The sequence below is a fragment of the Sciurus vulgaris genome, assembly GCF_902686455.1.
Source record: "Sciurus vulgaris genome assembly, chromosome: X".
Taxonomy (NCBI): Eukaryota; Metazoa; Chordata; class Mammalia; order Rodentia; family Sciuridae; genus Sciurus; species Sciurus vulgaris.
The window spans coordinates 102,081,674-102,331,814 of NC_136471.1; the positions used below are offsets into that span (position 1 = coordinate 102,081,674).

A 250,141-nucleotide genomic window follows, 5' to 3' on the forward strand; every position below is an offset into this window, starting at 1 on the left:
TGCTTTTGACCAGGAAGGGCCACTCCAGGGCGGGCACATAGTCCAGGCCACAGGTGCAGAGCCTCTGACAGGCGCTGGTGGCTTCAGGATCTGCTGGGGTCTGAAGAGCCGTCATTTGGAGATCAGGCCATTCCCGGGGAAAGACCAACTGGCGCTGGGGTCCAGCTCAGAGGGGACTGGCTGCCTTAGGGAGCTGGACTTCTGGCAGCGGGAGCCCCAAGAGACTGCCCAGAGTCCCCCCTCCTGCCTGTGGAGTGGAGGGGCGCAAAAGACTGTGACGATAATGACTATTGTCACCCCTGTGCAGGTATGCCGGGCATCGTGGGGGTGATCCTCTGTGGGCAAGGCCCGGGTCTGTCATTCCTTTGTGACCGAATCCAGAGCTCAGTTTAGCTTGGGATTGAGAAGTAAATAGGTACCAGGCAGGGCTGGCCAAACAGAAGGTACAGGAACCAGTGTGTGCCTGGCACAGGAGGGCGTGTATGTGACAGCTCCCTACAGCAATAGCAGGGAAAGTCGCATCTTTTTAAAACTTATGGCAAATTCATATAACATCCAGTCAGCCATTTCAACCATTCATTGTTTTAACTGTAAAACATATACCATCACATTTACCATTTAACCACTTTTTAAAAAAAATTTGCAGCATAGGGAATTGACCCCATGGGTTCCCCACCATTGAGCTGCATCCCAGGGCTTTTTTCTATTTCTACTTTTTTATTTTGAGACAGTCTCGCTAGGTGGCCCAGGCTGGCCTTGAACTTGTGATCTTCCTGCCGCACTCTCCTGAGTCCTGGGGTTACAGGCATGCGCCATCTTGCCTGGCTGTAACCACTTGAAAGTATACAACTAGGGAAGGTTGAGTGCATTCACCATGTTGGACAACCATCACCTCTGTCTAGTTCCAGAACATTTTTGTTGCCTCAGAACAAAACCCCCTACCCATTAGCAATCATTCCCCTTTCTTTTGTCTCCTGGCCCCCGGTAGCTGTCTCTGCTTCCCATCTACGTGGCTTAGCCCATTCTGAATGCTTCATCCATGGAATCAGACAGCATGGGCTCTTCTGCCTTCTTTCACTCGGCTTGTTTCCAAGGTTCATCCATGTAGCATGTCAATTCTTCATTCCTTCTTATGGCTGAATAATATTCCGTTCTGTGCACATAATCCACTTTCTGTGTTCATTCATCCACCGACCCTTGGGCTATTTCAACCTTTTGGCCATTGTAAATAGAGGCATATGTACCTCTGTGTCTGTATCTTGCCTTCATCTGCAGACCCCTTTGGGTCCAGTACCCTCTGCTAATGCTGGGCTTCAGTCCACCTTCCCCTCGCCCCTACCCATGCCCAGGGAACTTGTGTCTAATCCAGTGTCCAGACACACCTCCTTTTGCTCTACTTCTGCTAATACATCCCTAAGGCAAAGATCAAGACTGGCCTGGCTGCTGCCATGTTGAGAGGCAGGTAGAGTCAGGGACTGGTAGGAAAAGCTGAATGATGGAGGGACATGGGGGAACAAAGGGAACAGTTTGAAAATTGAATTCTACATATTTTCTCCATTGGACTTTTCGACTTTCTTTGGCAGTACTTGGGGTGGAACCCAGGGCCTCCCCATAGTAGGCAAGTGCCCTTCCACTGAGCCACACCCCCAGATCAATGAGGCTGTGGGGGGTTTTTGTTGTTTTCCGTTGTTTTGGTTCCAGGGATTGAACCAAGGGGCACTGGACCATTGAGCCACATCCCCGTCCCTTTTTTGTATTTTAGAGACAGGGTCTCACTGAGTTGCTTTGGGCCTTGATAAGTTGCTGAGGCTGGCCTTGAACTTGTGATCCTCCTGCCTCAGCCTCCGGAGCCGATAGGATGACAGCGATGCTGTGTATTTTTTATTCTCACTGACTGATGGGAGGATGGCATGGTTTGGAAGAACATGGAGGCCACAGGCGATCAGGAAGAGCCACCTTCCCCCGCAGCATGGCCAGTTTACCCAGGCCCAAATAGGAAGCAAGAAAAGCTGGGACCCTGTGCAGGGAGTGGGGTCTGCGGAGGCCCGCCTGGACCAGCAGACAAAGGTGGTCCTTTTTCACCGAGGAAAATGGGCACATTTTGATAGCCAGTTCTGGGGGAGGGTGGAATCTCTCCCCCAATCCACATGAACTGACCCATACACCTGGATTGGTGCACAGCCCGCGTCAAAGTAAGGCAGGGTGGTGTCCTTCCACTCACCAAGTTCTCAAATTCCAGAGACTAAACACATTGTCCTCTTGCCTGCCCCTCGCGACATCGCAACTTGGCTGTTTGAATGAAGGAGCGTGGATGGATCTCAGCTCACCTCCTCTGGGATTCTGTGACTACTGACAAAACTGTCTACTTCCCAAACTTCCAGACCAATAAGTATATCTTTTAGCACTTTTTTATTTTAAAGGGACCACCATCAGTTTTTGAGCTTTGGGGTGTGTCAAGTTAAGGGAACAACAACAACACTGCTCTATCATTTCATGTACGTGTGGATATTTGAATTAAAGATGATCCAGCCCAGCACCCCTGTAATCCCAGTGGCTCGGGAGGCCGAGGCAGGAGGATCAAGTTTGAGGCCAGCCTCACCGACTTATAGAGGCCCAAAGCAACTCAGTAAGACCCTGTCTCTAAATAAAATATTTAAAAAGGGCTGGGGATGTGGCTCAATGGTTAAGCACCCCTGGATTCAATCCCAGGGACCAAAAAAACATGATTCAAAGGTACAGTCTGGTAGCATAGTATTTTACGGTTTCTCTTCTCTGTTTGGTGGTGGTTGTTTTTGTAGTGCTACCAAGGGACCCAGGGACATTTGCAGGCAAAACAAGTGCTCTACCACTGAGCTAGATCCAGGGTCCTGATGCTCATTTAAATAGAGTTAATTCAGTTTATAAAAATTTTACTCCATTGTCTTGCGGGAGCATAAACTATTCCACTGCAAATATGCTGACTGGCATATTTCCGGGGGGCTGGGAGAGAAACCTCATACCTCCGGCAGAGGTGAGAATAGTTCCAAAAAGCTGTTTTTGTTTTTTTTTTGTAAAAGGAAACTGACATCTGCGTTAGTGAAGTAGATAGTGAATGCAGACAGTTCTCTACTATCCTGTGCCCCTTTCTGCAAAGGAGGGCTTTGTTGTTGTTGTTGTTGTTGTTGTATTTTGTTTTGTTTTGATTTGTTCCAAAAGAAGAAGAGATGGGGGTCTTACACCTGGCCCATACAAAGATGATGCAGGTCACTCTTACCTGGAGACCTCAGCTGCATCACAAGGCAACCCTGGCCTGCTGGAGACCTCCTCTCCTCAACCTCCCACAGACTGGTCTACCAGCCTGCACCTCAAAAACCCAAGCCCCTATCTCCTTAAGCTCTGTATAAGGTCGGGGGGTGGGGGAAGGCCAGGAATATAGTAGCGCAGGCCTGTCATCCCAGTGGCACGGGAGGCTGAGGCAGGAGGATCTCCAGCGAGTTCAAAGCCAGCCTCAGCAACTTAGCGAGGCCCTCAGCAACTCAGTGAGACCCTGTCTCTAAATAAAATATAAAAAAGGGCTGGGGATGTGGCTCAGTGGTCGAGTGCCCCTGGGTTCAATTCTTGGTACCAAAACCAAAAAAGAAAAAGAATGGAAAAAAGGAAAGAAAAAGAAAGACAAGAAGATACTTTAAATTCTTTTTGTTCACACTAAATCTTGGAAGTCTGTGCATTTGGCCAGCTCAGTGTGCAAGCATTCAGTAGCCATTGTGTTCAGACAGCACAGGTACAGATTATAAGTGAACAGGGTTTCAGGATAGGGAGGATGGGGGTCTTGGATTTTGAAGCTGAGCTCTTCTCTTCGTAAGGCAAATGAATTTTAAGCCTGAACTCATAGGTTTTCCCTGACCCACACATCCCATTTTCCCATAAATTAGGGATCACGCTGAAACTGCCTCAAAATACAGGCGGGCAAGCCGAGTGCGCTGCTGCACACCTGTAATCCCAGTGGCTCAGGAGGCTGAGGCAGGAGGATGGCAAGTTGAAGGCCAGCCTCAGCAATTTAGCCAGGCCCTAAGCAACTCAGAGAAAAACTCCCCTCCAGTTCTGATCTCTAATTCTGCATCATGCCTTTTTTTAAAATATATATAATTTTTTTTTTTTTAGTTGTTGATGGACCTTCATTTATTTGTTTATATGCGGTGCTGAGAATGGAACCCAGTGCCTCACACATGCCAGGCAAGCCCTCTACTACTGAGCCACACCCACACCCTGATTCTGCATCATTCTGATTAGATAAAATCCTCAAGCTTATGAGGTCTGGGGACCAGCCCTCCGGGGTGACTTCCCCAGGGTGCCTCCCATCTGGCTAGCTTGTTTCCATCTTGAATTAACCTTCCCAGTTTCCTCCCTCAGATCTGCATGGGGGCTTTGGCTGAGTAGAAAATACACTGCTTAAGGGAGAACCTCTCGTAGCATCTAGAAGTCTCTATATTTGTGGTGAGCGGCCTTTATTTTCACCCCCAGAGCCAGTGTAGGGGGGAAATGCTGCTTCTGGGCTGCATTTATTTTCCTTGCAAATGGAAATAACTTTGAATGCCACGCGGGAGATGGATTTTCTTCCTGGGCAGTGTTGGTACAGTTAGGTAGATCGCTGCTAATCCTAAAGCCGTGCTGCTGGGCAGTATCTAAAATGCTAATGACTAGCAGAGTTGGGAATTCAGCACATGGAAGCAGATTTGATCTCTTTTTTTTTTTTTTTTTTTTTTTTTTTTGCGGCGCTGGGGATTGAACCCAGGGCCTTGTGCATGCGAAGCAAGCACTCTGCCCACTGAGCTACATGCCCAGCCAGAAGCAGCTTCCTAATTCTTTACCCCCAAATTCCTTGACAGACTAAAGAGAAGAGCACAAAACCACGTGTTACCGGCAGTGGGCTTCATTTCTCGCCCTTCCATCCGCCTCTTAAACTTGTTTGGCTCCAATACAGGAAACCAAGTCATTCAGAATTCTGCTGGCTGTTCATGCTTTGCAAATTGTACCTCTCAGTCAGAACTCAGGTGTTTTCTAAGGGTTAGGTGTAAAGGCCAGTGCTCCGAACAGCTGTTCTCCCCAGGAAGCAGGGCTTCCTACAAAGTCCTAAAGGCAGTCCTCAGGGAATGTACTGGCATTGCTTATTTTGAAGGTTTTTCTTTTTCTTTCTTCCTTTTTCTTCTTCTTCTTTTTTTTTTTTTTTTTTTCCTTGCTGTTGTTACTGGGGACTGAACCCAGGGGTGCTTAACCACTGAGCCACATCCCCAGCCCCTCTCATGTGTATTTTATTTAGAGACAGGGTCTCACTGAGTTGCTTAGGGCCTCACTATTGCTGAGGCTGACTTTTGTGATGGGCTGACAGATCTGGCTCCATGAGAATGTTCTAGGCCAGACTCTAAGGGAAATGACTAAACAGACTCCATTTTGCTCTGAGACTCCATGTTATGTAGGAAATAAGCTTCTCCCATGGGAACACCCTGCCTCTGTGCCCATCATCAGTTACTTGGTGTGACATGTTTAATAATATCCAATGGCAACTCCTATGTAGTAAAGAATTGCTCTCTTTTGATTCCTATTGCTCCTAAACAATGTACGATGTGAACAGTGATTGTGTGGATGTTAGCAACCATTCTTTAGTTTGCTAGGTAAGGGTCAGTTTGACCCGCTTTCCCCTCTGTTGATGATCTCATGATGTTAGTTTGTAATTTCGAATCACAGCAACAGACACTTATGATTGATGTGATTTTTGGTATAAGAACCCCTCCAACCCTGTGGTCGGGGCTGTTCTCCCAATAGCCATTTTTGGGTCATTGTGTGAGACAGTCAGCTGGCCAGCTTAATAAAGACTCTCAAATTTGGACTTCTCAGTGGTGATTGGTCTGTTCTTAAGTTGCGCCCCATAACAACTTTGAACTCAACAATCCTCCTGCCTCAGCCTCCCAAGCTGCTGGGATGACAGGCATGCGCCACCGGACCCAGTTCAGCAGGAAAATGTTTATATACGGCTCATGACTCAACGTATTCAACATCTCTTAGCTCAATCTTTCATGTCATCCACCCTAGGTGACCAAGGCTGATTTGTTGGATCCCAAGGTATCAGGGTTTGTAATCTGGAGTTGAAACCCCTGAGAAACAGTGTCATTTAATGTACTGACTTCTCTGTGCCCATTCCTCGAGCAGAAGGGACTTGAAAACGGGACTAGCGCAGTTATCAGGAGGGGTCTGCAAGATCTGGAACCTGGGCGCCACTAGCAGCGACGCTCTTCGGAGAAACCGCAGCGTGCACAAAGCCTGAAGAACTCACAGGAGCTAGGAACTGCTTCCCAACACGTGCCCTGGGCGCAGGGGCCGGTGGACATGCCGCCATTTACCGGTGACAAGTTCTGCTTCCTCAGCCGTTGAAGTAGAACAGCAGAGAAGCACGCCAGGCAAGCACATGAAGCAGGTTTTCTTTAAAGGCAGCAACACAGACTTCTCCATGGAGGGAAGGGGGCCGTGGCTGATGTTCTGGTGTCTTAAGAAGTGAGCGCTCTGCGTCGTTTACAGGTTAGGGTCTCCTTTGTTCTCCTCTTCTTCCTCCTCTTATCTCTCCTGCCTGCCTAGATGACCAGGCCCAGGAGAAGCCGGTGACATGGCAAAAAGGTGAGCAGCAGATGGCCGGGGGAAGGGCCGCAGGGAGGGTTCAGGCAGGTAGGGGCCCAGGGGACATTAATTAGCAACTCCCTGCCTGCAGCTTTTTGGGAGGGGTAGTTAGACAGGTAACCTTGGTGATCAAAAGGACTATGGAGACAATGACATTCCCATTTCCCAGGGGCCATCTCCAACTTCCAGAGGCAGATGGCTTTCTTGGCCTCCATTTCCTGATTTGACCTGATTCCCTATTTCTACACTAACTGCCTGTCCTCAATTCTGGCTTCACAGGGAGGCTGAGACAGGAGGATCGCAAGTTCAAGGTCAGCCTCAGCAACTTAGGGAGACCCTGTCTCAAAATAAAATAAAAAGGGCTGGGGATGTGGCTCGGTGGTAGAGTGCCCCTGGAGTCAAGCCCTGGTACTAGTGGAGGAAAGCACCCACACCCTGGGCTGGTGGTGGAGTTCTGTGGTAAAGGGTCTGCAGGAGGCCCTGGGATCTATTCCCCAGACACACACACACACACACACACACACACACACACACACACACACACAAAGAAAGAAAGAAAAAAAAAGGAAAAAAATTCACTGCCTTATGGTTGTCTACCAGGAGTTCATTGTAAAATGGATTTTCATTGTTAAAGGATGATTTAAAGGTCTGGGATATAGCTCAGTGGTAGAGCATGTATGTTTAGCTTGCAGCCCAGGTCAAGGTGTGGCTTTCATCCTAAGCATTAAAAAAAAGAAGAGGAAAAGAAAAAAGAAAAAAAAGATTTGAAAAAAAAATCTTATTTTTTTAAATTTTTTTTATTGTAAACAAATGGGATACATGTTGTTTCTCTGTGCATGGAGTAACAGCATACCATTTGCGTAATCATCCATTTACATAGGGTAATAGTGTTTGATTCATTCTGTTATTTTTCCTTCCCCCACCCCTCCCACCCCTCTTTTCCCTCTATACAGTCCCTCCTTCCTCCATTCTTGCCCCCCACCCCCCATTACGTGTCATCATCCGCTTATCGGCGAGATCATTCACCTTTTGGATTTTTGAGATTGGCTTACCTCACTTAGCATGATATTCTCCAATGAAAAAAAAAATCTTGAAAGCAGAACTTTCTCTGGAACCTGCAGCATCGCAGATCTCAACATTTATTAGAGACCATGTAGGACAGAAGTTGTGCTCTTACTTTCTGCATTTCCATTTTACAGGATTTCACCTGATTTTCTGCTTTGTCATTAAATTTAGAAAGAAAAAAATGAAAGAAAAAGAAAGTTCACATATATAAAAACACAACAAGTAGCCTGCCATAGTGGAGACGCCTGTAATCCCAGTGACTCTGGAGGCCGAGGCAGGAGGATCGTGAGGCCCTTCCCACAAAGTAAAATATAGACAGGGCTGGGATGTGGCTCAGTGGTCAAGCACCCCTGGGTTCAATTCCTGGTAACAACAACAAAAAAAACCCAAAACCCACATCAGCGGGCCACAGTGGTGCATGCTTGTAATCCCTGCAACTCAGGAGGCTGAGGCAGGAGGATTGCAAGTTAGAGGCCAACCTCAGCAACTTAGGGAGCCCTAAGTAACTCAGGGAGTCCCTGTCGCACACAAAAAATAAAAAAGGTCTGTGGGTATGGCTCAGTGGTAAAGCGCCAGTACCAAAAGAAAGAAAAAAGAAGAAGAAGAAGAGAAAAAGGGGGTGTGGTACAGGAGCCACAGCGGTCAGTGCCACTAATGGACCATGGAGTAAATTTGAAACACCACCTCCTGTTTGTTTTACTTGTCCAATAGTCTAATACAAAGACAACAATTTCTGGCCTAGTATAGTGGCACACACCTGTAATCCCAGTGACTGGGGAGGCTGAGGGAGGAGGATCAAAAGTTGGAGGCCAGCCTCAGCAACTTAGCAAGGCTCTAAGCAACTCAGTGAGACCCGGGGTTGTGTCTCAGTGGCTGAGCACTGCTGGGTTCAATCCCTGGTACTAACACAAACAAACAAACAAATAAACAATTTCTTGTCTTTTTCTCTTCCTGCTGAGTAACCCTGAAAAAGTTTAAGGCCTTTGAGACTGCTTCATAGGGTTTACGAAGATTAGAACTATCCTATTGCTTGCAGAGGACAAAATAATCCAACTTCCCATGTAGTCCTATTCCAATAGAAAAGGCAAAATCCTGTCTGTCACTGTCATTAGCAAATCATGGGGGGGGGGGGGGGGGTCACCATTAGCAAAGCTAATGCCAAGCGTTCTGTGTTCTGAGAATCCCGCCGATGGACTAGTTAGGCCGATCCATGTAAAATTCTTCCTGCTATTTTCAGCAACGAAGCTAAACCCAAACACAAAAATGCAACCGCAGATTTCTGGCACCCCCTTTTCTCCAAAAAAAGAGGTGCCTCTGCAATAGCACAGCCCCCGCATTTGATGCTCTCAAGCAACCACGCATTCCTAAACACATCTTGGATAAAAATAAACTGTTTCTTTCTGAGATGGAAATTGCTTTTGGCTGCTCACCCAGCCATGGTTTTTGCTAAACTCTGGGCTTTGTTTTTGCTTTTCTATCAAAGCAGGTTTATAAACACCAGAGGCAAATGAACCAGCTCCAACAGATGGCTTCAAGTGCTATTTCATTTGCCATTATTTGTTCCGGGAAGATTGCAAAGCCAGAGGAATTGTCTTGGGCAAAAGCAAAGCCCCCTGGTTATTAGGATCTACAAAGCTGGGCTTGGTACTTTCTTTTCCTGAAATGAGAACTTGACGGACACAAAGACATCCTTTTCTTTCTTTCTTTTTCCTTTTTGGTACCAGTGATTGAATGCAGGGGTGCTCAAACACAGAGCCACATCCCCAGCCCTATTTTATTTTTTATTTTGAGACAAGGTCTCACTGAGTTGCTTAGGGCCTTGCTGTTGCTGAGGCTGGCCTCCAACTTGTGATCCTCCTGCCTCAGCCTCCAGAGCCACTGGGATTACAGGCCCAGGCCATTGCACCCAGCCATTGTTTGGACCTTAAATGGCACCTAAAGGCTCGTATTGCAAAAGGCATGGTTGGTGGTACCTTTAGGCAATGAGGCCTAGACGAAGGAAATTGGGTCATTGGGGACATGACCCTGAAGGAGGATATTGGGACCACCACCCCTTTCTATTTTGCTCGTTGGTTTCCTGGTAGCCGTGAGGTGAACAGTTTCTTCCAGCATGTGCTTTTTCTATGATGTTCTGCCTCACCTCACTTCTAAAAACAACAAGGTCAAAGGACCGTGCACTGAAACCTCTGAATCTGTGACCCAAAATAAACCATTCCTCTTTCAGGTTGATTTTTTTTTTTTTTTTTTTTTTTTTTTTTTTTGCGGTGCTAGGGATCAAACCCAGGGACTTGTGCTTGCAATGCAAGCACTCTACTGACTGAGCTATCTCCCCAGCCCCTTTCAGGTTGATTTATTTCAGGTATTTTGTTACAGTGACCGAAAGGTGAGTAACACAGTGATCATGGCAAACTTACTTATTTTTTTGTACCGCAGACTGAACCCAGTATAGGCACATGCCTGTAATCCCAGCAGTTCAGGAGGCTGAGGCAGGAGGATTGCAAGTTTGAGGCCAGCCTCAGCAACTTAACAAGACTCTAAGCAACTCAGTGAGATCCTGTCTGTAAATAAAATATAAAAAGGGCTGGGGATGTGGCTCAGTGGTTAAGCACCCCTGGGTTCAAGCCCTGGTACAAAAAAAAAAAAAAAAAACACATCTTAAGGGGCCGGGAGTGTAGCTTAGTGTCAGTGGCGGAGTGTGTGCTTCCCATGGCTGTTACTGGGTCCAATCCCGGCAACGCACACACACTTCAGGATCCATCTCTGTGTCGGTCAGAAGGTCTTCAAAGATTTTCCAATCGATATTTCAAAGGGGTCCTGCAGCCAGCCTTCATGACCACATTCAGAATAAGTGTGACCATGAAGATGGTCACCTAGGGCAGATTCTTGAGCCAAGTCCCCAGCAATCATCAGGTCCAACAGGACCTGATACATAACCAAAGCTGAGAAGAATTCCCTTCTCCATTTACAATCTTTTTTCATTCTTTTGTGAGTGTGTGTGATCCTGGAGGTTGAACCCAGGGTCGCTCTACCCCTGAGCTGCATCCCCAGCCCTTTTTATTTTTTGTTTTGAGCCAGGGTCTTGTTAAGTTGCTTAGGACCTCGCTAAGTTGCTGAGGCTGGCCTTCAACTTGGGATCCTCCTGCCTCAGCCTCGCGAGTCACTGGGATTACAGAGGTGTGTCCAGCTTCCAGTCCTTTCTTAAGGAGCAGTACAACTTTGACAGGTTCCTCTTGATAAGAGGTGGCGAGAGCAAGGTCAAGTCTACAGGAGCATTAAAATGGCAGAGTCCAGTCGTTTTCAATGATGATTCACTCAAACAAATACAAAGAAGAATAACCAAAGTTGGGTAAGATAATACCCCTTTACTATGCATATGTTCAAAATCGGAATGAGTAAAATATTAGTAAATGTAAGGAAGAGACTGAAAAGTCAGCAACACAAACCGAACACTTGGGGTTATGTCAACCTATCCTGGTAATCAGGTAATCAGCCTCCCAAGTCTCTGGGCTTACACACATGTGCCACCTTGCCCGGCTTGGTTTTTAGTTTCTGTAAAATGGAACAGCTTCGGTCTCCCAGGGGAGAAGCAATCTAGCTGCCTCCCCATAGCTTGATCAAACTACATAAAATTCATTTTTCCCTTTTCCATAATTTGCCGATATCTTATGCATGCAGGTGGCTGAATCTGGCCCCCTGAGATAGGCTGTTGGCAACAACCTTACTAATTTTCAATTTTAATGCTGAGCTAAAGAGATTTTATTGGTTGACTTTTTCTTTTCTTTTCTTTTTTGAGCTGGGGGTGAAACTCAGGACCCAGGGCCTCACACATGCTTGGCATGCGTTCTACCACTGAGCCACATCCCCAGCCCTGGTTAACCTTTTTTTTTGGTAACTGAGAGAACCATCAACCGTCTGTAAAGAACTCTGGCTTTTCGAATGTGAAAAGCCCCTTGAGTACATCTGAAAAATTTCATCAAGGATATGCCTGACACCAGGATTCCTCGGGACTGAACACAAATTACTTTCATACATGATTAATTACTATCAACCTGGGGTGAGGAGCTTTCCAGAAACTAAGTTCGGACTCAATCCCCCATATTCAAATTGGAAGAGCAACAGAATACATGGAAAGGCATTATCAAGAGAACTTGTGTGCTGGGCTAGGTCGGTGGCTCAGTGGCAGAGCACTTGCCTAGCATGTGTGAGGCACTGGGTTTGATCTTCAGTACTGCGTATGAATAAATAAAAGTAAAGGTCCATTAACAACTATATATATATCTATATATATATCTCCACTAAAATAAATTTTGTGTTGTATCAAATGAAGTGACGTCTAGTCCTTAGAAGCCTCTTTCCTGCCTGACTTTGGGGTTCTTGACCTTCCTTCTCCTGTCCGTACTTCTCCCTTTTATAACCCTGATCTTTGCCTAATCCTCTTCTATATTTTTCCCCATCCCCATCTTTTTTTTCTTTTAAAGGTACAGGGGATTGAGCCCAACAGCACTTAACCACATCCCCAGTCCCCCCACCACACACCTTGTGTGTGTGTGTGTGTGTGTGTGTGTGTGTTGCTGGGGATCGAACCCAGGGCCTTATGCATGCAGGGCAAGCACTCTACCAACTGAGCTATCCCAGCCCTTTTTTACATTTTATTTAGAGACAGGGTCTCACTGAGTTGTTTAGGGCCTCACTGTTGCTGAGGCTGGCTTTGAACTCTCAATCCTCCTGCCTCAGCCTCCCGAGCAGCTGGAAATAGAAGTGTGCACCAGCACCCAGGTTCCTACTGGTTTTATTGTTTTTTGAATCTAATAAAATGGAGGATCCTTAAAAAAAAAAAAAATTGCATTGCAGAGTACACTTGACACGTGAAGATCCTGTGCTTCAGTTCTCATAGCAACCCCCACCTCCTTTCCTAACACCATTTCTTCAGCCCCATAACATGTTTCGGGTATTAAGTACCTAAGTGATTTGTTACAGCAACATTAATTTCCGGTGAGGGGAAAACTCATTGTCACCAAGACCTGAGTTCTTGAAACACAAATGAGAAAATTCCTGCCCTGAAGATTGAAAAATGGCTACCAATATACCTAATTCAGTTCATTTCTGGAAGCGAGGAGGGAGGTGCATCTTTAATTAAAGTAACCACGGGAGGGTTTAAATGCATAAACACACTTTTCATTCTTTTCATGGGGGAAAACATCCAGAATTGAAAACACTCCAGAAGAACCACACACAGACTGCTTTCTTAGGCAGAGGTATTGCTCCCTTGGGCAGGTGCACAGCTCACAGGCTAATGTCACCATTGGGGCCTACGATATCCACACTTAAGCGGCTGAGAGAACTGGATGCATTGGAGCTGGGTCAGTGTACATCCTGCTGTCTCTTGAAAATATGAGCTGCCTTTGTTTTGTTTTGGTACTGGGGATTGAACCCAGGGGTGCTTAACCCCTGAGCCACATCCCAGCCCTGTTTTGTGTTTTATTTAGAGACAAGGTCTCACAGAGTTGCTGAGGGCCTCGCTAAGTTGCTGAGGCTGGCTTTGAACTTACAATCCTCCTGCGTCAGCCTCCCAAGCTGCTGGGATGGCAGGCCTGCGCCACCGCACCTGGCCTTGCGCTGCAGTTTTCGAACAGCGCTTTAGCACCTTTCTGTCTCAAGTAGTGGTTTCAAGAAATCCCTCATCTGAGCTACTGGAAACATGTCCATGTAACTTTTCAGTATACTATTTTCACACAAGGTTCAAAATTAGAGATCCAAAGATGTCAAAGGCATATTTCAGTTTCGAAGTTGTCACCCCACATCAATTTTGTGACAAAAGCTTCTCCCCATGGGAGCCCACGCTACATGCACTGAAAGAAACTACTGCAATTGATGTTTACAGTATAATTTAAAATATGGGCGATATTGTTTTAGGATGCTGGGTTTCCTCTTAATCTAGACACAACACGCAAATCCGAATGTCAGATTTTATGCATCAGTAAATTCAGATTACAAAAACAAATCTTATTTGCTATTTCCCTCTATTCATTGGCCACACTTTGAAAGGCCAGTTTTTAAAAAAAAATTTTTTTTAGTTGTAGCTTGACACGATACCTTTATTTTGTTCATTTAGGTTTTTTTTTTTTTTTTTTTAAAGTGGTGCTGGAGATCGAACCCAGTGCCTCCCACGTGCTAGGTAAGTGCTCTACCACTGAGCCACAATCCCAGCCCAAAAGGCCAGTTTTAACAACTGTTTTAAAACCAACCTAGTGCCAAACTTCAGTATTACTAGATTTAGATATGACATCATGCACGTGTTCTTTTGTTCTTGCCTTATATTTTCAGTTTCTTTCTTTCTTTTTTTTTTTTTTGCTACCAGATTGAACCCAGGGATGCCTAACCACTGAGCCACATCCCCAGCCCTTTTTCTTTTTTTTGTCGGGCGGGAGGAGGTACCAGGGATTGAACTCTGGGGCACTAGGTGACTGAGCCCCATTCCCAGTCCTATTTTGTATCTTATGCCTCTGGTTTTGTAATGACCATCTCTCTTCACACTTTTGGGTAGCAGCATGTTAATTAAAAGTTTATGGGCTGGGGATATAGCTCAGTTGGTAGAGTGCTTGCCTCGGAAGCACAAGGCCTTGGGTTCTGATCCCCAGCAGCGCACGTGCACACACACACACACACCCCTTAAATGCGGATCGTATATTGATAAAATTATTCCTGTTCAAAAACACCCCAAACCCTGTTGCTCTTGGTTACCCAAGTAATCAGTTTTTCTAGAGACAAACACAGCGTGAGAGGTACATCCTGTACCCACTTCTATCACACCGGGTAAGATTCTTCTTCTACATTCTTCTCCAGCCTGCACTCCTTCGGAAACGGTGTGCTTATTTTCCCCTACGAGGATGGAGTATTGGCTAACATCACTACAAGCAGCCTAATGCCGTGTTGGTAATTACTAAATATCCAGTTTACTGAGCACATAGATTAAGTTTGGCGGCCATTAGAAAGGCTAACCTGTTTGTACTGGTTCTTTTTAGTACATTCATGGTTTTAGTCTTTGACTAATACTTCCTAAATAAGTGTTGCTTAACATTACCTCTTGGGAATCTGCATAAGGCCCTGGAAGGATTCAGCATAAATGCTCAAGAAAACATTCTGAGAGTAGACTATGAATTACTAATACTACTGATTAATATTTTCAATAGAGGCTACATATTCATCAAATGTAAGTAGTTGCTATGTATGTTTCTCATTGTTTAAGCACAGCCTGAAAAACTTGTTTCTCTAATTACCCAATAGAACATACTAATTTATACATCAAGAAATTTGTCAGAGACAATCCTAAACCTTTAGACACCTTAGGAAGACGATTGTGATGGGCTCTCTCTTTCAACACCCTACGTGCCCTGAATTTTGACCTACTTCCTTGGCACCCTGATTCCAGAAGTCTCCTCTTCCTAACAGCCATGGTGAAGGCAGTAATATTGAGTGGGCAAGAAGGGAAGGTGATTCTGAACCTTCCTTAAACAAATTCCTCCTCTCTGGGTCCACCTGAAATATTGCAGTTAAGATTTAAGACGCAGCCAGGCCTGGTGCAGTGGCGCATGCCTGTAATCCCAGGGACTCAGGCAGCTGAGGCAGGAGGATGGCAATTCTGAGGGGTCAGCCTCAGCAATTTAGCAAGATCCTGCCTCCAAATTAAAGTATAAAGGGCTGGGGATGTAGCTCAGTAGTAAAGTACCCCTGGGTTCAACACCCCCCCGGCAGTACTGCAAAAAGAAAGACCCAATCAAAATTATCCTTACTTCTGAACTCCAAAGGAATACCTGTTGTTCTAATGGTGAGGAAGAAACGGACGAGAACATGACCAAATGGCAAGCAATTTAAAATGACTTGAGAGGCTTAACTGTTAATATATATACATACATGCATACATACATATATATATGGAATATATATATATTCCTCGTGCAACAGTATCATTTCAGGACTCCATGAAAAACTTCCATTTCCAAGGCCCCATTTTGGTGAGGGATAGCAGTGTAAGGCCAAACTTATTTTTGTGTGCTGGAATTGAACCCTAAATTTCCCAGGCTGGCCTTGACCTTGCAAATCTGCCTCAGCTTCAATCACTGGGATTACACACACTACGGGGCGCATCACCATGCCCAGGAATGGTCTTGGGAGTCCAGGGCAGCTGATCAGTAATTAGAAGCAAAAAATCCTGGCAGATGAGAACACAAAACTATCTCTAAAGAATGGCCAGCAGCTCAGGGGGCTGAGGCAGGAGGATCACAAGTTCAAGACCAACTTTGGCAACTTAGCAAGAACCTCAAGATCCTCAGCAGCTTAGGGAAACCCTGCTTCAAAAAAAAAAAAAAAAAAAAAAAAAAGGATGGCTATAGAGGATAAAGGGTACTTCATTCCTTCAAAGTTCTTGAAAGTTTGGCCCCATCAAGGCTCTTCCTTCAAAAATTTGTAAACTGGCCAGCTTTGATAGCAACTATACAAAAATAGCATTTCTAAATTTTGCTAATAGAAAATAAGCAATGTAAATTTTACAAAATATATTTCTAAATGTTAGAAGGGGACTGTCATGATATGATTATTGGATGGATTTCTCACATTTTGACACCTCTCAGTGAATTCTCTTAATGGCGCACCTCACAATAGATGGCATCTTTGATTTGGTAAAACTCAAAACATTCTCTAGTGTTAATGGGGGAGAATGCGAACCTGTGGTACCCAAGATGACAGTTAAAACCTTTTTCTTTTTGTACTGGGAATTGAACCCAGGGGCACTCAACCGCTGAGCCACATCCCCGGCCTTTTTTTTTTTTTGACATAGGGTCTCACCAAGTAGCTGAGGCTGGCCTTGAACTTGCCAGGGCACCTGCCTTGGCCTCCCAAGTCACCAGGATTACAGGAATGCACCATGGCATATGGCAAAATAAGTAACCTTTTGGCGGGGGGAGGGTCTGAAAATTTCTGGGATGGCTGTGTGGCGCAGTGGTAGTTTGTCTAGCATGTATCAGACCCTGGGTTCTTCCCCAGCACTGGAAAAAATGCTTAAGGTGAATCATAGGCCCACTGAGAATACTGTAGAAAATTCTTCTCCGGCTATGTATATAAAATACATGTGAAATGGAAGTGAATTTCATATTCAAATTTGGGTCCTATTCCCAAGACACTTCATATCGACGCAAGGGGAAGGGGAAACCCCAAATCTGAAACTTTTGGTCCCCAAGCATTTGATTAGGGACACTCAACCCATCTTAAAACGTTCTAATCCAACTAGAGGGAGTTTACCAAACAGCAGAAAAATATTTTTGATTTTGTTTTCGCTTTGTACTGGGGATTGAAGCCTGGAATTCTTCACCACTGAGCTACATCTCCAGTTCTTTTTTAGAGACAGGGTCTAAGTTGCTGAGGCTGGCCTCAAATTTTTTAATCCACCTGTTTAGCCTCCCAAGTCACTGGGATTGCAGGTGTGCACCATCGTGCCTGTCTTGTTGAAAAAGTATCAATAAAATTAAATTTGATGAAAATTTGGGATATTTGAGCAGCAGTTGTGGAAGTAAACCAGCTTTAGGGAAACACCAACAGATTTCTGGAGAAGTCCTAGTTCCTTGAAACAGGACAAGTTACCTTTTAGATACTAAGAACAGATGGCATGTTGAGAAGTAAGTTTCCCTCTTACAACTCGCCTCAAAACATGTGACCTGGCTTTTATTTCAGACCTGAAAGAACTCGGAAACACCAAACTATTAAATCTTGGCTTTAGAACTAGGAGGGGCTACGTCAGCAATTAGATCACAACTCAATTTCAGAACTGCTTAGGTATGAACACACTTTGGATCGACCAAAGGACGGCAGGGTTCCTTTAATAAAAAAAATCCCCTTCAGGGCTGGGGTGTTGAGGTCCTGGGTCTGATCCCTAGACTTGTGGGGTGGAAGGCGGAGGAATTCCCTTCTGAACTTAGTAAGTTTTAATAAATAAAAGGAAAACCCAAATTTAATTTATAAAGTTTTATTTTTGTATATGTGCTAAATCTTAGGAACTGTGGACAATCTTTATGTCAGTCTGTTGGTTTGTAAAAGGCTAGGAAGTGTGAGTTGGGTGGTGAAATTTCCTTTTGGGAATCTGAATTTCAAAATAAAAATTTGCACTCACTTGTGACTTTAAAATGTGGTGCACCTCTCCCCACCTTTTCTTACACCTATGAATTTGGAAGAAAAGTGCTACATTTCTGCAAGCATGAAATAAACTGTTATAAATACAATCGGCAGTTAAGTTCTTAATACATTTAGCACTTCTTGTAGTATTCATCACACCCAAAACCTTATTTTCCAATACGAAACACGTAGGTGTAGGACCAATTCTGGTTGAGCCCTACTATGAAACCAGTACTGTTCTTTTTCTTGGTAACAAAAGCTGGGGCGAGTGGGTGTTGTCTTCCTGTATCGGCAGCATGTATATAGTACCTTTAAACTGGAGGCCGAAACTGGGCACTTAAAATGAAAAGGCAAATTTCTTATCCAGTTATAATTCTAAATAAGGCAGGATATAGCCACCAAATTAACCACAAAATTCGGCAAAGTAAAACAGTTCATGGGAGAACATAAGCTGCAAAAATACTAATAAAAAACTGAAAACTATTCTGAATTCATCTGAATTATCACAGACTGTGGTTTTCATTTACAAACAATTCAAATAAAAAAGGCTCATCTCCTGAACCACTGAGAGGATTAAAGACTTATTCACTAATAAAAGTTAATCATGAAAAAAATAGAAAACATTTTAATAATTCTAAGTTTGTATACATCATAGCTAAAAGACGCAAGGCTGGGAAATTAGGACCGAGAGAAATTCAACAAAAAGAAAAGTCCCCAAATATGATTATGTTACTTCTGCCTCTACCATGTTGAACATGAAAATTTTGGTTGGTGGAGGGCTTAAAAACAGCAGCAATACGGTTCTTACCAAGTTGTACACCGAAATACTTAGATCCAGCAGGGCAAAGCCCAGTTCACACAGTTTTACAACTAAAGTATCTTCAGTCTTTACGTTAACAGATTCTACTGTCTTCTATATGAGTAATCATGCCATTTAGAATTCCAGGAGTATTTCTTTCGAAGGAAGACTAGTGATTCTGCAAGAAACATTTAAAGTAGGAAGTATATATGGCTCAAAAAAATCAGCTGAGGGAGAATTAAATTACCTTTAGGCACTTTGAAAACTTGAAATTAAAAATGTGCCATGTATGTATGTTCAGAGAAAGACCTCGAGAATCACCACTATGGTCGCTCTTACAATAACATGCATCTTAAAATTCCCGGTTATACACTAATACTTAAGAGTTAAATACAGAAAATAATTTGCACAAACAAAAATAACTGTTCATTCTCCCTCACTCCTGGTCACAATACAGGCCATTCTTCCTCAGAGAGAGGGGAAAATGACTCGCGAGCCCTCACCTGGCACTACGGGGGGCTTGGAAATTCAAAGCAAAGTTGGGATCTCCCTCCAAAGAGAAAAATTCACAGCCTTTTTAAGTGTCAAGTTTTTTCTTACCTAGGAAGTCGTTACGTTTTAAATAAGTACATTACATACTTTTGTTAAGGACCAGGAAATTTTAAAATCACCTCTCAGTTGGTGAGATGGTGTAATTAACAATAGGAACTTGTCCAAATAAAGGTAACCTACTTTGCTAGTTGAGAAAGCTTGTTACTAACTTTTAAGTTAAAACTACCAACTGGAATCGCAAACACTGTACAACCCTTGCTCAAACAAATTTGGGCTGGGGATGTAGCTCAAAGGTAGAGCATTTGCCTAATATGCTGGAGGCCCTGGGTTCCATCCCCAGCTCTGCAAAACACCAAAGAAAAAACACAAACTGAAATTCAGATGTAACATACTTAAAGTAAAAACAGACTATCTGCTGTCAAAATTTCCTACTAATACAGAAAACCTAGATGCACAGATTTACTAGAGTAGTGCAAATAAGATGCCAAAAGCTTTATCTTAAATACCTGTCCCTTTTAATTACAAAATAATGCAATGCTCTTTTGTTTCTGCTTTGTTCAGCTCCAACTACTGCCTTTTGACAAAACATTTTCCCATTAACCGAATTGTAAAAAATACAACCTAGCTTGTGCTCATTAAATATACATATAAAAAACATACAAAAAGTACAAGATTGATTGTTAGGAAACTTTTACAGTGTCAACATTGTTTTTTCTAAGTATGTAATTTTGGGGTATTGGGGACTGAACCTGGGAGCACTCTACCACTGAGCTGCATCCCCGGCCCTTTTTATTTTTTAATTTGGAGACAGTCTCGCTAAATTTTCCAGGCTGGCCTTGAGCTTGCGATTCTCTTGCCTCAGCCTCCCAAGTCGCTGGGATTACAGGCGCACGCCACTGCTCCCGGCTCTTAAATTTTTAGTAAAGGGCCAAAGGTCAAATATTTCTGTGCACAAAAACGTTAACTGAAATCCTGAATTAAGTGCCATGCCTATGCATGCTATGCACAGAATTTTAATATGCAGTCCTTAAAAAAAAAAAAAAAAAAAAAAAAAAAGGACAAAAAAAAAAAAAAAACAAAACCCCAAAACACACCACAGGACAAAAAGTTCTTCTTAAATCAAATTCTATTTGTGAATTCAGCAAAATAATTTCTATAAAACAAAACAGCAAAATATTTAAATAGAATAGGGTGGACTGTATCTGTTTGCAGGGGTATTTGGTTTTTAGACAGGTTCCAAAAAAAATTACACACATTCAAGTCACCAATCCTCTTTTAAATACAGTATTAACTGATGAGTTCCTTATCTTTAATCAAATGTTTATTCTGAAATTGTGATACTTCAATTATATTAACTAACCAGTAGTTTCTTTTTAAATTAGACCCTGCTTTGAAGGTTACTAGTTTTGGAATAATGGAAAATGAGCTAGGACAATTCTTGCTTTCAAGTAAAATTGTGACTGAGCAAAAAAATCAGCCAGACATCTTGGTGCAGAGGTACTCCAAGTACTGTGGGATTCTGACGACTTCCACATCACTGGGATCCAGCAGAAGGAAGGTTTTAGAAGATTCACCTAATAATCTACCAAAGAAACAAAACAAGCACACCAAATACAGTCTTCTATTACACTCCAGCATCCTGGCATAGCAAATTTTTGCATATTTAAAAAAAAAAAACTTTTAAAATTCCCATTACGGATACGTAAGTTTTCTTTACCCACCCAGAGACTGAACATATGTGCAACTGAAAACTGCCTGTCACATGTCTCCCCCTCGCTTTATTTCATATTCTAGGTGTAAGAAGGAAAAGCTCTGAGCAACACAGCTGTCACCTTGGACAACTGCAGTCATTATGGTAAATTTTTCCTCATTGGCTACACTAACGTGGTGTGAAGCCATGCTAAATGTTACAGCATAACTATAGCTTCAAAGTGATTAACCTAATATCAGAATAAAAAGGCAATGAAAAAGATCTAGAAACAATGTTACATCACCAATTTTCCACATCAACCAAATAATTTAAAGGTTACCAGCCTTACACTGCTCATAGTTAAAATTGACTTCAGTGGCAAAGAATTAACATGAAACTATTGGTGTGGCTGACATGAATGGGCTGTTTTGTTGCTGTTGGTTTATTTTTTTGTTTTTGTAAAGGAGTTGATCCAACTGCCATGAGGCAAGCAACACTGGTTGCAGAGTGCAGTGGGTATAACAAGAAAATTAACTTTTGTAATTTTTGTAGATCTGTGAGTCTCATCAAGAAAAAAGTTTCTTGCTTAAGAATTAACAGTCAAACATTAATATACTATATACACCTTTGCCATTTACACATTAGCATCAGGCCATTTATTACAAAACACTATACACTTTCCACTGCAGGCGGGTTATATATTGACAGCAAATTTCTGCAGATAAGACAGTGAATAAACTCTCCACTCCATGTTGATTAGGAATAGTTTTCTAGTTTTAAATATTAGCCAGACACAGAAAAAGGTTGGACTGTAAGGCCTGGGTGCACAGTCTTGATGGAACCAGTTAATTATGTGCATTTCACTGATCCTTGGTCTGAGGTGGGGATACTTCTTCACTGCCTTCATAATTTTCTTGTGCTCGTTGGCCAGTTCTCTGAGGGTTGTTCATGTGGTGTGCTGCTGGGCCTGTATATGGCTGTCCATGCACATGGTTATTCTGGGAGAGGAGACGAGATCTGCATGTTAAAATTTTTCCATTTTAAAATCACAAGCTGCAGTTTGTGAAAACGTAAACATTTCTTTCATTTTTGAGACTTAGCCTTTAAATACACTTAAGACTAATAATGAAAAAATTAACCTGTTTGAAAAAGTTATGTAAGAACAAACCCTAAGGCCCCAAATAAGAGTGATGATTGCATAGCTCTGTATAAATCTTTGGCCGAAGCTATTTTCATTTGTTTTGTTTCGTTTCTGGGCAGTATTGGGGACTGAACCCAGGGATCTCTGAGCTACATCCTCAGGATCCTCAGCCTACCCCCCTTTTAAAGACAGTCTAAGCTGCCCAAGCTGGTCTTAAACTTGAGATCCTACTGCCTCAGTCTCCCCAGATGCTGGGATTATAGGCATGTGCCACTACACCCAGCCCAAAGTGATTTTTAGATGCAAAAGTCTGACTAATAAGGGATTAGCCTATTATTGTTCTTGACTAAAATCTTCATGAAGAATGATTTGAGTTAGAATACAAAACATGGAATTCTAACTTTTCCACATGATAACTGACCGACCATGGTATGAGGATGGCAGGAGCAACAAACAGAACACAAAACAATGTTAGTGAAAACAAAACAATGTTGAAGAAGACAACAAAGCAACCAGGCGTGATTAACATGAGCTTTCCTCAGGGTTGAGCAAGGTAATTTTTTCTCCTGTGGATTTGGTTCCTTAATCTTTTGAAATGCCTGAACCCTAGAAGGCACTCATTTTCTTGCATATCCCCACCAGCTAAGCCAAGATTTTAAGGTTTTACTTTCTATCATTTGTGTTATGAAAATAAATGTGTTGAATATGTACTTCTTAACTATTCAGTAGGCTTCTATTTACATCTTGAAACCTAAGAAAGAATGACTTAAGTGTTTCTCAAACCGGTTTTCAGAACAGCAGCGGGGAACATGTTAGAACAGCACACCGTGGGTGGGAGACCTATGGCACCCGATGCTCTGGGGCGGGTCTCCCACCCTGTGCTCTAACAAGCCCTCCAGGAGGCTCTGATACCTGTTCACGTTTGAATACCACTGCCACCTTAAAACAGATACAGTGACAATTGGGTTTAGAGAAGTTCTCATTTACAATGTTTCTTTACTTAATTTTTTTGTTATTGATTTTATAGTCCATCACCCATGGAAAACTATCAAATCCTTAATTTTTTTCTCAATAATTTATACTCTCACTGAAATCTAGGGCTCAATAACCAAGGACTTCTTACTTCATCATAATACCTTAATGTCCTCAGAAGCCCATCTGCAGACTAAGCCCAACAGGAAATATCAGCATAATCCTTTGCACTAAGCATTTTATGTTGATGTGAATTATTACACAGATTTACCAATATCAGAAGGGCACCTACTTGATGAGGAAACCATCACAGGGCCAAGTTGAAATGTGCACCATGACCCCACTCTACCCATTCCTCTTCTGATGGTTAGTCTAGAGAATTCCTCCATGACTTCACAATCGTCATAAAAATTTAGCCATTCTTTAAGCCTAAGAATTGGTTCTAGGGACTAAACCCCAAATCTGATTCCGGTTTACCTGTTGATACTGAGATCCAGGTGAATGGGGGTATAATGGAGCATCTTCAGGTGGAGGTGACTCATGCTCATCTGGGGCATCTTGGTCATCTGGCTCCTAATTTTAAATATTTAAAAAAAAAAAAAAAATTACAGAGGCACATTTAAGCTCATTTTTAATTTTTACTGTTTGAACTAAAATTTATTCCTTTGTTTTTGTGGTATTGGGGATTGAACCCAGGAGCACTCTAGCACTGAGCCACATCACCAGTCCTTTTTATTTTGAGAAAGTGTCTTGCTAAATTGCCAAGGCTGGCCTCAAACTTGCAACAACCTGTCTCAACCTCCTGAATAGCTAGGATTACAGGTGTGCATCACCATGCCCAGAGTATTTTAATTTTTTGTTTTGTTTTGCAGTGTTAAGGATCAAACCACCCAGGGCTTTGTGCATATTAGGTAAGCACTCTATCACTGAGCTACATACATCCCCAGGCCTGAAATAAATTTTTAAAACCTACAAAACTGACTCATTAACAACTTCTTTTACTGCAGATAGGAACAAAGGAACTAGAATTAACACAATATAAAGTTAACAGTAACTCAAAACAAAAACTTCAGCATAACTTTTTTTCTTTAAACACTATTGCTAATACATAAACACTGGCCTATAAAGTAAAGAATTACTTTGCTTTCTTCCATTTCTATCTGCTGCACACTGGTGGCTTTTTTTACCTCCTCTGGACAGAGTTCACAAGCTTTTGCAAGTGTCATCCTAGCGCTATGTGATCTCTCCAAGAAATAGCCATTGGACGTTTCATTGCTTTGTACTGGGGGAGACCAATTGTTGTAAGTGTACTGAGGATTGCCAGTGTATGGTCTTCTTTCAAGTTCATCTCCAAGCCATTCCACTGCCCAGGTCCACTTTCTTTTCAGGTCTCCATTACCCTTCAAAAGAAAATAAAACCACATATGTAAGAGTCCCACTTGGGACACTTTAAAATCAACTTAAAAACAGAATCCTTAATTCTGATTCAGATTTCCACAAAAGAAAAAACCTTTACCTGCAGGATTTGATAAGCAACGGGACAATTGCTAAAGAGAGCTACCATACATTTTATACACTGGTATGCTCTTTTTTGATAGTGATTCTTAGAGCGCTGGATTGTGTCAAACAGTCCATCTCGGTCATCTGGAATTCCCTTAAGGGCATTATGAATTCTGAAAGAGAAGCAGATAAAAGATTAAAAACTTCTAAAAGCTAATGTAGCAGCTTATATTTATTACCTATATGCTACTCATCTGATGTCTGATCTAGTCATTTAATCTAATACTATACGTATTATTATTACACCCCTGAAGAGATGAGGAAAGGTGTTAAATAATTTGTTCCAGCTAGCCGCGAACTTGTGATTCTCCTGCCTCAGCCTACCAAATAGCTGGGATTACAGGCATGTGCCACCATGCCGAGCTTGTAAGTTCAATGTTAGTCAACAATATATATTAAATAAGGTGGCTTTAAACACAAACACACAGAAAAACAATGTTGAATACTGATAGGTGGATAAAATGTAAACAGAGGTTCAAAGAAACTTAACTATTTCCTGGCAGGAGCAACAGTTTACTATTTACTACCTCAGTGCTTGCAATGACTTTATAGACTAAGTACTTACCTAAGGACTACTTTTAGGTAACCAAATATTATTTCATGCAACTAATCCCAAAACTAATGCAAACTAATCCTAAAAAATTTCAAGGGAATCATCAATGAAATATTTACCAAATGCCTATGCTAGAGGGAGGAGGAAAGTATAGGGGAGTGATACTGGCCAAGTTATACTGTTATATTATGTGCATGTATGAATACGTAATAATAAATCTCATCAGTATATATGACTATAGTAAAAATTCAATTAAAAGAAATGAAGTTATTTCTTTCTTTTAATATACTTCTTGAAGTATATTAAGTATGTAACTTGGGCAAACGAAAAAAAAAAAAAATGAAAATGTCATGCTGGGCAAGCACTCTATCAGGGAACTGCACCCCCAGCCCTTTTTAAAAATGAAGTAGGGTCTCGCTAAATTGCCCTCAGCCTCAGCCTCCCAAGTAGCTGGGATCATAGGTGTGTGCCAATGCAGCTGGTTGTTCTCACTTTAAGACGAAATATTCACTAGGACTCTAAAGTGGTGACTGTCAATTTCAATTACATCTAACACCTGGGCAAGTATAAATAGTCCAGTAATGAAAACAAGTATTCACCTGTGAGTCTGCCAGGAGTCCTCGATCAGTAAGATTTGCAGAAGCAGATCCAAATAGGGCCGAAGTTCATAGGTGTAGGAATATGCAACCTAAAAACAGGTGGGACAGAGTGAATAACTTAAAGGAGTAACAAATCAAATCATAGAGATTTATCAATGTTTATGTTCCTTTAACCTGCCAGAGAAGTTCACTGAGGACAGTAGATGAGAATTGAGGATTCTCCCAGCAGCAAAAACGAAGCAATTTGACAGTTTCCTCTGAGTTACTGCAGTCTTCAATTATTTTCTTCACATAACTTGTTCTCACAAATAAAATGTCTGCCACATTCTGCTGAATTGGCATTATAGGTTGTGATAAATTGGGATCACCAAATGGATTAGGAAGAGGAGGATTACCTAGAATGCAGATTTGGCAATGAACAATAAACTTTTCCATAATAACAATACACTGATTTCACCACAGAAAGTAGCCTGTGAATTTATTTTTGAAAAGTAACTTTGTAAATCATGTTTCCTAAGCACAATGAAGTAATATGATGTTACCATGATCAGATATCCCAAAATGATATAATGTAAAAAGTTAATTCTTAAAGTATTTCATAAACAAGGTGTCAACTTCAGTAGCAAGCAGACAGAAGTCCCCATTAAACCTGTGAAAAAGGTATAGGACTCAAAATATTGTAAAATATTTCCAAGTATGGACCTTCCTTCAGATTTTTTGTATCTAAACATCTTCAGAATTAACATTTGATCAAGTGCTATATAGCCCAGCAGTACTTAAAAATTTTGGGGAAGAACGAGGCTTTCTACTTTACCATTTATTGAAGACTGCATTCTTGATGAGACATTGCAACAGCGGATCAGCTGTGACACTACTGAGTATAATTTGCCTAATTCAGCATACTGATATTTGATTGGAGGACCTGGACCTTCATCTAAAGACACAAGCATAAAGGTAGCAGGTACACTTAGTTTGAGCAGCTGTGTCTTCTCTGCCACACCTACAGTGAAAGAGATGGTAGAAGAAGGAAGAGAGGAAGAAAAACATTAGGATAATAAAGGTTTTGTGAATAAAAAGAGATAGTATTCAAAATATGAGCCAGGAGGATGGCTAGTTCAAAGCCAGTTTCAGCAATGGTGAGGAGCTAAGCTACTCACTGAAACCCTGTCTGTAAGTAAAATACAAAACAGGGCTGGGGATGTGGCTTAGTGGTTGAGTTCCCCTGAGTTCAATTCCCAGTACTCACCCCTCCCCCCAAAAAATCTATCATTCTTATGATCAGAAGAATGTCACATTTGCTTAGCAATCAGAGACTTAAATCAGGATAGAAATTTTACAAATTAGGTATAATCAGACTTAAATATTAAAATTAATAAACAGTGACCATGACTATAACCTTCTGGTCATACTGGACCATGCCAAAGATGAACTTTCTAGAGCCTGGAAAGCCCCCAAAGGATTGACCAAGATGGCAACCTTAATCTTAAGGATGATGAAAACAGTAACTAGTAAATGGAGAAATAAGAACTTTCTATAAATTGCCTCTTCTCTTTCCTCTATAAACTTCCTGAAAAAGATGCTTACATTCGGTCTACTTTCTCATTTTCTCACTCCTTAAAACTCATACCAATTTGGTTTCTATTCCCCTTCATGAGGTAAAGCTACACAGCAGTTTAAACCATAACCACTTCCTTCTTGGATTCTTCACTCCCTCTTCTTCCTGCTCTGGCCCCTGCCCCCATCATTTTTTGTGCAGTACTGGTTACTAAACCCAGGGGTGCTCTATGAGTAAGGTACATCACTGGATCTTTTTAAATTTTTTTTTTTAGTACCAGGGACTGAACCCAGGGACGCTTAACCACTGAGTCACATTCCCAGCCCTTTTTATTTTGAGACAGGGTCTCGTCAAGTTTCTTAGGGCCTTGCTAAATTGCTGAGGTTGGCTCTGAACTTGCGATCCTCCTGCCTCAGCTTCCTGAGCCACTCTGCCCGGCATCCCTGGCTTTTTTTTTTTTTTTAATTGATTTCGAGACAGAGTCTCCCGAAGTTGCTTAGGCTGGCTTTAAACTTGCAATCTTTCTGTCTCAGCCTCCCTAGTGCTGGGATTACGAGCATGTGCCAGGGTCCAGCTCTTCCCGTATCTTTTAAAAATCAACATTCCTCAGTTTCCAGGTCAAGCTAACTTCTTGCCTGGATGACCAAGCCCATTCTAAAGGCTTCAAGTTGCAGCTGTTTTCATTCAGATGATTCCAAAATTTTTGCAGAGGACTATTTTCTTGTTCTACTGGTATTTCAATATGGGTGTCCCATAGGCGCAAACTCAATCTGCCTAAACCGAACTCATCATCCTTTTCCCCACAAGTCTTTCCTCTGGAGTTTCCCCAACTCAGTGGCACCATTATCTTCTCGGTTGGTCAAACTGGAATCCTGGGCATCATTCTTAACACCTATTCCATGCTCCTTCCCCTGAATATCCAATCACCAAATGCCACAGATTCTCCTTACAAAAAGCACTAGAATTTGTCTACTTGTATCCCTCTCAAGGCCAGTTCTCCAGTATAGGTCAGAATGATCTTTTGCCTATAGTTCATTTTAACCACTCTAGTCCTACTCCATTGTAGATTTTCTAGAAGGTATGGCTGTTGAGAGTCCCACAACGGCTCATCGATGCCTCAGAATATAAGCAGACCTCTCTCTCTCACAAGGCTTGCCAGAATACCATGAGCAGGGACTCTTGTTCACCACTCCTGCCATTAACTATGTCAGTTCTAATTAGACTGGATAACCGTCACTGGACAACAAGCAACACTAAATTAATTCCACGTGTTTGCATCTGCTGTTCACTCTACATGGAAAACTCAACCAATTCCCACATCAACTTCCCTATTAAATCTTCTATACTCCTCAAATCTGACTGGGTACCACAAAGACATACATCCATAGCACTTTATATTTTCCCTATCATAACCATGAACATATTTAACTTAATGGCAAATACCTTTTAATTTACTTCTATATCCCATTAAGAAAGTAGACTGTTTTAACACAATAAATACAGGTCTATCACCCTTATCTGAAATCCTGAGAAAAGAAAAGCTCTTACTATAATCGAAATTCTTTCATAAAGTTGGTATAAAAAATGTGTTTAATAGGAAAACCTAGCCTAAACTGAAAAAAGGCTATTTGCAGTCTTCCTTTCTCTCCTCTTTAGGTTGTAATAAACATACTCACCTCTCATTTACATTTTACTATAGGAATATTAATGTGTTTAGTTATAAGGAGCTGTTTAGACTCGGCTACATTACATAACATATGGTGTGTGCACTCCCTTACCTTTCTTAAACCCAAACAATTTTGAATCCCGTAAGCCTATCTGTTCTTAAGGTCTACAGACCTGTACTTGCCTTTAGTAGGGAAATTTTACTAGTGACCAGTGATACAGGGGAGTTGAACAGAATAATATTTTTGTGAATGCCTAAATTTGACATTTTCTAAGTTTGAAATACAGATTCTTAATGTTTGTGTAATAAACATCCTCTTTTTTCTCAACTACAAATACCCAAATGTCTCTGGTATGGCAAGGTTAGGGAAAAGTTGACCAACTACAGGGACAAATAGAAAGTAAAATGTTCCCGATGTTAAAAGTGCCATGTATCAGTCAGCAAGCTCACACAGAAAACAACAGAAATAACAGGGATGCTTGTGTACAGAACTTAATTTTGGATAGATCAGTTCCTAAGCTGGCCAAATACATGCTATCATCACTATGATTTTAACTGGAATGTCTCAAAAATCATTTTGAGATCAATACACCATCACCCCATCAGCAATTTTCATAATTCCAATCATAAGAAATTCACCTCCCCCAGGCCAATAAAACAAAACACTAAAATAACAATGAAAATATATTTTATAATATTCCTCACCACCTATTCATTCAGCAAACATTTACCAAGGGCTACTATACAATCTATGGGGAAGCAACACAAAAATTTGGTTACTATTAAAATACAATAGAAAAAGTAAAACCAATTATAGCATAAATTTTTGGGTAAGTTTCAGTAAATCAACGAAGAGAAATGATCTAGTGATGTCAGAGCAGGCTACTTTGAAAAGGAGAGCTGTCATATAGTGGTGATGTTGTAACTTAAGCAAATTCCTAAGTTTTTCTTGTGGTGCTGGGAGTAGAACCCTGGGCCTCAACATAATCCAGGCAAGCACTCTACCACCGAGCTACATCTAGTCCCTTAAGTGGGGCAAGAGGGGGATTTTACATTTATACGAAATAAATACAAACTATTAAAAAAATCCAGGGGTCACTTTACCGAGTTACATCCCCAATCATTTAAAAAAAAAAAAAAAATTTAAATTTTGAGACAGGGTCTCACTATGTAGCTGAAGCTAGCCTCAAACTTGTGATCTTCCTGAGTGCCTTAGCCTCCAAAATTGCTGGGAGTACAAGTGTGCATCACCACATCCAGCTAAGTGAATATTTATACTATCCCTCATTTTAATTTCATTTTCTTCAAGAAAAATTTATATGCAGACCTCTACTCAAAACTTAGGAAGTATTATCACAACCATCTGGGACCTTTATAAAATAGAGATTCCTCGAATTAACTCTGGGAATTCTAATTCAATCAGTGTGAGACGTGGCCTAGAAATGAGTATGTTCGAGAATCAGCCATATCTGGCACCACTGTTTTAGAAGACAAAATATGATTATGACACAGATGCTCACCTGTGTCTAATGCAGAGCTGTGAGGCATGAATTACTATAAAGTATAAGGTTTCTTGTGTAAATTTTCTACATTAAACTAGGTTATATTTCATCAATTGACCTAAATGACATATAGATTAAACAGATTATGAAAACCTAAATTCTTACCTAAATTGGCATACATTACAAACAAGTTGAAATACTGCTGTAAATGACGTCCATGCTCTGAAACTTCCCTTCTCAAGAGATTTAGGACTGCTCTTAGTAAGTGATCGCTCAAGCTTAAGTTGTCATAAGCCTGTGAAAGATAAAATATTAGCTGTTTCTCAGCAATAATGTGCAGGTATTAATTATCTTCCCATAAAAAAAAAGGGTGTATGTTGACACAGGAATAAATTTATGGAAGAACTAATCGCACAAACTACTAAAAAGGGTTGCTGGTTAGGAAAGGGAATGAAGATCTGGGTAGATTTCATTATAAATCCTTCACATTGTTGTAAATTTCAAGTCCATAAATAAATCCTCTAAGATGGAAAAATTTACTTAAGTTTATAAAAAAGCACCTACATGTAACTGAACAGGAAGAGTTTCCTTATTATAATTATCCTGCCTCAGCCTCCTGAGTCACTGGGATTATAGGTGCGAGCCACCACACCCAGCTCCCTTATGTTCTAAAAGGGCAATAATCACTGCTTATTTCTTTCTTTCTTTTTCCTGGTACTGGGGATTGAATTCAGAGGTGCTTTACCTCTGAACCACATCCCCATTCCTTTTTATTTTTCATTTTGAGACAGGGTCTAAGTTCCCTTTACTGCCTCGTCCTCCTCAGTTGGTGGGATTATAGGTGAGTACCACTGCTGCCAGCTCCCAGCCCCTTTTAATTCATTTCTATATAGTAATTTTCATGGAACTCGAGACATCAGATTGTGTGTGTGTGTGTGTGTGTGTATGTATGTGAAGTAAACATACCAAAGAGACAGACATAAACCTGTGACTACAACTTCCAGCAAATGTTATTTTTTGGTAAGTATTTAATCATTAGAAAGCAAACTATACAATTACCTGACTAGAAGGTCCAGGAGATGCAAAAGGTGAAGGACATGGCCCATCTTGCAAGGAAAAATGTGCAATAAAAACTATAAGTTTCGCAAATGCACCCCTCACTTCTGCACTTGGGCATTCCAAAAGGTATTCAGAGAAGCGATTTGAAACATTAAAAAGGACATTATGAGCAAACCAAAAACGTACATTCTTGCTGTGACGAAGGAGAATACACAATGCATCATACCTAAAATAAACAAACAAAATAAATTTATGACTATCACTATGACTTATTTCATATGCAAAAGGGATGGAACTCTATGAACCAAAAGAAAAGAAAAAAAGAGCAAAGACCTTTACTGCTGAAGCAAGAAGCAGCGAACAGTTGCTTCTAATACTAACATTAAAATGACAGGTGAATACTATGACTTGGTCTTTTCTCAGTGACTTAAAAAGTAAAAGCTTGTGTTATACTCCGAAAAAATTCACTATTAAACTCTTAGGTTCCATGACAAATAGCCCCCCGCATTCCTTAACATCTTATTCTTGGATAAGTAAAGTTGTTAAATCAAGATATTATAATGGCCTCCATATTTTCACAATTAGAAAGTTTAAGCCATTTTAATATTTTACCCTTTCAATCTATGGCAGAATTTTACCTAAGGAAGCTAAAACCTACTAATTTCATGATTAAATAGCTTAGACTTTTCAATCTAATTTTTTATACAGGGATGTCAAAGACAGAATACAAGGCTAACGGAAGCAGAAACCAGAATCCAAATGATAAAACTAGCCATATTTAGTCTAAGTATTTTAATATAATCTCATTACTGCTACCAAGAATTTTTTACTCATTTCAAAATTGAAACAAGATCCTCATGGTTTGGAAAAAATAAAACCGTTCTATTACAGAGCCAAACCAAAAGTCAGTATACTAGGAATGAAAAGCCAAAGCAACGTACCAATCACTGGCAGAGCCACGGACTATTTTCTTTGTGTGAAATCCTGTAGTAAAGAGGAACCTAGCAGCAAGTTGAATACTAATCATAGTGATTTCTTCTGCTTCAGGTAACAGGTGATCTTGCCCTATAAATAAAATGTAGATATAAAAAAAAATCAAATTTCTATTTTCAAGTCTCATTTTTCAACAAGTCTGCATTTTGAGAAGTCCTAAATCTGTTAAGCACCCTTCTCACACTACTTAGGAAATAACTATTATTCCTGACTTTAGCAGCTCATGAAAGTATTTTCAAACCAATATATGAGTAAAAAGATCATTAAAACAAACCAAAGTTCCTGTCTCCAAACAGTAAGTTAGTATATTACTCAAAGGTACTAGTCATCTTAAATGTGACTTTAAAATAACCAAACACAAAAACTAAGACCCATTTTAAAATGTTATAGTTTATTGATATTTTATTAACTTAAACATGTCAATGCCTATGAAATCCTCCAAGTAAAGTATGAATTATTCTTTATTACTAAGAAGCCAAACTCTCAACACTTACCTGGAGGAGGGTTTAAGTAAACACCATTACATGTAAGCAGTTTTTTCATAAACTGAAAATACTCCAAACTGTACTGCATTCGGTTATGCATGAATTGTACATTCTGTTTCCGTACACTTCTTTCAATGGCCGATGGCATTATTATCTGATGGGGTCTTGTTGTGATAGCAAGCTCTGATATGTATCTTATCAACTCATCATCTTGGTCTATTGTGTCCATTCGTTCATAAAAAAGTATATAAGCATTCCACCACCTTTTCTGGCGTCTGTATGACATGCGCTTCATCATGTGATCAAACACTTCTCCCATGTATTCTCCACCAAAACACTGATTTTTCATTTCCTCATCATCATCCATTTTACATTCGGTTACATCTCCATCATCAAATTTATACCAGCGATTTCTCTCACCATCTCCACCATTCCTTTGAATGATGTAGGAATAATAATGTCCCCCACTTGCTTGACCACTGTGTACAAGCACACCCACAAGCCTATACTTTGTGCTTCCTGCAGTCTCACTTTCAGACTGCTCATTCTGCTGTATCAGCTGACTCTCTGGGTTTACATTATCTCCTTCCAGCTTAGCAACACCTGCAACTGTGTAAGGTTCCATGTCAAGCTCACGAGGAAATTCGAAATAATCATTGAACTTGATTGCACATTCTCTTTCCCAGTCATAGTCGAATCGTTTTAGTTGGATAGCAAGAACAGGAGGTAATTTTTTAATTAGCAAACGCTTTACAGTATCAACCTAAAAATAAAGAGAAAGTTATCGGCTGCTTTCTTATAATCCACTGAAGAAAAAAAAAAAAAAAAATCCAAGCAAATCTTTAAATATTATCAAACTCCCTTTAGACTTACTTGGATTTTTAAGCATAAAGAAATACATGATAATGAACATAAAGTAATTCTGCCACAATTGACTTAAATGTTAAAATTAATAACATGGAAATGTCCTCTGCCACGTTATAAACTGTAAAAATTAGTCACAATAACATTACTTTTTGCCTGGTTTCTACACTGTTATCTAGCCATTACTACTTGATGTTTACTGTTTTTTCTAATGAAGGTGGTTTGGTGTGAGAAAACCAAAGTAATACTCATTTATTCGTTGGAAAATCAGATGCCAGATAATACTGTAAGTGTTGCACAAACAGTAACATTTAATCCTTACAACCCTCTTAAGCAGGTACCACCGAATCTTAAAGATGAGGATTAGGAGTTCCCGTGAGGGTAAGTGACTTGTCTCATGTCACAGAGGTGTGGGAGGCAGACAGTATGGCTTTCGCAACCTCTATACTTCAATATTTCTCTAAGTGGTTGATAGTAAGGTCAAAATAAGGCAGGTGATTTGTAGGTGAGAGGCCCTGGCAACCTGAAAAGATACTATGTTTACTATCTGTGTGTATAAATCATCTCTCCCAAAGAACTGCTAAGTTCCCACAGATAAAAACTAATTAGGTAGGTCCAAATATCTGATCCAAGTGTTAAACACAGATGGAAAAAGAAATCTTATGTTGTTCAATAAATTAACAGTCCTCTCCAAGCAAGGGACACAAGAGGAGAAACATTTTCCTTTATCAGCAAGAGAATGGTGTGTCAAGTTATTGACTTCTCTGCCTGATAAACCATTAAATCAAATATCCTCTTGACTGCCTCTATTATTGCTAGGACAAAGTAAGGTAGAGAATTTTTAAAAAGGGTGAATTTTGAGGATAAGCAAAAATCATCTTCTTTGAAATTAAATGTCATAATTATTTTAAAGCCGGACAATCCATACCTTTTTATTGCATTTTTCACAATGATATGCATTTGCACCTTCTAATAAATCTCCTTTGACATACTGTTCCAAAGAATCAAGAAGATTTTGGTGATTTCTAATGTCTACATTCAGAGTCGTAAAAGATTCTTCACATTCGTACCTAAAGATATAATTTAGGAAATGATCAAAAAGGACTTATTCCTTAGTTTTTAAACATTTTATTTAGTTACAGACTTGATGCAAACTACATTTGCAATATTTATTATGTAATATGAAGCTCCTAACTCAGAATGTTACTGCTACAGATAACATTTATTGGTTATCTGCCCATGCTTGTCAGCGTATTTGATAAACACTCGATATATTAGGTTTCTTGTCTTCATGACAAACTTGCTAGAGAAAAATCACTTTCTACTTCAGAAATGAATAACTGGGTGAAAAGACGTTTTGAAGTCCAATATATCTGGACCTACAGCTTAAGCTCTGTACACCCTACTGGCGTCATTTGTTTAAATATAAATCATGGGCCCTATGGTTCCTGTGGCAACTACTTAATTCTGCTGTTGCAGCAAAAGGAGTCAGACAGTATAAAACTGAATATGTTATGTTCCAATAACAATACAGAAATAGGTGATGGGCTGGATTTGGCTTGTGCTGTATAATTTGTTGACCTGTTTAATGCAAGTAAAGCCTTATAACAAACAAGGAGACTTGGGACTCTTTATGTAATGTTTTGGCATGTAATTAGAACACTAGTTCAGTTGTTGGTCAGGCATTAAGGATTGTACTTCATGATCATTCTCTTTTAGCATTTTTATTTGGCAAAGAAAACAAATCATTTCCAAGTACTTTGGTAAACTGTCCAAAACAAACTGAGGATGCCTGTAATCCCAGTGATTCTGGAGGCTGAGGCAGGAGGTTTCCAAGTTTGAGGCCAGTCTCAGCAACTTAGAAGATCTTGCCAAAGAAAAAGAGGCTGGGGATGGACAAGTTGTTCAGTGGTAAAGTGCCATTTTTCAACCCTTAGTGTCACAAAAACAAAAAACAGGGGTTAAAATAATCTTATTGTTTTCCTAATGTAAACGGTCTTTCCAAGAGGACCAAAAGGTTGCCCATGCTACGTGAATAAGTACATGCATCAATTCTGAATGAACGATAAAATTATAACATAAAAAATTCTTTATATAGTATTCTTTACTCCTAATAATTTGTTTAAAAACTAAGTGCCCCCATCAACCATATATGAACTCAACTCTTGACTATATATGATCAGTTTGACTTATACTGAGTTTTCTTTTTCTTTTACTTTTTCTTTGGAGACAGGGTCCTGCTAAGTTACCAAAGCAGGCCTTGGCTTTTGTGATCCTCCTGCATCAGCCTCTGGTGTTGTCAGGACTACAGGCGTGAGCCACCATGCCTGACTGCTACTGTTCATAGGTATCCTTAAGCAAACACTTTCCTTCCATCTGTACTGGGGGTGGAACCTGGGCATGCTCAACCACATAGTTGTGTCTCCAGCCCATTCTGAGATAGGGTCTTGCTAAGCTGCCCAGGCTGGCCTCAAACTTTCCATTCTCCTACCTTGGCCTCCACAGTAGCTGGAATTATAGGTGTGACACCATGCCCAGCGATAGTTCTCATTTTAAGTAAAAAACCAAAACACACAATTTGTTTTCTCACCTCTTGCTGTACTGTGTATATTCCTTAAAAATGATAATTGATATTGTTTTAAAAATGAGTATTTTACTTTAATAGGGAATACTACTCCAAGTCCACCATCTTTTAAAATTTAACAGAGCAAAAATTTTATTTTTGTTATTATATAAATAGTACTACTTACACTTCTGATTTGTAATTAGCACTTACCTATGTGGGCAGCCTTGGCAAATCTTCTGATCAGCAAAAGAACCTCCTAAGACTTTACTTAGCATAGCTGGATGTCCTAAGGCTTTTAAAGCTTCATCTAAACTATCCACCAATGAATTAAAAAATTCTAAAGCATCGTGTTGTTCACGCAGATTAACAGGCTCACCCCAAAGCCTAAGAAATGAATGAAATAAAACATGTAACACAAGACACTTGCAGCAATACATACATTGTACAAACACGGTATTTTTGAGGGGAAAAGAAAGAATGTAACCACAAATGACGGCATATGTACACTGGAATTTTATTCCTTAACTACATGAGGAAAGTACTGGTGTGGTTGATGGACAGTATGGCTCCAAGAAAGTGGAGTTGCTTCAAATAATGTGACAAAACAAAGGATCATTTGTGTATACCACAAAATGAGAACTAACACTGGTAAAGCCTAAGCACTGCTGGAAACTATCAATGACATTCAATCTTGTATTTACCGAGAATACACACAAAAAATATGTGTATTTGTTCTAAGAAAGCGCAATGCTGAATTATATTTGACACTTCAGAAGAACTGTCTTTTGAAAAATACTTATATCATTTGCTGAAATGAATGCTGCATTATTCAAAAAAACCAGTCTATTTCAGTTACCCTTTAGAATGGAGAAATCTGTTAAGACATTGGGGGATCAAAGTCTTTACCATCAATAATTAAACACATGGTTAGTATATGTTTCCAGTTGGACACACTGAGAAGAATGTAACATCATTGATGTAGTTTTCTTGCTCGCCTCCCCTAAATGCTAAACCTGAATCTAATCATGAGGAAGTAATCACACAAATCAAGAAAGATATTCTACAAGACAACATGCCTGTGCTGGGCATGGTGATTACACACCTGCAGTCCCAGATCAGGAGGCTGAGGCAGGAGGATCACCAAGTTCAAAGCCAGCCTCAGTAACTTAGCAAGACCCTGTTGCTAAATAAAATATAAAAATGGGCTGGGGATGTGGCTAAGTGCTCCTGGGCTCAATCCCCGGTTTGGGGGTGGGGTGGGGAAGACAACTGGCCTGTATTCTCAAAAAATTTCAATGCCATAAGTCACAAATTAGTGAGTTGATTCTAGACTAAAAGAGGATAAGGTGATAATGAAATTCTTGATTCTTTCCTATGTACACAAGATTGGAATTTTAAAAACCAAAAGCTTCACTATAAAGATCATTTTAAGGAAACTGGAGTATATACTGATATTAGAGATGATTAATATTAAATTCATTGGGTATGAAGTGTCGTGTTTTTTACTTACTATCATCTGGTTTAAAAAAATAAACTAAAACTCCCAAACCTAGTGTACTTACAGAAAAACAAGCAAATAGGGCAAAATGCTAACTACACAAATCTAGGTAAAGAACATAATATAACAGTGAATACTTTGCAACCTTTTCTTTAAATATTTTTTTAGTTGTTCATGGACCTTTATTTTATTCATTTCTTCAGATGTGGGGCTGAGGATCAAACCCAGTGCCTCACATTACCACTGAGCCACAACCCCAGCCCCAACTTTGCCACCTTTTCTATAGTTCTGAAATTTTTGAAATTGAAAAACTAGGGGTAAGGGATGTTTTGGTATCTTAACACATTTCGCCACTGAAAAAAGTTAACTTTTCCCTTCTATAATTAACTGATTTCTAATTTAGACTACATACATGCTTAAAGATATGAGAAGTTGGGTATAGTTCAAATTTTTAGTAAATACTGTTTCCAATAATGAAACAAATGATTTTTAACAAATAATGTCTGAATGTGGTTAATTGAAAAGTGCTAATTTAGCATTTGGGGGGAAGGTATTGTAAGAAAATGAACTGTGAGTGATAAAATTTCAAGCTATAAACTTGAATCACGAGTATAGATTAAGGAGGGGACTAGTTAGGGGAATAAAATGTGGTGGTGATGGTGGAGTCACTGTGTATTAAGGAGTGGGTTCAAAAGAAAGCTAAATATCCTTATATGTAAAAAGGGATTCTCATTCTGCCATTCCACAAAACTAAAAAACACAGCTTCTATCTGATCAAGTCTTGCTCTCACTAGGTGTTTACAGATGTAGGAGACTAAAGAAAATAGGAAACACTAAAATACCATAGGGATCCATATCAACAAAATTCTGACTGGGAGAACTTGGTAAACTACCTGTCCTCCTCAACAAAACAACTGTAAAAGGTGGAGCGATGACTCATTATCAACCATTTGTGGTATATGGACCTCATCCAGACCCTGATTTTTTTGGCCATACTTGGGATTGTACATATTCTCTGCCTCAGCCTCCCAAATTACTGGGATTACAGGTGAGCACTGCTGGGCCTGGCTCTGGATCCCGATTTTAAAAAATGCCAGTGAAAAAATTTATGAGATAATTGGGTTAAGTTAAAAAACTGACCATATTTGGTATGAAGGAAATTTTTAAAAGACATGCCAACAGTTCTATGGTTGTTTTAAAACAGATATTAGAGACACATATGTAAGGATTTGTGGGTGAAACTACCTAGAATTTGCCTCAAAACAATCTGGAAAATAGATTAGAATACAGATTAAACAAGACTGGTTATGAGTTGACAACTGCCCAAGTTGGGTGGTAAATACTAAGGATTCATCCTATCCTGTTTGTGTATATATCAAACATTTTCATAATAAAGTTAGTTTACATCTTAAGAGACTAAAGAATGCTGCCCTTCTCTTTGTTGTTGTGATTGAGGTACTAGAGATTGAACCCAGGGTTTCTTATATGTGAGGCAAATACTATACCACTAAGTTATACCCCCAACCCCCTTCTTGTACTGAAACAGTACACAGTATTCCATAAACACATATAATTTTTACAAGTCAATTAAACAAATAAACAAACAAAAAAATCAACAAGGGCTAGGGGGATAGCTCAGTGGTATAGTGCTTGCCCAGCATGCATGAGGCCCTAAAGTTCTATCTCCAATACCACTCCCCCACAAAAAAGGAATGCTGCTCTTCCTTACTATGGGATATTTTATAGTTCTATGGGTACAAGGAGAACCTAAGGAGGACAGTTGGAATAGTAATACTGCTTAAATACTGAACATAAAGATATCTCAAAACATTTATTTTATTTTTGGTGCAAGGGATTTAATGCAGGGGTGCTTAACCACACTCCCAGCTCTTTTGAATTCTGACAGGATCTTGGTAAGTTGCTGGGATTATAGGCGTGTACCAGGCCCAGCTGCAAAACATATATTTAGAAGTTTGATACTAATGTATTGAGATGCACATCAAATTTTAAGAAATATCTCCACATATATGTATTTAACAAGACAAAACAAAAGAGGAGGATCCGTAGTTTACCTGAATTGTTTCCAAAATCCTCTGGGCACATAATACTGTAGTCGAGAAGCAGCTAAATGACCAAAAATGACCTGAAGGTGCCTTAGGACACCAATATTGTATTCTTTTCTATCTTCTGTTTTACTTAATGCTGGTTTGTCTTCAAATTGTTGAGGATAGCCAAAAACATCATCTCTGGGATCAACATTGCTCTAGAAACCAAAAAATGTCATTAATGAGCTAATCTAAATTGTAGAAAATATGGTGAGACAAATGCCAGTTAGTGAACAAATGATTTGTAGTTTAATTATGTTTATTTCCAAAGAACTTAAATTCCAATTTATAAATTTTAATTTATAATACTAATGTTTATCCCCACAGTTTTGCATGAGTTAGATTGTAAGTGGCAAACCATGTTTCAGAGAGGTACATAATAAAAATAACGTAACAGAATGGAGTAGAATTAGTGTGATGATTAAGTTAGCCTGAACGAGCACAAATGCAAACTCTACCACTTTTAAGCCAAGTGATTATGGCCAAGCAAGTTACTTACACTTTCTAAATCTCAGTTTCCTTACATGTGAATAGGATAATACATTCGTGCAGCTACTGTGAGGATTACAAGATAACATATAGAAAGTGTGTGGACTCTGAACATCCTATACTTGTACATAATAACAGCAGCAGTATTCTTTTAACAAACAGTGCTGGGAGAACCAGATAACCACATACAAAAGAATGAAGTTGGATCCTTATCTAACATTATGTCTAAGAACTAACGAAAATGTACCCAAGTCCTAAAAGTAAGAGACGAAACCCCAACTTTTAAAGGAAACAAAGTAAAAGCTTTAAGATATTAGATTTGGTAATGATTTCTTGGATATGATATCTAAGGAACAGATGACAAAACAGTAAATTTGACTTCATGAAAATTAAAAACTTCATATTTTTTATTTTTTGTAAATCCACTGAAAAGGTAATTCATAGAATGGGAAAAAATATTTGCAAATCATTTATCTGATGAGGGATTAAATCCAGAATAGAGAATTCCTAAAGCTTAACACAATACAAATTCAAAAACAGAAAAAAGTTTTGGAGAGGTATTTTTCCAAAAAAGATACATAAATGGCCAATAAGCAAAGAAGCTTAAAACCACTAATCATTAGAAAAATTCAAATCAAAACTACCACGGGATACTACTCATGCTCAATTAGGATGACTACTATGATAGTGTTGGCAAGGATGTGGGAAACGGGAACCCTCATGCTGATGGTGAAAATGTAAAATGGTATAAAAAGGGAAAAAAAAATTCCTCAAGTCAGGCATGATGGTGCACGCCTGTGATCCCAGAGGCTCGGGAGCCTGATGAAGGATGGTGAGTTCAAAGCCAAATTCAGCAACAGTGAGGCACTGAGCAACTCAGTGAGATCCTGTCTCTAAATAAAAACACAAAATAGGGCTGGAGATGTGGCTCAGTGGTTGTGTGCCCCTGAGTTCAATCCCAGAACACCCCCCACCCCCCAAAAAAAATCCTCAAAAAATTGAAAAGAGCTGGTGTGCACATGTAGAAAATCAGGAGGCTGAGGCAGGCAGATCATAAGCTCAAGGCCAGCCCAGGCAACTTGCAAGACCCTGTCCTTAAACTTTTAAATAGTCAAAAAATTGCATCACTGTACAATTCAGCATTTCCACTTCTGGGCATATAGCCAAAGAATTGAAAGCAGGGTCTCGAAGAGTATTTGTATGCCAAGTTCATGCAGCATTATTCACAATTGGCAAAATGAGGAAAAAACCCAAAGTATCCATAGATAAATGAATGGATAAGCAAAATGTGGTATGTACACACAATGTAGTAGTATTCAAACTTTAAAACGAGGAAGTTCTATGATGTTACCACATAGATAAACCTTGAGGACATTATGCTAAATGAAAAAAGGCAAGCCACAAAATGGCAAATACTGTATGATTCCACTTATATAAAGCACTTAGGAGTGGTGTAATTCATAGAAAGAATGGTGGATGTCAGGGATTGGGGTGACAGGGGAACAAGGGGTTGTTTAATGGGAAAAATTTCAGTTTTGTAAGATGAAAATAAGCTCTAGAGATGAGTGGTGGTATATAATACAAACACTGAATACTGCTTACCTGTACACTTTAAAATGGTTAAGATGGTCACGTATGTGTACTTTACCACATTAAAATATTTAGTAGTAGATGTAACATTAAGACAGAATCACTGAGCATCATAATCTTAAGATAGTAAGGAGAACTAGTTTTTACAGTTAACTGAACATCATATGCTCTGAACTGTGTTTTAAGACCTCTGATATAGAAAGAGATACTATGCAGTCCCTGCCTAAGAGAAACTGACAGTTTAGGGAGGGAAACAAAAGCAGAGAAGAGAACAAGGCCCTTCACCCCTGAAATCCTTATAGTGCAGTAGCGCCAAGACAACATAAAGTAGAGGCACCACAGAAGCAAAGGTAGGACACCTCAAGTTGTATCATGTTTCTTGTGCCTCATCTACTCCTTTGCCAGTACCATTAGTTCTACCTACTTGCATTTAACTCAATATCCTGGGGATATGATAGATCACAGAACTAGAATTTGAACTCCCAATTTTCCCTCAAGCAGCGATTTTTAACCGGATAAGTATAAACAACCCCTTCAAGCTTTTTCAAGAAGTAAAAATGCTCAGCCCCCATTCCTTAGGTCATCTGGTCCAGTAGGTCTGTGGGAAAGTTGATGAGGCAAGTGTTATGATCTAGCAGCCCTGCAAATGGTAAACTGTTTCTTCAGAACAAGTCCAATTTTGGTGACTGAAGGGAAGGAATGAACCATTTTAAGACATTTACTATCAGAAGAATACACTCTGGCTTCTCCAATTCCCACTAACACTATAAATAAGGTAAGATAAAATAAAAACAAAGTAGTACAGGGTATGTACAAACATGACCACAATTTAGGTCTTGCCATATTCTCTTCTTTGAAAAGCCACACCTAGTGATGTCAAGTTTGATCCACCCCTACTACCTAACACTGCTTTATTCTGCATAAGCAGTCTAAACTCTGCCACAAGATCACATAACACTATAATGAAACTGGCAGATACTGTGCAACTTGTCATAAACCAGTGGAGATATAACTGAAAATATGAAATAAAAAAGTGAAAATATCATTTAAATTATTAACAAATGAAGATGGGTATGCTGATTGTTGCTTTAGAGACACATTACATTCAAGAAGAGTTCAACTGGGAGAGTCCGCTTCTACTTTCAAACATATAAATACAGTCGACCCTCCATATCTACTTGCTCTTTATTTGTAGATTCACCAACCCAGGTTGAAAATATTGGGAAAGTAATTGGACTGGTGCTGAACATGCACAGACTTTTTTTCTTGTCATTATTCCCTCAACAATACAGTATAGCAACTCTTTACATAGATTTTACATTGTGTTAGGTATTAAAAATAATCTAGAGATAAAAATTGAAGTATATAGGAAGAGACGTATAGGGTTATATGCAAATGCTGTACCTTTTTATATAAGGGACTTGAACATGAGAATTTTGGTATCCTCAGGGAATCCTCAACCAATCCCCTGTGGATACTGAGGGATGACTGCACTCTCTTTAAGAGAGAATCGTATTTCATATCAGAACTTCAAACACAGAAAACAAATTTAAAATTTCACAGAAAACTAAAATTTACCTCGTTGTCCTGCTTCTCATCCCCAGACATATCATCATCTACATCACTACCTGTGCCTTCTATTGCAAGAATACCGTTCCTGATGGAAGGAATCATGTAGAGTTGTTGAATCACAGAATTCATGTAACAAGTAGCACCAGCATTTTTCAGGCCCACAAATCCTTTTGGTGGGCGGGGTCCAACAGGTGGCAGATATTCCCACTCAGTAAGTGCTTCACAAGCTGAAAGAAGGGAAGAATCTTATAGCATCAACCATTTTGTTCTTGCAAGCTCTATTAAGCAGACAAAGTAACATTAGTGACAATTTCACCATCCCCACAGCCACCCAAGGCAGTGAATGCTCTCACTTTGTACATAAAAAACACATGCCACTGCAGATTCTTACCAGGAACGTGTCCACAAACCCATGTATTATCTGGTGAGGATTCTACACAAGTCATGAAAGTAGTCACACAAGATGGCTCAATGATAATATCTGTGTGCTAACTTTGGTTTTACCTTTACCGTAAGTCATTATTATTTTTTAACACTTTATATACTCTTTTCTTAAACATGCTTTCAATCTTGCTGTGGCATGAAATGTTATATAAATATATCAACATGAGGGTTTGCTCAGTTTTAAATAATCCTAAAACCACGTAGGTTCATGTCTTGGTTTGGACACTTTTTTCTACCTTCAGGTGACCTTTTGTCCACTTCTATTAAGAGTAACATTTGCTTTGTCTATATCCAAGTGCTATTTTGGGGAGTAAACCAGATAATGTATTTAAAAATATTGTGGGACTTATCAATCACTACATATGTCCCCAAATCCTCCACCAACTATAAATCTGAAGACAACACAATCATCATTTTCCAGGCAACTAGTTAAATAAGTATACTGAATTGAAAAGTAAGCCATACATGGAATTAGGTCAGTACTTATGTGTTGAATAGAGAACAATGAGATATATTAAGTGAAAAAACATTGTATTTTATTTCCTTTTGTGGTTAAAACATAAAAGAAGAGGTTTTGGCTGGACACAGTGGTGCATGCCTAAAATTTCAGTGACTCAGGAAGCTGAGGCAGAAAGATCCAAAGTCAGAGGTTAGCCTCAGTAACTTGGAAAGACTCGGTCTCAAAATAAAAAAAGTAAAAAGGGAAAGGGATGTATAGCTCAGTGGTAAAGCGCCCCTGGGTTCAATCCCCAGTACCTCCCACACTCCCCACAACACAGATTTTATATGCTAAGTAACTCAGTGAGACTCTCTCTCTCAATAAAATACAAAAAAGGGCTGGGGATGTGGTTCAGTGCTAGAGTGCACCCAAGTTCAATCCCTGGTACACCCACCCCCCCAAAAAATTATATGTAGATTTTATACACACGGAGAAGCTGGGAGGAAAAACATGAACTGGTTATAGCTTTCAAAGAAGACTGGGGGAAATGCATGGGCCAAAACACACTTTTTAGTGTATACTCTCTTAAGTACTTGAAATTTTCACCATATAAATAAATGCACCACGTAAAAACAAAAATGAGCACAAAAACTCATTTCTATTAAGTTAAAAAATAAAAACAAAAATCACCTCACTAGATTTGACAGAATAGCTAGCTAAAGGTCTTTTTTTTTTTTTTTTTAATTTATATTTTTAGTTGTAGATGGACACAATACCTTTATTTTATTTATTTTTATGTGGTGCCGAGGACAGAACTCAGTGCCTTACACATGCTAGGCAAGAGCTGTACCAATGAGCTATAACCCCAGGTCTAATCTTTTAAGCAGTTTCTTTAACCAGAAACACCTAAGATGTTATTTTAAAACTGCCTATATTCTCAAACGCATTAAATAAAGAATTAAACATCTTCTTACAGATTCATTAAAACTGGTTATATATGTATATGTATGTGTGTTTGTGTTTATGGTACTGGGCATTGAACCCAAGAGTGTTTAACCACTGAGCAACATACCCAGCTCCATTTTTATTTTTTACTTTGAGACACCGTCTGAGTTGCTTATGGCCTCACTAAATTGCTGAGGCTGGCTTTGGACTTGAGATCCTCTTGCCTTAGCCTTCCAAGCCACTGAGATTACAAGTGTGTGTCATCACACCTGGCTATGTTCTTAAGAGTCGTAGATAAACTGGTTTTCTTCTTAAATGAAACCACCTTGGTTATGTTTGGTTAGTTTCATATCTAAAGATTTGGAATCTGAAGCTACTGTCATGGGCTTAATGTAGGTATCAAGTGAAAACACGTAAAATACACTAAAAAAGTATCTTCTTACATTCTAATCTCCGAAACTCCTGATTTTCTTAGAATTCATATGAAAACAATGTTGACGAACAAGTGAGTACCTGAGAAGTTCTCTAATCCATGTAATTTAGTTTTAAGTTGTATTTACTTTGGTTACTGTGGAATTGGGATTTTACTTCAATTTTAAGGATGAAACTTAATTTGACAAATATTTGTACCACTTACATTTAACACATACTTGAAAAATATTCTAAGACTCTGCTTGTAATAATTTTATATCCATTTGCTAAAAGTGTCAAGCTAGCTGCTAACAGAAACATTACTTAGATATTTACTGAAAGAAAATTCAGCAAACAGAATTTGAAACATTAGAACTATTAATCATCACAACTTCACATTTTAAAATACTTACTAGTTATTGCTGTCCCAATATAATACATTTCAGTTAAAGAATCTACTATCTGTTTGAGATTCCTCACACAGCCAACAGCTAATGCCACAAGTAACTCGAAACCAGCATTAATCGTAGCTGGTGAACTACAGACTGGGATTGCCTGCTCTGCTGGGAGCTCTCCATTTCTCATATATTGCAGGTAAACATTGGATGCAGGAAAGATGAAATCATCAATTAATTCCTAAAAGGAGTTGAAGAAATGATTACATGTTAGCAACAATATATTCAGGAAAAGAAAAAAAAATGTTTCTTGTAAGACAATTTTACAATTACTTATCAAAATTTAAGATCTTATTACATCTCAGAAAACTTGGATTTTCTGATAAACGTCCCATAAATAATGAACAGACACACCCAATTCTCCCATGTTAAAACAAAATATTAAAGACAGAATGAACTGTACTACTTAACAAAATTAATACTTACCTTTTCTCTAATCATACTGTATATCAAGATAAACCAATTTTTGAATAAAAATTACTAAAATGACACTTTGAATTACCATATACGAGAAAAAACAAACTCAAAGAAATGATACATGATTCAGTCTTACAACAAAACGGAGGTCTGCCTCATTTAAACAGTCTGATGAAATGTTTAATCCAGATTTTCTAAGAAGAAAAATTAGATAACACTTACTCGCTCTATAAAAACAACTTCATACTAAAGCTTTATTTATAAACATTTTGAAACACCGAGTAACATAAAGCACATGTTTTAATAATTATTGTAACATTGATGAACATTCTTAAGAAGTAAAAGAAAAGGTCAAGCCAATACACCAAGACACTGATGCCATCAGACAGATTTGCTGGTGAGACATTGAGAAGGCTGAAAGCTAGTACAGCACCGAGAATGCTGAACTCACCTTAATGAGATTAGCACCTCCTTTTTCACAACCAATATGAAACTTTTTCTCAGGAGTTTGAAAGGCCAGTAATTCTTTTGTTACTCCAAGGTGGCCTTCCAAGATAGTCTCTTCAACACCTGTTTCACCTGTTCTTTTAACATCATCCTGCCAAATTAAAAAAAAGAAAAAGGAAAGGAAAAGAAAAAATTACATGTCTAACTTGTAAAAGGGAGGTTAAGAGGGAAGGAAAAGCCAGAAAGAGAGAGCTGGAGGAACATGAGATAATTCCCCAAAATTGTTCCATTCAAGCAAGTTCACAGAACTTAGAAAGTAGGCTTTACAAACTACTAGAAGAAATGTTAATTCGAAGACAAAAACCATCAGAAACAAATTCTCATGCAATTTGGTCCAGGAGTTATGATCCAAAGTGCTAGCCTATTGGACTCATTTTTGATGAAAACAATGAATGCTTTTTTAAAAAAGAACAATTTGTAAAAAGGTCCAAAATTCTAAAAAGGAAGGAGTAGAACATTAGCATTCCAAGTCTCTAGTAAGCACAGCATTTTATACAACTAATGAAACATTTGTTCTATGACTCATAAGTTATTAACATCCACCAATTCTTTGGTCTGTTTGGTTACATTGGAGTTTTCCATTTAACCAAAATGCTCAAAATTATAAACCATCTTTTAATAAAACACTATTTATTAACAATGATTTAACGGGATTAACTACAACTTACCCTAATTCTTTTAAGCCAATCAATTTCATTATTGAGTAGAACTTCAGCATTGGGTACATTAATATTACTGTTATAAGCATAATTAAGAAGGTGCCTTAAGAGAGTGAAGTAGTCGCCTGAATGTTTAGCTCTCTCTCTGGCTGTACTCTGAAAATAAGAAAGAATGGTAAGATGAATTTATATGTCCATATTTAGAATCTATTTTTTAAATACTCAGTAAACTAGAGTAGATAACCAAAATAGGGAAATTTCCATTTAATACAAGCTAAAACCACAAATTCCTGAAAGTCCGTGGTGAAAGACTGAATCACAATGGTAAGCATATTAAAAAATGTCTCACCCCCAAAACGGTAAAGAGCAGAGTAATGAAGAAAAGTAGAGGCCTGTGTCCCATGCAACACCTGGTGCACATTAAAAAGAACTGCTCCTGTGCCACCTGTCGGACAGTTCTGAAATAGAAATGTTTCACATTTAATACATTGCTCTTATTAAAAAGAAATTCCAACACTGTTCTCTGGTGTGTGTGGGGGGGCGGTTAAATTAACAGTAATGTAACAAGGCAACCCCCCACTTAAGCACTCTTGGCAATACATCATAAACAGGCTGTATCCTCAGGACTGTAAGCTCCACCTGTCTTCTGACATCCCTCTCCGAACAAGCTGGAAATGCTCCTCTAGTTACAGAATGCTCTAAAGTTAGCCTAATCCATCTTTTGGGCCTTCCAAAGGATTTTTATTTGATTATGCTTTCAAACAACAGATCTCTGGGAATTCTGTTGCAATCATTCAAGGACACTGCTGCAGATGTTCCTTGTACAAACTAGTGGTTTCAAAAGTATGGTCCCCATATCAGCAACATCAAAATCATCTTGGGACTGGTTCAAAATGCCTATTTTCAGGTTCTATCCCAGACTTCCTCAATCAAAAATACTGGGGATGGGGACTGAATTAGAACAAGATATATTCCATGGTTTTATCATTATGTCAAAATGGATTCTACTGCTGTCATGACAGACTAGGGGTGGTGAGGCCCAACAACGGTTAAAAATCATTTAGGTGATTCTGATGTGTGCCAAAGATTGAGGACTACTATATTATACAATATTTCCTCTATGATAAACCGTGGTGAAGACAAGGATCTTGTCTCAATTCTGGGAATTTTACATGATTATTTTGAACCCAGGGCTGATTTACCACTGAGCTATATCCCAGCACTTTTTTTTTTTTTTTTTTTTTGCGGTACTAGGGATTGAACCAGGGCCTACCAACTGAGCTAAATCCCCAGTCCTCCAGCACTTCTTTATTTTGAGACAGTCTCACCAAGTTGCTGAGGCTGGCCTTCATCTTGCAATCCTCCTGGCCTCAGGCTCCCAAGTTGCTGGGATTATAGATGTGCACCACCATGCTCAGTTTGAGTTTTTTTTTTTTTTTTTTTTTTTTAAAGAAACTGTATTATATACTAAACAGATCTCGTTGAATAAATGCTCCAAGGGGGCACTGACGTCATCTGTTTAACACTGCTTCAAGAACCTAAAAGAATGTCTGGCATACAGTAGGTGTTCAAGAACCAGTCACCAAATGTACAAATACTATTTGTTTATAAAACGGTAGTCTGTCTCCATTAGAAAGTAAGCTCCTTTGAGGTGGGGGCTTTGATTTGTTGATGCCAGAATTCCAGGCACCAAGAACAATGTCTAACACGCAGAGGAGGCCCAAGAAGGATCTGCTGACTGAATATCGGTGTATTTTGCAGTTATCACCAAGTATATTTCTGTTGATAACTATGTTTTTGTCTTTGTGCTAGTTGCTGAGTTTAGAACTGACTCTGTATTTCAAGTGTAAAGGACTTGACAGTATACATTTCGTGCACTCAACTCACTTCCTGGTTGTTTTTTAGGTTTCTGAAAGCTGTCCATAGGCCCATAAACTCAGAAGTTTCTAAAATATTTGTGGGTAGAATTTAGGAGTAACCTAAGTCAAGTAAGGAGTACCTAATTTTCTGGGGAGAAGGTCCATGTTATGTCAGATTTTCAAAGGTGTGTGTACCCACTGCCTGGTTTATTTTTAAACAAGTATGCAGCCCAAAATGGGGTGGGGAGTCCACAAAGAGTTTTGTCAATTCCTCAAAAATCCCTGAGCACTGCAGGACTTTTATAGTGCTTCAAAAGCACATTTCTGTTTGATAAATCCTATTGCCTCTGTCTTTACAATGTACCCAGAATCTAATAATTTCTTTCCACTTTTATTAATGGAATAGTTTAGTAGTTTTTCCTAATATCCTACAACACACACTCAACCATAGAACACATCATCTCTCTGCATGAAACGCTCCAACAGACTGTCTTCTCACTTACAGTAAAAGTCAATGTCCTCAGAGTGACCTACAAAATCCTTCCAGACTGTGTGTTTACCCCCTCTGGCCTCACCCTCTGCTACTGCCCTCCCCTACCCAGCTACTCACTATGCTACAGTGGTAGTGGCTTCCCTGTTCAACATGAAAGGCATGTTCTGGCCTCAAAGCATCTCCATCTATTGTTCCTTCTGCTTAAAACAACTCTGGTTATCTACATGGATCATTACCTTCCTCTCAGATCAGAGGCCACTTCTGTGAAGCCTTCTCTGACTCTGGTGGATAAAAATGAGCCCCATGGACTCCTAAACTCCATATCCCCCTTCCCTGCTTTATTTTTCACTGCAGTATTAGGTCTAACATACTGTATGTTTTTTTCCATGTTTTCCTTTTCCTACACACTTTGGCATGTAAGTTACAAGAAGGCTGAGAATGTTTCCATTTGGCTTACTGCACTATTCCATAGGGCCTGTTACAAAATAGGCACTGATAAAATATTTGCCAAACAAATGAAACTGACCACCATACTGAAATCAAACCCTACTTAGATTGCAGCATCACAGGTCTTCTGTAAAACTGACTCCCACTAACCTCCTTCACAGTGTGATCCTTTGCTCCTACTTATCAAACTGAAACTCTAGTTCTACTCTGAAAGTACTATCCCAAGGGAGGCAAAGTCAAATGACTTCATGGATCAGAGAGATAACAAACGAGTAAATAGGAAGGGTAAAGCATTAGGCCCTGGAGGGTTCCAAAAAGCATATCACACCTAAAGGAATTCCAATATTGCAACTATTATCAGTGTTATGGTGTGGAAGCAGACCTTTTAATAGGAATGGAAATCTGGAAAATGTTCCTGGTCCAGGGATAAGGAAAAGTTACTGGAAAATGTACCACTGAAAATGAACTTGTGAGTCAGGTGTGGTGGTGCACGCCTGTAATCCCAGTAGCTCAGGAGGCTGAGGCAGGAGGATCACAAGCTCGAAGCCAGCCTCAGCAACTTAGTGCAGCCCTAAGCAACTCAGTGAGACCCTTTCTCTAAATAAAATACAAAATAGGGCTGGGGAGGTGGCTCAGTAGAGTACTCCTGAGTTCAATCACCAGTATCCCCCGCACCCCACCCCCCAAAACTGAACTTGTGAGGGAGAAGAAGTGGACAAATTGTGGAATGCTTAAAAACCAAACTTAAACGTTTGGATTTGATTAAAAGGTAATGGGAAGACATAAAAACACTTTAAGCAGAAAAGCAACACAATTGTATTTTGCAGAGATCACTCTGCCTACAGTGTGGTCAACAGACTAAAAGGGTACAACACTAGTAGCAGGAAAAACAAGGACACCGCAGATGTCCAGGCAGTGGGTGCTGGCTGCTTGGAGGAAGAAGCAGTATAAGAGAGACTACATAGTTAATTAAAAGCAATATAACTGGAAATAGGGAGCGGGGGAAGAGAGGCAGCACAAAGGCCATGCCTATCATTCTTTTTAAATTTTTTCTGGTACCAGGACTGAACAGGGGTGCTTAACCACTGAGCAATATCCCCAGCCTGTTTATTATTTTTTGAGACAGGACCTTGCTAAGTTGCTGAGGCTGGCTTTGGACCTGTGATCCTGTCTGAACATCCTGAGCTGCTGGGATGACAGACATGCAACAACATGCCTGGTTCATCCTTTTTTTATTTCCCTTCTTTTGGCAGTGCTGGTGACGGAACCTAAGGCATCAAGCATTCTAAGTGGTAAAGCATGCTTTACCACTGGGCTATATCCCAATTTCCCATTTTTATGAAAAATCCTAAGCAAACATGAACTCACATGCTAAATCCAGCATAAAACCTTCACTCGTGCTCCATCCAGGAAAAAAGTAACCTATTCTTTTTCTCTCCCCCTAAGTATTTTACCTTCTATGGGATTAAGACTGTTTTAATTAAGTAACAAGGTCAAAACATCACTTAATGCCAAAATTAAGAAATTAATAATCAAGGTTTTCCTTTCTTTTCTTTTCTTTCTTTTCTTTTTTTTTTTTTAGTGGTGCTGAGGCAGGGCCTTGTGCAAGCACTCCACCAACTGAGCTATATCCCCAGCCCCCAAGAATCAAGTTTTTCTGTGTGTTAAATTCTGACTTGTTTCTGCCAGTTTGATTCTGGGTATAATTATAATCCACCAGTAATATGCAAGTCCCTACTATGTGCTGGACAGTTAAAATTTCCAAGTTACATAAGGAACTTTGAGACTCACATAGTTTTTTGGTGGAATTAGAGATAGAACCCAGGACCTTAAACATGCTAGACAAGCACTCTACCACTGAGCTACATCCCATGAGAAATTTTCATAAATGCTTGAGGGCAGAAAACCTGTTTAAATCAAGTTCCTTAATTCTTATTAGGCTCAGTTCATGAAACACATTCCTAATTAAAAGATTAAAAAAAAAAAAAAAAAGTAAGAAATCTGCTACCTCCATTTCTGACTTCATTAAAACAAATTCAGGTTAAGCAAAACATTATTACATCATCTTTTCTCATCACCCTCACCAAAATGTATTATGAAATGGAACTAGACTTAATTAACCTATTTATATTTTTCAATGAACAGAACTGTCCAAGCATGATAAAATCTTCAAGGAGGCAGCAGTCTCCCCTAACCCCTGACTTATATCTACCACTGAGCTATGTCCTCAGGTCTTTTTATTTTATTTTGAGACAGGGTCTCCCCCTAAGTTGCTGAGGCTGGTCTCGAATTTGTGATCCTCTTGCCTCATTTGGTATTATAGGTCTCTGCCACCATACCCAGCTTCGAAAAACTTTGTAAACATTCTCGCTGGAGAACCTACTACTAATCACTTTCAAAGCACCGTTGGGAGTAGGCAAGTTGAACTTACTCCGTTACATACATCATGTACATTTCTTAAAGCTTTATTTATCCATCACTAGACTTCATTTCAGCAAATCTCTTATTTTGACTTTATACTAATCTTTCAACTAATATTATCCTTACTAAATGACAAAATGATATAGTGAACACTGTTTTTCTTCTTCATAAAAGTTTAAAAAGTTAACCTTATATACAAAGGTCAGGATCAGATTGACGTAAGAGGATGGACATCAACATTTTCTACAAATCTGATCGACCTGCACAAAGAAGAGCTCAAAAGGAAATCATCACTGACTAAATGCTTTTGAAAGAAAAGGCTTTATAATTTATCTTTATTGTAGTGCAAAATGCGAAAGTTCCTTCAGTAACTTTGTCTCATGAATTTCACATAAAATTAAATTTGATTAAAGAAAATCTGGTATGGGAAGGGAGGAGGAATGGGAACAACAATGAATTGGACATTACTATACTATGTGCATACAGGATTACACAACCAATGTAAAAATTCTACATCATGCACAACCAGAAGAATGAGAAGTTGTACTCTACATATGAAGTAGTATGTCGAAATATTCTATCATGTATAGCTAATAAGAAAAAAAAAAAAAAAAGTATGAGAACTTTAAGAAAAAAAGAGCAAAACTGGCATCTAGGAACCTAAGATAGGAGGCCAAAGTCCTAGTCAAATCTTACAGTTCAGATTTTCAGATCTCGTAGGTGACACTGAATTCTATAAGTAGGAAAAAAATTAGTACTTTGAGAATTAATGTTGGTTTTTGTGTGTGTGTGTGTGTGTACTAGGGATTGAACCCAGGGGTGCTTTACCCCCATCCCTTTTTGAGACAGGGATCTCATTAAGTTGTTAAGTTGCTGTGGATTAATAGGCATGTGCACCTAATGTTGCAGAGACTAAACACAAATTCAGGTTAGGCAAAACATTATTATATAAAATCTCCTCAAAACCAACATGCTACAGAGAATATTGGATTTATGAGATATATTATGCCGGCATAAATCAATTTATTTCTGCTTACAAAAACAAGTTTCATAAAATTAAAGACACTTACTTGCTGTGACAGTGCAATAGCAAGTCAATAATGAATGTCTGCCAAGCCTTTTCTTTACTGAGAGCATCTAAGGCTGTTGGAATCAAGGCAAAACATAATGTCATCACTTCCAGTGCTTCACAGCAAACCTGTTCATCTTCCAAGTCCAGTTCATTGCCTGCATTGGTCTGTAAAATTAATTGGCAACAAATTACCTAGAGAAGCATTGAAGAAATATCTCATGTGGCTCTAAGTAAATGCTTACAATTTATCTACTTGCTTAAATGACACAGCTTTAGTTTCCTTACCTGCAATTCTCGAGGTCTTTTTGGAATAGTCTGGAAAGAATTAGAATGTAAAACAAAGTCTAATTTCAGTATTTTCCTATGTCCATAAAAGGGTTGAAGGAGCATATTGAGTATGATGTACTACTTTGTTCTTAAGGCTCCTTCTGAGTTGTATACTTTTATACCAACAACCATGCTTCTCTCAAGAACCACTCCAGCATAGCAGTTAAGTATTTTTGATTAGTTTTATTATCTACTTTGCCTATTGTTCCATTTTATTCAAAATCAGTTGTCTTGGACAATTATTGAGAAAGATTTTCAAGGATTTTTACAGCCTAAAATATGCTTGTGACTTTATTCATTAAAAATATTAACTATAGTACATGACTGCAACAGAATAGGTATTCGATTACTTGCTGAATGAAGACCCAGGATTTAAGTAGACAGATACTACGGGACACCAATAATGAGGCAAATGAGGGTTATACTGGCTATAAAATGCAAGTTCTACTGAGCCATATAAGTCTGCATAACTCAACTATCCTAAATAGAGCACTGCCTACCTAACAGGGATAGGTATACATGACAGAAAACGCAAAAGCCAAGCAGTTTCTGTTCTGTAAATAATTTAACACCAGGTCAGATATGATATCTAACTGTTGATACATTCTGTACTTTTGACTGGTTTAAGAGAATTAAGCAAAACTATTTTAATGCCATGATACCATAAGATAATGAACTAAACCGTAATTCACAAAGCACTAAAGGGTGTTGAAAGAGTAACAGAAAATGGAGAAAGCAATTCAGAGACAATTGTATCTGATCCCAATGAGAAGTTATTAAAAAGAAAACAAAAAAACAAAAAAAACCTCAATTTCATTTAAAAAGCAGCCTCAGGGCAGGATTCTTAAGTATTTTAAAAGCAAGATTTTATTAAATTCTCAACTATAGATACCAGTTAATTTTCAGTCAATAACATGCAAACGAAATTTTTGAAGATAATAAACATAATAAAAATTTAGTGACATACACAATTAGCAACATTTATTTAAAAAGAAGCTATTTCTGTCACAATCCTTACCTTCTCATAAATTTTAGTGATTTCTTCATTTGGGCTAAACACTAGCTGTAATGCCCCACATCCTGATGCCCAGATGATTTTTTGTATAGCTCTAATGACACAAATATCAGGCATGTATCTTGACGCCTGCAAGATATTGAGTAATTAAAACTGTTGATAGAATATTATACAGGAATAATTACCAGAAAAACGAAAATGTTTCTCCTTATAAAGGAAATAGGAATTGCTGGGAAATAGCAGTACTCTCTTTATGTTCACGTTGCCTTCATCCCCCCCCCCTTTTTTTTAAGCTTAAACAAAAGTATGCTCTACAAACTAGTACCTGAAATCACAGTTTTCATCAGAATCTTAAAGCAATAACCATTCTATTCTGTTGCTTACCCAAGAAAACTGAAACCCTATATCTACACAAAAACATGTACAGAATATTCACAGGAGCTTTAATCATAGCCAGAACAGTCTAAGCGTATGGATAAACAAAATGTGGAATATTCATAATAGAATACTCTTCAGCAACAAAAAGGAATACTGATTCATACAACATACACAATTCTCAAAGTCAGGAGTCTTAGTGAAAGAAGACAGACACAGAAGAATATATGTTATTCATTTTTAGAAAATGGAAACTCTTCTATAGGGACAAGAAGATCAGTGGTTACCTGGGATAATGGACTGCAGAGGGGCAGAAAAGACTAACAAATATTCTGTGTCTTTAATCTTCACGTATAATGCCTTGGGTTTGATCCCGGCACAATAAATAAACTTTTGTGTAGTGGTTTCACATGTATTTGTCAAAATTTACTGAATTGTACACTTTTGTATATAAACATAGATATAAAAAACTCATATAACCCTTACAATACTAACCTCATCAGATATCTGCTGAGCAAGACGAACTGATACATTTCTAAGCATGCACTCAGATGATGGGTTAGGAATGCTCTGAAGGGCACTTTGTAGCACCACTGCTTGATCATGAGTAACCTGGTTGACCTGGAAAAACACTGAGTGATTTGTACATAACCAGACTCAATCATTTGCACTTCATTCATCAACACTGCAAGATGACCATCTTCTGTATGTATGTACAGCTTGTGGTGACTTACACAAAAGTATATGATATTGCCAACAAGGTGTGGGTTCCTTCTCTTGTGCTCTGGAGTGCTATGGGCCTGTCTGCCAATCCCATTTTAAATTAATCCGACTTGTGTCTCTATATCTGGGTTCAGCTTAACTTACAGGGGATAAATGATAAACTGAACTGACTGGGTTCAACTTTAGGGGCTCAGTAAAATCGTATACATCTTTAATGTACACACCCCTGCTTGCATTTTCTAGTATCCTTCAAATTCCACTTTAGAAAGGAGAAAAATCAAGGAATTGGGGGCAGGGGAACTAACTTATGAAAGTTATCAATGTCTTTACTTCATAGTATAACCAAGTTTTGCAGTCTACGAAAACAGATACATTTTATTAAGTATTTAACCAGGCAATTCTAACTGCCTTTGAGTGGTAGCTTCCCTTATATGTACTATAAATATTTCTACATAATCATTTAAAATATTCCTATATTACTAATTTTATATTTTACTTCCTACAGACTATGATCTCTTTGAGCCTGGAGGCTATTTTGTACCTTGGTTTCATAACGGCACAATCTCTGCGAAAGTTAAAAGGGAAGTTTTTTTTTGTTTTTTTTCTTTTTTTTAAATACTTCATTAAGCATCTGTGTTACGAATCATGACAAGGATCTGTTTTTATGCCAAAACAAGAAGTTGTCTTTTTACAAGTATTTTTAAAAAATCCTAACAAAATGGATCCAAAACCACAAAACTACAAAACATAGGTCATTTTATTTTATATTGAAAATGTCTAACACATATGAAAGCAGTGAGAATAATGTAATCATTACCCTGCTTCAACTATTATGAATGGACCAAAATCGTTAGCTATCTAACTATGCCTCTCCATTTCCAATCTCCTTTCCCTATCTATTGGTTTCAGTCAAATCTAATATAATTTCATTTAGAAGTATTTCAGTCATTATATTAGAAAGATAGGGAAGCTTTTCCTTTTAAGTAAAACCACAATATTATCATACCTAAGACAATTATGTTTGATATTATCCTAATTATCACATTCTAATCTTCCCTAATTAAGACAAATAATTTCTAAAGAAGAAAATATCCCTGAAACTTTTACATTCTGTCAGTACCTTAGTAAAATTATCACTTACAATGTATATTAAATAACCCAACTTTCAGTTTAGTTTGACCTCTCAAAAATAGGTGTCAAATCCTGACATGTCTAGAGAACTTTACTGACATGGATCAAGGATGCCACCAAGGAAAAGGGAGTCAGAAAAAAGCTCAGAACTGAAGGTTAAGCTGGCCAAAGTAGGAAGGGAAGCTGGCAATAGGCTAAATTAATTACAACCCTTATTACAAGTTAATAAGAGATTCATGTGGGGTTTTTCTTAGATTTAAAATAATTTAAAGTCAAGCAGGATAGAAGCAACCAGGGAGGAACTGCCCTCAAACTAGTAGCACACTCAGTGAAACACTGTTTCCACTTTTAACACAAATACTCTAATAGAAGCTTCTAAAACAGGTACCCACTGGAAAAGAACTTGCAATATTTTGTATCAACCCTGAACTCTACTTAAAAGTTGCTGAGAAGTTTAATCTTAAGAATTACTATCATATACTATTATAAAGTTTTTTTTTTAGTCTGTATTACCGATGTCATGGGATTCACGCCTTCTACACCTGGCTGACAAGCTTCTGCCACTGCCCGAACATGGCCATAGCCAATGGCAGTTAGCAACAGTTTGGCTATTTTAAGAGCATTGAGGTAGGCACCCCTTCGAGTTTCCATGTCTGCATTTGGTAGGAAGTTATTTCTCGTCAGCATACTCAGGACAAGGGGTAGGCCACCACTTTTCAAGAAGTGAAACTGAAAATCAGAGGAATCATCAGCCAGAGGTGCACCAGCAGGCATTAACAAGGCATAGACTACCTGGAAAAAACAAAAACAAAAACAGGGTGGGGGAGGGGGTACTGTATTAATAGATTTTTAATAAACAGGTAAATAACTATTTCTATCATTACTGCTAAGAAATTCTTGACCAATTCAAAAATATCTCACTACAATCTTATCTATGTTCTTCATATTAACAAAGAAAAGATAAAATTCAAAAAACATGAATGGAATAAATTCAAAAGGAAAAAACAAACAAACAAAAACCAACCTCTGTTAGGTATAGCACTTGTGAGGCTGAAGGACCAAAGAAAAGTGAGTCGAGAGATGGACTAAGGCTGCTCTCTCCAAGTTTGGCGTGGTCTAAACAAATAGCTCTTAATTTTTCTATTGTTGTGCTATCTGTAAGAAAGAGAGACACCGTCTGAAACAAAATATAATTCATGTGTCCATAATATTTCAGTTGCCATAGGCTCAAACTTTTTAAGACACTACTAGACCTGGATTGATTTAGTAATAAACAAGCAACAAAAACACCAAACACCAACCAGGGCCTTTTAATCAGTCAGCTTAAACACTAAGAGAGCAGTAGAGGCCAGTCAACATGTCCTCCTGAGTCACTGGAGACTGAAAAAAACGCTTCAAAACAAGAGGTCCTGATTGAAAATAAAAACAAAAGAATTGTAAGTTCTTTCCTCCAACTTCTCTATTGTTTGCTGCCATGACACCATTAATATTAATAACTAGCAATTTAGAGAGGCACTAAGAAATTAGCAAGACCCTGCCCCAAAATAAAAAATAAAGGACTGGAGATGCGGCTCATTGATTAAGTGTCCCGGGGTTCAAACTCTAGTACCAAAAAATGAAAACAAAAAAACTAGCTTGGCTTCACTGAGAAATACTTGGTGGTACACAAGAAACTGTAACCTAAAATTTTTACCAAACACTAAGAAAACAGTACAAATGTTTACCTTAAAAATAAGAACTTTTATTTTTCTATAGTGGTGTAATTAAAACTTGAGTTTCTTCTAAATTAGAGTGAAAAGGGTTAAACAATAATTCCATAATACAATTAGGCATTTGCTACCAAACTTAATAGATAATCAGTTCTGTCCTTTTTCCTCACTTGAATACTTTCTACTCTGAACGCTTTAAAAAAAAAAAAAAAGAAAGTTAATTACCTCTAGAAAGTACTTTGATAAAGTTATTTCTAAGGTAACTGCCCTATAATTGAAAAAACTGCTTGATAAATTACTAATTACCTTTTTCCTACAAAAAAGTAAAAGCTTCATTGGAAGACAAAGGTAATTGGAAAAATTCCTACCAATTTTTTTAGGATAAACTATTTCTTATAGACCTGGAAATAGCTTTCAAGTATCTATGAACTATCACATTTTACGATAAAATATTTGTGCCTATCTTCACGTGTCATACTCATCTCTGTCATTTTAACTGATTAAACAGTTAATCAGGCTCAGGAGGGCATTTTGACTGGAAGCTTCTACTGCTCTCTTAGTGTTTAAGCTGACTGATTAAAAGGCCCTGGTTGGTTAAACACTTTGCCAGTTTAATTCTATTATTGGGCACTTAACCCCCACTGCTTTCTACACTAAAGATCCCAGCAGTTAAATCTTTGCAATTATTTCATCATGAAAAATCCTGTAAGCATGAAGAACTTGGACCTAAAACCCAAGACTTGATTTATGCTGCCAAATTATTCCCTAAAGACAAACCAATTCGTATATCTAATTGCAGTATCTGAGAATATTTTGCTTGGTTTTCAAATTATAGAGTGAAGAATGGAGCCAAAATGGAGTAGGAAAAAAGAAATGAGAGCTCAAAAATGGAAGTAGTAAATTCCAAGCAAATCATTTACTGGTACTGGATTATAGTTGATTCATCTGAGGAGTCCGAACCAAATTGTCACTTAGACACCATCCCAGCTCTTGCATTTGTCCACCTTAATGATTCTTTTTTTAGGTCCCTAATTGGATATATGCTCATTTTATTATAAAATATGGAAGACTGAGAAAAACAAACTACCCATAATCCTGTTATCCAAAGGCAGTTATGATTTTAGGTTCTTTCTAGTCTTTTAAAAACCTACTTAAGTCTAAGCAATTATACCAATGTGTATTTAAAAATAGTAATTCCATCAGAGATGTTTTGAGGCTAAAATGAGTTAATCAGTACAAAGAGCTAAAAACAGACTTTGGCATATTTTAAAATATTAGCTGCCCAAAACTCCTATAAAAAGGAAGCTTCGAAGAGGAAAACCAACTTCTTCTGCTTGGTAAATATACAATTTAATCACTCAGTGTCAAGCAATTGTCTTTTTCTGCTGCACATAGAGAAAGGACACAGGAATTAAGTCTAGTTTAGGTTATAAGACATCAAATTATAGAGAAGACTGCAGAAGCTCCAAGTTTAACAGCAAATCATAATAGAGGCACAGTTAATTACTAGGACATGCATACATTATGGAACCAGCCTAGGTGTCCATCAACGAATGGACCAAGAAAATGTGGTATATTCTACACAATGGAATTTTATTCAGCCATAAAGAAAAATGAAATTATGTCATTTTTCAGGAAAATAGATGGAACCAGAGACCATTAAGCTGAATAAGTCAAACTGAGGGGGTTCAAGGGTCATATGTCGAAGCTAGAGAGGAAAAAGGGAAAAAAGATGGGGATGGATCTCATGAAAATAAAAGGAAAATCAGTAAAGGAAAGGGACCGAGTGGCTGGATGTGGGAAGAAAGGGGGAGTGGCACCAGCCAAATTATATTGTTTTACTGTGTATTGTGTGCATGTACGAATACATAACACATCCCATCAGCAAGTACAAATACAATGTACCAATAAAAAAGTGGAAAAATATATGCATACATGCACACACATTTATGATTACTTGAATGTTACACAGTTGATTATTATCTGAAAAAAGCACCCTCTCAAAATTTCTCCCTGAGACTCCTGGAAACAGCTCACCCTCTCCATCTGGTGGCATCAAACTCAAATCACAAGATCAAGGATTCTACCTATGGTAGGTTTATATTTTATGTTAGGAAGGTTGAGTTTGCATACATAACGGTACAATTGTTACTGATACACTAGTGAATAAAACAATACAAATTAAGAGATCAGGATTAAATAAAATGGAGGTGAAGTTTTATCTGAGAATGACATGACTGTCTTAGTAATCAGAAAAATGAGAAAGCCAATAAGGTGGTTACTAAGGAGGTAATAGAAGCCCATGACAGTTTTTAAAACTATCATGGTCAATTAAATATGATGCACTTGATCAGCAAGGTATCTCCAAATGCAACTAAAATAAGAACAAATATAAAAATAAACTCAGGGAATAAAAACGAGAGGAAGCAAAACTAAAGGTGTAAGGATGGAAGATGGTTTAGTTGAGCCAAGAACCGCTTACTGGGGTCAGGAGGAAGGGAAGTAGGTACCTAAAAATTTGAACGCCACTAAATCCTAGAAAAGCCAAGGATTTAATAGAAAGTACTTGGGAAAGTGCAGATGATCAAAGGCCTATAAACAGAGGGGCTGAAGTCTGTTTAAGAAGCGAGTTTCCAACCCCTCCCAAACAGATTGATTACAATGGTTATAACCAAACAAATGAAGTAAGAATCCAAGGGTAAAAAGTGATAATGCATTAACAAACTGGAGAGAAGACAAAGCGTTTCCTTATAGTACAGAGCCAGTTAACAGATGTAAAAGGAACGAATGATGAAAACAGTTTTGTGACCTCCATGATAAAAACTGATTACAATAAATGATTAAATTAGTAAGGTGAAAATTTCATCAGGAAAAAATAGGCAACATCTTAAAACACCTTCCCACAAAAGGAAAAATACTAACTTCAGAGGAGAAACCAGGTAACTAAGTGGATCTAAAATAATGTAACCAAAAGGAACACCACGTCTCCTGTTGTGATGCCCTGAGATAAACATGGCATCATGTAAGTTGTAAGTCGTAATGTGTCAAAAAATATACAACTTGTACATAATCACCAGGAAACGAAACTCAATGAGAGACAGCACCACGACTCATCTATACTTTTCAAAAACATCAAGGTGATGAAAGAAATGCTGTTCTGGATTAAGAAGTTGTGCAAAGGGAGGAAAGAGTCCACACAAGGGGGTAGTCCAGCAGGAAGATTCAATTCAAGCAATATAAGAAGAGTGTCCATAAAGTGGACTGAGGCCCAGGATTGAGGGGTAGTGGTGATGACTCATTACAAAGGGAGGACAGGTTGAATAGGAAAATATGTTAAAGACCAAGTACCAGGCTTTTCACTTTTGGAGAAAGGAGCTACAAACATGCAAAGACAGAAACTGGTGTGATCTCATAGTTTTTAAAATACATACATACAAACATACACACACACTCTATGTATAAGGACCCAAAGCTCTTGGAGAAATGGCCAATTCTAGACTAGGGCATACAGAATACAGGTTGTCAGGAAAAGTTCTAGGACAACAGCAGAGTTGATGAATTATGCAATTAACAATAACAGAAAATTACCTGGAAGGTTCCAAAAGGCATATGGGAAGAATTAAAGATAATGTATGAAAAATGAAAAAATAAAAAGGGGAAATTATTACATCCAGGACAAAAGTTGTCAGTAATTTGGAGAACTACGTTTCACAAAGTCTTACATATGTAAATGTTGAATATTTAAACAAATATTGACAGGATGTAGGCATAAGAATTTTCATCTACACAGTAGAGAATCAGAATTCATTTAGAAGTGACAAAGAACCAGCCATAAGAGGATAATATTTACAGATATAATGGTACATATGTGTGTGAGAAAAAAAGCTGAAGTTGAAAGTGGTTGTTTCTAAGGAATAAAAAGTAACACCACTGTTGATGAGAAACAATCTACGTAACAGGACAGGTATAAGCAAATGTTTTCTATAAAAGGTCAGAGAATAAGTATTTGAGGCTTGTGGGTCACAATTACTGAGCTCTGCTGTTGCAAAACAAAAGCAGCAATTGACAGTAAAGTGAATCTCTATGACTGTGGCTATATACCAATATAACTCTGATTATGCTAAAATTTAAATTTCACAATTTTCATGCATCACACAAGTGTTCTTTTGCTTTGTTTTTAGAAATTAAAAAATAAGAAACCATTTTAAGGTACTGGGATGTAAAAACAAGAATAGGTGTTAGACTTCATTCGGCCTGTTTGCCAACCCTTAGCTCATGGTCCATTTAGAAAGAATTTGCTAACATACCCCTTTTATCGTTCAGCGTGTACTTTATCGTCATTTAAAAATTCTTACCTGGTGGCATAAGTTTCATAAGCACTCTTGCTCCATCTCTAAGAGGTGGCATATTTAGGCTGCTACCCAAGTCTGCAACTTGCCAAAGGAAAGAGATGTATCTAGGATGCAGTGACATTATCTAGAATACAAAATATACAAAGTACCTGCAAATCATCCTCCACACAAAACGTAATCCAAAGAAGTTAATCTTCCATTATTTGTTAATCTCATTTCTACTCTGATATAGTCAGCTTTCCTCATCTTCTGGCCTTTACTAATCCTTCCTAATACAGACTGAGCACATCATCCAAGACACCTCCAGTAACTTCTTTGACAGCCCTCTTTTACTGTTCTATTAAATTTTTCCCCATACATACAACTTAAGACTCCAGACTTACAAAAGGATACTATTCCAACTACTAAATTCCTAATCCAACTGTTGTAGGGAGCCAAATTCTTCTGACACTGAAGCAGCTAGTGTTATTGTAGTCATTAAGATTTTTGTGGGGAGGACACAAAGGAGAAGTCAAGAAAGGGAGGAGCTACTGTTTCTATGGAAGATATTGTACTGAAAATCTGAAAAAGATTGCAGGTATTTTCCTAAATAAACAGTTTTAAAGAAAGGATCCATTTTATGGTACAAATGCAAAAGACAATGGTAATTATCTAAATTTATATATTGGAGTATAACTAGGCTCTAATAGATTATAATCATCTAAAGGGAACTGTTTTATGCTTCCATTGAGTTATAATCATCACTTAGAGCAAAACATTCTAAAGTTGATGGTTAGTAGTTGATACTTTCACCTCACTAAACTGTGAACTCAAACGTCTCACACATAGTAGTTGACAAGTGCATCTACTCACCACTCCAGGCAAACAGCTTTCCACTTCTGGATTGGGACCATCACTGTAATGATTACCGTGATTTCCAGGAGATCCAGTTGAGGAATCAGAAGAACTATCAGGGCTTGAAGGCATATTGGAACTTATTTGTGTGAGTTTGGCTGTAATTAGCTAAAAATGACACATCTATTAGTATCAAAGACGAGGAAAAATATTTACACAAAATGCAACTCAAATCCTAGTGACATACCAAGAAAACCCCCAAAATGACATGGCATACTTTCAGAAATGCTGTTTTAAAAGTATTACCTTATATAACTATTTAAGTTTTTAGAAATCTTTTTTATTCTGACACATTGTCAGTGACAGTATGCCTATTTTAGTTAGCAGATTAAACACAAACACCTAACACTGAGCCTTACACAGAACAAATAATCAGCATTTCTTTTTTTTTTTAATATTTTTTTTTTGGTGTTGATTGACCTTTGTTTGTTTATTTATACGTGGTGCTGAGTATCGAATCCAGGGCCTCACACATGCTAGAAAAGTGATCTACCACTGGGCCACAACCCCAGCCCAATAATCAGCATTTCTAATCTCAGGTTTGGTTTTGTTTAAAAAAAAAAAAAGTGACAAGTATACATAATTTACTTACCGATTTGTCTTTAAGGTTTAATTGTCCAATCAACTTTCTATCATCTCCAGGATCTATCAGCTCACCGCCCACAAAGAGTTCAATTTTTGTATGGGCTACATTGGCTTTAATGCGATTGAGAATACATCGTCGAACTGAACCAATTGTATCATTTGTATGAGACCATACCTCCAGGTCATCTACCTGTCTGCCCTGGTTTGGAAATCGAACTACAAAAGAGAGGTGTTTACCACGGAAAGCTCTGGCGGAGGGGGGAAAAAAAAGGAAAACATTATCATATTCAGCAACTTTCAAATCCAGTGGCCAAGAAAATAAAGCTGGGAATTTAACACTGAGTATTTTCTTATTAAATGAGAGGAAGTGATACTTATTATTTTTAGTATCCTGAAAATAAAGTGATTTCTCCTTTCAACTACAAATAAGTAACTTCAACACAATGTTCATTAATTATCTACCTACAGCTGCAGAAAATGAGGTATCTGACTCAAATTAAGACAGTGACAACGCTTCACTTATTTTTATGCTATAAAAGCCTAACTAACACTATTTGTAAATGTGAAAGATAAACTTTACCTTGAGAACATCAACAAAAATGCTGATATACATTTTTTCTGAAAAACTCTTAAGTATCAAAAGTCACCCCCAAATTATATTTGAGTTGGCATATTATCTTATTTTAGGTAAGATACAAAATAGAAATCATACTCAAGAGGAAAAAAAAAAAAAATCATACTCGAGGAACAACTTTATTTAATTTCAAGGTTAGCAAATAATTCCTGAAAGACAAAACAAAAAAAGATGGCACTTTCTATAAACATCCTACCTATACATATCACTTAAATTACTAAAAGGTGAAGCCTTAAGAAAAATGTTAGACCATCTGAAAATATTTCATCCTATATTAACTATAAGTAAAGGCAGCTTTTAAAAGTTCTGACTATGCTAGTATTTTTAACAGTAAAAATTAATGACATCAAAATAAAAACACTTTGACTATAAAGGTATCACTGTAACACTTGAGAGGCCATAATTCCAATGGCAAAATATGAAAAATAAAAGAAGAAGAAATTGGACTTACCAAAATCCAAAACAAAATAAACAGGCCACTATTAAAAAACATTCTATAAGATACAAATAACTTATTTTTCTTCCTCTGAAGACAGGGTTTCACTATATTGCCCAGACTGACCTTGAATTCAAGATTCTCCTGTGCCAGCTTCCCAAGCAGCTGGGACTATATGTATGCATCATCACACCTGGCACAAATAACGTTTTTAAGGGGCAAGACACCAGCATTTTTTAAAATTAATTTCCTCACTCTTTTTACCTGTACACTTTTTTTTTTTTTCAACCAAATGATTATGAAAATACCCAATAATTAAGAATTAGCACCAGTTGATCAGTTATTCACAAACCTTGACATGGGTAGAATCGTTCTTTCCTCATGATAATCGCTGTCACATTCATTTATGTATTCTCTTAAAACAGTTAATACGCGAACCATTCGAACTGCTTCCTGTCTTGCACAATTAATACTGTCTTTGTCACCATCCAAAACACACAACGTGTCATAAGAGGCTTTCAAACGATCAAAGCAAGACTGAATGAAGTCTTCATGGATCACCACCTACAAATAACAAGTCAAATATACTTCAAGTTGCTCTGAGATGCAAAAATTAAACATATAACATTAACTCAATTAGAGATGGCAATGGCTAATTTAAAGATAGCTCTCAATTAGATTCAGTCTATATTGATAATAAAACAGCAAGGTTTTTTCTTTCCTTTTTTTTTTTTTTTTAAAAGAACCTAGTGTTAATCAAAGTTAGGAGGATAAACTAGGTAACCAAAAATGAATTTTAAAGGATTAGGTACTAATATCAAAACAAATTCAGTAAAGTCTCTTTGCCATTCCAACATAATTAATAATCATATTCAAACAAAATAAGCCAGCTACCTCAAGATACTTATCAAGGTAAGATTTGCTTATATAGTATTTTGTATAACGGAAGTATGAACTGAACATTTTATAAATATTTTCTGATAAGAGTTGGAAGAAAACAATTTCCAGTTAATTGTGAAGTAAAGAATAAATTCTTGTAGGACACACAGTGCTTAGTGTTACCAACTGGAACTGTGGGAACTGGTTTGTTTATTTTGCTTGCAGTACTGGGGAATGAGCCCAGGGCATTTCACATGCACAGCAAGCACTCTACCATGGAGCTATACTCGCGCCCCCCACCCACCTTTTTTTTTTTTTTTTTTTTTTTTGGAGAAAGGGTCTCACTCAGTTGGCCAAGTTGGTCTGGAACTTGCAATCTGCCTGCCTCAGTCTCTCAAATGGCTGTGATTATTCTCATGTGCCAATGTGTTCGGCTTGTGTCGAAGTTTTTTTTTTGTTTTGTTTTTTTGCGGTACTGGGGATAGAACTCAGGGCCTTGTGTGTGTCAAAGTTAATGCTCGTGGATTCTCACCTGATTGACCTGTAGCCTTGGACCAAGGTTGGTGTATATCTCTTTAAGAAGATCTATAGCTCTGCTGGCAATATCATCATTACTCTGAATAACAACCTAGGTTCAAAAACACTGAAATGTTAATTCTCAAGAAATGTTTGATCATTTAAATTCAAACCATATGCTCAATTATTTTTAATATGCTATTCAAGAATATTTAATTGTAAGCTTTAATAATCAAGTGAAACTGATAACAGACCAAAAGACTAATAAATAAAAAATTTTAGTCTTTGAATAAAGACATCTATTTAATGAAACATTTTACTAAGGATAAAATAATCCTTGACTATTATTATTGAACCCTGTAATTTAATATCTTATTAACCAAGTTGTAAGGCATTACAGGAGGAATTCAAATTAGATGAAAGGAAGTAGGAGACTAGTCAAATAGTTTAGCATAGTCCCCTTCCACTTCCATTTTCTAGAAATCTTTATCACCCATCTAAATACATTAGTGGTTTTCGAACTATGTTCAGAACCCAAGAGGGCTTAGAGGAGGTGTTTCAGTGCTGACCACTCTAAGAGGCTTGGGGACACTGCACAACAACAAAAACCACAGGATTTTTTTGTTCAATTCGATTTACATTTTAGACTATTATGCAAATTGATTTTTAAAAATCATTTCTGCAGTTAAATTTTAGTGTGTGCGATGAGGACTAAACTCAGGGTCTCACACATGCCAATAAGCTTGTACACACTGTTCGCATTATTCTTTTCCACTGTTAAAAAAATGTTGAGAACACTTTCTTAAAATTTACCACACTAAACATCTTAGTCTACCTACGGTTTGTAGAACACTTACTTCATAGACATCTAAGAAACATCCCAAGCCCTTTTTGTTTTTTTAATTTTGAAACAGGTTCCCACTTTGAACTTATGATCCTCCCAACTCAGTCTCCCAGTTGCTAGGATTGTCAAGTTTGTACCACTGTGCCTGGCAACAGTTCAGCTTTAAGATAGGAATAAACACTATAAAAGATGGAAAGATTAGCCTTAAATAGATAATATACTTCCCCAAGTAGTTAACAATATCATAAGTTTAATATTACCAATAAAGTACACACTCACAATCCTTTCTAAATAAAGTCTTCTTTTCTGTCACTAGTGTCAAATGTATAATGACTTAAAATTAACAATGAAAGAAGGAAACAAGATCTACACTGAGTGAAACTGGAGTGGAGGGGGAATTAACTTCCATGGGGAAATTCATGAAAGAGTTGTATGGTTAGTATACTCCTAAACATATCTAAACACGAGATTCCAAGTCAGACAACAGGGAACACCAGTGGCAGAATGAGGGAAATGGAAAGAAAGAATACGGAAAAAAACTCTCAAATGACAAATGAGACAGTAAGATCAAGATGAACAATTACCATCCCAGAAGCCTGGGCTACACATCAGAGCAGAATACATACATAATCTACATATAATTAAAAATTCCTTACCTATTCAAAGAACTACATCAGATATGTTTACAGAGTTCCTACTTTTGACTTACCCTCCAAAGATAGTCTAATCCTATCAACTCCAAATCATCCATCATATAGGCTCTCCTTTTTGCTACTAGTTTTCCTTCTCGACAATTCACAGCTTTGAAGAATCGCTCAAAACATTTCATTCCATTTTCAGTTAATAGGGAAGGATCAAGCTGAAGCACGTTACTTTCAAAGAAGTCCTTATTAATATCAGGATCTAAGTCTGGTTCATCCCCCATCAATTTGGAATACCACTTAAAACAGGCTTCACGATCACAAAGGTAAACTGCATTCTCAGCTAAGCATTTCCATATTTGTTTTGCCTGAGGAGCACATAGCCACAGTTGGCCATCCTTCAATAAAAATCTTGGAAAAACATAAAAAAATTAGCAATTAGATTTACATAATTTTATCCTGAAAGGCAATCTATCCGTGTATGTATGAAATAATACATTTATCACAATTATATTTTAACTATAGATAAAAAGATGTCAGTTCTTTCACAAGTACCTATTTCTCAACTTTTATCTGGTACTAAAAAAAAAAAAAAAAAAAAAAAAAAAAAATGAATTCATTCAACAAGCCTATACTGGGTACCCAGTATAAGCCCACTATTAGCTAGATGATTATGAATAAAACATTCATTTCCTTGAATTGAAAGAGTTTAGTCTTTGAAACCAGCCATTTTCTAAGTATATTCAACTAATAATTTGAATTTAAAATAAAAGATTTGGCATTTTGTTTATATGGCATCATTGGAAATGAAGTAGTATAGCTTGTTAATATTTATGGGTCAAAACTGCTTAAATTTTAATACTTTCTGACAACCAATAGCCATCACTTGTTACCTGGTCACATTAAACACAATAACTTACACATGACTTAAACAATGGTCAATAATCAATAGGATGCCTATCAATCACTTGGTGGTGTTCTCTAGGGTCTTTTTAGTTTTCTACTGGATTAGTCATTAAGAACAGGCAGTAATGAAGGTGAATTCTGCTATAACTAGTCTCTTCCTTTTGCTAAAGTTTTCTAGTTTCCTTTGACATCCATCTACCCACCCTGTCCTGCCATGTCTATGAGACAGGAAACACCTCACTTATTCTGAGTAATTTAACATAATAATTTTTAGCCAACACCGTTAATGGTGGCTACATGCCCAGTTAGAGTAAAGTATATTTACTTAAGGTTAGGAGGTTCCTTCTTCATTTCAAAGTATTTTTGGATCCCAATTCTAAGGTTTTTGATATTTCCATAGCACATACTTCTACGTTATCTTGTCCACCTCTAATTTATAAATCAAAACCCAGAGGTGCAGTGTGATAAAATACAATTACTTTCAAAGTTTATTTGTATTTCTTCCCCACCTAAAGATAACAGCAGAAACCTTTCTTTAAGTGAAAATGCCATTTAGAAATCTGATACACAGAAAGAGTTGTTCCTGTTGTTGGGAGGGGTTAAAGAAAGGAAAGAGAAATGGGAATGAAACTTCTCACTGCTCATTAAAAAAAAATTTTAAGGAAGTCCTAAAGCTCAAAGTCTCAAAAATTATTAGTCTAATAGGAAGAGCACAGACCTATGGAGAAGTGCAATTCCATCACATAATGGCTGTGTGATCTCAAACAAGGTACTTATTCATTTGAATCTTGTTTTCTTTCGATGTCAAATGAGAGTCAAAACCTACCCTCACTCTACTATGAGGCAAAAAGTGTTTAACACAGGCCAAATACACAGCAGGCATTAGTTAGGTTCCTTTGCTCAAGTCTGTTGCTACAAGTTGCACAGAAAAGTACTAATAAGTAGGGGCCACAATACAACAGGTCCTCTGATTCTGAGCTTTAACTAGTGAAAACAGGGCTTACAACTGCTTTTCTATTCTAGTAAGAAAAAGGGATATGAGATATGCCAATTGTTACTGATGGCTCATTATGGCAGTGATTCTTAATCCAGGAGGTAGACCACTGTATTCAAGTGGTCAAAAAACAAATTTAAAAACTCCCCCTCAAGCCACTTCACTTTAAACAAATGCCAAATTCTTAAAATCTGGTTGATAGTTTTTCTCAAGTCAAAATCATTCTGTAATTACTTAAAAATTTCCACATCAAGAAGCAGAGTTCAATAAATAGAAGTCCCTAATTAACAAACCCCAGGAAGATAATCTCTCCAGAACTTGTAACAAACAAAATAATAAATGTGACAGATCTTCTAAAGCACAATGCATAATTTGAGCATTTTAACACACTTATAAGAAAAAATTTCTGCTATATGATGTGGGTTTTTTAAAATATTATTTTAATTGTCAACGGACCTTTATTTTATTTATTTATATGTGGTGCTCAGAATCAAACCCAGAGCCTCACACATGCTAGATAAGCACTCTACCACTGAGCCACAACCCCAGCCCATGATGTGGTTTTTTAATCCTTAAGATACCTCAAAATTTTTAACCACAAAGGTATTTTTCAAGTTTTCAAATGTATAATCATTAAAAGCTAAATCACCAAGCAAATACAGTTTTGGACATATCACTTTGGCTTAATGGAATAAACTCTATTTTCCTCATTCTAATTAGAAATCATGTTTCTAACATGACTTCAGATTGCCCTTGTCAGGCACTGTCAAGATAAACAAGGCACTAGAGGACTCAAACCACTTGTCTTTGGTGCTGGTCCACCAACCTTTAGTCTCAATTTTCTTAGTGTCTGTAATATCACTGATGTAGGTGTGGTTCTTTCTAGTTGTATGAAAATATGGAAATCTATCCTTTAAAAATAAAAATCATTTCCCCAATGAATATGAGAAATCTACCCTAGAAAGTTTAAAATGTGTTTTTCTTCAAGTACTGCAAAGGTAGAAATTCACAACTGAACCATACAGTATTTAGTAACAAACATAGGGAAATATTGTATGTTTTTTAGGTAGAAATTTTCAATAAAATAATTAGAAAAAGAAAAAAAGGTGGTTAAGGGGAAAAGACAACCCAACGAAGATGTAGCTATACAGTATAGTCCCCTCTATATTCCTTATCTGTGTCTTAGAGAGCAATGCCAATTATATAAAACAAACCTAAGGAAGTTAAGCCGTTCCTGGACTTCTTGAACATGACTATATCTACTTCCCAGCCTCACAGTTTGTGGGTCATAGTCTTCATGGTCTGCAAATTAAGAAAAATCATGCATTATACATATGGATACCCACATCACTGATTTCTATCAAAGAAAAAATAATTAATCCTTTATCATTACAAAGCAAACAAATCTACTCATAACTGGTAGTTTTGAGTATTCAAGGTTCTATACATCTCCTATTGTCCCCACAAAAAAGAAACTTCCCATTCCTTTTACATGATCAAGAGATAAAGATCTGTTAACACCAGGAATTCTTCAGCATAACCCTTTTACTACATAGTGAAGCAATTTATGATTACAACCTAACACTGATCTGAGGGCTATGTAAAAACAGACAACCAAGACAAATTTTTTTCTTCAATTTACTACCTATTATACTGAAAACTGTCTTTGCAGAAAAAAAGAAAAACTTTAGTATAAAAAATAAATGTTACTAATTTATAGTTGGGAAGACAGGGCAACGCAACAGACTACTCTACATGACCAACGTCTCATACCACCAATACAACATTATGGCTGTCCAGAAATGTATCACTTCCCTTTAACATTTATTATAGCTATTGCTATAGTAGATTCTGGACCTTCGGAGTGCGTGTGTGCTACTGCCAAAGAATTCTAATTGCATGATGCCCTCTGGAAATAGTACAGGTAATCAATGTCTTCGAAGAGAGTGAGGTTTCTTCTCTAAACAACATCTTGATGTGCTGTAATGATGGGACATTTACAATGTTGGGAAAATACTGTTTTTGAAGTCTCGGTGATGAAAGAAGCTCCATGTATTATGATTGGTCTCTATCTGCATAAATGTTAGTACCTGCCAACAGTCCTGAATACATGTTATCTACTTCCACAAAAGTCAATTTTATTAGGGCTCAGAACTTAAAGCACTATGTCAAGAGGTTTTCTTATAGCACTAGAATCAAAGTACTTTGCCAAATGTTGGATTTCAAGTACCTTCCCCACCCCTACCTTAATATTGGGAGTTCATGCACAGTTGTGTTTTTGGCAGGTTCTTTAAGGGTAAACTTTTAATAATTTCAAGCAAGTTTTAAAAATGTAAGAATTCCCTTGTTAATCTTTATCTATATTCACCATTTATCTACATTTTGTTCCATTTGCTTCATTAGGTGCCACGTATACTCAGGTATCATTTTCTCAACAATTTGACAGTGAAATGGAGACCCGTCCTTTTTTCCCCGAAACCTATTTCCAAATAACAAGGAAACAACTACTGACACAATACTATTATCTAACCCAAGGTTTCTCAACTGTACACTATTGATGTATAGGCTGGACCCTTCTTTGTTGTATGGATCATCCTGTGCACTACAGAACATTAGCACCATTCCAGGTCCCTACCCACAAGAGTCACAACATTCCAGTAGCATCCTTGCTTCTACCCAAAGTTAAGACCATCAAAAATAGCTCACCTGACAAAAGTAACACTAAGGCACAGCCTGTCATTGGTGGCCATACTAACAAAGCTACCTTTCACTACATGGTTGAAATGGTTTCTACTAGGTTACTCCACTGCAAAGTCATTTTTACTAGTTTGCTCTAGCAACCACTCCTGCTCTTTTAAATTTAATTACCAAATACAGACACATTGAGAGTCAATGAAAGCTAAACAATAATCAAGAAGGTCCCACTGTGCTAAAGAAGGATGAAGAGAAGCTTCTGGACAATTAAAAACACAATATGGTTGGTTGATTTTGTTGTAAACATTCTGATTAAATATCTTGATTCATTAGTAGTCAGATGAGGATGATCCATTTTTGACATTGCCTATGTGACAGAATACCCACTGAAAACAGTAGGAGGAATTAGATGAGACTAAATTAACTCAGGTGTCTTTCACAATGGGTGGGGAAAAGGTGGTGAACCATGACTGAGACAATATAAATTGTTTCTTGTCCTCAAAAACAGCAAGTTGTCTATTGGCTTTTGTCCACTTAGCATGTTTTCAATGTTCATGCACGTTGTATAATATATTCTTCTTAAATGCTGAATTGTATATACATATACATTTTGTTTATTCATTCATCAACCATTAGACACTTGGGTTGTTTCTACTTTTTGGCTATTATCAACAATATTGCTATGAACATCTGTATACATGTTGTTTGTCATACATTGCATGAATTTATGTTCCCAACCTCACTTGATTATATAACTGGAAACAGGTCATATAAGCCTTAGCATCTTGAGCAACTGCCAACATGTTTAACAAGGTGGCTGCACAACTTTACAACTCCACAAACAATGTAGGAAGCCTCCCATTTCTCTGCAGCCTCACCAACACTTGCTGCTATCTTGTCATTCTGGTTAGGGTAAACGAGCTTTATTATTATGGTTTGGATTCGCATGTCCTGAGTAACTGATGATACTAAACTGCTTTTCTTTTCAGGTCCTCTGCTCACTTCTTAACTGGATTCCTTTTAACTGTTGAGTAGTAAAAGTTCTGTATATATTCTGGGGACAAGTCCCTCAGACATGATTGGTAAATATTTTCTCCAATTCTTGGGCTGTCTCTTCATTTTCTTGATGCTGCTTTCATTTGTAGCACAAGTTTGAGAGTGTGATTTAGTCCAATTTACCACTCTTCCTTTTTTTTTTTTTTTTTTAAAAGCTGAACCATTTTGCTTTCCTTAACCCAAAGTCACATAAATGTAAACCTGTTTCTTCTAACAGTGCTATACTGAGAGAGAGAGAGAGAGAGAGAGAGAGAGAGAGAGAGAGAGAGAGAGAGAGAGAGAGAGAGAACAAAACTAACTTTTAACAAGCCCATTCTCACAACATCCAACTTGGCCCCTTGGTGAGAACATCAGTTTACATGACCTAATCACCCTTTATTGGGCATCACCTCTCAACACATCGTTAAATTAGGGATTAAGTTTCCAACACATGGACTTTGGTGGACACATTCAAACCACAATAGTAAGTCTTTCACTCCATGAGTACAGGGTATGTCTTTGCACTTACTTCAATGTTTTATAGTTTCCTGCATACAAGTTTTATCCTTTCGTTTATTTCTAATTACTTTTTGATGCTACTGTAATTAAAACTGTTGATTCATTTTCAGGTTGTTCATTCCTAATGTGTATTAATTTTGTTCCCTATAATGCAGCTGAACTCACTTATTCATTGTAAACTTTTAAAATGGATTCCTTATGATTTCCTATGCTGTTATCAATGTATACAGTCTTAATTCTTCCGTTCCAAAGTTTTTTGTTTTGGGTACATAGTTACCCTACCTAAAATGTCAGAGTGTTAAATAGAAGCAGCTAGAGTATACAATCTTATCCTGCTCCTAATTTCTAGGGGGAAAGCAACCAGTCTTTCAGCATGAAGTAGTACATTACAGCATGTTTGTTCAGTTGCTTTGTATTCCTGGTTTATTGAGCATTTTTATAAAAGGCAGCCATAGAATTTTAGCAAATGCTTTTTCTCCATCTACTGAGATGATCATGCAGTACTGGTAGTTTCTACTGTCACTGGGTAGAGTGTTCTACAGATACCTTTTAATTAGTTTACAGTGTTCCTCTTCCTTTTTTTCTGAAGATTTTGAATCACTGATATTGCTTGCTTTTCACTTAATTTTTATGAATTGGTTCTGCTGAATGCAAAAGTCTTGATGGTTAGGTCCATACTTCTATACCAGCACTTGGAATATGCTGTCCTATTGCCTTCTGGCCTCTGATGTTTCAGACAAGTAGTCAGCTATTAACTGTTACTGGGTTTTCCTTTCAGGAGGAAAATATTTTCTTGAACCCAAGGCCTTGTGATACAAGGCAGGCACTCTACCAACTGAGCTATATTCCCCAGTCCCTTCTGTTTTTTTTATTTTGTATCATCTCTATTGATGTATTTTTGAGTTCACCGATTCATTCTTCTGCCAGTTTAAACCTACTGTTGAACACCAATAGTGAATTTTTCATTTTGGTTATATTTTTAAAGTGAACAATTTCCATGTGGCCTTTTTCCCTTTATTATTTAAAATAATTTCTTTGATAATTAGATATTGTCATCATTACTTTTATTTCTTTTGGTACTCGGGCTTAAACCCAGTGGTGCTTAACCACTGAACCACATCTACAGTGCGTCCTCCCTCGCTTTTTTAATATTTTATTTACAGACAGGGTCTCCCTCTCGCTAAGTTGCTGAGGCTGGCATTGAACTCACCATCCTCCTGAGCAGCTGGGATTACAGGCACCAGTCTCCATGCCTGGCTATTATTTTAAAATTCTGTAGATGTGATTTCCTTCAGTTTTCTGGGCATATTTGCATAGCTGCTTTTTAGTCTTTATGACATCTACCACCTGGGCCCCTTCCAAGGCAGTTTCTGCTGGGTCACATCCTCTTGTGTTTAGAAGACTCGTTTTTCACGGAGATGTACATGTTTTAGAAATATACTGCAGCAACCTAGACACTGACAGTCTCTTCTACATTTGATGTTGTTTGCTGGGTTATTTGTTTAGTGACTAGCCTGAGTTATTCTATTTCCAAACACAGTGCACAGCCATGGAGAGCTCTGCTCACAGGTTTTCCCCTTGTTTATATCTCTTAACCTGGCTATGGAGGGGTTGCTTCTGGGTCAATATACGCCCTTTATTGGTCAAACTTGTGCTTAAGACCCCTTGGTTGGATTATTACCCATGACCACTGGATATGTGAGACTCAGGCTGTTATTACAGTTCAAGGAGTCTCTTTTTTTTTTTTTTGGAGGGGGGTCCTACATTCAGTCAGAACTAGTAGCTAGAATTCTCCCTTTTCAATTGTTCCAGAGAAGATGAAGTTTTGAGCAGTTCTTCCAGACCGCTGGGGATACATCTCATTTTTAAGTTTGGCTTCCTAGGAATTCTTCTGGAGTCAGGGTATCTTATTATTCCCCACTGTTCTGTCTGGTCATGAGCACAATTTGAGTGCTCTGTGCCAGTGAGGCCTTCAACATTTGCTGATGAATCCAGGTGTAGCTTTGGGACTATTTTCAACTTGCCCCACATCCTGCTCTGATTGCTTTTGGGTGGCTGCAGCCTAGTGCACACAGTATTCCTGTCCCCCAGGGTGGATTGTGATCGCAGATATCTAGCCTTTCTCTTTATCTAAACTTCTGGTTGCTCTCCTGTTTTGCTTGTACAAGGGAACTACAATCATCCTCTTAACTGCTCAAGAAATCTCAACTTTGTTCATTAGACATGGCATGCTCTGGTGCCAATAGCCAACCCTTCAACTCTAACTGCTGAGTTTTTCATCCTCTCAGCTTCTCCCTTCCTCTGGGGTAGAACGCCTGTGCCACTGTACAGGATCAAGAGGTAGGAAAGCAACCAGCTTTTCCCAGAATGATATCCTTGCTTCACAAGCAGGTGCTGGTGTGGGGTGAAGAGGAAGCCACTGAATTTCAGATTTTCCCTCCTGACATGGAACTGTCAACCTAGGAATAAGCAGGGATGGGTCCTAGTTCTCTAAGCCTGTAGTTCCTGGAGTAAAGTTTCACCCTTTTGGTAGACAATGCACTGGATAAAAGAGCTTCAGTACTCCTGGCCAGATCTGCCAGGAATGGAGCTTCTGCCACACAGGACTCAAGAGGGTAAGTAAGAAGCATCAGTAGCCTGCAGCTCCCCAGGTGAAACTGGAGCCCTACGTGAGCAACTGTGGGGAAAAGTGAGCAAGTGTGATTCACAAAGGCTGGACTTGCTTTTTTCTTTTCTGAGAGTTAATAATTTCCTTGAATAGTATTTTCCCCATTTGCTGTATCTTCTTATGACTATTTCTAGACACTTTAAGTGATCTTTATGCTTTCCTCCAATTAATTGGCAGTTTTGTGAAGAAGGTCTGCCAAGCAGCTTATTCCACCATTCTAAAATTTAAAGGCCTCATGCTTTGGTTTATTTGCATCATGTTTTGCATTATTAGCTAATATTTTCCTTTATACCAATATATTCACATTTTATCAAATGGATTCAATTATTTTCATTATTTTGACTCAGTTTTAGTCAGTAAAAGTCAACTACTGTGTCCTTTTGACTTGTCAACATGACTCCCTGAGAACTTTCTTACTTTCTGGAGTAAGACATTGAAAGATCATCTTATATTATCCCTGCTCCAGACATAGAAAGAGCTATTTCTTCAGAGTTAGCTACTGTTCACAAAATGGGTAGTTAATAGCTCATTTTTTAAAATGAAAAAGAAGCCACAGACTTAGTACTTCATGGTTGATGGGTTAGGAATGACTCAACTCAGGCTACTGAAAAACTCTAGCCCAGTATCTGCATTCTAACAGAACAGTACTAATTAATGACACTCATGAAGAATCCCCCCTCCGTTCCCGTTTTGGTACCATGGATTGAACCCAGGGGCACTTAACCGCTAAGCCATAACCTCAGCCCTATTTATTTTTATTTTGAGACAGGGTCTCACCAAGTTGCTTAGAGCCTCACTAAGTTGCTGAGATGACAGGCATGTGCCACTATGTCCAGCACCTTTCCCCCTTCTTTTAGGTGGAAAATGTTCCTAAAAACCATGTGAGTTGGATATAAGAGATTGGGAACAGGTAAGAAGAAGTGACAGTTCTTAGAAAACAGAAGGCAAAAATGTGATCTATAGCAAAGACAAGTCACTGAATTCTATCTAGAAACAAAGAGGTAGAATTAAGTGACCATGCTGAGGAAATGTTCTTTCCCCAAGATGTTAATGGAGATGAAATACGGGCAGAATGAATACTTAATACTAGTGAAATGGTTATCTGAATTGAGAACATCAGTGACTGTGGTAGTCTGTTATCCTGCTGGATAATGTGTCTGTTTCATACCCAATGGGATTCATACCACACTTTTATCATGCAGAGGCAAAAACTGTAATTTTCCATAGAACTGCAGAGTCAGAAATCTTGGTAGATAAGGCTACCACAGAAATGACACTGTTATGAAAATTTTAATAGGATTTTACTAGTGTTAAAAATTATTCCCCCATATCAATATACTGAACATTATTGATTTGAAGAACAATGCTATAAACTAGAAGAAGAAATGGTATCAATTTGAGTTAGGAGAAACAGAAGGTATGAGATGTCCATGAATTCAAAGGAAAAGGTTAATAGCAAAAAAAAAAGAAAATCAAGTGCTTACTCTGTGCCATGCATTGCTTTAACATAAATAACTTGCTAAGGATATAGAGCTAATACATTTGGGTTGTGCGTCAAACTTAAAACAGTCTGACCATGCAAATTCACATTTCTTACTTTGTGGAAATACAAACAACAAAAGGAGGGGAAATTAAAGAATGCAAAATTCTTGTGATCCCAAAATTTAGACAAAAACTTACGTAGAATTTGACTGAAATTAAAATGCTAATGAGCATGAAGTGCACATGCACTTCCTGAGTACCCAACAGTAGCAGATTCCACAACTCTGGACAATAAAATCAATAAAAAGTATAATGCCAAGCACGAATAAAGCAAATCAATAATAGCACTGAAACACATTTATATGGCTCCAACTTTGAGGGAAGAGCTGCATTGCCAATTGTGAAGATTCTATACCACAAAGAAACGAGATCATAACCAAGAGTGAGTTATGTTAATGTGAGCATGAATGTATGGGCATTTGTGTACTGTGTATACTGCACACAAGCCTCGTTTCTCTATTTTGGTTGCCTCTGGTATGTCACATGGTTGCATGCCTATATTGCCTTCACTGTTCTAGCCTGCTGCTTAGAAGGAACATAGGACAGAAATGATAAAAGGTCACTGTTTGATGCCCATCACCTGCCTAATTCTTAGATTGCTTGTCCAGTTCTACCATCTGGAAATGATCCAGAGGAAAAAAAGGAACAACAGAGGCAACAAGGTCAGTTGCTTAATTCTTCTTTTATGTTTATCTTCATTTTAAGGGTTAAGCAAAAATTTGGTGATTTATAAGTACCACGGAATTTTACTCAACAATGTCCAGTATACTCTGCTCCTCAAAAAATAAGTACTGTGATTGTCATCATTTTTAATATCCACTATTGGCTTCTCTAGGTCCCAGTACAACATGTTAAATGATTGCTACGTTTAGTAAATATTATGTTCAAGTCTGTCTTCAACAATGATGATATAAAGTTCTCTTGTCTATGGCTCTAGGAACAAAATTAAGACTCTAAGGATATGGTGAAGGGCGGACATATATTAAAGGCGAAAAAGCATTGACACAGTTCCATATATGGCAAGCACTTTAAAATGATCTGTTGAAATCACACGGAACTTCATTCCACACGTTTAAACAATTTCATACTTTTAAAGCAAATGCAAACATCCAGGTTCTTATAGCTTCCTGTTTCTCCTCATGAATTTTGACTTCATAAAGTCTGAAGCACTTATGAAACAGACCTAGGATTATAAAAACTAATATGTGCAAAACCAGACAGACAAAACTAGTTTTCTTCAAAAGTTAAAGGTGGTGGCAACAAAGATTCAAAGGTTGAAAATGAGTCCAGTACATACCTACAAAGATAACAGTCAAGTGTAGTACAGAAAGGCAGTGTGTGCCAGGCGGGGTAGAAAAAGAGATCAAGAAAAATGGAGAAGGCAGGTACTGAGTCAACAGGCTCAAAATGCTGGACTGGAGTTTAAGATTTGAGAGTAAAAGTAGACCACATGCCCATAAAGGAAAACGATTCATAAAGCCTTGTAACATTTAAAATCAATCACTTGCCCGAAATGTAACTAATGTAAAAAAAAAAAAAACAGATCACTGTTATTTCCCATAATTTATCTTATAATACATACCTCTAGCATATAGTCTCATGCTTTCCATGTAAGTTGCAAGATTTTCAGCTACCAAAGTAACTAGGGCATGATTGTGCTGAAGTTGATTGATTAAATCATGGCGATAAAATACATGGGGACTTCGCTGAGTTTGACTGAAACGAGAAGAACTTCACAATATAATTAGGCAATTAAACTCTGTTGTGCTCAAGAGTTTACACATCTAAATTCTTAGCTAGTAATTAAAAACCTTTTAAACTATACTTTTGTTCATTTACTTCCTTTAATAGAAGTACTAAGCAATTTAAAAGAAAGTAAAGCTTCAAAAAATAAATAATCAAAAATTATTCTCATTTTAACCGAAAAACAGTATTATCTACCTTCACCTGACAGGGAGTCTAGTTCAATGACTGATTTCTATTCCTGTAATAGTACCAAAGCACATTTGTCTGGTACATGATTATTTCAGAATTATAAAACAAACATTCCTTCCAAGACTATCATTTCAAGTGCTAGTGAAGAAGTGAAGAATTTAATCAAGAAAAAATGTTTTCATAAAAATTTTATTTATTGGTCATTCAACGTATATACTAGGATACTCGATTTGTGGCCAAGACTCTTTCTGGTGACAAACTTGTTGGCAAACTTGGCCACACTCAACCAGTCAACTTTCACAATCATTATTATTTGTCTCATGGAGATGAGGCTACTACTGGTCCTTGGAAAAGTATGTGAACTACTATGTCTATCTGCAACAAAATGCCATTTGAGAAAGGCCAAGTGATATATGTGGTGGGCCAAACATTCAAAATACATCCTTCAAATAAAGTGGTACTATTCGTAAGATAAATGTCTGAATTCTTCCCACTGCTTATCCTTCTAGCTTTTCTAATTTCCTATTTTTTCTTCCAGACATGGAGGAAAAAATGAGATAAAGCTCAATTGTTAGCATCTAAACATAAGTATGACCTTTTCTAGTTCTATCATGGGCATAACTACAGTAACCCAGAGCCATAACAGATCTTGCCAATCATTTAAACTCCCCCTCCCCCCAATGCAGTATTGGGGATGAATGAAACCCAGGGGGCATTTTACCCCTCTATCCATTGAGCTACATCCAAGTTCTCTTCATTTTGAGATGGTCTGGCTAAGTTGCCAAGGCCAGCCTCAAACTTGTGATCTTCTTCCCTCAGTCTTCTGAATTGATGAGATTATAGGTGTGCATCATCATTTATTTTACTTTATTATTATTATTATTTTTGGTAGTACCAGGGATGCAATTCAGGGTGCTTTACTACTGAGTCACGTGCCTAATGCTTTTTACTTTTGAGACAGGTTTCACCAAATTTTTTAGGGCTTGTTAGTTACTAAGGCTGGCCTCAAACTTGTAATCCTCCTGCCTGAGCCTCCCCGTGGCTGGGGTTACAGTCGTGCACCACCAAGCCCAGTTCCATCATTTCATCTTAATCATAAAAAAAATGATCCTTTAGAGAATTTTTATAGGCTTAAATGACTGGTTTGACACAAGGTTCACACTCCATTGTGAATATTCTTTCCACTATACTCAGTTCTTTCTGTCCATGTTATTTTTCTTTTAATGTTATCAGTTCCAATTCTATTACCAGAAATATAAAGACAAATCATTTCAATGCTACTTAAAAAAAAAAAAAACTTCACTAAAATAAAAGTTTTAAATTGTATTTTGTTATCTTTCATTATTTAAATGTCCATGCAGTTTAATGTTTGAAAGTGACTTTAAAAATTGAATAGAAAAGAAAAAGGTCTCACATTGAAAACCATTCTATAGTATTATGTGATTCAAATGATGAAGGCATGAAGATAAAATCAAATGAAGAATGAAATGCGGATACCATATCACATGCCATAAAACTGTCTGGCATTCTTGCTGGAAATAAAATACCTGAGTCAAGAACCTGAAGGCAATATCATCAGCTTGATTCTGACACTTATCAATTAATTGTGCCTTACTTTCTCATCAATAAAACAAAGGAGGTGGATATGACAAACTAACCCTCCTCTTAAGTCTGTCACCACACTTTTAAAATATGCTTTTATCATCTGTTATGCTATTTCTTTCCAACAAAAATACATACATGAAAATATATTAAAATTGTCTAGGTTTAAAAGTCTTACCTCAAATTTTGAGGTGCTTCACCAAACAAACTACAAATTTCTCTAATTTGTTTCAGTGCGGGAATAACCCATTTGTCATTTGTGCGAAGTTCTTCTATAAAGCGATCTATCCACTGGATCTTTTGTGTGTCACGGTCCTTAAACAAACAATTTCAATGTTTTATATAGAACTTTAATTGGAAGAATTCTACCTTCACATTTAGAGAATTGTAAAAGTTTTCCTCCTCTGATTAGCATTACAATTATGCCATAACTGTAGTAGAGTTTAATGTTTTAAAAAAGTTTTATGTTTTAATTTCACATTTACTACCAAAACTCCAAAAAGTAAAGCACTATTATAAAAATTCAGTATAGTTTAAGTTCGTCAGAAGGTATTGCCTTTCATCCAGTGTTTTGAGATTCTGCTGTATCACAGAAATAAACATTAACATATAATACCCTAAATGAAAATGTTTTACTATCAAGGAAATCGTATCAATTTTCTCTTAGCTCTCCTATGAGCAAAGAAAACCAAAATTTCTTACTTTTAAAATCCCTAAACAGCATTAGTGTCTTATGATCTATTTGAAACTGGTACTTCTTCATTACACATTTGATAATACTACCACTAAACAGCCTGTTGTTTGTACTATCTTTCTCCCAAGGAGACTCAGATGATTCACAAAACCTTGATGTAGAGATCTAAGTTAAAAAAAAAAAAAAAAAAAGGCACACTAATATGAACAAAGTCAATTCCTAAAGATAATTTTAAAAATGTCAGAATAACCTGGAACTATCTTGCAACTAAGCTATCCTAATGGTGAAGAAGGTGGTCACAAACAAATAAGCAAAGCAGCACACCCTTACCTGGGAGCAACTATAATCCAGTATTTTTATGTGGGCACTGAGGGCCAGGTCCATGATATCTACAGGCACATCATCACTGTGGGCCAGATTCCACAGAAGGTTCAACACTTTGTGTGCCATCACACCATCTTTATCATCTTCTGCAAGACGACGAATCAGCTCAAGCAGCTTTTCACGTTGCTTTTTACTAGCATTTGTCCAACTGGCCTAAAAAAAAAATTTCAGTGACATGAAAACAACCCCTATTTTGGTTAGTGCTTCTTAAATGCAGTTACCAGGTTAACTGTATTTAATTCATCAGGAAAAAAACATAGATGAGTACAGAATTATCTAAGTGACATCTGAAAGACAACAATAGTATTCATAGAGCAGAGTCAAATTCCAAGAAAACAGAAAAATCTCCTTTTACAATTAAACATCTTACCCTGAGCCTCCCAACTCATTTTGAACAGACACTTCTTTGTTGTGGGGGCTATCCTATGCATTTTAGGTAATTAGCAGTACCTTGGGCCTTTACCAAGTAGCAATCCCCACCCTCCCTTGATAACCAGACTGTGTTTCCAGACTGTGTGTGGGCGGGTGGTTAATAATCTGCTACTGAGAGTTACTCTTAAATTTGACCCTCTACTATGACTTTATAGACGACAGCAAAGACAACTTCATATACCAAGATTTTCATAATGAATCAAAAAAGCTGATTAAAGAACACTGTGCCTTATGTGTTTGAAAACAAGGGTCTGTGACAAAGTCTTAAATTATTTACAAAGAAAAATACACTAGGATCCTGAGATACCTGTGAGATTTTACACGGTTTGATGATATAAAGAAATTTTTATTTCTTTTGATGATAATGGCATTTTAAGTATTCATGTACTCATCTTTTAGAAATGTGGACTAAGATAATTAAATAAGAAAAGGAAAAATTAAGGACATTTGTTCATCCAAACAAACCATAAGGTGATTGAAAATGACAACCATAAAATGGGAGAAATTTTAACTACTGAACTGGTAAGGACTAGCATGCAGAATATGCCAACAACTTCTATACATCATTCTATACATCAGTAAGAAAAATACAACACCACAGGAAAAAAAGTAGACAAAAGACTTAACAGGCATTCACCAAAAAAAAAAAATAAAGAAGAGCTCAAAAACATATATGAAAACATGAAGACACAAACACTAATACCACAGGGTAACTTTTCAGATTATCAAAAACAAGTTTTGCCAAGGATATGAAATCCCTGATGAAACTGTAAACTGATATGACTAGAAAACAGACTTGGAACTTAAACATTTAAAAAACCACTCTGGGCCAAGGACCTATGTAAAAGTCTAACCAAGAAAGTTTGGATCATTTGGTTGCAATTTATAAAAACAACAAAATGATCCAGACTTCATGCTTCCTTTAATCATCTTTACTAGAAACTTTCAAGACATATTCCAGGTTCAATCAACATCTTAAAAAGAAAAAAGGAAAAGACAATGTGCTTGCTGCCAAATGACAAATGCTCAAAGAGCATTTAAGCCAAGGGAAAAACCATGATTGTTATATTTAGACCATTACTGTATTTAGACCATCCTGAGTAAGAGGAGCATCCAAGGGATATAATAATAACCAATCCGCTTCTTTACTCCATCACGGCCATCACTGGTCGTGTGCCACCATTTTGGAAGTCATCACAAGATTAAATACAAATGGCAATTAACTGTAAAGTACCCGTGACTGCCAGTTCTGGTATTCCCTCAGGAGTCTAAATTAGCAGTAGAGTACCCATGATAACCAGTTCTAGTTTTTTCTCAGCAATCTTTGATGTACTTCAATGGACGGGGGAAATATGTGATGTTTTACTTCTACATGTATGAAATACATTTTAAAAGGTATTAAAAACTGCATGAAAAATTCACTCAATACTTTATTTCTTCAAAGTGAATTTTTGGATGAGGCTTTAAATTACAACTTTAACATCCTTATGACTCATGTAAGAAATGTGCTTAAATACATACTGTCAGGTTCCATATCTAGTGATTCTGATTTAATATGCCTGGGTTGGAAGCCTTGAATATTGCATGTATTTGTGTATGTGTGTGTGTGTTTGTGTGCTTAAATCCACACTGTGAAATACTTGTCCTGAAAGGTACAAACATGTACCATCATTACAGCATATAACGTAAATATCTGTGTAACTATTACCCAGGTTGAAAGTAACAAGTGGTTAAGGAGCCCCACCACCCACGCTCTCACAACTCGCTGGTGCTATTTCTCAAGTTTATGTTAAAATAATCAAGGTTTATGATTTATTGTGCCTTTATTCCTTTCTTCAACCTTCTGCTAAGATTAGACTCATCTATGTGGTTTAATTGCTCTAAATTGCTCATTCTCATTGTTATGAAGTATTCTATCATATGGTCATTCCACAATTTAGGGATTCTTTTATCAGTTCTACGATCAGTTTTGAGCTATCATAAATAATTCTGCTACAAGTGTTCCTGAACATGTATCCTAGTGCACATGAGTTTCTCAAGTATATATTCAAAAATGAGACTCATGTATCATGAGACTGCTACACTTTATCAGAAATACCAAACTATTTTCTAAAGTGGTTTTAGCAATTATTTTCCCAATAGCATTCCGTTTACTTCCAATAAGAAACCTTAGCAATCTAATGATCTAATGCTAGTTCTTTACAGACAACTATATTGTGAACACTACCAGAATACACTTTTAAATACCTTTATTTTATTATCTATTTAAATGAGGTGCTGAGGATTGAACCCAGGGCCTCACATAGTTATGCCAGTACTCTACCACTATCCCCAGTCCCGGTCTTGTATTCTTAATCCACAAATTCACTAAGCACTTGGGATTTTACAAACCAAATCCAACTTATGAGAAACTGTTACACAACACAACCTTAAGATGCTCAAGATGGCACTGATACAAATATGACTGCAGGGGTCTTGGACTACCTTAAGAATTTTATCTCCATTTAGTCACATTCTGCTTGGGCATCTGTCCCCAGTACCATGGTATTTGTATTCCCTTACTTTTCACTGCAATCAACCTTCCTGAAGCCCTATAATTTGCTTCAACCCATAACCAGAATACACACCATCAGCCAAGGATGACCCAAACTGATAACCGGAGTTTAAAAAAAAAAAAAAATGAGATTGCCTATTTATAAGTTAGGACTACCAGTGCAAAACATTAAGTCCTCACTGGAAAAGAAAACAGTAGCAAAGTCCTTCACACCAGAGAGATTTCTATTAAAGTATTTTTGGTTAAGAACAACATGCATAGGGGCTGGGGATATAGCTCAGTTGATAGAGTGCTTGCCTAGCATAGACATAGGCCCTGGGTTCAATCCCCAGCACCACCAAACAAACAAACAAACAAACAAACAAAAAAATACAGGTTTAATGAATTAATTCTATTAATGAATTAATTCTATTTAAAATAAAATGGTCATAACTATGTTAACAATTACCTTAAAACAATCAAAAAGATGATCAAGTTGCTCAGGAGAAAAATCCCATGCTAATTTTGCCAGTAGATCATGTACATTCTTTACAATGGCTTCATGCTTCCCTGCCTAATAAGAAACAGAAACAAAACCACAAGTATATTAAAATGTGAATAACAGAAAAATAATATATATTTACTGCTGATAATTATTAAGTTATTCCATCTCCTTCATTTAATTGTGTAATGTAAAATTCCTAACATAAATGCTTTAGGTCTAAAACCTGGCAATTCAATTTCTGAATGCACATGGTTAATGTGTACTTTGGCAATTCATGTGAATCTGTATTACAGTTTATTCAATTTAACATACCAACTTTAATATCATAAATAGGAAAAACTAAAGCACATTAATACTATTCCAAAACTGGAACCTTAAATATTAAAAAGCAAAACTAGTCTCTTGATTTCTATAAACTAAAAAAACCAAGCTTTTTCATCTAACAATCAATAATGCTTCCAAAGTGACCCATGAATAGAAATCTGTCATTATAAAAATAACTGAAGGAATTTTGTATTTTCCAGCTCTGAAACTTTCCAAAAAGGTTTCTAATTCTCCTAATAAGTTTTAAGTCCCTAGGAATAATCACTGCAGGTCTTAGTAAATAATTGAATAATGTAACTATCCTGATTTTGGAAGTTTTTTCCCTCTAAATCCAGGAGGAAATCAGTTACAGGTATCTCATGCTCTTCCAGATACTCATTACTTTACTGTTTGCCTCTTATTTAATACCAACTACAAACTGCCAAGCTTTACCAAATATAAATTGATAGAATATTTTAAGTTTTAAATATTAATGGCTTTTAAAAGTTTCCTGGCAAAACTTCCGTAACGATCATTTAAACATACTAAAAGTCACACAACACGAGCCTGTGTCCCATTTTGTTACTACTGCTTGAGTTTCTAAGCAGCTTTCTTTTAGAAACTATATAACCACCACCTTAAATTTCCTTACCTGTGCTGCCCAAATATTATCAAGATCTTGCAAGGTCAGAGCTTTTTCTTTGATGACGAAACGAAGAATCTTCTCCAGTTTCTCTACATACTGTGGTTGATGAAGACTATCTCGCAAAACTATGGATAAAATATTGTTCTGCTGTATCCATTCCTAAATAAATTTAAAAATGCATTTCAAAAGCAGACACTAAAATGCAGAAGTTTTTTTTTAAAGTAATATATTGTTCACACTGTATTCAACAATGTAAAGAGGAATTCTGACACATCCATAAAATATAATACATTATAATTTGTTAATGCTTAATTTTGTACATATAAAAATGCTCCCATAAATTAGAAATACTGAAATCATTAAAAAGATCCTTCATTCCACGCCAGGGGTGTAGCTTAGTGGTAGAAGCATGTGCAAGGCCCCAGCATGGGGGTGGGGGGATAGATTCTACACTCCACCACTTACTCAGAAAAATTTTTTTCTTTTTCTACAGTACAAGGGATTGAACCCAGGGCCTCATGCATGCTAAGCAAGCACTCTACCCAGTTACTTCTGTAGTCAGAAAAAGATTACGCAAGTGCAACGACAGTGGTTTATGTAGGGAGGGCACAGGACCACTTTTAGTATCTTTGGATCTTTCACACCAATTTTGCCTCAGCATTGTTTTGATCTTGGGTGAAAAGGTACTTTTTATTTTTTACTTTATAAACTGATTACCATGTGCCAGACAGTACAGTTTTTTATTGAGTAGGTCTTTCATATTGTAAACAGACTTAGTGAGGGGATACATTATCCTATTACAGAAAAGTAAAGGGGTTGGCAGGTGCTGGAACTAGAATCTGAGTCAAGTCTACACGATTACACTATGCTAGGTTGCTTGATTGGCATTCATCTAACATCTACAGCAAGAAGTGCCAGGTCATGATTTAAACTAAAAAAATAAATAAATAAATAAATAAAAAGGTAGTAATCTACAGTGTATGGTTTTACAATATTCAGTTGATCGAAAATAAAAAGTAGTCAGGCCCAAAGTGTGCTATAGAACTATACTCCTCACCTGTTAAAAGGCTGTTAAAACAATTTTTAACTCGTTACAGACATTTTCCTAAAATACAATGAAAATTTGACTAGGTTAAATTGCCACAAAAGTTTTTATACATTTAATGCTATTTTCTGTATTCTCCAAGACAGGTATCGAAAGCATTTTGAGTAGCTCTGTTCTCAATTTTCCCAAGGCTGAGAGGCATATCACATGCACAAAACCAGCCATCTATCAATCAACTGACCTCTCAACACTGAGCCAATGTGTAAGCATATTCCACATCCTTTTGAGAGGAGAGGAGGTTTGCATCCTCCGAAGTGTCTTTTCTTGCAGAGCGAGCGCCCTACGGGATGCTCTATATCGTCTGCTCCACATCCTTTTGTGTGAGTGTGTTGGGGATTGAACTCAGGGCCTCACTGAGCTATATCCTCACCCCTTCCACATACCTTTTATCCCATTCTAATCACTGTTTTTCCTACTAAGCTGGAGACTTCTTCATGTCAAGGATAGTGTTCCCCTACAGATGTGTCCTCAGACCTGTCACACGGCATGCACTCAGAAAAACACGGGTTCTGTAAGTTAAATGGCAACTTACCCATTTTTAAAATTATCATATATAAAATATCTATGGTAAATAGTTTCCTAAATATTTAATGTCAAAATGAAAAATGATGTAAAAAGTGAAATACCCAAAAAAGATAAAATAATAATCCATGTTGATCTTTAACTCAAATTTGAAAAATGAACAATGGGCCAATTCATTCACTAGGTTCTATTATACCACTCCATCTACTCCCCAGATCACTTTTATCTACTGCATTTCCACCAACTCTTCTACTCCCCAACAAGCTGATGATTATTTCCCAATACCACATTCAACAGTACATTTATCAAATGTGCTAAGCTATTTGTATTACTACCAAATAATAAACTGTTATTAAAAAAAGTTTAAGGATTAACCAAGTTGTCAATCAAAACACCTCCCAATTTTAAGGTTTAATTTAAAAAGTTCATATCAACTTTATCTTAAGTGGATTCTTATATTTATAAAAAAAAATCATGCTGGCTGCGGTGGCAAACACCTTTAAATTAACCCAGCTATCTAGGAGGTTGATACAGGAGAACAACAAATCAAGGTCAGCCTGAGTATCTTATTGAGACCCTGACTCAAAATCATTTTTAAAAGGGCTATGGATATAGTGCAGTGGTTGAGTGCTTGCTTACCACTTGTGAGGCCCGTATTCAATCCCAGCACTGCACACACAAAAAGAACCAGAAGACTTACTGCCATTCGTTCAGCTGTGAGCCACTCTTCCTCCTCAGGATTACCATGCCGATGGGTATAGTATGATACACTAGATATCACCTTGTTGACTTCATTCAGTGCATTCATCTTTCCATTGAAAGAAGAAATTTGCAATAATCTGTAAGAGAAATTCAGTGTTATGTACAATTCTCAAAATTCATATACATCATTAATTCAAGAGATAAGTAACTTACCTAAGTATCATTTTTAACCTAAATATTTCTAAGTTTTTTACAGTTTCTTCTTGTCCTGGAACCCTTGAAGCTAAATTCTTCAAAGACTTAATAATCATTGAAAGGGCATCATTTTTGGCTTCGTTCTTTGCTTCTTTTTTCAGTTCTTCATCAGTTAAGTTTTCTAAAAACTGTGGAACCATTTCTATTATTGGAAGAAAGTACTTTTTCACTGTATGAAGAGTAAGAAACTCATAGCATTGTCCAAATGGTCTGAAATAAGAAAGATATGAGACTCCTATAATAATTCCTTATAATCAATTAAGACTAAATTCTCAGACTATGTAGATCACATTTTTAAAAAGCCCAAGCAACTTGTTTAAGAAAAACCCACGTTTGAACTCAATTTTTTATCAAGTAATAAAAATAGCAATTTCTATATTACACTGAACATGCATCTTAAAATATAACTTACTTAATAAGGGCTGCAATTATTTGAACATTTAATGCTGATCCATTAATAAAACGATCATGCAATATCTGGAACCCATTTAAAGTGCCAAATTTGTTGAGAAGATCCACTAGCCAACCCTGCAATACAATTAATGAAAAAAGTTAACTTCCTGTTTTTAGAGGGAAAAAGACTACTATCTTGATTGATACACACTAGAAATATTAAATTCAATGAAACAAAGTTATATCAAATCATCTTGAAAAGACCTGAGAATACTTCATTTTGTTCAGTCAACCCACTTGAGAGACATAAGCACAGAAGTAGTAAGCAAAGATTAGGTCACTGGGACACAGCTGTTTATTCCTACCAACACAACTGGCAAATAGGTATTAGAAGCCATGCTTCTATTTCAGCAATCTCACCATAAGAGAATGAGTATCTTCTAAATTATCTGAAAATACTCAGCATTGAAATAATTGATGCATAAAGATTTCAACATTTAATAAATCAAGAAAAAGTTACTTAGTAACCTAGTTTAATGAATTCTGAATTCAATTCTTATTATAGTTGTAGATATTAAAAAACTGCTATAATTATTTCAAAGCCTCAAAGTGAACCATCCAATAAAAAATAATCCCTGGAGAACTGGGGACATGGCATGGTGGTAGTGTACTTGACTAGCATGCGCAAGGCCCTGAATTCCATCTGTGGGACCCCAAAAAATAAACACCCAACTACTGATACCAATATCCCTGGGATTAATGATACCTGCAATTCCTAACTAGAACATGCTGGTTGGTACTTTTCCTAAGTTTTAAAAATGCATCCAGTCTTCCTCGTCTTAGAAGCAGCCCCACACAACAGAACCGTCTGTCTTTCAATTTCTTCTCTAAGGAAGAGTAGGTTAACTCAAAGTTCTATGTGGCAGGGGCAGACAACAGTTGTACAACTGAAACCATGTTTGCATGTAAAAACTTTAATGAATTAAAAATGTAAAGTACCTAAGACCATCTTTTACATCTTGCCATCTTCAAAAAGGCCACATTTTAGAAGCCACTGAGGGAAAAGCATGGGGGGAAAAAGGCAATCTCTGTATGGAGACTTAAGGGAAAATAATTTCTAGCAATTAAAGAAAAAACTTCCGAAAAAGGGGGAAATGATAAATCACAGCTTTAATTATTCGTATTTGTTTTAAAGAGAAAACATGGCTAACAATTTTGATATTATTCTATGATAATCTAAATCAACTAAATTTTCTAATAAAGTCTACTAGCACATTTCCATCTAAGTTCATTATAGAATTTTCCTTTCTATTTGGTCTTAAAAGACTGATTCAAAACAAAACTCTTAGTACTTAATTCACTATATCTTTCTAGGATTCAGTAAATTTAAGAAAGTACATACTTTTTATGTAATATATTCTTATTTTTTCAGCAACAAGAATTATACTATTGGACCAATATGCTTAAATACTGTGTATAAGATAGCATATATGCTCACAGTAAAGACTAGCTTAAATCTAATCTTTCCATATTTCTTCAGCTGTAATGTATGTTTACATAATTAGGAGTACTGAAGAATGCTTCGAACTGAAGTGTACTTAAGACAGCTTTAGCAACTGCAAACAAGAGCTCTCCTTATCTCGTTCCAAGATCTCAAGACTGGCAGGGACAGATCAGTCACCCTAAATAAAAATTCACATAGCCTAGAATTTGTTAGGTTCTTAAATGTAGTTGTGCCTATACTACTGCTTCAGCCTATCAAGTTTTTTTTTTTTTTTTTTTTTTTTGGGGGGGTGGTGCTGGGGATTGAACCCAGGGCCTTGTGCTTGTGGAGGCAAGCACTCTACCAACTGCGCTATATTCCTAGCCCTTACTATTTTTTTTTTTTTAAACATTTACTTATTTTGTCACTATTGGTTCAGCATCCCTAATCCCAAAATCCAAAATCTAAAACTTTTTGAGCAATCATGCACTTCAGATTTTCAAACTGGGGATCCAAAGTTCAAAAAGAAAAAACCCCACACATAAACCTGAAATATTTCCAGTCCTCAGTATTTCAGATAAAGGATACTCAACCTATCCCACCCGGGGGGTTTTACATTTCCTTCAGGTTATTCTTTATATCGTGGTACCTCTATCTAACTAGGGACATGGCTGAAAATTTTGCCTAATATATCTTTCAGTTTTCAAAACACTGTTAAGATGTATTTAGAAATGTGGAAGACATGAAATTTGTCTGATTTCAGTAGGAAATAACTGAATAGGTAACCCCATAGAATATGGCTATATTAAAAAAAAAAAAAAAAAAAAAAAAAAAAGGACTAATATAGTTTTAAGACTTTGAAAGGCTAAGTACCCTGAAAGCTATTGTATTTTATAAGAACTAGACTTCAAAGTTACAAAAGTATCTTCAAAATCTAAAAACTTTGTATTAGCCATGTTAAATCAAGTTGTTCCTTGAGTCTTTTAAGTTGCAGATTATTGACCCATTGAGTAAAAAAATTAAGTGGAATAAAAAAAGAAATACAGGGATAGAAAAAAATTTATTTTGAAGACTGCAATTATTTTGATATAATCTGATCTATTCACCAAAAATAAGCCATCTAGTGGCAACAATATGAACTGAGAAATATCAGAAAACATCTCAAGCTCAATATATTTTTGATGATTTCAGCTTCTAACAAAATAAACCAAGTATGGTACGCATGCCTTCAAATTTCTGTGGTTGAACAGAAAAAATAAAATTTTCATTAGATCCACAATATTACAAACATCTCCCTAAATTCTAAAATATTAATTTAAAAACATAGTTTAAGGATATTTTAAAAATTTACAGTAAAAAAAAAAAAAAACCCACATTTGTAAAAAGTATATAGTCTGCCCTGCTATGGGACATGTATTTTTCTGTACATAAATGTAAATATTTTTGTGTGTGTATGTGTGTGTATATAAAAGCATTTATAGAACAAACAATTTTGGAGTCAGAAGTCAAAATCTTAGAATGTTTAAAATGATAAAAGCCTTACAGAGCAATACCTGAGGTTTTCAATGCAAGAAGTAAACATCCTACTCCATTCTTATTACAAAGGAAAAATACAGTCTGTTTCATAGTAACCCAAATTATGATTACTTCCATAGATGCTGAGTAGAAAACAATGGGGACTAACTATACCCAGAAAGTTTTAAAAGATGGCCGTAAGCACTGAACTAGCATGCTATGGCTACGTAAAAAGGCTCCCGATTTCATATATTTTCATTTAAAGTCTCAAAGCAAATTTGACAGACTTTATTTCAATACAGAAAAACTTACCAGGAGTACAAACAAAGAGCACAGCTCTAGTACAAAACAAAGAATCCAAAACACAGAATAATGCAGAATCCCTCTAAGAGTAATGTGAAATTACTCTTCACCACATTAAGAGGTTCAGATTACAAGTTCTGTGGTAGAGCAAAACAACTGTAATATTTTAATTTTGGAAATAACAAACCAACACACTTTTGGTGATCGAGGGTCTGGAGAACGAGCAAAGAGTTCATCTTCAGGCAACTGAACACTTGAGGAAACTGATTCACATGGACGTGTACCATTGTAGATATGGAATTTGCAATGAGGATTTAAGGCCATGGCAAGAAGTTCTAGAAGTGGAAACCAGTCTTGGGACAACTTTGCCACACATAGCTCCACCAGGCGATGAGTATTGTTAATAATACATCTCTGTTGTATGAAGGAAAGATTATTGAAAATATGCAAACACTGCACTTTTAAACAAATATAATCTTACTCTCCATTTTCTATACTGATTGAATTATATTGGGTTTTGCTTGTATTAGGACCAAACTATCAAAAGACAACATTTATTTACATAGTATCTACTTTCAAAAGCCATTTTCTATGGCTTAAAAAATGAAATCAGTGACATAGGTTATCAATTTCTGCTCTATGTCCACAGACAAGAGGCAAATTATCATTCTTTCCTCTTTAGAATTTGTATACCACCACCGGCCATTCTTATTCTATTTTTTTCCCCCCTTGATAGTGGGCAATGAATCCAGGGGTGCTCTACCACTGTGCTATAGCCCTTCTTATTTTTTATTGAAACAAGGTTTCACCAAGTTCCTAAGGCCACAATGAAGAATCAATGACGTGCTATTCTTACTTTGTTTTGTTTTCAGAGAGCTGGGAATTGGACCTAGGGCCTCTCACACACTAGGGAAGGACTATACCACTGAGCTACATCCCAGCCCTTTTTATTTTGAGACAGGGTCTTATGTTGCTCATGTTGTCCTCAAATTTGCCATTCTGCCACCTCAGCTTCCCAAGTAGCTGGGCTTATGGGAGTGTACCACTATGCCTGGCTCAGAGGCAGCCATTCTAAAAATCTACATAATATGTCCATTACCCAAGATGAAGGTAGATTTGTTATCCTCAATGATACCATTTCTAGTTAAATCAGAAGATGTTGGAAACTTTATGCCATGGTCATAGTGGGGAAATTGTTCACAGATGACAAAAATATCTGCTTTATAACCTATGACCATTACCATAGTCAAACAAGGAACAGACTTGGAGTAATTACAGTATTTCATCAGTTTTATGATATAGTTTTAATTTTTTGAGATTTTTAGAATCTGTATTTTATAATCATTGATTAATGAGGCATTTGAGGATGATTTGTTTGCCTCTGCTAGATACTAAGGAACAACACCAACCTGAAACCACTTTAAATTCTCTACTTAAACTTTATTTTTTTATATGACAACTGTAATTTGAATTCAGATGATGCTGAAGATGTGGTTCAATGGCAGAGCACTTGCCTAGATCCCGAGTTCAATCCCCAGCACTGCCAAAAAATAAAGTCTGTTAAATTCAGGCTACAAAACTTAAATACTGGCATATGGTTTAATTCTTTAGGAGTTCTTTTTTTCCTCCCTCCACCAGGTGGCAAGATTGAAACAAACATGCTTCTTTGTCATCCCTTTCTGTATTGAGTTCATCTCATTTACCTCTACACTGACCTTTTTGATGTCCTCGACATGTGTTACATTCCCCTTCTTGGGTATTTTTCTTCCTTGATGGTACATAAAATAGTGATGTATCTTATAATTGTACCAACACATTTTCTTCTTGGTGATACTGGGGATGAAACCCAGGGATGCTTTACCACTGAGCTACATCCCCAAACCCTTTTACTGTTTTACTTTGACATAGGGTCTCAGCAAGGCCCTAAGCAACTTGTGATCCTCCTGCCTCAACCTTCCGAGCTGCTGGAATCAAAAGTGTGTACCACTGCACCTGGCTGACAACATTGTATTTTTAATGAAATGTGGTAGCTTAGGGTCACAAGACACTTGAGAACCCCATGTTTTCTAACACTAAACCTCATGCTCATTCTAAATGACCATGCTGCCTTCAATAGACAATTAAAAAAAAAAAATTCTAAGTTTCATTTTTCCACTCTTCAATTAATAGGCCAATATATAACCAAATACACAACACACACACACACACACACACACACACACACACACACCCCTCTCCTTCCTTCCCAAAGGGATCACTAGGCAAAATTATCTAAGTCAAATACAACAACTCACATGTATTTCAAACTTCCATCCACTCACTGCTTCATCTGTAAGGATTTTAGTGAATGATATTGTTAGTCCATCTCGAAAAAATCGTTGACAGGCTTCACTTTTAACATCAAGGCCTAAAAAACGGGGGGGGGGGGGGGGGGGAGAAAATTATAATGTAAACAATGTTTCTCTGGTTGTTTTACAATATCCAGTGATATAAGGTAACAATTGGATCAAATAACTGTGAGCCAAAATAAATCTTTTCTCTTTATAATCTGATTATCTCCAGAATTTGTTATAGGAACAGAAAAACTGACTAATACACATGGCTATCCGATTTCAGAAAATGAAGTGTTACTCTATTTTATTTTAATCTCCAATGGCTAAAAAATTAACTGTCTAGTATAGTAACAGTCCCACACTATGAGAATTAAACTGCACCTAAAAGTAAACTAAACCAATTGAAAAAAAATGAAAAATCCCAACATTAAGCTTTACTTCTAAACAACTGAATAAAAACAAAATCCCTTTTTACTAACTTCTAATGTATTTTTCAACATTGAACCTTATCTTTCAATTGTTTCTTTTATTAGAGAGGGGGAAAAAAAATCACACCTATTCTATTAAAATAAAAAACACATGTAAGCAAGATTATTCTAAAAAAAACTATTAATAAAATGGCAATCTTTAATTAAATGATCATAGAAGATTATACTAGGTACAAAGACCAACACATTGTTTCATTCACTGGCATTTTAGTAAAGCAGTCAGAGGGCAATTTACATAATGCAAATCCTGAGACTGGAAATGGCTCAGGACAAACACATACACAGCTATACCTGAAGTCCATGTCTTCACCTACAGAATACTTAACAGTAAAAATGTTCTTTTGTGTATACTATTTCGTTTTTTCACCTTTGAATGACAATCCCTTTATGAATCTAAGTAACAGATCTGTTCCTTAGAAATATAAATATACATAAATTTTGTCTATTAGACAATTCGGAAATACTCTTGAAGGTTATCTAAAGATTATGAGCCTTGCTCATAAGCCACAGCGAGTCTTTATTAACAGGAAAACAAGGTCTTCAGGAATAAAGTGAAAAGTATATCTAGTAGTATCCATTATAAAAAGCATTTAATATTAAAACTTACCTTTCTTACTAAGATCAATAGCAGCTTCTAAAAGCACTTCTAATTCCCCTTTCGGCAGAACTGGAACCACCCATCGAGGCCTAAGAATTTTTATGAAATAAAAGATACTTATTGGTTGTGCACTAAAAAAGGGTACTAAAAATAAGTTACTAATTATAATTACTCTGCTATGAAAATAACATTAACTAAATAACATTAAAATATTAAAACAGCAAGGTGGGCAGAAAGTCTGCTTTGTTGGACTAAGCACCATCTGTTGTCTCTACAAACAGAATTTTGTTAAGGTACTGTAAAAACAAGACAGCGATGAGAGGGAAGGAAATCACATTACTCTGATTACATAAAGATAATATGAAGCTACTATAATAATCAAATATTGTTAAAGTTCATAGGTAAAGGAGTCTTCTGAGATTCAGAATAGAAGACACATTCTTCAAGTTTCTAAGAACAAAAAAATTAGGAGGCAAAGAACTGATTTAGGCCTCGATCCATCATAGTTCATTACGTTCTTCTGAAGGGCAAGTGAGTGGTGGGTCTACAGTCTCCTTATTTCCACAGAACCCTCCTTCTTTGGGTACAGATGTAGCCTATACCCAAGTGGTGCTCTCTCTGCTCTCCAGAAGAGCCAGCCTTCTTCAGAATCCCCATTTTATTAAATGTCTTTAATAAAAGACATTTCATTACCAAATAATCCACAAGAGAAATGTATATAGCCTATCATTGTTTTGTTTATATTTTAAAACATCCTCTGTATTTTTCAACCTTAAGGACCATTAATAGTAATTTTTGGTTGAATATATTAAAGGGGGAGATAAAATTTACCCACATGATATGGTTACATGTGTAACAATAAGTACTTATTATATGTTCAGGTATTTTTTTTAATGCAAAGGATTTTTATGTTCCCTGACATCATGCATTTAATAGTGATTTATTTTCAAAAAGTAAAAATACGGGGGAAAAAAGTAAAGTAAGTACCTAAAGGGTTTATATGTTTTTGTTACATTCCTTTTGCGGGGGGGGGATCATACCTTTCTGGCACTCATGTGTTGAACCCACAGTCCAGTAAAGACCAAACCCCATATGGAGTTCCTTAATTATCCTTTTTATATTCTTTTGTTGCCCTGCACAGAAGCTTAAAGCTTCACTTTTGAGGGTTCATAAAGGGCAGGCTCTGAGGAACTCAGTCTTCTCATGACCTGGGTTATCTCAGGGCCATAGCAAAGTTATTAAGTCATCCAGAAACCAACATGCTTCGTAAACCCTGAAAACCAAAGTGCACAGGTAGGGAGGGGGTTGTGGCTCAGTGGTAGAGTGCTTACCTACCATGTGTGAGGCACTGGGTCCAATTCTCAGTACCACATAAAAAAATGAAGATATTGTGTCCATCTATAGCTAAAAATATATTTTTTTTAAAGTACACAGGTAGTTCTTCAAAAATATACTAACTAGGGTTGTCATAGGTCTAAAAACTTTGACATTCTCATTCCCTTAATTAAATCCAATTAAAACCATGGGTTACAAGTACTTAGAAGATGTGAGGACTATGAAGGTGGCATACCTGTGACATTCCTCTTCACTCTTTTCTTATCCAGTACCACACACAATGCTGAGAAACTTGGCTGGCGAAATTTCTTATATGTTACAAACATTAAAAACCAAAAGTAACTCACCTGTTGATCATATCATCCAACTTTGCCAAGTCAGTATGTGGAAATGCAGGTTCCTCATCTTCAATCTGTGGTGGGGCATCACCTTGACCTTGTTCATCTGGGGGAGTTGCCGGGGAATTTTCATTGGAAGAATCAGGCGACGATGTCTTGATTAAAAATCAAATATTTCAGATTAAAGTTTCTATAATGTATTACAATATCCATTAATACAAACAACAGAGATTAGTATTATAAAAATTTTCATAAATATTTATTTTTACAAAGAACACTGAAAGTAGCATAGGCTATTCCATGCTACTGTGCTTTAAAAATAATTTTACTTAATCCCAACAGCCCAAGAAGTATTTATTCTAGGTCATTTAAGAGACAAGAAAACAAGTTCAAGGTTACACAGCTCAAACTGTAGTTAGAATTTGAATCTGACTCTAAAGTTTGTGCTTTTAACCATAATTTATACTGCCTCTCTGTTTATATTTTCGTTATATGAACGCTACCATGATAAAGAAATTATTGTTCAAATATGATACTTATTATAAATTAAGAACTTTCTGATTTACAACTTTTTTTTAAATAAAAAGGGGAAAATGTAAATGTTCTTCTGTGATTTCCCTATTTTCAAACTATTACTCAAACAATAATTAGCCAGGTCCAGTGGTGCACATCTGTAATCCCAGCTACTCAGGAGGCACAGTATTTTTACAATAAGTAAATGAACTTTTATGACCCCTGTTTTACTTTTCCTCCCACCTTCCTTCCTGTGGTGCTAGAAATTCAACCCAGGGCCTCTTACATCCAAGGCAAGTGCCTTTACCTCTGAGTTACAAGAGCTACACCCCCACCCCATGACCCTTATTCTTAAATTTTGAAAGTAGGTGGTATTTCTCTTTTAAAATGAAATCAACCTAAATTCTAAATTGAGTTTTATTCATATATGTTGAATTTTCTACTCACTGTAGGTTGATGGACCTTTCAGAAAAGAGGGCCCCCTTCCCTATCATTAAAGTACCTACCAAATAGTTATATAATAAGCAAGAGTTGCATAAATAAATGCTTATATGTAGATAGTCAGGTATACCACCATTAAAATCTTTAATATGTTCTACTTAAAACTTTATACATGAACTTATATGGCCAATTAGCAAGTGAAGGGTGAACTTTTACTTAAGATGTTCTGGAGAACACATCAGGTGCCACAAAGCTACTCTCCAGGCACAGAATTCAAGTGTTAGAAGACCAACAAAAATAACTGAAGTATATAACTTTAGAAGCTTGTTCTTTAAAAAAAAAAAAAAAAAAAAAAAATCTTTCCCCTGCTGTGAGATATTTTACACATATATGTAGTATATCTTACAGAAAATATAAAAAAGTAAAAAAGAAAACATCTGTAATACCACACCAACAGATAAGCATACCAATTATATTTCTTTGTAACCTGTGAGCCAAAATAAAGCATGTCCACCTCTATGTATAAACTTTTAATAAAACTGGGATTATACCTGCTTATATCTGTGCCCTTTAATTCAGTATCTGAGTATTCAATTTTTAAATTAAGATTCTATAGAAAATTAAAGGCCAGATAATATTACTACATAAGGAACATTTGCTATCTTGTAATTTTTACTGCTAACAAATAGCTGTAATTAATCTTTTCATAACAAATCTTTGTGCTGAACTTCAATTTTTGCTTAGGATTGGGTACTAGAGATATAATTACTAAATTGAGAGTATAAACAATTTAAGGACACTGACATATATGTTCCCAAATTCCATTCCAGCACCTTCACTGGCCATCAGATTTATAACACAGGAAAGACTTAACTCTGTCCAAGGCCTGTAACCATCTACTTCACTATTTCATGTCTCAAAGTAGGAATGGAGAGGAAAAGGAATTTTTAAAGTTAGCCCATTTGTTAGGGAAGCCTGACATGCTAATTTCTCTCAAATATCAGAGGAAGGAGAGAAAGCAGCTCTTTCCCATCAGACTAGTGATATAAGATCTAATCTGTCATAGTTGGATAGTAAGAACTTATCCCCAATGACAAATGTATTATACAATAAAACACTTTTGCCTTAGAACAATATTCACACAGATTCTACAAAAACACAAACCAACTGTAAGCAGTTTGTCTGACTCCCCTACACACCCCAGCTCATTTTATCTCTAGGTGCTATTTGAGCTGCATATCACAAATCTTAATGCGCATCTTATTCAGTTTAAAACTCCCCAATATAAAAACTGTATGTATTAGGGGGGAAAAAGCTGAAATCAATTACCTAAACTTCCATTTCAAGAAATGAGAAAAAGTGCAGCAGACTGAATTCAAAAGAAATTAAAAAGCACAAAGAGCTAAGGATAAAAGCAGAGGTGGGGGAAATCAAAGTAAAAAAAAAAAAAGTTGGTTTCTGAGAGTTTTAATGAAATTGATAAACCCCTAGAAAAACTGATCAGGAGAAAACACAAATTAACAGAACCCAAAATGAATAAGAAAATACTACCATAGGCCCTAAGACACACAAAAAATAATCTCTGTGGCAGAGCATGTGCTTGCAACCATACCTCAATAAATCTGACAATCTAGAATTTGAAATTAAAAATTCCTTGAAAAACACAACTTACCAAAAGACATTTAAAAAGGAAAAAAATTCTTTTTAAAAAACGATAGAACTACAAACAAAATCTTTCCACAAAAATCCCAGGTCAGATGGTTCTACCAGTTAAACCCTTCAAAACATTAATGAAAAACCTAACAGAAACCTTAAATTCATCCAACCAAACAGTAAAAGAATATTACTCAGAGCTTTAAGGTCAGCATAAAACCTTGATACCAAAATCTATGTTAAGCCCTTTGCAAACATTACTTCACTTGTACTAGACCTCTACTAGACAGGTGAAGAAACAGACTTAGAGTTGAATCTTTAAGCCAGTATGGTGCAAAGCTGCAATCTGAATACTAGCAGTATGACTCGAGTCCATGCTTTTTTTGAAAACATTTTGATGTAAACTGATGATGGACAATTATATATATTTACAGGATACAAAGTGATATTATGATTTATGATGGTTCCATGGGTTACACGTCATGATACAATACTTTTCCCAGAAGTGACATAGGGCTTAAATAAATTTTAATGATGACTGACAATATTATTAGACACCAGAAAAAGATGGGCCACATACTTAAACAGCACAGTCTATAGCACTTGAGTTTTCGTATTACTGAAGACCTATGTTCACTTTTCTTTTAAAATGTATTTATGATTATTTCACTAATTATTCAGAATATGCTTCATACCATAGTAGTATACCACAGTGGACATACCAATGCAGCTTTAACTACTAGTTCTTCAATGTCCTACCTGATTCTGTTGGAGGGGGGGCTGAGACTGTCCATCAGGAGCCTGGCCCTGGTTGTCATTCCCTCCGACTGGAGAGCCACGAGTCGTGGCTGTCATACTCGACACAGGGCAGATCTTTGCAATTTTGTCTGCTTATGTAGTTGTCTTGAGAAAAGAAATTATAGTCCACTTATAGAAGATGAAGTGCCAGCATTTGTCAGTCTTAAAAAGCTCCAATTCAAGAATAAACCATCTTGCAGAGACCATTGCATAACCTACAAGTAGAAGGGGAAAAAAAACTGTTTTAGTTCTAAAAAACACAAATTAAACAACTATTCAAATTTAGTACCACCAATGAATCAGGTCAGGAGAAGGTGGCTATATAGATGAAAGAGAAAAGTAAAAAGCTCGAGTTTCATCACCACATTCAACTTAAACTGATAGTGGTACACCATAAAGTATACTAAGAATAACAGCTTTATTATGTAATATTTCAATTTCTTCCTAAATCTGACTCCAAACACAGTAGAGCAAGGCACTTACTTAGTTGCCACTTATTATGGAATAACAAATTATCTGTCCTCAATTTGCTAATGCCTTAAATATACTGCAAAAATTTACTTAAGACAAAGCAAAAAAATGATTTTTAAAAACATTTCGGGCAAGACTGCACATCTAACACTTATCATCGATACTAAGGGATCATGGATGTTAACAAGCTTACAAATGATTTCTGTAGTTTCTTTTACAGTGCTTAGGAACTGAACCCAGGGCCTCTCTCATACTATGCAAATGGTCTACTACTGAGTTACACCTCCATCCTTTAGAAGTAGTTTTAACATAAGCTTTTCATGCTTTGGGAAGAAAACTCCAGGGATGTACACAAAGGAAAGACTGTGTGAAGACAGCAAAAAAGAGAATGACCATCTGCAAGCCAAGCAGAGACCTCAAAAAATAAAACCTGCCAAACACCTTGGTCTTGAACTTCCAACCTCCAGTATTTTAAGACAGCAAATTTCTGTTAAGCCCACCCCACTCCCAAACAATCATACACACACAAAAAAACCAAAAACCACTCTTTGGGGGACTTTTTCTCAGGAGAGGGCAAACTATATACTATTATTTCAATACAAGTTAATGTCACGTGACTTTAGCTCTACCATGTTGGGAAGGTTGTGACCATAGGCAGTCTTGAAATCCTGCAGGGCCATAAGCCACAACTATTTTAAGAATAGGAATTCTTTGCAACCTACCAAAGGTATACAGGAGAATGCTATCAAACCCTCAATTGTATATATTCATTAGACAGGTGAATTCCATCTTTAGTTATATAGTAAAATCACCTGAGGTATTTGATGCCCAGGTTCCTCTCCAGATGGAATAAATTACATTATTTGGGAGTGAGGCTTAGACATCAGTGCTTTTCAAAACTCTTTCCTGTGACTGATATACTATGCCACCAGATGGAGAAACTTACTTGATTAATTTTAAGTACTTGGTTAGAAGATACCTCCCATTTTGCCCAGAACAATCCATGTATGCCTGAAATTGAAATACAATCACTTAGCCCACAGTCAAGTTTCTAACTCACTGGTTCTATTGTGGTTTAAATGAGGCGCCTCCCCAAAACTCCTGTGTAAACACAGGAATTTTCGAGGTAAAAATCATCAAATTACAAGATAACTAGTCTGAATGGGCTGCCTGGGTGGCAACTGTGGGCAGGTGGGTGTGGCTGGGCAAGGTGGGTCACTGGGGGCATGCCCTGGAAAGTGCATCTTCCCTGTGACCCTTCCCCCTCTCTGCTTCCTGGCCACCAGGAATGAGTGGAGCAGAGCTCCTATGAGGCTCCCTTTGGCCACCATGTTGCCTCACCTCATGCTCAAAGCAACAGGTCAATGGTCCATGGACTGAATCTCTAAAACTGTGAGCCAAAATAAACTTCTCTTCCTCTAAGTTGTTCTTGTTGGGTATTTTGGCTGCAATGACGAAAAAGCTGACTAATACAGAGATTGAGAGAAATTGCCTACCAACATTGCAAAGTTTCATTTCTATGTTTTCTAATCACAACCTTGCCCAAGATAACTCAAGACCAAATTAACATGTACATAAAATGTACCTAGTGCTCATCTGTTTTAGTAATATTAATACTCAAGTATTTATCACGAAGTACTTAGGTGGATCAGAATGTCACATGTGAAGTACAAGGTTTCCAGGTGCTCTGCCATGCCTCACTGATTCTCACACCCAGTCCCTGCAGTATAGAAAGTGGGCATTATCATCCCCATTTTGCAGAATCAAAAATAAGATCTGCAGGGATTTGTCCACATTATGCAGAGCCAACTCTAATTCAGACCTGACTATATACGACTTCTTCCACTTCAAGGTTTCTCTCATTTTCACAACAAGTGTACCTCATACCATATGAAAACAATGAATTATAGGTAGGTTAATGGAAAATGTAGACAAGAGAACTATAATTAAACATTAGACAACATGTTTAAAACTTATTTGAAAAAGTCACACAAATTTCAATTTTAAGATACACCTTCCTCTAAGCAAAATTCAGAGACATCAGGGTGAAAATTGACAGACTGGTTTCTGTAAAAACCAGAAGTTAAGGGTTGGATGGAATCAGGTAGAATGTTTGCCTCAGACACTGAATGCCCACCTGGATCTGATCCCAGCACAGTAAAAAAAAAAAAAAAAAAAAAAAAAAAAAAAAAAAAAAAAAAATTTTATGTTGAAAACACTACAAAAAGAAAAGGCAGTTCATGGGGAGGTTGGGGTAGGAGGATGGTGAGTTCAAAGCCAGTCTCAGCAACCGCAAGGCACTAAGTAACTCAGTGAGACCCTGTCTCTAAATAAAATACGATGAAACAGGGCTGGGGATGTGGCTCAGGGGGTCAACTGCCTGAGTTCAATCCCCAATACCAACCCCCCACCAAAAAAGAAAAGGCAGTTTAAAAAAAAGGGGGGGGGGCAAAAGATATGAAAAATCTCAGAAAAGAGAAATACAAGCAACCAACAAACATATGAAATACACAACTTTAAAATAAAGCTTTTCAGTTGTTAGGCATTGTCTGAAGCACTTTATACAGGAGGAACTATTCTCAGCCCTCTGCAGATGAGAAAAGAGTGAAAATAAGCTACCTACAGCATTATTAAGTGGCAAGATGGGTTTCTAACCCAGGAGTCCACAGCTCTTAACTATTCCACTGTCCTGCCTCTCAACCTCATTAGCAACTGTGAAAATGCAAACTACCAAAACCAAGGATTTTGCTTTTGTTTCACTGGTTGAATTGGAAAAAAATTGATGTATCAAGTACTGGTGAAGCTAGACACTCTTCAATACATAAAGTGAAAAAAAAATGAAAACAAATGATTCATCAGTCTTTCACCTTAAGCACCCTAAAATACAAACTGTTATATGAAACATAATTTTTAAAACCTGGATCTGGATTTGCTGACAAATTATTTGAATAATTTTTGCCCTTGGCATGCAAAATATCAGCTAACTCATACCCCCTCCCCTTTTTTTTCCTTTAAGAAAAAGGAAAAAAAGTTTTGCTACTTTGCTAGCAAAGGAGAAACAAGGGGACTCCTGTCCCAGAGGTTGTGATTCTGACCATCAGGAGGAACAGAGTTAATTTCATACTCCTTTCTTTACTTCAAATTTGCCCCAATCTCTTTGGTTTGTGTCCCAACCTGTGTTCATTATTCCACTGCATACACTTCTCCAACAGATGATACTGTACTCATTATCCCCTCAATCTTTTCCTGGATTGTTTCTTAGCCTGTACTTGAATCTCCCCTACTGAAAATTGGTAATTTCTGCCTCTTTCTCAAAAAGTCTTTAAAAAAAAAAAAAAGTCTCTGCCTCCCTTTTCACTTCTTCCATATCTTATGACTATCCAGGCTACCAAAATTTCTTTAAGAGGGTCTTAACTGAGGTCTAAGGATGGGTTTGAAGAACGTAATTTTTTTGAAGTACATACAGAGCTTTGTATGTATGTGCACTGGGAGTAGGATGGGGAGAAGGTTGGTCCACAGATCAATGCTGACAAATCAAATAACTACTACTCAATATTCATCCTGCTTGCTCTCCTCTCAATATAAGACAAAAACTGGCTGCCACTAACCTACCCCCCCCCCCCCTTCTTGAAACTCTTAAGCTTCCTTGGCTTAAAGGATTCTGGATTCTTTTCCTCTTCATTTCGCAGGGGAAGGCTGGCAGGTAGTAGTGATGTTGGTGATGATACATACAGTTGTGAACACTGAAACAGGTGAAAACATTCATCTACTAGACAGCTGATTCTGGTATCCAGGCAAAACCTAGGGGTCTTGAGCTAACTATTCACAAAAGGGTAAAAGAACACAAATTCATTGGCATAGTATTTCATTAGCATCATTCGGGAGCCTCCATCCCCTACCAACTCCTTCTGAAAGGATAAGTATGTCACAATTGGGGAATGGGGGTGGGGTGGCAGCATGGCATATTCCCAAGTACAGGGCAAATGAAGGTGGAGGTTTGTAAAGCACACCAGAATTAAAGTGGTATTCTTTAGGTAAATCTTTTATACAGGACTTGCAGCACTCTTCCATAAATTTAGAAAACTGAGGCTCTACAAATGTGACTTAACCCAAGCACAGGTAGAAAGTAGGTATGCCTAGCACTAATTCTATCACGTAGTCCACTAATACCAACCATTTTTTATTTTACTGGTACTGGGGATTGAACCCAGGGGAACTTAACCATTAAGTCACATTCCCAGCCCTTTTGTATTTTTTGAAACAGCGTCTCCCCGAGTTGCTTAGGTCCAAGGAGTAATCCAGGTGTCCATCAACAGATGAATGAATAAACAAAACATTGTACGTACACACAATGGAACATTCTGTGTTAAAAAAGAAGGAAATTCTGACACATTCTACAACATGGATTAACCTTGGAGACACTAAATGAGAAAAGCCAGTCAAAAAAGGACAAATATTGTATGACTTCATTTACACCAGAATAAAGAGCGGTCAAAATCATGTGGACAAAAAGCAGAATAGAGGTTGTCAGGGGCTGGGGGGATGGTGAGTTAAGGGGATACAGAGTTTCAGTTTGGGAAGATGGAAAAAAATTTGGAAATAGATGGTAAATGGTTATATGGATTGGCAATAAATTCACCAGGTACTCATTAGACCTATTTAATGGTTAAAACTTTAGGGTTGGAATGTTGCTCAGTGGGGTAAAGTGCTTATCTACCATATATAAGGCTTTGTGTTCAATCTCCAATACTGCAAAAAAACAAAAACCCTTTTTAACTAATTGCAACTATCTGTAAATTACTTTGCAGTTAATATGCTAGTAATACAGGGGAAGAAAGGAGGCAGAATTATACTGGCTTTAAACAGTTTTCTTTTTCTTTTTTTTTTTTTTTGCGGTACTGGGGATCAAACTCAGGGCCTTGTGCTTGCGAGGCAAACACTCTACCAGCTGAGCTACCTCCCCAGCCCATTAAACGGTTTTCTTTATGCACAATTATTCTGTATGTATTCCCAAAACCCTACATCTATAAACAAGTCAAAAACATCTGGCAGAAGTGAAAAGCAAAACTATTCTAAACGAAAGTACCATGTAGATAATTAAGGAACAATACCTCTAAACAAAGTAACTTTAAGGTAAATGGGGAAAGCAGCAGTGTTCACACTCCTCCAACACACCACCTACTCTCAGACCAACTGAATCATTGTCTGCTTCTTGTAGGACATTCAATCAGCCATCACCTCAAGCTGCTTGCCATCTCTACTCATATACAATCTCACCTTCCTAGCTCTTGCTCTCTTCATTTCTTCTACCACTGTCAAGTTCTCATTTCTAGAGTTCCACATTGCTGGGCAGGTATGTCACCATACCCCGCTATATTCCACTATTCTTAATAGTCATCTCTCTACCACCTGGTAAGAATTTGATACCTTTCCCTCAGCATGCTAGGTTGCAAGCTAAGGAACAAGAAGCAGGTATGGAACAATGAAAATTAATTTCTACATTTATCGTAACTCTTGTTCAAAACTACCTATGCAGCTTATAATCTGCCTTTTTTTTTTTTTTTTTTTTTTTTTTTTTTAATTTTTGCGGTGCTGGGGATTGAACCCAGGGCCTTGTGCTTGCCAAGTGAGCACTCTACCAACTAAGCTATCTCCCCAGCCCTAATCTGCCTATCTTAAATGTCAGTAATGCCCTCTCTCATTTTTTCTATCTCTTTAAAATTGATAGTTGCCCACAAAAATGCCTCAAGAATTGTTATAATAAATGGTGTCTCACAAATACCAAGCACATAATAAAACTTTCAAAATGTAATTTTCTTTTCCCTTCTAAAAGGTACTTTGTAGAGTTTTTGAGTAATTTGAGGAACAAATTTGAAAATAATGTTTTGAGATACAATCTGGAAATTTTTGATTGGGAAAAAAAATTTTACCATAGATATGCTACAATTAACTGCTAGTTTTCTTAAGGGGAAAACAGTCATGAATCACTTGCTTTACGTGATTTCAAATATCAGTCTCAGGGTTCAAGCGGAGTTTGTTTCCTACGTCACTAAGCTAATTTAGGCATACCTAAGCAAGGCCAGAACAAGCTTTCTTTCAAGTCAAAGTATCAGTATCTTACACAAGACTGAGTAGCTCACCAACTATTCAAATCATTTAAAATCTGATCCAGTAACATGGATTCATACTATAAGTATGCTCAAATTCAACAAATCACAATGTGAAATTTTATTGCATTAAGTTTTATTTTATTAAAAAAAAAAATGAATAAGCATCTTGGATTTTCTGCAATGCAAAATACAACCAAACCGGTAATATCAGATTGCGTTGGGGATGCACAGCATTTATTTCATATTCAAACTTAGCACCCCAACATCTTTTTTTCTTTTTCTTTTCTTTGGAAGGATGGTGCAGTGCTGAGCTACATTCTCCAGCCCTTTTCATTCTGAAACAGCTTCTTGCTAAGTTGTCAATGCTGGCCGTGAACTTGAAAACGTACAATACATTGTTTCATCTTTACTATAATCCAGTAAGACACATCTTTCAAGCAACTAAACTTTCAAAGTAACCATTTAGTTTTTTTATTTGTTCTAATTGGTAAATAAGCATTTTGCAGTATGAAAATATTTTTAAGCCGAGTACTTAGACCTTTTTGAATTTTAAATTGAAGTTTTTTACTGCTCTGACAGATTCGATATGCTCTTAAAGGCAGTTATGTATTATTCCTGAAAGAAAAAGTTTCCTATATAATAGTTCTTCTTCTATACAAGAAAAGATACAGGGTACTGCAGGCTTGACGGAGAAATTGCCCAAACCCAAACACTCTATGAAGCACAACACAAAATAAAAATAATGAATTCATGATTAGCCTTCAATTTATTCTTCCAACTTTTCTCCCATTCCTCTATTTTAATACTATTGCTGCCAGGTTAACATGCCTCAAATTTTAAATAAAATTTTCCTAATAATTAAAATCTGAATGTTTACTATATGTCAGTCACTATTCCAAGTGAGTTATTTAAACCTCAGAATAGTATTATTAGCTCCATTTCATGAGTTAAAAAAAAAAAAAAAAACTGGGCCAAGTTGGGCATGGCGGTGCACACCAGTAATCCCAGTGACTGAAGAGGCTGAAGCAAGAATAACGCAAGTTCAAGGCCAGCCTGAGCAACTTAACAAGATCCCGTCTCAAAATTAAAAAGGCTGACGATGTAGCTCAATAAGAACATTCCCAAGTGCAATCCAAAAGGAGGAAAAGAGAGGGAGAAAGAAGTTAAATAAAACTGGAGCAGAAAAGAAGCTGTAAAAATGGTGTTTCCAGGATAAACCCAGGCAGTACAAGCTCCAGTGTCCCAGTCTGAACCACCATACTGTACATTAATAATGCTGGAAACAAGGGGGAACAAATTACCATTAATCTCACCACATCCCCACCCTGGAGATAAGCTGTATCAAATAATTTTGATACGGAAATACTTTACAAAATTGAATTTTTCACTTAATGTGATTTTAGTATGTTAAGTATTCTTTTAAAACATAATTAGCTATATTCTTAAGAGATGGCATAATCAAAAAAATCAAAAATTGTTTCAATGAACAGATGAGAATTCATATTGTTTGAAATGCAGCGTTTTTAAATAGCTGCGTCCACAGACCCTCTAAGGTAAAAGGTTCTTTTCCTAGCTCAACCAGCACTGCTCTTATCATCAGTATAAAAGTTACCTTTTTTTTTTTTTAAATTTCTTTTGGGGTGCCAGGTATTGAACCCAGGGCCTTGTGCTTGCAAGGCAAGCACTCTACTGACTGAGCTATCTCCCTGGCCCCCAAAGTTACCATTCTCATCCCACATTAGGATGATAAATTAGATACAAAGCAAGTCAAGGCAACTATATTAAGCAGGGCCCCACCCCCCATTTAGTTCGAGACAGCTTCACATCTTCCAATCAATAATCCAAAAAATGCATATGAAGATGTCTACTTAATCTTCGTTAAATTTTAATGTTTCTTGAACTAAATGTTCATATTGTTTTCAACACCTAAGTTTTTTGAAAAGCCATCTCTAATTTTTGCCACTTAATCACTGTATATATTGTGGCTATTTCCTAGGGATAATTTCCTAGAAGTCATTACAACAGAACTGCATCCTGAGCTCAAAATTCTTTATGGCAGCAGAAATTATTCATTTAGAAATGCTTGATTATTGGCCAAATGCTGCTATTCAAAACTTGCTCATCCTGAAGTCTATCAAGTCACGTGTACACGTTAGGGTAGTAGAAGCTTTAATATATTTAAAAAGCTTCAAAACTTTGGCAATTTTTCCAAGGCATTCTCAAACAGGAATTTTAAGTGGTTGTAGTGAATTTGAGTAAATTTAAATTAAAAATGACTTTTGGAATGGCTGCATCAGAAGCTCTGTGGGCAATTTCCCCGGTGAAACCACAGGTTTAAAAAAGAAAAAAGAAAAAATTTAAATAAAAACATTTAAAGTCTCTGAAATTTGTCCTAAGGACATATAGCAAGGGAAGAAACTTTTAATCAAGAAAACCTACCATGTACTACAGTAAGAACACAGACTGGCATGCAAGCCTGCGCAGCGGGACAGAAGCTCCACTTCAGACGAGTGCTGAAAAAGAATTCTGGGCTCCTCCCTCCCAGTTGGTGGTATCTCCCCTGTAGAGGAAGGCAACCAGCATTTCTCATCCCCCCCAACTGTGAGTTGCACAGGCTCTAGTGCAACCCAGGAGTGGCAGAGAAGCCTGGGGTTCTTATTTTTTCTATCCAGGTAGCACTTTTTGGGGAAGAGGGTCAACCTTGGGTGCAGCAAGCCAAGAACAGCAGAGTCCTGATGGCCATCACCCCACCTCACCCATAGAGCCAAGGTTCTAAGATAGGAGATAAGCTGAGATGACCATAGGCTGTTGCTTCCACTCAGCACCCTGCTCAAGAAGCAGGGCAGTAACCGAGAGAAGTGAGCTACTGTCCTGCACCAGTTCTGAAGTGTTGGCATCAAGTTTTTGCCAGGGGAAATGGCTACCCCAAGAACAGAAAACTCTAAAGTTCTCAAAGTAAAATGACTTTACTTGGATTAAGAGGTTGGTGATTCAGTTTAACAGAGAGAAACAGAGAGCTAAGTATAACTTTCCTGGGGTCAGAATAAACCTCCGACAATGGTGTGGTAATTTATCCCTGAAAAACAAGAGAATTTCATCAGATCAGACTATGGGGCAATTTATATCCCAACGCATCATGTAAAACAATACAGCAACCAGGCAGCAATTAGAAAAGACTAACATTCCTTGTGAAGGGGAGACCCTCCCGGCCCCAACACAGGAGCTCACCAAGAAAAGTCTTGCTAAACTAAAATCACTCATACCCTAGAAGAACTGCATGCAGGACTAAGGATATGCCCTCGGAAGAACACCACAGCCTGCATAATGGTGGGGGCTTAAGACATAAGATTGTTCAGTCACTGAATAAACAAGCAAATAAAAACAAAGACCCTGGTGTTTGGGGTGAATGAGGATTCAGCATTCAAAGTTACATTATATGAGTGGTCCAGTATTAAACCAAAAATTAAAAGACATGCTAACAAAATGTGGCCCTCACACAGGGAAAAAAAAGTAGGCAAAAGAAACCAGCTTTGAGAGGGTCCAGATGTCAGACTGTTAGCAAAAACTTCAAAACAGCTATTATGAGTATGTTCAAAAAACTAAAGGACACCAGCTTAAAGGAAAATATAATGACAATTTCTAAACAGACTATCAACAGAGATAAAAGACATAGAAATTAACACACAAAGAGTCAGGTACAATAAATGAAATGAAAAACTCCCTGGAGTGGTTCAACAGCAGCTGAATCATCAGAGGAAACAATCAGCAAACTTGTAGATTGTTAGATACAGCAATCTGAAGGAGGAAAAAATAAAAATGAGCAAAGCATTAGAGAAATGTTTGACACAATTAAGCATACTAATATGTATAGAGTCCCAAAAAGAAAAAAAGGAAAAGACGTTAAGAAATTATGGTCAAAAACTGTCCCAAATTCAATGAAAAACATTTATTAAATGTAGAGATGCAAAATGAGAATTATTCTAATCCAACTGCCAAAAGTCAAATACATAGAGAATCTTGAAATAGCAAGTGAACCATCACAGAGGAAGGATTCTCAATAAGATTTTAAAATCAGAAAACATGGAACATATTCAATGTGTTGAAAGAGAAAAACAAAAACCATCAACCAAACCTCTTTCAAAAATGGGAGTAAAAAAAAAATCAATTTGCAGCAGGGTAACGTGACCCACACCTGTAATCCCACCAACCCAAGAGGCTGAGGCAGAAGGATAACCAAGTTCCAGGCCAGCCTGTGGAATTTAGCGAGACCCTGTCTCACAATGAAACATAAAAAGGGATGTAGCTCGGTGGTACAGTGTCCCTGGGTTCTATACCCCGTAACACTGCCACTCGCAAAAAAAAAAAAAAAAAAAAAAAAAAAAATCAATTTCCAGCATGACAGCATGAGGAGTTTGGAAGGTATGACCACTAAGATAAGAGCGCTGGTAAATCCATTTATGCAATTATAAAAAAACAGCACAGGAGCTAGGGATACAGCTCAGTAGTAGAGCACCTGCACAAGCCCCTAGTTTCAATTCCTAGTGCAGCAAAAACAACAAAAAACAGTATGAATGTGTTTCTTCTTAACTGATTTAAAATGCACTGTATAAAACCTGTATTTAATGAATTATTGGAATTATTATATATAACAATGTTCCCATTAACAGCACAAGCTAACTCAAAATGACCTAGATATGAGGTCAAAATCTCAACGATCTAGGATTTGGTGATGGAATCTTATAGATAAAATATCAAAATTAGGAGGAACAATAAAACCAGGTAAGTTAGATTTTATCAAAATTAAAAACTTCTAGGACTGGGGGTTTAATAGTAGTAGAATATATGCTTAGTATGGGGAGGCCCTGGGTTCACCAAAAAGAAAAATCAAAAGCTTTTGTTGTTCAAGGACACTATAAAGACAATGAAAAGAGAACTCATAAAATGGAAGAAAAATTTACGAATCATGTATCTTATAAAGGACTTGTGTTGAGAATATGCTAAGAATTCATACAATAAAAAGACAACCCAAATGAAAAATGGGCAAAGGATCTGAAGAGAGGCATTTCTCCAAAGATACACAAATGACCAATAAGCATATGAAAGATGCTCAACATCAGCCATCAAGGAAACCCAAATAAAAACCACAATGAGATACTACTTCACACCCAGGAGGATGGCTACAATAAGGACAGTCAATAACAAATGTTGCCAAGAATGTGAAGAAATCAGAACACTCATTGTGTTGCTGATAGGAATGTGAAATGGTGCAGTTGTTATGGAAAAACAGTCCAGCTAAGCCTCAAAAAAAAAAAAAAAAAAAAAGTTAAAAAATAGAATTAACCATAAGACTATGATCTGGCCAATTATTCCTCTGCCAAGTATCTCCCCAAAACTTGAACAGATATTTGTACACCCATGTTCATAGCAACATTACTCTCAGTAGCCAAAAAGTGGAAGCAAACCAAATGTCCAAGGACAGGTGAATGGGGAAACAAAATGTGGTATATACAAATAACAGTATTATTCATCTTTTAAAAAGAACGAAGTTTTGTTATGTTACAACATGGATGAACCTTGTGGACATTATGTTAAGCAAAATAAGTCAGTCACAAAGAACACAAATACTGTATTGACTCCACTCATATGAGGTACACTTAAAATCATTAAAGTTAGAAAAAGTGGAATGGTAGCTGCGAGCTTCCCTCAACACATTAATGTTTTGTACCTGTTAAGTAACAAGCTGAACACAGCACAGAGGCAGGGGTTGCAGGTCTTGACCAGATCCCTATCACCCCACATTCTTCTTCTGTGCTTTGCCCCCATGCTGTTTTTAAAACCATTTATGTGGTTCTATCTGATCTTCATGCTTTTCAGACTTGTCTCCTAACTCGGTAACCTCAATCCTCCTTTACATCCCAGCACTTCCATCAGGTTACCAAACCTTTTTTTAAAAAGTCATATGTATTTATTATAGTCTCTCACACATTTAAGACCTTTTAAACTGTCCTGTTTATTACAATTCTTATTGTTTTGCTAGTACTCTAATTATAAAGTAACATCACTTTTGAGCAGTTTGTTCTTAATCCCATTTTTTCTCTTAATGCCTTTTGGTGCACAATTTTGTCGAATGCAAGGATTTTTCAGCAATGCATATACTGCAATATAACAGGCCTTCAACAGATGATGTTTAATCTTCACGTATCATCTTTTTCTCTGAAGGTGGCTAACACTTCCACAAATTGTTGGAAAGCTTTAATGAGAGAATGTATGTGAAGTGCCAGGTACACAGAAGGAACCCAGTAAATGGTAGGTGTTTTAACATGTGCTGGTTATTTTTCTCTTGAAATGCTAATTAGATTATTATCGACTCTTGACAATTATTATTATTATTATTTTTTTTGGTGCTGGGGATTGAACCCAGGCCTTGTGCCTACAAGGCAAGCACTCTACCAACTGAGCTATCTCCCCAGCCCCGACAATTCTTATTTTTGAACCTTCAGAGGCTCCTTACGATCTCCATACCAGCCCAGGGGAAAATTATTCTCCAAACTATAAATTACTAGGATTTTCTGCTCCTGATACAAGGGAACTCCAACAGTTTTAGTAATGTAGCTGTTTTTATTATTCTGTTGCATTAACACAAAATCCTACCATACTTTAAAATTATTTAGTCCTACTTTTTTAAAGGTACATTTCAAGTCAAGATATCTTACCCTATATAAGTCAATTCATAGCACAGTATTCTGAGTTGGTGCTGACTCCAAAGAAAATGTGACAGTGGGGAGATTAAAAAAACCAGTAACAATTTGACATCAAAATTATGCAGTGCTATACAACTTAATATATTATCTGTTGAGTGAAAGGATAAACAAATGAACCACCCTTTTAGGTGGAAATATATCTTTCCCACATAAACACAGAAATAACGCAGTAGGGCTGGGGAGATAGCTCAGTCGGTAGAGTGCTTGCCTTGCATGCACAAGGCCCTGGGTTAGATCCCCAGCACCGTTAAAAAAAAAAGAAAGAAAGAAAAGAAATAACCTACTAAACGTGGCATTGTGGTCCCAGTTCCAATCATCGGACTCCAAGTACCAGGTTCCTATCAACGCCACCAAGCTGGCTTAAGTTTACTAAGTCTGCTTCTACTTTAACAGAATTTTTAAAGCTAATTTAATTACTTTCTATTTTAATGTTGCTTAATATATGCAGAAATGAAATTAGAATTAAACTCTTTGTGTTTACTGCTCTTACATAACTATAAAATCAAAAACAAATTTATAAACTAAATATAAACAAAATCATTAATATTAATAGAATGTGACAGATGGCACCATATTTCTGTTAAGGCATGGGTTCCTCTGAGTTTTATATGGCTATACTACCACCATCATGTCATATGGGAGACTTAGCTCTCCTACTTCTACTTGAATTACTATCCTGCTCTGTATACATGGTGTGCTGACATCATTTGCCCTTGGAGCCAACAATTTTTGTGCTGTCTGTTTCTGTATTCCCACAAAACAAATGGTACAACTGAACACCAAGACATTAAAAACACAAGCTAGTCTAAGTACTGAAATGGTGTCAGTTCTTAATTTTGAGGAAAAACTCATTCGGGCAGTTCAAAATACATGTACTTATGGTCAACATTATCCTAGAAATGAAAAGACTTAAAAAAAAAAAAACAAAAAAAAAAAACAACTTTTGAGCATAAAAAGTTAAGGGACCAAACAGATACCTAAATGGCCAGCATCTTGCAGATAATGGGAGGGGTGGCTCAAAGAATATTAAGATTTGGAAATTAACCACTCCAATTTCAGGAAATGCTACATTTATTCTCCCCTTGGACACTTTGTTACAACACTTGGAGGCCCACTACTGTCAGCAGGAAAAGGTATGTTGTCCCCACCACCCCGGACCCCAACTCAACAATCTACTTCCTTTGTCACTGATACACATTATAGTTGTACCCCTGGAATGAAAAGCTAATATTCACCATCATCTATATTATAGTCCTTCAAAATACTGGGATTTATTGTGTATGTACCCCTAGGTCTCTTTTCAGGACAAAGACACTCTTATTCCTTTATTTATTAAATGCTTACAAAGGGTGTGAGGTTCCAATAAATTCCAGTCCCTAAACAAATCAGTCAATTAAAAAAAGTAAGCATGGGCTGGGGAGGTAGCTTAGTCGGTAGAGTGCTTGCCTTGCAAGCACAAGGCCCAGGGTTCGATCCCCAGCACCGCAAAAAAAAAAAAAAAAGTAAGCAATGTTGACGAAAAATATTAAGACAAGTCACATTCCAGGTAGTCAAACCTTCTGTAACATTTATCAGTCTACTCTGTTAAAATGACAGGTTAAGATAAACAACTCAATTTCTGTTAATAGCATTTATCATCTTTGTCAAAATTATCTTAACACTTTTAGAAGTTATAAATCCAGTCATGAAATAAACTGAAACAAAAATCTCACTTCATTATAGTCAACATTTCAAAGCAAATTATTAATTACATGCATTTTATGTGCATCTTTTTGCTTGGGATCTTCCCAGGCTAGTTTGCTTAAGTTGCAAATGTAGAGGTATAAAGGATCTGAAAAAAGAAACCAAAGAAAGAATTTCAAATTCCTTTTCAATAAGATCACCTTCAGTGTGTTTAATCACCTCGAAAGATCTAATTCATATAACCAAACCATTTGAAATGTATGATTCGATGGCTTTTCATGTATGCAGTTGTACAATTATTACCACAATGAATTTCAGAATATTTTATCTCCCCCAAAAGAAACCCCATACCAGGGCTGAGGGTGTAGCTCACTGGTAGACCACAGGCCCTGGGTTCAATCCCTAGTGGGAAGAGGAAACCCCATGCACATCTGTAGCAGTCACTCCCCATTCCCTCCACGCTCACTTCTTTCAGCCCCAAACTAAACTACTCTATGTCTCAAAATGAATTTACCTGTTTTGACATTTTCATATAAATGGTACCATGAGGTCTTTTGTGAATTTTTTTCACTTAAGCATGTTTTCAAAGTTCATCCAAGTTGTAGTATGTATCAATACTTCTTTTACTCCTAAATAATATTCCATTTTATGGTATATTTTTATACATTCATCACTTGATAGACATTTGCCTTGATTTCTATAACAGAGTTAAAAAATACATCAATTCCATTAAGAACCCAGAGGATGGCAAGTTTAAGGCCAATGTCAGCAATTTAACAAGGCCTTGTCTCAAAAATAAAAACGCTGGGGATGTAGCTCAAAGGTGGAAAAGCACTCCTGGGTTCAATGCTCAGGCATCACACACACAAAAAGAAAGCACACTTTATTATATGTAAGTTATAAATTTCAGTTTAAAGAATTTACAGTAGATAGTCACTCAAATAATACTGGATTCTCCTGGCTTGCCAGTCCATTGCACCAGTTCTCCAAAAGTGTGGTGTTGGCCTGTAATCCCAGCGGCTCCGAAGGCTGAGGTAGGAGGATGGAAAGTTTGAAGCCAGTCTCAGCAACTTATTGAGGCCCTTAAGCAACTTAGTGAGACCTGATCTCTAAAACATAAAAAGGGGGCTGGGGCTGTAGCTCAGTGGTAGAGTGCCTGCCTTGCACATGTGAGGCACTGGGTTGATCCTCAGCATCACATAAAAAAATAAAGACAATTGTGTTCATCTTTAAAAAAAAAAAAAGGTGTGTCTGGGGATGTGGCTCAGTGGTTAAGCATCCCTGGGTCCAATCCCTGGTTGCCCCGCCCAAAAAAAGTGTGGTGTAGGGACTCCTGGAGTCTCTGAGATCCTTTTCCAAGGGGACTGAGAGGTCAAAATTATTTCCCTAATAAGACATTTGCCATCTTCACTGTCATTCTCTCTCAGTTGTACAAAGGACTTCATCCAGAGGCTACATGATATGTTATATTGTAACAGTTTGAAGGCAAAACCAGACAGAGAATGTAGCTTCTATATTTTTGCAAAACTTATAAAACAAAGACACTGATCTCACCAAGGTTTTTGTTTTGGAAAAGTTCTTTATCATAAAAATACAGTAACATGTAATGGGTTGTTATTTTTAAATGCACACATATTTTTAAAGATAAATTTCCAAAATAATAAATACTGATGGATGTAATCCCACATAAAATCTCTTTGGGGTCCTCAATAATTTAAGAGCATAAAAGTCTTGGGACCACATTTGAGAATAGCAGGCCAAGAAATAGAATTAAAAAATAAGCTTCTTTTGCTGGTTCTCTTACAATAATGAAAATGGGGTATGAATATTTTCTCTCAAACTATCTATGACAATCACTGCTACTATATATACCTGTATACTTTATCTTCAATTCCGAAAACAAAAAAAATTCTCCCCCTAAATATTATTTCCCTAGTTGGCGATATATAACTTTAATAGCAATAATGTTTAAAGGTTAAGTTAAACTTCAGATAAAAACAACCAAGCTTTGATCCAGGGTTGTAGCTTGGTGGTAGCCTGTGTGGCTAGATTCCCAGCACACTGCAAAAAAACCAACCAACCAGAAAACAAAGCAAAACAACCCTAAACCTTAACCAAACTTTAAGGTGCTCTGCCAGTAATGAAACTGTACCCCTGGCTACCAAGTATATAGTCCTAAAATGCATACTATGAGCTATTGGCCAAGTACAATGAACTCATTGTAAATAAAATAAAGCCTCCCAGACCCCACATAGGCAAAGAGTCATAGGAGAAGAAACATTCAAATTTTTATACTATCCTTCCATTACTTACTTGTCAATCCAACACCTCCTAAATCCATTAACTCTTTTTTTTTTTTTGGGTGCTGGGGATCGAACCCAGGGCCTTGTGCTTACAAGGCAAGCACTCTACCGACTGAGCTATCTCCCCAGCCCCTAACTCTTTAACTTTAATTGAAATTTTCTCGAGACTCCACTTTTTTCCACATCTGCTGATAAATACAAGAACTAAAAACTTAAAGGGGAAAAAAAAAGAGCTACCTTAAGTCATCTTTTAGGTATACACCTTGGTTTTACACATAAGTGTAATGAGAATCCAAAGTTAGTGAAATGATTTTATACAGACAGTGGGATAACTAGAACTATAAAATATAGTCCTTTTGACTCAAATCCAGTACCCCTTCCACTACACCATTCTCACTTAAAATTTGAATGACATTTTAAAACAAAAAAAATCCCTCCAAAGTAGAAAATGAAATTATTCCAACTACTTATATAAATGTTCACTTCACATATTACATATCAAACTATCTTAAAAGTGGCAAAATAACACCAACTGAACCAGGGCGAGCCTAGAGTTAGCGCTCTCTGATGCCAGATTAACACTCTCAGATGCCCCTGTGTTTGGGAGGGTTTTGAAGGTAAAGAACATACACCTTTTGGTAATCTACTTCTAAAACCCAGATTCCTTTTTCTCTCTGAGCTTTCAACACATCTCAAACAGCAGCAACAATCAGTGAGAGGGAACTGGGGTTAGGAGAAGGAGTTGAAAGAGAAGACAAGAGAAGTATTTTGCTCAGGACTCCAATGGTGACAGAGAAGCCAAAGTCAAATTAGCAGCACATCCCTCATACAATGGAAGCCCTGTGGATCTCATTGCTCTATTCCATTCTCTAAGTCATTGTTTATCACCACTTAGCAGAACTATTAAAATACTGTCCCAATTCCCCTGCTACCTCTTTTCCAACACATCCAATGTTGGCATCAGAATTATCTTAAACACACAGTCTCACTTAAACTTGAACGCTTATGCATTACCCTGAAAACCTAAGTGCCCTAACATGACACTCAAGCATCCTTTGTGAACTTGATCTTGAACTACCTTTGTAGTCTCATCTTCCATGTCCCCACCCCTCTCAGTAACTCCAATGTTCCACATACTATTATTAGTTTTTCCTCCACAAACATTATCCTTTCACTCTTCATTGATCCATTTCAAGTAATGATTCTCAAATTTGCTCTTAGGACACATCTGGAAATGTCTGATGACACTTTTAGTTGTCACAATTTAAGGGGGATGGCACTATAGGCATCTTGTGGACAGAGGTCAGGAATGATTAGGACAGCATCCCACAACAAAGAATTACCTAGCCAAGCACTGTCAAGGTATATAAACCTTGCCTCATTTCACGTAGCTCTCTTTGCCTTCCTAACAAGTCCCTGTTCTAATTTATAAGGCCATCAAAATGGCACACCTCTGAGGACCAAACCTCACCCAAACCCAAAACGAATGATTTCTTCAATTCTTTTACCACTGCTTTTTCCACTTTTGTTTTGAGGTGCTGAGGATTGAACCCAGGGCCTCCTACATGCTAAACACAAGCTCTACCAGGGCTCCCCAGTCCCTCACATCACACAGCTCTCAGCTGTTTAGCCCCATTTGACCTTAGAGCACCGAAAGTAGAGATTAATCATCTTTATACTCCCCCTGCTTAAAATGGTATTGAATGAATTCAATTCCGTCAGTAGAGTAAGAAAGGCATCAGCAAGTCCAAGTTCTTCATTTCATAATTTCATCAAGGTTAAACCACTTGCTTACTAGTTAGTAGTTACAACTATAAGCCAAGCCTTTTGACTGAGATTAGAGCTCTTTACTACCCATTACTCTCTCACAATTAGACTAAGGAAAGTTGCAACCACTCATAAAAAACCACTCAGAGCTATGAATGGGGTGGCACAGGCCTGTAATCCCAGCTACTTGGGAGGCTGAGGATCAGAAGTTCCAGAACAGCCTGGGCAACTTAGTGAGATCCTGTCTCAAAATAAAATAAGGGCTGGGCCTGCTCTTCAGTAGCAGAGCACATGCAAGTACAAGTCCTTGAGTTCAACTGTGGGGACCTCTCCTCAGGAAACTTCCCACAGCCACCTTTCCAGGAGCTGCTTCTGAAGAAACACAAAGAAACAAAAAGTAGAAGACAGTGTTTAGAACAAAACAGAAGCATAGGAAAATGTTACCCAAGTTCAGAGAAAATAAAATACCACTTCCAATTGGAGAGAATTAGAAAATACTCCACAAAGATGGCATGTCAGCTAACGCAAAGGAGAGATGGAGCTCCAAGAATGAAACCACTAGGATGTGAAAGTCTGGAGCACCCAGGTCAGCTATGGACCCTTTGATTAGCTAGGGAGGTTAAGAAAACCTTGCACTTGTACATGCCTGTAATCCCAGGGACTTGGAAGGCTGAAGCAGGAGGATCACAAGTTTGAAGCCAGCCTCAGTAACTTAGGGAGACCCTGTCTCAAAAGGACTGGAGATGTAGCTCCCTGGGTTCAATCCCCAATATAAAAAGAGTGGGAGCGTGGGGTAATCTTGTTAAAGCAGATTGGACAACAGTAAAATTATCTCATTCCAGAAGAACTGGCATAGTAAGAGTTTTAAATAACTTTAGGGAGAGAACAGATGAGGTACACACTTGAAGGTGATTCTTGAGGCTGTGTAACACAGTAGAAACCAAATAATCTTCCCATGATTCTCCTTTCATTGACAGGATTCCCCTTCTCACAATGGATCAAGGCAATCTTTAGCTCACACATTTATATGGCCCAAATAATGAAATGCACCGACATCAGACAAGAACAGACTCCATTAGGTTCTTCCACCAACTCTAGGTCTGGCCCCACAATCCCTTTTGCCAGAGCTCAAGGGAGCTCCAAAGTCCACAACTCATTAATATACTTCTACAAAAGACAAGGTAAATACACATATACATACTGATTAAATTTACATAAATGAGATTTTCTATAGTAACTTCCCTAAGAATCCAGACAAACACTGTACATAAGCAGCAATCCTCCTTTCATTTACAATGCATTCCCAAGCTGGGCGAGATGGTTGCACATCTGTAACCAACTACTCAGGAGGCTGAGGTGGGAGGATAGCCAGCTCAGAGGGCAGCGGGGGCAACATAGGTGGACCTTGATTCAAAACAACAACAGAAAGCAACAGTGTATTCCTGAAAATGTGACAGAAGTCAAACCTTTCAAAATCAAACAATAAAGTCATGATTTTAGGGGTTTTCCTGCCCCCAGAAAGCAGGAAAATATAAAACCCCTGATTATCCTCATTTTTCAATAAGCTTTAAAATCACACTTTTGCCATAATTTTCTACTTCATTCTAATTACTTCATTCACCACCACCCAAAAAGGTCAACATAACCCAACCAGCACAACCTAACCCAGTAAAGATGCAAATCCCTAATCAGTTCCCTGTCTCAAGGATATTCAGTTTCTTTGTTTTCCACTCATTTTTATAAAAATACACCTGAACTTTCAAATAAACAAGATACAGCTGTAAAAACACAGCAAAGCTTTTGAAACCAAACTGTACTCAGGCAATACCACTTTGTCAAAAAAAAAAAAAAAGGAAAAAAGAAACCTCTTTTTTAAGCTAATGCACAGAAGTCCGAACTTAGCCAACCTAAGGAAGGAGAGGCTTAGGGTTGATCTAAAGACTACACAAAAATCAAATATATCACAGTTGAAGACTAACATTTTTTCAATGGCAAAAAAGGTATAGAAACCAGGAAGCAGAGCTCATCACAAAGCTCTTATAAAAGACCCTCCTATATCCAACTGTAACCTGCACTATCATCTCATTTCCCTAGTTCACAGCACATTAAGGAAACAAAGACCAGAACCACAACTTAAAACAATGAAAGTAAGTTATCAAGAAAGCAACATCATTCCTACAATTTTAATTTTTAAAAAGTCTGGAGTCTTTCAGCGTACATGTGAACTATCCTGTAAACATCAATAACTGAAGATGAAAATCAGACATTTAAAATCAAACAGGCCAAAGAGCAATTATAATTATGTTCATGATATAACTGGCATTAGCAAACAAAGGGAACCCCTAAAAAGAATACAGGAATAACAAAAGTATAGAAGTAGGAACACAAGGGAGGTGGTTTATGGAGAACTGGGAGAGTCAAATAAATGGAGGACGGGGGATTACAAGAAAAATGATGGGAAAACAAGTAGAAAAGTTACATTAATATCAACCCTATGATGAGAGTTTTGAACAGTCCTTACAAAAATAGTATCTTTTAAAAAGAGGGGGAGGAAGGGATATAAAATGTCTTTCATCTGGGCACGGTGGTGTGCACCTGTACTGCTTGCTACCTGGGAGGCTGAGGCAGGAGGATCACTTGAATCCAGGGGTTTGGGACCAGCCTGCACCTCACCTTAGTGAGACCATGTCTCAAAACAACAAAAGTCTTTCAGGATGAACAAATGGCACCTCCTCAAGTCCTGAGGCAGAAGACAGATCTGTGAAAATGTGGAAAATGTGACTTATTAAACTGATTATGTAACTCAAGATCTTTAATAATCAGAAATTCTGAGGAATGCATTTGCCCCAAATGTTCAGAGTAATAGTGTTTTTAAAAAAAAAAAAGACAATTTAAAAGGCATTAAGGAAAAGTTATGTAATGATAAACTCATTTAAAAGATTATTATAGGGCTATGAAAAAATATTTATAGAAAGTTTAAAAATAGAATGGGGAGGGAGTGTACCTACAGTATTTCCCATCTAATTAAAGATAAATGAAAATAGACCTGTCGAATAATACGGGTGCTTCTATACGTGAAATTAGCAGAGGTGGGGTTTTTGTTTTCCTTTTGTCTTTTACCCTCTTATGCGCCCCAATCTTTCCCTTAATGACAGAATATATTAACTTCACAATCAGATACAAATTACAGATACAAATACAAAGCATAACATCTTTAGAAAGCTTTCGATTAAATATTAAATTATGGCTTAAGAAGCAAGCTTTGGTATTCTGAAAATTAATTTATACAGAACATTATTCCCCAAGACACCAAATTAATGAAATATTACTGTATTTGACAAAGCCCTTTTCCAATTTAGCTTACACCATTGGCCTGCTTTCAAAATGGTGTTGTCTCACAGACTCTTAACCTCTAAAGTGTTTCTGGAAACTGTTTCTTAAATTCACTCTAACCAGTATATGACAGGGACAATTCTTTTTTACCTTATATTCCTATTACCTAATACATAGTACAATACCCAGTACATGATAGGCATTTAATACACAATTGTTGGAATTAATATGAAGTACAAAAATAAAAAAGATTCAAGATAGAATTAGACAAAGTAATAAGCCTGAAGAAAAGCAGGATATGCAGGAATTAATCTTTAAGTCAGCATTTCTCTCAAGATGGTTCCCAGTGTGGGAATTTGTTAGAAATGCCTACTCTAGGGCCCATTCCAAACTTACAGGATCAAACTCTGGGGGTGGGCACAGCAATCTGTTTTAATAAGCCCTCCAGTTTGGTAAACACTGCTCTTAACCAGGAGTCAGCAAACCATGGTCACAGATCAAATTCAGTCCCCTGTTTGTATTCAGTCCACAAAGAACGGATTTCACACAGGAACATTTGCCATCAATCTGATGGTAGAAAATGAACCCCAATTAAGCATAATGGTGTATTACCTCCCCCCACCAAATTCTGTTGCACTCATCAGACTTGAATTATACATGACTGTACTCAATTATCACTCTATCTTTAATTTCATTAATACAAAATTTATCCAATGTCCTTGATTTTGCCTCAGCCCACAAAGAGCAACATGTTCATTATCTGGGCCTTCGCAGAAAAGGTTTGCTGATCTCTGTTCTGAATTAGAACCCCTACCAAGGAGAGCAACCAAATCCTTCTACGTTATCTTGATCACAAAACACTCCGTTAAGGTAGAATGTGGGCCTAATACCATAAGGCAATTTCTAGGCTGTGAGGTCAAAGTTAATGAGTAGACTTAAAAACGTTCCAAGTAACCAGGTAAAAGAAAAGAACAGAAAAAGAGAGATATAACCAACAACCAAAACTTACATCTCTCAAAAAGCAGTCAGCAGAAAGAAAATGGGCACAAAAGATAGGAATGGGAGGCTTCTCCTACTCTCTCTTTAGCTTAAAATTTCTCCTCCTCCCAATTCGGACTGTAAAGAATGGGAACTAATATCAAAGATTACCAAGTTCAAAAATCATCCCAAGGAAAACAATTCCTTTGATAATGGTTAACATGGGTCTAACATGTTCAAAGCTCAGTTACACAAAGAAAATAAAGTATACGGTGCCATATAACAATGATGCATCAATTCTACACAAGCAGTTTAAGGCACCAGAAATCAAATGCTGCCCCCGATTCTGCCATTCAGACAATCAATACATAGTTACTGTGAACGGCATTACTCTAGGTGCTCTGTAATACACAAAAGTAAAAGGACAGAAACTCTGACCTTATCCATTATCAGGGAGAGTACTCAGTGTTAATTTTATAAATGACTCCAAAGGTAATGGTTTAGAAAATAATGTGCTTTGTTGCATACAGAAATAGCTTCATGAAGAAGGTAATCTATACATGCCTATCTTGGTCATGCTACTTCATCTCTTTGAGCCATTTGCCTTATCTGAAAAATGAGGGGTCTGACTATCACCAAGATCTATTCCAGGACTACTCATAAAAGGATTACTAGGTCAAGTGACTCCAAGTAATGAAGAGAATGAGCAAAGGAGCAAAGAATTTAAAAAAAGCATACCGAAAGCTGGGGATGTGACCCCAATATCTGAATTTTTAAAAAGGAAAGCAATGCCTTAACAGATATTTAAAATACTAATTTTGGAGCTGGAACCATAACTGAGAACATTCTCAAAAGTGATAAACAAATGTATTAGATACACATATGTGAGCAAGTGTGTGTATGTGTGTAATCCCTGTCCTGACACCTATTAATCTAGTGTCTCAATTTTTCACTGTTTGAGTCTGGAACTTTGGGCAATGTGACTGACAAAACTAAACTCACGCAAGAATACTGCTGCCTAGTGGTAAAACACAAAATGTAAAAGGTCTCATCTCCCTCTTCCTTAAAATGAACTACCAAAAAAAAAAAAAAAAAAAGGCCTAGTTACACTTTAGACTCGCCCAGAATTTTTTTATTTTAAATGCCCAGTTCCTTCTCCAAATCTACTCGCATACAATCTAGAGAGAGTAAGACCTACCTAGGCAAAAATATTTTGAAAACGCTCCACAGATGATTCTGATATATAGCTGAGGCCAAAAATCCCCATTAGGAAGTAACCGAGAAAAAAAAACCTGAAAATTCATTTGCTGAATATACGTACAGGACACAGGGATGTGTGTTAAAAGGCCTCAGGACTTAGCACAGGTATATTTGAAGAATAAATTTTAAGTAAAATACCTCATCCTAACAATATACTACCACATCTCATTCCTTAAAAAGTGTATTACAATGATCATCACTTTATAACAGTAATAAATGATAAATCCAAGCAAAAAATTTGTCGTTTTCCTTAAAGTACATAAACTTTGTCACTGAAATCCTATTTTCTATGATAATTTAACAAAGAGCTTTGAATAATTTTGTGTCGTATTAAGAATCCTCATAGGGATGGGTGTACAGTGTACTGGTAGAGCTACACCCCTAGCATGCAGGAGGCTCTGGGGTTCAATCCCCAGCACTGAAAAAAAATTTTTTTAAAAACAAAGGAATGTTCAGATATCCTACACTTTTAACTTCCTCCTCCCACACAGAATGTAGCAAAGGGGATCAAAGAGATTAAGAGATACAAACACCAAACAAATGTCTGTTATTGCTATTTTGTTCATTCCACAAAACAATTATCAAACAATGCCACAAAAATCCAAAAGTAAACCCTTAGCTTTTAAAAGTTTTTTTGTGTGTGAAAATAAACTAGTTTTAAACCAAATAAAACTCAGAATTTTCAAGTTGAGATAATAGATTTTCGCATCACTAAATATTCACTTATGGGATGATTTAAATAACTTACAGGACACAAATGCCTGTTTTACATCTTTTAGGAATGTTGTCTAACATTATTTTAGTCATAAACAAACCCAGCAACTAACTATCACTGAACATTCTGTGAAACATATGGAAGACAAAGAACCTATTTGCTACACAGTTTAAACATCCCCCTTGACAAACCAAGATATTTCTCAAATTACATTTTGATAGTCTTACAAACAAAACTAAACCTAAAGCTATTCTGATAAAGCCAACAATTCAAAATATCTAAATGTTTTTTTCCAAACAATATTAATGAGTATCTTTTCACTAACACATTTGTTGAAGAACCACACTGGTTGAGACCCACAGACTTCAGACCCTCACCTGTGTAATGAAAATACTGTGTACATAATAAATATAAATGCTTAACAGTGCCAACATGTAATTAATGCTCAATAACTTAATTATACTGATAACTGACAACAGTTGGGGAAAATCCATTTACTTATTTATCCACGTAAAAGTTTTCAACTCTGCGTATCAGAATCATACACAGTGCTTTCAAAATATACCTTTGCCCAAGCCCCAGATCGGACAAAATTGATTAGTCTCTGAGGGTGAGACGCAGGAATCAGTTTTTTTAAAAAACTCCCAAGTGATTCTAAGAGTAGTAGAGGTCAATGCATTAACTCTTCCCCCAAATAGTTAAGACTACGCTAAAATAATACAAGAACTTAATAGATGGCTTTCAAATACACAGCTCCTAAAAGAACCAAATGGAAACCCGAATCCTGTTTCTCAATTTTTGAAATAAAAAACATTTCAGGATTCAGAAAACCTACCAGTAAGAGGGGAAAATATAATGCAGGCAATAAATGACAGATCATGTCCTTTTAGAACAAAAGTCAACTAGTAGCTCTGTAACCATGGGATAAGAACCCTTCCTACCCTGATTATAGCCCAAAAGGTTCAAAAGAGAAGTAATCCTTTAACACACACACACATTTCAAAAACCTTCTTTAACCCGATTTAAGGATTGGTTTTGATATTAAAATTCTGGAACTAATGCATAAAGACATTAAAATTGATCCGACGAAATAAAAAAACGCTAAAAGAACGCTTGCATGTACCCAATTAATCAAGAACTGGATGACTGGCAAATTCATGGCAAACATCCATTTCCAAAACTATAAGCAGCATTCTTAATACCATGTCAAAGACAAATGATCTCTGAAGAGATATCCACGAAATCTCTCATCTTCTTGAGATATCAGAAAATGTATTTCAAGATCCTGGAAGACAAAAGAGCTGAAGTAAATCCTACTTGAGCATTCACTGATATTAAAAATAAGAGAACTATGGAATACCAACAAGACATCTCAATTTGGTGAAGGGTAAAATCTTCCCTTCGAAGTTACTTTTTATAAGAATGTAGATTCTCACATGTACCGTCCTTGCTGTTATTCAGTCCCTCCAGAAATTCTCTGAAACTACCAAGGTCAGCAAACAAAAGAAACAGCAGAACATTAAGATAACAAGAATTAACAACAGTTACATGTTCACTGAAAAAATTTATGAAAAAGAGTCAAGAGAAGAAATGCAGTATAGTCTAAAAGTTACATTTTGAAATCAGAGAAAGCAAAACATATTAGAAAATACCAAAAACATTTTTGAGTTCACCCTTGGATTATCGATTCTGAATACTTGAGGTTTTCCCTCAACCCAAACACTGAAACAATAGTTTAAAGGGTTACAGTTACAAGAATGACAAAGCACAAGAGTTTAAAAATTGAGCAAACAAATACTGACTTCTTTGTGTATTTATTGCATATATTTTCCAAGAATTTAGAAGGCATTTGCTGAAACCAAAATGGCAGCCCAGTGAATCAGTCGACCAGTGAGAGATCTAAAGGAGTTTGCAGTCTCTATTTTTAAGTTCAAGTGTAAGGGTTAAGAAAGCCAAGCTAATCTGGGCTAACTAGCCCTTTATCATAAAGGTAGATACTGAGCTCCAAGAGAGGGTTAGGTACCTGCACAAAACTTTCTTAATGCACCCAAAATGACTCTCCCTCAAGAGTGAAATTATACGAGCGGTATTCAGAAGACTCAGGGGTTTCCAGGTAAAAGGCGGCTACTCTCTCTTCTCCCAAAAGCAAGCAACAACATTTAACCTACACCTACAACTGGTTAAATTCAGACAAGCTGAAACAACCACACACACCTGTAAACTGCACCAGGAAAACACAATTAACGTTAGAACTGCGGAACTTCCAAAGAAAAACAACGATTTAAGCAGGATCTGCTCAGAAAAATAAAAACTAAAAAATTCCTTAAAATTGCAGGGTAAGTTGCAGCCGCTGCAGAAATCCACACCAAAAACAAAAAAAGGCCAAACCAAACAAGTAGACACCTGCTCCCTAACTCTTTAAATATTTCACAATGAATGAAAAATAAGCCATTTGTCAAACCCGAAGCCTCACACCCCAAGAATCTCAAGGTTTTACCACTAACCGAGTCTCACATGCTAATATTTTCGCAGAAACAGTTAAAAATAGAAAGGTGGTAGGTCCAAGCTCACTTGGAAGCGATTTCGGCATCAAAACATCGTCCGCGGCTTGGCCCTGGGCAACGAAGGGGGGCGAAGAGGTGGCGGCGGCCGATAACCCGGCTCCGACTTCCAGACCACAGGGCCGCGGAGAAACTGCGGGTTATCGCGGGAGGGTGGGGGGAGGCGGACAAGTCGTCAGGCCCGATAGCCAGGCGCAGCCGAGGCCTAGCGCTACCGCTCCAAATCACTCCACCTCAGTAATGGCGTTTGGTGTCAAGTGGAACGAGACTGGGGAGAAGAGCGGCCGCGACTCCGCTGGGCTGCAAGGCCCCGGGCGGGGGCGGTTCGCCCCCGGCGCTGACCCGGCCCCCGGGTGCGGATGGGGGGGCTGCACGCCGCGCCCGGAGACTCCATCCTCCTACTCGGCCCCAGACAGGACGGGAAGGGGGAGGAGGGGGAGGAGGGGGAGGGACGGAGCCGTCAGCCATTTTCCCTTACAGTCCAAAACACACAGACACGCTCTCGGGACACCGGCTGGGCAGGGAACAGAACCCCGCGCCCGCCCGCCCCGCCCGGGGCGGAGAAGGGGAGCCGGGAAGCCCCCGGCCCCGCCGGCCGGCCGGCAGCCGCTGAGGGAGGGACCTCACACACACCCCCCTCCCTTCACCCAGATCCAGCTGTTGGCCCCGGAAAGGCGCGTCGCCCCGGAGCGGCTGGCTACTCACCGCACGACACAGGCGTCTTCTCAGAACCGGGACACGCGGAGGCGGGAGGCAGCAGGAGAGGCAAACCTCAGTCCCGGGGCAAGGCCTAACCTGCGAGCATCCCAGGCTCGGGGGTGACGGGCGACAAAGTGTTCGAGAGGCTGCAGCGGCCGGGCTCGGGACTGCGGGCGTTAAAACTAGGGGGCTGCACACGAGCGCCGGAATTCGCTCCTCACCCTGCAGCAGCGGTGGCCGCAGCCGCCGCCTCCTCCTCCTCCTCCTCCTCGGCCGGCAACGGCCCTCTTCCCCCTTCTCCCCTCGGGCTGGGGCTCTAGCTGAGCTCTGAAGGGCTCCGGGCGGTGCGTTTCTCCTGCGTCACCTCCTCCCGCTCCTCCTCCTGCAGCGGCACCTTCACCTTCCCCTAGACGCCGCCTCTGTCTCCGCTCCAGGCCTGGTCGCTTGGCTGCGGCTACCTTCTCGCTCCCGGCGCCGACCCGAGCACCGGGCGCTAAGGCGGCCGCCTCCCGCGAGAGAGAGGCGGCAGCAGCGGTCTCCCGCGAGGCCTGTGAGCTGTGCAAGGCGGGGAGGGGCTCGGCGCGGCAGAGGCCCAAACGGGCCTGGTGCGGAGAGGTTGCGGCTCCGGCGGCAGCGGAGACTAGCTTCCGCAGCCGCGGATACCCGTCCTCGTCAATATGGCGGATCCGGCAAACCAAAAAGAAAAAAAACCGCTCGACCAGTGGTGGCGGCGGCGGTAGCGGCGGCGGCAGCAGCAGCGGTGGCGGCGGCGGCAGCGCGGCGGCGCAGACTCCCACTAGCCCCAGCACCGCCCAAAGCCCCGAAGTCCTCCGCCCCCTCAAGACCCCGCCCCCTCCAGACCCCGCCTCTCGACCCTCCCCCTGCCCCTGCCCAGCCCCCTCTCTCTTCGCTACCCACTTCTCCCCCTCCACCCGGGCTGTGGAGCCTGGGAGAACCGCGTGAGCCACTTGGGGGCCGGGCCGGTCGAAAGACGCCTGGAACCCTGAGAGCTGGGTGGGGGAGGGGAAGACAATGCGGTAAAGATTGTTCGCGCAGTACCGTTTCTTCCGGCCAGCCCCTCCAGGGTCATGCTACGGCCAGAAACTGTTCCATACCCCTCAGCTCGGGAACCGAACGAGGGCAGAGGTGGCGCGAGGACGGGCCGCGATGGGGGAAGGGAGGCCCGAGAGAATCCGGCATACCGCGCCGGAGGAGGGGCTGGGCGGTGGGGACTAGCTGAGTATGTGGCGCGGACAGGGTTAATCGCGTGAGCCGCAGCCGCGTCGCTGAGTTTGACTCGGGACGCTTGTTTTGTTCCATTGTGAACCGTGGCCCCGCCGACGAGTGCCCGGATGATGACGTCACCGGCCTCCCCCCCCTTTTCCGGGATTGGGGGGAGGGGCGGCGGAAAGATGAGATCCCAAGACCAAACGCTGGGCGGTCGCCTCCGCGGTGCCTGGGGGTCCCGGCGGCTCAGCTGACCCGTGTCACGTGACACGAACGGGCCGGGCCACGGGCGGCGGCAGCGGCGGCGCGATGTCCCGAGGGTTTGGCCACCTGCTCTGTGCCGATAGGGGGAAGGTGTGGCTATATCTCCGCCGCGGGAGGAGGGGGTGTTGGGAGTGGAAGCCTCCTTCCCACCCTATGAGGGAGGCGCTGTAAGAAACTCATTCACAGGCTCCTGCAGCATCAGTACCCACAAGCATTTAGACTTTCTCACATCCCGACCAAGCATTCTTTGGCCATAGGAGCCCTTGAAATAGACCAGCAAAGACAAAGATTACGCAGTGCCACCGACAGCACAGCGACGAGGCAGCACTAAATGTTGCAAGATTAGCTTCTTGCCAAATCATCAGCACGATTCAGTGTTAGAACCCGGAAGGGACTTATGAACCCATCCGCTATGTCATGGACTATTTTCCACATGTTTATAATCCAAAATGCAGGCCCCATAGGGAAAAATTATCAGGCTAATCTCAAATAAGGAGTGCTTGGAACAATTCTATACAGTCTACCTAGGCTGCATTTGTTTTATGCAGTCCCTAATCTACCAGAGATTTCCTTTCGACTTAAAAGTTGCCTCTGAACACTGATCGCATGCAAAATAGTAGTAAAATTCTATAAAACAAGATGTGTTATATTTTGGATAGGACAGGGTTGAATTAAGCTATGCTGTAAATACAGTAATTTATAATAAAAAAATAGATAAAATGGAATCCAAACTAATTTAGATGGTGGACCCCGTTACTGGCATCTTAAATTTTTAAACCATTTCTCCATACAACACTAAACTGTTTTCACCACAGAAATTAATGGTGTGTCCAAAACCTACCATTCATAGCCCTAATCATTCTTAACACGCGTTTTCTTTTATAATTATTTCCATGCATAGTTTGCCTCTCCCAGTAGCAGCTCAGCAAGATCCTCAGCCACTTATTAAAACCCTGTCTTAAGGAGAAGACACTTCCACCTGTATAAGCTGTTTAGTTTGCTAGGTGCATGGTGGTTTTATTTAATCCTCAGAACCCTGTGAAGTAGCCAGAACATATATTGCTGTCCTTGATTTTCAAGATAAGGAAACAGGGTAAATGATTTGTCTAGAACCGACAGGACTGGTAAGTGTTGAACACAGGTATTTAAACCCTATCAAAAGTACTCTTTTTTTTTTTTTTTTTTTTTTTTTTTTTTTGTACTGGGGATCAAACCCATGGCCTTGTGCTTGCAAGGCAAGCACTCTACCAACTGACCTATCTCCCCAGCCCCATCAAAAGTACCCTTTAACAAAGATGTCTGCTGTCACCAGGTCTTTTCAACATTATACTTGAGGTTCTAACGTAGGATAGGAAAAAGAAATGGAAGACATCCACATAAGAAAGATAAGAAAGGAACAATTACACTTTCTCTATTTGCTCATGACAAAATTTTATATATAGATAATCCTGGCTAATCCACTACAAAAGGTATTAAAGCTAATAAATGAGTTTAACAAAGTTGCAGGATGTAAGATCAATATTTAAAAATCAATTATATTTTTATCTAGCAAGAAACAATCTGAAAGTGAAATTTTGATTAGCATAAAAAGAATAAAATACTTAGTAATAAATTTAACAATAGCAGCACAAGGTTTCTACTCTGAACAACAAAATATTGCTCAAAGAAATTAAAGACCAGAATAAATGGGAAAACATCCCAGACTCAAGAATTAAAAGATTTAATACTGCCAAATTCAGCAGTGCATACCTGTAATTTCAGCTACTGAAGAGACTGAGGTGTAGGGCAAGGTGGTACATGTCTGTAATTCCATTGACTGGGGAGGCTGAGGCATTAGGATCTCAAGTTAGAGGTCAGCTTCAGCAACTCAGCAAGATCCTCAGCCACTTATCAAAACCCTGTCTTAACATAAAGGACTTGGGGTGTAGCTTAGTGGTAAAGTGCCTCTGGGTTCAATCCCCAGTACGAAGATAGTTTAAGTCCAGCTTGAGCAACACAGTGACACCCTGTCTCTCAAAAAAAAAAAAAAAGAAAAAGAAAAAAAAATCAGTGCAATCTCTATTAAAATCCCAGTAGACTTTTTTGCAGAATTTGACAAGATGATCAATAACCAATTCCCCACCTCCAAAAGGAGCCAAAACTATCTTTAAAAGGAGAACAAAGTTGGAGAGCTCCTATTTCCCGATTTCAAAACTTCTGCAAAACTACAGTAATCAAAACATTACTGGCATAAGGACATGTGTGTACACTAATGGAATAGAAAGGAGAATCCAGATATAACCCCTCACATATACAGTCAATCGATTATTAGAGTATCAGTGTTTTCCCGGCAATATGTATATACATATATATGCAAAACAATGAAGTTGGATCTTTACCTCACACCGCATGCAAAAATTAACTCAAAATGGATCAAAGATCTAAACCTAGGAGGGGAACTTATAAAACTCTTTGAAGAAAACAAAGGAAAAGCTTCATGACAATAGATTTGGTGATAATTTCAAAAGTGAAATTATAATAGCACAGGCAACAAAAGGATAGGTAAACTAGGCTTCGACAAAATTTAAAACTTTTATACATCAAAAGATACTAAAAAACTGGGCACAGTAGTATGTGCCTATAGTCCCAGTTACTTAGGAGGCTGAGGCAGGTGATACCCTGAGCCCAGAAGTTTGAGGCTAGCCTGGGCAACAGTAATATTTTGTCTCAAACCAAACAACAACAACAAAAAGATACTATATCACACTATATAAATATGTATAGTTACTATGTGTCAATTAAAAGTATTTTTAAAAAACTATCAACAGAAAAGGTAACCTAGAGAATGAGAGAAACCATTTGTGAATCATTTCTGATAAGAATTAAAAAGAGGCAAAGGATTTGAATAGACATTTCTCTGAAGATATACAAATGGACAATAAGCACATGAAAATATGTTTAACATCACTCTTATTAGAAAAATTCAAATCAGCAAGGTATAGTGGCACATGCCTGTAATCCTCAGGAGGCTGAGGCAGGAGGATCACAGGTTGGAGGCCAGCCTCGGCACCTTAGTGAGACCCTGTCTCAAAATAAAAAATAAAAATACCTGAGAATGTAGGTAGCTTAGTGGTGGAGTACCCCCTGGGTTCAATTCCTGGTACCAAAAAGAAAAAGAAAGAAAGAAAAATTCAAATCAAACACCACAATGGGATACCACATTTTCATACCCACTAAAAAGGCTATTATTAAAAAAAGAAAATAACAAGTGTTAGCCAGGATGCAGACAAACTGGAACTCTCTCTGTATTGCTGGTGAGGATGTAAAATAACTGCTATGGAAAATAATGGGACAGTTCCTCAAAAAGCTAAACCTAAGTCATCATATGACCCAGCAATTCCATCCATTCCTAGGTAGAGGTAGATCCTAAAGAATTGAAAGTCAAGTCTCAAATAGATTTTGTACACCAACAGTCATAGCGGCATTATTCACCATAGCCAAAAGGTGTAAACAACTCGAACTTCCAACAAACAAAAGGATAACAAAATGTTGTATATGTACACAATGAAATGTTATTCATCCTCAAAAAGGAACAAAACTCTGATACACACTACAATATGAATGAACCATGGAAACATTATGCTAAGTAAAAGAAGTTCAAGGCCAGCCTTAGCAACTGAGCGAGACCCTGTCTCAAAAAAAAACGAGCCAGGCACAGTGGTGCATGCCTGTAATCCCAGCGACTTGGGAGGCTGAGGCAGGAGGATGGCTTGTTCAAAGCCAACCTCAGCGAGGGTGAGGTGCTAAGCAACTCAGTGAGACTTTGTCTCTAAATAAAATACAAAATAGGGCTGGGGATGTGGCTCCGTGGTCAAGTGCCCCTGAGTTCAATCCCAGGTGTCCTTCCCAAAAAAAAGGGTTGAGGGTGTAGTTCAGTGGTACAGTGTGTGCCTAGCATGTGTAAAGCTGTGGGTTCAACCTCCAGTACCTACCTTCCGCAAAAAAAGAAGAAAAAAAAAAAAAAAGTCTAAAACTGATAATTACCCATGATCCAGTCTATAAATTACACTCTTTCCAGAAGTTCAAGTCTCAATTCTCAAGTCAAACTCACCGACAACTCCTTCTCAGGCCCTGTGGAGCTACCCAGGTGTTCTGGGTCTGTCTCCAATGCGTGGCCTAAGGTACTGCCCCTTTTTGACACATTCCATTCAGTAAATGGAATAGGAAAATGAATAGTTCCCAGTTACAATAAGTTCAGTGCCACAGCGCAACTCAAATTAAAATGCATATAGTCCAGGTCTTTCTTCTTTCTTTCTGTTTCTTTTTCTAACACCTGTCCTTTAGCTTTAAAAATGCCTTTTTTTTTTTTTTTAAACTTCCTTGTTCTACCTCATTAGGGCAAAACTTGATTACATGACATTTCCTTATAAAATTTCCTGTTGCACTCTCTCCCCTCTTCCCCACCCCTGCACCAGAAATATTGGACAATTATACTCATTGTTTACTAGGATACCTCTTAAAGAAAAGACAGAATTTCCTGGGCAAGTTGATATTATTTAGTACTTTCCAAGTCACAAATTTCAAAGACATCCTATAGGCAAGGGGTCAAATCTTCATGCCTGTGGAAATTACCTTCTGAACTAATGCCCAAACTAATAGAAGAGGAAAGAACCTTGCTAATATGATCCCCCAGGAAAGATTTCGTGATCAAATGGAATGAGGAAAGTCCACAATGACCGACAATTTATTATATAAAAATACAATAACTCGGAATCTAAGTTCCGAGTCCCACTTTATCTTCCTTCATGATAGCAGACAAAGGATACAGCTAGGGAGATCGAGGGACAATATAAAAGCTCCCAATTGCCAGTGCATGCCTGTAATCCCAGCAGCTGGGGAGTCTGAGGCAGGAGGATGGCAAGTTGAAAACCAGCCTCAGCAACTTATCAAGGCCCTAAGCAACTCGGTGAGACCCTGTCTCTAAATAAAATATTAAAAGGGTCTGGGGATGTGGCTCACTGGTAAACCACCCCTGAGTTCAATCCCTGGTACCCTCCCTAAAAATAAAATAATAAATATTTAAAAAGTTCACAATTGATAATATGCTATGACTTATGGATAGTTAATGGAATTTTAGACACCAGTGTCTACCAACAGGGTTGTCTATCTTACTCCGTGGGAACCTCTCTGAAACTGATCTATTCCCAGATAAGGATTTGAATTCAGAGTCCCACAAGGACATCAGGAGTAGGCCCAGCTTTGGATCATCCCTGTGTTTGGGGGACCCACAGAGCTTTGAAGCAAAATTGCCCTATACCTGCCTACTGGAGGGAAACCAGGTACTTGATCTTAATCGTGGTACATCAGGTTCAGTCACTGTTGCCATTACAAGGAGAACATCAAAGACAAGCTAGTTAATGAGTGTTCCCATGTCAAAGAATATTTAAAATTAGTAACTGCACAAAAGTCTTAAGAACTTGCAGCTCACATATGAAACTTGGTCGTTGTCTTAAATTCGATAATAATCTTTAAAATGTACTTGCTATTATAACAAGTTGTAAGGCTGAACATTTTCTAAGTTATTAATCAAAAAATTTTTGATCAACCATGACTCTTTTTTTCTAGATTTTGTTTTAATTGGTAAGCTATTTAAAACTTGTAATTTGTGGTGATTTCTTTTCTCATTATAAATATTCCCCTGTGTACCTAATTTTGCATTTGTAATTTTGAAATGTTCTTTTTCTTTCTTTCTTTTTTTTTTTCGTAAAGAAGGCTCCCAGACTGTACAAGTATCAGGGTTCACAAAGCCCAGATTTGCCCCTGTTAAGAGAGATAAGGTAATAATAGTTAATAAATAATAACTAAAGGCCAAACCATGAAGGTACCAATAGTGTCACTAAAGAAAATCTATGTATATTTTCTGTTAGTTTCTTTAGTTAAGAGCAGAACAAAAATCCCAAACAACTTTAAAAAAAGAAAGAAAAACACAAAAAGAAAGGTATGTGATAAGTTGGAATCTTTTTTTATCCTGATTTTCAAAAGAACCTTGAAAGGCCCACAAGGTGGAAGATGAGGCCTCAGAGCCCGGGCATCAGCCTGGATGGCTCTGTAGGAAACCCAAAGTAGAGTCTAAGGGAAGGGGCACGAGGGCAGAGGTGTCACTGAGAATAGGCAGGAAGAAGGAGCCAGTTTGGAGGCTGGAGGCCGGGCCTCCAGAAGTGAGAAGCCACAGAGAACACAAAATTTTGAACTATATAGCAGGTACCCTGAATAAAAGGGCCCCATTATTCCTGTCACTGAGAAGTGACATCTTCCCTTAAGAATGAACATTCCCACTGTGATTTTTGTGTTAGGCTCATCTGGCGATATTGAGCCGGCACGAGGTTATCATCAGAGACCAGTCATATGTGTGCATTAAAAAGTTGAAAAACGAGACTTGACAATGCTGGCTGAACCCCAGAGCTGACTCCAAGCCAACCTGCTCTCTGGCATTTCCACCCCACCCCCAACAGGAAGCATCACTTAATATTTCACCAATGAGTCTATTAACTGCTATTAAAGGTATATCTTCACTTCTTTCACCCTAGAGTTTTTGGATCTTTGGGACTTTGTTTAAAATCTGAAGGGTTCTATTTTGTATGTTTTATGTAAACTCCCATGGTTTACAAAATAATCTGATCCTTTTGTTTTTACTCATAAACAGTCTTGTTTATTTTGTCTAGGTTTAAAAAAATACATATTTTCTCATTTGGAAATATTCCCCACCAGTATGTGGCACAGGTTATGCCTCCCTCCTGACCCAGTGTTCTAGTAAGTTCCTTAGCAGTAGCGGAACTCAGATCTGTCCACATATTTGTCTGAAAGATTTCCAAATTTTCCAGGTCTTACCTAGCTGAAATATACAATATGGACAGTAGAATCAACCTGCTTTTCTCAACCATTTTTACAATCAAAACTGCATTGCGGTCACCAGGACCAACCACTTGTAATTCAAGTCAGACACGGAGTCAAATTCTTGCTACATTTTCTCTATGTCACTATAGCCTGAAATCAGCTCCATCTTGCTTTCCACTTAGGCGCACATTCCCACTTCTTCTTGACCAGCTTGGAAGTTCTGTAAAAAAGGCAAATTTTCAACCAAATCTTCCTTCTACCAGTTTCTTCAGTCTACTCAAATCTGGAAATAGTATTACATGTCCTAGAAAAAAGTAAACACTTTGAAACTCATAAACAAATATGTTCATTTACTACCAATTCATGCACTACAGCATCATTAATTTAGATTTCACCAAATTGGAACATGGTACTCTAGACAGCAATGGTCTTGAGTTTTATGCTTGCCCTACAAAGGGGAAAAAGGCATTATTTAAATCAGCAGTATAAACAAAAGTGTAAGAGACTTATTTACAATCTAGTCTCCTAATCTAGTTGTTTTGAACATTGTAGAAAAACCTGTTAAAACACTAAACTCCCAAATTATTCTTGGTAATTAAATTAGCTTCTCTAATGCCTTTGAATCAGCATAGCAATGACCTGAGGGCTTCTTTTTCACACAGAACTTTTTAGAATCAAGAGAGGCAGGGTGAAGGGTCCAAGTTAAAGATTCCCTACTCTCTTCTGTGCCTTCAACTGCAGACCACTAAAATCTGAGATCTTACTTCTTTCAGGACTTTGAAGATAGAATTCATTCACCGTGTGTGTGTGTGTGTGTGTGTGTGTGTGTGTGTGTGTGTGTTCATATACTACTATTTTTCCAAAGCTATCCTGCAGTGCAAACTTTTCACTAATCCAAAGAGGCTCTCTTTCAATTGAAATTGGTGAGATTTTTGGTGTGTTTGTTTATTTTTGTATTCTAACCAATCCATTTTTTATTGCTAAAAACAGCAATTCTTTCTTGGCTCTTAGCTCTCTCCATTCACCCCCTTCTTTTAGATAAAATTGATTCCTTCTAGAAAAAAATGCAAATGGTGATCTGTCAACTATCTACCATCAGTTCTTTCCCATCTTTATATTTTGGGGCTCACTTCAGGATCTCTGGCTTCTTTGGGGGGTTGACCTGGGTTGTACAGCAGCCATTCGAACTCTGTTCTCAGGTTTGCCAACTCAAGCAGTTGTTTGCAGAAGGTGCTGATGTTTGTGGCTCCACTGTTCACTAACAGTTTGCTTAAGGACTCAGCCAGCTTTTTCTGCTGGGTCAAGTCCTTCAACAAACATGGGACTGCATATTGAAAGAGTGATGTACGATAGCTTTTAAGCGTGCGCTGTAAGTGACAGTGAAACAGGTGGTATAATCAAAAGAAGGAGCCTGGTCCAACCATTGTTCTGTAAAAGGGCTTTCCACTCAGTTTAACTAATCTGGACACCAGAGGCTTAAACCAAATAAAGCTTGCAAGTGTTTCACGCACAAACAACATTTTTAAAACTCTAATATGATGACATTACAAAATATCAGCCAAAGGGGAGAAACTTTCCCTAATTCCATCACCCAAACCAATGACCACTGTCATTTTTGTGAATTTCCTTCCATATTCATTTGTATGAAAGTCTTTTTGAAAAAAGAAATGATTATAGAAATAATGCAACCAAATTGAGGAAGTTTAAACAATTGAGAAACAAAAATATCTCGCGTAATGCTAAAATGTGATGGTTGTAATTTTGGTGTATTTTCTACTCATCATTTAAAATTTCATTTTCTTGCCAGTCCTGGTGGCTCATACCTATAATCCCAGCGACTCAGGAGGCTGAGGCAGAAGGATCACAAGTTCAGAGCCAGCCTCAGCAACTAAGCAAGGTCCTAAGCGATTTAGCAAGACCCTTTCTCAAAAATAAAAAATAAAAAGGGTTGGGCTTGTGACTCCGTGGTAAAGTGCCCCTGGGTTCAATCCCCGATACCAAAAATAAATAATTAATTAATTAATTTAAAAATTAGATTTTCTGTATTCTGAGGAAAAACAGGTATGCATACAAATTCCCTTTTCAATAATCATTTATTCACTTTATAGAACCTTCAGCAAATGTTAGTATGCTCTTTATTTTCTGCACCTTGCATTTTTTTCACTTAAAATATATTGCAGACCATTCCATTTCAGGACATTTAGAGCTGACTTTTTTTTTTTTTTTTTTTTTATCACATAAGTATTTCACTGGGTACATGTTGCACAATTTGGATAGCCAATCTTTTACTGATGCATATTTGGCATGTTTTAATCTTTTGCTATTGTAAGAAAATGCTGACTTCCAGCTTCCGGTCTGATATGTAAGTCATCACTCCCAACCTCACAGTAACAAAAAAACTGAACAAACGTAAAGTCAACAACTCCTCTTAGATGCATCAGAAAATCGAGGTCACAGTGCTACTACTCCCCCAAATTGGAGAACACAAGTAAGTATAGAAAAGCACAAGCTTGGGAACAGAAAAACCTGCAGCTGGCACCAAAACCAGAGTAAGAAAACTTAAAACCATAAGTGACCAAGTGCAGGAGGGTCATGTGAAGAAGCTCTAGAGTTAAAAACACCCGAGGAGGTCAGTTTTAAAGGGGGTCCACGATTTTGTGCATTTTACCTCCTGGAATCTACCAGATTCTCAGGGTATGTGTGTGGGTATGGGGGAACATCTCCTGCTTCTTTGTAGGGGGAGAGGAAAAGTAACTATTCTGAGTGTTCTGTTCTCCTTAATGAAAACGTGTCTGGAAGAGAAGCTATTTTAGCAGCGCCTAGCCACTTGGGGTATAACCAGTCTAATCAACCTGGGGAGCCCATCGGCCTTCCAGATGGGAAGGGAATATCAACTCCAGCCTCCACTAGCCTTTCAGTCTCACCTAAGAGGGGACAGGGACAATGAAAAATACATATGAAGTTCTCAGCCCAGCTAGCTGCACAGGCTGGCTGAAGGACAGAGACCTGATTCACAGAACTGTAAAATCCTTCTGCTCCCCCACATCATTAGAGATCTATCTTACCATGCATAGCTCCTTTTACCCAGTGCATCATGTCCACTTTTCAATAAAAAAATTAAAAGGCATACTAAAAAATAAAAACACAGTTTGAAGACACAGAGTAAGCAACAGAACCAGACTCAGATATGGCAGAGATGTTAGAATGACCAGACTAGGAACTGAAGAGAATAAGATCGGGCTGGGGATGTAGCCGAGTGATGGAGTACTTGCCTAGCATGAACAGGGACTTGCGTTCAATCCCTGGTACCACAAACCCGAAACAATCATGATGAGCACCCGAAGGGATCTAGTGAAAAAAGGGCACCAATGCAAGGACAGATAGATAATACAAGCAAAGAACTGGAAACTCTAAGGAAGGATCATAAGGAAATGCTAGAAACCAAAAACCACCGAAATAAAAATGAGGGCTCATCAGTATTGAGCATAACCAAGGGGAAAAAATCAGTGACCTTGAAGAAATGGCAACAGAAACTTCAGAAACTGAATTCAAAGAACGGGATATAATGATGTATGCCTGTAATCCTGGCGACTCGGGAGGCTGAGGCAGGAGGATCCCAAGTTCCAGGCTAGTCTCTGCTAACTTGGTGAGACCCTGTCTCAAAATAAAAAAATAAAAAGGGCTGGGGATGGAGTTCAGTGGTAGAGTACCCTTGGGTTCAAACCCCAGTACCAAAACCAAAAACTGAATGCAAAGAAAAAAAAAAAAAATAGAATAAAAAAGACTGAACTGAATATCCAAGAAGTACAGACAATTCAAAAGTTGTAACTTCAATGTAATGGGAATACCAAAAAGAGGGAAAGAAACAAAAGAAATATCTGATGTAATAATGGCTGAGAATTTTCCAGCATTTTATAATGTTATTATCTTTTTTTAATGCAGTGTATTTATTTATTTATGTGGTGCTGAGGATTGAACCCAGTGCCTCACACATGCTAGGCAAGCGCTATAGCCTCAGCCACAACCCCAGCCCCAAATTTCTCAGTATTAATGACAGACACTAAATTATAGATCTAAGAAGCTCAGAGAACTCCAAGCAGGACAAACAACAACAAAAATCTATGTCGAGGCATGTCATATTTACTAAAGAAAATCAAAGACAAGTGATTACCAGCTTATATAAATATGACCAGTATGACTTCTAATATCCATCAACCCACTTCCTGTATGTAATGCACAGATTATGCAATCTGTATTTTAATTTACTATTAACCAAACATCATTATGACTAATTTTAAAACAAAAATCTTTTTAATGTTGAGTATATAGTTATTAAATTATTATTTAAAAGTATCATTGACAGATTCCAAAAAACATCTAAATTCTCAAAAAAAAAAAAAAAATCAAACACAAAGAAAAAATCTTGAAAGAAACCAGAGGAGAATAAACAGCTTACCTATAGAGGAACAAGAATAAGAATTACATCAAACTTCTCTTCAGAACCCACGCATGAGAGTGGAGTGAAATATTTAAAGTGCTGAAAGAAATAAACTACCACCCAAGAATTCTGTGTACAGTCAAATTATCCTTCAAATGTGAAAGAGAAATAAAGACTCAGACAAACAAACGCTGAGTGAATTTGTTGCTGGTAGAGAAGGAATAAATGAAGGTAAAATAAAATCTTTTCTTATTTTTCATTGAACTAACAGTAGTTTGTTCAAGATAATAATAAGAATAATATATTCAGTGGTTATAACTTATGGATAACTGATTTGACTGATGGGAACGGCATAAATCAGGAGAAAGAGGAATCGGTAATATTCTGTTATAAGGTACTTTACTACCTGAAAATGGTATAGTGCTATTTGAAAGTGGACTTGGATTAGTTGTAAATGTATATTGTGAACTCTAGGGGCAATTTTTAAAAATTTCTTGAGTCCCCCCCCCCTTGAATTTTTTTTTTTTTTTGGAGACAACATCTCACTATGTTGCCCAGGCTGGTCTCCAACTGCTGGACTCAAGTGATCCCCCTGCCTCAGCCTCCCAAGTAACCGAGACTGCAGGCAAGCACCACCACACCTGGTTTAAGGCAGTTTTTCCAAAAAGAAATATGATCCATCTGCTAAGACAGGAAAGAAAATGGAATCATATACCATGCTTAATTAACACCACAGAAGGCAGAGAAAGAATAGAAGACAGAAACAAAGAACAACTCTATCAATAGTCACTCTAAACATCAATGGTCTAAATAGGCCAATTAAAAGACAGAGGCTGGGTGCAGCTCAGTAGTAAGAGGGTGTGCTTAACATGTGGGATGCCCTGGGTTGGATCCCCAGCACCAAAAAGCAAAAAGAAAGAGAAGAGAAGGAAAAAAGAAAAAGAAACTGTCAGAGAGGATTAAAAACAAGTGCAGGCCATATAGCCCATCTTGTAGAGTGCCTGCCTCTCATGCTGGAGGCCTGGGTTCGAGTCCCCAGCACTCTTGGATTGTGGAAATAAAAAACAAAACAAGACCCAAGGATTTGTTGTCTATAAGAAACACACATTGAGGGCTAGGGTTGTGGCTCTGTGGCAGAGCGCTTGCCTGGCACGTGTGAGACACTGGGTTTGATACTCAGCACCACATATAAATAAATAAAATTAAAGATCTATTGACAAAACACACACATTAAATATAAAGACACAGACTAAACATAAAGAGATGAAGCTTTCTCCTTGTTTAACTCTAATCAAAAGAAAACTGGAGTGATTATATTAATTTCAGGGAAAAATGCTTCAATGTATATCACTGAGCATATACTTTTCTTATTTAGAAGATAGATCTCTTTTTCTCAAAACTTCTTTTGGTTTTTCTCTTTTATGACATATAAAGTACTTAGAGTAATACAGGTTGTTTTAGTCAGCTTTGCATCACTGTAACCAAAAGATCTGACAAGAACAACTTCAAGGAGGAAAGGTTTACTTGGGCTCAAGGTTTCAGAGGTTCAGCGCATAGATGGCTGACTCCATTGCTCTGGGCCCACGGTGAGGCAGAAGGGCCCAGCAGAGGAAAGCTACTTGGCTCATGACAGGGTCAGGAAGCTGAGAAAGAGAGAAAGCAAGAGAGGGCTGGGTGGGGGCTTTGCAGGAAAGATGCACCCTTCCAGGGCATGCCCCCAGTGACCCACCTCCTAGCCAAGCCCTACCTGCCTACAGTTATCACCCAGTCAGCCCATTCAAACTAGAGTGGATCAATTTGGTTATAGCTCTCATAATCTAATCATTTCACCTCTGAATATTCCCGCATGAACAGGAGCTTTGGGGGGACACCTCATATCCAAACCATAACATAGGTAAAATTCACTAAAAAGTACAGCTCCTGCCAGGAATGGTGGCCCATGCCTGTAATCCCAGCAACTTGGGAGGCTGAGGCAGGAGGATGGCAAGTTCAAAGCCGGCCTCAGCAATTTAGCAGGGCCCTAAGCAACTTAATAAGACTCTAAGCCACATCCTCAGCCTTTTTGATTTTTTATTTTGAGACAAGTTCTTGCTGAGTTGCTTAGAGCCTTGCTCAATTGCTGAGGCTGCTTCGAACTCACAATCCTCCTACTTCAGTCTCCCGAGTCCCTGAGATTACAGGCATGCACCATGGCATCCAATGCTACATCATATTTTAGATGCTACTAACGAAGAAAAAAACACTGTCAATCATAATAATTGGGGATTCTATTGAATGTTGTTCAGATGCATTCCAATTTCAAACATGTGAGAAAATGTACTTCATAGAATGAATAAAATTCAGTATTATTGAATATACAATTTTGCATTTAGCATCCAGTGGCTTTAAATACCATCTACATCCTGAAGGCCACCAAATTTACATTTTCAGTCCTGATCACTCCCTTTCAACAACAGACCTGCATATTCAACTGCTTATTTAATGTCTCCATATGGATGTTCACAGGCACCTCAACAACCACATACCTAAAACTGAATTCTCAATAGTCTACCATTTTTGTATATGGCACCTCTATTCTTCCAATTATTCAGACCAAATTGTTGGAGCCAATGAATTGATTGCCTCTACCTTCAATGTAAATCCATAATTCAGACATTTCTCACCCCCCTTACTGCCAATACACTATTCCATAGCACTTGTGGCAGACATTGCTAGTTGCTCACCTGATCGATGCTTTCCTCTTTCTCCTGGGCACACATTTCTCAGCCTCCTTTATGAAAACAAATTTCATGTGCTACTTTCAGCTGACTTCTATAAAACTCCCAAGCATACTCTTACCTGCTTTTCTCCCCTTTTAGTTTGTTGCAATGGAGATGACTCTGCACCTTATATCCAATGATGCCCTGGGTCACCATGGGTTAAAAATAGCAGAGCCTCTGTTAGCCTGGGTTTCTGAATGACTGCATCGAAGAGAGCTGCCATATTGACCTGTTTCCCAAACCCTACTGCAAGATGAGCAATAACAAAAATTCTGTTGTATTTGAGCCAGTGGGCAGCGAGAAACTGATATTGGAGGATAGAAAAATGGAGAGCCATGTTAAAAAGCAGCAAAAATCTTGATTAAAATGTCACCTGTGATAAATTGGAAGCCAGACCAAGTGCCTCCTGAACCTATAACTTTAGGACAAGAGGATAGAAAGCAACATTAAGTGTGTATTGATGGCTACTTGCTGTGCTTAGCAAGGTGTTACCAGGGAGGGAAGAGCTCAGGCAAGAGCTGGCTGGTTCAAGAGTAGAAATAAAAGGAAATCAGAGTTGGAAGATTTGAAGATACAGGGTTAAAAAAGCTGAATGTTGCCAAGCACAGTGACGCACAGCTGTAATCCCAGCAGCTCTGGAGGCTGAGGCAGGAGCATCACAAGTTCCAAGCCAGCCTCAGCATCTTAGCAAGGCCTTAAGCAACTTAGTGAGATCCTGTCTCTAAATAAAATATAAAAAGGGCTGGGGGGTGTGACTCAGTGGTTAAGTGTCCGTGGGTTCAATCCCTGGTATCAAAAAAAAAAAAAAAAAAAAAAAAAGCTGACTGTTTCTGCATCTCAAATAATAACTGAAAAAGGCTTTGTGTAACCAAATGTTAGGGGAATAGTTCCATGGTGACGTGCTGATGACCTTGCACATCTTCGCACAGGCCACAAGAACAAGGCTTGGCTGCAGTCTGACGGTCTTGGCAGAATGCCCCGTGATTGCTCCTGGAACAAGAGGAGATAAGGGCAAGAGCTGCTGCACGGCAGTTTCTTGTCCATATCTTGTGGGAGACTGCCACAAGGCCATTTCTCATTCAGCTCCCCTGTTCCAGGGAGGGAAGCCCTTTCTGCCTTCTGCATCTCCCAACCAGGGCTCAGTGGCAGGCGTCTGTGGCACTCTGCAACTGCTTAGCTGCAGTTTAGAACTGGCTTCTCTACAGCAAAATGACCCACCTATCACTCGGGTGGTTTGTCATTGGGTTCTTCGGGTTTCGTGTCATCCTGTGGGACTAGGGACACGGGAGCTGACACCAGGCTGATCTTGCTTATGTTGTCCCTGTACGCAATATGCCATCTAAATCCATTTGGCCCCATTTACAGGTTACCAGCCAAACCTATAGAAGTATGTCAAGTCACCTAGGAGCTGCAGTAGTGTCAGCTGCTGCTTAGGGTCTGCTTGACCACTCAACATACAGGCCCAGTAAGACCCCTCTGCTAAACAGAGGAACGCTGCTCTGAAGCAGCCCATCAGATCATGAGAGGTGGTGTCCTCATCTAACTAAACCTGTTTGAGACAGCATCAAGGTAGCGAGCTTTAATTTGAAACGGAGAGAAACGCAAAAGCAAGGAAGCAAATAAGTACAGAAAGTGGACTTTAAAATTGTGTGTAGAAAAGAACTTTGGGTATGGTTATAGCACATGGAACAGTCTAGAAACAAAAAGATCTGAGGCCTTCTATGTTTTGTTTTGGTACCAGGGATTAAACCCAGGGGTGCTTAATCACTGAGCCACATCCACAGCCCTTTTTATTTTTTATTTTGAGACAGTCTTGCTAAGTTGCCTAGGGCCTCACTAAGTTGCCCAGGCTGGCCTCGAACTTGCGATCCTCCTGCCTCACCCTTCTGAGTTACCAAGATTACAGGCGCGCACCACTGTGCCTGGCACCCTTCTATGGTTTTTAAGGGAATTAAGTCACCAAAGAGCCTGGTCTGAAAAAGGCTTAAAACAACCCTTGGTCAGGAAGTGATCTGGGAAAGCTGATCCTGATCATTGTCCCTCTGATCTCATTTCCGACTTCCCCTCCTCACAGAGTCGTTCCCCACCGGCCTCTAACTTGGCACTCCTTAACATGAGAAACACAGTAACACCTCAGATCCTTTGCCTTTGCTGTTTCCTCTGTTGAAAAAAAAAAAATCTTTTTTTTTTTTTCACATAGCAAAGTGGCCCGTGGATCCCAGGCCCAGGTATAACTGAAAAAGACTATCTAGTTTTACTCTGCAGCTGCCACTCCCAGGGGCGCCCAGGTCCACTGTCGATGGCATAAAACAAATGCTAGAAATAACCTAATTGCCCTGCCACCTGGTCGTGCAAGAACCTCTGATCCTCACAAAGTGCACTAATTATTTCCAGGAGTTGCTAGGGGTTGTCACATGTACTCAGAATCAAGTTCACTCCAACAGTCTCTCAGAGACGCTACTCTCAGCTGGATATCACGGACGCTGTTGTCACTATGATGGTTCATTCTGGTACTGGTTTCTCCTGAGAGATTACAGTGGCCCTACCCTGGTGCCCCCCTGGACAGTAGGGTACAGAAGGTACTTGGTGGTCTGCTGAGTGTTGCAGATGAACAGCTCTTCCCCTGTGTGATCCGCTGCTAAAGGAGCCCAGAGAAGTGTCAAATGGGAAATGTAGGCTAATGGGACCGTGGAAAGTAAGGGCGTAGGGGCTCTCCCAGCACACTTGGAAATTGGAACTGTGCTTCAGAGGACACATATTTAACATCTAATGTATTAAAAATATACATTCTTCTCTGACCTAGAATTTCTACTACTCTATATCCATCTATCCTAGAGAAATACTCCTAAACAAGTATAAAGACACAGGGACACAGGTATTAGTCATAGAGCTCTTGTAATAGTGTAGGATTTCAGTGGGGACAAACGTGGCATATGCATACTAGGAAATATTATGCAGAAGTTAAAAAGCATCATCTCCAAATCATAATATGGTATGACTTCCAAGACAAATTATTTAGCAAATAAAGCAAATTGCAAAAAAAAAAATTATGCGGGGATGGGAATGTAGCTCAATGGTTAAGTGCCCCTGGGTTCAATCTCCAGAAACACACACACGCACAAATAATGAATGCTTGTGTAACTAGAAATATTTTATACAGACCATTTGGTTGTGAAGCAAGCATTGTCCCACTCCCTTATCAATTTAGGACACACTGGCCCAACTTCCAATTGCTGGTTCCTGCGTTACTTTGCCTGGGGCTTTCTCTTGCCACTGGAACCCACTTCGCTGTTATAGTTGGCATTGCCACCCATATGACAGCCCAGAAATGCAATCTCAGGGGGATTAATGCCCCCTGAAAACAGCACTCACCAATGACTGATGGAAATCTGTGTATGTATCAGTTGGAGGCTCATCAGGAGACATGCTGTTTTAAGTAAGTAACTCAAATGGCAAGAAGAGAACTCTAAGGTGTCATGGAGTCAGGAACTGCAGGAAGCAACTGCCAACCCCGAAAGTAGTGGACCAAAGCAAAGACGATGGAAATAAATTACAATTTAAAAACTTGGAGAAGGGGTCTACAGGACTGAGACTCAGACCCCTTGGGAAGGATGCTGCTCAGCTTGTGCTAATGTTTCTGAAGGCAGGACCCTGAGGTGGTTCTGGGAAGGCTAGATAACTTGCAAACTGGATTCAGCTGGAGAGCCAGGGAAGGCCCTGCTGGTGCAGGATAAAAATGTTCCTGGAGGAAGCTGGGAGGAACAGGAAGTAGACAGGAAGGAGGAAAATCGGAAAGGGGTTTAAGTGCCTTCCTCCCCCTCTAGCCTTGCAATCTCCCTCTATAGCCCCAGAGCAGGAGAGTAGCAGGGAGCCACTAGCAAAGCAGAAATGTGACTTGTTCAATGCCCTCCCGAGTCACAAAGTAAAGCACAGGGGCTGGGGATGCAGCTCAGTGGTGGAACACTTGCCTAGCATGCTCAAGACCCAGGGTTCACCCCCCACCCCGAAAGTGGAGTCTTGGAAGAATGGGTCGAAGCTCAACAGCCTAATAATTTAATAGCATACACAAAAATGAAGAAAGAATTTAGTGAGTCCAAATTATCCATCACTCAGTGTCAACAATTATTACTACTTTGCCTTTCTTGCTTCGTTTCTCCTGCTCTCCCATCATATTTCAAGGCACATCACGTAATTTCACTTAAAAATACTTACATATTTAATAGACACAGACTTTAAGAACAGAATATTGTGGCCATACCTAACAAAATTAGGACTAATATCTAATTCCCAGCCTGTGTTCAAATTGTCCTGATTGTCTGGAAAATGGCTTTTTACAGTTGGTTTATTTGAATTAGGACCTAAACTATGTGTATTGTTTTTAAGACAGAGTCTCACTGTGTTGCCCAGACGGTTCAAGCCAGGTGAGGTGGCACCTGCCAATAATCCCAGCAACTCCAGAGGCTGAGGCAGGAGGATCACGTTTAAGGGCAACCTCAGCAACTTTAGCGAGACCTTGTCTCAAAATAAAAAATCAATGATCCCCAGCACCGCAAAAAAAAAAAAAAAAAAAAAAAAAAAAAAAAAAATAATAATAATAATAATAATAAAATAAAATAAAATAAAAAAAATAAAAAGGACTGGGGACAGAGCTCAGTGGTAAAGCACCTCTGGATTCAATCCTCAGTAACAAAAAACAAGCAAAGAACTGATGAGTTCAAATGATCCTCCAGTCACCGTAGCTGGGACTATAGACCTGAGCAACCATGCCCAGCTCTATAGTGCTATAGTCTCTTCTCATTTATAATCCTTCTGCTCTGGTTTGAATGTGTCCCCCCACCAAAAACAAATACACGGTGGAAACGTAATTCCCACCACAACAATGTTGGGAGGTGAGGCCTAATGTGAGATGTTTAGACCATGAGGGCTTGTCACTCTATTAATCATGAATTATTGCCATTATCATGAGAGTAAGATCTTTAACTCCAGAATGGATTCCTTATAAAAAGACTATTTGGGCCCTTTTCTCTCTTTTGCCCTTCTGTCATGGACTGACAAAGCACAAAGACCCTCACTTGATGCTGGTGTCTTGAACTTGGACATCCCAGCCTCCAGAACTGTGAGAAATAAATTTCAATTCATTATAAATGACCCAGTCGATCATATTTTGTTACAGCACCACAAACCAGGGTAGGACAACTCCCTTCTCCCTTCCTCTTTTCTTTATTGTCATTGATTCATTGACGAAATCATGTCATTTGTCCTGTAGAATGTCGCCTATTCTCCTAAATTCTTCTGGTTGTATCCTGTTGGTATTATTTGACATGTTTCTTTGACCGCTTTCTTTCCTGTAAGCTCATAGCTACATTGGAGGCTAGATGAGATCCAGGTTCAACTTCTGGAAGGCACAATCATACCTCACTGGAACGTACAATGGATAATTTTATAAATTGAGGAACAGGGTTGAGGGTGTAGCTCAGTGGTAGAGTAATTCCCCAGCATGTGGGAGGTCCTGGGTTCCACCCTCAGTACCACAATAAATAAATAAATAGTATAATCTTTACATTGAGGTCAAATTACAAAGGTATACTTTATCTACAATAAAATGCACAAATACCAAGTGAAGAGCTTAAGGAATATTTGCATATTATACAACCATGTAACTACCACTTAGATCAAGAGATAAAGCATTTCCATAACCCAGACTATTTCTTCATGAAATGGTGACTTTCTAATTCTGTCTTCTTCCTGAGCTTGAATTCTTTTATAACGAAGAACTTGCCCATCAACTCTGGATGCTCTCAAATACAGTTTGCACAGGAAAGGCAAGATAAACGCTTGGTTCTTTTCTTTTCTTTGCCAATTTTACAATTAGTTGGCATCCTAGCAGCTTCCAAAAAAATGACCAGTGAGGTTTTATTTTTTAGTACCATTTGGAACTCATTCAGCTTTAAAAATATCTGATGTACAAATGTGCACAGTATTTTGTAGTCATTATGTTTTTTTAAATGCTTTTAGTTGTAGATGGACACAATACCTTTATTTTATTTATTTATTTTATGTGGTGCTGAGGATGGAACCCAGTGCCTCACGCGTGCAAGGCAAGTGCTCCATTGCTGAACCCTAGTCTTGGCCCTTATATGTTTCTTGATGCTCAAATTGTCCTGTCTTGAGTCAGTAAGAGCCACTTAGAAAGTTGGCTCCTGTCAGGCGTGGTGGCACGTGCCTGCAATCCCAGTGATTCAGGAGGCTGAGGCAGGAGAATCGTGAGTTCAAAACCAGCCTCAGCAACTTAGTGAGGCCCTAAGCAACTTGCCAAGACCCTGTCTCTAAATAAAATGTAAAAAAGGGCTGGGGATGTGGCTCAGTGGTTAAGCACCTCTAGGTTCAATCCCTGGTACTAAAAAAAAAAAAAAAGAAAGGTGGTTCCTTAGTCTTTTTTGTTGTTGTTGGGCTGGAAATTAAACCCAGGGCCAGGCTAAGCAAGTGCTTTACCACTGAACTACACCCCCAGCCCCTCCTTAGTTCTTTAATACCTTGTAGTCCTTAATTTCTACTGAAATACAATATTCCTTTCAGATATCCAGCCTCGGAATTGGAATTAGCCATTTCCCTAAGGAGTGCTGTGTATTTGTTTGAAATCATATTTAAACACCACGAACTGGATGCTGTGTATTTATTGCTATTATGGTATAATTTCTTTCAGGTTTTTTCAGTGCACACAATGAAGATGGTCATTTTTTAGAAAAGGAAAAATAAATTATGAATATATACTGCCATTTCCAATCTAAAGATTAAAGGGCTTCCACTCAATTTCTTTGATTTTGTGTGTCTCTCTTCTCTCATGTGTAAAATCTTGGTTCTTAATGATATTAACATAATGACCTATTTGCTGTATTCCACTACACAGATGGAAAAGTTTCAGGATAATGATACCAATATTATTAGAAACAATTAGATCGTTGAAGGCCATTTAAGATTTATTTACAGTTATTTTTGTCCTTAAGATCCGGTCCACTAGGGATATATAGTAAAAATAGTGTTTGCAAGTCACTTGAAATAATTATTGTCTGTGTAGTTTTGCCACCAACTTGATACTTAGGCTCATTTGTTTCAGTTTGTCTTTAATGTTTAAAAACTGCCTTTTTGTCTTTTTTATTATATTCAGTTTTTAAATGATTAAACAACAATGTTACTGTTCTAACATGTATCAGTGATGTATTGCTATCTATCAAGTTGTATAACAAACTTAGTAGCTTAAAATAACAACAGATATTATCTCACAGTTTCTGAGAGTAAGGAATTGGAGCAGCTTAGCTGGTGGCTTTGGGCTCAGGAAATGTGGGCAAGATGTCAGCTGGGGTTGTAGTCACCTCAAGATTTGATTGGTGCTAGAGGATACGCTTCCAAGATGGCTCCCTCACATGGCTCTTGTTGGGCCTTAGATTCTCACCATGTGAAAGCACCTAACAAGGCAAAGAGTTTCCCCTAGAACAAGAGATCAGAGAGAGAAAGTTAAAAGAAAGCCACCTTGCTTCTTAGAACCTAATCTTGGAAATTATATACCATCACTTCTGCCAGATTCTATAGGTCATGCAGCCCATCCTGGGTACAAAGGCAAAGGGGTGTAATATCAGGAGGTGGGAATTCCTGGGGGCTATCTTTTACACAAAACCAAACAAAATAAAATGTATGATACAAGATACATTCAGAAAGACCCATCTTCCATCTTTGTGCTTTCCACTTATAGGAAACCACTTTTATTATAGTTCTTAATCTTCCCATTATCTTATTTTAAAAAGTATCAGAAAATATGCATATATTTGTGATCTCAAAAGCTAACTTATGGGCTGGGGATATAGCTTAGTTGGTAGAGTGCTTGGCTCACAAGCATAAGGCCCTGGGTTCAATCCCCAGCACCACAAAAAGAAAGTTAAAAAAAAAAAAAAATAAGCTAACTTACTACACAACTTCTCTGTACTTTGCTTTACTCAGTTACCACCATATTCTAATAGCAACATACAGGGATCTTTCTTATTCCATTTTACAGCTTCATTAAACTCTATTATATAGCCATACCCTACTTTACTTTGGATTTTTTTTTTTTTTTTTTTTCAGTACTGGGGATCGAACTCAGGGCCTTGTGCTTCAAGCACTCTACCAGCTGAGCTAACTCCCCAGCATCCACACCCTACTTTAAAAGATGGTTTAAGGATTGACATGAGGTTTATTTTTGAGCCATTTGCAGGAAAATGTGGAGAATAAAGTGCTAGATACATTGCAAAAAAAAAAAAAAATGGTTTAAGGGCTTCATCATTTATTAATTCTCCAAGTTTTGAATGTCTAAGTTGCTTACAATTTTCATCATTATAAATAATACTGCATAAATACCTTTGTGTATAAAAATTTTCTGAATGTAGGATAATTATCTTGGACTATTTGACTTAAGGGTACAGATTTATTAAGTCAAAGGTACAATACTTTTTTATGCTATGTTTATAGATTGCTAAATTGGTTCACAAAAGAGTTACAACAGATTACATTTCCATCCATCTACTCCAGAGAGTGTTCATTTTCTTTGTGTTCTGATTTGCATTGGGTTAATCTTTACTATTTTGGCAGATATATCTAAGTATATTCTTGTAGTGGCCATATATTTTCATATCATGCATTAGCACTAAGTTAGTTTACCTTGTGACCATGTATTTCAATGATAACTTGTTACCTTTTTAAAAATATTTGGGCTGGGGTTGTGGAGATTTTAGTTGTTAACGGACCTTTATTTTATTTATTTATATACGGGGCTGAGACTCAAACCCAGTGCCTCGCATGTGCTAGGCAAGTGCTCTATCACTGAGCCACAACCCCAACCCCATAACTTGTTACTTTAAAAACTACATTTTAATACCATTTTTGACTATTCTAATTTATTCTTCTATATATTCAACCTGAAGTGTATGTGGACTTATAGAATATTTTTTCTGAGCTAGGAAATATTTAGTACTTTCATGCAAGACTATAATATGTGCAAAAAACTGTAATGATTATACAAGTCATGTAATATTCAGTAAAATGATTCCAGTAATTTTTAGTACAATATATTCATGTATTTAAAGATAGCAAAACATTCAAGTAATTTTGTCAGATTTGTAGCACTATGGTTTGTTTGTTTTTGGCTATTATAATAGCTGCTAACCCTTTTTTACTAAGAAAATCTAAACTTCAGTTAGAGATCTATTATTCATAAACTACATATTCGATAAATGTTTTCTTTATGGGGGGTACTGGGGATTGAATCCAGGGGCACTTAACCACTGAGCCACATCCCCAATCCTTCTTATTTTTTATTTTGGGACTGGATCTCACCAAGTTGCTTAGGGCCTCGCTTGGTTGGTGAGGCTGACTTTGAACTAGCGATCCTCCTGCCTCAGCCTCTTGAGCCACACAGCACTACCATGTTTATCAAGTTCCTGTGTCCAAGTTCATGTTTCCAAGTTCATGTGTCATCATTCTTCGCTGGATTCTCAAAATGATTTCTTTCTCCTTTTACTTTTCAGAGTGATATTTTAAAAATATTTCTGACACTTATTAGGTATACAGAGAGCAATTTATAGGTCATAAAATAATTATTCATGCAATAAAGTACTTTTGCACACGTCTGCTGCTGCCACTGTGAATACTAATTGTGAATATATATTTAAGTATTTGGATTTAGGTACCTAGCTGCTTCCTTAAATGTGGCAAGACTCAATAGCAGAGCCCTGGGGGAGGGGGAAGTCGGGGGTATGTAACACCGAGATCACCTGCATATTAATATTAATATTAATATCACCTGTTTATTAATAAACAAGTACAACAAACTGAGACAAAATGTCCTAAAATTCCTCGGGTCCTGGTTAAAAGGAAACATTGTTAATTAGTACATTTCATGCTTTGACCAGCAAAATAACTCAGGCCTGCTATAATTAACTCTCACAGCACAAGAGTAAAATAGAGACTGTATCTGAAAAGCCATATTCTAAAAGATAAAATGGTTCAAAGCATACTTTTTAGACTACAATGAAAAAGGGAGAGAGAAAAATAAAGGAAACATGGCCAATAAAATCAATCCATAAATTAAGCGTTGGGGATATAGCTCAGCGGTACTTGCCTGCACAAGGCCCTGGGTTCCATTCTCAACACGGAGAAAAACAAACAAAAGTGAAAATTAAAATAAGTTATTCTTTTGAAGAATATAAAGCTGATGAAACAATGAGAATGTTGAAGTCCAATGTCACTAAGGCTGTAGGGAAGATAGGCCTCTTTGTTCACTGCTCAGGAAAAGCATAAATTTGTAGTGCCTTTTCAAGATACATCAAAGATTACTTTGGTAATCTACATCAAAATTCTCTAAAAGGCTGGGTGCCTGGAATCCCAGCAACTAGGGAGGCTGAGGCAGAAGGATGTAAGTTCAAAGCCAGCCTGAGCAACTTAGCAACATAATAAATAAATAAAATGTAAAGGGCTGGGGATGTGGCTCAGGGGTAGAGTACTCCTGGTTTCGATCCCCAATACAAAATAATAGTAATAATAAATTCTTTAAAAGGCACATTCCCTCTGCGTAACAATGATATATCTAGCATTTCATCTTGAAAAAATAAAATGGAGGATATGGGCAGAGAAAAATTATCAGGGTATTTATTAGAATACAGAGGATAACAGAAAAACAGTGGAAACAACAAAATGTCCAGCAATATAGAGACTGTTTCAGCAAAATCCATATGCAATTATTAGAAATAATTTTGTAGAAATCTATTTTGTGGCAGGCCCTGTTAGTTTCCTATTTAAAATCCCTTAGGCACCTCTTCTATGCTAAGAATATTGTTCAGAGCAGAGACATTCCAGGTGCAAAATCATGACAACCCTTATCCCACATTCCCAGCAACCCCCACACCTCGGGGTGGACATTCTAATTATGGACAATGACATGTAATAAGTCTACTGGGGATTTCTTTAAAAGTTTTCTCTGAAATGGAAAAGATACCATTGACTCCAACAGTCAATCACCCACCGCAGACTTGGTGAGACTAACCCCTGTTTATTAAGCAAGGACAGGGCACGTTTTATGCTCTTTGGGGCTAATAGAGCCCCTAATGATGGTGGATTCTGTGGTGGGCTGCTCAGATCCCCCACACATCTTTAGGACTCCCAGCGACAGGACTGCTACCAGCCACAGCCTTCAACTGCCCACTAGCTCTGGGAATTGTACTCACTTGAAGTCAGCTGCCTTGTCCAATGACACTCGCCTCCCTTCCCCAGGGACAGCACACATCTAACAACACAGGAATATAAACGCCCAGTCTTCTTTTTTCAATTCAGGATGACTTGCAGGGCCCTCTAAATGACCAAGTTGAAGTCACTTTTTTTTTCCTACTCAGAGTTGCCTAACTTCCCCCCTCTCTCTAATCCTATGTCACTCCCTTCTCCCATCCATGTTGATCCTGAAAGTACTCCCTGATCAGCTTCCTGGGCACAAATCTCTGTCTCAGAGTCTGTTTCCTGGGAAACCCCACCCACAACACTACTGAAACATTTATTCAAATGAAACTATGTTCAAAATATATTGCTACATGACACAACAACAGATTATAAAGAGGTATGCATGATGTCATTCTAATTTTCTTGTACAGATTATGTATCTGTGTAGAAAAAAACATCTGGGAAACTTTTCAGGAGATAATATAAAAAGAATATGATCTTGTGATGGGGATAATTTCTTGAAAAAGCACATTAAAAGTACAGATTATATAGAAAAGCTTAGACATTCAAATATGTTTACATTAAAAACTATGTTAATCGTCCAGGCAAGGTGACACATACCTGTAATCTCAGCAGTGGCACATACCTGTAATCCCAATGGCTCTGGAGGCTGAGGCAGGAGGATCCCAAGTTCAAAGTCAGCCTCAACAACTTAGCGAGGCCCTAAGCAACTCAGTGAGACCCTGTCTCTAAATAAAATACAAAATAGGGCTGGAATGTGGCTCAGTGGTTAAGTGTCCCTGGGTTCAATCCCTGCTACCAAATAAATAAACAAATAAATATTAATCAAAGAATGTCATAAAGTATGAAGAGAAGCCATAAGCCACAGACAAGAGATGTTTTCATATTTTGAACATGATAACTGAGAAAGGATTGGATCCAAATATATATAAAGCATTAATTCGGGGGCTGGGGTTGTGGCTCAGTGGTAGTGCACTCGCCTGGCATGTGTGAGGCACTGGGTTCGATTCTCAGCACCACATAATAAATAAAATAAAGATACTGTGTTCATCTACAACTAAATATATTTAAAAAAAAAGAAGTATTTGAAAAAGTCAAATTCAGTAGAGAAGGAGGCCAAAAATATGAAAAGGCAACATACAAAAGAAAAATTATACCTCGTGAATAAAATACTGAGAGACTCTCAACCTCATCAACTTTCAGGAAAATGCCATTTTTCATCTATCAGATGGACTAGGATGATAAAGATTACTAATACCCAGTGCTGGCAAGAGCGTGGAGAATCAGGCGATGATGCATACTAGAAAACAGTCTTTTGTAGGTTAATTGACCCAGTTTATTTGGAGAGTAATTTTTAGCCAGGCACAGCGGCACTGGCCTATAGTTCCAGTGGCTCCAGAGGCTGAGGCAGGACGACCGCAGGTTTGAAACCAGCCTCACCAACTTAGCAAGGCCCTAAGCAACTTAGCGAGACTCTGTCTCAAAATAAAAAATAAAATGAGCTGGGAATGTAGCCTAGTGGTTAAGTGCCCCTGAGTTCAATCGCTGGTACCAAAACCAAAAAAGAGTAATATTTAATAGCAAAAATGTTTAAGCAACTAAATTTCTTTTGGGTAATGGACGCTCTAAGTATGCACTAGTTCAAAAAAAAAAAAAAAAAAAAAAAAAGAAGCAGCAGCAGCAGCTGCCAGATGTATACTTGCAGAGGTGGAGGGGGGAAGGTTCACCCACACACTGGGATGAGACTATTCACATGTTGAGTAACTTGCTATTATGTATATTTCGACATATACATATGCAAATTCGAGAAGAAAAGGATTTGGAACAATCTCTACCCAACTGTTAATAACAATTACTTCTATGAAGAAGGAAAGATTGAGGTGGGTGAAGAGACTTCCCTTTTTACAACATATTCCTGAGTTCTTTTAATAGTTCCTCAATGTTTTATTATGAAATTTTTAATTTAATTTTAAAACATACAGTAAAATTGAATTTTGCCCTGAACATTCATGAAATCATCTAGATTTTACCATTAACCTTTTATTGCATCTGTTTTATGACAGATTTATTTACCCATCCCTTCATCTATTCATTAATGTATTTTTTTTTTTTTAATCTTTATCCTGGAATCTCCTGAAGAACTTTCTTTTTTTAGTTGTTGATGAACCTTTATTTAATTTATTTATTATTATGTGGTGCTGAGGATGGAACCCAGTGCTTCATACATGCTAGGCAAGTGCTCTACCACTGAGCTACAACCCCAGTCCTAATGTATCTTTTTTAATTCATTTAAAATAGATCATAAATGTTCATTTACAGGGGGTTTTTTGCTATAAAATTTACCCATAATAAAAGACATAATTGTGTGTATGTGTGTGTGTGTGTGTGTGTGTGTGTGTGTGTGCACGGTTATTGGAGATTGAACCCAAGGTACTCTACCACTGAGCTACATCCCTAGCCCTTTTATTTTGTTTTTGGTTTTATTCTTTTTTTAATTATTATTTTTCGATTCATTGTACACAAATGGGGTACAACCTTCATTTCTCAGGTTGTACACGCAGTAGAGTCACACCGTTTGAATAATCATACTCGTATATGGGGTAATGACGCTTGTCTCATTCCATTATCTTTCCTTCCCCACGCCCGACCCCTCCTCACCCCTCATTTCCCTCTACTCGATCCATCCTTCCTCCATTCTTCCCTTACCTTTTATTTTGAAACAGAAACTCGATAAGTTGCTGAGGCTGGCCTCTAACTTGTGATCATCCTGCCTCAGCCTCTTGAGTAGCTAGGATTACAGGTATGCACCACTACACCCAGAGAAAGACACAAATTTTAAGAGCACATTCACTGGGTTTTGACAAATGCCCTGTGATTCAAATTTATCAAGGTACAGAGCACTTTCATGATCCATAAAAGTTTCCTCTTGTTCTTTCATAGTCATTACTGAATCCCATCTATCAGAGGCAATCAACATCCTGACTTCTTCCTCTCTATATTAGTTTTTATTTGTTCATTTGTTTGCTTTGGTACTGAGGATTGAACCCAGAGAGGCTTAACCACTGAGCCACATCCTCAGCCTTTTGTATTTTTTTTTTTTTTTTTTTGGATTTTGAGACAGGGTCTCGCTAAATTGCATAGGGTCTCCCTAAGTTGTTGAGGCTGGCCTTGAATTTGCCATCCTCCTGCTTCAGCTTCCTGAGTTGCTGGGATTATAGGCATGGGCCACCATGCCTGGCTCAGTTGCTTTTATTTTAATTTCAAATTGATAGCTAATAATTGTACATTGCACCCTATGCCTGGCTCTATACATTAGTTTCGCTCATTCTGGAATTCCATCTAAATGCAGTCGTACAGTATACCTTCATTTGTGTGAGTCTTCCTCCATCCAGCATTGAGATTCTTCATGTGGTGCATATGGCAGTAGTTCATGCCCTCTGAGCAGCACTGCGTTGTATTGAAGGAGCTCAGAATACGCCACCCCAAAATATGCCACTATGACATACCGACTGTTTCGAGTTAAAGGCATGGGAAAAACTTTAGCAGATACAAGAGGGACCTTCTAATCCTTCTTTAATCATTTCAGTTGTTCATTTGGATGAACTCTCATCCATGTTTTCTTTTATGGTTACTGCTTCCTGTGATCTGCAAAATTTGCCTATCTCAAATTATGAAGAGAGTCTTTTAAGGTTTTGAAACCTTACATGGTTTTGCTGGACACGAGGACACATACCTATAATCCCAACGACTCAGGAGGTTGAGGCAGGAGGATCACAAGTTTGAGGCCAGCCTCAGCAATGTAAGAGAGACTCTGTCTTTAAATTAAAAGAAAATGAAAAAGGGCTGGGGGTGGGTAGCTCAGAGGTGGAGTGCTTGACTACCATGCAGGAGGCCCTGAGTTCAATCCCTAATACTGGGGGGGGATGTATATATATACATATATATATATATGATTTTTATATATAGGTATGATTTTATATAGATGTATGATCCTTCTCAGATGAATTTATATATATATATATATTTAATATTTTATATATATATAAAAATTCATCTGAGAATTGAGATCTCTGAGGTCGAGATTGAGATTCATATTTTTCCACATGACATCCAGTTATTTTGGCATCATTTGTAGCATCAATTGTTTTTTGCAATACTGGGGATGGAACCAGGACCTCTCTCATTGGAGAGTAAAGGTAGAAACTATATCCACTCAACAACAAGTCTCTCGGCGCCTCTTCCCCTAACCCTTGGCGACCACCATTCTTTCATCTCTATGAATTTGACTAACTTGGGTATCTCATATAAGTGGAATCACATAGTCTTTTTTTTTTTTTTTTTCCTCATTGATAAAAAGGAATGAGGGCTGGGTTGTAGCTCAACCGCAGAGCGCTCGCCTAGCATGTGTGGGTTCAATCCCCAGCACCACCAAAGAAAGAAAGGAATTGAGGAGTTGTTTTTTTGATTTGTTTTGTTTTTTAGTCCTGGGGCTTGACCCCAGGAGTGCTTTACCACTGAGCCACATCTCCAGTCTTTTGTCTTGCTACCTTGCTACTTTGCGTAGGGCCTCGCTAAGTTGCTGAGGCTGGCTTTGAACATGGGATCCTCCTGCTTCAGCCTCCCAAGCTGCTGGGATTACAAGCAGGAGCCACGGTTATTTATTATCTTGACACAGGATCTTCCTACATTGCCTAGATTGGCCTTGAATTTGTAATCATCCTGCCTCAGCCTCCCCTGTAGATGGGATTGCAGGTGGGCACCATGTGCCTGGCTCTAGAACTTCCTCCTTTTTAAAGCAAGCAATATTCCATCGTATAGATGTACGGCATTTTGAGTACATGTCCTTCCACCTATGGACATCTGGGTTGCTTCTACCTTCTGACCACTGTGAATAATGATGCTATAAACAACAGGGCACAAGTAAGTCTTTGAGGGTCTGCTTTTGGCACTTTTGGATATACACCCGGAAATGGAATTGTTGGATCATGTGGTAATTCTATTTTTAATTACAAAGCATGAATTTAATAAGGGATTTATATTTAAAATATGTTTTTCAAAATCTCAAAACTCAATAATAACACGGAGCACTGTGGAGCACACCTGTAATCCCAGTGGCTCGGGAGGCCGAGGCAGGAGGATTGTCAGTTCCAAACCAGCCTCAAGAACTTAGCGAGACCCTAAGCAACTTGGCAAGACACTGTCTCTAAATAAAATATAAAAAAAGGGCTGGGGATGTGGCTCAGTGGTTAAGCACCCCTGGGTTCAATCCCCAGTACAAAAAACAAAAAAATAAACAAACCTTAATAATAAGAAAACAACCCAGTAACATTTGGACAAGTGATTTGAATAGACACTTCATCAAAAAGATATATGGATAGCAGAAAAAAGCACTTGAAAAGATGCTCAGTGGCATAAAATTATATATAGATACCAAGCTATATATATTTTAAATATGCGCAATTTTTTATGTATCAATCACACCTCAATAAAAACATGCAAAGAAATCCCCAGACTTGGGTTTATTACCCACCCCCCTCCCAAACAGTGGCTTCGCTCTCTTACATAATCTTGACAGCAGAGAGAGAAACATTTTGACAGAGGCTTATCTTTTCAAGTTTATTTTTTTTTTTAAAATCCAGTAATTTGCTAAGACTGTTCCTCATTCAAGCACGGATTCCTTACGGTGGAAAAGGCCCCCCAAACACAAATACAGAGCAATAGGTGAATAATATTTCCTTGTCTGTGGCAAAAAGCAGCCTTTGGATGGAATAAATGCACTTTTCCCAATTCCTCCTAATTAAAGCAAAAACCTTTAATTTTATGGGTAAAATAGGATGGAGAGACCTGTTCAGGGCCTCAGGACCTGAGCAACAACATGCCGAGGATTCTCAGGTTTCTTTTTGTCTCATATCTTCCAGACTGAATGTTGGAAAAGTCAGCAACCTGGAAACATCAACAGGCACAGACAGAAAAAAAAAAAAAAAAAAAAAAAAAAAAAAAAATCTGATCTTTCTAGCAGAAGACCAGGAAAGGAGAGCCTAGCAAGATAGAAAACTCAGACAATAATCGCTGTACTCCAGCCAAACACTACAGGAAAAAAAAAAAAAAAAAAAGGCCCCGCCCCTCCAGGAAAGGCCAAGTGCAGGGCCTAGATTTCCACCCTTGCCCGACTGTAAGGAGATGCCCCAGACCACTCCTTCTGCCTACCCAGGAGGCATCTGAGAAGGCTGGGTGGGAAGGCAGGAGTCATGTCCCTGCTGGGTAATTAGGAGTCCCCTCCTCACGTCAATGGAAAGCACATGGGGAGTCCCTCAGGAGTGATGTCAGGGACCTGGTAGAGAGCCTGAGCTTTTGCCACCCCTAAGTGTTAACGTGGTCACCCCCAGCATGGTGTCATGGAGGCAATAATGAAGCACTACCAACACTCCTAGAGAGGGTGCTATCAGTGGAAGCCCAGCAGGAAGCCAGGCCTCCCACCCCTACCTGGAAGTAATACGCATGCGCCAACAAAGGCTGAGGCCAGAGTGAAAAGCGTGGACTTTAACCCTCATCTGGCGAGCAAGGCAAGTGTCCACGCCCGAGCAGCATCAGAGAGGCCAGCTAAAGCACAAGATTTAAGTAATATGCACAGTCTTATATCATCACGACCAGAACATCCTGATTTAAAAAAAAAAAAAAAAATCAGCCAGGTGCAGGGGCCACACTCCTGTGATCCTGGGGGCTCAGGAGGCTGAGGCAGGAGGATTGCAGATTCAAAGCCAGCCTCCGCAACTTAGTGAGAGCCGGTCTCTAAATAAAAAATAAAAAGGGCTGGGGATGTGGCTCGGTGGTTAATCACCCCTGGGTTCCATCCCTGGTATTATTTAAAAAAAAAAAAAAAAGAAATCACTTTTCATACCAAGAACAGGAAGCTCTTAACTTGAATGAGAAGAGACAATTAGCCATGATGACAGAATTGTTAGAATTATCCGACAAGGAATCTTAAATAGCTGTCATAAAAATCCTGGGCAAACAATGACAAACATGCTTCCTTGAAGCAAATTAAAAAAATAGAAAGTTTAAGCAAAGAAATAGAAGATACAAAGAAGAACCGAATGGCAAGTTTTGAACTAATAATTATAATAACTGAAAACTCAATGGTAAAATATAAAGGATTGAAAAAACATTGCAAATTTGAGGATAAAATAGAATCCACTCAATCTGAACAACAGAGAAAAAAAAGACTGGAAAAAAAGAACAGAGATTCAGGGACAGGTGAGACTAGGACCAAAAAAAATCTAATATTTGGATCATGAGAGTTTTAGAAGGAGAGGAGGAAGGAAAAAGGTGATACTGAAATAGCATTTGAAGAAATAATGGCTAAACATTTCCAAAATATGGCAAAAGACATAGACCTATGGATTCAGGAAGCTGAGAAAACCCCAAACAGGATAAATCCAACGAAATCCATGGGAAGATTCATCATTGTCAAACTTCTTAAAATTCAGACAAAGAAAAAAATCTTGAAAGGAGGTAGAAAAAAGCAACGTGTCACCTATGGGGGAAAAACAGTTCAGATGACAGGGGATTTCTCATTTGAAACCGTGGTGGTGCACATCTGTAATCTCGGCAACTGGGGAGGCCAAAGCAGGAGGATCACAAGTTCGAGGCCAGCCTCAGTAATTTAGTGAGAACCTCAGCAACTTAGTAAGACCCTGTCTCAAAGTAAAAAAAAAATCAAAAGGGCTGAGGATGTAGCTCAGTGGAAAGCGTCCCTGGGTCAGATCCTCAGTACCAAAAAGAAAAGGAAAGAAAAGAAACCATGAGAGGCTGTAGGAAAACAGTATTTCTCAAGTGCCCAAAAGAACTTTCAGTGCAGAATTGTATAGCTAGGGAAAATATCCTTCAGGAACAAAGGGGAAATCGAGATATTCTCTAATGACAGAAGGTTAAAAGAATTTGTTGCCAGCAGACCTACCCTAATGAATGACTAAAGGAAGTTCTCCATATGAAAAGAAAATGATAAAAGAAGACATCTTGGCCTATCAGGAAGGAGTAATGAAAGACAGAGCAAAAATGGGGGTAAACACAACAGCCATATTTTCTTCTTGTTGTTTTCTAAATTGTGCTCAAGAGAGTTGAAACAACAATTATGACTTTGGCTTATGTAGTTTGCAATGTATGTATAGGAAATATTTAAGACAATTACATTATAAATGGGGAGGGTTAGGAATTATAAATAAAGCTAAGATTTCTACACTCTGCTCATTCTGATAAAATGTTGACACCGGTAGACTAAGTTATGTAAATATAATTATTATTAGCCAGGCGCCGTGGTGCATGCCTATAATCCCAGCAGCTTGGGAGGCTGAGGCAGGAGGATCATGAGTTCAAAGCCAGCCTCAGCAATTTAGCGAGGCCCTAAGCAACTTAATGAGACCTTGTCTCTAAATAAAATACAAAAAAGGGCTGGGGATGTGGCTCAGTGGTTATGTGCCCCTGGGTTCAATCCCTGGTACCTCTCCCCCCAAAAAATATATATAATTATAATGTAATACTTAGAGCAACCATTAAAAATGTCATACAAAGAGATACATCCAGCTGGGCATGGTAGTGTGTACCTATAGTCCCAACTACTCTGGAGGCTGAGGCAGGAGGATCGCTTAGCCCAGAAATTTGGGGCTAGCTCAGGCAACAGAAGGAAACCCCATCTCTTATAAATGAAAGGAAACATGAAAGATACATCCAAAGAACTCTATAGCTAAATCAACATGGAATCCCCCAAAATATTCTAGCAACACCCAAGGAAGGCAGGGGAAAGGTTATTCTGCAGACAAATGAGAGGCTGATAAAGGCAACGCCACCTGGATCTTTTTGTCCACAGAAGCATGGGACGTACTGCAAATGGGGACGAAGAGATGAAGTTGCCAGGTTCTGCTACGGGGCTTTGGTCTAGCCAGTTGGCTCACAATGGCACTGCTTATACTAGTACTCCAAAGGCTCTTCTTGAAGCCAGGAGCCCAGTCTGCCACCCCACCAAAGGGCATGGGCTCAGTTAACTTGGGCATTGTAAGGGATTCCCTCCTGTGGCAGGATGGGACTTTTGCATTCTGATTATAAAAACCAAAAGCACCACTGTGTGTGACCTATACTGTTGGTAAAATGGAATCAAAATGGCTTTGAAGAGAGCCTGATGCAACTTTGGCAAGGGGTAGAAGCAAACTCAATACATTTGGAGCTGTGTCTGAATGCTTAAGCGGTATTTGGGTTCCAAATCGGACAACCTTGGCAAACTCTCTCTACCAGATATGAAGACCTATTTTAATGGGCATCTTCAGTCTTTAAGCAATCTGGGAGAAAATTAATACTGAGCTCTGGAGTAGTTCAACTCCCCTTTCATGTTATTGGAGGAAGGAGTTCTGTATTCTTCTAGGTAGGAGCCCTCAAATCTTGGAGCAGACCACTTTTTAGGACTTGCTGGCTCTGTTTCCGGTCCTTCCAATCCTGATCTCCCAGAAGAAAACTTCTGAAGACTTTCCATTACAGTTGTTTATGGTTTTTATGGTACTGGGGATTGAACCCAGGGGCACTTTACCACTGAGCTACAGCCCCAGTCCTTTTGATTTTTTATTTTGAGACGGTCTTGCTAAGTTATAGAGGGTCTCACTAAATTGCTGAGGCTAGCCTCCAACTTGAGATTCTCCTGCCTCAGTCTCCCAAGTTGCTGGGATTACAGGCACGTGAAGAAAGAAAAAAGGTGGCTGGAGAATATTTTGGCACAGCATGCCATTCATTATTCCAATTTAACATGAAAGCATTTTAATGGCACCGGTCACTTTAAATATGAAAATCCGTATTCAGAAAAAAGAATAAGTTATGCAATCCCCTCTTAAAGGCACAATATATAATTGATCAAGTTAAGCGAGTGTGGAAAATTTATAATTTTACAATACAAAGTCTTCCGGCCTACGTTTCTTTGCATTTCTATCGATAATATTAATGGTATCTTATAGCTTTCCCTGTACAATTCTTGCACAATTATGATATATTTATTTTTAAGTCTTTGGTGGTTTTGATGCTATTATAAATGATTTCTCTTAGAACTTCATTTCCTAAGTCAGGCATGGTGGCGCACGCTTGTAATCCCAGTGATTGGTGAGGCTGAGGCAGGAGGATAGCAAGTGTGAGGCCAGCCTCAGCAACTCAGCAAGACCCTGTCTCAAAATAAAAAAAGAAAAAGGGCTGGGGATGTGGCTCGTGGTAAAGTCCCTCTGAGTTTGATCTCTAGTACCAAAAACTAAAAATAAAAAAGAATTTTATTTCCTAATTATTTTTTTGATGTCATATAAAATGCAGCCGATTTTGGATACTGCCATTTTATCCTTCGCCTTGCTGCCCTTCCGTGTAAGTAAGTTTCCACATACACAACCATTTTTCCTTGCTAGACACCATGGATTCTCATTTAATCTTTCTTGCCTTATAGTACTGGTTAGGATGATTAAACAGGGAGGACAATCTTGTCTTGTTTTGATTTCAAAGCTTTCAATTTCTTATTGTGTATGATGTCCCACGTAGGTGTCATTTGAAGGAAACCCGTCTCTATTTGGAGCTTTCTAAGAATTTTTATCATGAATGAATGTCATATCAGATACTCTTAATGCATTTTGAGATACATATAATTTTGCTCCTTTATTCTGGTAATAAGTGTATAACCTTTATTTTCAAATTGCTCACCAACCCTGTGTTTCTGAAATAAACATACCATTTTTCATAAAAATAAAAGGCAGTCTTTGCCAGCTCTACCCAGACTGCGTGCGTCATGATGACTCACAGTGGCAGCTCTCCAGAGCTTTGCATATTTTTGATGTTATGTGCTGGAATTTTGTGGGAAATGCAATCTCAGAGAGGTAATAACCTGAATTGGGGAAAGTCTTAAAAAAGATTTACTGGTTGGTTTTTTGCATAACTGTGGGCTTGTGTGTGGGTTGCTTTTTAAAACCAGATTCATAATTATTCATCCTGTTCTTATGAATGTAGTTATTATTTATTTGGATTGTGCATGGCTACACACATGTATGTAGCACATGCATACACATGGATACACATGTATAGCCTCTGTGATCTGTATGATGTGTCCCCTTTTGTCCCTGATATTGATAATTTGCATTTTCTCTCTTTTCTCCTTGATCCATCTAGCTAGAAGCTTTATCAATTTTATTGATATTTTCAAAGAACCAGCGTTTGCTTTCATTGATCTTTTTATTGTTTGTCCATTTTCTATTTTATTGATTTCAGCTCTTTTCTTTCTCTTTCCGTCTAATTAAATTAGGCTTAATATGTTCTTTCTTTTCCCTAGCTGCTTATGGTAGGAGCTGGATCCTTGGGTTTAGATATTTCTTCTCGAGCTTAAGTATTTAACAATACACAATTTTCCTCTAAGGTCTAAGCACTCTTCTGGCTGCAACTCACAAATTTTAATTTGTTGTATTTTCATTTTCATCCTATTAACAATTCTGTATTCATTCCTTTGTGATTTCTTCCTTGGCCTATGGGTTACTTAGAAGTGTGCTTTTTAACTTCCAAATATCGGGCCATTTTCCAGATAGTTTGCTTATTGCTTTGTAATTTAATTCTGTTGTAGTCAAGATGAATACTCTGAATGCTTAAAATCTTCTCCAATTTATTTGGACTTTTTTCATGGCCCAGCATATGGCCTGTTTGGTGAATATTCCATGTTCATCTGAAAAAAAAAAAATGTGTATTCTGTAGTCATGTGGATTATTTTTTAAGTGTCAATTAGGCCAAGTTGAATGATTGTGCTGTTTAAGTAGTCTTTACTCCTATTGATTTTCTGTCTGCTTGTTTTACCAATTACTATGAGAATTATATTGAAATCTCCAACCAGTGTTTTTATCTGTTCTTTCCATTCTGTCAGTGTTTACTCCATATACAGACAGCATACGGTTGAGTCTTGTTTAAAAAAAACAAAACAAAACTATTTCTGCCTTTTATTTGGATCATTTAGACCATTTACATTTAATGTATGATTAGCTTTAAATTGAACATTTGCCTTTCGTTTGGTTATTTGTTCATCTGGTTTGTATTCCTCCTTTTCTCTCTTCTGTCCTCTTTTGGATGGAGGACGTTGGTTTCCATTTGATCGCAACTCTTGGCTTATTCTCTATACCTCTTTGTTTGGTGTGAGGTGGTTTCTCCAGGGTTTATAAAACGCTTCTTTTACTTGCAGTTGGTTTTCAAATAACATGACATCACTTCGCAGATTGTGTAAGAGCCTTTTGACCTTGTACTTCCTTTTGTCTGCTCCTGGGCTTTGTGTTCATTATCAAACATTTTACTTCTACATATGTTATAAACATAGAAACATTATTATTGCTGTTTGAAACGATTCTCTTGTAAAAGAACTGGAAAATTAGAAAGATGACTTACATCTCACAACATGTTTACCATTTCAGCTCCCTCCATTCCTTTGTGTAGATCCAAGTTTCTTTCTAGTCTCATGTTTCTCTGCCGGAAGGACTTTTAACGTTTCTTGTAATGCAGGTGTGCTGCTGCCAAGTCCGCCCAGGTTTGGTTTCTCTGAAAACTTTTCTTGTTTTCAACCTTCATTTTGTTGCTGTTGTAGTGCTGGGGATGTAACCCAGGGCCTGGCAAGTGCTATCACCACTGGCCACACCACTAACCCCACACCTTGATCTGATTGGATTTTTTTGGTACTGGGGATTGAACCCAGGGACGCTTAACCACTGATGCCCTTTGGATTTTTTTATTTTGAGACAGGTGCTCACTAAGTTGCTGAGGTTGGCTTTGAACTTGAGTCTCCTGCCTTCAACACTCCCCTCCTCCACCTCCTCCCTCCCCGGGTTTTCTGGCTGCCTTATGATTTTCTATTTATCACGGGCTTCCCCCAAATTCACTCTCTCACTTTCTTTCTTCCTTCCTTTCTTCCTTTCTTCCTTCCTTTCTTCCTTTCTTCCTTCCTTTCTTCCTTTCTTTCTTTCTTTCTTTCTTTTTCTTTCTTTCCCTTCCTTCCTTCCTTCCTTCCTTCCTTCCTTCCTTCCTTCCTTCCTTCCTCCCTTCCTCCCTCCCTCCCTGTCTCTCTCTTTCTCTTCCTTCCTTCCTTCCTTCCTTCCTTCCTTCCTTCCTTCCTTCCTTCCTTCCTTCCTTCCTTCCTTCCTTCCTTCCCTCCTTCCTTCCTTTCCTTCCTTCTTTTCCTTCATTCCTTCCTTTCTTCCTCTCCTCCCCTCCCCTCCCCTCTCCTCCCCTCCCCTCTCCTCCCCCTGGTTCTGGGAGTTGAACACAGTTCAACTAGTTGAACACAGTTCTTTCTATTTTGAGACAGTGTCTGGCTAAATTGCTGAGGCTGGCCTCCAACTTCTGATGCTCCTGCCTTAACCTCCTGGGTTGATAGGATTACAGGCTTATGCCATCACATCTGGCTTTTTATTTGATTTTTTGTTCAGTGCTGGTGGGGGGACCTAGGGCTTCAGACATGCTAGGCAAGCATTGTACCGCTGAGCCACATCCCCAGCCCATCTCTGGTTTTTAGCAATCTGACGTGTCTTGATGTGGTTTTCCTTGTGTTTCATGTTGGGGATTCCTTGCTTTATTTGGATCTGGGGGTTTATGATCATTATTTCTTCAAATATTATTGTGTCCCCCTTCTTTCTCCTTTCTCGGGATTACAACTGCACATATGTTAAACTGCTTGATATTGCTGTATAGGTCACCGAAGCTCTGTGTATTGGTTCTTACCTCTTTTTCTCTTTGCTTCATTTGGAATAGTGTCTATTGCTACGTCAAGATCTCTGATCTTCTCTCCTGTGGTGTCTATTCTGATGTTAATCTCAAACAGTGAAATTAGAAATTTGGATATTATGTTTTTCATTTCTAGGTTTCCAGTTTTTTTCTTTTTTTTGGTGTATAATCTGTTTCTGTTTTCATTCTGTTCATATTTTCTTTTACTATACTTCCTAATCTCAATTTACCGTTTGAGACTATTTACAAAATTGTTTTATCATCCTTGTCTGCTAACTCCATCATTCTGTAATTCCTGTGTCTATTTCTATTGACTAATTTTTCTCTTGGTTATAGGTCATATTTTCTGTTTCTTTGCAGGCTAGGTAATTTCTGATTGGATGCCAGGTATATGAACTTTATACTAATGAGTCCTAGAACCTGTTATACTACTTCAAATACTGTTGGACTTTGTTCTTGCAGCACTTTATGCTACTTACAGATCAGCTTGGTCCCTTCAAGACTTGCTTTTAAGAATTTAAAGGGTAGGGCCAGGCACTGTAGTACACACCTGTAATTCCAGCGACTCGGGAGGCTGAGACAAGAAGATTGCAAATTTGAGGCCAGCCTCAGCAACTTAGAGAGGCCCTTAAGCAACTTAGCAACATCCTATCTCAAAATAAAAATTAAGAAGAAAAAAAAATTAAAGAATTTTAAGAGGAGGGCTGGGGGTGTGGCTCAGTGGTAGAGCATTTATCTGCCATGTGTGAAGTCCTTCCTGGGTTTGATCTCTAGCACTGCAAATAAACAAAAGAAAGAATGGCCTTTCCTTTAAGAATAGGTTAGTCACACCCTTCAGGGGTGACATTTTGGGGGTCTCTACTGATCATTCCATCTATTCAACAAGATTTCTCTACTCAGGCTGGTAGAAACTAGATTTTTTTTTTTTTTTTGCGGTGCTGGGGATTGAACCCAGGGCCTTGTGCTTGCAAGGCAAGCACTCTACCAACTGAGCTATATCCCCAGCCCTAGGAGGTTCTTGATCAGGCACAAACTCGGGAATTGTTTGAATACAACTTCCTGGTAGTTTTTCTGCAGAAGGTTTTCTTTGCTGGACAATGTAGAGTTTGATTCTATGCATGTAGCACCTAATGTAGGTTTCTGGAACTCCTAGAATTCTGCCTACTGTATTTGATATTGGCAGACAAATTTCATCTTGTATATCAGTGCCCTGTACAATGGTGAGGGTGACATTCTGCAAATATTCTATATTATCTATCTAATGACATATCCAATAATAAGTCATTGTTTCTCAGTTTCATTTAGATCTAATGTTTCAAGCACTCCTAGACCAAATTATATATTACAATGAGAATAGGTATACAAACATGTGATTGGTATCACATTTGATCACTTTATGGGAAAAATTACCTTGAATATTTCAGAATATTCATCTCACTGACAAGCACACTTGTTACATGTGTTACTCCTGCCTGGGCTATGGGAAGGGAGAGCTTTATGTACAGAAAGCCTAACTTCAGCTCACTGGTGTGTCAAAAATATTTCCCAAAACCTTCTAAACTTGTTGGTTTTTTTTTTGTTTGTTTGTTTTGTTTTGGGGGGTATTCAATTCAGGGGTGCTTAACCACTGAGCCACATCCCAGCCCTTTTTATTTTTTTATTTTAAGACAGAGTCTCGCCAAGTTGCTGAGGCTGGCTTTGAACTCTGGATCCTCCTGCTTCAGCCCCTTGAGTCCTGGGATTATAGGCGTGAGCCACCATGACAGGCTACTTGCTGACTTTTAAAGATTTTTGAAGCCTTTTTTAGTTAGGCAGAGGCAGATTAATTACTGTCCATTTCTTTGCTGCAAGTATAAGGAAGTCGGTTGGAATTACATATTATAAAATACCTCATGTGCCAGGGCTGGGGTTGTAGCTCAGTGGTAGAGCGCTTGCCTAGCATGTGTGAGGCACTGGGTTCCATCCTCAGAACTGAGTCTAAATAAATGAATAAAATAAAGGTCTGTCAACATCTAAAAAGAACTTAAAAAAAATATATCTTACATGCTAACAGATTAAGGGTATGTCCTAAAACGTACATAATTTTCTTCATGTCATCTACATGGATCATTGCTTTAGTCAACAAATTAACAAAATTCAGTGATACTTTGAAGATTTTTTGCTTTGCCTATATAATAGTGCTGTAACTTTGACACATTTTTTATTGGTGCATAATAATTAAACTTTGACACATTTTTAGGGAAAGGCATTATAGTCTACTATTTTTAATCATGTAATTGATAGAGTAAGTACCCAGCAAAGCACATCATTTAAAGAGTAAGGACAATTGCTGACTTATTTGCATTTCTTAGTCCCAATTTTTCAAATGCATAAAAGACTCCACTATGAAAAAACATGGAAAAGGAACCAAGGAACGTTTTAAGTTTAGCAGAATCAATGTCAATGAAATTATAGCTTTGCATTAAACTATTAAAAATGCAACCATAAAAATTTTAAATTATTTGTAATTTTGCTGAATGGAATAGAGGCTTTTCTGAAGTGCATTGTTCATATATTCAACTACTACCCTACGTGATTACCATAACAAATGCTCGATAAATATATTTATATATTAAAAATAAAACGATTGAGGAAACCCATTTAATGGCTAATAACATTAACACTTAGTAGAGAATCTCAGGCTGCTGCCAAGGTAGATGTTGCAAAAAAACAACATTGCTAAATCTCAATGATTATTTGAAAACGATCGTGTCTTCTTTAGATTTTAAGTTTATTTATGTAGTAACATTTTCATTCGCTTTTACCAAAAAGAATACAATAATGTGGTAATGGGTCTAGAGTCCAAGTACTTGGGTTTCAAATTCTGTTTCTACCACTTACTAAGTATATGATTGGGCCAGCATAATCCCTCTAAGTCGGTTTTCTCATCTTAATCTCGATATCTCGGACCAGCAGTATTGGCATAACCTGAGAACTTTTCACAAGTGCACATTCTTGGTCGTGAATCCCACAGCTCTGTGCTCTCACAAGCTGTCTCCTGATGAACACCAAAGTTTGAGATCCACTCTTCTAAGCCACTGCTATGTCCTCAATGGCTTCCGATAACCTCTTGAGAAGGTGAGTATAGTTGATCTATTCACTCCTTCCTTCCTTCTCACATGTATGTGTGTGTGTGTGTATACATATATGTATGTATTTTCATTTTTACAATTTTCATTTATTTTTTTGCAGTGCTGGGGATGGAACCCAGGGCTTTGCACATGCTAGGGAAGTACTGTTACCACTGAGCTACACCCCCAGTGCTGTATTTAACATTTTTACCTGACACATAATAATTATACATATTTATTGGGGTTACAGTGTGGTGTTTTGGTGTATGCACGCGATGTGTAAGAATCAGATCAGGACCTTTGGCATATCTATCCCCACGAACATCTATTATTTCTTTGTGTTGGGAACATTCAAAATCTTCTCTGATAGCTGTACAGAAATACACAATTGTTGTCAGCCATAGTTATCGTACTGTGCTATGGACCATTAAGAGTTATTGCTCTCAAAAAAAAAAAAAAGTTAGGGCTGAGGATGTAGCTCAGGGGTCTCTTACAACCTCCTTATCCAAACAACTTGTTTGGTCCTAGGGCTGTGGTCAAGTTGAAACTGTATGTGGGTCGAAGTGTTTGGAACTGTGGGAAGAGGTAGCCTAAAGGCAGAGTCACACATACCCCAGAGAAGTGACTCTGCTGGAGAAATTTTCAGGCCAGCAAGGAACAAAAGGGTAGCAATATAATCTTTTGCCCCAATCTATGGGCAACTCTTTTAAAAGGAAATAGATGATAAGTACAGCTGTATATATTGACATCTGGAACATTTAAAAATCTTGAATAAGTAATGCATTTACATAGTTCTAAATTCAGAGTGCATAAGAGTGTATAGTCAAAGGCTCCTCATCTGTGACTTTTTTGTGTCTGCCTGGGTATATATAATGTCCCCTTTTTTCCTAAATGACAGTATAGAGGCTTGGGGTGTAGCTTGGTGGTAGAGCACTTGCCTGGCATGCATGAGGCCGTGAGTTCCATCCCCAGCACCAAAAATAAATAAAGAAATAATAACAGCATGCTATGTTGTTCTACTCTGTGCTTTTTTCCATTAATGGTTTATCTTGGATATATTTCCATACTGCTACACAAAGGACTTCCTGGTTTTTTCCCTTCATGGTTATGGGTATTTGGTGAATGTACCATAATTTATGTAACTAGTCTCCTGATGAAGGACATTTAGATTGTTTTTAACTTTTATTGTCCAAAATAGCCTTGTACATATTTTATTTCACACAAGTGTAAATATTTTGTAGGATAACTTGATAGAAGGGCAAATGGTGGGTCAAAAGATTTATGTATTTATAATTTTGATAAATTTTACAAAATTAACCTTCAGGGTTATGCCAATTTATACTCCCACAGACAATTTGTGAGAACACCTAGCAACTGAAATTTTCACTGTGTATCTTATCTGTGTAAAAAGGCTGATGCTGTGACAACAGAAAAATACCTTATGGAAATGGTTTCGACAAGCATAGGTTGCCAGGTAAGGATGAAGTCGGGCAGATCATGTTTTTCATGAAGTTGTGGGAAGCTGTTTCATTTATAGAAGCTTATTGAATAATCTTTACATTCTAGAATATTACGTTTCCTACCTTCTATAAAGCTAAAATGTAAACTATAATTCTATGCCATTAATCAAAATAAATATGCTGCTTTCTAGTTTATAAAGTGTTTTCCCACATGTATTTTTTTATCGATTGATTGATTGATTTTTTTTTTTTTTTTCTTGCTGGGAACTGAACCCAAGTCCCCAAGCATGTTAAGCACATGCTTTACCACTGAGCTACACCCCGACCCCCGCACATATTTTTAAATCTATAAATCGAGGTTTAAAATGACATACTGAATTCAAGAACTTTGCTTCAGAAATACTAGAAAATTCAAAAGTGAACTGGAGCAAGAAATCATTTATCAAATTTATGCCAGCATGTTTCTCATGACCACAGGCCTAGTTCTGCACTTCAAAGCAGTTATTTTTCTCTCTAATAGTGTTCGGAACTCCCAGTGGCTCTTGAATCCAAGCCCATGTATTAAAAATGAATGACAGCACCATATTATCATGGCTGATTCTTGCTTTAATCATTCTTGCAAAATCTCTTTGCATTCCAAGACAATGAAAAATGCAAAAAGCTGTTATAAACAGCTGAGTCAAGATCTCACTCTCCAGTATGCTTTTTCTTATTAAGTCCTACATACCCTATTGGCAAAGGAGATTGAATAACACATTCTGGCAGGAATGAAAATTACTGACAAACAGCTACATGGTGCTAGATGCAAAGGCATGACAAGAATCTTTCTATGGAATCTTTTACCCACCCATTTATTTAGTGCCGGTCACGTGACCATCTCTGCAGCTTGTGGGAGAGGAATAGAATTTGCTTGTGCACTGCAGCAAGCCTTAAAGAGGTTTGTTTTTCCTCTGCAAAGTCCATGGTCTCACAGCAGGAGATAGTGCTATTCATTTGGAAAATAACCAAAGTCCATTTTTCACTAGCAATTTGTCCACAGATGTTTCCTAAAGTTGATGGTTCAATATGTCAATCACATAATCCCTGCACTGCAAGCGATAGACTTTTAAAGACCTTGGTAATGGAAGAGGCCACGTCTGTACTTAATGATATCCGTTGTCTAGACAGTCTTCATCTATACCCTAAGCTGGGGCTGTCCTTATTTTTTCCTGTTTTCTTCAACAGCTGTGGATAACAACTCACCAATGACTTCCAGTTATGAGCCATACGTCTACCTCCCCAATTCCAGAAGAAAATATGGAGGAAATTCCCTAGATCAGTACTTCTCAAATTGGAAAAAAAAAAAAAAAAAAAAATTCTTGGTGCTGGGAATGGAACCCAAGACCTCATGCATGCTAGGCAAAGGCTCTACCACTGAGCTACACCTCCAGCCCCTTCTTAAATTTGAAAGCGAAAATAAATTATGGGGGAGGGGATCTTGTTAAAATGTAGAGCCTGATCCAGTAGATCTGGGTGGGACCTGAGATTCTACATTTCTACTAGGATATCCGTGATGCCTCTGCTGTTCATCTGAAGACCCACATAGGGAGAGGATAAAACTTTACTTTTACAGCTATGATTCAAAGTGCAAAAGCAATAAGGAAAAACCATAGGTAAACTTGGTTGCACTAAAATAACCCTTTGCATGTAAAAGTAAGCCAAAACACCTCAGGTAGAATAAAAGGATAAATGAAAAGATGGAAACAATATTTTCAGCTTGTATCACAAACAGTTACTATTCCCAAGACATGAAAAACTTAAAAATAGAGATGATGACTAATAATTTTAGAAAATGGGCTAAAGATATGAGAAATAAATTTAAGAGAAAGAAATGCAAATGGCTTCCCACCATATGGAAGGCACCTAGGTTGCTCCCAATAAAAGAAATGCAAATTCAAACTGTATGAAGATACCTTTTCTTTCCTACTGGGTTAGCCAAACTCCAGAAGTTTCACAGCCTTCTCTCTTGGCATTCCTACTTTTAGGAATCTATCCCAAGGGTACATTATAAAAAGATGAAAGTGCAAATCTATTTATTGCAGCATTAATTATAGTAGAAAAAGACTAGAAATAACCCCACTGTCTACTGCGGGCTTAGTTGAAAATTTTTTATATATCTACACAATGAAGCAATATTTAAATCTAAAGGGGAATAAAGAATATTTCTATGCATTGCTATGAAGTATTCTCCAGGATGGAATGGTAAGCAAAAAAAAAAAAAAAAAAAAAAAAGACTACAAATTTATTTATGTCCAAAATAAACTAATATTATTTATTTATTTAGTACCAGGGATTGAACCTAGGGTGCTTAATCACTGAGCCACATCCCCAGCTGTTTTTAATATTTTATTTAGAGACAGGGTCTCACTGAGTTGCTTAAAGCCTGGTTTTGAACTCGTGATCCTCCTGCCTCAGCCTTCCGAGCTGCTGGGATTACAGCACCTGGTTATACTTATATTTTACAAAGACAATGTAAGAATGGACCATAAAATAAAGTAGAAAGAGGAAGGAAATAGATAGAACCTAGATTTTTCTGAAGAAACATTGAATTATAGATTTAACTTAAGAACCAATATTTTACATAATTATAAAGCAAAATTAAATAATAATTCAACTGCAATATCTAAGAATCAAAAGCAGACCGAAATGAGTGTAATGAGTTGCTGGCTTAACTATATGGAGAAAAAGTATTATAAGTGAACTTTAAAAGATAACAATTTTACTCTGATAATACTCTATGGGTAAAAAGAAAATACAAAAAAGTCAAACTGATAGAATATTGTTTCTGTTTTTCTGAGAATGTACATTATATATATAACATAATGTGGTACAAATATGAATTTTTATTCATATGCATATAAAGCTTATAATCAATTGTGTTAATGTCATTAGGAACCAAGATTTTCAACATAGGAGAGAAAAATATAAATTCTTTGATCCTGCGAATATGTACCACAAGAATAACTTATGAAGTATTTTCTCTTCAAAATAATATGTATTTCCATCCAATGGAAATTCACAGGAAAAAATGACCAAGTCAACAGCAGTGAGCACTAGTGTCAGCTTGGGACCAACGAGGAGAAACCACGTAGTAATTTGAATAGGGAAAGATTAATATAAAGAGTTTAACTATAAAAGTGAGTTAGAATGAGGTGGTATTGGCCAGTAAGAAATCAAGAGAATTCTAAATATAGAAATAACAGATATAAGGTGCAATCGGAACCCATAAGGCTGAGGTAGAGCACTCAATGAAGAGTCTCCCTGCTACCTCCAAGACTAAATCTACTCTGTTGGAGAGGTCACTTGCTGAATGGCAGAGAAAATGTGGTGCTTTACTGGTGGGACTTGAGAGAAACTATACTGTGGAAAATTCTGGAAAATCTGCCCTCTGGAATATGGTGGAAATCCACCTTCTGGGATGTTTGGAAATGCTGTCCACTACTATGTCCTGCTGTTCACTGCACCCTGTGGGACTGGGCACTGAGAATCTGTCAGCTCCACAGGAGCCTGGTGCCTGACTTTGCTGCAGGAAGGAGTACACCGGAAGCAGGAAGCAAAACCCTTTCTTCCTGCAATGTCTGGTCAGAGCCTTCTTCTGACAAAGATTCAGTGACAGCTGGTAAAGGGGAAAAAAATTAAAGGGCCCAGATTTCATTTTCACAAGCAGTCTTGAAGGATGAATTTAGATCTGAGAGGCAATACGGCAATAACTGCACAGTATACCTGGCACTCTTTGAATATCATTTCCTACTGAAAGAAAATAGAGCTCTTTAGCGAAATGGTTGCTTCCAGGTCTGAGTTAGAGAAAGTACAGAAAGATCATGGAACATCTTGTTAAACAGGGAGGCCAGAAAGCTGTCAGAGATTTCTGGGATCATATCAAAGGGATTAGGTAGCCAATGTGAAGAGACTCCCATTAGCAAATGATGGGACACTTTTTGAGGGGGAGACACATTAAGAATCAATAGAGGGCTGGGGAGATAGCTCAGTTGGCAGAGTGTGCAGATATATCAAAAACCTTAAACTCATAATGAAATTAACCAACAAAAACAAAAATTCTTCTTGATCACCTTTTGGAGGATGCCAGAGAACCCCTTTAAAAAAAAAAAAAAACAAACTTGGTAAATAGGGAATGTAATCAAGAAGTTAATTGCTTTTCTTGTTCAAACTGACCTCAGAGTAACCACACAGTGAATGAGGGAAATTTTCTATGGTAGTATTCCAGTTTAAAAATGAAGAAAGAGTGGGATGCAATGGCACATGCCAGTAACCCCTGCAACCTGGGAGGCTGAGGCAGGAGGATCACAAGTTCAAGGCCAGTCTCAGCAACTTAGGGAGATCTTGTCTCCAAAAAAAAAAAAAAGATCTGAGGACATAGTTCACTGGTAATGCACCTGTAGATTCAATCCCCGATATGGAGAAGAAGGAAGAGGAGGAGGAGGGAAGAAGAAGAGGGAGGGAGAAAGAGAAGAAGAAGGAAGAATGATCAAATTAGAATAGCAATTAAAGTGTGGGTCCCTGGATTCTTTCAGGGGTTCGTGAAGTCAAACTATTTTCTTTTCTTTTTTTTTTTTTTTTTAATGAAGTCTCATTATGTTGCTCAGGCTGGTCTATAACTCCTGGGCTCAAGTGATCTGCCAGCCTCAGCCTTCTGAGTAGCTGGGACTATAGGATTTTGTTAAATCTCAAGCCTTGAGCACAAGTCTTTCAATATTGTATTTGAGGAAATAGGAAATATGCAGACAGCATTTCTGCTGCACTCTGAGGTTTGACGGTTATCTGCAGGAAAAGTTAGGCAGCAGTAGTCTGAGTTGAGAGCTGTGGAACATGATTTTCACTTGAAAGAGCCACCAATAGGCAAACTATGGTTATTCTCCAAAATTAAGAAGTAAGCCTTAAAATTAAGAAGTAAGTCACTTCAAGGAAAATAATTTGACAGTATATGTTGCCAATGATAAAATTCAAGCTTTCAAGTGAAAATTGAAATTTTGGAAAACTTGTATTTGCCAGCGTGAGTTTAATATCATCTCAATATTTAAAGACTTTTCTGATGAGTTCTGTGGTGATATTAACCAATGTGATTTTTAAGATGTTATATAAAGAAATGTGTCAACAGTTGGAATACCTGCATAACTCAGTGAACGGATATTGTTGAAATGACTAATGCATGATATTATAAAATTGTGGATGGGTAAGAGAGCCATTCAAAGTACAATTGGCCCATGCTTGTAATCCCAGTGGCTCCAGAGGCTGAGGCAGGAGAATCTCAAGTTCAAAGTCAGCCTGGGCAATTTAGCAAGGCCCTAAGTAACTTAGTGAGGCCCTGTCTCAAAGTAAAAATTAGAAGGGCTGGGGATGTGGCTCAGAGGTAAAGCACCTCTGGGTTCAATCCCCAATACAATACAAAAAAAAAATTGAGTTAAAAAATTATGAGAACCCTTGGGTTAGAATATCATTATTTGATCAATGACCACTGTGTGACCAAAAGAAAGAGAGAGAGAGAGAGAGAGAGAGAGAGAAAGAGAGAGAGAGAGAGAGAGAGAGAGAGAGAGAGAGAGAGAGAGAGAGAGAGAGAGAGATCTTCTTTACCTCTTGATGGAGGTTTATAACATCACCTATGAAGTGTTCTTGTGGAGAAAAAATTTAAAAATCAAACCTGATGAAGCTTCTAGATTCGACTCCCAGTTTACATGTAATTCAGGGGCGAGAGGAATCTGTTAAAGACACTCCGTGGTGCAATAAACAAAATCCAGCATAATAGGTCACTCCACAGGATGCCATTCCTCCAGCGAATAAATGGCAAGAAAGAGAGAGAGAGAAGATTGAGAGAGAAGAGGGACCCATGGATTTCTGTTCCCATCGTTTGGAATATTTTGCCCTGATTTTCTGTTTGCTAAATTGTTACTTAGTTTTCAAATCAAAGCTCAAATGTTACTGCTCTCTGAAGCCTTTCCTGTCTACTCTGGGGTGACCCATTACTCCAGTGGCATTTCAGACAGATCTCTCTCTCTCTCTCTCTCTCTCTCTCTTTTTTCCCCCCTGCTACTGGGGATTGAACCCAGGGACGCTTAATCACTGAGCCACATCCCCAACCTTTTTTATTTATTTATTTATTTTTTAATTTTGAGAAAGGGTCTTACTGAGTTGCTTAGGGCCTCACTAAGTTGCTGAGGCTGGCTTTGAACTTGTGATCCTCCTGCCTCAGCCTCCCGAGCTGCTGGGATTACAGGCATGTGCCACTGCGCCCAACTCAGACAGGTCACCATATTATAGCATCTGTTTACATGTGTTTTTCTCTCCTTGAGTAGCACCATCTTCTCTTGCTTGTATATTTCTCAAGAGAGCATAATTCTGGTTCACGGTAAGCACTTAACACATGCTAGTTAAATGAATGAATGGAAGGGGGGTGTGTCCAGGCTCAAAGTCCATGCATCTACTCTTCCTTTTCTTTTTTTATTGGTGCATTATAGTTATACACAATAGTGAGTTTTATTGTCTTTATTCTTTTCATCTTTTTTGGTACTGGGGGTTGAACCCAAGCATGCTCTGCCACTGATTTACATTCCCAATCCTTTTTATTTTTTATTTTGACAAGGAGCTTGATACATTGCTTAGGGCCTTGCTAAGTTGCTGAGGCTGGCCTCGAACTTGCAATCCTCCTGCCTCAGCCTCCTGCGTTGCAGGGATTACAGACATGTGACACCTTGCCCAGCTGTCTTCATTCCTTTTCTGATGAATTCCACTACCTTTGTCCCTTCTATATCTTCAGACTCTTCACCAGTTTCCATTTTCCAGGAAACCATACTTGACACTAATCTTGACAGGACACAAGTTTTAAAAGCAAACAAACACGGTTATTGTGTGCTTACTCTGAGACAGGCACTGGCTAGGTGCAGGAAGGTCTGAGTGTTAAGCAGTCAGGGCCTGCTCTCCTGAGCTTCTGTCCTGTCTTCAAGACAGTTAATAATCAAGTGAATCCATAAAATGAATTCCAGCAATAGCAGTTGCTCTGGAGAAAGTCAATTGAATCCTGTGATGGAGAATCAGAATATACGTTGGAGTGAGGGTGGGGAATATTCTAGATAGGATGGTAAGGGAGGGGTGATATTTAAGTTGACAGACAAGGGAGCCAGCCATATTTGAAAATGGGGGGAAACTTGCCTTGCAGGCTTAGGAAACAGGAAGTCCAAAAGGGCAGGAAAAAAGCTCAGTTGGCTGTAATTGTTGGAAGACTAAGGTCACTGGAGAGTATGACAAGAACAGAGGTGTAGGCAAAGGCTTCAGGTTTCACTGAGAGAGCACCGGGCAGTCTTTGAAGGGTTTCAAGTAGGTAAAGGAAATGGTCTGATTCATGTTTCTGGTTGCCATGTGGAGAGAGGATTGTTGGGGTGGGCGAGAGTGGAGCAGGGGACCGGTTACCAGTCTCCTGCTGGAGTTCAGCACAATGTGACAGTGGCAGTAGCGAAGGACAGAAGTGGATCTTCTCTATTGGGAAGGTCAACTGAACTTGCTGATGGATTGGATGGGAGTGGGGTCCCCCAGCCCAGGGCTCCTAACCCCAGATTCACGTGTCCCAAGTGATGCAAAGATGCACCGCAGAGTCCACCCCCGCAAAGGTGTGTATAATGACAGATCTTAACATTGTCTCAGTGCAATGGGGAGAGGGGGGTCATGGTTTCAAACAGTGACAAATGTTAAACAATGTGAACAATGTTAAAGGCTACTGTAGCTGAATAGGGGCACGTGGGGGTTTGTCTTTGGAATGTTTCATAATAAACAGTTAAAAATACTGAAGGGCAAACTATGCAACAAAAACAAAGAAGCACTATTGCAGTGAGCCTTGGTTTCAAAGCTGCGTCGCTACATATTGTGGCTCATGGTCAGCATGTTCTTAAGGAAGATGTCTAGGTGTTCCTTGCAAGATTTCCCTCTCCCAGCCCGCCCCTGTGTTGCTGGAGTGGATACTGTTTCTTCTCGAAGTGAGATAGCTCTGTTTTCATTTTCTGAATTTCAGAAATCAGGATTCTATGAGAGTCATTTTGTATCTTTCTTTTTTGAAACAAGGTCTTTGAGATCCTGTGTCTAAATAAAATACAAAGAAAGGGCTGGGGATGTGGCTCAGTGGTTAAGTGCCCTTGAGTTCAATCCCCTATACCAAAAACAAAACAAACAAACAAACAAAGAATGAAACAAGGTCTCTCTCTGTTGCCCAGGCTGGCCTTGAACTCCTACTCAAGTGATTCTTGTACCTCCGCCTCCAGCATAGCTGGGACTATAGGTATAGACCACTGAGTCCTGGCTCTAGGGTTATTTCATTTGATTTTTATTTTTTGATACTGAGGATTGAACACAGGAGTGCTTTACCACTGAGCAACAATCCCAAATCCCCAATCCTTTTTTTTTTTTTTTTTTTTGGTACTGGGGCTTGAACCCAGGGATGCTTAAGCACTGAGCCACATCCCCAGCCCTGTTTCGTATTTTATTTAGAGACAGGGTGTCACTGAGTTGCTCAGGGCCTCTTTAAGTTGCTGAGGCTGGCTTTGAACTCATGATCCTCCTGCCTCAGCCTCCTGAGCCACTGGGATTACAGGCCTATGCCACTGCACCTGGCCCTAATCCCTTTTTGTTGTGAGACAGGGTCTCACCAAGTTGTTCGGGGGTCTCACTCAATTGCTAAGGTTGGTCTCAAATTTGCAAACCTCCTGTCTTAATCTCCCAAGTTGCTGGGATTTCAGGTGTACGCCACTGTGTCTGGCCTAGAGTCACTTTAAGAAGGAGCTTTAAATAGGTGCTGGGGTCTGAGGGCTGAACTTGGAAATTCAGTTTCCCTAGCAACTAGTGTGACTTTGGAAAATAACTTAAATTTTTTTAAGCCTCTAATTCCTCAGCATAAAAGGGAAACCGGGTGATAGAGTATTTGCATAGTATGCTCAAGGTCTTTGGTTCCAACCCCAGCACCATAAGGAGGAAGGGGGAAAAAAAAGCAATTGTCTTCAGTTGTAGGTTGATTGGCATTTTATTTATTTATTTTTTTTGGTGGTGCTGGGGATTGAACCCAGGGCCTTGTGCATGCTAGGCAAGCACTCTACCAACTGAGCTATCTCCCCAGCCCTGATTGGCATTTATTTATTAAAATTTTTTTAGTTGTTGATGGACACAATACCTTTATTCACTTACTTTTATGTGGTGCTGCGGATCAAACCCAGTGCCTCACATGTGCTAGGTGAGTGCTCTACCACTGAGCCACAATCCCAGCCCCAGATTGACTGGTGTTTAAATAATAAGATATGTGAAAAACATATTTCCCAGGGCTGTATAAATAAATGCAAGCCTGGCATGTTTATTTTTTTCCTCTTTTCAAGTTGTGAGAAAATCATGCAAACTTGGCCAGCAGGGTTTTCTCTTCCATCAGTTAATAGGTCAAAGTAAAATTTTAATGTGAGCGTAGAAGAGCAATAACCCCTACAGAAAGCCATTTTTGGGGGTGGGTTAGGGGGTTACCAGGGATTGAACTCAGGGGCACTCAACCACTGAGCCCCAGCCCCAGCCCTCTTTACTTTTTATCTAGGGGCAGGGTCTCAATGAGTTGCTTAGGGCCTCACTGCTGAGGCTGGCCTTGAACTTGCGATCCTCCTGCCTCAGCCTCCTGAGCTGCTGGGATTACAGGCATGTGCCACCATGCCCAGCACGGAAAGTCATTTGTTACACAGAATTCTCTTGCCTTCAATGGACTGGAAGAATTCCCAGGGTCGGGCAGCTCTTTCTTGTAAGGGTAACTTAATCGATTTCCCCAGCTCTGCCAGCGTCTTTGAGGCATTGCTAGGTCTCTCATTAGTTCTGCTCTACCTTTCAGAAAATGTTCATGTCACTAATGAGCAGGGTAGATGGAACCAGAGGCATTTATAGGGGGCCCGCGGGCAGCTTGTCCAGGGTCTACCCCTTTGCTGGCCTCCCTACCTGAGTCAGAAGACAACTCTAGTGATGTCAAGGACAGCTCCTGGAAAATTCGCCGCATCTCCTCTGCTGTGCCATGCAGGCCAGCCCCTCGTCCGTTCTTCCTGCTTCCTTTCCTGAGTTCCTGAGGACCATCTGTCTGTCTCGGCTGCTTTTAAGGGTTTCAGCAGATAATAAGTAACACCTGTTATCACGCCAGAATATTCCTTTCTAATCCTTGACTCTTACAGTTACCTCAGTCAGATGAAGGTTCTGCTGTGCTGGGGAGGCCATCCGGAGTGGTGGGTAAGAGAACAAATTTGGGCTGGGGAGATAGCTCAGTTGGCAGAGTGCCTGCTTCACAAGCACCAGACCCTGGGTTCAATCCCCAGCACCACACACACACACACACACACACACACAAAAAAAAAAAAAAAAAAAAAAAGAGAGCAAATTCAGCTTTCAGTGAACTTGGATCACATCAAGGTCCCCCTACTTGTTCATTGAGTGAGTGAGTTTGGTAAGTTATTTAACTTCTCCTGGCCACCATTTTTTCCACATCAAAAACAGGGAAAATACCACGTGCCCCCAAGACCTGTGAGGGTTAAATAATATGACAAGGTGGCATAAAAGGGTTCAAATGATGAGGGTAATCCTGGTCACTCAGGAGGTGGGACATCGATTCTGTTGCCTCTTCAGATCTACTCTCCCTTCTACTCCACCCTGCTCTTTGTCTCTGGGGCTTCTGCTTGGGCTTGACCAAGGGTGAGCCCCAGCAAGAAATCAAGGAAGCAGAGTGAAGCCAGGGACCCATGTCCTTAGCTTTCTCCCAGGGACCTGTGTCCTTGGCTTTCTCCCAGGGATCTATTTTCTTAGCTTTCTCCCAAGGATCTATTCTCCTGACTTTTCTCACCTCAGTGTGTCTGTGTCCCTTAACAAAAAAGGTCATAGCTCTTCTTGAGTCAGCCCTCTGAATGGAACTTTTCTATTCTGGGTTCCAACTACTATTGTGCATGCTTGCTTTTGGACCTAGGACTGATCACTGCCCCAGGGTACTGCACTGATCCTGACTGGCAGAGCCAGAGCTTCCAGAGTGATCCCTTTCTTGGTGGGCTTCTTCTTTCTCCAAGGCCTGGGCCTTTAGGTCAAAACACAATACCAATTATCAAAATGGCACCCAACTATTACTGAGAACCTGAGAAAGGAATATTTTTTGGCATGTGTGTTGTAGGCAAAGACTTCCTTTGGCGACCTCTTGTTTTTTCTACCAGAGGAACTGAGAAATTAAAGGACTATGTCCTCTTTACACTGTGACCCCACAGTCTCATTCATATATACACACCTGTTATGTCAAAAGGTGAGAAAGTCTGATCTGTAAGCTGGATCTTGTTGGTCTGTGAATTATAGGAACTTCGCCTAGTCCCTAAATGCAGTTTGACATAACCTAACATGCATGCCGGACGTTTTCATTTCTGATCTGTTTTCCCCTCAGGCTACCTGCCTAGCTTTTAGAACTGCTGGTTAGAGACATCTCACTCCTTTTGGCTCTGGCTTTGGGCCAGAATTAAACTTTTGGCAGCCTTGTCCCTGGAGCTAGCAGTTTCTCTGAATTGCACGAGCAAACATCTCCAAGGAAGATCAATATCTCTGTGATCTCTTCTCTTAACTAAATTCTACCCACCTCTTCTTGATATTCTTGGCCAACTTCCTTCTTATGTATATTAATAAGGGTCCCCTTGGGCTGGGGAGATAGCTCAGCTGGTAGAGTGCTTGCCTCGCAAGCACAAAAGGCCCTGAGTTCGATCCCCAGTACTGTTAAAAAAAATAAATAAATAAATAAGGGTCCTCTTTAGTCTGACTTTTCTAAGACAAAGTCCTTTTTGCTATAATTTGGAACTGGAGTGTTCGCCAAAAGCAATGTGTCGAAGACTTTATTCCTAGCCTGTGGTGCTTTTGGGAGGTAGTAGAACCTTCAGGAAGTGGGAAGAAGTTTGTTTCCTGGGGACATGCTCTTGAAGGGAATATTGGGACCTAGGGCCCTTTCTCTGTTTCCTTGTCACAGTAAAGTGGAGTCTTCCTCCACCACATGCTTCTGCCATGAGGTACTGTATTACCACACGCATGAGATAACGGGGCCAAGTGAACCTGGAATAAAACCTTTACTGTGTCATGTATATCTAAAAAGAACAAAAGAAAACAAGCAAACGAAAAACCCAAGAAACCTTTACCAAACCTTGAACCAAAATAACCCTTTTCTTCTGAAGTTGTTTATGTCAGGTATTTTGTCACAGTGACAGAAAGCTGACTGGTATACTCCTCTCAAATATTCTCAAGGAATATTTGTTTATTTGTTGCCCAGCAGCCTCTCAGTCAGTAGATATCATCTTTACCTTTAAATCCCAAACTCATCTCAGTTATGAAGGAGGTATAATAACAATTCACATAATGCAGGAAGAATTTCATCACAGTGTGTGTAAATCAAGTTACTTTGCATCCATGAGCACAGAATTGAGCTAGAATAAACTCTGAAGTGTGGAATCTGTGAGTGAGACCTCTGAGTCCCACTTAAGGCCAATTTCTTTTATTATCTATTTTTCCCCCAAATAAGTTCAATTTAAGTTACTGACTGCCTACGAGGGACTGCTTCTGATTTAGTGGAGTTATACTGGACAGAACATAAGGAGAAACTCTCAACCATTTTCTTTAATTGATACCCAAGGGCGACCCCTTCCCCTCTAAACATAATTACCTTTCATTACATCCTGTCGCTGTCCTCCTCCAGTCTTGTTTCTCCACATCTATTGTCTCCCTAAAAATAAAAGGTTTGTTCTTGTTAAGGTCAGCACTTTAAAAAGAATCAAACTGGGCTCAAGATAATGGCAGAAATGTGCTTTAAGAGAAATAAGGTAACAAGCTGAAATCAACAACATAGACATTATAACTGACTGTCTGCTGACAGTTATGGTTAGACAGAGAGAGCTGACATATGTGCTCTGGTGATATACTGAAACCACCCAAAACAAGTCAGGGATTCAGTGGATCCCCAAGGATGCCAAACCACTTGTCTGAAAATTCATTTTGTTAGATTCAATACTAACGTGTGTGTGTGTGTGTGTGTGTGTGTGTGTGTGTGTGTTGCTGGGGATGGAACCCTGGGCCTCATACATGCTAAGCAAGTACTTTATCTCAGAGCTACAATCTCAGTCCCTAAGCTCCCTTTTATTTATTTATTTATTTTTGGTACCAGGGATTGAACCCAGGGGCGCTTAACCAGTGAGCCCCATCCCCAGCCCTATTTTGTATTTTATTTAGAGACAGGGTCTCACTGAGTTGCTTAGGGCCTCCTAAGTTGCTGAGGCTGGCTTTGAACTCATGATCCTTCTGCCTCAGCCTCCTGAGTCTCTGGGATTACAGGCGTGGGCCACCACACCAGTCCTAAGCTGCCTTTTAAAGAAAGGAAACATACTGGATTAAAAAACACTTTTTATTCAAGTATAATACATGTACAGAAAAGTGTACAAATCTTAAGTGTTGAGCTCACTGAATTTTCACAAACTGAGCATGCCCATAGAGTTAGTACCTGTACACTCAGAAGCAGAAATGTCCCATGAGTCCAAAAAAGTTCCTTTTGTGGCCCCTTTCCAGTACTATCCAACCCTTCTTCCTTTTTATATTTTATTTTGAAACTGGGTCTCGCTAAGTTGCTCAGAGCCTCGCTAAATTGCTGAGGCTGGCCTTGAACTTACAATCCTTCTGCCTCAGCCTCCCGAGCTGCTGGGATTATAGGCATGCACCACTATGCCAGGCATTTTTTCCTCTTTAGCACATCTATCTAGCATACAATATATTTTAGTTATTTGTCTTCTTTATAATCTGTATCTTGAACCAGAATGGAAATTTCATGAGGGTGGGGACTTTTGATCCATTTTGTCAAGTGCTGTATCCCCAGCTTCTTGAACCATGCCTAACCTGTCATCATCCCTCTGTGAATATTTGTAAAACAAATGGATGAAGCTCTGCAATAAGGAAAGCAAAAAAATAAATCTAACCATCAACAGATGAACAGATAAAGAAAACATGCTCTATCCATGTAGTGGAATATTATTCAGCCATAAAAATGAAGTACTGACACATGCTACAACATGGATGAACCTTGAAAAAAATTCCGAGAGTGGAAAGCTATAAAAAACACAGCTTTTGCCTGCAGTGGTGCATGTCTGAAATCCCAGCAGCTCAGGAGGCTGAGGCAGGAGGATCGCCAGTTCAAGGCCAGCCTCAGCAACTCAGCAAGGCCCTCAGCCCAGTGAGACCTCATCTCTAAATAAAATATTAAAAGGGCTAGGGATGTGGCTCAGTGGTTAAGCGCCCCTGGGCTCAATCCCTGGTACCAAAAAAAGAAAAAAGAAAACAAACAAATAAACAATATTTTGAGTATGCTCCAAATTCCAATAAAGATTAAATGTGTGATTAGTCAGTACTGGTAAAAATGCTGTATCTTTATTTCCAGAATGAGATACTATATAAATGTATCTAAATTTATATGTAGCCTAGTGTAGGTTCATGTTGCTTTAAACAATGTTTCTCTTTAAATGAATCTATAAGCTTATTTCACTTTAAAAAACACAGTTGCAAGTATTTGTCTTATTAAATTCTTTCTTCCTGTATTTTCTCTCTTGAATTTATAAGTTTTGCTCAATTAAAAGAAATAATTGCACTGAAATGAACAAATGTATATATTAACAAATATATATATTCTGAGCAAAAGAAGTCAGACACAAGCCACATGTTGCGTGATTCTGTCTATATGAAACTTCCAGAATAGGCAAATCTATAGAAATAGGAAATAGATTATTGGTTGCCTGGGGCCAGCAGTAGGGGATCCTGGGGAGTGAGTTCTTAAGGGGTGCAGTGTGGGGGTCATAACAGTATCTTGGAACTAGGTAGAGGAGATGGCAGCACACCATTGTGAATGTTCTACTAAATGTACACTTTATGGTTGCTTCATTTTATGTTATATGAATTTCATCTTAGTAGAGAAAAAAAAAATTTTTTTTTGGTACCAGGGATTGAACCAGGGCTGCTTAACCACTGAGCCACATCCCCAGCCCTTTTTATATTTTATTTAGAGGCAGGGTCTCCCTGTGTTGCTGAGGGCCTCACTAAGTTGCTGAGGCTGGCTTTGAACTCGCGATCCTCCTGCCTCAGCCTCCCGAGCTGCTGGGATGACAGGTGTGCACCTCCACGCTTGGCAACAGAGCAAAATTTTAAAACTGAACTTCAAATTAGGGCTGTAGCTCAGTGGTAGAGCGTTCACCTAACATGCATGAGACCCTGGGTTTGATCGCCAATACTGCAAAACAAAACAAAGAAAACAAACAAGAAAAAAACTAGAAGACACAAAACTTGCCAGAGACCTTTCCCTTCAGCACTAGGAAGAGTGGGTTCCGGTATGGGGGATGCTTTGGGAGGGGAGGGCAATGGAGTAGCCGGGCTGGGCTAAACGCTTTGCATAGGAAGGGGAGAAAAGATTTCTAGGGATAGGTGCTGGGAGACTAGAGCCAGCAAAGTTGAGCGAAGGCGGAAGAGGTTGAAAGAAAAGACGTGGACACTTCAGGGCTGAGAGAGGAAGTTTGGGAAGAACTAGGTTAATGTGATTTTTTTTTTTCAGTGACACTATGTTAATGTGATTTTTTGCAGCCCTTTGGGATGTCAAGGATGAATTTTTGAGACAATCGGTAACGTTAATGAATGCAACACTGTGGAGACAGGTTTGAAAGCGCTTATCAAGGCAGGTAAAGAAGCTGGGTGGGGTGGCGCATGCCTGCAATCCCAGGTTGGGAGGCTGAGGTGGGAGGATCGACCGAGAGTTCAAAGCCAGCCTCAGCAATTTAACAAGACCCCAAGCAAGTTAGCAAGACTCTGTCTCTAAACAAAACTCAGTGGTTAAATGCTCCTGGGTTTAATCCCCAGAACAAGAAAGAAAAGAGAGATAGGAAGGAAGGAAGGAAGGAAGAAAGAAAGGAAGGAAGGAAGGAAGGAAGGAAGGAAAGAAAGAAAGAAAGAAAGAAAGACTTCTGAGTCCAGGGAGACAAGGCATTGTGGTGGATTGAATGACGATCCCAAAGATGTGTCTCTGTCCTAAACTTGGAATCTGTGATGTGAACTGTTTAGCAAAAGGGTCTTTGCGGAGGTAATTAAGTTAAGAATCTCAATCAAGATGAGAAGATCACCACGGATCTGGATGGATCTGATATTCCAACAATGAAGATTCTTATGAAAGAAAGGAAGAGAGAGATTTGAGAGAGGTCAGAGAGAGGAGCTAGGACAGGAGAAGCAGAGACTGGAGCAAGGCAGCCACAATCCAACAAACGTCAAGGATGCCGGGCAACCATCAGAAGTTAGGACACCTTGATTTGATGTCTGGCATCCAGAAGTGTGAGAGAATAAAAAAATAGATTTCTCTTTTGTTTTTGCCATCTTGGAGATTGAGCCTAGGGGCACTTTACCCCTGAGTTCCACCCCTAGCTTTTTTTTTTTTTTTCCGAGATTGGGTCTTTGCTAAATGGCTGAGGCTGGCCTCTAACTTGCAATCCTCCTGCCTCAGTCTCCCCAGTAGCTGGGATTACAGGAGTGTACTACAGCCCCATCTTGAATTTATGCTTTCTTTTTCTTTTTTCCAGTACTGGGGATTGATCCCACAGGCTCTTTGCTACTGAGCCAAAGTCCCTAACCCTTTTTATTTTTTATTTTGAGATAGGGTCTTGCTAAATTGGTGAGGCTGGCCTCCAATTTTTGATCCTCCTGCCTCAGTCTCCTGAGTCTCTGGGATTATAGGCATGTGCCATGACCCCTGTTTTTTGTTGTTGTTTTCTTTTTTTCTGTTTTCTTAAGCCACCAAATTTGTGACAATTTGTTACAGTAGCTGTAGGGATCTAGGGTTTCATCAGTAAACCTCCAAAATTGGAAATTTCAGGTGAAAGCACATGCAGAGTCAAGAGTTTGGTGTCTTCTTTGGCTCTCCTTTTTTAAAAAAAAAATTCAGTACTAAGGATTGAACTCAGAATGTCATGCACGCTAGGCAAGCACTCAACCACTGAGCCACGTCCCTAGACTGAAGGTCTCTTCTTTGGGTCTGTGAAATGAGCCAGTGGGCGTCCGACTTGCATGGTGGCCCCATGCGGGCTCGCACGACTGGTTTCAGAGGAGAAAATCCTGGGCTGAGGACTGACTCTTGGGCATTTCCTGTCAGCATTAGTGCTGTGAGGATCAGTCGATGCTCTGTACACAAATGAGAGGGAGAAGATTTTTAAAAAGCAGCCAAGGAGAAAGCAATTTATATTTGCTTGGTGGAAATAAAATTTTACTGCTCTGTGAGCCAGGCTTATTAATTCAGAGTAAGGAAAGGAAATTGGCAAAGTCAGTCACCTTTCATTTGATAAAGTGACCAACCGCCTGAGGCAGGCATGTTTTAAAGACACTGGGTGAAAATACTCAATGAGTGGGGATGGAAGAGGGAGACAACCAAGTTTGATTTTGAAAGAACAATGCCACCGAGGTTTTCCATTACGTAGGATCTCCTACAAAAAAGGTTAAATGTCAAAAATATTCTCTGGAAACTGTTTTAAAGTTTTCTTTTGCAGGCAAGGTGACGCACGTCAGTAATCCCGGAAAATCTGGAGGCTGAGGCAGGAGGATCACAAATTCGAGGCCAGCCTCAGCAACTCAGTGAGACCCTGTCTCAAAATAAAAAATAAAAGGGGCTGGGGATGTGGCTCAGTAGTTAAGCTCCCCTGGGTTAATCCCAGTACTTAAAAAAAACAAACCCTTCTCTTCTCTGTTAAAGAGAGGGAGCTACATTGAGGATAAAGGAAAGGATCTTTGACGTATTTGTTTATTTAATGTTAAAGCCTTGACTATACTTTTCAGCAGTATCCGGTTGGATATTATCCTGTTGGATTTTATAATGTTTACAGATCCTTGCTCCTGTTCACAGTGTAATTTCATACTTTGTGTTTAAATAACTGGATTTCCTAGGTAAGAATCACTTCCTTCTCTTTCGATCCATAGAGAATAGTTACTTAGAGGAGAGAGGCTTGACTGATTATTTTCTTTGGCCGAGTCCTAAGAAATCCATGGTAAAACTCAATTGAAATTTTCCAAAGACTACACAAATGTCTCCCTATCAATTCCTCCCCCTTGCATCTTTTTAATCTTACAAAAACAAGATAAAACAATGCCATATATTTTCAGTGATTCCTTTCTCATCTCTTTTCCCACTTTGGTTTACATGTAAGGTGTACTATTCATCCTTTACCTGTTCATTTAATAATCCCCCTTGCTTATTTCTTACAGAACCTGCTGGAGGCTGAGGCAGGAGGATTGCAAGTTGGAGGCTAGCCTCAGCAACTTAGCAAAATCAAGCACATGGAATATAGAGATTTTAAATATGAGATGGGATTCTTCTCTCTCTCTCTCTCTCTTTCTCTCTCTCTCTCTCTCTCTCTCTCTCTCTCTCTTCTTTTTGGTACTGGGCATTGAACCCAGAGGTGCTTGACCACTGATCCACCTCCCCAGCCCTTTTAATTTTTTTTATTTTAAGTGTGTCTCACTCAGTTGCTGAGGCTGATCTCAAACTTGGGATCCTCCTGCCTCAGCCTCCAGAGTTGCTGGGATGACAGGCGTGAGCCACTAAGCCTGGCTATCAGGTGGGATTCTACCATTCCATCCAGAACAATTCTTTTCCTATGCTATTTTTCATTTAAAAGTCAATCAAAATCTCTAAGTATTGTGTTAGTTGGGAGTTTTAGATAGGGAAGCAAAGTCACTAGAAGTCTTCTAGGAGGAAAACCTTCGCAGACGTGGGAAGAGCAGGGGAAGTAGATGTCTGGAAGGGGGCAGACAAGGGACCAGTGTCACTAGCCACTGTCGAAAGCATGGGGGCAGTTGGACAAATCAGGGCTTGCAGGAAAATTCCAGAAGCCTAGGGTGTCCAGCCGCCAGGAAGGGGGAGTTGGTGGGGAGGTTTATGGGAAGCTGTGTCCTGTGCGTAGCCAAGGTACTGGTGGTGGGCCCGAGGCAGCTGCTGTGAGCTGATCCAACAGTAGGAAATGTGAGCTGTGAGCGGGGCCGGGAGAGCCGGCTAAACTGGGAGCCCAGGGCACCCCTGTTTCTGTCAGTCACTCCCTCGGATGGGAAGTGGCCTCCCAGTTCTCCTGCAAGCTTCTCTTTTGGCCAACTCTAACCCGGAATCATACAAGGGGGGGAAAGGAGAGGGTTGGAGGAAACAGCTCCCAGCCTCAAGCACACCCACCACCATGATAGCTGAAATGACGTCACCAGCTGAGCAAAAGCCTCTTTTTTTTCTTTTTTTTTTTTGTTTTTTGGTACCAGGGATTGAACCCAGGGGCGCTTTACCACTGAGCCCCATCCCCAGCCCTATTTTACATTTTATTTAGAGACAGCGTCTCGCTGAGTTGCTTAGGGCCTCGCTAAGTTGCTGAGGCTGGCTTTGAACTCGCTCCCCTCTTGCCTCAGCATCCTGAGGGATTGCAGGTGTGTGCCACCGTGCCCAACAGCAAAAGTCATTTTAAAATAGTCCCTTCATGCTATTGTCCCTCAGGTCACAATGCAGAATGCATGCCTGCATTGTCCTTCTCAGGATGGCTAAGTAAGTCACAGGTTCTAGTCCTGATCTGACTCAGGTAATGTGCATCCTTGGGTAAATTCCTTTCCCGGTGTCTCTGTTTCCTCACCTGCAAAACAGGCAAAATGGTACTCAGTTGGCCTTCGTGTGGTTCAACTGAGAGAACAGAAGCACCTTGCAAAATGTATTGGTGGTTGTAAATTCTTTTATTTCAAGGAATATTTTTCAGCTTGGCAAATGTTTAGAGCTTATGTACAAAATACATACTCAAAAGCAATTTTGAAGTGAATGAATTACTGAGTGAATATGTCTAGGCATCATGGAAACAAAATCTAAGGTGCTGGTAGGAACATAATTCCAGGTATGGAAGATGCCAGAAGAGCATCTTTTCTCCCCACAAAGTCAGCCTACTTCACGAACCCTCATCAGTGGCATGACAACCCAGAAGCTTCCATGCCTATACAGAGATCTGTTTGTTTTCTAGTTAAAGAGTGAGGGAAACTTCATTATCATGATCATCATCATCGTCATTATTTGCTTAAAGTCCCAGGATACACGGCGATGGGGCACCACCCATGGAAAAGGGATTAGTGCTGACCTCTCTGGAGTGTGATGCTGGAAGTTCAGCTCATGACCCAGCAATTCCTCCTCCTGAAGAAAGTGCTCTCCTATGTACAGATGTGGAACTGCTGGGCTTTAGCAAACTTCATCTCAGAGATGACCGTGCTTTGCACTGCAGAAGGTACCTGGGGGAGCTTCGATGATACATTCTATTTGGGGAACACTGGTGTCTTGCATAAGGTAGAGCAGCCGGGCTCAGTGGCACACGCCTGTGATCTCAGCGACTACGAAGGCTGAGGCAGGAGGATCACAAGTTCAAAGCCAGCCTCAGCAACTTAGTGAGGCCCTCAGCAACTCAGCAAGACCCTGACTCAAAATAAAAAAATAAAAAGGAGTGGAGACATAGCTCAGTGGTAAAATGCCCCTGGGTTCAATCTCATTACCAACAACGACAACAACAACAACAAAAAAAAAAAAAAAAAAAAAAAAAAAAAAGAAAGAAAAGTAATTGTGGAGCAAAGAGAGATAAGTAAACCATATGAATCATCATATTTGAAATGGTGTGTGCTGAATGGTGGGCTGATGGGTACTCATTTTTTCCTTTGCACTTCCTGTGTTTTCTAGGTTTTTTTATAACCAATACTTATTTTACGATTAGAGAAAACAATAAATTTTTTTTGAAAAATTCACCGACAGGGTGACTCAGACTTCATTTCTTATCATTTTTATGTTTCATTAAGAAAACATGCTGAGGCTAGAAGGTAAAGTCATATTTATGTTAGCATGCTGCTGAACTACACTGGAATTTTAGGATGATCTAGCCTTCTGAGTCCTTGAACCAAGTTGTAGGTTAAACTGTCTCCCCCCAAAGAAGGGCTTTTAGGCATTTAGAGGATTAACCCTCTTTACATGGAGGTTCAAAGTACGCCCTCTTCTTCAATTGTCCAGTATTTTTATTTCTGATAATATTTCAATACTTTTTCTCAAAATAATCTTAATGTATGGTGTATGATGGATGTTAAATTTTAATTTTCTTCTGGCTCTGATAATGTTGATGAAGTTGGTATAAGGGATTTCTATTTCTTTGTTTCCCCAGGAATTGCTTACCAGAGCAGGACATGGATTGAAAACTAGTCCTGAGCAAATTAACCATTTATAAATTTGTAATGCACCAATCCCTGATTTCTGGCAGCCTGAAGAAGCGCTATATATCACTTTTCCTTTTTGGTGACTTGGCTTCTTGCAGAAGATTTAGTAAGCTGCTGTCTATGAAATGTTTCCACAAAAGTAAGTCTTAAAATGAAAGTGCTTGAACCCCAGAAGATGTATCACAGTGACTTGCACAGGGAAACTGCATTAGTCTGTCTTGTGCCTGTAATCCCAGTGACTCGGGAGGCTGAGGCAGGAGGATCACAAGTTCAAGGCCAGCCTCAGCAATTTATCGAGACCCTAAGCCACTTAGTGAGACCCTGTCTCAAAATAAAAAATAAAACGGGCTGCAGGTGTAGCTCAGTGGTAGGGCATGCTGGGCTCAATTCCCATTCCACACACACACAAACATAACAAAAACAAAAACAAATCCTTTCTTGTGTTAACCAGTGAGATTTTGGAGTTGATTTGCTGCTGCAGTTTAGCCTAGCCTGACACCAACTTATTGTGTCCTTTAAGTCAGTTAAATCCAAGGAACATTTACTGAGCTGCTCCCATATCTGTCAGACCATCGGCAGATGAACACAGAGCAGATGAATAGTGATGGCCTTTATTGCATTACATTATTTGTTTTTAAATTTCTATTTATTTATTTATAATTGACAGGCGATGACTCATATTTTAAAGTCACTCAGCATCCAGGTTGGCAGCAGCAGTGCATGTGAAAATATGAAACACCTCTGAAAAATCAAAGGCTCTTATTATCATTCCAGTTATTTCTCTTTTGTGACCATCAATGTAACGCACTCACATTGTTCAAAATCCAAAAGGACATAAAGTAAAAAGTCTCCCTCTGGCCTCTGCATCCAGCTACTCAGTTTTTCTCTCCGGCAGAGATGAATACTGCCAGTTTGTTGCATGGGCTTCTGCAGATATTCCACGTGCACATAAGCAAATATAATTCTTTTCTTTTTGTTTCTTTTCTTTTCTTGTGCTGGGGATTGAGCCCAGCACATTTTACCATTCAGCTACATTCCCCGTCCTTTGTATTTTTTTATTTCGAGGCAGCGTCTTGCAAAGTTGCTTAGAGCCTCGCTAAATTGCTGAGGCTGGCCTCGAACTTGCAATCATCCTGCCTCAGCCTTCCGAGTCGCTGAGATTACAGACCTGCGCCACCATGCCCAGCTGTTCGCCCCACTTCATAAACATCATTTCCTCTATGTCTTTGCTATGTCTAAGAATATCGATCAACTTTTGGAAACCATTGCCTTCCTAATACTTTGCCCATACTGGCACTAAGGTAGACTAGCATTTCTTGAGTACACTTTAATTGTAAAGAAGTTCAAGAAGGTCCTAGGTTAAAAATTCACCTGGAGCAGACACATGGAATTGAGATAGTTGTGGAGGCTTGGATGTGCTTGGAGCTTTTGTGGTAGAAAACACAATTGCCAAAACAGAGATCTTGATGTTCCCAGATTATCATTCGTTATTTTATGGTCTGGTTCTCTAAGATCAAAAGACTCTAGAAGGTTCACTGGGTTCAGTGTGAGGAAGACAAATGAATGGTCATCTTGATGGTACAATGCGGACTTGGAGCAGTAAGCTGCCAGCTTTCCCTTTGCCATAGAGCCCAAAACATGAACATTCCTGCTAACATAATCTGTTTTCAAAAGCCTGGCTGGACAGCTGGTTCACTTTAGGTGTGCATTATCAATCTTGGTGTTTGTGCAAAGCACTCCTGACAAGCTAGTACTGCATGGTCCATTGCTTTATGTGTACACAACAAAATCATCAATCATTAACATAAAAAGCCTTCCCAGGGCTGCATTCCCGGGTGTTGGGTAAGGCTAGATTGTGGTCCCCTGGAAAGGTACAAGGAGTAATCAACCGGACAGACTGGATTGCTGTTTCCTAAATCCTATTTTCCAGCTCGCAGGGTAGGGTGGGGAGACTGGGGATTGAACTCGGGGGCGCTCTATCTCTAAGCTGCAACTCCAGTACATTTTATTTTTATTTTCCCACTGGGTGCTGCTAAATTGCTGGAGCTGGCCTCGAACTTGTGTTCCTCCTGCCTTAACCTCCCCAATCCATGGGATTAGAGGTGCGTGCTACCATAGGCTGCTCCAAGAGTACTTCTTTAATAAACATCCTGCATGCTAAAGTCCACGTATATTCACACACAAACACGTATACTGTCTCTTGTTGATTAGTCTAGAAGCGAGCACCTGAGCCAAGATGGACCAATCAGAGCTTTTCCCTGGAGCTACTGCACTCCGGAATGACAGAGACTAAATTGCAGCCTCTGTCTGGTATGAAGCTGGAAAATAGAGTCCAGAGCAGTGACCCACACCTATAATCCCTGCCACTTAGGAGGCTTAGACAGGAGGATTGAAAGTTCAAGGCCAGCCTCAGCAATGTAGCAATGTAGCAAAAAAAAATTAAAAGGGCTGGGGGTGTAGGTCACCGATGGAGTGCCCCCGGGTACCATTCACAGTACTGCAAGAAAAAAAAGTTAAGCACAAATTAATCCTTGTGACCCACAAATTCCATTCCTAGGTATCTATAGGAGAGAAATGAAAATATAGGTTCATGCAAGGACTTCAATGCAGATGTTCATAGTGGCATTATTGATAATAGTCAAGAGGTGGAAACAATCCAAATAGCCATCCTCTGATGAATGGATCAACAAAATATGGTCTATCCACACAGTGGAATATCATTTTTCCATAAAAAGAAATGAAGTAATGATACATGCCACGACATGGATGAATCTTGAAAATGTCATACTCAGTGAAGGAAGTTATGCTTAAATAACAACAAACAAACAAAAAACACCCCACATTGTATGATTCCATTAACATGAAATGTCCAGAAGAGGCAAGTTTATAGTGACAGTGGGTGCTAATAACTTATGCCTTCATCAAGTGGTTTAAAATATTCAACCTGGATCTAGAATATTTAATAAGTAAAAAAATTAAAAACCAAAAATCAAAGGGGGATCTAACAATTTAAAAAAATAGACAAATAGGGCTGGGTGGGTAGTTCAGGAGTAGAACACTTGCTTAGCATGTGGGAGACCCTGGTTTGCATCCCCAGCACCACCAGAAAAAAAAAAAAAAAAAAAAAAAAAAAAAAACCTAAATAAATTTAAAAAACTAAGACACAGGGGCTGGGGAGATAGCTAGGTTGGTTGAGCGCTTGCCTCATAAGCACAAGGCCCTGGGTTCAATCCCCAGCACCACAGAGAAAAAAAAAAAAAAAGTAAGACACAAATAATTCTACCAAGTTCTAAATTTTAAAGCAGGTTAGACATTTTGTACTCTGACTCAGAATGCTTTGTGGACACAGGAGAAACTCAAGCAGTAAATCATTTTCTCCTTCTCTTTCAGGACAATGAAATAGGATCTAGAATTGAGCAGTATCAGTAAATAAAAATGGTAAGGCCAGGCCCGGTGGCGCTCGCCTGTAATCCCAGCAGCTAGGGAGGCTGAGGCAGGAGGATCGAGAGTTCAAAGCCAGCCTCAGCAACTTAGCAAGGCCTTCGGTAGCTCAGCCAGACCCTGTCTCTAAATGAAATACAAAATAGGGCTGGGGAGGTGGCTCAGTGGTTAAGGGCCCCTGAGGTCAATTCCCCAGTACCAAAAAGAAAAAAATGGTAATCGACTTTTAAAACACAAGTTCTGTGAATAAGAGGCAGGAACAAATTGACCAATGTTTATTTTCATCATCCATTTAATAATTTCTACATGAACAATTAATCTCCTGTTACTGACACAAAATCAGTACAAGGTGTCATTAACACTGAGTGAGAACTGCTGTGTTCAGTCACCTGCCAGATTTGTGAGCAAAATATTATCTTTGTTTTAATTCTCCATTTGGAGTGGTTTGTGTCACAAAAATTGAGAACCTGTGCAGAATAACCTGAATGCACTGCTCAGGCTGAGGAGCCCCCAGGGAGGTGGGCGTGTTCCACCCGCCAGGCCCCGTTGCTCTCTGGGACTTCCCAGCCTGTTTGCCGAGCTCTGAAACTACAGTGTGATTCTACACACACATCCCTCATCCCCCCAGGACAGGTCATTGCCAAGTATTGTCAGTTCCATCCTGTTTGCCTCTTTGGCCTTCCTTCCAGGCTCACTGCCATGATTCCTTCTTATCTGATCACATTCATCTCTGCCTCTAGGATCCCTTATTCTGATCCATAGCCTCCAAATCCTTGATAGTTCTTGCAGCCTAAACACAACTATTCAAAATCTTTTCTCAACTCGTTCTCACCTTCCTCTGATGGTTAATTTCATGTGCCAACTTTCCTGGGCCCCAGGGTGCCCAGATATTTGGTGAAAAATGATTCAAGACTGGGTATGGTGGCACATGCCTGTAATCCCAGTGGCTGTGGAGGTTGAAGCAGGAGAATTGCGACTTCAAGGCCAGCCTCAGCAATTTAGCAAGGCCCTTAGCAACTTAGTGAGACCCTGTCTCAAAATAAAAATGAAAAAAGGGCTGGGGATGTAACTCAGCGGTTAAGTGCCCCTGGGTTCAATCCCTGGTACGGGGGCTGGAGTTGTGGCTCAGTGGTAGAGCGCTTGCCTGGTATGTGTGAGGCACTGGGTTTGATCCTCAGCACCACATAAAAATGAATAAATAAAATACAGGTATTATGTCCATATATAACTAAAAATATTTAAAAAAAAAATCCCTGGTACGGAAAAAAAAAAAAAAAAAGATTCTAGGTGTTTTGGTGAGGACATTTTTGGATGAGATTAACATACAAATTGGTGGACTCTGAGTAAAGCCGATGACACCCCATGATGTGGGTTGGACTCATCCAATCAGCTGAAGTATTGACTCCAACAAAAAGACCAGCCTCTTTTGAGCGAGGGAGAATTCTACAGCAGCCTACCTTTGGACTTCATCTGCAACACTGGCTCTTTCCAGTTCTACAGCAGACGGCCTTTGGACTCAAACTGGAACATTGGCTCTCCTGAGTCTCCAGCTTGCCAGCACACCCTGTAGATTTTGAACTTGCCAGCTTCCGTAATCACATGAGCAGATTCCTTGTAATCAATATCTTCCTACTCTGTCTGTCCCTGCGTCTCACTCTCTCTGTCTACCCTTCCTACGTCATATTGGTTCTGTTTTTCTGGAGAACCCTGAATTTTTTTTTTTGTACCAGGGATTGAACCTAGGGATGCTTAACCACTGAGTCACATTCCAGCCCTTTTTATATTTTATTTAGAGACAGGGTCTCACTGAGTTGCTTAGGGCCTTGCTAGGTTGCTGAGGCTGGCTTTGAACTCATGATCCTCCTGCCTCAGCCTCCTGAGCTGCTGGGATTACAGGCATCAACTTTCTCACCATATATTCCACTTTGCCCCTTTGAACACCTGACCCTCCATTCAAAAGGAACTGCCCATTGCGTCCTGTTTACTCCAAGTGTTCGTCTTCATTTCTAGCTCACATGGCTCTGCCTTTGTCGTCCCCTTCAGCGATCACATTTTAAAAATGCCTTCTTTGCTAGGAGGTCTTCCCTGATCTCCTCTGGACTCCTCTAAGCACTTCGTCAGTTACAACAACTCATACTACGAATTTTTCCAAAAGAAAACATGTCTTCTTGATTATATGTGGGCAAACTATTCTTTTCTCAAATATGCAACTATCTGCTTGGTATTTCTTTTTTTAAAACATTTTTTAGTTGGCAATGGGCCTTTATTATTATTATTATTTTTAATTTATTTCCATGTGGTGCTGAGAGTCGAACCCAGTGCCTCACACGTGCTAGGCAAGCGCTCTACCACTGAGCCACAACCCCAGCCCTCTGTTTGGTATTTCTTAAGGCAAAATTGTCTCGCAGGTTAACATGTCCAAGTCTGAACCCATTTTCCCCCAGTAAACCTGATCTTCCTGCATTCTCTGTTTCAATGAATGGTAGAATCAGGGACAGACTATGAGGTTTACATATGGGAAACTTATTGAAGAATTTTCTGGAGATCAATACCTTTGGGAATTAAGGGGGTTGGACTGGTCAGAGGGCAAAGATGGGTTTTTGAGTTAGGGCAAGTTGGCTGCGTCTGCGTGGCTACTCCCTGCATGGACCAATAATTGGATATGGAGTTATGTCCTAGTGTTGGAGACAGATGCTAAGCAATAAACATTGCAAGTAAGTCAATTATACAGTATGCTAGAAGGTGAAAGGTGTAATGGAAAAAGTGAAAAAGGAGAATAAAAAGAATTGAAAGTGCGTACGGTGGATATAGACTACAATTTAGAGTAGGGTGGTCAGGGTAGGGCTCCCTGACTAGGTGACATTTGAACAAAGACTTGAATGTGATTTAGTTATGTAGATATATGAAGGAAGAGTGGTCCAGGCAGCGTTAAGTGTTTTATGATGAATGTTTATTATTTCATTAATAATACCTCCACAAAGAGGTAATCATTATTCTGTCTTCTATTACAATCGATTAGTTTTTCCTGTTCTTGAATTGTACCTAAATGGGATAGCACAGTATGTATTCTTTTAGGTCCAACTTCTTGCACTCATAATATCTGTGATATTCACCCATGTTATTGGGTGTATCTGTAATTTGTTCTTTTTTGTGGCCGTGTATTATTCTATTGTACGAATGAATATTCCACCAGTGTATTTATCCATTCTCCTGCTGATGGACATTTGAGTTGTTTCTATTGTCAATGAGCATGAATTATGCCTTATAAATATTCTTATACATGCATTTTGGTGGACATATGGACTTATTTCTCCTGGGCATATAATCAGGAGTGGGATTGCTGGATCATAATGTAGGCATTAGTAGGTTCTGTTAAAACTATTTTTCAACGTGGTTGTATCAATTCTCACTCTTACCAACAGTGTGAATTTTCCCATTGCTCTACATACTTCAGATGGTAGTTTACCATCCAATGCTAAAAAAAATTTTGAACTAGAGAACTTTACAAGCTTTAATGTACACACATTGTATTTCAATTTTTAAAAGTTGATTTGGAAAGTGGGGTTCTGAATGTGAAGAAATTTTAGGACTAACTTCACCAATTTATTTTGTTTGTGTTTTCTCTTTTTATGTATATCCAAAAGTGATATGTAAAAAAGACAAATGTATAAAATGTAAAAAAGCTTCTAAAATAAATATAAAATAAAAATTCTAAGTGATTGAAAACATATATTTGTGCACACACATATTTAAATCCAAAGGGTCCTCAGGTGAACACCCATTTTTCAATGAGACAAAAAAAAAAAAAAAAAAAAGAAAGAAAGAAAAGAAAAAAGAAAGAAAGCTCAGCCCACCCATTAGAAATTCATCCCAGAAATTATAGTACTGAAGCTACATCTGTGAAGCAATGTCCAGAGAGGAGTTAACTGGACATGTAAAGGCTGGCCAAGGTCACATGGTGAAGGTCATTAGATGAGTTACTTTGCCAGCTCCTAACTTAATTTATTTCTGGGCTGCAGACTCCAGGGTTCACCCTGAAAGAGCATCTGTGGTGACGTTCTGGCATTGTTCAACTCAACTCTGCTCCCTGCCCATGACCCTGACAAAGGATCTAGGGCAGCCCAGTGTCCCCTCACCCTCCCACCAATCAGGACAAGCCCCCAGACTCTATTTCTGCCACGTTCTGTCTTTCTTCAAGTGTTCTCAATCAGATTCTTCAGTAAATGCACCTCAAAACAGTTAAAGGGCCCAATGTGGTGGCACATGCCTGTAATTCCAGTGACTCGGGAGGCTGAGGCAGGAGGATCCCAAGTTCAAAAAGTTCAAAACCAGGTTCAGCAACTTAGCAAGGTCCTAAGCAACTTAGAGAGACCCTGTCTCTAAATAAAATGTAAAAACAGGCTGGGGATGTGGCTCAGTGGTTAAATGCTCCTGGGACAAAAAAAAAAAAAAAAAAAAAAAAAAAAAAAAAAAAAAAAAAAAACCAGTTAAAGGAGTGATCATATTTCACAAACTTGGGGTGCCACGTGTTAAGTCACTATTAGTCACTACTAGGTCAGGGATCACAAAGACCAAGCATCGGGTATAGAACTCAATTCTAGCTCACTCCCACCTCCAATTGTAGGGTGTTAAGCTTAGTTCGATCAGCCTTTCCTTTGTCTATTTTTAAAAATCAAGAATAATGTTCATTCAGTTTTATATAAGCAATAGCAACCTTTCCTGCATTTTATTCAATTCTCAGAACTGTTATTAGATCTAAATTGCATTCACGGAAAGAATGTTTGTAGTTTTTTTTCTTCCTGAAATTTAGTATATTATTTGTTCCTGGCCCATGTGATTCCCAGGTATCTAAAATGCGTAAATTATTTATAGTCCAGATGGTGATCTGATGCTCCTCTGCATCTCAAAATGTTCTGTGCTTTGGCTGCATGCATAGTTACTCAATGACAAAATTCAGATTGGTCGTTAGGTACTGTCCTAATAGCTAAGGCATTTTTTATTACAAATAAATATTCTTGATTTCACTAGCCTTTTCCCCCTTGGCTTTCATCACTTAGAATGAAAAGCCATTTTTCTGTGGAAACTATCACATTAAGAAAGAGAAAAGGTGGAGGAAGGGAGGATTTTATCTTTTCATTTTGTCCGTGGGGGGGTGGATTTTTTTCGTGGCCTAACTGAAAACTTCCAAATTTCAGAATGGGAGGCTGTGGATTGATAAACTGCTAACTGTTCCCCAATATTCTTTGTCTTTCTGTAAATACTGACAGAAACCCTGAATATAAGAAAGTAAAATGGCTTCCCAGAATAAAGACTACATTACCCAGCGTCCTTTTCAGCCAGGTGTGGTCACGTGACTACATCCTGACCAACTATATGTGAGCAGAACTCCTGTATGCAACTTCTGGGTCGTTTCCCTAGAAGGGCAAACTGCCATCCCTCTCCTCTCTCCCATTCTTCCTGGTTGGAAGAGGAATGTGGTAATCTGGCATCTTGGACCATGTGGATAAAATATCCCCAGGATGGCAGTTCCGTAGAAGAGAAGGAACCAAGGAGTCACAGTGGTCTGACAGAGCAGTCCTGGACTACATAAGCCCAGAGGGAGAAATGAATTACTTCTTGTAAGACACTGAAAAACATGGGTATTTAAGCAGAGAACATTTTGATTAAAAGACCAAGAAAATGATCAAGAAAAGTCCATTCCATTTTAATTTGAGAGTCAGATCAAAGGAAGGCATTGAAACTTATTCTTTTTTTAATATATATTTTTTAGTTGTAGATGGACAAAATTCCTTTATTTTTTAAATTTTTATGTGGTGCTGAGGATCGAAGCCAGTGCCTCACATGTGCAAGGCAAGTGCTCCTCCACTGAGCCACAATCCCAGCCCCTTGATAATTACTATTATTATTTGTTGGTACCAGGGATTAAACCCAGGGGCACTTAACCACGAACCACATCCCCAGCCTTACTTTGTATTTTATTTAGAGACAGGGTCTCACTGAGTTGCTTAGCACCTCGCTAAGTTGCTGAGGCTGGCTTTGAATTGGTGATCCTCCTGCCTCAGCCTCCCGAGATGCTGGGATTACAGGTGCGCTCCACTGCACCCGGCGTGATACTTACTCTTGATACTTGGTTATAGACATAACCTGCTTCAAGAAAGGCCCCTTCAAGTCTGAGGCTAATGATCTTTTTGTCTCCTATTAAGCATCCACCAGGGACTGATTTAGCAAATCCATAAAGGTCTCAAAAAAAAAAAAAAATCAGAAAGAGTTGCAAACATATCAGGAAGGGTCTCAAAGAGGTCAGAAGTCTCAAATACATAAGGATGAATCTCAAAGAGATCAGGAAATGTCTGAAATGTGTAGGTAAGAGTCTCACAAAGGTCAGGAAGTATCTTACATATGTCAGAAAGAGCATCAAACAAGCATCCCAAATAGGTAAGGAATGGTAAAAAAAAATATGTCAGGACTGGGTGCTCTGGTACACACCTGTAATCCCAGCAACTCAGGAGGTTGAGGCAGGAGGATTACAAGTAGGAGAACAGTCTTAGGAACTTAGCGAGGCCTTAAGCAACTTAATGAGACTCTATCTCAAAATAAGAAATAAAAAGGGCTGGGGATGCGGCTCAGTGGCTAAGTGCCCCTGGGTTCAATCCTTGGTATCAAAAAAAAAAAAAAAAAAAAAAAAGTTTTAGACAAATCACAAAGGAACTCAGACAATAAAGGCCTCACATATACCAGGTGGGGTCTGAAACATGTCAGTAAAGGTCTTAAGCAGTCAGCAAGAGATTCAAGTACATAAGAAGGGGTCATAAAGTTGTAAGGAAAAGTTTTGGTGATCTTTGGAATGGACTCACACAGATAGGAAGAGTGTCCATCAAAAAAATTCATGAAGGGTCAAAATGGAGGGAAGATCAGTGGAGTAGAAGATTGAGGGGGATTGGGAAGAAAAGGGGGAAGCAATGTTGAATGCATTTAACAAAGTGACACTATGTGCTTATATAAATATACCACAGTGAATTCCACCTTTATGTATATCTATAAAGCACCAATTATAAATACATACATAAGCCAGGCACAGTGGCACAGGCCTGTCATCCCAGTGGCTTGGGAGGCTGAGGCAGGAGGATCGCTAGTTCAAAGCCAGCCTCAGCAACTTAGCGAGGCACTAAGCAACTCAGTGAGACCCTGTCTCTAAATAAAAAAGAGGGCTGGGGATGTGGCTCAGTGGTTAAGCACCTCTGGGTTCAATCCCTGGTACCAAAAAAAAAAAAGAAAAAGAAAAATTGAAAATAAGGCTGGGGATGTAGCTCAGTGGTAGAGTGCCCCTGGGTTCAATCCCCCAGTATCAATAAAACAAACAAGCAAACAAAAAACTCACAGAAAAACATAAATGAGTGAAAGGAAGAGCAGTAGAGTAGAGAAGGGGAATGGGGAAAGGGAGGAGGGGAGGGAAGGAGGAGACACTGGGGACTGAAAGGGGACAAATTAATTTCCCTGCATGTACGATGATGTCAAAATGAGCCCCACTATTTTGTATAACTATAACGCACTAATACACTTGTGAAAGCAAAAAAAAAATTCATGAAAGTTCTGAAACATGTCATAAAGGATTGTACACAAGTCTGGAGGTGTCTCAACATCCCTGGGAAATCTCAAACAATCAGGAATGGTCCTAAATAGGTCAGGAGGTGTCTCCGACAGGTGAACAAACATCTCAAATATGTCAAGAAGAATCTCAATCCTATCAGGAGTAGTGTCAAGCTAGTAAAAAAAAAAAAAAATGTTTAAAATGCAACAGGGAGGGTCTCAGATATTCTGGAAAGGGTCTCTAATAGACCAGGAAAGATTTGAAACAAAGAAAAAAAAAATCTTACCCTCGAGAAACTTCTGAAAGAAGTCAGTAAGGTCTGAAACAAATTAGGACAGGTCTCAGACTTATCAGGAAGAATTTCAAACAAGTCAGGAAGGGTCCCAAAGAAAGGGGAAGAATTTTAAATGCACCGTGGAAAGTCTCAAAAATGTCAGGTATTTCAAGCATGCCATGAATGGTATCAACAAGTCAGAGAAGATCTCAAACATGGCAGTCATCAGGAAGAGCGGAGGAGTCTCATGGAGGTCAAGAGGGGCTCCAAATGCAGCGTATGTATCCAGAAGAACCTCAAATGTGTCAGGAAAAATATCTAGTACAGGAAGTCAGGAAGGATCCCAATGACCCATGGAAGAATTTGACCTGGTTCGGAAGGTGCTTGAACATTTTGGAATGGATCTCAAGCAAGTAAGAAAAAGCCTTGAACAAGTTAGGGTGTAAACATGACAGGAAGGATGTCAAAGTCAGTGGGAAGAGTATCAAATCATTGGGAAGGGTCTCAGACAAGTCAGAACATTTCAAATAATCAGGAAGAGAATTGAACACATCAGGAAAAGCATTTATTTATCTATTTATTTATTTATGGTACCAGGGATTGAACCCAGGGGTGTTTAACCACTGAGCCACATCCCCAGCCCTTTTCAGTTTTTATTTAGAGACAGGGTCTCACTGAGTTGTTTAGGGCCTCACTAAGTTTTTAAGGCTGGCTTTGAACTTGAGATCCTCCTGCCTCAGCCTCCTGAGCTGCTGGGATTATAGGAGTGGCTCATACAATGGAATATTATCTGTCTATAAAAAAAGGAATGAAGTATTGCCAGGCACAGTGGAATACATCGGTAGTCCCAGCTACTCAGGGAGGGTAAGACAGGAGGATCACTTGAGCCCAGGAGTTTGAGGACAGCCTGGAAAACATAGTGAGACCCCCATCTCTAAATAAATAAGGAGGAGTGAAGTATTGAAACACACGACAACATGGAGGAAGCTTGGAAACATTATGCTAAGTGTAAGAAGTCAATCAAAAAACAACTGCATATTTTGTGTTTTGGTTCATAAGAAAGTTCAGAATAGGCAAATGTATAGACTGCTTAGGGTGAGAAATGAGGAAAAACAAAGGGGTTGATAACTAAAGGGTGTAGAGTTTCTTTGTGAAGTGACAAAAGTATTCTAAAATTGTGGTGATGGTTGCATATAAATGTGAATATACAAAAAAAACATAAATTGTACACTTTGGGTGAACTCTATGGCATGTGTATAATAACTCATAAAAGCTGTTGTAAAATTTTTCTGAAGACGCCTTCTGACATGGTAAGGACACAGACTCGTTTGAGACTCTTCCTAGCATGTTTCATATCATTCTGACTTTTTTCGAGATCTTTTCTAATTTCTACGGAACACTCCCTGACATGATTCGGATCCTTCTGTCTGTATTTGAGAGTCTTCCTTTCTGTTCGAGACCCTTCCTAACTTGACTGAGACCCTTCTGGACTTGTCGTATTCTTTCTTTACACAGTTGAGAAAATTCCTGACTTGTGTTTTCCTGATTATTTGAGAAACACTCCCTCTCTGGTCGACATGCTTCCTGAAATATAAATGCTTTTTATGATTATTTGAGACCCTTCCTGATGGTTTTAGATCTTGACTGACAAGTTTGAAGACCCTTTCTGACATGCTTTGGACCCTTCCTGATTGCTTGAGACTCTTTCTAATTTGATTGAGACACTTGTTGACTTTTTTGAGATCTTATTCAAAGGCTTGAAATATTTCCTAATTGAAGATTTTCCTGCTGAGCATGGTGGCGTGCCCCTGTAATCCCAGAAACTCAGGAGGCTCAAGTTCAAAGCCAGCCTCAGAAACTTGGTGAAGCCCTGAGCAACTTAGTGAGACCTTGTCTCTAAATAAAAACTAAAAAGGGCTAGCGATGTGGCTCAGTGGTTAAGCACCCCTGGGTTCAAATTTTGGTTAAAAAAAAATTAATATTCCATTGTATGTATATATCTAATTTGTCTATTTGTTTATCTATTGATGAACATCTGAGTTGTTTCCATTTTTGGCTATTATAAATAATAATTCATGTCTAGGATTTTGTGTAGATGTGGTTTCACTTGTCTTGGATTTATACTTGAGAGGAATTGTCAGATCATATGGTAACTGTGTTTAATTGTTTGAGAAATTGCCAGAGTGTATACCCACCAACAGTGTATGAGGGTTGACATTTCTCCATATCCCCACCAACACTTGTTTTCTGACTGATTCTAGCCATCTCAGTGGGTAAGAAATAGTATCTCATTGTGTGCTTTTGTTCAGGAAGACTATTGTGCATGTCAGGGATGGTTTTTAAACAGAAAAGAAGAGGCTCAAATAGAAGATATCTTAAACACATCAGAAAGGTTCTCCAGCAAGTCAGGAGGGTCCCAAACACTCGAACACTTTGAGTAGTTCTAATAATAGTCTGGAGGCATCTGAAATAGTTGAGAATATACATATACATATATGCATATTTTGGGGGGGCGTAAGAGATTGAACCCAGGGGTATTCTACCACCAAGCTACACCCCCAGCTGTTTTTCTTTTTTATTTTGAGACAAGTTCTCACTAACTTGCTTAGGGTCTTGCTAAGTTGCTGCCTCGCACTTGCGATCCTCCCACCTCGGCCTTCTGAGTCACTGGAATTACAGGTGTATACCACTGTTCCTTACTAGAGAATATTCTTTAATATCGCAGGAAAGGTCTCCATGTCTTAAACATGTTCTTCAAGGTCTTGAAAAGTCAGAACAGGTCTTAAATATGTCAGGAATTTTCTCCAAGTTGAAAGTCATCGGGAAGAATTTTTTAATAATAGAATTTTTATTGATATATAAGTCACATACAGTAAAGTGTACCACTTTGAAAAATATAATTTGGCAACTTTTTTTTTTAATATACACAAGTTTATGCAAACATCACTGCTGTTTAATTCCAGAATATTTTCGTCACTTCTCATTCCCCCATACCCCCATACCCCAGGCAGTGGCAATGGCTAAGCTATTTTCTGTCTTTGTGGAGTTGCCCATTCTGGACATTTCATATAAATGGAATCATGTAACATGTAGCCTTTTGCCTTGCTCCTCTCTCTTAGTATGATCTTTTAAAATCCATCCACGTTGTTCCATGTATCAGTACTTCATTTCTTTTTATAACTAGATATTATTCCATTATATGAATGTACCACATTTTATTTATCTATTCATCAGCTAGTGAATGTTTAAGTTGTTTCTACTTTTGCCTATTATACATAACAATGCTGTGAAGATTTGAGTACAGGTTTTTGTGTGAACATTAGTTTTCTTTTCCCTTGAGTATATACTTACAAGTGGAATTGTTGAATCATGTGGTAAGGAAGAATTTTAATTACCACAGGAAGGGTCATAGGTCAAACAAGGAAAATCCCAATCATACAAAGAGGATTCAAATACATCAGGAAGAGTCCCAAATGAGTCATAAACACTGAAAGAGAGAGGAAGTGTTAAGTGTTTCAAATACCTTATACGTAAGTCTCAAGTCCATAATGGCTTCAGTATAGTTAAGAGGAATTAAAAATATGTCAGTAAAGACTGCAAAGGACTGAGAAGAACATCATATAAGGGTCTCAAACTTAAGGGAGGAGTATCAAATAATCGGGAATGGTCACAAATCTATGAAGAAGGGTCTAAAATTATCAGAAAAGATCTCAAATCATTGGGAAAGGTAGAACGATATCAGGAAGCATCTCAAAGATATCGGGAGTCATCTTATCCAGACAGGAATGGTCTCAAATAGTCTGGATGAACATCTAACATGATAGAAGGAGACTGAAACAGTAAGGTAGAAAACTGGTAAGTAAGGGTCTCAAATTCATCAGCTTTTTAAATGTTTGTAATAGTTCCAAACAGGTGACATTAGGAAAAGTCTCAAATATTTTAGGAGGCATCTCAAAACTGTCAAGAAGAGTCCCCAACATGGCCAAAAGGATCACAAATAGAGAGCAAATACCTCAAAACCATCACAGATCATTGTGAACAGGAGAGGAACAGTTTTCAAAGTGGTCAGGAAGAGTTTCAAATAGGTCAGTAAGTATCTCAAACTGAGAGCAATAGTCTCAAATAATTGAGAAAGGTCATGGATATGTCAAGAAGTCTCAAACTTGTCAGGAAGAGTCACAAACAAACAAGTACACGTCTCAGTCATGTCAGGAAGGGTCTCAAACAAGTCAAGTAGTTTCTCTGTCAGGAAGGTTTCAAATGACCTCCAGAGAGAACCTCAATATCATCTGGGAAGAGTCTCATATACACCAGGAAGAATCTCATCATGTCAGGATGTTTCAAACATTTCAGGAAGTGCCACAAAGAGAGAGGAAGTGCGTGTAATATTTCACAAATTCTCTGGGAGGTTCTCAAAGCTGTAAGGAAGAACTTTTAAATTTGTCAGTAAGGGATACAAACAAGTGGGGAAATGTCTCAAGGAAGTCGGAAAAGGTCTCTCACATGATACTCAAAAAGTCTTGAAGGCTCTCAAACTGTTCCTGCCTGTTGAGATCATTTGTGTTGAATTTGAGGCACGTGCTCTGTTTGTGACCCTTTCTATCATGTTTTCTTGAGAATTTTGAGACTCCTGTTGGAAAGAGTGTTAAATACATAGGGGAGTTTCTCTAATACATCAGAAAACTCTCAGACACACTAGGAAATGTCTCAGACGTGACTGGAAAGGACTCAGGTTTGTCAGGAAATATCTAGAACAGGCAGGAAAAGTTTGTGAGGAAGCATCACAAACAAGTCTGGAAGTTTCTGAAACCAAAGCAGTATGGAAGAGTTACAAATAAACCAGTAAGAGTCTCAACCAGAAGTGGGGTGTCTCTGAGTATCAACACGTTACGATTGGTCTCCAACTGTCTGGAAGAATCTCAGCTGAATCAGGAAGAGTAGAAAACATGTCAGGAAGTGTTTTAAATAGAGAGGAAGGGTCTCACATGCATCAGGATTCTTCTCAAAAAAGTCTGGAAGGTGTCTAAGTAGTCAGGAAGTGTATTAAGTGTGTGAGTAAAGGACTAAAAAAGAGAGAAAGAGACCAAAATGTCTCTATAAGGGTCCCAAACTTGTCAGGGTAGGGTCTCAAGCAAGTCAGAGAAGATGCCTACTATAACAAGAAGTAGCAAAGAAGTCATGGATTCTTTAAAATATATGAGGAAGGAATCTAAATACTTTAGGAAGGTTTTCAAATATGTGAGGGAGAATCTCAAACATGACAGGAAGCTTCTCAGACTTTTCAGGAATGGTCCAAATACAGAAGAAGAGTCTTAAATGCCTAAGGAAGTATCGCAAACAAGTTAGGAACATTCTCAAGGTAGTAAGGAGGAGCGATGAATAGGTCTGTAAGGTTTACCCAACTGAAGGAAGAGTCTCGGATTCATTTGAGAGTCTCAGGTATGTCTGGAAGCTTCTAAAACAAGTCAGGAAAGGTCTCAAGCAAGTTACAAAACACCTCATGTATGCCAGGAATAGTTTTGAAAATGTGCTGAAGAGTCTCAAATATGTCAGGAAGAATCTCAACTAGGAAAGGAAGATTCTCAAAACTTCCAGGAATGATTAAAAGGAGACAAGAAGCGTCTCAAATATGTCATAATGGTCTCAAACCATCAGGAAATGTCTCAAAGACATCAAGAAGATTCCTACATACATCAGAAAGTATAGCCAACAGAGCAGGAACAGTTTTAAACATCGGAGAAGTCTCAAACAAGTCAGCTACGGATTCACACATGTCATTAGGCATCCCTAACAAGCCAAGATATGTCTCCAACAGAGAGGAGGCAACTTAAATACTTCTGGAATGGTTACATACAGGTCAGGAAGGGCTTTAAACATATCAAGAAGAGCCATGAAAGTCCGAAAAGTTTTCTAACACTAGGGAAAGGCCTCAACATCATCATGGTATCTCAAATATGTCAGGATGGGTCTCAAACATGACAAGGAAGTGTTCTGAAGAGAAAGGAGGAGTCTGAAATACATTAGCAACCCTCTCAAACCATATTGGAAGGATCTTAAAGCAGGCAGAAAGAACATTAAATCTGTCAGTAAAGGTCAGTATTGGTCTTCAATACACCTGGAATGGCCATAAACAATTCAGTAAGAGACTCAAATGAGATGGGAAGTATCTCAAACAAGTCAGAAAAGGTACTTACTATGTCACAAATAGTCTCAAAGAAGTCCTGAAGACTTTCAAATGTGTCCGGAAAAATCTTAAATATGTTAAGCTCTCAAACATGACAAGAAGTGTCTCACACATGACATGAATGGTCTTAAACATGTTAAGAAGTGCCTGAATCTTCTCAGGAACCATCTAGAAGAGAGAGGAATGATCAGTAATCACATCAGCAATCCTTTCAAACAAGTCCAGAAGTGTTCAAGAGCTTTAGATATGTCATTAAATGCCCCCAAACAGACAGAAAGAGACACAAACACTCCAGACAGGTCTCAAACATGTCAGAAAAAAAAAATCTAAAAGTAAGATTCTCAAATCATGAAGGCTGTCAAACATGTCAGGAAGAGACAAAAATATAACAAGATTTTCAAATACATCAGAAAGAACCTCAATCATGATAGCATGGGCCCAACTTCTAAGAAGTTTTTAGAGAAGCAAGGAAGGGTCTCAAATATATCAGAAACCACTTCACGTCAATCATGAAGGTTCTCAGACATGCCAGGGAGAGTCTAAAATATGTTCTAAATACACCAGGCATTTCCAAATAAGTCAAAATGAACTTATTTGGCAGGAAGTGCCATGAGAGAAAGTTTCTTAAACCTCCTAGAAACTTTCTAGAACACAGAGGAAGGCTCTCAAATATATCAGGAAGCATCTCAAACAAATTTAAGATATTCTCAAAGTAATAAGGATGAGATACAAATGATTCCATAAGGTGCTACAAAATAGATGGAAGGGTCTCAGATACATCTGAGAATCTCAGGCACGTCAAAAGGCGTTTCAAGTCAGGCATGGTGGTGCACACCTGTAATCCCAGTGGCTCAGGAGGCTGAGGCAGGAGGATCACAAGTTCAAGGCCAGTCTTAGCAACTTAGCTAGACTCTGTCTCAAAATAAAAAATAAAATAAGAAGGGCTGGGGATGTGGCTCAGTGGTTAAGTGTCCCTGGGTTCAATCCCTGGTACCAAAAAAAAAAAAAAAAAAAAAAAAAAAAAAGTTTCAAAAAGTCTAGGGAAGGGTTCAATTAAGTCAGAGGTCTCACATTCATAAGGAAGAGTCTTACATAAAGTCATAAAGGGTCTCAAACATGTGAGGATGAGTCCTAAAAAGTTCTCAGATTCATCAGGACTGATCTAAAACACAAGAAGAATCTTAAAAATGTCAAAACAATCTCAAGTCCAGAAAATATCTCAAGTGCCTCAGGACAAGTTAGCAAACATGTCAGAAATGGTCTCAAACGTGTCATTAGAGGTTTCAAACAGGAAGAGTGGCAAGCAAGTCAGAAAAGGCTTCATGTACATCCGGATGTGTGAACAAAAGAATCAGAAAGGGTCTTAACCTTGTTAGGAAGGGTCTAAAAAAATTCCAAATCTCAAACCAGACTGGAAGGATCTCTTCCACTAGGAAGAACTTTAAATTTGTTGGTAAAGGTCTTGAACAAAGAGAAAGAATCTCGAATAAATCTGGAAGGGTTTAAGTAAGGGATTCAAGTTCAGAAGTGTCTCAGGCATGTCAGAACGGGTTCCAAATCTACCACAAAGAGTCTCAAACAAGCTCTGAAGTCTTTCAAACAAGCTTCGAAAAATTTATATACCTCAATAATGTTTTCACATATGGTAGAAGGGTCTCGAACATGTCAGGAAGGATCTTAAACTTGTCAGGAAGTGTTTAGAACAGCGAGGTAGACTCTCAGATACAGGAGAAAACATCTCAACCAAGTCAGGAAGGTTCTTAAAGTAGTTAAGAGGAGTTATAGTTAAGTCAGGAAGGGACTCAAATAGAAGGGAAGTGTCTCACATATAATTGAGAATGTCATCATTTCAGGAATGGTCACAGTCAGGAAGGGTCTCAAATACATCAGGAAGAATCTCAAACACATCAAGCAAAGTAGCAAAATGTCAGGAAGTGCTGCAGAGGCAAAGCGTCTCAAATACATCAGGAATCTCATCAAACAAGTCTGGAAGTTTCTCAAAGTAGTCAGGAAGAGCTCTAAACAAATTGGTATGCATCTCCAACTGAGAGAAAGAAACCCCAATACCTCCAGAAGGATCTCCAACATGCTAGGGAAGGTTTGAAAAAGGCTGAGAAAGATCTAATGCAAGTCAGAAAAAGTGTCTAATATATCACAAAGAGTCTCAAACAAGACATGAAATCCCTCAAATATATCAGGAAGAGTCTTACATACGCATTTCTCAAACATGGCATGAGGATTTAGAAAGTCTCAACCTCTTTAAGTATCCAGAACAGAGAGGAAAGGTCTCAAATATATCAGGAAATATCTCAAACAAGACAGGAAGCTTCTCCAAGTAGTAAGGATGAGTTGTCGGTAAGTCAGTAAGATGTTTCAAAGAGCAAGGGTCGGCAAGTACACCTTAGATGTCTCAACCATATCAGGAAGGGTTTCAAATAAGCCTAGAAATGACTCGAGAACGTTAGAAAAGGTCTCACATACATATGGAAGCTTCTCATAAATTTTGTGAAGTCTCTTAAATATGCCCATAAGAGCATTAAAAAGATAAGAGAGGTTCTCAAATTCCTTCAGGAATTCCTGTTCCCTCAAAGGGAACAGGAAGTCTCAAATATGCCACGGATGGTCTTACACAGTTAGGAAATTTCTTGACTAAATCAGGAAGATTCACAGATAGGTCAGAAAGGTAGTAAAAATGGCAGGAACAGTCCCAGAAATGCCAAGAAGAGTTGCGAACAAGTCAAAACTATTTAAAATTCATCAAACAGAGTTTACAAGGACTCCAAGGGTAGCAAACAGACAGATACAGGGAGGAAGGGTCTCAAAAACGTTAGTAGATGTACTGAACTAAAGAGCATTTCCCCAAATTCATGTGTACTTGAGAACTCAGAACATGACCTTATTTGGAAATAGGGTCTTTGAAGATGTAATCAGGTAAGATGAAGTCATACTGGGTTAGGGTAGGCTCTAAGCCAATGACTAGCATCCTTATAACATGGCCATGTGGAAACATTAAGTGAAGTGGGTGTGAAGATGGAGGCAGAAATTGGAGCAATATGTCCACAAACCAAGGAATGTCAAAGCAACTGCTAGAAGCTAGGAGAGAGGCATGGAACAGATTCTCTCTCAGAGACTATGAAAGGATCCAACCAGGTGGACACCTTGAACTCAGACTTCTGACCTCCTGACATGTGAGAGAATTCATTTCTGTTGTTTTAAGATACCCAGTTTTGTTACTTCCCTCAGAAGGGATTAAGATAGTTCTTGTGGAATCTCTGAAGTAGTTCTCAAGCAACAACTTTGGTTAAAAAAACAAGCCTGGCTACTCCCCCAGCCTCTTTGGCTTCCTGTCTGGCAATTTGATTTCTCCTTTCTGCAGGTACTTTCACCATTGTGATGTTATCTGCAATGAGGCCTTTACCAGAGCCAAGTTGATACTGGTGCCATGACCTTGAACCTCCAGAACTGTGAACTAAAGAAACCTCTTTACTTTATAAAGTAGTCACCTTCAGGTATTTTGTTGTGGTAAAAGAGAACATGCTAATACAGGAATGGTCTTGAACAAATCAGGAGAACTTGGAAAAAATGTCAGGAATAATCCAGATGAATGTGGGAGGGTCTCAAATAAAAGGAAGAGTCTCAAACTATCAGGAAAGTTCTCAAACCTTTTTAGCAAGGCTCTCAACAAGCAGATAGGGTCTCACACATGTCAGAAATGGTCTAAAATAGGCAGGAAAGGAACTGGACTTGGTGGTGCATGCCTCTAATCCCAGATAGTCAGGAAGCTGAGATAGGAAGATCACAAGTTCAAGCCCAGCCTGAGCGACTTGGCTAGACCCTATCTCAACATAAAAAATAAAAAGGGCTAGAGATGTAACTCAGTGGTAAAGAGCCCCTGGGTTCAATCCCCAGTATGGAAACGAACAAATAAGCAAACAAAAAATAATAAATTAGGAAAACATCCAAATTAAGTCAAGAAGGGACTCAGAAAAGTCAGGGGGGAAATCTCACATTCATTAGGCAGAGATGATAAATCAAGAAGGGTCTGTAATAGACAAAAGGAATTTAATAGACATTAGAGAGAGACTAAAACCATTCTGGAATGGTGTCACATAATCATAAAGACTGTTGAACCAGCCAGGAAGTATCTCAAATTCATCAGAAAGAGTCTCAAACATTGGGAAGGATCTCAAACAAGTCAGGGAAGATATCAAAGTAGGCAGAAATGCTTCTAGATATGTCAGTAAGGGTCTTGAAGAGTCTCAAATACTTTGGGTGTGGGCTCAGACAAGTCAGGAAAAGTGTGAAAGTCATCTGTACAAGTCTAGAATACATCAGAAAGGTTCTCAGGTCCATTTAAAAGGGTTTTAAATACACAGGAAGGGATTAGTTACATCAGTCAGTATCTCTAAAACCCCAAGGAATGTCTTAAACATGTCAGGAAGACAATCAGAACTGGTGTCTAACAAGCCAGGAAGGGGTTGGATGTGTTAGGAAATGCCTCACAAACTATTCATGAATGGTCTCAAATACAGCAGGAAGGCTCTAAAAGTTGTCGGGAAGAGTGTTCATTGACTCAGGATGGGTCTCAAATAGGAAGAGTTTCTGTCAGGAAAAACCTCCACAAATCAAGAAGGGTCTCGAATACTTTTGGAAAGGGTCATAACAGAGAGAAAATATCTTCAGTAGTCAATAAAGTACTCTAACACATCAAGGAGAGTCTTAAATACATCAGGACATTTGTGAAATAGATCAAGCAGTGTCTCAAACAACTTCAGAAGGATGGCAAAGATGTCGAGAAGTTTCTCACACAGAAAGACTGTCAAACAAGTCCTGTAGGGTCTTTAACATGTCAGGTTCTGAAATGTTAAATGGAGTCTCAAACATGTCAGAAATCATCTCAAACAAATTAGGAAGTGTCTAAAATAGTCCAGAAGAGCTTTATGTATGTAACAAACTTGAACAGATGGGAATAACCTCAATACATCAGGAATGTTCTTAAATGGGTCAGGAAAGGTGTCAAATAAATCTGGAAGTGTCTCAAACAAGTCAGAAGGATCTCCAAGTTGTCTGGCAGAGTTTGAAATATGTCTGGAAGGACCTCAAACTGAAAGGAAGAGTCTCAAATATGTTGAGAACTGTCTCAACTGTATCTGGAAGTATGTCAAAGTCCTCAGGATGAGTCTCAAATACAACAGGAAGGGTCTCAAACATGTCAGGAAGGGTTCCAAACAAGCCAGGAAGAGTCACAAATAGGTCAGGAAGAATCTCAAACCATTAGGAAACCCCAAACAAATCAGGAAGTGTCTCAAATACATCAGGGATTACCTTGATCAAGTCAGGAACTGTCTGAAGATGTCAGGAAGGATCTTTCACATGAAGGGATCGGTCTGAAATAAGCTGAGAATGGTCTCAAACATGTCAGGAAGGGTCTTCAATAAATTAGGAAGGGTTGCCTACCCATGAGGAACCACATCTAATTCATCAGAGTCTGAACACGTCAGAAAGGACTTCAGTCAAAAAGAATATCCAACGACTTTGAAATCCTCTCAAATCTATCAGTAAGGGTCTTAGCTTGGACAAGGACAGTTCCTTCTAAAGAAATGCTTTTGATCACTCTTTCATCAACACGAAGATTTCAGGCCTCTAGCAGTATACTCTGAGGCACTCACAATTTTAGAAAGGGCCAAAAATATGTGGTCAACCCATCCCCATCCATCTCCTACCACCCCACCCCCCAATCCAGAATTTGTTTTCTGGCCAAGTGAATAGAATGGCAAACTCTTCTGACACAACTTCCAGGTCACAGTTAAAGATCCAGGATTTATTTCCTTCTCTGTCAGCTGGGATCTTCTCAATAGCAAAATGAATCAAGCTTAGAAGCACCTAGGGGTTTTTTAAAGACTTTTTTTGGATAACCTCTGTTAATAGCACTTAACAATTCTACACAAAGTAATTCAGTGAGCAAAATGAAGCTGAGGCAAGCCAGTGATTAGCAGTTTACATCTTCTTTCAGAGGAAAATAAAGTGTTCAGCAGGGCTGATCCTCTACCTCCTTGTTTACAGAGGTGTCTGGGTGTCTTTATCAATCATTTGTTTACTGTAAATGCTCTAATTAGACATTTCCCAAGCTTGCCTCTAACTTTGCATATTTAAGCTCTAGGAAATGTTTCTTACCCAAAATAGAGGCCTTTGTGTTTGCATAATGCACATTAAAAAGAGGGAGAGAAAAAAAGAAGAAGCCACTCTCCTTGTCTGTGTTTTAGATAATGCCAGAGAAAATGTAAGAGTCAGCAGTTGTTGGTTAAAAAGTTAAGAAAAGGAATCTGTTGTGCATTAAAATAAAGAATCAAGGGTGGATGAGGTGGTGCACACCTGTAATCCCAGCTACTGGGGAGGCTGAGGCAGGAGGATCACAAGTTTGAGGCCAGCTTCTGCAATTTAGCAAGACCTTTTCTAAAAATAAAAAGTAAAGGTTAAGGGATTTAGCTCTGTGGTAAAGCACCTCTTGGCTCAATCCCCAGTACCAACAAACAAATAAACAAGTAAATAAATAAACAAACAGTAAAGCATTAGGGAAATAATACCTTGAAAGATAGCATTAAGTGTTCCTCAACTCTCAAGAATTATTGAATGTGAGCCGGGTATGGTGGTGCATGCCTGTAAACCCAGCAGCTTGGGAGGCTGAGGCAAGAGGACTGCGAGTTGGAGGCCGGTCTCAGCAACTTAATGAGGTCCGAAGCAACTTAAAGAGACCCTGTCTCAAAATGTGAAATTTTTTAAAAAGTGGGGGGATGGGTGGAAATGTGGCTCAGTGGTTGAGCATTCCTGGCACCAAAAAAAAAAGACTGGATGTGAGAGCAGTATTGAATTACAATTTGTCAAATTAATAATGACAATAGTTAAATATAGATGACTGAATTTGGTCTCATACATTTTGGGGGGGGGGGGGGGTACCGGGAATTGAACTCGGGGCACTCAACAAGTGAGCCACATCCCCAGCCCTATTTTGTATTTTCTTTAGACACAGGGTCTCACTGAGTTGCTTAGTGCCTCTCAGTTGCTGAGGCTGGCTTTGAACTTGTGATCCTCCTGCCTCAGCCTCTTGAGCTGCTGGGATTACAGACGTGTGCCACCGCGCCCTGCCTCATAAATTATTTTTGAGAATCACTGACTCATGGCCAGGTAATTCAGCAGTGAAGGTTTAGCCCTGTTCGAGTGGTTTCTCTTCCTACCCAGCTGTTCTCTAACTTCTCCTACCATCTGGGCCTGGGCTTAGTCAGTTGAGCAGCAAGAAGGATATCAGCTGGTGGTCCATAGCAAGCATGTTCCAGAGATATATACTGAGTCCTTTTTTGTATGTTTCTTTGAAATCCATATCTTTATCTACGGACCAAATGCTGAGGAGACAGGGATACTTAATATGGTATATCAAAGATGGTGGCCAGGCACGATGGCACTCGCCTGCAATCCCAGCAGTTGGGGAGGCTGAGGCAGGAGGATCACGAGTTCAAAGCCAGCTTCAGCAACTTAGTGAGGCCCTAAACAACTCTGTGAGATCCTGTCTCTGAATAAAATATAAACTAGGGCTGGGGATGTGGCTCAGTGGGAAGGCACCTCTGGGTTTCACAGGCCCCAAAACAGTGCTCCAAAACTGTGAGCCAAAACAAAACCTTCCTGTCTCTCTCTCTCTTTTCAAGATGGGAGTCTCGCTCTGTTGCCCAGGCTGACCTGGAACTCCTGGGTTTGAGTGATCCTTCTGCCTTAGCCTCTTGAATAGCTGGGCCTACAGGTGTGTACCATTATGCCAATTTTTTTTCTCTTTATAAGTTGATCATTTCAGATATTTGTTACAGTAATGGCAAGCTGACTAACACAGGTGGCTACAAACTCTGTCCCTCTTCCCCTTAAGAGATGAACTTTTTCTCTTTTCATTGTATTGGGGCAGACCTTGTAACTCTTAAATCAATATAATGTAGCTGAAATAACACTACACTGGTTTTTAGTCACTGAAGACTACTGCCCCATTCTCACATTTGAAACATTTGCTCTTGGGCCACTCCTTCTTGAAGCCATGCTACCATGTAGTGAGAAGCCCAAATGTCATGAAGAGGCTATGTGTAGGTGCTATGGACAACAGCCCTTGCGGAGCTTACAGCCGACAGTTGGTATCAACTGCCTGCCATATGTGAGTAATTTCGTCATTGCAGACCAATTCCACCACAGATGACTATAGCTCCAGCTGACGGCAGAGAAAATAGAGGAACCTCCGGGCTGAGCCAAGTCAACCCACAATAAATGACTGACACAATTGGGAATTAGTTGCCCTTAATATTTATAGGGCGTCGTGAGGCACTGTGCTGACTGCTTCGTATTCTGCATCTTAACATCTCAAACAACCCCTATGAGATAAGAACTATTATTGCTGTACCTGTTTGACCATTGAAAGAATTGAGCTTCAGAAGTAACTGACGAGGTGAGTGAAGAGTGGTACTAGATTTCAAACTGAGACCTGATTTCAAAGCTCAGCCTTTCTAGCATGCCTCCTGCCCTCCTAATGATCAGCTTTTGTCAGATTAGGCAACAGGAAATTCCCAACCATTTTACCAGGAATGTTAGTCAGCTTTCTGTCACTGTGACAAAATACCTGAGATAAACAACTTTTTAGAAGGAAAGGTTTATTTTGGTTCACAGTTTTGGAGGTCTCAGACCACAGTCGGTTGACTCATTGCTTTTGGGTCTGTGCTGAGGCAGTATATCATGGTAGGAGTGCCATATAGAGGAAGCTGCTCACCTCTTGGCAGTTTGGAAGCAAAGAGAGAGACAGGAAGGAGCTAGAGTCCCAATATCCCCTTCAAGGACACACCCTCAATGACCTAACTTCCATGTACAAAGCCCCACCTCTTAAAGGTTCCACCACCTCCCAATAGTATCACAGGCTAGAGACCAAGCATTTAATACATGGGCCTTTAGGGAACATTCTGGATACGAACTATAGCAACAGGCAAAGAAGATATTGATATTGATATGGGAAAACATACTCAGGACTCAATTCAGTGTTCCAAAGAACCATTTAAAAATTTTTTTTTTTTTTTGTTCTGGAACATTTCCAAACAAATACACTAGCAATATAGTATTGCTATATCCCATCATCCACCTCTCACCTGGTTTCAACAACTATGAACACATGGCCAATCTTGTTTCATCTATATTCAGAGCTATTTCTCTCACCCATCCCACCCTAAAATTATTTTAAAACGAATCCCAGACATGATATCTTTACATTGGAAAATATTTAAGTATATGTCTAAAACAACCAAAAAACTTTTGGTACTAGATTTCAAACTGAGACCTGATTTCAAAGCTCAGCCTTTGTAGCACGCCTCCTGCCCTCCTAATGATCAGCTTTTGTCAGATTAGGCAACAGGAAATTCCCATCCATTTTACCAGGAATGTTACATCACTACTATCCCAACTTAAAAATATTGATAACAGTTTCTTAATGCCAGTTCTATCCAGTCAGTGTCCAAAGTCCTTTATATTATCTCATAATTTTTTTTTTTTTACAGTTGGTTTTCTTCAAACTAGGAGCCACACAAGGTCCCTTATCACATGTGGTTAATATGTCCCTTAAGTCTGTTTGATACGTTACCCTTCTCTCTTGTATTCTTGCTATTTGCGGAAAACATTGGAGCATTGGACGTGGAAAATTTCTCACCGTCAGTTGTTTTGCTGAATTCATTCATCTCTTGTGTCATTTAATATATTCCCTTAAACTCTGTATTTCCTATAAATTGGTAGGTAAATTTAGAAGCTTGATAAAATTCTGATTTTTATTAACAAGAATACTTTGTGGGTGGTTCTGTGTATTCCCATCGTATCACATCAGGAGGCCTGTGTGTCTCGCTGTTCCATTTTTAGTGATATTGACATTAAACATTGGACTCAGTCAGGTGTTGTTAGTTCCCATTTTAAAGTTCTCATTGACCTTTGATATAATAGAAAGCAGTGCTTAGATCCATTATTTCATTAGGGCTTGCAAATTTGTGAGATTCTCATTCTGTCATTTCTTTAGCCTTTATTAGGTAGAATTTTCCTAGAATAAAGAACTTTCTTAAACTATTTAGATGTCTCAAGGTATAGTAGTTTTAGGAAAGGTAGACAAGTGCTTAGTCCCTGTGTTAGTCAGCTTTTTGTTGCTGTGACCAAAAGACCCAACAATAACAATTTAAAGAAGAAAAAGTTTATTTTGGTTCATTGTTTCAGAGGTTCAGTCTCTACTTGGCCAACTCCCTAGCTCTGGGCCCTAAAGTAGAACATCATGGCGGAAAGACATGGTGGAAGAAAGCTGCTCAGTTCATGACAGCCAGGAAGCAGCAGACGGCTTGAGTGAGAGGAATCAGGAATAATATAATAATATAATCCCCAAAAGCACATCTCCAGTGACCGTCCTTCCGTCATGCCCTACCTGCCTACAGTTATCACTCATTAATTCATTCAAATTATTAATCCATCAAATGTTTTAATCCACTGATTAGATTACAACTCTCATAATCTAATCGCCATGGAACATTCCTGCATGGTCTCACACATGACCTTGCAGGGGACACTGCTTATCCAAACCATAATATCTCCTTACCTTGATTCACCTATTTTCAGAAAAATGAGTTGGTTCCCTAGCACTGTCTAAAAGTGACCCCAGAGCTTTTTTAAAAAATCACTTGAGTCAGGCCTGGTAGAGCCTGTCTATAATCCCAACTACTGGGGAGGCTGAGGTAGAAGGATAGAAAGTTCCAGGCCAGCCTGTGTGATTGAGCAAGACGACCGCATCAGAAAAAGACAAAAAGGGCCAAGGATGTAGCTCAGTGGTAGAGCACTTGCCTAGCATGCAGAAGGCCCTGGGATCCATCCCTACTACCAAGAAAAAAGAAAAAAGAAATCATTTGTGCCTATGAACTTCAGCATCTTTGATGTGTTTCAATTCTTTACTCATTTTTAGTTCCTCATCTTTTAACAGTTTCATGGATATAATTCACATACCATAAAATTACTTAAAGTGCAAAATTCAATAATTTTTAGTATATTCACAGGGTTGTGCAACTATTATCATAATCTAATTTTAAAACATTTTTGTCATGCCAAGAAGAACCCCTATATCCATTAGCAGTCACTCCCATTCTCCTTGATGTCCCCAGAGCCCTTGACAGCCATTGATTACTTTCTGTTTCTATTGATTTGCCCATTATAGACATTTCCTTTAAATGGAATAATATAACATATGGCCTTTGTCCCCTTAAGATAACATTTTCCAAATTCATCCATGCTATAGTATGGGCCAAGTGCTTCATTCCTTTTTATTGCCAAATAGTATTTCATTATATAGATGAAGCATATTTTGTTTATCCATTTATCAGTTGATAGAAAATTGGGTTTTTGACTGGTTCAAAGATGGCCTCCCAGGGCTGGGGAGATAGCTCAGTTGGTAGAGTGCTCACCTCGCAAGCACAAGGCCCTGGGTTCAATCCCCAGCACCGCAAAAAAAAAAAAAAAAAAAAAAAAGATGGCCTCCCAAAAGATATGTCTTCAACACCCCTGTGAATGCGACTTTACTTGGGAAAAGATTCCTTGCAAATCTGATTAAATTAAGGATCTCGAGATGAGAATGGTTCTGGATTATCTGGATAGGCCCTAAACCCAATGACAAATATCCTAATAAGAGACGCCTAGAGGCAGAGATTGGAGTTAGGCAGCCTCAAGAAACTTAAAGCTGGAAGAGGCAAACAATGAGAGATAATGGCTCTACTAACAGTTGGATTTAAGATTTCTGGCCACTAGAAATATGAGAAAATAAATTTCTGTTGTTTTAAGCCACTTGGTTTGTGGCAATTTGTTATAGCAACCCTTGGGGACTAATAGGGGCCTCAAACTTGGGATCCTCCTGCCTCAGACTCCAGAGTCTCTGGGATGACAGGTGTGCACCACCATGTCCCACTGTAGGTAAGTTTTGAAATCAGAAGGTATAAGACTTCCAACTTTGCTTTTCTTTTTCAAGATTGTTTTGGCTATTGTGGATCGCTTGCATTTCCATATGCATTTTAAGATTAGCTAGTCCATCTCTTGCAAAAAAGCAAGCTAGGGTTTTGATAGTTATTGCATTGAGCCTGCAGATCACTTTGAGGGGTATTGCTATCTTAACAATAGTAGGCTCTTCGGACCCATGAACATGTGATAAGTTTCCATTTATTTAGATCTTTAATTTCTTTGAACAATATTCTGTAATTTCCAGCATACAAGTTTTGTACTTCTTTTGTTAATTTTATTACTCAGTATTTTATTTTTTGATACTATTATAAGTGGAATTCTTTTTATTTTCCAATTGTTTACTTCTAGCGTACAGAAATACAATTGATTTTTGTATAATGACCTGGCATTCTGCAACCTTGCTGAATTTATTAACTGGTTCTAATAGTTTTTTAGTGAATTTCTGAGGATTTTGTATTTACAAGATCATGTCATCTGCAAGTAGAGAACATTTCCCTTTTTCCTTTCTCATATGGATTTCTTTCATTTCTTTTTTCTGGGGATTTACCCTGGTTAGAGTCTCTAATGTAATGCTGAATAAAAGCAGGGAGAACAAATATCCTTGACTTGATTCTGACCTAAAGATCATTATTCTTCTTGATCTTCACATTGTCTCATCTTTAGCAAGCAGAACCCCTTAATACTGGTTACTGTGTCCTTTTGACATGACATCAATCATATTCCATAGCTTCCTTGTTTTCTTCTACAATACCTTGTACATCTTGTACATTTCCTGCTCCAGATCTGAAGTCAGATATTCCTTGAGAAACAATGATCTGAGTACTAAGAGTACTCATTGCGACTAGACTGATAATTGCCTTCTCAGTAGGAAGAACTGGGAAGTTCATACTTTTTAGAAAGCTAAAAATAATTCACAAATTTATATTGGTCTATTCAATTTAAAATTAAGATTACATGGCTTTTACATAATTTCATTGAATTTATACTTGTGTGTATTTTCCTTAGGCTGAAAATATTCATATCTAATAGCATTAATATAGTTAACTATTATACTTGCTTTCTCCTAATACATGTGCGAGTGTCTATATATTAAAATGTGTGTTTGTGGGTTTTTACGTTGTACACATTCATAATTTCAAAATAGCAGTAGTAGAATCATCACCTTCAGTTTAAGATTTTTTGTGTGCAGTTTTTTCCCCATAGGATATATATTATAAGAGATGTACAGTCAATACCATAGGTTTAAAGTTATTTGAAATTTCTTCCTGTGTTGTTAAGCCCCCAATTTGAGATACATGTTAATTAGTTTCATTTTTCTTTTGTTGTTCAGGGCTTGACTTTTTTCTGATTTTTATTTTTACAGACTGCATTTCGACTCATGGTACACAAATGGTATACAACTTTTCATTTCTATGGTTGGATAGGGCTTGATTTTTATCCTATCTATCTATCATTTATTTTTGAGCTTTGGGGATTGAACCCAGGGGCTCTCTACCACTGAGCCATATCCCCAGCCCTTTTTATTGATTTGGAGACAAGGTCGCTACATTGTCCACGCTGGCCTGAAACTTGGGATCCTCCTGCCTCAGTCTCCTGAGTTGCTGGGATTACAGTGGCTTAAACCCAATAGGGCTTTTTACATTGTTTTATGTTTTCTCCTGTAAAAGGAGTTCGGGGGTAGGCAGCCAGGCCTGATGTGGCCATTTCGCAGGCATCTAGGATGCAGGCTCCTTCTCTCTGCTTCGGAGTCCTCGGAGTCCTCGATGGCTCTTGCAGCTCAGATGTTGCATGCACATTCCAGGCTGTAGGCAGGAAGAAGGGGCAAGGGCGAAAGGTGAAACCGCTTACATTCATCCATTCCCCTGCAAAGCTTTCCCAGAAGCTGCATGCGGTGACTTTTGCTTTCTCTTTATTGACTACAAATATCTGCAGGGAAAACTGGGAAAGTATTATTTTAAAGTTGGGCACATTGCCACCCCAACATAGAAGGTTCTGCTAGTAATAAGAAAGGGAGGATGAACAACAAATAGGCAACTAGCAATCTGTGCTGCAATCTGTAAAGCTCAGTGCTCATGGTTTGGGGAATTATTCACAGCAAACCGGGAGCATTGCTACTTTAAGATAATGGAAGTCATTCTGACCAATTAGGCTGATTTTTTTTTTTTTTTTTTTTTTTTTTTTTTTTGCACCAGGGATTGAACCCAGAGGTGCTTTACCTCTGAGCCACATCCTCAGCCCTTTTTCAATTTCATCTTGAGACAGGATCTTGCTAAGTCCCAGAGGGTCTGGCTAAGTCACCACCGAAGGTCTCGCAAAATTGCCCAGGCTGGCCTCCTGTCTCAGCCCCTCAAGTTGCTTGGATTACAGGCATGCACCACCATGCCTGGCTATAACGAGGATGGTCTTCAATCGGGTCCTCTCATAGTAGACAACTATCCACAACACTTTGCCTGTGGCTATTCTGGATGCTTCCTTTTTTCCACTTTGTTTCTTTGCCAACACTGTGTCCCCACCATCTCTTACACACAAGATCTAGGTACGTTTGTAGCTACTGGCCTGTCATTGCTTTTGGGCACTCTCAGCTGATGGAGCTAGGAAATATATATGCATATATTAACCATATCTGTAAATATTTCTGTAAGTGTCCATTTACATCTATATTAAGCTAAAAATGATAGTGCCATACTGAACATCCCAAACTCTCATCCAGGACCACATGGATCATTCTGGCCTTCTCCCTTTGCTTATCTGCAACTTCCCACTGCAATGGTGGGAAGCCTGGCTTCCCTCATCTGCCATGCATCTGTTTCATTGTTCATTTCCAGTATGCATGGACAGCAAGATTCAAACTGCTAATGTGTACCCTGATGGGAAACGACTTTAACAACTAGAGCATAGTGTTTGTGTACAGTTCCTTTTGCCTTCAGTCTTAGACTAACTTCCAAAATTACTGAGATCAGCACCCTTCCCTGTTACCCACTTTAGTGAAATTATGTCATATATATGTTTTTAGTGTTTTTTGATACTGGGGATTGAACCCAGGGACACTTAACTTCTGAGCCACATCCCCAGCCCTATTTTGCATTTTATTTAGAGACAGGGTCTCACTGAGTTGCTTAGGGCCTCACTAGGTTGCTGAAACTGGTTTTGATCTTGTGATCCTCCTGCCTCAGCCTTCTGAGCTGTTGGGATTACTGGCATGTGCCACCATGATCAGCTTGAAACTCTTATCACATATTTTTGTTTGGGGCAATTATGAATAAAACTGCTTTAAACATTCATGTGCAGCTTTTTGTATGTGCATAAGTTTCAAATCAGTTGGTTAAATACCTAGTAGTGCAATTGTTGAATTTTTATGGTAAGACTGCGCTTAGGTTTCATAAGAAACTGCCAAATGATCTTCCAAAGCGATTGTATCATTTTTGCATTCCCTACTAGCAATGAATGAGAGTTCCTGATGTTCCACATCTTTTCCAGAAATTAATATTATCAGTTTTATTTTTGTTTATTTTGGGATTCTGATAGATGTGTATCGATATCTCGTTGTGGTTAGACACAACCTTGGGTAAATCACACTGTTTCTCCTGCTCTGACACTTTCCCCTTGGGGGCTTCCATCTGGGTTTTGGGGTATCGTGTATGTAATAAGGTCCTCATCTTCTCCAGATTTCTTGGTGGAAAGAGCTGGCTGCAGCCTCGGACACAGCTTCAGTTGCTCCGTGCATGGTCGATAAGGTGCTACAGCATTTTTCTGTGATGAAATGGGGTCTCTAGAGAAAGCACTTCCTTCCTCACAACCCTCCAATAACACAGGTCCAATTTCAAGTTTTTGCTGACAATAGGTCAGTCTAAGCTACGATGCCCAGAGCACCAAATTGCACCAGGAACTAAAATGTGATTCACTCCAAACAATTTCTGATCCCTTTCCCATCCATTTCTGCCAGGAATTCAAAATTCTGTCTTGGCTCAAATTCATGGTACAATTCAGTTTTTGCATGGTCACACGTAGTTGCGCAAATTCTTGGCCCTTGGTTGGTCTCTCGGGGCTCACCAGTTCCCTCATCTTAGTTGTGTCTGACCAGTTGGTCAGGTCCAGTTGGCAGTCCTGGGTGACCCCAGCTACCACAGTTCCTCCTAGATGCACCACTGAATAATATTTTTATTATATAATAAAACACAGAAAAGCATACCAAACAAATGCATGGACTAGTGAATTATGATAAGGCTGCACCTTCGTAACTGCCATCCACAAACAGCAGTAGCACTTTGCTCCTTGATGTCCACCCTCTTGATTTGCATAATAATCATTTCTTCCACTGCATGACTTTGTCACCCAAGTGTGCACCCTTAGACACTTTCAAATTTCTTTTAATCTGGTTTCTTTCTCCATCCTGTGCTTTTCCTTGTCATTTACCTGTTGAAGAATGCAGACAAATGGGCCTTCAGAGTTTCTGGAAAAATCTAACTTTTGCTGATGACACACTCATGCACATTTTATCTTGCTTTTCTTGCCAATGGTAGGTTGGATCCAGTGGTTTGATTACATACATTTTTTGAGTTTTTGCAAGACTTAGCTGTGCTGAGTTCTGTCATTAGGAGACCATGATGTCTGGTTTTCTCTTTTTGTGATATTAGCAGCTGCTGATTTTCATGGCCTAGATCAATTGATTCATTGAGTGTTACAATATGGTGATTATCTAATTCTATCATCTTATTTTCATTCATTAGGTGGAAAAATTTTAGAAAGAGATGTTTCCCCAATCTACTAATTGATCACTTAGTGGCATGAGTAGCTTAGGATCTCACTAAGTTGCCGAGGCTGCCTTTGAACTTGTGATCCTCCTGCCTCAGTCTCCTGAGCTGCTGGGATTACAGGCATGTACCACCATGCCTGGCTAGTGGCATGTTTTCTTTCTTTCTTTCTTTCTTCCTTTCTTTCTTTCTTTCTTTTCCTTCCTTCCTTCCTTCCTTCCTTCCTTCCTTCCTTCCTTCCTTTCTCTCTCTCTCTCTCTCCTTCCTTCCTTCCTTCCTTCCTTCCTTCCTTCCTTCCTTCCTTCCTTCCTTCCTTCCTTCCTTTTATTTTTTTTTTTGTACTGGGAATTGAACCCAGTATCACTTAACCACTGAGCCACATCCCCAGCCCTTTTTAAAATTTTATTTAGAGACAGGGTCTCGCTGAGTTGTTTAGGCCTTGTTAAGTTGCTGAGGCTGGCCTCGAACTTGGGATCCTCCTGCCTCAGCCTCCTGAGTCTCTGGGATTACAGGCGTACACCATGGTGCCTGGCTAGTGGCATGGTTTCTATTGTAAAAACAATATATATTTTATTCTTTCCCTTTATTTATCAGTTTTTAGATGAGGGACTGGATCCCTGATATCCTTTAAGGTGTCTAATTTTTAAATATCACTGTGAATTAAAAAAAGATTGAAGTATACTTTATGAGTTTGAATTCGTTGCAGTTTTATTGTGGTAAAATGAACATAACATACAATTTAGCCACTTTTAAGCATACAGTTTTGTGGCATTAAGTAGCCATTGCATTTTGGTACCAATTGAAGCTGTGCTCCTTTTAAAATCCATTTTAAAAATCATTTTTAAAAATCTATAAATATGTCCTCATCCAGGGCCTTTCGGATGAAAATAGGAGAAGTCTATTCACACATTTGCTTTCTTCTGACGTCCCTCCTTTCCAATCAGCACAAGCAAACATGAACCAAAGTGAGAAGTGAAACACCCCACCTCCCAGATGCTGTCCGCAGTGTCAAAGTTATGACTCATGTTTAGACCGGAGATTGGTGCCAGAGTCAGCAGGAAGAGACAGGCTCACTAAATGTGCCAGGGCTGAGGTTTTAAAATTAATACAGTTTAAACATTGATGATGTTTAAATCTGAGCTGAATGACTTCTATACTGCTTATGTCTTTCGTTAAAATTCATCCCTGAATCTTTAATGTGTGAAAATATTGGAGTTTCAAGTACTTAAGCAATTTTTTTTTTAAAATTAGAAAATATGTGCATGGACATCTTTCCCTTTGAACTTTGACCCAGACTTGAGCAGCTGAGCAGACAGCTGCAGAAAATTTGCACAATACAGTTGAATGGACAACTTATCCTAATCTTTATCCATTTCTCTCCTTTCGAGTCTGTTGATTCTCCATTTCTATCCCCATTTGGGCTTGCACGCTCATTTGGACAAATGTCTGGGAATCAAACCTACAAGTCTATGTGGAGGCATTACCAGTTTCTTTTGTAACATCTCCAGGAAAAATTGTCATAAAGAAATCGAAGCCCACATATAAAATAAGTTTCAGAAAAAAAGGAACGAGCCGGATGTGGTGGCGCACACCTGTAATCCCAATGGCTCCGGAGGCTGAGGCAGGAGGATCGAGAATTCAAAGCCAGCCTCAGCAACTTGGTGAGGCCCTAAGCAACTTAGCAAGACTTTGTCTCAAAAAGGTGGAGGGCAGGGTCGAGGGGGCTGGGGATGTGGCTCAGTGGTTAAGCACCCTGGGTTCAATCCCCAGTACCAAAAAAAAAAAAAAAAAAAAAAAAAAAGTGCAATACATCCGGGTACCTCAGTGTTGTGATGTCATTAACATCATCTCTCTCTCTCTCTTTTCTTTCTTTTTCTTGTTTAACTGGTACTTGAACTCAAGACCTATGCATGCTAGATTACATCATTATCTTAACAAGCACAGGAGAGGTGTGAGAAGGCTTAGAGTTACTCTAAGGGGATTGATGGCCTCATCAAGTAAAAGGTATCTTTAAGCCTGTCTGCCAAAATTAAAGATTAAATAATGATTAATTTATCTGTTCAATAAATATTTCAGAAATGCCCATTGTATACCAAATCCTGTGCCCAGCCTTGGGTATGTGGCTGCAAAAGGTCCTCATGGATCCAAAGGTTGAGAAGGGAAAGTCAACGGGTGTCAAGAACCGTGAAGGATCTGAAATTTCACCCCATTTGCAAGCTAATGAGTTGATTCGGCACAGTTCCGCGGATGCTGGCAGAAGACACGAGAATCCTGGGTCAAAAGCAAAAAATTGTATTACTCATGGCGCATCAAGCATCGTGAGGTTATTTTCATCGGCTCCCCTCACCCCAAGTCTGATGAGGGAGATGTGAAAGAGCTCAGGTGGATGCCTGCATATACAATTTTAAAAAATACTAAAAATTTTTAAAAACTCAAATATTTGAAACTCAAATATCTGTACACATTACAGAGCAAAACGCTAAAGTTAGGGAACCTGAATCTTTTATAATAGGTGGTAAGCGTGCTTGCCCTTTACTATGGAGGAAGATAAAAATCTTCCATGTCTGTGGGCTAGACAAGCATCCTTAAAAACATAGCCCACAACGGGCCGATCCCTGCCTACATCAGTCAATAGGCCGCCATGTTCAGGCAAGTGACTGAGCCCAGCCAGATGAGCAGGGTCGCCTAGCTGGCCTCCTGTTGACCCCAGACATTTGAGTGATAAACACTGTTGCTTATCAGTGAGCTTTTATAATTTATACATACCATTACTGTAGCAATAAACAACTGATACCATCACCAATGGCTTCTTAATTCCAAAATCTAATTTATTTCTCCCATTGTAACCAGAGTTCTTTCTGAACTACAGATCTTATCAAATCACTTTCTGTCTAAAAGCCTACAGCTATAGACTGCAGCCAAACATGGAATCCAAAGTCTTTGGTGGTCTGCTCTTCATTCTCTATTTATTTATTTATTGACTAATAAAAGCTGTGTACCATGTAATGTTTTGCCTATTGTTTTTTCAACTTCACTCTGCACCTTCTTTATTTTATTTGGAGACAGGGTCTCACCGAGTTGCTTAGCAACTCACCCTTGTTGAGGCTGGCTTTGAACTCTTCATCCTCCTGCCTCAGCCTCCCTAGCCGCTGGGATTACAGGCCTGTGCCACCGCGCCTGGCATATAGAATACTTTTTAAGGTTGTAAAAGTTCTTCATTCATCACTCAGACCAAAATTCCCTTGAGGCTTTTGGCCCCCCAGGTCTTTTGGCATCTATGCTAATATCAGATGAGTTTCTTTTCTTTTTCGCAGTGCTGGGGATTGAGCCCTGGGGCCTGTGGAACCTCATGCATGTTGAGCAAGAACTCTACCCCTGAGCTCCATCCTCAGTCCCCAGTGCTGTTCTTTATCATTACATATGAAGGTATTTTCATAATTTCTTTCTTTCTTTTTCTTCTTTTTCTTTTTGTACCAGGGATTGAACCCAGGGTGCTCAACCACCGAGCCACATTCCCGGCCCTTTGTACTTTTTATTTAGAGACAGGGCCTCACTAAGCTGCTCAGGGCCTCATTAAGTTGCTGAGGCTGGCTTTGAACTTGCAATCTTTCTGCCTCAGCCTCTGGAGCCATTGGGATTACAGGCATGGGCCACTGTGCCAGGTTTGTATTTTCTATTTAGGAAATTTAGAGTTAAAAAAAAGAAAGAAAAAAAAAAAACACTAATAATATTAAAATACAATGGGCACTTAAAAATAATTGCAGTATCTATGATAGATGATAGGCTAATATCTTTTCTGTATAAACACTTTATGCAAATCAACTAAAAAGTAGATATGCATTATTAAAAAAGCAAAAAACAAGAACAGTCAACTCTCGAAGAACTGCAAATGACCAAAAAGAAAAATGAAATGAAACAAAAACACGTTGAACTATAAAGGCACAAATTACATCAATGATCCACAAGATTTGGCTTGTAAGATTAGCCAGGAAAAAAATAGTAGGCCTGAGTGTCATATAATGCTGATTGCGTATAAAGTCAACCTAATATTTCTGGCAGGCAGTACAGTACTATTTGTCCAAGACCTATAAAATCAGCTGAGCATGGTGGTGCACACCTCTAATCCAAGCAGTTTGGGAGACTGAAACAGGAGAATCGTGAGTTCGAAGCCAGCCTCAGCAATTTAGCAAGACCCTGAGCAACTTAGTGAGACCCTGTCTCTAAATAAAAATATAAAAATGGCTGGGAATGTAGCTCAGTGGTTGAGCGCCCCAGGGTTCAATCCCCAGTACCAAAAAACAAAACAAAACAAAACAAAAAAACCTATAAAATTCTGACCCTTTGGTCCTATAATGCTACTTGTAGGAATTTATCTTAAATAATCAGATGTGTGTATAGAGGTATGTTCACTGTAAGCAATGAGAAAATAACCAAATTCCCAAGAATGGGAAATAGAATAAATTAATGATGGTACAGGTGCATTCAATCAATGGGTTACTTTGTGACCATTAACATATAAGGTAGAGGCATATTTATTGTTACGGAAAGTTGTACAGATATATTATCAAGTGAGAAAAGTGGAATACAGAACTGAATTTTTCACATCAGATATATATGGTACCCCCATATGTCTATATAATACATTTTTTAAAAAATCTGAGTATCTATGTAATATTTCTTCAAAGAATACACAAAGATAATACATGATCTCACTTGTATGTGGAATGTAAAAAACTCAAACTCGTAGCAAGGTGGTTAGCAGAGGCTGGAGGGAGGGAATGGAAAGAAAAAGGGGAGATCTTGGCAAAGATTAATTAATTCGTTAATTAATTAGAAGGGATAAATTCTGCTGATCCATTTTTCCCAGCAAGGTGATGATTGTTAATAATAATATACATTGCAAGATTACTAAAACAGTTTAAGTGCTCTCACAACAGAATAATGAAAGGAATGTGGGGTGATGATTATGTCAATTAGGCTGATTTGCTCATTCCATAATGTACATGTATTATAATATCACATTATACCTCATAAATACATACAAGTATTATTTTTTGATTCAAAATAAAATAAATTAACAAACAAGCAAATAATAAGTATATACTAAGATATTTGGAATGGCTGAGCACCGTGGTGCATACCTGTAATCCCAGTGGCTCAGGAGGCTGAGGCAAGAGGATCATGTGTTCAAAGCCAGCCTCAGCAACTTAATGAGAGGCCCTAAGTAACTCAGTGAGACTCTGTCTCTAAATGAAATATAAAAAAGGTCTGGAGATGTGGCTCAGTGGTTAAGCACCCCTGAATTCAATCCCCAGTACCAAAAAAAAAAAAAAAAAAAAGAAAAAAAAAGAGAAAGATATTAGGAATGGTTATTTCTAATTTAAAATTGTTTTTTTTAATTTCTACTTTTCAATATATCTAAAATGAAATATGTAGTACTTATATATTTAATTAGGAATAAATGGAGGATTGGTTGGTATTTTCTTTTAGTTTTTAAATTATATTTTCTTATACATTTCTTGTATGCACTTATAGCCAGTGTACCAGCCAATAAGTCAGTCATGCTGTCAGTTGTACTTTTGATGGGTTCCAAACATAATTTCTCTCAAGCTGAGAATTTCTTTGCTCAGTCCTTGGGTGGCAGCCTGGATGAGGGAGCCCTGGATCTCTGGGAGGGACTTTCAACCCTCCCACCTATGGCGCCGCTTCAGAGATTCCCGATTTGACTTGGATCAACCATAGTTCATTTGACAAGATTTAGGAACTCTGGGAAAGATTTAAATATATAGTGGCCTGGATCCTAAGGTTTCAAACGGAATTTCCCATGGGAAAATTCTGTTGTCCTTTACCCCCTGGAAACCACACTCTTCACTTCCTTCTAGATTTCCTATATTAGTTATTGATTGCTGCATTTAAAAACCATTCAGCTGGGTGCGGTGGCGTATGCCTCGAATCCCAGCAGCTTGGGAGGCTGAGGCAGGAGGATCGCAAGTTCAAAAGGCCACCTCGGCAACTTAACGAGACGCTGTCTCAAAATAAAAGATAAAAAAGCAAAAAAGACTGGGGGTGGGGCTCAGTGGTTGAGCACCTCTGGGTTCAATTCCTGGTGCCCCAAACCAAACAAAACAACTATTCAAAAACTAATCCTTTTATTCTCCCCAATGCTTTCTGTAGGTCAGGGATTCTGAGGACCCGCGGGGACAGCTTGTCTCTGCTCTACTATGTCTGGGCCTCAACTGGGAAGACTGGGTGAGCAGGAGCTGGGGTCATTTGAAGCCCCCCTCACTCACATAGCTGGTGGCTGATGCTGGCTCTCAGCCAGAACATTTATGCACCATTGTGGCCTTCTCATATGGCCCAGATAGCCCAATGACAGTGACTGGCTCCAAGAGCGAGTATCCCAAGCCAGCCCAATGGAAGCGGGATCCTTTCTGCGACTTAGCAACTTAATCCATTGGTAGAGCCTCTGCCCAGATTCCAGAGGAGGAAACAGACCCCATCTTTGGTGAGGGAATGTCAAAGTCACACTGAAAGAAGCCCACGCAGGAGGGGTTACATTATGGATGCAGCCATATCGGAAAAACACAATCTGCCATACTTCCCACATTTCGACAGGAACTTGCTGACTATCTTGGATCTGTATTTTCCAAAATCTCAAAGGACTTTCTTTCCTCTTTGCTTTCTTTCCCTTGCCCTGCCCTCCCTCCTCTGTTGCCTCCCTCCCTCCCTCCCTCATCCTTCCCTTCCTTTCAGTTATAAACAGCACACCATGAGTGAGTTATTGTTTCACAATGTGAAGTCTTGCCAGCAGGATCATTTTGATAATCTGCCTGGTGGCTCCCTAAATAATTTTATTTTTGTGAGGTTTACATTTTATTTTCCACCTCACCACATCCTTTATGCTCTAGAGACAAGAAGGCTGTCTTTTCAAATAATTCTTTGTGATATCTTACCTAATTATTTCCAAGAAAGATTTAATAACATGAAAAACCTTAGAATCAGGACAATGTTCTTATTGAATAAATATTCGAGAGCACTCACTATGTGACAGGCGCTGTTCTAAGCAGGCCTTTACAAAACATTAACCTGCTTAATCTTCATAACATTATTTGAAGTCTAGAGATGAGGAAACTGAGGCACAGAGATGTTAAGTAACTTGCCCAAGGTCACAAAGCTACCACCCACACGGCAGAACAAGTTGTCAAACTCAGGGCATCTGGCACCCAAATCTATATTCTGAACCACCATAGTGTGCTGCCTCTCTGTCACTGTTCCATTTGTCCCCTATTTGCTTGAGCAGGGACAGTGGTTTGCTACGCAGAACGTTGTTTAACATACAAGAAGCGCAAAGCATTTCGTTAAATGTTTTGGAATGTTTTTCTCGTAGAACTTCTGTAAGGGAGTATTGCTGTCTCCTTACCTGTTGCAGTTGGAGAGAGACAAAGAAATTTCTAGTGACTTCCTGGGACCCCGCAGTCAAAAGATTTTTGGGAACTGAGCAAATTCTGCAGACATCAGGCCTGAGACTGTTACCATTGCAAAGTAATCTCCCCCGAATGGCCTCTTCCTACAGGATCAGGTTTCATTGCTGAGGATTTGGGAGGCTGCTGGTGAGCCTAATCACTTGGGACATCTTAATAACTGAAGTCACATTTGACGAAAAAACTCATGAAGAGGCTGTGGGTGATTGACGGTATGTTGTCAGAAGTCTGGCCCCGAACATGCATGATGCCACATATTTGGAATTCGGCAATGAGAATGTAGAAATATTTCAATGAAAAATATCAGAGGGATTTATCAGATTCCTCTAATGCTGTGTTTTCAAAAAAGAAAAAAGTTCTCCCTTAGCTGAAAAGCACCATTTATTCAAAATAGTAAATGAAGTATTTGTTATTGGAATAAACAAAGTTATAACGTGGATCCCTAAGGCAGGCTGTCGCGAAGCCAGGGAGAGGGAAGGGAGAGAAATATGCAGTTTGGTCTTGGACGATCGCCAGGAAAAGCTGGGTAATGAAGGATGAAAACCAAAACAAAAAAGAAAAGAAATAAGGGTAAGGAAAGGGCCATCAGGAATGAAGAGCTAGTGGTGTGGTCAATAGAAATGAAAAGATCTAAGTCTTGTGGGTGGGGGGATGGGGGCAGCAGGCCAAGGGCAAACTCAGGGTGAAAAAAACCAAAACCTAAAGCCAAAACCCAAACCAGCAAATACATGAGAAGAAGAGGAGAGATGAAGAAGGAGCCAGTATAGAAAGAGAAAAAGGAAGCAATTTTGACAGGAAATTGACCAAAATAGACTTGTGCAGTGTGACCTGAAGGGAGAAGAGACCATTAACAGCATGCCAGCAGAGGAATTCAGGGGAGAGGATTTTAAATGTTGAAAAACAGATGCCCTGCTGGCGCGCCTGCAATCCCAGCAGCTCGGGAGGCTGGGGTGGGAGGATGGCGAGTTTGAAACCAGCCTCAGCAATTTAGCGAGGCCGCCAAGCAACTTAGTGACTTAGGCTCAATTCCTGATACCAAAACAAAAAAGCAATCAAACAAATCAACAAAAAAGAGATGCCCTTGAAATTACCTGCAGATTCTATACCTGTGAATTACAAAGCACAGAAGATTCGGGTGATGTCATAGGAATGGTTTGCTCACATAATTTAGGCAGGATCCAGATCATTGTTTTTTAAGTGCTTTGAAGGTACAGGGGTGTCAGTGGGGCACAGGGCCAGAGACATGTGCAAGGCCGTGAAGCAGCCTTTGGGATAGAGGGTCGGTTGGTTAACAACTCCTGACCACCTGTCTGTAAATATTATCACAGGGGACAGGCCTCGCCTGACTGCTGGTCTCAGAGAACTTCCTCCCTCTACTGCAAGGGTCACTCGATGTCCATCTGTTGGTGCAGTCTTCTCTAAACTCTAGGACAAATTCTGGCCTTAGCTGTAGTATCTCAGGACCCCTAGTCCCCTATTCTGGGACCCAGAAACGGGGATTCCCTGCTGCTTAAGTTATTTTGACCTTGGGCTTTTTGTCTCCCTAATAGGAGATCATGGAGCTTGGCATGTTCTTTTTAAAAATTAATTAATTATTAATTAATTATTGATTAATTAATTTTGGTACTGAGGTTAGAACCGAGGGGTGCTTAACCACTGAGTCACATTCCAGCCCTTTTTATATTTTATTTAGAGACAGGGTCTCACTGAGTTGCTTGGGGCCTCGTTAGGTTGCTGAGGCTGGCTTTGAACTCGGATCCTCCTGCCTCAGCCTCCAGAGCTGCTGGGATTAGAGATGTGCGCCACCACGCCCCGCCCCAACTCGGCATGTTCTTAGGTCCAGTTCTACTTCGGAACTTTGCTTGGTCTTGGATTAATTTCCTACATTTAAGGTCCTGACTTGAGCACCCGTCTGCTTCCTGACCTCCTCTAGGACTGAGGGTCCTGACTTTGTCTTGGCAGGTTCATTCCATAATACCAAGTCCTGCCCAAATTTGTCCCCATTCTTTGGCCCCAACTACTAGAGACAGATGACTGTCACCCATTGTCCATCTGTCCCCTTGGTTCTACAAGCCTTGCTTATGCCTGGATTCCCATCAGATGCTCTGAGCACCTTTGTAGCTATTCTATTCACACGGTCAACTGTCCTTCACCAAAGCCGTCAGCCGCCATGGGCTGTCTGCCACGTTGGACTGTTCTCAGCCCAGAAGCTGGCTATGTGGCCCTGCGTTCCGGCAGCTGTGTCTGTCTCACTAACAACTATGTCATTCTGTGTGTGCGTGCAGTTTGACGTGTCAGTCCTTCCCAGCCTGGGTCCATTTTTTTTTTTTTTTACATTAGCAATTTTATTGATTTGTATTAGTAAATAAAATAAAGCCATATTCCAATTTTATTGTAAATATTCCCCTTGGAAAAGGTTTTTCATTTTCGGGGCTTCACCGGCAAAGCTTTTTAAAACTTGAGACTAAGCATAGTGTCTGAAGACTTTTCATTTCCTGATTAACCTGTCTGGAAGAAAGGAAGGTGTGGTTCATTACTTCTTAAAAAAAAAAAATTGTTTTTGAATTTGTTCTTTTTAGATATACATGACAGTGGAGTGTATTTTGACATATTATACCTAACTTATTTTAATTAGGATCCCATTCTTGTGGTTGTACATGTCGTGGAGTTTCACTGGTCTTATTCATATGTGGACATAGGAAAGTGATGTCCCATCCATTCTACCCTTTCCCATTCCATCCTCCCCTCCCTTCATTCCACTTTTCCGGGCCCATCTTAACTGTAGCCAACTTGGTTGTTCCCAGTTCGCTTTTGGGACTTTAAAAAAAAAAAGAAAAAAATCAAAATCAAAATCAATAGCTTGTTTCAGTATCTTCAAAAATGTTTTACTAGCAGGGTTGTATATTTAACTATACCGGAGCCAAGACGAGACTAGGAAAAACACACTTAAAATTCAGAGATGTGGCAGATCCTAACATTGACCTATTCATATTCCCTTGGCACTCTCTTCTAGCACAAGACGAAGGCTTTTGCCACAAGGACCTGTGACTCTCAGCCTGAGCATTTTCTCTCCACTGTGGTTAAGACAGGCAGGAAGTGCCAGAGAGTGAACATCCGGGGAGTGGCCTCCAGCCAAAGATGGAAGGGGGTTTGGGATAAATACCTTGGCTTCCTGTCTTCAGTGTATATGGGGGGAGAGGAGGGGTGTTCAGCTAGTCAACCCCAAAGCATATTCTAGACTACCTCCCAGAGTCCTCCAGTGGCGTGGTGCCTCAGTGGCCCAAGACCATAACATGCTCAATAACTCACCCTCTCTAACTTCATTCTTTTTCTTATATAATTTTCCCACTCCCCTAATTGTATTCCCCTTGTCTCCCCAAATTGTGTTCATATGTTTGTCTCAGGGTCAATTTCTGGAAGAATCCAAACTAACTCAAAAGGCCTCATATTCTAGTTAAGGGTTTCAAAATTTTCTGGAAAAGCACATCTGTTTCCAGCACTTTCTATAATACACTGTGAGAGAGAAAAATACCAAAGTCCCCTGTAAACAGTACTTCCTACTTGAGTCACATGGACTTTACCGATCTTTGAGATATTAATAGGAGTTAGGAGATTTGGGGATCAAATCGTTTCAGCAAAGAAATTCAAGATACAAAGAATAACAGAATAGAGACTTTAGAACTGAAATGAACAAACTGAAATATAAAACACAGCAGAATGCAGAGGACAGAAGAGAGAATCCATAACCTTGAAGATATAAAATAGAAATTACCAATCAGAACAACAGAGAGAAAACAGATTGAACAAAACTAGCAAAGAATAGGGGCTTCAGTGATATACAGGGCTCTAATAAAATATCTAGTCATCAGGGGCCCAAAAGAGGAGGGGGGGAAATGTGAGACTGAAAAGTCCCTAAATTTGGCAGGACATAAACATGTAGGTTCAAAAACTAAGTGAACCTGAAATAGAATCAATCTAAAGAAATGCATACCAACACACATCACAGTTAAACTTTTGAAAATTAAAAACAAGGAAATATTCTTGAAAGCAGCTGGAGGGAAATGATACATTATCCATAGGGGAAAACAACTTGAATGACTAGATTTTTTTATCAGGAACCGTGCGGACTGGGGCATGGTGGTGCACGCCTTTAATCCCAGCAATTCGGGAGGCTGAGGCAGGAGGATTACCAATTTGAGGCAACTTGGTGGGATCCTGTCTCAAAATAAAAAAAATAGCAAAGAGCTGGGAATGTGGCAAAGTGGTTAAGCACCCTGGTACCAAAGAAAAGAAACAAAAAGAAAAGTGGTCTAGAACTTTCAAGCCCAAAGGAAAAGAACTGTCAACCCTGAATTTTACAAGCAATGCAAATCTAAGTCAGGATTGTTGCTTAGAAAGAAAAATAATTCACCGTTAGTACTTATAGGCTATTATGAACCTAAATGAAGAGCTTTCATTAATCCGTATTTCACCTTGTTGAATTCAGTCCAGTTCTAGCCCAGACATCAAGATAGTTCTCAAACTCTTAGTTGTCTATAATAGGGACTATGTTTATATTATGAATCAGCTGCAGATATGTCACGATCCATCATTTTAGGCCTTCATCTCAATAATTGTTCCCCAAAATATTGAGCAGCACAAAGTTTCGTAGCTATGGAGGTATGCTACTCTGGTCTAAAGATTGACCTGCAAGGAACAAAGCTAGCTAAAAACTTCAACCCTTAATGCCTTCAGGGTTAGCCCTAGCTTTTTAAAACTATAGTTAAAAAAACATACAATCTGAGATCTACCCTCTTAAATTCTTTTTTTTTTTTTGCAATAATTGTCAAATACAATTTAGTAATAAGAAAAATCCTTTCAGATAGAATGATTCAGACATAACTCTCCTATGCTTATATATGAATACCAGTGAAATTCCACATCATGTTCAACCACAAGAATGGGATTCTGATTAGGATGGATTGCACTCCATGTATGCATAATACGTCAAAATGCACTCTACTGTCATATATACAGCTAAAAATAACAAGTAAAAATAAAAGTAATTTAAAAAGAAAAATCCTTTCAGTGAGGAAAAAATGCTTACAAGCTATTGAAGTACTGCTTTAGTTTAACTAGACATAAGAAATTACTTAACCTTCTGCTATTCCAAATATATTTAGTGCTAATTTTTTTAAAAGAGAAGCCTACCTTCCCCCAGTAGTAACTGCACTGTATCATTGAAATTAAGTAGAAAAATAAACAAACAAACAAAACCAAGCACTGGTGACATACAACAAATTCATTTCTTGTCAGATATTTTGATTGAAGTGATGCAAAAGCCAACTAAAGCACTAACACATGTTATTTTCTGGTTTTTATTTTTCTTCTTCTTTGTCCTTTCTTCTTTCTTCTTTTTGTAGCGCTAGGGATCAAACCCAGGGGAGCTCCATTGTGGAGATACATCCTGTGGTGAGCAGTAAGAGAGAAGTAAGTTTGGTTCCAACAAGTGGATTTTATTCACGCAATGCACACTCAACTTAACATTCCTAATAACAGCAAGTCACAGATACATTGAAGATTCACTCCCTTGTTCACCTAGAGTCCGATCCCCATGGACTTAATGCAACGTCTCTTAGCCAAGAAGTCAGTCAGCAAGACCGAGGGGATTCTTCTCAGCCGGAGCCTCTCTCAGCTCCTCGGATGTCTTGGGATGTCCTCGGGTGTCCGATAAGCCAGAGGCTGGGTGGCAGTGGTTGCTGTGGGAGAGGCGATCAGTCGTCTGGCCTGGGTGACAATGGTCCATCAGCAATCAGTGATGGAGTGGACAGCAGCCGGGGAGTCTAGAGACAGAGCGACGTGGAGTCCTCTGGTGACCGTGCCGCTGACAGTTTGCTCCAAAAGTCCAGGGGTTTAAGTAGCGATTTTCAGCCCAGCCATGCTCTGGTCTTTATTGATAAAGACCAGAACACGACTAGACTAGGAGCCCCGACTCAAATCATAGATAAAGGTTCATATCGGCATCGTTCAGGAGTGTCATCCTGCCACACAGCAAGTTTGTCACAGGCGCCTTTTATGATTTTAGTTTTACGAGTCCAGGCAAATAGCAAATACAGCTTATTATTACTACATAACACACAACTATAGCAATTCCTATTATTTCCTTGTCTCATTACACATCCTGAGCCCTTTTTGATTTTTTTCTTTTGAGATAGGGTCTCTGTAAGTTGCTGAGGTTGACCTCAGACTTGTAATCCTCCTGCCTCAGTCTCCTAAGTAGGTGGCATTGCAGGCGTGTACCGTGGGTCGATCTCATTGTGGTTTTCATTTGCATTTCCCTGATGATTTGTGATTTTTTTTTGGGGGGGGGGGGGGTGTTGGGGATTGAACCCAGGGCCTTGTGCTTACAAAGCAAGCACTCTACCAGCTGAGCCATCTCCCCAGCCCCCTGATTCCTGATTTTTTACTATCTCTTCCTAAGCCTGTTAGCTCTTTGAGTTTTTTTTTTTTTTTTTTTTGGTACCCAGGATTGAACTCAGGGGCGCTTAACCACTGAGCCACATCCGCAGCCCTTTTTTTTCTGTATTTTATTTAGAGACAGGGTCTCACTGAGTTGCTTAGGGCCTCACGGTTGCTGAGGCTGGCTTTGAACTAAGATCCTCCTGCCTCAGCCTCCTGAGCTGCTGGGATTACAGGTATAAACCACCGGCTCTGGTAGCTATTTGTACGTCTTCTTTTGAAGAATATCTGTCAAGCTATTTGTCCATTTTAAAATCATTTTCTTTTGTTTTTGTTTTCGCCATTGAGTTGTTAATGTTTGGGAAATTAAACGCTTATCATATAAATAGTTTGAAAATCTTTTGTTCCATAGGTCACCTTTTTGCTCTGCTGATCATTTCCTTTCTTGAGCAGAAGCTTTTTGGTTTGATGTAGTCCTACTTGTTTATTTTTGATTTGTTGCTTGTGCTTTTAGTTTTATATCCAAGAAATCATCGCTAAGATCAATGTGACAAACTTTCCCTGCTCTTTCCTTCTAGGAGTTTTATAGTTTTAGGTCTTATGTTTTCATGTTTAATCTATTTTTTTAGTTATTTTTGTATATAGTGTAAGATAAAAGTCAAAGTTATTCTTTTGTATGTAAGTATCCACTTTTCCTAGCACCACTTATAGAAGAAATTGCCTTTTCCTTACCATGTATTTTGGTACCCTTGTTGAAGATCAGTTGACTATATATGCATTAGTTTATTTCTGAGCTCTATTCAATTCCACTGGTCTCTATGTCTGTCTTTATGCCAATGCCATACTGTTCTGATGACTATAGCTTCTTAATATGTTTTGAAATAGGGCAGTATAAAGCCTCTAACTTTGTTCTTCCTACTCGATATTGTTTTGGCTATTTAAAGTCCTTTGTGGTTACCTTTGAATTTCAGTTTTTTGTTTTTTTGTTTTTTCCTATTTCTGCAAAAAATACCACTGAGACCTTGATAGGAATTGTATTGAATCTGTAAATTGCTTTGGGTAGTATGAAAAGTTTAACAATATTATATCTTTCAATCCATGAACACAGGATATCTTTTCATATTTTATCTCTTTAATTTCCTTCAGCAGGCGCTGGGGAGATAGCTCAGTTGGTAGAGTGCTTGCTTTGCAAGCACAAGGCCCTAGGTTCAATCCCCAGCACCACAAAAACAACAAGAATTTCCTTCAGCAGTGTTTCACAGTTTTCTGTGTGCAAGTCTTTCACTACTTTGGTTAAGATTATTCCAAAGTATTTTATTCTTTTTGATGCTATTATAAGTGGAATTATTTTCTTAACTGCATTTTAAGATCATTAATTGTCATTTTATAGAAACATAATTTTGTATCCTGAAATTTTACTGTATTCATTAATTAGTTATAACTGCACGTGTGTGTGTGTGTGTGTGTGTATACATATGTAATCTCTAAGGTTTTCTATATATAAGATAATATCATCTGCAAACAGGAATAATTTTAATTCTCCCTTTTAAATTTGTATGCCTTTTTATTTCTTTTTCTTGCCTAAACGCTCTGGCTAGGACTCCTAGTACTATGTTGAATAGAAGCGGTGAAGAGTGGTCATCTTTACCTTGTTTTTGATCTTGGAGGAAAACATTACAGTTTTTCACTGTTACATATAGGCTGTGGGTTTTCATCTATGCCTTTTATTATGATGAGTTAATTTCCTTCTACCAAGTGTTTCTATCATGAAAGGGTATTTAATTTTGTCAAATGCTGTTAAGACATTTGTGTGATTTTTATTCGTTGTTGTGTCCATGTGGCGTATGACATTGATATTTGTGTCTTGAATCATCCTTTCGTTCCAGGGATAAGTCCCACTTGTTCATGGTGTATGATCATTTTAAAGTGCTTTTGAATATTTTGCTAATATTTTGTTAAGGATCTTGCATCTATGTTTGTCACAGATATTGGTCTGTAGTTTTATTTTCTTGTGTCATTTTATGGCTTCAGTATCGGGCAGTGCTAGCCTCATAAAGTGAATTTGGAAGTGTCCCTGACTTTCCAATTTTTTTTTAAAGTTTGAGAAGAATTGATGTTAATTCTGCTTGAAATGTTTGGTGGTGTCCAGCAGCAAAGCCATCTGTTCCTGAGCTTTCCTTCTTCCCTTCCTTCCCCCTTCCTTCCTTCCTTCCTTCCTTCCTTCCTTCCTTCCTTCCTTCCTTCCTTCCTTCCTTCCTTCCTTCCTTCCTTCCTTCCTTATGTTATGGGGCGCAACTTAAGAACAGACCGATCACCACCGAGAAGCCAAATTTGAGAGTCTTTATTAAGCCAACCCCCTGACTGTCTCACACAATGCCCCCAAAAAATGGCTATTGGGAGAACAGCCCCGACCACAGGGTTGTGGGGGTTCTTATACCAAAAATCACATTAATCATAAGTGTCTGTTGCTATGATTTGAAATTACACATTAACATCATGAGATCATAGACAGAGGGGAAAGTGGGTCAAAACGACCCTTACCTAGGTACAAACTAAAGAATGGTTGCTAACATCCACACAATCACTGTTACATTGTTTAGGAGCAATAGGAATCAAAAGAGAGCAATTCTTTACTATATAGGCATTGTCATTGTACATTATTAAACATGTCACACCAAGTAACTGATGATGGGCACAGAGGTGGGGTTCCCATGGGAGAAGCTTATTTCCTACATAACAAGGAGTCTCAGAGTAGAATGGAGTCTGTTTAGTCATTTCCCTTAGAGTCTGGCTATAACATTCTCATGGAGTCAGATGTGTCAGCCCATCACACTGTGTGTGCTTGAGAAGAATGTGTCTTATTTTGCTGTTGGGTGGAATATTCTGTATATACCTGTGGGTTCCATTTGGTCTATAGTGATGTTCAAGTCCTCTGTTTCCTTATTAATCTTCTGCCTGGATGTTCTGTGCATTATTGAAAGTGCGGCATTGAAATCACTTCCTATTACTATGTTCTTATCAATTTCTCCCTCAAGTTGCGTCAATGTTTCCTTTGTATATTTAGGTGCTTTGATGTTGGCTGCATATATATTTATAATTGTAATATCTTCCTGGTACATTGACCTTATTATCATTATATATTGTCTTTCTTTGTCTTGTGACAGTTTTTGACTTAAAAGTCCATCTTGTCTAGTATAAATATGGCTGCCCCTCCTTTCTCTTGGCTACCATTTGCGTGGAGTCTTTTCTCATCTTTTTTGCTCACAGCCTGTGTGTGGCCCTCAGGCGCAGGCACATACCACACTGCTCTATTTTGTTCTGAGAAGTCCCTAGGCATCTAGAGTACACTGGGTCCTGTTC

At 38.8% G+C, this 250,141-nt stretch overlaps 1 protein-coding gene across 3 annotated transcripts; it reads right to left on the reverse strand.

The window, feature by feature from the left end:
• Positions 1-17,709: 17,709 nt before the first annotated feature.
• On the reverse strand, positions 17,710-132,905 carry USP9X (ubiquitin specific peptidase 9 X-linked). 3 transcript variants are annotated; one of them, XM_079122802.1, is made up of 45 exons: positions 132,126-132,905; positions 103,440-103,693; positions 100,083-100,228; positions 98,410-98,489; positions 97,276-97,388; positions 95,177-95,395; positions 91,700-91,815; positions 91,246-91,497; positions 91,031-91,169; positions 88,710-88,862; positions 87,719-87,823; positions 84,231-84,437; positions 83,385-83,521; positions 81,252-81,385; positions 72,426-72,513; positions 69,380-69,722; positions 67,843-67,938; positions 66,784-66,995; positions 65,369-65,609; positions 64,735-64,884; positions 63,886-64,006; positions 58,846-58,976; positions 58,335-58,613; positions 56,463-56,588; positions 55,596-55,721; positions 54,249-54,415; positions 48,308-48,416; positions 47,968-48,114; positions 47,244-47,390; positions 46,334-46,556; positions 43,688-43,908; positions 39,998-40,188; positions 36,638-36,811; positions 34,790-34,931; positions 33,007-33,760; positions 32,461-32,584; positions 31,520-31,745; positions 30,626-30,755; positions 26,552-26,737; positions 25,912-26,132; positions 25,738-25,826; positions 24,542-24,698; positions 24,213-24,425; positions 23,503-23,598; positions 17,710-21,910 (listed from the first exon to the last, which is right to left on the reverse strand). In XM_079122802.1, exons 2-45 carry the CDS (start codon positions 103,533-103,535, stop codon positions 21,773-21,775), a joined length of 7,665 nt encoding a protein of 2,554 aa, XP_078978928.1. In that variant the 5' UTR covers positions 103,536-103,693; positions 132,126-132,905; the 3' UTR covers positions 17,710-21,772. The 3 variants fall into 3 exon arrangements, with proteins under 3 accessions (XP_078978928.1, XP_078978926.1, XP_078978927.1); XM_079122800.1 differs by having other exon boundaries at positions 81,252-81,400; XM_079122801.1 differs by lacking the exon at positions 132,126-132,905 and adding an exon at positions 131,431-131,691 and having other exon boundaries at positions 81,252-81,400.
• Positions 132,906-250,141: the final 117,236 nt, after the last annotated feature.

Bases quoted from the DNA above. Each gene is read 5' to 3' on its own strand.
- USP9X (XM_079122800.1), bottom strand. From the start codon at position 103,535: ATGACAGCCACGACTCGTGGCTCTCCAGTCGGAGGGAATGACAACCAG. The intron at 91,498-91,699 runs GTAAGTTATATT...TTCTTATTTCAG, and splicing joins ATAATTGCAGCCCTTATTAA to ACCATTTGGACAATGCTATG. The intron at 43,909-46,333 runs GTAAGTATTTTA...CCCTTCTTTCAG, and splicing joins TATTGGGACAGCAATAACTA to CTTGTGAAGCACTTACTGAG.